This window comes from Argopecten irradians, chromosome 12, assembly GCF_041381155.1.
Source record: "Argopecten irradians isolate NY chromosome 12, Ai_NY, whole genome shotgun sequence".
In the NCBI taxonomy this organism is placed as follows: Eukaryota; Metazoa; Mollusca; class Bivalvia; order Pectinida; family Pectinidae; genus Argopecten; species Argopecten irradians.
In genome coordinates, this window is record NC_091145.1 from 13,756,424 (window position 1) to 14,044,781 (window position 288,358).

General features: G+C 33.9%; 25 protein-coding genes and 2 long non-coding RNA genes across 32 annotated transcripts; 9 read left to right on the forward strand and 18 right to left on the reverse strand.

Moving 5' to 3' along the window:
• Nucleotides 1-833: 833 nt before the first annotated feature.
• Nucleotides 834-7,784, reverse strand: LOC138336406 (BTB/POZ domain-containing protein 6-like). Its single transcript, XM_069285892.1, has 3 exons — nt 7,741-7,784; nt 5,685-5,954; nt 834-5,129 (listed from the first exon to the last, which is right to left on the reverse strand). Exons 2-3 carry the CDS (start codon nt 5,939-5,941, stop codon nt 4,019-4,021), a joined length of 1,368 nt encoding a protein of 455 aa, XP_069141993.1. The 5' UTR covers nt 5,942-5,954; nt 7,741-7,784; the 3' UTR covers nt 834-4,018.
• An 80-nt stretch (nt 7,785-7,864) lies between these two features.
• LOC138336405 (alanine aminotransferase 2-like) lies at nt 7,865-21,779 on the forward strand. The gene is made up of 3 exons (XM_069285891.1): nt 7,865-7,922; nt 11,675-13,225; nt 13,578-21,779. The coding sequence occupies exon 2, from the start codon at nt 11,742-11,744 to the stop codon at nt 13,215-13,217; it is 1,476 nt and encodes a 491-aa protein (XP_069141992.1). The 5' UTR covers nt 7,865-7,922; nt 11,675-11,741; the 3' UTR covers nt 13,218-13,225; nt 13,578-21,779.
• Nucleotides 19,729-27,608, reverse strand: LOC138336409 (uncharacterized). The gene is made up of 4 exons (XM_069285893.1): nt 27,263-27,608; nt 26,702-26,956; nt 23,916-24,387; nt 19,729-22,585 (listed from the first exon to the last, which is right to left on the reverse strand). The coding sequence occupies exons 1-4, from the start codon at nt 27,534-27,536 to the stop codon at nt 22,573-22,575; spliced, it is 1,014 nt and encodes a 337-aa protein (XP_069141994.1). The 5' UTR covers nt 27,537-27,608; the 3' UTR covers nt 19,729-22,572.
• A 2,430-nt stretch (nt 27,609-30,038) lies between these two features.
• Nucleotides 30,039-34,800, forward strand: LOC138335914 (uncharacterized). The gene is made up of 4 exons (XM_069285098.1): nt 30,039-30,496; nt 31,332-31,748; nt 32,163-32,275; nt 33,205-34,800. The coding sequence occupies exons 2-4, from the start codon at nt 31,332-31,334 to the stop codon at nt 34,649-34,651; spliced, it is 1,977 nt and encodes a 658-aa protein (XP_069141199.1). The 5' UTR covers nt 30,039-30,496; the 3' UTR covers nt 34,652-34,800.
• Nucleotides 34,801-35,811: 1,011 nt separating this feature from the next.
• On the reverse strand, nt 35,812-38,785 carry LOC138335920 (glutathione S-transferase-like). Its single transcript, XM_069285108.1, has 5 exons — nt 38,557-38,785; nt 37,442-37,534; nt 36,795-36,922; nt 36,413-36,523; nt 35,812-36,163 (listed from the first exon to the last, which is right to left on the reverse strand). The coding sequence occupies exons 1-5, from the start codon at nt 38,690-38,692 to the stop codon at nt 35,999-36,001; spliced, it is 633 nt and encodes a 210-aa protein (XP_069141209.1). The 5' UTR covers nt 38,693-38,785; the 3' UTR covers nt 35,812-35,998.
• A 2,759-nt stretch (nt 38,786-41,544) lies between these two features.
• Nucleotides 41,545-43,287, reverse strand: LOC138335919 (glutathione S-transferase-like). Its single transcript, XM_069285106.1, has 3 exons — nt 42,866-43,287; nt 42,409-42,519; nt 41,545-42,200 (listed from the first exon to the last, which is right to left on the reverse strand). Exons 1-3 carry the CDS (start codon nt 42,887-42,889, stop codon nt 42,036-42,038), a joined length of 300 nt encoding a protein of 99 aa, XP_069141207.1. The 5' UTR covers nt 42,890-43,287; the 3' UTR covers nt 41,545-42,035.
• Nucleotides 43,288-46,763: 3,476 nt separating this feature from the next.
• Nucleotides 46,764-58,229, reverse strand: LOC138336670 (uncharacterized). Its single transcript, XM_069286200.1, has 10 exons — nt 58,043-58,229; nt 57,124-57,216; nt 56,598-56,713; nt 56,119-56,229; nt 55,661-55,822; nt 52,875-53,109; nt 49,347-49,439; nt 47,719-47,834; nt 47,365-47,475; nt 46,764-46,951 (listed from the first exon to the last, which is right to left on the reverse strand). The coding sequence occupies exons 1-10, from the start codon at nt 58,173-58,175 to the stop codon at nt 46,787-46,789; spliced, it is 1,335 nt and encodes a 444-aa protein (XP_069142301.1). The 5' UTR covers nt 58,176-58,229; the 3' UTR covers nt 46,764-46,786.
• A 152-nt stretch (nt 58,230-58,381) lies between these two features.
• LOC138335915 (S-crystallin SL11-like) lies at nt 58,382-66,386 on the forward strand. 3 transcript variants are annotated; one of them, XM_069285100.1, is made up of 7 exons: nt 58,382-59,360; nt 59,789-59,882; nt 62,362-62,503; nt 63,242-63,334; nt 64,685-64,800; nt 65,347-65,457; nt 65,944-66,386. In XM_069285100.1, exons 2-7 carry the CDS (start codon nt 59,799-59,801, stop codon nt 66,121-66,123), a joined length of 726 nt encoding a protein of 241 aa, XP_069141201.1. In that variant the 5' UTR covers nt 58,382-59,360; nt 59,789-59,798; the 3' UTR covers nt 66,124-66,386. The 3 variants fall into 3 exon arrangements, with proteins under 3 accessions (XP_069141201.1, XP_069141202.1, XP_069141200.1); XM_069285101.1 differs by having other exon boundaries at nt 58,382-59,048; XM_069285099.1 differs by lacking the exon at nt 58,382-59,360 and adding an exon at nt 59,481-59,506.
• Nucleotides 66,303-70,646, reverse strand: LOC138335916 (S-crystallin SL11-like). 3 transcript variants are annotated; one of them, XM_069285102.1, is made up of 5 exons: nt 70,416-70,646; nt 68,784-68,876; nt 68,428-68,543; nt 67,354-67,458; nt 66,303-66,684 (listed from the first exon to the last, which is right to left on the reverse strand). In XM_069285102.1, exons 1-5 carry the CDS (start codon nt 70,546-70,548, stop codon nt 66,508-66,510), a joined length of 624 nt encoding a protein of 207 aa, XP_069141203.1. In that variant the 5' UTR covers nt 70,549-70,646; the 3' UTR covers nt 66,303-66,507. The 3 variants fall into 3 exon arrangements, with proteins under 3 accessions (XP_069141203.1, XP_069141204.1, XP_069141205.1); XM_069285103.1 differs by having other exon boundaries at nt 66,507-66,646; XM_069285104.1 differs by having other exon boundaries at nt 66,540-66,677.
• A 3,313-nt stretch (nt 70,647-73,959) lies between these two features.
• LOC138335918 (S-crystallin SL11-like) lies at nt 73,960-76,388 on the reverse strand. Its single transcript, XM_069285105.1, has 4 exons — nt 76,280-76,388; nt 75,687-75,802; nt 75,292-75,402; nt 73,960-74,336 (listed from the first exon to the last, which is right to left on the reverse strand). Exons 1-4 carry the CDS (start codon nt 76,368-76,370, stop codon nt 74,160-74,162), a joined length of 495 nt encoding a protein of 164 aa, XP_069141206.1. The 5' UTR covers nt 76,371-76,388; the 3' UTR covers nt 73,960-74,159.
• A 15,869-nt stretch (nt 76,389-92,257) lies between these two features.
• On the reverse strand, nt 92,258-116,313 carry LOC138336671 (uncharacterized). The gene is made up of 16 exons (XM_069286201.1): nt 116,081-116,313; nt 114,944-115,036; nt 114,535-114,650; nt 114,092-114,190; nt 110,866-111,041; nt 108,735-108,763; nt 107,368-107,595; nt 106,491-106,583; nt 105,763-105,878; nt 104,908-105,006; nt 103,527-103,703; nt 97,886-98,081; nt 97,597-97,689; nt 94,855-94,970; nt 94,511-94,609; nt 92,258-92,538 (listed from the first exon to the last, which is right to left on the reverse strand). Exons 1-16 carry the CDS (start codon nt 116,211-116,213, stop codon nt 92,359-92,361), a joined length of 2,043 nt encoding a protein of 680 aa, XP_069142302.1. The 5' UTR covers nt 116,214-116,313; the 3' UTR covers nt 92,258-92,358.
• A 19,182-nt stretch (nt 116,314-135,495) lies between these two features.
• Nucleotides 135,496-141,341, forward strand: LOC138336788 (uncharacterized). The gene is made up of 2 exons (XR_011210466.1): nt 135,496-135,901; nt 140,395-141,341. It is a non-coding gene; the product is annotated as an uncharacterized lncRNA (long non-coding RNA).
• A 5,071-nt stretch (nt 141,342-146,412) lies between these two features.
• Nucleotides 146,413-150,488, forward strand: LOC138336673 (glutathione S-transferase 1-like). Its single transcript, XM_069286203.1, has 5 exons — nt 146,413-146,548; nt 147,641-147,709; nt 148,503-148,618; nt 149,707-149,817; nt 150,162-150,488. The coding sequence occupies exons 1-5, from the start codon at nt 146,413-146,415 to the stop codon at nt 150,339-150,341; spliced, it is 612 nt and encodes a 203-aa protein (XP_069142304.1). The 3' UTR covers nt 150,342-150,488.
• Nucleotides 150,489-153,977: 3,489 nt separating this feature from the next.
• LOC138336675 (splicing regulatory glutamine/lysine-rich protein 1-like) lies at nt 153,978-154,958 on the reverse strand. Its single transcript, XM_069286205.1, has one exon. The coding sequence runs from the start codon at nt 154,956-154,958 to the stop codon at nt 153,978-153,980; it is 981 nt and encodes a 326-aa protein (XP_069142306.1).
• Nucleotides 154,959-156,390: 1,432 nt separating this feature from the next.
• Nucleotides 156,391-162,595, reverse strand: LOC138304781 (glutathione S-transferase-like). Its single transcript, XM_069245053.1, has 5 exons — nt 162,385-162,595; nt 159,395-159,502; nt 157,877-157,992; nt 156,948-157,046; nt 156,391-156,711 (listed from the first exon to the last, which is right to left on the reverse strand). Exons 1-5 carry the CDS (start codon nt 162,521-162,523, stop codon nt 156,526-156,528), a joined length of 648 nt encoding a protein of 215 aa, XP_069101154.1. The 5' UTR covers nt 162,524-162,595; the 3' UTR covers nt 156,391-156,525.
• A 5,569-nt stretch (nt 162,596-168,164) lies between these two features.
• On the forward strand, nt 168,165-183,600 carry LOC138336676 (uncharacterized). Its single transcript, XM_069286206.1, has 10 exons — nt 168,165-168,425; nt 171,122-171,229; nt 172,240-172,355; nt 173,790-173,888; nt 174,575-174,751; nt 179,809-179,956; nt 181,230-181,337; nt 181,992-182,107; nt 182,505-182,603; nt 183,089-183,600. Exons 1-10 carry the CDS (start codon nt 168,287-168,289, stop codon nt 183,269-183,271), a joined length of 1,293 nt encoding a protein of 430 aa, XP_069142307.1. The 5' UTR covers nt 168,165-168,286; the 3' UTR covers nt 183,272-183,600.
• Nucleotides 183,601-186,446: 2,846 nt separating this feature from the next.
• On the reverse strand, nt 186,447-189,870 carry LOC138336677 (C-type lectin domain family 10 member A-like). Its single transcript, XM_069286207.1, has 4 exons — nt 189,822-189,870; nt 189,109-189,342; nt 187,087-187,266; nt 186,447-186,661 (listed from the first exon to the last, which is right to left on the reverse strand). The coding sequence occupies exons 1-4, from the start codon at nt 189,868-189,870 to the stop codon at nt 186,447-186,449; spliced, it is 678 nt and encodes a 225-aa protein (XP_069142308.1).
• Nucleotides 189,871-191,887: 2,017 nt separating this feature from the next.
• On the reverse strand, nt 191,888-195,552 carry LOC138336902 (C-type lectin domain family 17, member A-like). Its single transcript, XM_069286519.1, has 3 exons — nt 194,369-195,552; nt 193,630-193,824; nt 191,888-192,222 (listed from the first exon to the last, which is right to left on the reverse strand). The coding sequence occupies exons 1-3, from the start codon at nt 194,520-194,522 to the stop codon at nt 192,008-192,010; spliced, it is 564 nt and encodes a 187-aa protein (XP_069142620.1). The 5' UTR covers nt 194,523-195,552; the 3' UTR covers nt 191,888-192,007.
• Nucleotides 195,553-196,441: 889 nt separating this feature from the next.
• Nucleotides 196,442-202,578, reverse strand: LOC138336863 (hepatic lectin-like). Its single transcript, XM_069286466.1, has 4 exons — nt 202,399-202,578; nt 199,808-200,085; nt 198,806-198,982; nt 196,442-198,572 (listed from the first exon to the last, which is right to left on the reverse strand). The coding sequence occupies exons 2-4, from the start codon at nt 199,815-199,817 to the stop codon at nt 198,355-198,357; spliced, it is 405 nt and encodes a 134-aa protein (XP_069142567.1). The 5' UTR covers nt 199,818-200,085; nt 202,399-202,578; the 3' UTR covers nt 196,442-198,354.
• A 2,860-nt stretch (nt 202,579-205,438) lies between these two features.
• LOC138335936 (coiled-coil domain-containing protein 146-like) lies at nt 205,439-217,089 on the reverse strand. Its single transcript, XM_069285137.1, has 20 exons — nt 216,940-217,089; nt 216,150-216,317; nt 214,813-214,895; nt 214,296-214,505; nt 213,886-213,943; nt 213,366-213,542; nt 212,955-213,028; nt 212,420-212,647; nt 211,867-212,053; nt 211,635-211,730; nt 211,062-211,187; nt 210,428-210,561; nt 210,096-210,260; nt 209,371-209,595; nt 208,614-208,678; nt 208,177-208,340; nt 207,757-207,885; nt 207,333-207,470; nt 206,946-207,194; nt 205,439-206,648 (listed from the first exon to the last, which is right to left on the reverse strand). Exons 2-20 carry the CDS (start codon nt 216,315-216,317, stop codon nt 206,445-206,447), a joined length of 2,880 nt encoding a protein of 959 aa, XP_069141238.1. The 5' UTR covers nt 216,940-217,089; the 3' UTR covers nt 205,439-206,444.
• Nucleotides 217,090-217,416: 327 nt separating this feature from the next.
• LOC138336138 (ruvB-like 1) lies at nt 217,417-224,689 on the forward strand. The gene is made up of 9 exons (XM_069285457.1): nt 217,417-217,625; nt 219,354-219,440; nt 219,960-220,176; nt 220,490-220,647; nt 221,044-221,193; nt 223,103-223,166; nt 223,524-223,722; nt 224,225-224,327; nt 224,560-224,689. Exons 1-9 carry the CDS (start codon nt 217,485-217,487, stop codon nt 224,653-224,655), a joined length of 1,215 nt encoding a protein of 404 aa, XP_069141558.1. The 5' UTR covers nt 217,417-217,484; the 3' UTR covers nt 224,656-224,689.
• A 3,312-nt stretch (nt 224,690-228,001) lies between these two features.
• On the reverse strand, nt 228,002-230,791 carry LOC138336527 (uncharacterized). The gene is made up of 4 exons (XR_011210437.1): nt 230,309-230,791; nt 229,537-229,616; nt 228,874-228,994; nt 228,002-228,575 (listed from the first exon to the last, which is right to left on the reverse strand). It is a non-coding gene; the product is annotated as an uncharacterized lncRNA (long non-coding RNA).
• A 2,850-nt stretch (nt 230,792-233,641) lies between these two features.
• On the reverse strand, nt 233,642-240,665 carry LOC138336818 (kelch-like protein diablo). Of its 2 annotated transcripts, XM_069286411.1 has the most exons (9): nt 240,641-240,665; nt 238,838-238,964; nt 238,208-238,391; nt 237,733-237,849; nt 237,213-237,374; nt 236,824-236,994; nt 235,697-235,805; nt 234,389-235,020; nt 233,642-233,839 (listed from the first exon to the last, which is right to left on the reverse strand). In XM_069286411.1, exons 1-9 carry the CDS (start codon nt 240,655-240,657, stop codon nt 233,670-233,672), a joined length of 1,689 nt encoding a protein of 562 aa, XP_069142512.1. In that variant the 5' UTR covers nt 240,658-240,665; the 3' UTR covers nt 233,642-233,669. The 2 variants fall into 2 exon arrangements, with proteins under 2 accessions (XP_069142512.1, XP_069142511.1); XM_069286410.1 differs by lacking the exon at nt 240,641-240,665 and having other exon boundaries at nt 238,838-240,629.
• Nucleotides 240,666-240,689: 24 nt separating this feature from the next.
• Nucleotides 240,690-248,543, forward strand: LOC138336820 (pre-rRNA-processing protein TSR2 homolog). The gene is made up of 6 exons (XM_069286413.1): nt 240,690-240,826; nt 242,415-242,505; nt 243,158-243,249; nt 243,780-243,917; nt 246,167-246,281; nt 247,455-248,543. Exons 1-6 carry the CDS (start codon nt 240,752-240,754, stop codon nt 247,514-247,516), a joined length of 573 nt encoding a protein of 190 aa, XP_069142514.1. The 5' UTR covers nt 240,690-240,751; the 3' UTR covers nt 247,517-248,543.
• Nucleotides 248,544-248,600: 57 nt separating this feature from the next.
• On the reverse strand, nt 248,601-257,686 carry LOC138336819 (F-box only protein 7-like; the record flags this gene model as incomplete). Its single annotated transcript, XM_069286412.1, is given in 10 exon segments — nt 248,601-250,518; nt 251,440-251,617; nt 252,751-252,788; nt 253,330-253,453; nt 254,047-254,099; nt 255,037-255,126; nt 255,784-255,873; nt 256,568-256,586; nt 256,588-256,854; nt 257,087-257,686. Coding segments are annotated over 10 exon segments (1,641 nt in total), but the record flags the coding sequence as incomplete, so codon positions are not given.
• Nucleotides 257,687-270,362: 12,676 nt separating this feature from the next.
• LOC138336678 (peptidyl-prolyl cis-trans isomerase G-like) lies at nt 270,363-272,180 on the forward strand. The gene is made up of 2 exons (XM_069286208.1): nt 270,363-271,145; nt 271,947-272,180. Exons 1-2 carry the CDS (start codon nt 270,363-270,365, stop codon nt 272,178-272,180), a joined length of 1,017 nt encoding a protein of 338 aa, XP_069142309.1.
• A 6,797-nt stretch (nt 272,181-278,977) lies between these two features.
• Nucleotides 278,978-288,284, reverse strand: LOC138336817 (F-box only protein 7-like). Its single transcript, XM_069286409.1, is given in 11 exon segments — nt 278,978-279,499; nt 280,416-280,518; nt 280,520-280,594; nt 281,730-281,767; nt 282,319-282,442; nt 283,182-283,234; nt 284,233-284,322; nt 284,961-285,050; nt 285,743-286,028; nt 286,262-286,820; nt 288,145-288,284. Coding segments are annotated over 11 exon segments (1,713 nt in total). The 5' UTR covers nt 288,258-288,284; the 3' UTR covers nt 278,978-279,317.
• Between the last annotated feature and the right edge of the window lie 74 nt (nt 288,285-288,358).

Genomic DNA, 288,358 nt, shown 5'->3' on the forward strand with positions numbered 1-288,358 from the left:
CCAAAGGGATACCCTTCATTGACATGGAATTCTGGCCTAGGGTCAATTTCGGATCGATTTTTTTCCTTTTTGATTAAAACTGTTCTGAAACTTAAATTGCAAATTGACAAAAACTCAAATAAACTAATAAATGATTTTTTATCTGTGAAAGAGTTATTGAGTGAAGGGGTCAAAAACCTGGTCTTAATTTTGGTGGATTGTTTGTTTGATTAAATAATGTCCTATTAACAGCTATGGCCATGTAAGGACGGCCTCCCATGTATGCTATGTGTTGCGTGTATGTGGTGCGGTATATTCATGTAGTGTCTTCTTGTATAGTGGAAGTGTTACCATTTTTATAGTGCTATACCACTGAAGCATGCCGCCGAAGACACCAAGCAACACACCCCACCTTGTCACATTATACTGACAACGGGCGAACCAGTCGTCCTATTCCCTGAGCGCTAAGCAGGAACAGAAACTACCACTTTTATAGACTTTGGTGTGTCTCGGCAAGGGGACAGAACCCAGAGCCTTCCTCACAGGGGCGAACGCTCAACTCAAGGCCAAAAGTGAGGTGTTGCCAAGGGGGGCGTTCGGAAGGTGGCAAAGCAACTGCTCCAAAATCGTATTTGAGAGTTTTTGTTACACGTTCAAACTACTTAAAACTAGAATATAGATAGGATCAGAAATGTCTCTTTTCAACTGTTTTAAAATGATTTAAGTATCTTAATAAATGTACATGTGTATGATCCTAATGTTTTTCTCCATATTCCGCAGGTGTTAAACCAGACAATTCCAGACACCTTTTATACCTGTATTGGTCAAATAATCTTTATACAACAATCAAACACTTAAAGTTGAATGATACTTTAATTTTGTTCAAAACAGACAACAGTTTTCAACACATAACATATTCTCAAATTAAAACATTTATAGTGCAACCATGTTATTTCTGAATGTGTCATTTTAACAAAGCAGACAAATAAACATATATTACCATAAGACAATTATTGTGACGAGACTTGTTTAGTGCCCCTTAGCCCTCCTCTGTTTTAATTCTTTCACATCTGCTAAACATTTGTATTAGCGTCATTTAAGCAGAAAAATGAAGATGAAATGAATAGAAATTATGCCATGAATATTGCTATCTGTTTTTATTTGAATAAAATTATTAAAACTCCATATATAAATGTCTAGTAACAATTGAATAAATACTTTTTTCACAAAAGTGCAAATGCAAAAATCAAGAGAGTTCTTTATCAAATACATAATGCAGATTAGATTGAATGTTCAGTTGACTTCACTGATGCAAGACACATTCATGATATAAACAATATTGACACATCCCTGAAAGTTCATCAACAAGAAATGCATGTAATAACACATATATACATTTAGTACATTCCAACATTGTGTTAATGATTTGTCAACTTAATCTACGATGCATGATATATACAAACTTTTCAATTTCCTTCGGTTCGTCAAGTGGCTATTTACATTCAGTAATAACAACCATAATAAATTTAATTGATATAAAACAATCTCAACAAAAATAATAACCAGCAAATAAACATCATCTTAAATTACAGTCTCATAAAGTTTTGTAAATTTGTAAAGAGTAACATTATTTTTAATGCATATCACTTGATTAGTCATCTTACAGACATTATTTACAATATCTAAAGCATGTATGATATGTATTCAACCCAATAAATGCCCATGGTGCTTACAAAGTTAAGAAAATTTAGGAGACATGTATAAAGTACACTTGATGACATTTCATAAAATACTGCATCCAATTAGCCACAAATCACTTTGCAAGCTTAAGAAATAAAATGAAGTAATTATGTTATATTCACATTTTATATAGTTTCAATACAGGAACTTAAATTTGAGATTCGTAATTTTGAGGTCTTCAAAATGGAGAGTGGAACTTATATGGATGGGGCACTTATTGTGATGACTACAGTACCACAGATAATAAATATACAGGTAATAAGCATCATAATTTATGTGCATTACTAATATACATGCAACATATACATTAAACTATTTATAAACTACATTTTTGTTATGGCAAATGGAATAAATTTTTGAATCTCTCCAAGATTGAAAAAAAAAAATTTCTTTTGAATTTCTACCATCAGTCAGAAATTAAATGTGTTTGAATTTTTTTGATATTCTGATAAAGACCTCTTAGAAATTTTTATTGGCAAAATAGTAAATAGTATATACATATAGTAGACTAGAATAGGTGGGTAACAATATCATACTGCTTCACTTTTAAGAAGGAAATTCAATATATCATAACTGCACATATAATCGACACTTACATTTGTACATATGCAAATGTACCTTGATCCAAACAAGAACTGTTTGGGATCAGCAAAGCTTGCTTCTAAAAGCCTATAACATGAGCTTTAAAGTGAATAGTCGGGCAAAGAAAACCAGTCTAAATGCGTTCATTGGCCTTCCAAAAGTTCTCACATATTAATACGACGGCCAAGTTCTGCTTAGTTTCCCAGTTCTGACCATTAAAGTAAAGAAAAGTTGAAAGCATTGAAAGCGAGGCTGCGTGTAAATGTAACCACGGATATAGTCAGCCGGGAGGACGTATTAGGATTCCTATACTTTAAATTAATTTCTTCGTACACAGGCAGATTTTGGCGAGAGATTTTATTTTTCCATTTCATAAGAAATCATACTGGATACATTCACACCATTTTTACCGACTTTAGCCATCCTTGCCCGACTGTTCACTTTAAACCATGCAATCATATTTAGCTCATTCAGCTTCTTGAAATTCTCATGAATTTTTTAAGAAGAGTATTTCAACATTTTCACCACAACCTTAATTAAGAACAGTTTTGTCCATTAGACCTTTTGAATTTCTCAAATTTCTGTTTTTTCTCTTTAAAGGGCCACTACCTTTCCGAAACGGCTTTTAATTTTTAAAATAGGAATGTAAAACGAGATCAATAATTTTGTAGAGTCGCAGAAGTTATTAACTATATGTTTACTAGCAGACTTATCATCACCTTCAGAACTGTTTAATTAGAATAAATAAAATGTTAATTTTCATAATGCGGGTCGTTTTATGTTTCCCGCCGTCGTCCTAAATTCCGCGCGGTAGTTGACTATCACTGCGCCAGACGGCAAAACAGCGAAATGAATCTCCACTGTTATCGTACATTAGACAGGAAATCTTGCATATGTTTGGTGTTGTAACCTCATCTTAAGCTATCGATATATATTTTCTTTTGTTATTAATGTTTTTAAGAAACCTTTAAATTTTGCTGCGGAAAGGTAGTGGGCCTTTAAAAGATTATCCACACCCAAAATAACATTAATAATCCTACATCAATGCAGAGTTTTTCAAAACTAGCATCAAACCTTTATAATCGAGCTAAGCTGATGCTAAGTCTTCTAAAGCAACTTTGAACCTCTATTTACTATATTTTAGTTATTCCAAGTCAGTATCTCATGATTTTCTCTGTAAGAGATATAACTTTCATATGCTGATATATTTTCACATAATTTCACATATATTCAACCAAATCTTTCATGCATAGTTTCTAATCTATATTTGATTATATTAATATTAACATAACTCCACTCCCATACCTTTAAAGCTATTGCTTTCTCATACATGTAAATAGAGATCTAGATAGAAGGTATCTGTTGTAATTTTATCAACAGGAAACCATTTGGCATCATCCTGATCTTGTTTCCTGGCATCACCAGGATCTTTCGCCTGAACTTTGCCACTGAAGAACAAAAAATTCTTCAGGATACATCCTATAGATCTAGCTTCAATAGAATTAAAGTAAATCTCATATCACTCGTCCCAACCACCCAACCATCAATGAAGAAAAAAAATCACATACAGGAATACAATTATACTTATTATGACAAAACATATATTATACATACTGTACATGTCAATCTGCCCATATTGAAATACTGAAGTTTTAGAAGAGTTTAATGTATGCCGGTTTGTATTCAAATGTCAATGAATCTCCACATACTGTACTGTTCAAAATTCTTCAATATCTTCCTCATTGCATGTAAACAACAGGCCTGGAATTTGTCCTATCTTCACATCTGTTCCATTCCTGCTGTATTTAGACTTACTGAAGCTGAACTGAACAGATCCCACCGACACGGACGACATGCCATTCTTTCCTTGGTATGTGTCCAGTCCTTCTGAGCTTATAAGTTTCACAACAAGAATGTGCTTTTTGGTCTTGGGTATCTCAATTGGCATTTCCAGTAGGACTGGATATGTGTGTTGACTCTCGCTTGTCTTCAATGACGTACGACGTGTCACAATCTCTTTTTCAGAGCTATCATATACAGAACAGGTGACGTCATACACACCTTCGCCTATGTAAGAGCCATAAACTAGTACACCATTTAACTGTATAGTCCTGTTACACGTGAAAGCCACAGCATCAGGCTCTCCGCCACAGTACCAAGACCCGTCCTCATAAACCGTACGGTACCTCATGCAGGTCTGTATCGGTCTTGTATCAGATTCGCTATGGAATGAATCGCTACCTGAGGATGTGCTATTTGCAAATCTGTTACGCGTGACAAAGGTTTCCACCTTAGAACCAGTCTTATAAAAATATTTGAACAATTCCACCTTTTCTGTGTCATTTAAAATGTCCATGTCTGCTACTATATCTGTGAAATATTTCTCTCCCAAAAGAGGAAATCGGATCTGATAAAGCAAAGGACCAAGGGCTTTACGGACATTAGCTGGAGTTATCTCCCATTCTTTTCTCTCGCATTCCCTATCCGCCCATTTTTCCACACAGGTAAGAACAGTCTTTTCGTCCACCTGAATTTCATCCGATTTGAGGATGCACATCAAAGACGTAGGACTGAGTTCGAGGAAATCCTCTGACTGTACAACATCTTTGGCATGACTACATATGTAATCCATACACTTCCTCTCTAGGTCCTTTTCGTCATACATATGGGCCTGCTCAAGGATGGCACAAATATTCTCTGATGATTGGTCCAGCTCCAGATACTGTATACACTTTCTAACCAGGGCCTGGACAGAGTATTTCTTGGCTGCATACAGCAGAGGTAAAACCATGTGTGGTTGTATGTCCAATTCCTCACAGTACAAAAACCTGATAAATAATGGTAGAATACATCAGATTATGCCATTAAAGCTAACAATGCTTTAAATTAGTCTAACAAACCACAATATTAATACTAAATGGATGTCCTCATGAAAAATTAACCCTAGCTATATTAAGTAATTGTAAGTTGTGTGTCGTTTAATCATTTTGAAGGTTCAACATAATATAAGAGATTAAAAATAAATTTACAGTGTATAGGTTTGATGGCTAGGTCGTAATTTGTAAGCCAATTCATAACATTATATACCCTAGTTAGAGATATATTAAGGGACCCACCCAAGCAAATTTATTTTATATACCCTGGTTAGAGATATATATAGAAAGGGACCCACCCAAGAGAGAGATCATATTAACACTTTAATTCATAACGAGGTCGACATAAAGTGAACATTTATATATACTATGTGTATATCGGTACAATTACAAACATTTGTTAAAAAAAGAAAAAAAGAAGACAATTGATATACTATCAAGACTGGAATCCCGCACAAAAACTTTATCGATAAGCACTCTCTGAATCAAAGAAATTTAATTGGGACTCACATTAATAGAGCCTTGAATATCTCTGGTTCTATATCTGGCAGTACAATGTCGGAGCTTGTCTCAGCTAGCGGTCCACAGAACATGGAGTAAAACACACAACTCCGACTGATCAGGATATATTTGTGTACTGGAATACGAACTCGATCCTCTCCCACCAGAAAACTCACATCACATGCTATCTGATTGGTCAGCATGTAGCGGTTACAAGCCAATGTACTCTTGTTTGACTGCCAGTCTTCAACAGTTACCCCTGCCATCTTGCAGCTGGGTCTACAAATTAAAATATAATGGATCATTCAGCTGGGTCTACAGATCAAAAGTTAATGAATTATTTTGATGGGTCTACAAATTAAAAGTTAATGGATTATTCACTCAGATGGGTCTACAAAATCAAAAGTTAATGAATAATACAGATGGGTCTACTGCAGCAGTGAATGGATAACACTGAACCAGAATATCTACAACTGCTAATGAACCACAGTTTGTGTCCATAAAATGTAATGGACCAGTCACCTGTGTCCACAAAAGTTCCTGGATCAGTCAGATGAGTCTATTAGAGGTAATATGATCAGTCAACTGGATCAACTCTAGCTTATATATATCCATTCAGCTTAGTCAAACATAATAAATTAAATTGTCCATGCAGGAGACCCCAGGTTTAAAATTACCAGCTGTCTAATTTTAAAGTGATGTATACAAGTCTCATATCTCCTGTAAAAATTGCCATTCTTAGATATTGGCATTCTTGATACCCCAGGGGTAACTATCACTGTTATTATATACACCTCTGGAATATGTTGTACATTTTTGTAGAAAAACTGAAGGCTGTAATGTTTCCAACAACAGATGAACAAGCAGTTGTACAAACAGTACAATGTATATGGCTTTGAAGTTGAAATCATCGCTGTAAATATTCAAAGAAGGTCTCAGCAAGCCTGTGATTGGATAGTTATTTCTACTGAAATGCCTTCAATTCTACCAAGATATATCCTGGGAAGGCTATAACATGAATTTGAGTGATAGTTACCTCTGTAATATTGAGGATGTGTCCACTGTCCATGTTAGGCTAAAAAAATGCATGTTTCAGGTTACATGACTGAAAAAAATAGGGTATAGGTCGGTTGGGAATTTTTTTAATTTAATTTTTTTAAATTTTCATTTTTCTTAAGAGGGCTGGGGGAGGGGTTGAGTTGCTGTATTACTAAATTGTGAATTAGCTTGTCTTTCAGGCTTTAGGCTGGCTAAAAGTCTTTTCTTCTCATTACCATAATTGAACTTTATCTGGATAAATTAAAGCAAGCGTAAAAATCTAAGTTGAAAACTTCACACACTACATTTTTGTTTTGAAAAAGTGTGATAAAATAGCCAGGGTCGGAAGGAAAAACTATGGTAGGTAGGGGGACCTGAAACATACATATTTTTTTTTTTTTTTTTTTTTTTTGGGGGGGGGGGGGGGGGGGGCTTATACTATACATATATACTGTACATAAAGGTGTACAATATATATATATAAGACTGGCATGTAAAACCAAATCCAAATATTATATATATTTTATGTATCTTATTCGATATGTTTTGCTTTTTGTTAAATAGGAATGAAGGTAAATGGGAGCTGTTGCCAACTTGCAAGGGGCATTAGGGGTACATGTGTAAACACATTTTAATATACATTGTATTTGTATGAGGATTCATGTGACATCTCAATAAACTGATAAAAACACTTGGTTACAGTCCTGACTTACTCACTTACCTACATACTACTAAAGGATCATTCTGCTATTGTATGTCTTTATCTGTCAACTTTGCACAGACATCATTGAACAAACAATAAGGTTCATGTTGATAGCAAGAGTTTAAAATTATTAAAGGTAAAGATTTTTTGTGAACTGTACTATTACTTGTACTGTCGAAGTGCATTGTTGATTTGTGCACTCATGATGTATTGGATTATCTCACAAATAAACTTAACGGCATTTAGTAGTTATCTTAACGGAAATCTGTGACATACCGTCAATTCACAGTTCGCCAAAAAGACAAATCGAAAGTCCATACTTACTGTAATCCGTGTCGATTCTCTCAGCTTCGCACCTGCTGTGCAAGGGGAATAACTCTAATTGGAAAATTTGACAATTTCGGGAAAAATCGGAACGCCTCGGGTATTTTCATATGTCTTACGTAAAGGGTACGGGCGCGGGACCTTGACCCAGGCGATAAGGACAGGCACTGGCCGCGCTTTAGGTAGGTGGGAGCAATATTACAAGAAACTTTTGAATATATTTTATTGTATCTAACCACTTAACGCTATCTGTAAATCATTTTGAACACGATAGATGCTGGCATGTGTGTCATCATTCTGTGATTTTGTTTTAAAAAGCTGATCAGGGACCGCATGCGTGATACTGAAAAGTTCATTATGTTGTTATGTAGAATGATTCATGTATTGGTAAAGCTAACAATACATCGACAGTACTGGGACTGCCGTTATTGTCAATAAGGTCGTTCTTGCCTACATTGTCAGCTTGAAAATAATAGGGAATATGGGTCATTAGAATGATTTTAACTTACCTAACATCTGTTTATTCAAATTATATCAGAAATTTATACACTGTATACATGTATGTTTCCGATTACATTTAACACATATATGTTACATGATTTTATTTATCGTATACATGTGAAAATGTTACTGTTTTGATAATACAATAATGTACCACCAAAAAGTAGACATTACATAAATGGTTCATTTCTACTCTCAGATCTTATCAAATAAACGTAAATCTATGCTGATGAACAATTTGTTTAAAATGCGTGTACATTTTGCAGTATAAGCTATGTATGCATTCTCATTTCTGATTGAATGACTGAGTGACACAGTGACTTTTACCAATTTTAAACTATTTTTCGCTGACAACACCACATACAGGTACATTTGAGCGTCGTTATTTATCAACATCATCAATTATCGAGTGATATCATACTATGTTGTGATCACTGTTTGATGTCCAAATTAACTGTTGTTGGAATGCAGATATGTCATGCTTGGTCATTGTATCAAAATATGACATTTTTTTGTGTGCATGTCAGGGGTTTCATCAACTTTCAGGAGAGGCGATACAATTGCAATTTCAGGGGATGCTTTTCTATACCATCTGTATATGCTATCTACCTTGGTAATATAATTTAGCCCAAATCAGGCAGTACCACAGCCAGGTTCAACCGGCAAAAAGTACCGGGTACTCATGCCTGATATTGAAACCCCTGGTATGTATACACGTGTATGTTAACTGATCTGAAAATACTAATAATTAATGTAACATGTTTTGACGGAAAAGGTTTTACTGATGAGTTTGGTAGAATTAATGAGTCTTAAAAGGACATAATTGAACTATACTTACTTTGGTGATTATTTTGCGGGCAGGAGACGGCACAGTGCCATATACATGCTTTTAAATAGCCCAACAAAGAGTCTTTTATGTATTGTTGAAGCAACTAGGAAAATTTATTTTAAAAAAAAGAGGTTAGATGAATAATATAGTTTATCCTAAAATTAAATAAATTTGATATCGGTGGATAAATCTTATTTAATTAAATTTTTTTTTAATATTCATTAACATATTTTTGATGATGAAAATTTATCCCTATTTATTTGCATATGTCAGCAAATACTTTTTGATTAAATATGTTATCCTTACCATATCAGCTAATATGAAAGTGGATGCAATTGTGATGTGGCACGTACAACTTAACATGGTTGGTGAATATGGAATTTATTCCACATTCTTCGTTATTTTTCAATATTTACACAAGGCACTTGCTAAAGCTTGTGTCTTTTGTTATTTCAAAAAATAAACGATTTATTTCGAATCAATCACATAACAAGGGGTCCATACTAACAGCAGCCCGGGGCTGCCTGAAAAAAACTGGGCTGCCAGAATGTCAAAGTGCGGTAGCCCTGTAGACTGCCTGTTATGTTAGTGTTTAGTTATGGAAGGAAAACTGTATGCTTTGAGATCTGCAAATTCAGTACTAAAATTCACTAGAATGCAAGAAATTGAATATAAACAATGGAAATTTTCCCTGAAGGTAAATCCCCCACACCCATAGATTATATACTGCTCGTGTCTTGGGCGCTCATATCTGCGGGCCCCCACAACAGAATCAGGGCTGCCAAGGATAACAACACGGCAGCCCTTTACTATATGATAGTACAACACGTCAGTCTGTGACTTTAGAGCTCTAGTCCGATTCCCATGACTAGTAATTTTACAGCTCGACTAGTGCTAATTGTAATGAACTAGTCCAATTGGACTAGTACGTGGCTCCCAACCCGATTAAAATCGGTAAATGTTATATTTACAAGAGCGGTGGTCAATTGCACTTTTCAACATATTTTGAGTGCATTATATATGAGATTATTTCAGTTTGGATTCATCAATTTATGAAAATTTGCATTCAGGAATGCATCTAGACTGTAATTTGGGTCAAAATTGAAAACTGATAACAATGTGGGGTCATGACCCCACTTTTGGTGGGAACATACATGTATGAATAACTCGATTCCATGAATAACTCGATTCCATGCAATGAGCTGTTCGATTGAATTCATTGACAAACAAAATATGGGAATTTTAATGAAAAAACTATGCAACTGTCACGAGAATTAATAATATTCATTAACGTGAAAAACTGGAAATATAAGGAAAAGATTTTTATTTTGTTGAGGTTATGAGGTTATAATGATAATGGAGCCTATGTAATTTTTATTTAACCTGGCTTCGCAGGGGCTACATAATTAACACATGTTTTTCACGAAATTCCCCAACTTGTATAATCAGCCAAGAAAAGGTCAACGACATTTCACATACCTTATACTGACAAAATAAATGTTTGAGGCTAAATTGTAGGTTTCATGGAAGACATATGTGACAGGAAAAAACTACACAATATACATGGACATCAGTGGCAATTAATCATTTCATGTGATCTACAGTCAGTGCAATATTGTAGTTATATGACTATATATGTACACATTACAATAATTGTGATCATCATCTGACTGTATCCTTTGACCAAGTGGGTGATCTCGCTATTAAAGTGCTTAACTAATTACAGTTATTAGCTTTACATGATATATCATGCATATGTATCACTATGTCAAAAAGGACTTGAAGTGTATATGCTTTAAGTCTAATCTGGTCAAATAATTGCTCCATGTACCTGTTTTAGACACTAGTATCTTTTTTAGATATTATAAATGGCATGATTATTTAGTGTCAGTATACGTAATTTGATATCGAACACTCTTGACTTGTTTTCTGCAATGTACATTTTTTTGCATATTTTGCCAACATTTACAAACATCTCAATTAACAAGTCAACAGTAATATCTTGACTTATGTTAGACCTTGAAATAAACATCAAACATAAGTATATAGCTTGTGTAAACAGGTGCTAATACCTTTGATCACATTCATACACATAAATAACTGTCAAAATATTCAAAGTACATGTTTATCATCACTGAATTTAATAAACTTTTATCCATCCATGCATAACTTACAAGACATCAATACAATGTAGTATATATTTCAATTTCAACATATTTTATTGACATAGTATTTACAGTCAGTGGGGTTAGACAGCAGGCAAGGCCTATCTAAGTCTTCTCCTTAAAGTACAGTATATCCTGTAGTATATATATTGGACACTTTGTTGAATTATACATGTAATGTGATGCAGTTAGATAGTAGTTGTCAGGTAGATCTAATGTATGTGGGTTTCTGTCGCAAATTGGTGTTAAATATCTACATGTGCATATAATCTATGTATGTTTAAGGATTTTGTATACGTATATATAAGGCCTCATAGAATTTTCTGGAAATCATGGTTCACATTAACACCACGACAAATTACCTTTGTTTTTGTATGTAAATCTATATATTTGGTGATTGACAACTTTTGACAACAGTTTTGTATTTTGTGTTTTTCAGAAACAGGCCAGAGACAACTCCATTAAAACAGATTTTTGACCTATCGCCTAGATACAGACTTACAGCCATGCAGGGGGACAGTCAGGTTAATGGTAATGGCCATCATTCACCAGTCCTTACCATGAATAATGTCAATCCTCGTGTCAGAGAGATGCAGTATGCTGTGAGAGGCCCAATTGTAGTCAGAGCAACAGAGATTGAGAAAGATTTGAAAAAAGGAGTCAAAAAGCCATTTACCAGTGTAATGAAGGCTAACATTGGTGACTGCCATGCTACTGGCCAGACTCCAAATACGTTTCTACGCCAGGTCATTGCTCTCTGCTCTTATCCTCCATTGCTTGAATCACCTGACTTTCCAGAGGATGCCAAAAGCCGTGCCCGTAAGATTCTTGGTGGCTGTCGCGGAGAAAGTGTTGGGTCCTACAGTGCAAGTGCTGGTGTTGATCCCATCCGGGAGGACATAGCAAACTACATCAGTAAGCGCGATGGTATTCCCAGCAAACCAGAGGATGTGATCCTTTGCACAGGAGCCAGTGATGGCATCAAAACCATTTTGTCAATGCTCATGACCGGAAAAGACGGTAAAGATCGTGCAGGGATCATGATACCTGTGCCCCAATATCCATTGTATTCAGCTACCCTGACAGAGTACAATGCCTACCCTATACACTACTATCTAAACGAAGAAAATAACTGGTCCCTGGATTTAGATGAACTGAAGAGAGCAATAAATGCCTGCCGAGGGGAGTGTGTGCCTCGTGCCATCTGTGTTATTAACCCAGGAAATCCAACTGGCCAGGTGTTGACCAAACAGAACATCCAGGATGTCATACGATTTGCATCAGAAGAAAATTTGATGATCCTCGCTGATGAGGTTTATCAGCACAACATCTATGCCAAAGGATCAGCTTTCTTTTCTTTCAAGAAAGTGCTGATGGAGATGGGACCTCCCTACAACAGAGTTGAGCTAGCCTCTTTCATGTCCGCCTCTAAGGGCTATCTTGGAGAATGTGGCTCAAGAGGTGGCTACTTTGAAGTAATTAACATGACACCTGATGTGAAAGCATGCCTTCTGAAGTTTATTTCCGCCAAACTTTGCCCACCCATCCTTGGACAGGCTGTCATGAGCATTGTTTGTAATTACCCAACCTTGGAAGAGCCCTCAGGAGCTCTGTACGCCAAAGAGAAGGAAGAAGTTTTGGCAGGCCTTGCCAGAAAAGCCAGGATGGTGACAGACTTGTTTAATTCTATCGAAGGTATCAAGTGTAATGAGGTACAAGGAGCCATGTATTCATTTCCTAGGATTTTCCTTCCAGACAAAGCTGTAGAGGAAGCTAAAGCTCGAGGGCAGACACCGGACTCCTTCTACTGTTTCCAGCTTCTCGAGGAAACCGGTATCTGTACTGTACCAGGGAGTGGCTTTGGAGAAAAAGAGGGCACCTACCATCTTCGTATGACAATTTTGCCACCAGAAGGAGAAATTAAAAGCGTTCTGGGCCTTTTTAAGGAGTTCCACATGAAATTTCTGAAAAAGTATCAGTAAATATGAAGGTAAGGTATTAAAAAATATGAACCAGTGATGAACGTCTTCAGGAAAACATTTTATGAATAAAAAATCTTTGAGTAAAGACCAAAAATATTGGTTAACAGATAGACAGAAAAAAATTGTTAGAAAATTGGTTAACAGACAGTAAAAAAATCACTGAACAATTAAAGAAGTATCAAGTTACAATTCTGTAACAATGCTAAAAGTTACTTTGATTAATATAATTTGGTCAAATTTATACATTTCAAATATTAGCCACACAACCTCTGTAATACAGATAACAGAATATGTATTTCACACCTGATATTTTCTGATGATGGTATCTCTTAATTGAAAGAATTTTAATTTTTCTTACAGTGATCATATCTTTGACAGAACGCAGAAATTAGGATGACATTAAATCAGCAGGTGTCATACCCGGTTGCCATTAGCAGCTGTAATTTCTCATCAGAGAATGTTGTTCATCACCAACGAAGACCAAAAAGCACCTTGGAAGGTAGTAAGGTGTTGCTTGATTTCAATGAGGTTTGTTTATTATATTTTTCTCTCAGTGCACCATTTGTGCATATAATATGTGTCTTATACATTTAAAGAGATGTCAATAAGATGATTTTCTCTATCTAGGGCAATCTAGTCTGAAAGTCATTTTCTGATTGTTAAGTTAATTGATATATGTCTATTCCTACAGAGAAAAATGTTAGTTCAGACTTGTTCAAATGAACAGTCTGTAATAACAGTAGCAGCTAGCACATATTGTTAGTTATTGTGACAGTGTGATACCATACCAATATTGCTTCCCTATATATTTCATTGTGTTCATGATCAACAGAATCTGGCAAACTTTTACTGCCATATATATCATCTAACTGTTTACATCCATAAAAATCTTACAGTCCATGACCATCTTCATTTATTAAAATATCAGATAATCAACTTTGCCTTTATAGGTTTATCTCAGAACTGATAAACTGTTATGAATTAGTCCTGTATAACAGGATATTGTAAGAGACACCTTATGCATCAATTTTTGTTTTTAATTTGACAGAGAACCTCTGTAATAGCTAGAATAATGTTTGTTCATTATGATTATCGATTTTTAGGGCAATTTTGACATCTTTATATCACAACTGCTTTAAGAAGTAGGCTTATATCAAATGCTCATGAGCATTTCTGTAACCTGTATTTTTTTCCAAAGAAACTTAAGTTATACATATAGTACAGATCAAACTGTATGCAAATTTTCCACTTGTCTAACGCGGACATAGTCAAAATGTTCCTGGCATGAATAGAAGCCTGCTGTGTTATACTGTGATTTAGTTTATTGTAACTAAACTTGTGCAACAGAAATGTGATCTCAAGTGAAGCCAAATATCTTCTCAACAATTCCAATTTGTAAAAATTATCCTAAAGCTTGATGTGTGTCTTATACACCTTAGCAAATGAGATTCTGATCACATTGATGACCAAACATTTGGTAGAGAAGGATCAGGATTGCTTTATTTATTAGAATGATCTTTAGAATTTTATAGGGCATTTGTTACCATTACCAAAATTTCTTTTGTGGCAGTTAAAAGCAAAATTGAATTGTAGGCATCTGTCTAAGATGACTTTCCAAGCTATAACTGCAGAATTGTTCAACTCAGATCCTTAGATTTTTCTGTATACATCAGTTGAGTGTTTTAGATGTGCCTTTGCTATTGGGCACCTTCCATTTTAATTTTTTATGTTTCAATGAAAATTTAGTCAAAGACATACAATTTTATTTTGGTCTACACAGTTTTCTTGAGTTCTTATTAATTGCAGGATTCACATGCCTTTTTATGAAGTTACAAACATATTGCTTACTAGTTGTATTGCTGAATATGTGTAATAATCTTAGGCTGGCAGTATGGTAAAATGGTTCTCTTGGGAATAATTTCACTTTTCTTGCCAATAATCAAGATGGTTGTTTTCTTTAAAATTATAAGAATTTTATATCTTAACAAGTTAGTGGTTAAATAATAGTTTATATCGGAAAATGCATTGAAATACATTGTAGTCAATGTTTTAAAATGCAAGATTTCTTTCATGGGTAGATACAAATGTTCATACATTATAGTAAAATTGAAGACTCTTGTTAATCCACTTGTAATTCATTTATGTAATATAATTAATTTGGTGCTGATTTGTTCAATTGATAGTCATTATTTAACTTTTTGAGAATAGTTTTGTTTTTAGGATTGCACCAGTTATATTATGTTAGAGCTGAATTACCTCAGACATGAAATTGTCAATGTACAAAAGAGAATGTATACATTGAGTTCCTGGAGAAAAAAGTTGTCTTTATTCAACTCTATTATTCATTTTTATTTAAAAACCATGTTATTTAGTAGTCTGGTATTTTCAATTAATAATATGTAACTATAATTTGAGTCTTTCCTGTTTAAGTAAGCTTAATTTTATTGACCAAATGTTTTACATATTTGCATTATGTTTTTATAGACGGGTGCACCACTTTTTTTTTAATTTAGCTAAACCAGTTTATTTGATGCACAAATCAAAAGAAGATATAATTATAATTACCTTGATTTTAATTGCAGTGATAGGTTTTGTCGATGTTTTAATTGATTTATTGGTTCATTTTAGTATACCTCAATACATGTTACATATGTATTATATAACATGTTAATTTTTAACTGCCCAAATTAAACTATTACACACGTTAACATTTGTGTGTGTATAAATACACCTGAAGATTGACCAGTTTGATTTAAATACTGCACATTCTTGTATTTTAATTCATTATGTCAGAATGTGTTCAGATAAAAGGAATATAATTCAAGTTTATACAATTTTTATGAATAGTTTCCTAAACTTCAAAGTATTTTGTTTTTATAATTCACGGTATGGATTACACGTCCAAGCATTTAGGGACTTACAAATGTACTTGGTTACTGGGATTTTTTTTTTATTTAATATATAATTGCTGATGTATAAATTAATGTAATATTTAATTAAACAGAGATGGACTTATCCAAATATTTATTGCACATATTTAAACAGATCATTTCATGCCATTTTGGATTTCAAGGATAATTATCAATGATATTTTAAGTGTTTCCCATCCCTAATTAGCAAATACATAGAAAGAGTATTTTACCCTGCAAAATTATACTTTGTATATTTATTAATATTGCAAGCACTGAATATAAATCTTCTAAAACAACTCTGAAAATTTATAGCAATGTGTTTTTTGCATATAAACAGCATCATTTCATTAATGTATTGAGATAAAAGTTAAAGTTGTATGGTCTATAACTTTCGCTCTTTTTGTCATAGTGAAAACTGTTTAAGTGTTATACATATTTTTCTCCGTCTGTCTGAGGTTTAAACTTTCTAATTTTACCACTTTTTATAAAGTTGCAGCACTGGAAGTATCTTTAATTATAAAAGTAAAAAATCTTTTTAACGTGTACACGTGAAAAATAGGCTCGAAAGATGCCGAATCATTCCGAACTCTTCCGAACATCGTCGCGACAATCTCGAAGTAAAACGAGAGTTGTGAAACCAAGAGAAAATATCAATTATTTTTCATAAACAAAATATGTGGTCGACCTCATCAGACTCTATCTACAAAGAAAATAATGCTCGCACATTACAATATTGATACACACAACATTTTACGGTAATGTGTAATTTGGCTGTTTCAAATACTCAATCTGTGGACATATACTAGCATGATTTGCTCATATAGGCCAGAAGGAAAACGTAAACAAACACATGTGTGCTTACGCTAGTTACCTGGCTGACCACGTGCAGGTCGTGTCGAACATCAGTCACATGATACGATTAGGAATCCGACAAAACCCGAAGTCACTGAACATGGCGGTGATTGAAGGCGCTTTATTCAAAACCAGGAATATATGATTCCTAGATTTCGGCTCTCTTATAGGCCGACTTATGCTTTTGGGGAGCTAAATCATCAAGTTACTTGTCAATGTTTAAATATCAAATGTTTAAGTTACATATCGTTACAGTGAAATTAGCAGCAATACAACTTTAATTCACACAATTGAAGTCAACATAAATATATTGTCACTTCAAAAAATCTCTCGTTTTTTCCTAAGCCTTAAATCAATAACAATTGTATTGCACCGAATCAAGTTGATTGAAATGCAGGTTGATGATGCAGTATTTTGGATTTTCTTCTCTAAGTATGCAGAACTGTTTTTTCTGTTTTTGTATTAAATTAGTATTAGTTTACCTGTCTCTTCCCTTTTATTTTCTAATTGCAACCAAAAATATTTTTGTTTTACGTGTATCTGTTGATCATTGTTATGCTTTAAAACTGTGTAAATCCATTTGTATCCGTTCAGTTTATTTACTAGGTGATCTGTAAATGTGAATGTTTAATATACTCTGGTCCATATTTTAGTTTAAGAAACAATGTCATTTGTGGTTAAGTTATAATGCACTTGTTTAAAATACAATTGAAAACATAGTACAATGTTGTTTATGGAATTATGCCAAACTATTCACACCTTATACAAACTTAGAAAGAACATCATTTCTTAAAACATGAGAAACCACTTCTTTTTATCATAGTTCTTTATCATAAGATGATAATATGGACATAAAAATGTAGAATATATCACAGGTCAGTCATTTCTCTAAAAATTTAAGCTATTTATTTTTAGTTAGAGTACATCTGTCTTGAGAGTAGTAGGCAAAATCAAAACCAATTTGTTTTTCCCCTCGAAATTTTAAAAACAAAGTTTCAAAGAGAAATGTTAGAAAAGAAATATTTCTAATTCATATTGTACACTAGCCTTTTCTTTTATATTTATACATGTACATAAAGAAGTGCTTTTAATCAGATTTACACATAAGCTGATCCATTGTAAGCTTGTATGAGATCTTTTTTTTTTTAATTAAGTGCTATTATCTGATTTTTTATGATTATAACAGTTTTATTACAACTATAATCTTTTTTTGCATATTACATAATATCTATGCATGTGTGTAGGTAGTACTAGCTATCAAGATATATGTCATATGTTTGTGAGTATAACATAATTGTTTTCAGAGAAGACACATATTCTTGCTCACAAGCTTAAGACATCCCAATACCAACTCACAAGGAAAGATAACTGTATTATGCTTGAAATATGATATTCTCTTGTCCTCATAATAAACACACTTACTGTGATATAAGTCCTGCTATAGTATCGTTTACCTGCATTTTGTTAAAAAAGCACATATTACGTTACGGTTTGTTAAGTCCATTCCCACATGAGTAGGTTCTTATTTGTTATTGTTATTGTTGTTATGACTGCAAATTTAATACCCTGTAATTTATTGCAGTTATTATTTAGTTGTTAGATATTATATACGAAATGTATAAACTTTATAGTTAAGGTGGTTTGGTCTGAACCTACAAGCTAGTCACAGAATTAGTCCGATATCAGTTACTACTGTATATGATTTTTTTTTTTCGATTTTTTTCCCACACTACTTTTAATAATGAAGATATTTTGTTAGCTGAAGAGATCCAATTTCCCCTCTGGTTTTGTGAACGCATTGTTTCAAACAGTTGTATTGATAGTTAGCATTGATGTAGGCCTCATCTAACAAATAATATTTGTATCTGTGATTAATTAATACGTCTACACGTATACGTACAATTTAACATATTCTGTTTTGTAAATACGCGTATAAGAAGAAAGATTTAAATCTCTATAGGAAAGTAAATAGGATATTAATAACGTATCATCTAAAAATTTGATAACTTGTTTATTAATCGAGTACATATAAACTGTTATGTAAATATTTAAAGAAAAAAAACGATATCTGAATGTAAAATCAAAAATGTCTTTATTGCATATAAAATATTGATTTGAAAATATTTCAGTTAAAAAAAATAAGTTTCTTTTCATAGGCCGTAATCATGACAACGTATCATATGGTAGAGTTGGGAATAATAAAAAATAAAAAAAAATGTAGAGATTTTGTAAATTTTCTTCATTTGATGGTGAAATAAGTGCTATTTTGTATATTATATCTACGAAATTATTATATTTAGTTGTACTGCACATGGTATAAGCACAAGTTATATAATTAGCATTAGGTGTATATAAGCACTAGGTGACGTTAAGATGTAGACTTTGTTCAACAATGATAGTATGAGAGAAAGTGGCGAGTTAAATGATCTTGTTAACATATTGAAGATAAAACATGGGCAGCGTGACTCATTGTTATTTTAATAGGGTCAAACTACAGCTATTTTAATAGGGTCAAACTTCAATAACTGCATGGAGTATTTCAATGTGACCGTGGATTCAATTTGTATATATTTTGTGATAAATAGTCCGTGACATTATTGACACACATTGAGGAAAGCCAAATTTCAAAATATCGATAGGCATGCATATTTATATATTTAAAATGACGCTCTCACTACAAAGTAATCCACAGTCGTAACATTATTATTGACACCTACCGGAAAATAAATAAAACACATCGAGTTGAATATTTTTAGTTCCATTTATAAAATTTACTTATAACACAGACTAAGTTAACTACGTTGTCTACTACAAAGAGTATAATTGACTTCGGCCATATACATGTACATGTGAAAAAAAACAACACCTAAACCATATAGCTGCCTAGTACTTTACCTTTAGCAGCCGTTTGTCGTCTTAACAGTAAAACATTCTTCTAGTTTCACCCCTTAGTTTTGATATTGAAATATAGGTATAAATACCAACGATATTATTACAGGCAAAAGACAACCCATTTAATTTTCATTGTTTACATAATTTTACCACAATCCACATTAATAGATGCATGCAATATTGTCGTTGTTTGTGTAAGGTTGCTTTACTAATATAAGGTTGAGTTGTTCGTTTAAATTTACATTTCTTTCAAGATAACCTATATAGCTACTGGATTATTAATCTAATATCTACACTGAGTTTGATATACCAATGGGGTAAATTACAAACTTTTAACCAATCGTCAATGATAGCAACGTATTTCAGGTGCGGGATATTTATGTTTCTTATCATAAAATCAAAACTTTCCTTTCAACATGATGTATTGAAATGTGATTATATGTGATTTCACGTAAAGAATATGTAATTCCCGTTGATGTTCGAACGGGATAATTTCTTTTAATAGTCTAGTGTAGTGCCTTTGTGGTCTCCATCAACATTTAATTGTCTAGAGTTGTTGTTAGTTAAGAATATTTCTCTAGTCCTCTTTTATTGAAGTAATATATACATTGTAAACGATAGCTGTAAATGTTGTTATTTTTAATTTGTCGAAATATCTATAAACCAAACTATCTACATCACATACGACCACCTTTTAAATGAATTGTATATAGGTACACATTTCTGTTGTGTATATGTTGTTCTAATGATATGTAAAGTAGGCGAGAATAACCGAGAATCTTATTCATGTATCTTAAATTTCATTTAGAATTGAAAGTTTATAAATTCAGAAATATATTTCTTTCACTTTAAACATTGATCAGTGTTCTCTAATAGATTTAGATTACTATGAATATTACTTTTTTACGGGTCTAAAAGTATATTTGTACATTTTCTAAGTTCAACATTCCACATTGGGCCCCATTTAAATGCAAGATATAATTCATTGTGCAATCTTAATAATTAAAGGTACGATTCCTACTTCGATAAAGCAGCTTATTTTAGGAATCAATGTTGCCAATATAATATAAGCATTGATATAAATTTATATACTTAAATATGCTGTTACCGAGGAATTTATTTTTCAATGTTAAAAAATATTTTTTTAATCTTAATTGAAGAACAATGTTAAAGATAATGTCTGCTGTACATCCCAGAATTAACACACACATATACATAAATTTCACTGAACTCCTCTTTACCAAAAATGTTAAATTTGTCAGATTAAAGTCATCTTCATATGAAAGGAGAATTCCGAAAATGTCATGATACATTTTAAAGATAATGTTTTGTAGGTAATCGTAAATTTATAATACAAGGAATTCGAATATGATTCTAAATGAACATTTGCCATGATGAATATTTTTTACCAAGAAGAATATTTTCAATAATATTATGAGACGCTAAAAACCTTATACTGTTCACATAATTTGTAACTGATATCAATGTCCATTGTGTTTATAACGTATATAAGTGCTGCAGTGCAATGCCGGAATACATTTCAATTGTGTTTTGACTATATGTCACACATTTTATTACTCCAGGTTTATTTGAGTGCTAATTTTGAGGTGTTTATTAATAAGTTATTTAGTCACTTAGATTTCTTGTGTTCATTTAAACTTATCCATCTATGATCTTTTGTTTAATTTATTAAGCTATATTTTGTTAACCTAATTTTTACGATTAAATAAAGGGTACAATTAAACGATGTCTCTTTAAAATGCATGGTAAAGCGTCAACTGTGGTAAAAGAGCCTTTTGTTAATTTTTGATGATTGTATATAATTGTACTTCAATATGAATGACTGCCTTGTATTATACCTTTGCTTCTGATATATAGCTTGAAAATAAAGCGTTGAAGAATCCAATATTCGCGATGATTGTTATTTTTTACGAATAATTGATATTTTGTGTTTTCATATTGTTTTCCCATTCCGGTATGTATTGATTGTTACGTCATGTTTTAGTGAGCACAACGTCACATTTTTGCAGGAAAACCGGTGTAATTTTCGTTCATAAATGATGACGTAACAATGAATACTTAGTATTTACTTACATGTACTCGCAAGTGTAAATAGAATAATTCTGTAATATATCATGCCAAAGGCTATGCTTTATCTGAATATCCGTTATCATTTATCGTTCAAGAACAACTCCTAAGGAGTTCGAACGAGGATACAGTTAGAGAAAATATTTATGTTTGTAAGACGGCATTGTTTGTCCGTATTTCCATGTATAGGTCGGAGTAACATGGTTGTATTGACTTGTTGATATTGCTCATAAGGATATCAGATATGCCTCCATGATAAAATGACTGTGGCGATTTTCAGCATTAAAGACATCACACTGAATATTCGAAGAAGGCAATGTGTTTGGTATAATACAGTATTCTAAATCTGTATATTTCCGCCTGCTTTAGTGGATATTCAAGTTAAGATATACATTGTATACTAGTATTATTTTACCGTGATTCGCATATTTATATAAACGCATAGTTGGTGTCTGTAAATATAGTACGATGTATTTCGAAAACAAAGAGTTAAGTTTGATCCTTGATACGCGAACGTGTTTTGCAAATTAATTATAAGGACAATATGCTTCATTAAGAACCACTGGTTTTCCTGGATGTCGGAGGAAAGAAGTCCACACTGCATCACTATTTCATATGTTCGTACTGAAATAATAATAAGTTTGAGATAATTTCATCATTAAACGAAGAAGAATGTTTTTTTTTATTATTTTAAAATCAAAATAAGACAATTATGTAGTAAGAACTGGTTTGATTTAATAAATATCTGCATGTTAAAGTTATATGTGCCGTATTTTTCACACTCACGAATCAAGATGAGCTTTTAATGTGTTATTCAGCACAAAAAATAACCAACTTTTTGAAAATTACAGTGCTTTTAATTCATAGGTTTTAATTTTACATGTACAAATAAGAGCTGAAAATGATTTTTGGCAGTACTGCCAAAAATCATTTGAGTACATACGGTGAGACCATGAAGCCAAATTGTAGTCTACAATTTCATTACACATTTTTACAATGTTTTTTAGTAATTGTTAAGTGACTTCTGCAGGTATGTTTTCATTTAAACATATTTAAGGCATAAAAACAACAATTTTACAGCACAAAATTTCTGTGTTATAACTAACGTTTATAAGTCATCTGAAGCCATTTGAATGATTTTTACAGCTTTATTCATGTAACCTTATGGTTTTTAATAAATTAATGATGAAAAAATAGCATGTCAAAATTATTGCCCATTTACGGCACATATAACTTTAAGTATTGGTTTGATTTCAATACATCCTGTCGTCAAAGTAAACATCTGCCTACTTCCCCATACAACCTGGGTTTTTTTTCACAGTACAAATATTTTATCCCCCCAGCTGTATATGACGTGTATATAAATTTGTGGCATTGCAACAAATGTATATACACATCAGTAATTTGGTGAGAGCTGCCAGGGTTGGGGTGCCCTGGGGTCAACTCCCCGAACAATATTGTCCTCGCACAGGAGGACTCTCACACAGCATGCATCAATTAAAAGAATAAATATAATGTTTTAGAGCTATTATAGTTAAAGGAAAAACTTTTTAAGAAAATTACTTGTGTATTGAGTATTCTGTTCACATTAAGATTTGGAATTGAATTGTTTTGATTTAATGTTGATACAACATACAACCTGTTACTTTTCATACTCTAATATCGCATTGAGCTCGGGGATTTCGCACGCATAAGTACACTACACAATGCTTCATTCATCATAGATATAAATTATTTGTGCTACGAAGTGAGATATTAAAACATATAATTTGGCTTAATTCCCTTCACTATATCGTAGCTTTTACTGTACCACTTTCACTATCTTGAGCTACACCAATGATTACACTTAATTATATATATAATTAGTATCTCAAAAAAAGTTAATCTACTCTTGAAAATTTGAAATTTAACAAATGATAATCGCTGATTATAACAATGACAGTGTATTATTTACCAGACACGGGAACCGCACGGGGCGCACACGTACTCCTTGGAGTTGCAGACACTAAGTCGAGAGTCGTACACCAAATTGCCAGGACAACGCCTGACAAATGCCATAGCGTAAACGCATTCATAAAACCTATCGCATGCTCCCCCATCGTCTGGAAACACCTTGAAGAAGATTCCCTTTGGGCACTTTGGGAGTAGACCACCATCGTTTTGTGGGATGTCGTGAACACTCCAGCAGGAACCACTTGTTCCAAGACCACCGTTCTCGTAGAAAATCATTTTCTCTCCAAATCGGTCGTTTTCGCAGTTTCCCTGGGCAACCAAACGATCGTTATAACAGACTATGAAGTTTGATGGATTAGATGTGATGACGTCAGAATGTGGGCCGTTCGACAGACCTTTACAACTTGGGAACCGCATTGGGCAAGGTGGGCAGGCTTCTGAGGATTGACAGTCCCTACTTTTCAGATAGTCACCTGGAGTTAAAAACAAAACATTGCAAATTATATGATAGGTTAATTATTCGCTAGCATCTTTATTGTGGTTGGGGTTTTGTTAGATTTATTTATGGGTTCATTTTCATTCAAATGACATGAAAACAATTATATAGACATTAGACATAGAAATCATCTCTATATGATTATCATTCATGGTCGGAAAGAAGTAAACAATTTGTGTTTACCAAATTCCAATACATATTTGTGAGCATATATGTTCTTATAAAACAACACGACTTGTATAGTAAGCCAACTTTTATTCGCGTGCGGTTAACTTTCGCAAATTTCGCGAACGTAAATCCGTGAAAGTTTATCCTCTCGAATTAATATCTACATCTTCTATATTGATATAAATGATTATTCAATTGTTATATCCGCGAATTTTTATCTTCGCGAACTTGTTGTGAAATGAAAATCGCGAAATTTAAAGCCACGAAAGAAAGCATTCTAATCATACGTTGAAACAGTAAAAGTGATAACAAAACTCGTTAATGTAAATTGAATATGTTCGTTGACTGTCCATATATACTACCTTATTCGCTGTTAAAATGAAGAACAATTTTTCATATTTACATCCCTTGTTTTTGTTTTTGACGTAATAAAGCTTGTAAATACGATTGCCGAGGTTGCTAAGCTAAAGAGACTGTATACTCTAATTAAACTTTACAAAGCCGAAAAAGAGAATGATATAAATATATATTTACACGCGCTAGGCTCGTTCACTATACGCAAATTACTAGCCGATTTTGTTTACCATAACTGCATGGTAACATTGAACTCTGAACTTGCGTATGAAAATGTTCTATGCAACTTAAAGGGTCTACTTTAAAAAAAAAGAAACACATGGATTTGTTTACATTTTGACGCAACATTACGTGTATATTGTTGTTTTTTTATAGAATTTTGGAAAAATGTAAACAATACATATATGTTTTATATTTATATATGATACCAACATTTTTTAAATTAACAATTGTACAAAGAAACGGGAAAAACATCCCGACCGGGGCGACGTGCAGTGCTGTCAAAAGTAAACATTACCTCTGTGTCTGTGTTCGTCCTACGATCGCGTCTATGGAGTGGACCACAGGGGGCCAACTCAATGAAAATGGATGTTGTCATACATTTTTTGTATTTGGAGGATGGACTGATGAGTATAATTGAACTCTGAACTTGCGTATGAAAATGTTCTATGCAACTTAAAGGGGCTACTTTAAAAAAAAGAAACACATGGATTTGTTTACATTTTGACGCAACATTACGTGTATATTGTTGTTTTTCATAGAATTTTGGAAAAATGTAAACAATACATATATGTTTTATATTTATATATGATACCAACATTTTTGAATTAACAATTGTATAAAGAAACGGGAAAAACATCCCGACCGGGGCGACGTGCAGTGCTGTCAAATGTAAACATTACCTTTGTGTTTGTGTTCGTCCTACGATCGCGTCTTTGGGGTGGACGGGCGTGAGACCCTCTGACAGAGGTCAGTAATAAACATATCCTCTTGTCTTTGTTCTTTGAGAATTTAATCATGTGTATTATAAAACATGCACTGCTAGTAATCAACGTGTTGACAATTACGCGTCACCACAAATACATTGTACCCATCGAACACAAGTGAAAATATTCCGTCTGTAGATGGCGATGAATCTAAGCGTAGATTATATAATCACATGGCACCCAAGGATGTAATATCGTCAAGTCAGACGACAATCTCAAACACGTTGAGCTACTTGAACATCGGTGTTTTGACAACTTCGGCAAATTCCAGTGTGTAAGCGTGCGTCAGCTTCGCCTCGCTGCACAAAGACGGTCACCGAGTTCACACATGTGGCCGAGTACAAATTCTTCATGTTATTACGCTATATATTAACTTCTAGCAAAATTGAATATATATTTAAAGGTTTGATCTGATGAAATAAAATTTTCTCTGAAATTGACGTTGTTTGTCAAGTTTATTTTTCCAATGAAATATTGAACTTTATTGTCGTCGCGGATGAATAATTCTACCTGACGTGAAGAGTCATCTTTCGCTGTTCAATTGAGTAAGCTCCTCCCACTTTTGACCGACTTTTATTGAATAATTACGTCAAATTCAAATGACGATTTTATAGCATAAAATATAAATAAAAAAAGTCGTATGAGTGTAAATATAGGGATTGGATTTCGCTTTTATGTTAACCATGCTTGTATGGAGCAATTCCTCTAAGAATATATTCTATGGGGCGCGTTAAACAGTACTTTGTATTTCAGTATTAGTACATATAATTGCGGACTACTTACAACTATCAACAGGCTCCCGTCGGCCGCCACAATTCACTTCTAGGAAGATTTCACACTTCTTGGTGACATCAGAAAACAACAGTGGGTATTCACATTCTCGGACGATAGCGCCATCACTAGGTTGTCCTTTGGTGTCATCAGAGGTAGCCTGGATGGCACAATCGTAAAACAACTGGCACTCTGTCTCATGGGCTTCAGCAGGAGAACCGTCCACACATCTGGTATGTCTTGTATGGTCCGATGTTGGTACTGGCGCTAAAGGAAAGCAGAATAGAGAAAGTTATGCAATAGGACAAAAAGTTACCGCGCTTCAAGATCAAGTGTCTGACATTTCACTATTGACTTTCTTCATAGTGTGTACAAAATCACACAGCGGGAACACAATGTCCCTATATATACATTCACACATTCTTGAAATTAATGTGATCAAACAGCTACTTTTAATTTACGTATACGTTATTGATAGCTTTATGTCAAGCAAAAACAAAAGTTAAAACTGAAAATAAATTTTCCTCATATGCTGAATTTTTAAATCACAGGGAAGTGTTATGGTGGCATTACGTTTTGTTGTGGTCACTGTGGATGTCGAACAGTCATCATGTTTCTCTCCCTTCCAAACGCACATGCGAAGTGCCTCGTTGAAGACCATGTTCTGTCCACATGTAAAAACAGGATTATTTGACACCTGTCCCCACACACAGCGCCACACGTTCCTACATCCAGCGTCCGTGACGTAACGGACCGAATCGTCCGGACAAATAGGTGTTGCCTCGGCAACAGCCACATCCAGTATCGCAACAAGTGGCACTGCGAATGCTAATATATCACTGTACATTTTTACAATTTTAAAACTTTATATTTAAAGGAATAATGTAATGTACGAATTATTTCCATGAATTTGGTGGATACGGTGAAATATGATCCCACAGTTTCTACATCCTCCCAATATTGCGTTGTATTGATAACTGTCACTATTAACTTAAATTGTTTAGTTTTGGCTGTTAACATACTTTCAAGGACGGCAGGGTCAAAGTGAATTATTGTCATAAACATTAAAACTGATATCAAATCGCATCATAAGACTTCCAATACACATTGTTTTATATACGTATATGACGAACATGGTGAATTTGCCTTCCATAGATACAATCAAGATTAGGAGACGGCCGTAAAAGCTGGACACGGACACCCCAGATAGCTACGCATGGTTTGTCAATGTGTTGCCCGCGGATTCGTAAACTACAGATATCTGTGTGTAGGTGGTCTGACGATACTAAACTAAATGACCTTATTTCAAATGGAAAAAATATAAACATCAAATAACTGGTCAGTTATAACGTGAAATACATACAAACAGCATAAATATGAAATTCATTGATTATTGGTTATTTACTTGCTGAAGTTGTATACATGTGTTATAAACATGGCTATTGAAGTCTCTTTTTGTACAGTTTCCATTTATAGGAAACAATTAACTCTTCACGTCTATCAATGATCAAACTATAGCAATTGTCATGACAAATGCCAACAACTGTATAGAAATAAGCAACTTTATATATAATTTTGCGTTACGTAAAATTGTTCAATTCGAGAAAAAGAGTTACATAAAGTTATGTTGGGGCTTGATCAGAGAAGCTAGAAAAGGGAATAAAAATAATATGAAATTACATTTATATATTTTTAGATATTTTTGAAAATATTATATTGCAGTTGTCCTGATGGCACATCCTGATGGCTAATGGCGAAGGCATTGTTCAGGATTCAACGGATGAATAAGATTAATAACAAAACCGCTATGACGAAAAATAAAAACAAATAAGTAGTTATTGATACATGCGTTTTATACCTGTCGTGTCGCTATTCCAAATGAGAATCGGAAAACGACAACAAAACCACAAATTATATGAAGAAGTGATGGAAATGTTTCACTTTTGTTTGCATAGTATCCCAACATACAGAAATATTTATCAAATTTTAAAAACACTTTAGTTATATGTCATAATAAACTTCTTCAGCAGTAGAAGATTCTTAAAACTTGTATTATAATCAAATGAAATAGACGTGAGGTATTGTGTGATATGTTTAACATTCATTACTGTTTTATAAACCTAAACAAAATTGCTTTTGCGGCGACTTGAGTTTCCGGGTTTTTTTTGTTTTTTTGTTTTTTGTTTTTTTTTTGTGAAAGGTGTTTTTCGCGAAAATTAATTATATGAGATATATTGAAAAAATTATAGTAAAAACTATTATTAACCAGTAATGGATACACTTTCGAAACAAAATTGATCGCTTGAGAAAAGTGCCTTATCATATTAGTAATGACAACAAAAAGTTAAAATGTAATAGTTCTTGGAACGTCCTGATTCTGGACAGTAGAATAAGTATCATCATTTGTAATACCACTTTATTTACAAAATATGTCCTTTTTTAACAAAATAGAAATGATTATTTTTGTGTACCATGCCTTATTTCTCCTTTGGATATTAAAACCCTAGGGTTCAACAAGTTAAAATATATTTTAGCTTATAATTATTCATTGGATTGGAGAAGGATTGGGCAAGTGGGATAAAATGACAATTTGATTGAAACACACCTCGGACTTACCATACAACACCACACGTAAACCTTGCAGGTCGTCATGGTCCGTTTGTAAATGAATGGGTCTTTTAATAAAGATGTTGTTGACGCTGACATTCTGAAGTCGATAGAACTTATATTTAACCATTTAAAGGATGGGAACAGTTATTGGTTGTAAGTGTCTATCGACGATGTAACGTAATTGATTATAGGCGGAACTCTCTCTTGTTGACTATGGGACATAGAAATTTATACTCTGGAGATTTATTTGATAAATTCTTTTCATATGTCTCTGCCTATGTTTTCGGCATTCCATTTAATGCATTCTTATGCATGTTAAAAGATTGAATGTTAACCAATCTGCAACACCAAACCAGATTAGGAAACGCATTTCGGTCATTAGTTTGGCATGGAGTCAACTGCACATGCACATCAATGTTTGGTATGTATTCTGCAAATGGTTACGTAATTGTTTATGTATCGTCAGCTTTTTTTGTATATTTTGCAAGGATAACGTTTTTGGATAAAAACTAATTTACACAGAATATCTTATATTATTTACTTATTGTCTGACGACCTTATCAACAAAATATTTATTTTTCAATACAGTTTGACTTATATTCTTCGCTATATAATAGTTCATATATCACAATCGCTATCTTACCATTTCTAACTAAACGTTAAACATTCCTACATTCTTTACCTATTCTTTTCAACAGAAATTGCATGCCTTGCAGTTTTCAGTTTTGGGTATGAGAAACCTTATTTCCAAACTGAAATACAAAAAAAAAAAAAAAAAAAAAAAACTTTTTTAGATTTTGTATTCTGAGCAGGAAAATTATTATGCATATTTAGACAAAATCGACATTTTCTGTTATATTTTGTTTGTAAATCAGAATTAATGACAAAATCAAAAATTGACTAATTCAACATATGTTACATTGGTGCATGACTTTGAATGTATAATTCACATTTAATGTAAAAAAGATAATGTTATTGAAAGAAGATTATGCGATAACGCAAAAACTTTCTTTTCAGTCAATCGTGGATCCCGGAACGCGGATGACATTTCGTTTCAAGTAACGGGTTTATTTTAAATTGAATATTTGTCCCTCCATTCATATTAGTTCAAAGGTCAACAAAGATGTTATTTGAAGAGCAGAACTGGCTGGTATAAAATGGCCTGATGTGATATCCTGTAGAAGTTCGACCGACAAGGTAAGTAAAACACATGTATTTCTTAGCTCATACTTTAACTTTTCTTCTTGGTTAATGTCTGGAAATTTACTATATGATACAGTTTTAATATTGGATTCATTACCCGTAGTAAATTATTTCCGTGTAACTATAATGTGTATAAAAGAATTTTTCACTATTATAGAAGCAAAGAATTAGGTAGAGGTTCAGTTTAAATATTAGTCAATTATTTTGATATTACTAAATCTTCTTTATAATCAAATTATACGTATTAAATTGAATATATTATTTATGAGCTATAATAGTACAATCAGAGTATATATACTCATTATAAAACGCTTCGCGAACCAAATTTACATTCAGTAACGGATTCATGTGATTAGAAATACATGCACATTTTTCATGATGTAATCTAAAGATATATGGCACATGTAAACGTGGGGAAAACTTACCACAATACAGCTTATTTTCTTAATCATTAAATAATAATCATGCTTAGAAACTTTTTTCATTTACTTTCTTATTTTCAAATAAGAAAACATTTAAGAGGCTAGAAGTATCATTTTTATAGCGGGAATTCAAAGAAATTCTAGCTTCCCAGCAAACTTTGTACTGGTAAACCTATCTATACACTAGTTACTACTGTTTGCATACTTTTGTTTCGGAGAACATCAGTTTAATTCTCCTAACGGTTTGATTAAAAGTGCAAATGTCGGTGAATTTGTTAATTTAATCATATATCAGGAACTGAAAACGTGTAGTAGGAAATGCGCCATGGTTATATGTATCGATGTAATTCATGTGGTATATATATATTGTCTGCTATATCCAATGATATCAATTTATGGTATTACAGATGGGTAATGTCAAGCATCTTTTGAGATATTTATCTTTTGGCCTTTTGATATGGAATGTCACTGCAGTCATCGAAGACATCGACATACCACCAGAGCTTCTCGATTGTTTTACGGACTGGGATTTCAATGAAAACATTTCGACCATAGCCGGACAAAACGTGCTACATACCTGTATGTCCGACTATTTGTGGAAAACTGGCAAAGAAAGGTGGTCACCAGATGTGGATCCTAGGATTTTACAGTTCATATCAGAGGACGTTAGGGAGAGAGAAAAATATATCAATGAGCCGACCGACTCACAAACAACAACAGCTTCTCCATACAAAAACCTCCGCATCCGTAAAGAGTACCGTACTCTTACCCAAAGGGAAAGACGCAAGTATCACCGAGCAGTGCAAGCGCTGAAAAAGGATAAGGTTTTTTTTTTTTAATTTTCATTATTGATATTAAAGGCATCTATTTTGAAGATTAGTGTTCTACCATATATTCCGTAATATTCATGCGGATAATATTTTCCTATTTTGCGCGATATTATTTTCATATCCGGAAATATTGATGAGTTCATAGAAACAGTATGATCGAAAATATTAGTTAATTAATATAGGAAGAGTGATGTCAGAGGAACCACACAAAATTACTTTTGAACTAAAAGAACACTAGAATGCTACGTGTAGTGTTGAAATCCGTTGACATTACCTTTTTAACATATGTTCTTCTGTACGAAAGTTTGAACCTCGCTATCTCGTAAATTATTCATGACTTGTAAAACATCACACTTGTCAGAAAGGATTTTGAATGAAGTGCATTTATTTTGTTGCTTATTTTTGTAGAGACTAAAACCGAACACATATGATGCCATCGCTAATTATCACAATGCGAAAATTCAGTATGCGGCACATGGAGGACCTAGTTTTCTTGGATGGCATAGGATTTATCTGATGACGTAAGTAGTAACGAACTCACCTTGATTTGTTGCCTCCCTTTTAGCAAGTCTAGTACCAGGATTGCCTGCTTCTAATCAGCTCAGTTCAGTTCATTATTACTTTGAACCCTTTTGTTAATAAGTTATACACTTGAAACCTTATTTTGCTACTGAAGTATAGGGTGTTCCGTCAGTTACGTTAACCTTTCATGTTGTAACATTTCACATACGTAAACATTGAAAATGATTATACTATAATTATGTTTAGAAAGCACTGATGTTTAATATAATAGTCTGTCATTATTAATCCCCCCCCCAAAAAAAAAGACAGCGTTTCCCACTTTCTCAATTAAAAGTAAAAAAGGGGGAACAGAAAAAATACAAAAGAATAAGTTTGAAATATGTGTTCTGATTTTTTTTCTCCAAAAATATGACTTTTATGAAAATAGCTGCCAATAATTTTGTTGAACAGCTTTGATGAAAGAATAAATGTGTGAAGTTTCAAATGTAGGCTTTGTACTGTCGAAATCTTGGTGATTTAGTCTGTATATAACATAATTTTAAATTTAGATTTAGAAATTGTTGGAAACCCTGTACTACATAATTGTTAAAATACATAACATTAACTATAGAAAATTGTTGTCCGATATTATTTTCACATCCAATAAAATGTTCTTTGTGGTGTCTGCGTTTTACCATCTATAGTTTTTAATTAGTTTGACATACTTCACTGACTGAGTTCAGATTTGTTTTGGTGAAGAATCAATTTCGCATACACACATTATAAGAGCAATGGATTGCATAATTTAGTCCTTCGATCCCAGGAGGCTGAAGTTGGTTCCCAGTTCCGAGTTCCGTTAACTAGCTTCCTTGTTTCTTTGTTCTGCAAAATTGTATTGGATGAACATGGATTTATGATTGAGGTAAGATGAAGTTAATACTTGTTTCAGATATGAAGACGCGCTGAGGAGAATGGATCCTGATGTGACGTTACCGTACTGGGACTGTAGGTATGAAGAAGCCATGGAAGATCCGTCAAAGTCTATGCTATTTTCACGGCATTTTGCAGGAAATGGTGACGGAGAGGTTGATACTGGCCCTTTTAAAGATTGGACCCATGACGCATTTGGCAAATTAACACGGGCAGTTAGTAAGGGTGCAGAGCTCATGGGTTATGAAGATGTGAAAAACATCCTCTCCAGAAATAACACTTCAGAAATAACGATACCCACAGCAGACAGTACGTATAATCTGGAATATCATCATGGGAAAATCCACCTCTTTGTTGATGGGCATTTAAGTGATTTAGTTTCTGCAGCACACGACCCTTTATTCTTCATGCTTCATGCTTTCATTGACTATATATGGTGGATGTTCCGAAATAAACAGGAGGAAAATGGAATCGACCCCTCGCAGGACTATCCTGAGACCTTAATAGAAAGACATCAGCCAGATCGTACCATGGACGGATTTGAAATGTACCAAAACATTGATGGTTATTCACTGAATTGGACAAGAGATATCTACACGTATGAAATAAGTCCGACGGAGTGCTCAGAGCAATACCCTTCCTGCAACTCCAAATGGCTGACGTGTCAGTTTAGTAACAAACGGTGCGTTTCTAAAGCTAGAAGAAGTAACTCTCGGTCAAAATCAGAAAGACTCACTGCTTTTACGGATTCTGCCTTAACAGAAGTAAATTCGGTGGAAGATTTCACCCCAGATACTTGTTCGAAGTTAGATTCAACCATTCAAAATACATTTTCAGTTGACGGCTTTGCAGATTCCAGCAAATGGAGTTATATTCCTATCAAGATTGTCAATGAGAGAAAGCAATTTGAATTGTTCAGATCCTTTGATGTTGTAGATGGTAGTGCCAATGAGACCTTAGACATTTTCGACTCCGAAAAGTACGATGCGCTGAGAAGAAAGGAGGACAATGGAAAATTGGGAACATATCGCAAATGTAAGATTTCTGGCTCTGGCGCTACCAAGATATTCGTAAATGCTTATGGTCTAAATTACTTTGGGGTTTCTACGGAATATACCATTGTTGATGAACGGATGGCTTTATCGGAGGGCTACGCATTTGTACCCATTAAAAAGCCAACGGAAAAACCGTCAGAAGTTTTCTTCGCTGCTTATGACTCATGCGGAAGGCTTTGTAAGCCTTATTGTAGAAAGAATGGAAAGTACCAACAATGCACTGCGGTACTTCGAGTAGGGAACATTTCCTCTGAACAATTCGGAGACACGTATGGTGATGCGTTCCTGAACACCTGGGATTTCGATGGCGATGGGATACCAGAGGTAAACAAGGCGAACGTGTACTTATCGTTTTACTGTAACCGGAAGGAGGAGTGGCCATGGCAACCATATACGAGAAGTGAATGCTAAAATTTAGTATGTGATTCTAAAGCTATTTTGCATTAAGCATCCAGTTTCTTCCTAGTAATCGCGTAGCTAAAATGAATGTGGCATGTCAAATATAACAAATGTAAGCGTACAGTTTTAATTGTAAGTTACACGGTGCCACATTCCTTCGTTTCTCTAAGTTACACGGTGCCACATTCCTTCGTTTCTCTGATATAATATCAACTATTGGATAGATATCAATACATAACATTCAGGAAGTTGGCATAGATTTATGCTAAGTTATGTTTGACTGTGTATGTTATTATGTAATGCTTCATGCGTATATATAGGATGAAGCTCATTGCCAGGTAGAGTTAGTTACCTTACAATAGCATATAATTATGTTAATGTTATGATAAATATTTGTGAAATAACAATTAATATCTTTATTTGTTTATAGTATACAGCACATTTCAGTATACTCATGAATCTCTTACAAGTATTTTAATATAGTTAAACTGCTAGGATATAAATTGCCTTCAAAATAAAATTAATCTTTTCCGAAATATTATTTGAGAGAATTTTTTTTTTTCATTTCAACCGCTTTCTAATCATGCGGTGATTACATTTGCTAAGTGGCTAAATTGTTCCACTATAGCTTTCCTCCTTTTGGTGTCGAGTTCGAATCACGTATTGGGCAGTTGCAAGATACTGAGTGTAGGTCGGTGATTTTCCACGGCTTTTTAATTGATACGTCATCACACAATCCAGTAGGTAAGGATGTAAACAAACATAAACAATCAACTAATAAATTTTACCTTGAAAAAATACTTTACATTGACCATTTAATGTGTGTGGATGGATGCATTCACTATATATTGGGTATGAAGCCATTTGATATAGATATATGGGACGATACCATATACTGGGTATGAAGCCATTTGATATAGATATATGGATTGGCATGTTGTATGATGACTCTATCATGTTGATTCTCTCTGAGCACTCAGTTTCCATTGAATTCTATCTGAGCCAAACAGTTTAGATTTAAGAAAATCTATCAAGTGATGACATAACGCCACCTTGGAAAAAGGGATTGCATCAGATAAAATCTAGAGTGTGATTCAAAATGTGTTACATCTGTAGAACCTAAACGTTGGTTATGTTATATACAGTATGGGAATAAAATCGATACATACTAATTTTATTCAACAATTAAATTTATTCTAAACTATTCTCAACAGATTATACATGGCACGGACATATCGATATATGATACAAAAGGAACGTGATTGTAATATCTTGTCCACGTCACATTATTTCAGAATAGAAGGTTAGCTTTGTATATGGATTTACTTTAATCCACTTTACCAGCATCTGACGAAGCAATTATAAATCACGTTCTTTTCTTGTCGCTAGGTATTGCTTTAAATTCGCATTCTCTTCTACTTTCTGTCGGTTTAGCACCAATTTAGGAAAATCTTTCAGGGCGTCTGGATCGATCATAAGGAATGTGGTCAGTATATCATGACACGCCATATCAGCAATTGTTAACTGAAAAAGGAAAAGAGATATTAAACTTTTTTATGAAAAAAATACTAAATCGCAGAGAAAACTTCATCCAGAGGCACACGCAGCATATCGATAAGTTACATGACGTATTCAATTTAAATAGTAAAGTAATCGCTTAAAAATAATAAGTTTTTGTGAATATGGAAAATATTTGCTACAAAGCTTGATCTGCTCCCCACTAAGTGTGAAAAAAACCAGCAAGCACTTTTACAATATTGACAAAGTACTTACATTTGATCCAACAAAGTAACCGTTTTGGCCTTCACTGTTTTCAATCAAAGTTTGGAACATTTTTAAAAACTTTTGAAGACCTCCACCGATAAACGCCTTTTTATGTTCCTCCTGAAAAAGAGTGAAGGATCGGGATACCTACATGTACATAATGTCACATACAAATTAAACCAGCTTATCATCGCATGGTCTTGATTTGACAAATTCACGATTTCAAGAGTTGTGACGTGTTGAGAAGGTTGATTGAATTTAGTTTGACTCACCACGATTAACTATCGCGAATTTAGTTTGACTCACCGCAATTAACTATCGCGATTATCATCTAGTTGAAAAAAATCGCGATATCAAATGGCATGTAAAAATCAATTAGTACAAGCAGAACCTTCTTTTCTGCGTCTGTCTCGCTCTCCTTCATCTTGTAGTATTCATAGAACTCGTCAAAGGCATCAGCTGCAGTGTCCACTACTGTGTCAACCCAATACTGGTCCAGGTGCCCTTCACCAGCAAAGCCTGCAATATAAAAGGCGTCATAGGTTTTCATAATTGTTTCTTATTTGACGTAATAACGTGTCTATCTTCTACATTAAATAAAATTACTCCGACGGTTTGAACCTATCCCATTAAGACAATTTGAATAACCTACTCTGGACAAGTATGTCACGTAGTCCTGAAACGATCAACCCAGTCTTGACATTCAGCTTACCCAAACGTTACTTTCTTACTTGCTGATATTGTTATTAATTACATACACTTGACCAGATTCTGGTTTTGACTTCAACAAAGTCAACGGGATCAACGAAGGCCATGTCAATACCAAAGTGGGTCGAGGTCAAAAGAAATTTGAATTAAATATAACTTTACGACTGATTTGAAGTTTACTGAACCAATAGTTTTGACAGAATTGTCACGGATGAACATATATCCATGTTCAAAGAAATTGTGTTTGAAATGTCTGTCGACAATTTTCAGGGGAGATACTTAAATAATGAAAGACATTTATTCTCAGATCCACTCTTATGATGACCTTACCAAATTCTTTGGCTAGGTATCGGGTTATGGCCCGACTCTGTGGCATCATCTTCCCGTCCATCTCCAGAACCGGGAGCAGTCCCAATGGCATCTCTACATAGCAAATGAACACATGGAAGATATGAGATTATACAATTCATGTTGTAATGATATTCGTGACAGATGACGAGTACTGTAATGGGATGAATTCACGTACCACGTGATACCCGAAAACGTGAGTGTGGGCTAGTATCCTCAGTGGTGATGGAATGCAACTTCTTAGCTTGTTATCTTCCCGCTGAAATGACGTTAGCGCCGGATATAATTTTTGACGTCAATCCATCACCAATAATAACAATAGTCTCACACAAACGTTATCGAGTATCACGTGATACGTGCATTAGTCCATTTAACAACACTCTGGCTCAGGATACACATCGTGAAATAACGAAAGATACAAAAAATATATATGACTTGTTTTATGGTTTAAATCATGCTGGCGGTCTAGATTAAGTTCATCTTCAAATATCTCTTAACAACCCGATATTTATTGGAGATCACGACTTTGGGTATGACCTGTATTTATCTTAAGGGCGTTGTAAATGGAACAAAGAATCTAAAATCTGATTGTTATATCTTGTGTTTCATGTTCAGAGATTTCCATGCAAATCTATAGGCTGTCATTATTAGCCCTGATTTGAATTTCCAGATTTTGTAATAGATACACATTAGTGTAGATGTTAATGTCACGAAATCCGAAAAATAACGCAAATGGATAGCATAATCCTGAATTAACTCATTTATCTTTGCTATTCCAAAAAATGGTTGATTTCAGTTAATCTGACTAGATCATAGCACAGCTACGTGTATCTGGAAAGGGAAAACCATGGAATAAAATCGATATCTTGACTGACTTCAGACACTGCAAGCGCAATCGATAGAATGTGAATTTGGCAAAGATTTCAAAGAAAAAAATAAAAAACAACATTAATATATGCTGCAGATATATATATGAGGTACACCTTCTCGTCATCGTACACATCATAAGAACTAGGTCACCGCATTACTATTGTTTGTCAGTTGTAAATGATACCACGAATAACGTTTGTGCTGTATCGTTTGCCCCATTTACTTACTGGGTAGGAGAGCCGGCCATTCTTTTTCATATTCCACTACTTTGTCTGTGAATTCTTGTCCAGCGGCTGCTAGAACCATACGAATTGTCTCACCCCTTGCTCGGGCATCAAAATAATATACTGTGTATGTCGGCATGTCGGTTGGGTGTAATGTGAATCTGTCTCTGTGATGGCCGGCTGTCGACTGCGGTGGAATGAGACCTTGAGATCCACACTGACAGGCTAGTACGTAGAGGTGCACAGGGATCCGTAGACGACTTCGCTAACAGGATGGATAAACAACAGCTCAACGATAGACTGATAAAATATTATAGATCATGTACACATGTAGTCTGTTATATATATATGAAAATGCAAATTAAACTTGTTTAATGTATTTTTATTAAATTGTGTGTATTATATAGTTAAGTGATTTGATGCCAGTCTTTTATTACGGATAATTTTAAGTGTTTGTAAGTGTAAACGAAATACTTTAACTGTGTACTAGTTACACTTAAATAGCATTCAATAGCGAAGACTGATGTGAAGAGGTCACTGGGTTAAGAAATACATTAATGTACGGCTATTTTAGCGCACTGCACTATGGAAGTGTCCACTGCAAATTCACCAACGGGTTGATTTGATGTGATATGTATGACCTCTTTCTTTTAAAACTCGCTATCTCCTGATTTCTTGATAGCAAGCCTATATATCATATAACTGTCTAGTATTATAGCACTCATATAATATATCACCCTTGATAATAGAATGATCTCCCTTAGACCCTACACGTACAATTTATAGGACGCACACCTCAAACTGTGGAATAGTCAGGAAAATGAATTGTTGGGCCCGTAAGTGACGATAACTATTCATTATCTTGACTATTCCACAGTTTGAGGTGTTTCTCATTCTTAAAACATGGCACAGAATGTCTCTGGTACTATCCACTATTACACTGGCTATTGTTTAACTATTCCACAGCTCCAGGTAAACTCGAACTACCTATTTAAACCTTGAGACCTATTCATGATTCACTTCATTACCTCACTCGGGGAACAAAATTCATGATTTGCATGATGTTTTTTAAAGATCCATGAACAAGTACTATATGGTACTCACACTGAAACATTTACTCAGTTTAGTTTTTACTGCTCAACATGGAGGACTATAAATATGTAGCTCTGTATCCAGATTAAACACAGTACTGATGATTTTTGGATATAAAGGACTAGATATGGTAATGGCTCTTTTTAGCCCCTAAATCTACCAAATTTGAAATTAAGTATTTAGAAGTGATTTGGGCAAAAATCTTTTCCCATGCAACACAAGTCTTAGAGGGAGCTTATCAAAATAATCAACAAAATATTCCCCAATATATTTTTTTATCATGATACTACCGGTACATATACAAAAAAATGAAATCATGTGGCAGAAGGGTGTGGTTTTTTTAAAGTAATCCTTCGGAATTATTATCTTCAGGAAAGGTGTTGGGATGCAAAGTTTGATAGATGTCATTTTTATGAAATATGAAGTGATTTGGATATACGAAATATGGAAAAAAAATAATGTCAAGTATCTGTTATTACATTTCGGCAGGGAGATCATCATTTGTCTCATGGAATTTAATCTTAATCTTCTCTCTTCTGGATTTGTTAAAGTGAATTATTTTCTGGGTTATGGATACCGTGGCTGTGAAAGAAATGATGAAATTTATTTTGGAATGAAGTGATGAAAATTAAATATATCAGTATTATGAAAATACATCACGACAACGTTAACAAGTACCTGAGTTAATCTTAATCCATTTCTCCGTGGATTAAATAAATGAGAATGTATTTTTTACTACATGCTAGGCCATATTCACCAGTCTTTACATTTACCTTTAACTTTGGAATAGTTACCTTTTCCTATGGAATACTTCACAAACTATTCCACAGCAAAAGGTAACTATTCCACAGTAGTAGGTGATAATAGTAGACTTTGCACCGACTATACCTCAAGCTACAACAATGGATGACATCACAGCCATGTTTTAAATTGATGTAGGAAGGATACGATTTGGATGGAGCTGTATGCATACATGCCTTTAAATCATTAACACTTACATTAATCATGTAGATAGGATTATCATTTAAAACTGGAAATTTATCTTTATTTGATATTGGTGTTTACCTCGACTTTAATGTATTTTCTTGATAAAAACAACTGCAGATGACTTTCATACTCATTTGAATTTTACATTTTTGGTTTGAAGATAATTTTTTTTCCGGTTTGTAAATACACCAGTTGTTGAATATGAAATAACTTATTGTTTAAAATGAATTCTGGTTATGAGTTGATGGCAAAATATGATAATGGATAATACATGTATATCAAGATCGCTTCGGACAACATAGGGTGCTTGTATAAAGGGTTTACCAATGGAAATGGTAAACAATCGTTTGGAAAATCAACATATTTTAGCAATGTATATCTTACTGTTATTTGCCTCCGTCACCAACTATGAGTAAATTAAAATATGCCATTATCGAAACACAATTTTTTTCAGTAAACGATTTATCGCACTTTGTCAGGGGATACCCTTACCATCGCTCTCCCAATGTTCATAGTGATTTCTTAAAGTAACTATTTCTATTCTATTGTCAGTATATGTTAATTTAATTTGATTTTTGGTCAATCCGTCCGGTTATTGGGTAATTGTCAGTGATTTCAAAAATGTATCGTTCTGCCGATTTGGAATTAGTTTTCCAGATATGCGTGGGTTGTGAATGGATATAAATCAGAGTTTGTACGTTGTCTTCGTTAGGTATAAATAATGCTTATCATACAATGCAACTAGGTTGAAATCAATGATCACGGTAACTACACTGTATTAAAAAAAAAGACACACAAAAGTTATGTTATGTATGTTAAAAATTGCTTATAATTCATCGCTAAGAAAATTCTTGCAGATAATGATTTAAAAAAGATAAATACGTTGAAATATATTACTGATGCCTGTAATAATAAGGTTTGCATATTTCCGTACTTTATGCATATATATTTGTAAAAATGCATGTGTAACAAAACGTCTGATATTGGTATTGAAACCTTTGCTTCATTTCCATTTATACTCGTTTACTTATACCTTCATACATTTTATTCTGGTTTCCGTCAGTCACTGATGCAGTGAAATAAAAAGAAGGGAAACAACTCTGATGGATTAGAATGATACGTTTTCATTCTCTGTCATTCATTCCAATGGCCATATCTAAATATAATATTGATCACCTTTTTTATAATTCACATTGACAGCCGGTTCAACTGAATGGTTAAACTAAACAACAAAATCTTAAATCATAATCAATCTGTATTTTAATTACTCATACCCCATTAGTGTATAATAAACTTTTCCTTAATTATTATACTTTTGACATCAGCATGGAACTTGATAGTCCTAATCCATAAGTCACTCTCCATAGCTTTTAATTGTCATTGATGTATAGCTATGACTGATTTCAGATATTACTATCAGGCCGATTTGCTAGGTACCCCTTCAGGTTTTCATGTTCCTCCGTCAGTTTACGATTTGCTATCAGCTGTGGATAGTCTTTTAGGGCCTCAGGGTTGTGTCGGAGGAAATGAGTGAAGATCTCGTAGAAAGCCAGGTCAGCTAACGTCATCTGTAAATTAAAGTAATAATGACTTATTTCAATTTTATGCAAATCGAGTAATACTTTTGAACTAAATAAAACATTTAACGAATGGAATATGATTATACTAGGATTAAAATGCTAGAATTTTAGGAAATATTTTGCAAGTGGAATCGTCTTTCACGCATCCATGATCTATTCAAATATAGGTCATACTCAATAATCTCATCTTACTTACACTGGAGCCTAAGAAATACTTGTTCGATTCGTTGTTGCTTTCCAACAGATTCTGAAAATATCTGCAAAACTGAGGTTCGATGTCCGAAACTACCTTCTTCTGTAGCTCCGCCTGGTAGAATTAAATGATAAAAATAAATTGACTAAACGAAACATGACAGCTCCAAAAGTTATGTGTATAGATTGTTGTCGAAAATACATAAACATAATCCTAAACGAATAAAAAAGATGGAGGGTTCTAAATCGTTGATGCGAAATGCGTAGCTCTATATAATACTGCAAAAGTAAATATTTTAGCGCCAAAAAAATTGAACACAATATCGCAATGGCGAATTCGCGCAATCACTAACGACGCAGAGAACATGTATTTGATGCAATTATATTTTTTGTTTCTGTCGTGAAATGAATAGAAATATGATAATCGCTCAAATATGCACGTGAATAGTAACCAGTCTTACTTTCTTAACCCCGTCAGACTCCATGTGGTACTTGAGGTACTCTTTGAAGGCATCAGCAGCCGTATCCACCACAACATCCACTAGGCTTGGCCTAAATTACCTTGACCAGCAAACCTGGGACATACAAATGAACATGTACAAGTCAAGCACTTACGAGACAGCCGTGTGGTAGGTTATGATTGTCTCCATTATGATGCACTTGGCAAAGGAATCAAACTTCAGTTTTCTTACGTCAATTATTATTTTCGTGTTCAGAGCAGCGGACATTTTTAATCAGTAGCTTTTGTTGATCAACTTAAAATAAAAAGTTATCTATCACGAGAAATGATACATACATTTTTTAGTAATTGAACACTTATTTTCACAAAAGTGACTTTTGAACTGCGTGTTTTCTTTTAAGAAACATTTCTTTTTCTCAGACTGTATATTGACGATATTATCCGATTACGATATAACTGTTACCGAATTCCCTAGCTAGGTATCGAGATATGGCCAGACTCTGTGACAACTGTGTCCCATCCACCTCCAGTACAGGTAACTGTCCTGTGGGCATTTCTGTGGCCACAAATGGATAGAGAAGGTAAAAAAACACATGGATGAAATATTTACCTGCGTAGATCAATAATGCTATCTATTATATTAAGTTTACGTTTTGATATATGATCCTTATTTTTCCATTTTAAATGTAATAAGCGAGCATGCGTTTTGTAAAAATGCTGTAACAAATGTAATGCATTTTATTGTGACTGTTGATTACATTTGACTAGTCGCAACTAAAGTATGCATTTACAATAACGTCAAATATTTACTTCAAAACTTACTAAATTAGCTTCTAAATATAAGTTACCCTACCTGTGTTCTCGCAATATAAAAAAAACTTGCGTTTGTTCGTTGCGGTAGTGTAACCTGGCCCCGAATTCTCGAAACAAAAGTGCAGACTTACGTCAAAACTTAAGTTTTTCTCCTTATGTAACTTATATGAAAATTCGGTTTTTGACTTAAGTTTGTTTCGGGAAATCAGGACCAGAAGTGCATGTGGTAAAAGACATGTTTTGTGTTAAAATGGTTTACTTGTAAATATCAATCATCATCTACCTCTTCCTGTAAGTTGTCTAATAAAACATAATAACCTGTATGTAAACGACCATTTCTTAGAAATGTGCTTGAACGATTTCCTAATCTATCTCCACCGTTTCTGAGAAATGTAACAATATTGCGTCCTGATTGCTTCTTCCCCGTAGACATGGTCGATTATGTCTGACATTTCCATTCAACAAGTCTTACAATTTTAGATAAGGATCTTCTTTTATTATAGAAAACTGGCGTTTTAGGTCACTGGTAAATACACATAACTAACAATGCACTCGATATAGGAGTGTAATTAGTTTGACGGTAACACATTTAATTCACCTTATTGCTCTTTACCATTGGCGGATATGGCAGAGTTGCCAGACACTAACACCAGGTCGGTGCTTTGTCTGTAGATACTCCGTCTTTTCCATACCTCATCATTTTAATATCCTTAAAATGCCTGGCTGTTAACGGCACGTTAAACAAAACAAAAATATTATAGATGGTATTGAGGCAAGAAATAAAAAAGATTTACTTTTAATTTCATGTTTGTAATCATTTTGACTGTCACATAAACAAGTAGATCTATATCAGATAAATCATATCCCATATAGCTTTTCTGATTTTGGACATTTCAGTCCGTTATAGAATATAATGCATATTCCCATTGGAAATAAACTTACTGTTTTGTATTTTGACCATTCCTGCTTTGTAATAATCTGTTCATCATAGTTTTCTCCAGCAGCTGCGAATGTAAGGCGTACCAACTCTCCCCTTCCCCGGTAAGGGAAGAAGATAAACTTGTACTTAGACATAGCTGAAAACTATGGTAGTTACACTGCCGGAAAGCAAATGCTTGTAGGGCGAACAGCTGCCTTTAGACTATTTACGATGCATGGGTCATATATTACAACAAACCAACTGTAAAGTGCATAAACATACGAAGTTTTTCCATGTGTCTTTGTGGTAATTTCGGAAATAAATAATGGTATAGCGACACCTATCGTCCAGGTGAGCTACTGTTTACTTGTGTTGTTGTTTTGATTGTTGTACTCGAGGCTTTAAAATCTTGTCTTTCAGTTTCCGCTCTAATACATTTGATAAACGACAGATTTTCTCCTCCATGCGACTAACATGTTTATTCTATTCTACTGATAAAAAATATTAATTTGCGAAACGAAATAAAACTATGCATTTTTTGTCAAAATTTCAGTAGCCATCCTTTGCGAATAAATAATCTTATAGAAACAATTTATGAATATAACGCATTAGAAATATTAACTTGCCTGCTTTGCGTCTTTTGTTAACAAATAATATGCCCCTGAACGAACCTGCTCGTCTACGTTTTGGAAAAAGCAACAACTCAAGAATAATGATAAAAATAGATATTCCCATTTCAAAGAATGCGGGTATATATGTTTTCGCAATTTTGCGACCCATCGCTATGATTGCGAAATTTTGATCCGTGAAATATGAAGAATTTGTTGAATTATATATAGATACTTGAAGCTGAAATTCCACTTCGCTCAATTTTAATTTATATGTCACTGTTCTATCACTATCATGTCTATCTGGTATTTTTCAAGTAATAAAGTTATCCACTAAAGGACAACTGCAGATACAACCAGTCAATATCACCAAGAGCCATCACCACAAGCTAATGCTGGGTTCTTCGATGCGATGTTCAGCCAAAGTTCAGTCAAAGTTAATCGTGAACATTTTGATCCCGAAAATGGCTACACGGTACCATAACAAAAAGGATGACATTAAAAACGTATATATTTGTATTGATTGGCAGCCCACTAACAGCTCCTTGTGGTCGGTCGATTTGTTGGTATCAACATCAAGACCAAAAGAATAGATAATAACATTCATCTTGAAAAGAAATATGAAAGAATGAAGATTTTATAACTGGAAAGAAGAAAACAACTGTTTTGAATTGCCATTATCAGACTGATTTGTAATTTGTATTTTCTTTCCTAATTGACATTCAAATTTTTTATTTTATGCACGGAAAGATGAAAGCCAAACCAGCACTTTTTGTGTTGTTGTAAAGAGAGGGAGTGTTAATCGTAAAACACATACATATGCTGCAAACCATTTCATTTTCGCGAGATATACATTTCAGCGTATTTCTCGAGAGCTCGGACACAAATTCAAATAGTACGTAAATGGTCGATGGTATAAATACACCCATAGATATACATACACGATTGCTAGTCGTTTAGTCCTTTAAAAACGAAGGTGGGAAACATTGTATAAGTGAAAATATAGTGATTTACAGTCATATTGGGGTGAAAACATTTATTTGATTTGTACTTGCGACGTTCAATCGCCAAACTGCATTTTTATGAATTGAAAGGCGAAATATGAAAAATGTAATCGCATGCAAAACTAAAATCATACAAAACTGGTATAGTATGGAATGTATTTTAAGTGGTTTGGAACTTCAAAAAAAAATCATTAATCACACAAAATTTAATGATTAATATATAAAACACGAGTAAAATTATGTACAAAATTCTACTAAAATTTGTATTTATTTTAATCGTTGTCCTATAACAACTCCAATAACAATGAATACGTTACCATAGCTAATGTTACAATGTTATAAATACGTAATTAGCTTCACTGGTATGACGTTAACACTTCTTCAAAATAAAAACCGTACCGTCTTGCTTTTTTTTCCAAAGAAAAAATCTCCTTAAACTGTCATAGACTAATTAAGAAAACATAGACTAATTAAGAAAACAACACAATACACATACTTATTATTTTTTATTATTTAAACTTTAAATAATATAAACATTTAATTTTTGGCTGCCAACAAAAGTTCTATTGATGCTATTTTTAGATCACGCTCTCGGGACGCGACGAAAGGTACTGCTTTACATTTGCGTTTTCTTCAACCTTTTGGCGATTGGCTGCAAGTTTGGGGTAATCCTTCAAACAATCTGGGTTCAACTGTAGGAAATCTGTAAATGTCTCGTGGCAGGCAAGGTCTGCTAATGAGAGCTGAAAGGTTGAATAAGACAAAATCATTAAACCAATGAGAGCTGAAAGGTTGAATAAGACAAAATCATTAAACCAAAGGTTGAGGCATTATCTTTAAATGGATTAAAAACCAAGCAAAGGTAGTAATGAATTAATGGTAGAAATTAAGACATGGTGAAAAACTAAAGAGGTATCAAAATTAATAATAAAAATTAAGGCATTGTGAAAAGAACTAATGATGAACCAAAATTAAGCTCTCCTTATATATAAAACCAACTAATTTGTTTTCAGCTTCCAAACGAATATCTTTACAATAAATTTACATATTATTTATTAAATGTTAGCTTAATTTATCACTGTAACGCAAATCGCAATCTAGTGACATAGTGATTTTACTCCGCGCCTCGAAGAAATGTTAGTGCGCATTTACTTACTTTAGATCCAACAAAGAATCCGTTTTTGCCTCCACTGTTTTCCAAGTAGTTAGTTAAGATTTCGGCAAATTTGGGAATTGTAGTATCCACTAATTCCTTCTTTAATTCTGCCTAATGAACACAAATGTATTTCATAAGCTAATTTATGATAACGAATATAAGGTTTTTATTGCGATTAAATTGTTTTGTTGGCTTTATGTATAAATGATGAAATATTCACTTATAGGTGCACTCTGGAAGGGGAGATAATTGTTTCATCGACAAATGAAATTTACATTAAATTGAGGTCAAAAATGGAAAATATCTACATTATTGAAAGGTCACTATCACTATCAGGGGTTCGGCGTGGCGTACCTTCTTGGTCTCTTCCTTCTCAAAGTACCACTTGACGTAGGCTGTCAAGGCGTCAGCACCGGTATCGATGACCTGGTCGACCAAAAACTGATCCATGTTTCCCTCACCGGCCAAACCTGGGACAGATAAGATAACATACAGCTCTATTGAAACAAAACAATTGTTACTTAAAGATCCAATACAGTATATAAATACGGCGACTGGATTATTTGACTCTTTTATAAGTGGATATGAAGGAGAGGGTAACAAAATGACGTAAAACTGAGGCTTGCCATGAGTTTTACTTTTTGTGAACCTCGGGAAGAAAGTCCATATTCTTCATATCTACGTATATTTACATTTTGAGTATTTCGTCACTATATGAATCAACCAAATGATGGAAACAAACATCTTCTTATGAAAGAACTATGAATACTCTATGAATACAACAATTCTCGTGCAAACAAAAAATAGTCCCCACAATATTTTAATGTAAAATCTTTAATGTGTTGTTTCTTGATGTAGAATCAACTAAGGTTTACTGTAATAAGTCAATCAAATCTTATGTTAACTATATTTCTTTTTTGTCATTTGCAAAAAAAAAGGTCGACCGGAAGACGCAAGCTTGAAAACGCGACGTTGTGGTACGTCTTTGTCATCCAGCTGTTCCAATAATCTCTTTTCTCGTCGTATATAGTTCTAAATATACAAATAAATGTAATATAATAACATTTCAAAAAAAAAAAAATACGAAAAAAAAACCCGAATTATTCTAATGATAATATATGGATTAAATGTTTTTTTTTCTAATTTTCATAGCGACTATGAATAGCAAAAGCTATCTACATATCTTCCGAGGAGCGCTAACGCGCTCCACGGGATATGTAGTGACTGCAAGTCAATTATCGATACATGCAAATTGCGTAACATTTTCAGCGTGAATCCCATTGTTTCTTTTAAAGTAAAACCTGCCTAGTTTCTGAAAACAAAAATGTTAAAATTATACCGAGAAAATAGAAATTTTGTATGTATTGCTCTAGACCAGCCAGTATTTCACGAGTATGTGTGAGACCAGCCAGTTTTACACGTGTAGGTATGAGAGAAAAAAACAGTTTTTATTCCATTTGGCGAAATTTGAGTTGTTTCTGCCTAGTTACCAAACGGAAAATGGAATACATCTATGACGGTTAAAGAAACCGAGTAGAGTAGATACACGCAATAGCGTGGCGTCATCGTTTGACGTCGCAACAGCAAACGTTTGACGTGATTTTTAAATATGCAAACCTCTTCGAAATTGGCCTGGTGTTACAATTATGCTGATAGTGACTACATAATCAAATTGTGTATGTCTTGTGGACAGAGGTAAATTTATTCTTGCCAACATTTGAGATTAAAACGGTTAACGGTGTTTTCCACGATATTCACAGTTTGCTGAAGTTATTTGAAAAATGTAAATTACTATATGTTTTATCAATGTTCATGATAAAGAAGGTTGAGTAAGGTAAGCTTTTCATATCATCTCTCTTCGATTGACACATTCGTTAGAAAATATATTTTAGAGACAGCCATTGTTCATATGATTGCCGAATCCTACGAGGTTACTTCTGGTAAGAACATGTAAATCAAGATTGCTAGTATTTTTTTCTTACCAAACTCCCTGCCTAAGTAGCGGGCTATGGCAAGACTCTGTGTCAGCTGTTTCCCGTCCACCTCCAGTACAGGCAGTTGTTTTGTGGGCATCTCTGTGTGAAAAAAAGAGCGGATCTGTCAAATAATTTTGTACATATGAAAAATATAGTGAAATCTTTATAGGCCATAAGCACAAAGTATATTTAGCAAGTATTGAAAGGCAATAGAAAGAATAGATCATTGTGCAACCAAGAGCCTTCCAGCGAAAGTGTCTTGATTTATATGGGTTTTTTTTGTGGTGAATTCTTGAACAAAACAAAACCATAGGGTCATTATATTAGTTGGCCCAATACCGTGTGTATCTTCTCTCATGAGTTAAGAATTTAGGTTTAAGTCGGCCATCTCGAATATATTATGTTCCAGTCCTTGGCTTCATCGATTAGTATACGAGGAGGAAAGCAGTACCCTAAGTAAGCACTTTCCATTTTTGTTTTAATTTTATTTTTTGTTTTCAAATTCTTTGATATATCAGTCCATTATTTAAGTAAGCAAAATATATATAAAATCACAGGCATTAAAAATCAAAGCGATTATATGCTTAATAACTTTGATTACAAAGATAAGTCCATTACCAAACTGTTAGACAAGCTGTGATGGGTCGATAGATCTAAACAGAATTAAAAAGAGACACCACCTTGTCGACATAACCTCCCGTTAGAAATGATAACACCCATGTCAACATGATAAGTGACAGCACCCCTTAGGTAACCATACAAAAGGATTATGTTATTTACAGAATGGAGTATCTATGTGACTCAGGTATGACAACAGCTACTGTAATCGTCGATCTCCTATGAATGTTTGGGTCTCAGTATGTAAGATTCAGACCATAGGTTTTGGCCCATGTGAAACATGCCGTTGCCAGGAACGCTTTAGAGATTATTTCCCTAGAAACTCTGCTTTCACAGGTAGCCATGTTCATTTTGTTAGGGTAAGGAACAAGTTCATAAACATAAAGACATAAATATAATTTTGATTTCTGATAACTTTGATCATTTGTGCAAAAATAATCTCGTGCAAGTTAGAAAAATATTTTGTTACGATTTTTTTTTATTTATAAACATCAGTTAAGAACACAAAATCTTTGATATAATTATTAGTACTATTGAATTACGTCAGCTTCGTTCAGTTTGCCAATATTTCGTCAATCATGGGGTAGCTTTCGTATTCTATGATCATACGGTCGTAAAGAATTTATGTCAATGTAAGTAAAACATTTATGATACAAAGACATTTGGATTGTATCATATAAAATATACTGCTATGGAATTTTAAGCTACATCTATCAATAGTTTGGAACTAGTACTTCCCTATGGAATATCTTAGTTGAGGCCTCGACTGGAGACGGGTTGTACCGTCAATGGATTCCCTATATGATAACGGAGTGTTTGGGTAAAGGTACATAAATGACCTCGCTGATAAAGTATTATCCGATTATACAAGGTCACGGCAATATTGTCTTGACTAATGTATACTGAAGTGTAATGTTGCAACACATGACGATACGTAAAGTAATATTTTTAATTTCATTGACAATGAACATTATCAGTGATGTAAAGCGTCCAGCCTTGACTAATGTATACTGAAGTGTAATGTTGCAACACATGACGATACGTAAAGTAATATTTTTAATTTCATTGACAATGAACATTATCAGTGATGTAAAGCGTCCAGCTCATAACGGGATATTTACTATGTATTTGCAATAGCAGGTCGGTAAGCGTTGAATGCCAAGTTATATAGATAATTGATTCCTGCGATAAAGGTGGATTTTACATCCAAAAATGAAAAAAATGGAATCATTTACAAAAATATTAAATGACTCGTATATCATGAAGCTGTAACCCTATTGACACTCTATTTTTGTGTTTTATCTATAGATTCTATATAAATATTCTATAAAATATTGTTTAAAAAAATAATAATGTATGCACTATAAACACACAGATTGTTTAGTTATTATAGATATAAAATCAGCAATGATGACATATGTATTAAACAATGTCAGGTCACACTATCTGATTCCTGTCATCACTCTCAGATTTAGAAAAACAAACTCTATTTTGTAGCACAGTCAGACAAATTGATACATGTTGCTGAAAATGTGTTGTGATTTGTAGCATTTGTTATGGTGATGCACGACCAAAAAGTTTTATTGTAATTATGTCACAGTGGCGTCTTTTTCAGATATATTTAAAACTAAATATTGTTATTCAGTTTCCCAAATTCCATAAAAATGAACTAAATTGCAATTTTAGTTGGCTGGGTTCGCTTTTAGTTTTTTTCACACGCTGTCAATTTGGGACAGGTTCGCATTGCTATGATATGCTATGTAAACGTGTCTTCTTGTGATAGTTGATACATTAGCTTGTATGGGCAAAACACAATCTCGAAGACATATTGTACTGCCAACGGATGCGTTTGTCGGCAAAAGTTTAAATACTGAATGTGAAGTATTCCGTCTTTGCATATTATAGAGTTAGCTCCCTTGCGGGTAGGTATCGATTGTTACGTCATTATTTTGTGATCGCAATTCCCGTCGTTTTCTCAGAAAAGTATGACGTTACGCTCGCAAACACACGACGTCACAACCAATACCTACCCGCAGGTGCAGACAACTCTAGTTCTGTAATATTCAAATTCGGAATATGTATGATAATTAATGGTTTCAATGGATACATCTGAACTATAATAATATAAAATTCAGATAAGTTATGTAATTCACTGTTTAAAAGTTAGCATCAAAACCATAATGCAAAGTTACCTTCTGAATCTGCACAATATAATACACTTATCAATGCGTAAGCACGCAGTGGCGATATGACTCAGTCTGCATTGCAAGATTATTTTTCTCATGACGGCTTGTGTGGTCACTCTTCGTAAACTAACTCTAATACACAACTTTCACATATCCCTAATGTACGTGGAATGCTATACTGAGCCCTTGAGGTATTCGTTAAACAAACACCAACCCAAGAGCTGACCCAGTCTTTATCAGTGCCTGTTCTAGGCCCAATAATATGTCAATATAATACGATATAACATAGGAATGCAACATAAGTTATGTTAACTAAATTTGATATAGTATATTACGATAATTAAGCTAATGCTAAAGTCATTTTCACTTTTGAAATAAGTTATAGGGATCATATTAAGCTAAAGAGTTGACATACCGCTTTGTTTCTATCAAAAACGCTCAGTGCAGATAATACATTTTGGAAGTGCAAAATATACTTCACCAGCGCATTCATATCTTAAATCAAAATCGTTTTGAAAAGTTACGTACTTATATATATATATATGTATAAACTAATGCATGTATACATGCACGTGCAAAATGCATTTTATTATTATTGATTTTCGATTTTATTGATATGAGAACAAAAGTTTGCAAGATAACAATATATAGTTTGAGATAATAATTATGCACAAAGCAGCCAATTAATGATATAACAGTAACCTGTAACAGACTCGTACATGTATCTTACTTGGTTTCAGAGCAGGCCATGTTTCAAATGTGACTTTTTCTTCATCATATGATTGTCCAGAAGCAGCGAAAGCGAGACGGATCAGTTCGCCCCTCCCTCGGACAGTGAAGTAGATAAGTTTGTAGGAAGGCATCTTGTGGGAGTGGATGGCCGTAAGTCTCTGTGCTGGATGGCGGTCAACTGGTGAGTTTAATCTTATGGTACACGAATTTAAATGACCCTGTGATAATCCTATTCAAATAAGTATTTATAGGCATGCGCGTTAAAACACGTGACGTATGATGTTGGGACACATCTCCATTGGGCAATGTCACAAGACAGCTATATAGTGACATCAGTGATAATGCCATGTCGCGGACAGGAGTGTATGTAATATCTATTAAATTGATTTACAACTCTTAAACATGTAAAAATGACATGGCATTTCCCAGTTTGATGTATTTGCCTCACATTTATTTATGGATTTTTTCATCTTTATCATACATTTTTTAAGCAATTAAACGGTAAAGTTAGTTAACGATTTTAGCAGTGAAATTTATAGATTTTAATAATACATCTCTTAATTTTCCTATTCATCCAGTTTCTCTAGTTTATTAGTATATGTACTATCAATCGTAGTAGTTAAATAGTGTGCTGTTTTTTTAATTTAAAAATCGACTATTAAAGTCCATATCAAGACTGTTGCCGTCGTTTGGTGATAGTTTGTCAATAGTATACACACTCCGTATCGAGACAGTGCCTCCCATATACGTAACAGTCCTTCCGCTGGTGATGTTCCTTAGACTCGTTATATTTACACTAATCTCCTTATTTATGCATTTATTTACCCGGCCATTACTCTTTACTGATAATTTCAAATTGTCGGTGGGTTATCCGCCGATATGAGATACATGTATGTTGTTAGCACAACAGTTGTCCTGAACTCCACATCTACACTTGAACATCATAATTTTGTAGTTCTGTTCAAGACGGTGCAACCAGAAATTTGAACTGAGGTGGACAGCAGACAAAAGGCATTGCTTCAAGAGTATTTTTGTTTCGAATTTTATATTATGATTATAGTAAATAGTTTGTACATGTGATAAGCTGTAAATTTCTTATATAAATATCTGACCGTTATAGTAAATATTCGTAAAGGTGGTTGAGACATGATAGGAGGCGCCTATCAGAATATTCATCCCACGACGTTGTAAATGATTTAAGTCTCTGCATTGCTTATCACGACCCCATATAAAGTGTGTAGATTCGAGATAACTCACTCAGAGGTATATAAACGGTGAAAAACAAGACAAAACCTGTTGTGGTCGATAACGTAGATAAGCGATATATTTTTATATGGAGAAAAAAGGAAATAAAAAAAGACTTGTTCGACGATAAGAGACTTCTTGCGTTTTTGCTGTAGTGTGCAGATAGTACACATGTAAACAGGGATATTTTATGTAGAGAAGAGACGAAAATTAAAAATTAAAAAAAGTTATTCGCTGACTGATAAGAAACATCTTGTGTTTTGATGTAATATGCAGACGGTACAAATAGAAAATGGATATATACATATGTTTATATGGAGAAGAGACGAAAATAAAGAATTTTAAAAAACTGTTTTTGTGAAATACAGAAGAAATAGCTACACATGGAAAAAAGAAAGATATACAATACCATATGGATTCAAAGTTGCTCCAAAATCAATGAGACTAAATAACCAAAAAAAAGCCATGTAAACCCTAAATATGCAATGGCCAGATCAATGATAAAGCACCCTTCCACTTCCAGTTATCTGTAGCTATTTCTTCTATATTTCACCCCCCCCCCCACTCAAGTTGATTTAAATAACACATGTATAAAAGGGAAATAGGTTTAATAATTATGGAGAAGAGACGTTTTTAAGTTGTTGTTCGGTGATAGGATACACTATCTTGTGTATTTCATAGACGGTACATGCAATTTCGGTCACCCAAAATGACCTTTGTCTTTCAGAATAAGTGTGATATGCAATAAAACATAAATATGCATTTTGAAGTAATATGTATCAATTCTATTTGAGGTCTGAAATTGAATTTGGATCATCATATAGATTTTTCTTACGCTCAACAAATCCAGTAAAAAGATTTATTTCCTCGTAATATCACCATATCCTATTAGTCGTAATGCGGATCACACATGTTATCCGTGGTTGTTTGTCTTTTTGCATTTCCGGTTTTTTTATAAACTCCTAAAAGAAGCATACTGATGGAGCTGCCACCATTTCGTTGATAATATTGTCCAACCAACATTCTATAACTGCACCATCACGCATTGCCTTATATCGATCCCCTACTTGTGAACGTTTCCAGAAAAAAAGTTGTATTTGATCTTGTCAATCCATAAATTTGTCAACAAAAGAGATACATATTAGGTAAATTATTAGGAAACAATTTATTAAAACAAATTAACATGAAAACAGCATATACATAAAAATATACACCAAAATTATATATGTGTAAATGCCACAATACTGATTAAAACATATAGAATACTTGTTGGATCTCATGTTCCATCACCCGACGATGTTTCAATGTCAGGCTTACATCTGCCAAATAAAACTAGCAAGCAATAACAACACCGCAGTTCGCCAAGACTTGTGCAATAATTAACGATAAGAAGAGTTATATCATGATCCCACGCCAAAGCTATGCCACTGCAACTGTCAATGCCACTCGGGTCAAGGGTTTACACTTTCAAATTTGTTCATGAATTTGTAACTTCAACCAAAAATTCGAACATCATTTATGTAAGTCATTGCTGCTTTAGACGTCCGTTTTCGGTCTTTTATCCAAGTATGCTTTCACCTTGGGGTTGGTTAGTACCAATTTCCTGTGAGCAACGAGCTTGGGATGCTTATCAAGTGACTTGGGATCCACAAGCAAGAAATCTTCAAAACCTTCGTATACCGCTAGATCAGCAACTGTCAACTATAAACACAACAAAACGTAATTAGCTTACGGTAACTGTGCCGGTATAACTTAGACATAACATAATAGCACATATTCTAACGTATGGTGAAATTCTGCAAACACTGGTGTGGCTTGGAAGCGCACGAAAGCAAGTTGTAAAAAAATATACCTACCACGCCCCTGTATTTTTTAGAAATGCAATACACAATATTTTAAATGTTAATTGTAATTTTGTATACGCATTAATATCGTATGCTAATCAGTCAATTCACTAAATGTTCATAGAGATTGCGTTTGGGAATATTACAACTTACCTTTTTACCGACAAAATAACCGCTCTTAGTCTTGTTCATGTCCAAGAATTTAGTTACATTGGTCGCAAATGTCGGTAGGACACTGTCAAAAAGCTTTGTTTTAATCTCCTCCTGCAAAACAGAAAATAACATTTATGGTTTCAGATTTAAAAAAAATCACGCCATGAAAAGAGATAGGTGTATCCAGATTTATCTTATTTGAAGAGATTTGTTCATATTCTGATTACAACAAGGTAAGGCGAACTATGACGTCAGGTTTGTGTGTATGTCCGTTTGCTGATTTGAAATGTTGTGACTCCACCCAAATCTTATTCCATTACCATGATATACATAAGAAATTTCCACAAAAACAATGTAATGATTGTTTTCTGTGGAGATGCTATTATGATGATGTACGGTGTTTTCAAATGTTGCATATTATAAAAGAGGTTTTATAATTCAGAAATATATTAAACGTTTAAGTAGCAAAACAAACTGACCTTTTTGGCGGCGTCTTTCTCAAAAGCATACTTGAAGAACTCGCCGAGTAGATCACTGATGGTGTCGGTTACTTGATCTGCTCTAGCCTGGTCAAGGCTATTATCACCAGCTAAACCTGTAGAGTGCAGAAAATAAATAAAACACATCGTAAAAAATGATGGAGAAGAGAAAAACTCGAGAAGTCGATGAATGCTCTCAAGGGCACTACATTGTGGCTAGTATGTTGTGTAAATCAACATTCTTTCGCGTGCCTTTTACTTTTGCGAATTTTGCGATCAAGAGAAATTCGCAAAAGTTTATCAACGCGAATAATTATTTTCTTCAATTCTTGTATAATTGATTTCAATGATATTTCCATTCAATTAAGAATCTCCGAAACTTAATCTCTGGAAAAATTATTTGAAACGAATAGCCACGATTAGTAGTTGTTTTACAGTAATATTATGGTCTTTACATATTTCTAATTTCGCATGAATCAATGTAGTGATATACAATTTGCCTTGAGATTACTTAATTATCCCTTACCGAACTCTCGCGAGAGGTACCGCGCAATTGTGAGACTCTGTGACAACTTTTCCCCGTCAATCTCCAAGACCGGAAGCTGCCCAGTTGGCATTTCTGTCGACAAAGTGCATATTCATTATGTACATAGCAACATAATTGATTAATGGGAAGTCGATCGTTATCACTATTTACAGAGGTAGATAACAAACCTATCGGGTTATTGACCTGTTACGTAACGCATGTTACATAATTTGCATAGTCCTGCCGCTATCGTGCTGCAGTGGTTATTTTTTTGGCTTTTGTCCAAACGGATCATGACTGAACAAAGCTTAAATTGAACATTTGGGATTTATATATCCTTTGCCTCTCTGCATCTACTTTATCATGCTTTGTTAACAATTGTTTTTGTTATAAATGAATTAAATGATAATGGACAGTCACAAACCATGATAAAATATGCTACTTATATGCTACATATAAAAGTTCAGGTCTAAAATACTCCTAGATAAAACTTTCTACTAATGCAGTATTATGATAAATGCATCCTCTAATATTGTAGTGCATCCATATAGATGTATCCATCTATATTAACATGAAATACGAGTAAATTTCCGTCAAACCCCTATCATTAAACCTGTGCATAACTCGCATAATATGCACAAACATGCATGTCAAACTTTTCTCAATAATTAAGTAGTGTTCACGTACTCACTTGAACAGTACACAGGAAGGAAATAAGCATTAAATATCTAAGTGTTACTGCTTAATTGATGTCCGGGAACACACATGATGTTTTTTAAATGAAATTAAATTTATGTCTATAATTAGTCTACAACGATGAGTGACGTTATTTTTTATTCAAAATTTGCGATATGTTGAACATTTAATATAGGAATTTAATTGTGATTTAATATCAAAATTTTAATCTTTTCGTACATACCTGGTTTTTTCGATGGCCAGTCAGCAAAAGTGATATGTTGGTCTGTGAAGGTCTTCCCAGCAGCTGCAAAAAGCAGCCTTATGAGTTCGCCCCTGGCTCGGATGGGGAAATAATGGAGTTTGTAGGACGGCATTGTTATTGCTGTTGATTTCACCAAACGTTGAAGTACTGGACAATGATAAAACGAACGATCACGTCGCCTCTTATATACATGCTGGTGACCCTTGACCTCAAATGGCGGATGTGACATGCAAAAAAACACGTGTAATTCCGAGAAGGAGCATCTATTGGCTGTGGGAGTGAGCGAGTGTTTCGTCACATGCATTAAGGATTATACACTAGTTTTATTTATTTACTCTCTAACCGGATACATTAACGATACGGGACAGTATAGACGGACAAGCTGGAAAATATTTTATCTTAGGTACTTCGAACCTCGTTTATTTCTGTGAAAGCTGGATATGATGGTATTGGAATTGAATTGACTATCTTGGTATTACTATTTGAAACAGTAAAAGGGATGATTTAAGTTAGTTGACGAAGTTTGGTCGTCTGTTAGCGACTTGGTAGTTTCATTAGAATGTGACCTGTAGCTTGTCATATACAAATTATTCATATGTAAAATGATATTATGCTGTCTCGTATATGAGGGTGACAGACATATCATCCTGCACTTTTGTATTTTGAGAACATTATTTTCAGTTTCTGGCTTTATCCGTGTAATATAAACACGTTGCCCTGCACTGGCCCAAGGAGGTAAGGTCATCGGGTGTACGTTCTTCGAAACTGTGACGTCAAACACGGATCCAGACATCATTATTACTGCAAACAAAATCCGGAAAGTCCATCATAAATTTCATATTGATATGAAATGCGGATGCTGTCTATCCGGATTTAATTATCTGCCATCGATTATGCCGGAGTGTGACACGATCGATAACACCTGGTTTCAAAGATGAGGAAATTATCTTAAAACTGACATAAAAATACCATACATGTAAAAATGGTACGTTTAGAAATTGGATCGTAGGTCTCAAACATGATGTGATGTACATGTTTAAATACAATTTGTATATGTAGTAGTCTATATGAAAAGGGTCTTTTATTATGAAAACAGTCAATTATTGGAAAGATGTTAACAATATCATCAATATACATATCGATTTCCGGATCAAAATTTTGTTCGAGGATTTTTGTTCTTCGTTTACATATTGCTTAAGTCTTTAACAAAAATGATAGTATAAACATCCTTGACACCCACACCTGGGAGGTTGTTAACAACAGTTGTTTCCCTTGATGTCAACGTTACATTTAAGCGGTAAGGATATATTACTTTTATTCCACCTCTCTCTCTGTTTTATCGGGCATATAAATCTTCAAACCTCATAATCCTTATCAACAGTTGACTAGGGATAGTGAAGTGACATTCGAAAAAAATTATTATCGCATCAAGATGCAATTTAGGTCGTATTATTGTTTAATCCGTGCAATATAAATTTGAAAATGATGGACGCCTGTATGGTGAAATGTGTGAAGTTAATTGTAATTGAACTCATTAACTGGAATTTGTATATATTGAATACTGCTTAATTTTAAAATACCACATTTAAGTAGTGTCTGTTTTCCTTTGTTATAATGAAATATGAATTATTTTTAAAAGATTCTCCATTCCCAAGGGCAATCATTGCTGGAAAGGCATATTAATATAATATGGCGTATTACTTGTTTTGCTAATATTTATTTCAGCCAGGACAAGATGGAGGTTTACCTGTTACTGCAAAGCTCGCCCAAACCTGACATCCAGTCTGAACAGTTTCCCATCTGTAAAAGGTCCATCCAGGTTTGTTTGAACATCAATATTTACTACTTTATGATAGGGTATGACGTCAAGACGTCACACAGTGTAATGTAATGTTGCCCGAGGAGCTGGCAATTTTCTTGAGGATTTTTCGCGGTAAGACGGGATATTTTCGAGTTGAATATAATCTAATAAACGAAAATTAAGTGTTAAATCATATGACTCTTACGCCAGATCGTGGAAATTTAAATACTTTGAATAAAGTTAAAGTCGTAAAATATTGTGACCATAAAAATATTCGGTCATAAGATACAACGTTATAAACGTTGAACTTAAATAATTAGAATCGTTATATTAATAAAGGATTTGACATATAAATACGAATACAACCTTCACACTCCAGGCAAACTGTCTCATTGACGATGCATTTGAGAAAATGTCCATGGTTATTTGGACAGTAGCCCTTGGATTTCGCGATATTTTAAGGGACTTGAAAAGATTGGGGAGGAGGAGGATGAGGGGAGGTTGCAATTCACAAACATGGGATAATTTGAATGAACATACGTATAATCGCAGGTAAATTGTTATTTTTTAACCATAATTTCCTTTCAGGCGGGATGTAACCTTATAGGATAAATCAGTTAACGTGTGGAAAATTAATTCAGTTGTTTGTAATAAAGGAATTGTTAGAATTTGAAAAGTTCAAATAGGTTTAGCGATGTCCCGTTTAACACAAATGTTTGCATTTATTTTTTTGTTTGTTTGTTTGTTTTTTGTTTGTTTTGATTTTTTTTGATTTTTTTTAATTGTTTGTTTGGTTTTTGAGAAAGTACGTCTTTAAGAAGAAAACAAATATTACAGCTTATTTCTCCATATTCCACAATTTTTCTTCACATAGGATATTTCAGACGAGTCTTGAAGAAGAGACTAAATTAAAGTATATCTATGCAATCGCTATACGCCCTGACTCATTATGAGATCGCTGGAATTTTTGCGGCCGTTACAGAATTTCACCTTGGACTTCCTACGTCCGCCCGATAGAATATACTAGAACATATTTCCATGGCAGTTTGTGATGAAACATATGTTTGACTTATCCGTGAGTGATATCAATGATGCTTATCACACTTAAATCAGTCACCACGATATACAATAACTAGACTGTAAAAATGACACCTTTCTCAGGGATATAATTGTATTATGCACCAACGTTAAGCGCAATAATTAATTAAACACAAAAATTAAACTTTAAAATTAAACTGTATTAAACAGTAGATTAGTGTGTCTCGAACACAAATTGCATCATCATGCATTATATATATATATATATAAGTTGATCAAATTATCGAAAGTGGACTGTAGGAAATTTCATCTTGAAAGTATCCCAGAAATACGACTTTCCCATCAATACTCTACCCGCTTCGATGTGAAAACACAGGGAGATAAATAAGCACTGAATCTTAAACAAAAATACAAGACTACAGTGCTTTAAATGATTTGATAGGTTTGTTTGAAGGCATCCCTATATGTTGGTCGACAATAATGATACATACATGTGTAAACAATTATATTTATAAATTTACCAACTAATGATATCAACCATGGTTAAAAATAAGTGATTAGACGAAAAATATTAAATAGATTCCTTTGAAAAATTCTCGAAAACCGATTAATTATTGAATAATTCAGCATTTATGTTACTCGTCGTTTAAGGGATTATAATAAAAAAAATGAATATTAAAAAAAATGAATATTCCTTTTTTTTATTCTTTTCTTGCGTACATACTATATTTTAGTTCATATTTATGGACTAGTGTGACTAGTAAGTTGTATTTTCAACCTACTGGTACATGCACCCCGGTAGATAGAGGTGAGTAAAGAGAACGGGCCGTAAGTAGAACGATCGCTGTCGTACCGGTTCGTCGTTCCAGAATGTCACCCTTTTTCTACACATGTAAACAGAACATGTACTGACATGGGCACGTCTGGATGGTGTGTACAATTTATACACACGTGTGTGGCGTAGCCAGTATACTACGTCAGCTGAATGTAGTACTAGTGATATCCGTGTTTCATTGATAAACCCTTCACTAGTGGATGCAATCTATTAATAACAACGGATTTTAACAAAATATCATGGAAATAAACCTTTCTTTATTGTAGAGGTAAACAATTAAGGTTCAAAATAAGTTGAGTATAGAATACAAAATGGGGGTTTTACAGAAAACTCACTGAGCTGTCATTTACTGCTACACGCCATTATATGATCACTGAACCGCGAATTACACAGTAATGACGTCGTCCAACTATTTTTGTCATCTGTAGGAGAAGAAGCATTCCAGACCGACACTAATTTATTCGAAATCATTCAATAATAGGTTTTATAAGCTAAAACTCATAGCCAAACAACCAATGAAAATAGATCTCCCAAATTAGGCGCGGGAACGATGTTAGCTGATCATTCATCTGTATATAAACATGTCAAGTGAATGAATCCCAGAAACAGTTTTTGATGTAACAGAGAAACATGCCGTCCAAGTATAAGCTGACATACTTTGGGCTCAGGGGAAGAGCTGAACTTATAAGATTGACACTGAGTCTTGCTGGACAGGAGTTTGAAGACAAACGAGTGGGTTATGATGAATTTGTAAAGATACGAAATGGTACGTTGAAGTTACACCGATATTTGACTTATGTTTCTAAATTTTGCAATACGTTCCCGCAGCAGTGCTATATATCGGATTTTTTTTTTCACTTTTTCTGAATTCCAGCCTCTATACAAAAGAACTTAAATAACATTACACTGCTGGGTCGATTTCGTTCTATGTTATAGATCATGATTTTAAGGCATCACTACATCCGTTATTTTCAATATTTTTCGCTATGTCAAAATCTAGAGAGGTCATATTAAGTTTTTTACACCCGCCATTTTCCTAACAAGGTCAAAAACGACTCACTGTGTATGCCTTTGTAGACGGTCCAATCCGCTCAAAACCATCGCTCCTATTATATGCTATAAACACCAGTAAACATGATGTCATGGTAATTTGGTGACAGAAATATGTACTGAACCCTTTGGACTTGCAAAACTGAAATGTACAATTTCTTGCATATTTTGCCAAAATTTACAAACAACTCAATAATAAACGGGTCAACAGTGCTACCTAAGGTTAGGACGGATGCATAGATACTTTATATTACCGAAGTTATGTTCAACTACACCTTAGAAGTGATATACCGGCAAACAAAATATCACTACTTTAAACCTTAACTAACAGACAGTGTTTACTCAGTATAATGCATTACGTTACAATTATGACCAGAATGAAAATATTTATCATAATGTCCTTCACGGATATTTATACATTTGCACGTGTAAATCCTTTGAATTTTATTTACAGATTTGCCTCAGAACCAACTTCCTATTCTGGAGTTTGACGGACAGGTCCTATGCCAAAGTATGACGATTGTACGCTATTTAGCACGAGAGTACGGTAAGGATTATCTCCCTTGTCTATCGTGCTCGTCCTTGATATCAGTACACCTGATATATACATGTTAAGCTCAAGGACGACCTTGTCACCTACGTCTATACACATAATTCTATTTTTAAAATCTTCTCCTACTTGATTACCTCAAAAACGAAACTGCAATGTCAGAGCGATATAATGGAATTAACGGATATTTCAATTAAGAGTTCCACAATGAATTAGAACAGTTTTTTCACCAATAACAGTGTACTTTTAAGTAAATTGGGGAAAGGAGAATAGGGCGTGTTATCCTACTGAGAGTAACAATGCATCCTACAGCACGGCTCCGAATAATTAAAGGTAGTCACAGCCTACTCACTAAGGTAATAATAGGTGGGTAACCCCTTCCTCGGGTCTTTCAAATACACTTGTGCCATGTTTTGTATGCTATAATATGTTTGTTCATTCTAGTATGTTTGTGAATATAATTTAGAACATTCTAGTGAAAATTTCGCTAAAATCTAACCAAAATTTTTCAATGCTACGTACTTCACACGACGTTAAGTGCGCCGTGGTCTCAGCTTACATTTGTGTCTTTGTAGAAATCTTACCATCATTTCCTAGTAATCTAACGATACTGTATAGTTGCTTATATTCACGGGTGTGTAGATTTCGCTTAATTCGCAAATTCCCTTCCAAAATAGGAAAATTTATTACATCCAATCTTTTTCTTTTTTAAGGTTACATGGTAGTTCGCGAAAATAATCCCCGGCGAATGAGTTTCAACTGTAAATTGCGAACTTTTACACCCGCGAAATGTTAAACATTGTTCTCTATACAATAGGAAAAGTGATATTTAAAGAGCCACTACCTTTCCGAAACGGCTTTTAATTTTTAAAATAGGAATGTAAAACGAAATCAATAATTTTGTAGAGTCGCAGAAGTTATCAACTATACGTTTACTAGCACACTTATCATCACTTCAGAACTGTTTAATTAGAATAAATAAAATGTTAATTTTCATAACGCGGGTCGTTTTATGTTTCCCGCTGTCGTCCTAAATGCCGCGCGGTAGTTGACTATCACTGCGCCAGACGGCAAAACAGCGAAATGAATCTCCACTGTTATCGTACACTAGACAGGAAATCTTGCATATGTTTGGTGTTGTAACCTCATCTTAAGCCATCGATATATATTTTCTTTTGTTATTAATGTTTTTAAGAAACCTATAAATTTTGCTCCGGAAAGGTAGAAGGCCTTTAAACATGAGTCGAAGACAGTTTAGATGATACTATATGGTAATACATAATGTAGGTATTGAACATTATGTGTACTCTATCGGCCAAATTACAATTACAATGTAATGTTTTGTAGACTTGTATGGAGAAAACAATCTCCAGTCGGCTACTGTAGATACAGTCTTGGATACTGTCGTTGACATCTACAGCGATTTTGTCCAAATGTATTACGAACAGGACGCAGCGAGGAAAGTAAGTACTGTTCATATTTGGACATTAGACAAAAAAAGGTCTGTTTAGGGTTACATTGCCAAACAAAAATAGGGCCGGTAGGTCGGGAGGATTTTGTTTTGTTGTTGTTTTTTTAGTGTTTTTTACTCTAAAATAATGGCCGGAACCGGAGTCTGAGATCGAAATCCCGACTTTTGATTTTTTTCGTAGAAAAGTGGGGGGAAAAATTAGGGTCGAATGTAAAAAAAATAGGGTCGGTCGGGTAACCCTAAACAGAAATATCATTTTATTGGCCTTATCATAAAGTTATAACTTTGTAACATATATGTCTCCTTGAAACTAGACGAATTTACATTTTTTTAATTCCAAATTGGTAAATCACTATAATTGCCGAATTATTACTTTTACCACAGTACCTCAGCTCCTTTATGCATTGTATTTCATATTCCAAAGTCTGATGGATGATGTCTTTTAAAGAATTTCATACAAAATATAGCTATATTATTCTATTCCAATACAGTAATTTCGTATTTTAATGTAGCTGTAAAAATCCAACTTCAATTCCAGGAAGAGGCGGCAAAAAGGTTAAATGATACAAGTATGCCACGATATCTTTCTATTCTTGGGAAGATTCTGCGACAGAACAATGACGGAAACGGATGGATAGTGGGTTCTAAGGTAGGGTTCATCAGTTCCGTATTCGACCCAATAAGCGCCCAATGCTGTTAAAAATATGTAAACTGAAGTTACGCTTAATATGACCAATTTTGGGCTACCATTTCACAAATTTAATTTATAAAGTAAAAAATTAATCAGTATATACATGTAAATGAAATCAAATAGAGAAATCTTCACAGTGTTTATAGTTTTCATAGTTTCAGTATGCATTTGAGTCAATGTAAGTGAAATCGAAACCTAAAAATGTGTGTGGGGGGGTGCTTATACTGACTGGAGCACTTATTGGGTCGGGTAATACTGTCGGTTGGGGAAATGCGTACATAACACATACACATGTTTGTGACTTTGACTTCTATTCAAGGTGTGAAATAGACTAATAGCAGGTCTTAATAAACATTGCTTTCGTGTTGTTTTGAAAATGCTTATTATATGCAACATTGAGCTATTTCTTAGTCATTTCAACGTGTAATTTTCCATCTGTTGTAGATAACCGTAGCAGACCTAGCTTATTGTATGCTGTTTGACGACTTGATTGGCGGGCAGTATGGTGCCGGATTCGCCGAAATGTTTCTGGCAGACGAAAAATTAAAAACTCATTTCGATAGAGTTAAAGCACAAAAACAAATTGCTGACTGGATTGCGAAGCGTCCCAAAACGAACAGATAACTATCTATCCTTTTGTAGCACGAGGCAAAATTCTACTAAGAAGAAGATAGCATGTAACTCTCTAATGTGTTAAGATTGATTATGCAAAACATACTTATTCAACCTGCTGTTTAAGTTAAGCAAAGGCATATTTGTTACTGCAACTGTACGCTTGAAGAGAAGAAACAAAGAAACATACACTTGTTAAAACTCTTTTAATTGTCTTGTAAAGAAACATTTGTAACATAGTATTTACAAATAAAGTGTGTTTAGCATGTTACAAAGTTGTTTAACAGTATTTCGCCGTTCAACTCCTATTTTGAATATAATTCTATCAATAAATGTCAACTAAAATATTTGTGCGGGATATTACATCAATGAATTACTTCGAATTCATTTTGTGAACTAAAATATTGCTTTTGGTCGTTTTTCAACCCACTTTTTAATGGCAGGTTCAGCTTCAATTTTTGCGATGTGAGCCACTAATGTTTTATCGTCCAGATACGCTTTTGCTACCTCCTCCCCAAACATATCCTTTAGGTCCCTAAACATGCAGAAACAGACGATATCGGCCACTGTCAGTTGGAAGTTAGAAGAAAAATATTGTTTTATCACTAAGTAGGTTGAAAATTTACACATTTTTACGAATATTGACGAACACTGCCGAATACTGACGGAGACTGTCGATTATTGACGATGTCTTGTGACGGCTGACGAATTTTGTCGAATAATGATGAAAACTGATGAATATTGACGAATTATGATGAATACTGGTCAATATTAACGAATAGTGATGAAGACTGACAAACATTGACGACTATTGACAAAGAAAAAGGATATTTTTCTAAACTTTGACAAAGACTGACAAACTTTGACGATCCCTAGTAAAGAATCACAAGTAAAACCATTATTCTAGGTCGATGTAGCAAAGGCTAAAATAAACATTACAATATCTGTTTTCAATTTATTTCTGGGATGGGGCCACTTGTTTATCCATCACGCTGTTTAACAAGAAGTGTTTTCAACGAGACGATTTCACCAGCCATTTATGCTTTTAATTCTAATGTTTAATTCACTAGCTTTAAGAATTGATCGATTTTCGACAATTTATTCCTATAAATACTCAATCCCTATCTTGAAGATAAACCGGCAAACTTTGTAAAGAATTTAACTTTGATATTTTTATAGATTTTTTATATCATATTTAGATAGATAAACATTTTTGACGATTCGCATGTCAATAATCCTTACCTGAGGTCCCACCAGCCAACCACCGTTTTTGTTTTCGGTTAATAGTTTATTGAATAACTTCACCGGTTGAACAACTTTCTCTCCGAATTCCTTTGAAAGTTCTTCCTGTAAGGAAGCATTCCAAAGCCATAGGCAATTTTCAAAGAAGTATACATTAAATAAAAAATACATATCAAGGTAAGCAGAAAATGCAAAAATGACCAATATTCAAACACAAAATATTGCTTTCCAAAGTTGAAAATTGCTAGGAGAACAACATATAATGTAAGACAATAGGAAAACAAAACGCAACTCCAACTTAGTGAAGGTGTTTTTGGTTAAACCTCCTGTTATCACGTAGATCATTTAAGGACTATGTAGGAGTTAAGGAAAGGTGGAGCAACATGAGAAAAGCTTCCACATAACGGTCAGTACCTGGTAACTGCCCCAAAGGGGATTTTAACTCCCGACCCAGAGGCGGAAGGCCTGTTGCAGTATGACAGGGGATCTTACAACTACAATCCCTAACTTTATAACGAATCGATATCCACAAAAAAAGGAAAATGTATATCAAACGGATAGAGATCAATCAATAGCATACTTGAACTCAATATCTGTCAGGAAAGACCCTGGACCATATTATAAATCAAAAGAAAATAATCAACTGTCTAAATGAAAAGGAAACATGTTAAAGATACTCCACCGCCGATAGAGCACAAATGATATTCATCATTTGAACAATATTTGGTGTTTAATCGTGTATATATATGTCTAATTAACACAAAATATCATATGAAATAATTTGGTTTTCTTCGGTGCATACGCAATCAGTACTTCATGCCATATAGGATTAAGTGCCACGGAATTTTTTCGGCATGCAATAATTTTTTTTTTTTTTAATTTTTAACTTAAGTAAAATTAAAAGTTTTCAATGATGGTAATGGTGTAACGTTAGTATTTTTCTAACTGAAGGAAAATACTAAATGGTCTGCTCCTGTTTTAGATAAAACAAAACATTGTCAGCGGTGGAATATTTTTAATGATTTAACATTTCGAAAACAAACATGATGGTAAAAAAATTATTTTTGAAATTACCTTCTTTTCTGGATCATGTTGCATAAATACTTGAGCTGATTTGTCGAAAAACTCTTCAAAATTAGATATGACAATGTCCACCGTCGTCATTTCCTTGTTGGTTTTTCCATACAGGTCTGAAAATAAATAGAAAAAAAAACAAGCATTCAGCAGGCATTTAGTGGGAAGTTTCCAATTAGGAAAAGGGAAAAAACGAAAAGAAAGTGAATAGATTAGTAATTTTTTTGTTTTTAATTAGTTGAGTGATTTGATATTTTGACGCATAGTAAAAAAAGATGATGTATGTCAATGGTAAAACTGGACAAAGGAAAGGAGTCCTCAGAGATGAGCGCCAACTACAATATTAAATATCTTACCGAATTCTCTCGCTATATTTCGCAATATCGCAGTGCTTTGCCAAAACACTTCACCGTCTATGGAGCAAACCGGTAAGGATCCCTGCGGTGTATCTGAAAATTATTTATAATTATCAACGGAAGGTCATTGAATAACACGAACACAGATGCCGATTACGAAATTTATTTTTCAAAGAAAATTACGTTTAGATGTCTGAGTTGGAGACAATTCATGATTGAAAGACGGTATAATATGCTGTATGTATATGGAAAGCTGATTTTCTCTTATTTCTTGTATTACAGTAGAGAGGAAAATATTTTAAATTTCATTTACGTAATCAAAGACAATATCGAATGAACAAAAGTAACTGTAGTTTAGAAAACTCACTATTAAAAGGCACGTTTAGGTTGTTCCAAATAAAGCTCTAATAAGATTTGCATGCACTAAATAATTACCGGCATCATTTAGCTTGTAACAGACGTATCCGTATTTATAAATCCAGTGAATATCGACCACGTCTTAATGCTATATGTGCCATAACTGAGCTTTTTTTGACATATTTTTTTCAGTAAATATATTGAAAACCATTAGGTTTGGTAGATTAAGCTACATGTACGAAAATCAGTCATATTGACAGACATATGTGCTGATACATGTAACACTGTAAGAGTATGAAATGAAATTGTCGACTACAATTGAACGTCTGTTCATATGTACTTATTTCACAGCACTGTAGACGTTAATATTATGATTTTAAACAGTATTGCCAAAATTCATTTAGAGCTCCTATGTGTACTTGTGAAATTAAACCTATGCATTTTAAGTATTACAATTCTCTAAACAAAAGTTAGTGATTTATGGTGATGAATAACATATACAGCGGAACTCGGTTAACATACGAACTCGAGGGGACCGAGATAAAACTTCGAGTTATCTGAGTGTTCGAATTAAGCGAGTTCTCATGTCTACTGACGATATCTTTACTTGGTATATCTAGACTAGTTCCATGTCGTAAAATGATGTGAGCAAGAGAGATGTCAAAATCGCCGATGGTAGTTGCAAAATTATAACAATAAAACCGAGATATATATTTTAAAATGCTGCTCTACAGCAGATTTATGAAAAAGAAAATCGGCATTTCCGGCGAACTCGTTGTCCAAAAAATCTCATTTCGAGTAATAAGAACATGTCATGTATGATGTTTGTCATTAGGACCGAAAATTTACTTCGTATTATCCTATTTCTTCGAGTTATCCGAGTTCTTTAAACAAAGATAAAGAGGGAATTCGGTCGGGACCGGTAAAGTATTTCGTATTAAGCCGAGTTATCGAATTATCCGAGTTCGTATCAACCAAGTTCCACAGTATAAAGCTCTTCTTCATTCGTCAGAATGAAAATAATATGACCTTACATATGAAAAAGGATAATTCATTTAGCGAACAAGTCAATGACCTATGACTCATTGTCATGCCACGCCCAACTTTATTTCCCTTTGGTTTCAACTTGTAACTCTCAGACATTTTATATGATACAGTACTGTATATACTTATAAATTGCATATATTTTTTATGGTTCATGGAAAATCATTTGAAATTTTCTATGACCTACTTATTTTTGCTGAAAGATGTTTCATAAAACATAGTCTGTTTTACCTGCTTTCATTTTACCCCATTCTTCAAATGAAATCCTCTTATCTTCAAAGTCATTTCCTGCATAAGCTAGAGCTATCCTGATCGGTTCTGCTCTTCCTTGGATATCAAAGTAAGTTAAACTGTATTTTGACATGTTTTCTGTAATTCCGGCGAAGATTCTACAGTTTTTTACCTAGCCTGTCGTGGTACGTCCTGTTTCTGTGTCGATAGCGATATGGGGGTGTATTGTAAATGACACCGAGGGTAAACACGAGATGTAATTGTCTATAACGAGTTCTACGGGGTCTGTCTCCACGGGTGAGTTCACACAGAAACTTCTAAAAATGTTTAATTTATATATTCAATAGAATAGGATATATAATCCGGAGCATTCTGTTGTGCGTTGTATGAATGTGAGCTTATTATAAATACGAAGATAATTTATCATAAACATAATTGGACGACTATAAATATAGATTTATAGTTTCCTGTAACAAAGAAGTATTATTTGTTTGATAACAGGTTTTGAATGTAAGAAAATCCGCTCAATTAAAATCCTTAGCATGTTAACAGGATACTAGTCGGTTAAACCTGCCTATATTATTAGGTTTTCTATTTTTTTACCAAAATATATAGTCAGCTCGCGGTAACTCTTATATGAAATCGTAGGACAGTTTGGCCTACGCTACTTCAGCGGCATTTTCTAATACATCATCCATGCAATGCCGGGAAATTGTACAAATACAAGTGTATCTTTTTATTGGGATCTTATGTACTCCACTTCTCCCATGTTACATCCCATTTATGAAATTAAACAACTCTACACAATGAAATACTTCCGAGACCCTTCTATTTCACACATTTGCAATGGCCGCCGACTACACATTTATTTGAGTAAACGGCAGCGAATCACTATCGTTTTCGGTTTTATTTTTTAATAAAAAACCAAGTGTTGTTGAGTGGTAAACAAAATGCCAGCTATGTGTACACCTATAGTGGGCTACATGTATATGCAACGTGGATATCGCGAAAGTGATGCGGTACCAGCGATTTTTGTGCAATTTGAATTTTTGACAACATGTCGTGTATGTTGTACATGATTCCACTATAGCAATGGCTGGCATTTTGTTTACCTCTCAACTACACGTGTTTTTTTTAAAGATTTGGCTGCGGCTTATTAACACGATTTTGACCGATAAGAGTTTCTCCCATCATTCACTGATTTGCCCTTGTTTTAACCGTGGAAGATTTCTCTGTCAACCCCTAGGGTGTGACAGATTGCGCGCACTAACCTTTTGAACCTGAAGACAATTACGTGACGTCATGACTTCATGCGGTGTGACAGTGGGGTGCATTGATGATGACGTCATCAATATTGACGCTCAGGCAACGGAACCATGTTCATGTCGCGGTGAAAATGCTTCTTTTAGGCTATTATCTCTTCCTTTTCTTTTGTATATGGGAGAAAAAGAATCCCAAACAAGAAATACAGCATTTCAAAACACTTCACCTCCTCGCTTGTTCTAGCCCATAACATAGCTACTAGACTCTAATTATGAAGACTAAAGCCGACCGTGGGCAATATGACCAACGACGGTGACGTCATGCAAAAATAACAGAGTTTGAATAATTTATTTCTGATTGTATTTGTTCTTTTATTTTTGCCAACTAGTTAAAAGGAATTAACTATCTTTTAAAACAAAACAAAAAAACAGGAGATGGGTGTCCCTTAGGGTGTTATCCAGTCGGTAACACTTTTCGGCTTAAAAATTAACAGCATAACCAAATGTTTTGCCAAATCTACAGAAGGGTCACCACTCCCGGATGTTGCCTTCATTTTCTCTGTTGAAACACGTGTTATCTGTCTGGCTCTTGACCATATTGAAGAACACCACATTGAAATGGCAATCACCTGTTCTGACTCTCTTTCGGCTCCCCAGGCTTTGAAATCAAGAAACCCTTGAAACATATTAATCCAAATTTTTTTAATCCGAACATTTCGATATCTTCTTAAACTGAAATTATTTATCCCTGGATTCCCAGTCATGTGGATATAAAGGGAAATGAAAAAGGATGATAAAGCAGCAAAACTGCCCTTCACCTTGCACAAACAGATTTGAAACTACCACACACCGACTTCATTTCAGTCAGCCATCAAACAATGGTGGTCTATCGAAACAGATCATAAACTTTTTCAAATAAAAAACCTACACTTAATCCTAAACTGTCTAGTCGGACAGACCGCAGAGAAAAAGTTGTTCTTTCTTAGCTCCGAACTGGACACTTATTTTACACATTTCTATCTATTGAGAGTGGAGGATCCTCCTACATGTCATGCATGTGATTCATTTCTCACTGTGGAGCATATTTTAATGCACTGTATTGATTTTTAAACACAAACGAGATCAGTATTACGATGTCTGCCACATGTACACTTTGTTCCATGTCGTGAGACATAATCATATTTTCAATTATTTCAAAGAGATCGCTATTTTAAACAAAATATGAACGTTTAATCATCTTATCATCGTATCAAATCAACATTTCATCTTTTCAGCACCATTTTATTTTATCCCATTCTATTTTTTTTATATAAAATCAACATTTACAATCTATTTTTTAGTTCTTACTTGCCTTTTTCTTATCCTGACTTTTTAGATGCAATCATTGTTTATATCCTAATATTAATGCCTGACTAGTAGTTTGGCCCTAAATGACCTTAGTTGTCGATGGGTCGTAAAACTCAAACAAATTAACAAACTATCCTATAGATACATAAACTTCTATTGCCCTTGCATAGAGTTTTATTTTCATTAGTACAACTAAATGAAGGAAGTATGACAATAGTCTTCACGACAGTATATATCTCTCTCTTCTCTCTCTGATATGCCTGCTACCAAATCAACAGGTGTTGCCGGAACCATTTCAAACAGATTTCTGAGAGAACCAAACACTTCTTGAATTATGCTTGACATCTCAAAGTTAATAAAGTAGCAATCTTCATCTAACACGGAAGGTGTATGCTCAAAGCAAAACCAAACACTTGTTTTTTTCCAAAAACTGGAAAACATGAGTTTATTGAAATTATGAATATTTTAACGACTGAGCGAAGGCCAGAGGTTGTGTAACTCATCGTTATTTCAGTTATGGCTATAATTTGTGGAGATAAACTGGAGTACCCCAGCAACAAAACACCGACCAACGGTCATTATCTATTAACTACCTTATGCGACTCTTGAACACGTATAATTTCGGCGGAAGATGCAGAGGTTTGATACTTTATCAACAAACTTGATGTGGAATCTTGAAATTTCTGGACTACCGAATTTGGTATTTTTCGTTAATATGTATCATTAAAGTAATCCGTTCCCTAACATTTCTGTCCGGAATAAGAGTTTTCCGGACAATCGTCGTCCGACTTATCGAAGTCATATGATATGTAGCATATGAAAGAACATGAGAATATCTCCGGCAAATGCAAGTGTTGTCGTTTATCAATACAAGCTGCTTCAAAAGATCTTTGACCAGCATGCCGTTTTTTTAGAATAAAAAACAAAATCGTATATTGTTTTTGGAATTTATTGATACTTCAGTATTACAAAGATCTTTTTGACTACTTTTGGTATTATCTATAAATATAAATATAGATTACATGTACATGTTGATGAAGCATCGACATAAAGATATATCTTATCAAGTAAAGTTTTTTTTCTTTATGATATTATGAGAAAGCATTTTTGAAGCGAAAATAAATGCATGATTGCACTAAAATGCTGATTGTGGTCGCTTGGCAAGCCAATCTTTTATCGCGGGGACAGCAGCAACCTTTCCATTATGAGCCACGAGTTTTGGATTCTCTAGATAGGCCTTAGCTGTATCCTTCCCAAGCATGCTTTCCATGTCACCAAACACACCAAATATAACGATATCGGCTACAGTCAGCTGTGGGAGAGAGATGAAACCATAAGAAAGTTTAAAGCAGTTACACATAAGAAGGAAGCATTAATACAAAATAAAAAGCTTTCGTAATTCAAACAAGTATTCGATAATATAAGGGGGACAAACAGTTTATTGAGAGCAAGGCGCTATGACGCGTTCTATGAATCATGTATTATATCTATAATAACAGTCTATTTAAAAATGCATCAAGATTAATCAAACGTGTTTTTTTTGTTTTTGTTTTTGTTGTTCTGTATTTAATTGCTTGTAACTTCATAAGTTATAGTACTATGTTTGGATGCCGAATGTTGGAAGGTGAAAAGAATACGATTGTATCAAACCAATTTTTTATTAATTATTTCAAATCTGTCTTACAGATGCTTTACAAATATATTGTTCACCATATTTAAAAACGAGTCTGCGTTCGAGTCAAATGAATCTAGTTATCTATCATGTATACAGTATATATCTCACATGTATAGAGTTATCTCTCGTGTATATAGTCATATCTCTTGTATAGAGTAATCTCTCTTGTATAGAATTATCTCTCATGTGGAGAGTTATATCTCTAGTATAAAGTTATATCTCTTGTATAGAGCTATTTCTCATATATAGAGTCATCTATCTTGTATATAGTTATCTCTCATGTATAGAGTTATCTTTCATGTATAGAGTTATCTTTAGTGTATAGAGTTATATCTCTTTTGTATAGAGTTATTTCTCATGTATAGGGTTATCTCTTTTGTATAGAGTTATTTCTCATGTATAGGGTTATCTCTTTTGTATAAAGTTATTTCTAATGTATAGATTTATCTCTCTTGTATAGAATTATATTTCTCATGTATAGAGTTATCTCTCATGTATAGAGTTATCTATCTTGTATAGAGGTATATTCACATGTATAGAGTTATCTCTCATTATAGAGTTAGATAGTAATCCTCTAACCTCTAATACTTACCTTTGAACCGACTAGCCATCCACTGTTGTCTTGGTTATCACTCAATATTTTACTGATAATGTTTACATATTTAGGGACTGTTTTCTCGCCAAAATCTTTAATCATTTCTTTCTGCAATGAAACAAAAATGGAATCATATGTCTTAAAAGTTGAAATATTATTAAACGTATTCTTCATGCCTTTCGCTAATGTTTACAGTAAGACATCTTTAAAGATACAGTAATGTGAAATATAAATATTTTGGACAAGATTTCTTATCGAATCTGATTATATTACAATGAGTTAAAATGTCATTGTATTCTTCTGGAAAAAAAAATGAGCGATTATATTATACTGATATAAATAAATCGTTAAGAAATTTTTATTTAATCGCACGTTTTACATTTAATGCATACTCTCTTGTCTGCGTCTTTTTCCATAAATGGTTTAATCATGGCGGTAAAGAAATCCTCATAAGTCGATACTATAGTGTCCACCTTTGTCATGTTCATGTTGCCATCACCGTAGAGATCTACATATACATAAAACACCAGTGTGTCAGTATGGGTAAGTCACGTTAGTAAATAAAACCAAATACTTCAAATTCTAGTCCCGCTCCAGGCGCGAAAAATAATTCAACAAAGTTCCTGGTTTGGACAACATCGACAAAGTGGATCAAGGTTGATGTGTACGTTGCTCTATCGAAGTTGGTAGAAAACTACAATATTTGAAAGTTGCGTACACGTTCTAACATGAGGCTGTAAAAGAAAACTGGAGTAATGATCTACCAAGTAAGCCAATGGTATAAAGGACACATGGAAATATTACACACAATTCTTTGTTTTTTTATGTAAATGTTTATGTTTATTTTAATGTTCAATACCAACCACGAAATAAACAAAATTTTCTATACCACCAAAGTTTTATATTTTACATATCAATTATCCAAATATGTGCTTATATTATCATTTCACATACAGTTCTACCATTACTTCTATGTCATACTAACCGTATTCTCTAGCGAGATATCGCAATATAGCAGTGCTTTGGGAAATGGCTTCCCCATCGACATACAGGACTGGCACGGCATCTTGAGGCATTTCTGAAGCAAAACATAATTCACTTTACCTTTCTCTTACGTAATACCTGATATCCAGTGTAAGTTTACATTTCTTAGCCTTTTTCATTAGAAATAAAAACAAATTTTGTGGTGCCAATGATGGTAAAATCTCTGATGTGTCTATGTATGCAACACCTCTCGTTGAACTTCTCATTAAAGCCAAGTGTGTCCTTTAATGGAATTAGCGGATGAAATAATGTATAAACCAAGCAACCATAAGTGATACCGTACAATACTAAAAAGGAAAGATAAATCATGCTCTACTTAGGTATCTTATTTACCGTTTCAACATTCAGCCATGATGTTATATTTCATACGTTACTATTTTTGAAACAGATGTAAGAACACTCAGACGGAATACAATGTGTAAGGAAAAGCAGAATTTTCAGTTCATCATATATACTTTTCAACTTTGTTCAACTGATGTAAATAAGCTTTGAACAGTCATATTTGATATTTAAGCATACACAGGGTTAATGTCTTCAGGTAAATTCATGTCAATTTAAGGTCAAGTTCAGGTCAAATTTTTCAGGTCATTTACCTGAAAAGGGTAAAAAATTAATTTCAAGTCAAAACCTTGACCACTGATTTACCTCAATATTGGGTTTTCAGAACAATTTCAGGGCAATTTCAGGTCAATATTTTTTTTCGGGTCAATTTGATATATTGTCTGTGTAAGGACCTTGTTAATTAATCACAGTTGGTTTCTATGTTAATAGTTTCTATCCAAACTGACAGATGTAGGTATTGTAACAGCCATTTATTTGATTAAAAAATACATGCATAGTTCGGTATTGAAAGACATGTACAAAGATGTATTTCCATTCAAGAAATGGTATGCTTCATGATATAAGTTTTGGATGTTTGCATCTTACCATTTGTGACGTCATGGCTTTCTTTCAGAGAAAACTGCGTGAAATAAGTTCACAACATAATGATTTCATTACTGATTCCTATTCGCAAGATCAGATAACTCTGTGATATGATATGTTGAAGAATAAAATCTTAGTCAAACACCTGTGGTCCCAACATGCTTGGCAAATTTGCTTGTTACAGCAGTTTCATTCAGATAGGAAATACAAAATAAAAGTTTTGAATGATGCATTGGTTACGACAGTTTTTCTCCCCTGTCCATAATTTTATGACAAACACACATGTGAAATTGTAAGAGTCGGCAAGGGGACAACTCGTTTGTCTCAACAATTTTTATCATTTCGCCCCTAGTATTGCCCTTTTAGCAATAAATGTCATTCAAAAAAAAGGATAAAAAATGTTTATCTCAACTATCTCATGGAAATGCAATAAGGTCAAAATTCAAACTAGCAGTTTTTCTACTAACCAGGGGAAAAACATCCAAAACCCCAGAATTTATTTAAATCAATTTTTGTTTGAAAGGACCTTGTGAGTTTTCTATATGTAAAAGGGAACTAGAACACTGACACGTCAGAAAGGGCCCCGCTATGTGTCTGACGTGCTTAAGTGGAAAAGTAGTATTTTGACAACGAATTCTTCCGTGTTAGCTATATGTTGCTAATAAATATAATTAATGTCAACATTAATTTGGGAAAAATGTCGATGATGGTACATTATTATAATTCTTTGGAAAAAGTCTTCCAAGTATTTAACTTGAATCCTGATTCCAAGCTAACATTACATTAAGAGCATACAATTAACTCAAATAAAATTGACCTTGACCTTTGACTTAGTAACCTTGGCCAATGACCTTACCTTTGGACAGTCAACTCCTTGTTTAATTCTGAACAACTTTGCATCATAATAATGTTATAACATTTTGTTTATCAGTTAAGAGCAACAACATTGTTTTTTTTTTTAAATGTTAAAATCCAAGATGGCCGATTTTTTTTTAATTTAATTTCAGTCTGAAAAATTACCAAGCAGATCTAGGATGGATGGATTGTGGATGGAATCATCATGTAAAAATATGGGGAAAATACTCCACTCCCTTCCATCATTAATGTGCAAAAGAAAAAAAAAAAAAACAGACGGACGGACGGACGGACGGACGGACGGAAACCTGATTACTATAGGGCACCCGCATCTCGATGCGGGGAAAGAAATTAAATTATGGGTATATTTGCTATTTGTTAAATTTGAGAAGATTTTTGAAGTATAAATTGTTTACGTAATGTACTAATGTAACCTACAACAAAGTTTTACTACCTATCATCTTATATTTGATAATTATGAATATTTGACAGCATTTGACTCAACTCCTATAACAAAAACAAGATGACTAAATAATGCTCAAAAAATGTGTTTTCTCTATATAAAACTGTTGTAAACTTAACCCCCTGAAGAAGGAAAGAAAAAAAAATAAAAGACAACTATGTACTTGTAAAAGAGAAAAAGAGACAATATATAGCAGCATGTTAAAGTATGGTGAACAATATAGACTTTCTTTTTTAATGCATATTTTAAAAAAAAATATTATGCAAGTACATAGGCAATAAATCTGTGTGACATGAAAAATTACATAAAATAAAATCAAAAAAAAAATCCGACCTACCTACCCTATTTTTTTGGCCTAATGAATGACCCCCTAAACAAACAATTTTTTTTTTGGCCATATAGATCTTTATTGACACATGTACATGTAGTACTGTATTACAAATATAATAAGAGGCCCATGGGCCTTCAATGGTCATCGGATCGTACAGAATGAAACAGACATACAAGCACTATATTGGCCTATCAGGCATTTGAAGTCTGTGATAATATCTATTTAACCTTTTATCTATGAAGGGTATTTCATTCCATTATAAGTATATGTTACATTTCCTATGAAAATAAAGGAAATAAATGCTCATAAATGAGTTTTCTTTGACCCTGGGGAGGAAACTCTTGAGACCCCAGGGCCATAAAATTCACAAATTTTGGAGAGGACCTCGAGACCTTTCAATCTATGAAGAGAAATTTGATTCTACCACATCTGCGGATGGAGAAGATTTTTGAAATTTTTAGCCATTTTGTCCCCTTTTGCCCCCCACCCCCCCCCCCCCACCCCAGTACATTGGGGCCATATAATTCACAATTTTGATTAGCAATACATGATTTAGCAGTATTTAGAAGTTTTTTGAGTAAAAAAAATTCATTGAATTGCTTCAGCAGTTTTTTTCTGGAGAAGTTTAAAATGTAAATTGTTAATGGACACACAATGCATGACGACGGACAAAAGACGAATAGAAAAAATGGTCACTTGAGACTTTGTCTCGATCAGGTTATACAATTAAAAATGTAAGAGGATCAGCTTAACCTGGCACATTATTTCAAAGTTTTTGCTTGTTGACACAGCATTTTCCTTTTCCCTGCTTGGGAAATGACAAACAATATTAAAACTACATTTTTGTAAAAAAATGGAAGTTGAAAGATCACAAGAAGTTTTTCCTGGATTTTTAAACATAAAACAAATTCAATTAAAATTTTACAAATTCAAGATGGCTAATTAGTCGATCATTTTTAAAGCTTTTTTTCCATACAATGATGTTTTCACATGGATGATTATTGTCTTTCAAGGTCGGAAGGGGAAATATACTTTTTGCCACTTTTGAAATTAATGACCTTTAGACTTTTTCAATTCAAATAGATTTAATTGTAATTACCAACATTTTAAGTTCAAAATTCCAAGAAAGAATACCTGTTTATCTTGTTGACCATCGATCACTTTTTAATGAAATTTTTTGCAAATCTGATTTCGAAATTTACATAGCGATTGAAAGGGGAAATTTATTGTATTTAATATGAGATTGAATTTATTGCTTAAAACAACATTTTCATGAATATTATGGTACTTTAAAAAATTTAACTATTTTTTTGAAGATTTAGTTGTGGCTATTTCTTGTTGATTTTTTTGGTTTTAAAAAAAAATTTCAATATAAACATTGCAAACAGGGCCCTTTTTTATGACCTATAATGAAATTAGTAAGATCCATTTCAAGTATTTCTGCTAGTTTGAAGCTTTTAAAAATTGAACTTTAACTTATCAAAATCCAAGACCATTTGCCTTGGCATTCATTTTAGCATTATATAGTGATATACATTGAAACCCAAAAGTTTGATATAGACAACTAGGGCACTAAACTCATATGAAATTTGACATATGAAATGAAAAACCTTCAGCACTGACATGCAAGAAAATTTGGTAAAAAATTTAACTAATCAAAATTTTTTCATTTTTTTGTGCTATTGCCATTAAATAATGTTGTCAAATTGTACAATAGGTCCCACTGGAATGCAATTAATGTTTTTTTTCCTAGTAGCCATGTGAATTGTAATTTCAGTCCTAATTTAATCCATTTTAAATTTTTGAAAATAGCTTTAAAAACCATTTTATTCAAAATCCAAATTTTTATGGCCGCATAATTAACAGGCCATTTTTGAAAAATGAATTTCCCAAAATTGCTTATTAATATTTAAGGCCATAGAACATGAATATATTCTATTTCATGAAATTTGAAGAATCCTTTATTTAGTATTTTCATTGACATGGTGAAATGCTTAGCCGTAAAAAGTTTATGCTTTTTTGATATACCCAATAATCATAAAACCCAAGCATTGGGACCATTTGACATCTGTTAAACTCATGTGAATGATTTAATTGTCGTGAAAAATTATACATGGATCTTTATGAATATTATACAATTAGTTCTTGAACCCATATAGGGGAACCCTTATTAAATTTTCAGAAAGATCCCTTTTACTTGCTCTGAGATTGTTTTGTATTTAATAATGTGAACAAAGTTTAAATGTTCTGTACATGACTAATCTTATGGTCCCTTGAGGACGGATTTTCAATGAAATGGAATTTTTACGGTATGACGGACTGATAATGTTCGAATGGACGGATAATTACTTTACGGTGGATGCCAAAACCTAATACCACCACAAGCATTTCTGCCCAAAATCTTGATTGATTAATGGGGGAATATAATAGCCAAAATTAGAGCCAAAAACTGGTGGTTGAAACACATGCCAGATTCTTGTTCACAGCAGTTTCATCCTCAATTGGGGAAATTAACAAAATTTTAAGCCACAAGAGGGCCACAATGATGCAGGTGGTTACGACTGTTTTCTCCCTGCCATAATTTTCTACAAACACATGTGAATTTTTTTGAAGAGTCGGCAAGGGGGACAACTCCTTTTTAACTATATTTTTATATTTTTTCGCAATACTATAATTATACAGATTGCCAATATCATGTATCAAATGTGGACAAAAAAAATGATTTCATTCATAAAATAAGATTTTTATTTAAAAGCCTGTATGACATTGCTCATGCCACTGAATGGCCAAAATATTCTGGAAATATTTTCATTGTTTATTTTAACATGAATAAATTTTTTTTTATTTTATAAAAAATTGGGCCCCACCATTCAATGGTTTTTTATTTCATGTCCACTCATTTTTACCTTGAAAATGTTATCTGTTTCCCCCCCCATAAATTTGTTAATCCATATGGCAAAATTTACTTAACTAGTTATATCCATGTGTATTTAATCAAGATGAATCTTTTTCATTCTGCATGTATTTCAAATCAGGTAATTTAATTTACCTTTAAATTTTTATTTTGGGCAATTGCAATTTTCTATACTCTGCCCCCAGGGTGGTCAGATCATTATATTTACAATGTGTTCTTCTCCTAAAAAGAAAAAAGGAACTTGACCCCAATGGTCCAAATTTTCACAATCCCATGCAGAATCTAAGGATGAAGTAAATGTATTTAAAGGATTTATAGAAATTTTGATTTAATTTGGGATCCACCCGTTCCTGTATACCAATGGGGGTCAAATTCAAAATTTGAATTTATATATCAATTTAATTCCTTTTACCATTTGTTAAATATTTAGAAATTGAAATGAATATGGTTATAGTTACCCCAAACTTTATAATAGAAATTTGAAATTAATGGGATTTACATAGAAAAATAAAAAATATTTTAAAAATATGATTTTTGAATTGAAAATTTTAAGCCATACATTTTACAATTTGTTGGTTTATACCTTCCTATAAGTTATGATTTAAAAAATGGTGATGGCCATCCCTCCAATTTTACAAAAGATACAATCCAAGCAGATAATAGGACCAGTTTAGATTAAACATTTTATTTATGAGCACCTTTATTGACATTTTCAGTAATTGGTAAAAAATCCTGCCCCGGGGTCAAGAAATTTATTACAAGTTCCCATTAAAGCATTTGAATGAAATGTGATGCCAAATTTGGTATTAAATGAAAATTTAAATTTTGCTTGTGTTCATCGAGATTTATTGGTTAAGAAATAAGTTTTAAAAAAATTTTTTTAATACCAAGGACTTTGGGCCCCGCCCCTCAGGCCCCTGGGGGATTCAAGCAAAATCATTTAATAATAATTTTTCTGTCCCCTTCCCCAAATTGTTTGTTTTGTACCATTTGGTTTATGGATTCTATATCCATCAAATGTTTTAAGAAGAAATCGTTTAAGTAAATTTTTAATAAAATTTGTTTCCTATATTTGACCCACGCCCCTTTTCCTGGCCCCCAGGGGGTTATAACAGGAAAAATGTCTTTTAAACAAAAATTGATCAAATTCCCCACAACTGTTTCCCAAAAATTAAAATGAATAAAATGTTTTGTGGCCAAAAATTTAATGGATGGGTATTTCAATCCATTGCAAACTAAAGAGAAAATTCTTTTTTAATGTTTAAGAAAAATTTCCCCTTTTTGGATAAACCCTCCTGACCCTTTGGGTCAGAGCCATCAAGGGGCCGTATACAAAAAAATCTTTGTCCCAGTAAAAAATGTAAGCCATAACACCTGTTAGTTTTGTAATCCATGCAAAAATGCTATGTCTACTTTTAATTTGAATGCATAACATGCATCTAATAGCAATTTATAAGTACCTTTCATTTGTTCAAAATTTCCCCCATTGGGTGAACCTATTATGACCAGTCTTTGCGAATCCAAGGGAAATCAGAGATCCAAAATCATTTTACAAAACACATTAAAGGCACAATGTTTGTGGTTACCAAATTTGTCACAATTTTCATAAATTTATAACATACACATGCATTATTGTTGGTATTCCAAGGAAATGTTTTTTTTTAACTAAGACTTTAGTTTCGTAAGGGAGAAATTATCCAAAAAGCCAATTTATCATATATATGTGGGACCAAGTGGGGCGGGCCAATGATTTCATTCATAAAAAACAATAACTCTCTTTTTTTTTTACACAAAAATGACATGGGGACATTGCCAGTTGAAAAAAAAACTGAATGTGCTCAAAACATTTTCAAGACATTTGTTGTGATGATTTATTTCCATTTTGTGATATTTACTGTCTCATAACCTTATGTTCCAATTCCATTCTGATTCATGAATGCATGATTTTTGTATGGACATGTAAAACAAACCGAGTTTTGCTGACTACATGTACAGTAGAAATAAGTTGATATTAAAAAAAAAAGTGATATCCATTGTATCTTTTAAATACATGTCAAGAAAATACAATGGATTCAGAAAAAAACTTAGGTACATTTTGTAAATTCTAAAAAACAATTTGGGAAAAATTTGATAAACAACATTGATAAATTAAATTTTTTGATACTATCACCATCAATTAAGAAAGAAAATTCTGATTTGATTGTGCATCAAAACAACGCCAAAAGCATAAAGGAAGGAACCCTAAAAGGACACAAAACTAAAACAATGAAGCACAGTATAGACAACCACAATAAAGAAATTTACTGTAACGGAACAATGAGAAATGATTGGAAACATTAGAAAATCGTATTAAAGTATCAATTTAACAAAAAAATAAAAACCTTTGGTATTCAGCTTGAGAGCCTTATACCTAAATTCCCGGAGCATACCACGGTCACGTTTACCTATGGTTTCCAACAAGGCCGAAGCTTTGGAGTGAGGGATTGTCTAAGCTGAGACACAACTTCAATTGTCTTTCTGCTCAATTTGTTGTCCTTTGAAATATGGGCCATAGGGTCAACAGATTAAAGACGATAATGATTACAACAAAAATAAATGCCTCAACACGCCTCATGGTTATAGCATTATGATTGGGCCCCATCTTTGAATCAAGCAGCGCACCTATAAGGGTATATAAATAAAAAATAAGTTATTATAATAGCAAAGTTAATGAATATGAGTGAAATGAGATTGCAACTCTTAAAAAACACTCAGTGTGTTAGGAAAATTGGGGGCAATGCATAATATTTTATAAAGCTTATATCCTATGTAATTGTGTTTGGTGCAGAATGAGAGAGTGAGAAAAATCAAAATGTAGTTGTCAGACAACACGGGATTCAAAACCCGAACCTGCAAATCCCAAACACTCAGCCGAAATGCGCTCTAACCTAGACGGTACCGGCCAAAATAAGATAATTTAAGGATTTCGCGTCATCTAACGGAGGTCTACGTAATTGAAATAAGGATGCAGACCAACAACCGCGTCAAATCACAAAAGTTGATCAACCATTTCGCTTGGAAAAGGTTCACTTCTTAAAAAATAATTTAAAAGTGAAGGGCCACTACCATAAACCCATTGTCCTCCCATACCATTCGCAGTTTGCCCTTACTTCTTCCGAAACACCCATTGAGGCTTTTTAATAAATTTTGAAACATGTGGAAAGTAAAACGTAGAAATAGATAATTTAACTATATAGTGGAAAGAACCACAGAAAAGATAGTAAAGCTTTTATAAAAATACTGTTAATTAAATATAAAAACCTATATCAACTAAAAACCCAATCACCGTAATTTTAAAAAAAACTTATAACTTAAAAATGCAACTAACCTTCATATAAATCCACGGTTGATTTAAAAGTTCTCCCTCCCCCCCAAAACTGTCATCCTAAATTACCATGTGGTCGGTTTGACGTTCTGATAAAAGAGACGTATCTTATTGAAAAAATTATTCAATGTTTCCCTTAAGATTGTAAACATCAAAGCCCTTTAAAAAATGAAGGGTTGGTAGGTAGGGGTTCTTTTTTATAATATATATATATTTTTTCTCATTTCTCTTATTGTCTATCCATATGCTTCTCCAGTTCTGTGCAGTGAAAAAAAACTGATAGGCAGAACTTTATTCAGCCTTATATTTTATATATAAAAAAAACCTCGAATCTCGATGAGGGATATATGATTCCCAGTGGGTATAATTGTTGTCTTAATATTTACAAGTAATTTGTAAACCAAAATTTCTCAATTCCTGATTTTGTGAAAAAACTAACACAACACTTTAGGGTGTTTATTTTGTTATGCCTTGATGACAAAACCGACAAGAACAAAGGGGTTTTGAGTCAAGCATCCAATTTATATAGGGAATTGGCGGTCAGGTTTAAACAACAAAAAAAACGCAGGAAAACAAAACAAAAATCATTTATATCTTGTATATGCCCTTATCCACATGCCAGTGCCAGATGCGCGATAAACAAATTTGAACATAATCTTCATGACAACTGTAACATCCATCCTTAACCACGAATAGTTATACACCAATGAAATCCATTTTGAGCAATGAAATAACATCTTTTTTTTTATAGAACCAATTAAATTATTAAAAAAACTAAATCTACCTTTTCCTATAGAATCCACCTCTCAAGATCAAGTCCCAAACTCAACACATCCCGATACCTCATATCACCCCACGACCCGATCAAAGATCTTTCACGATTACTAGATTATTCAATGTGACCAAATTCGAATTGTTAATTATGGTGATGTATTATCAAATTTCATATTATAGGCTGCACATGTATCCGTACACTCCGTGGTTCCAGTGCTTAAAAAAACATTCGACATCAGACTCCAGCCATAAACCCTTCATTTTGTTATTATGTTATGTAGAAGAGGGTATATGAAGATACGCTTTGGTAATTGTAACTCTTCTTCGTACAAAAATGTTTTCAACCTCTTCAAAGTATCCTGTCTTTCCAGATTACCGACTCATAATGATGGCAAATCTCGGCATGCTTTTCTTTCCTCCTGTGTGAAAAAATCACGAAGATAGGCAACATCTTCCACCTTGTCAAGTTCTTTCATGGGCATAGAGGCCTTATGATATTGTCCATGAAGTAATGCCTATTGGGTAGTTTGATTATCAATTTTGAAAAAATAAAAATAAAACGAAAGAAAAAACAAGTACCGGTCCAATTGACCTGTCATCCACTAGGACAAGAGAGTATAAACTTGTAATTGTTAGAGAGACTATGAAAGGTTTAAAATTGGAAAAAAATTATATCTTTATGCTCAAGCTAATTGAGCAGACGCGCTGTAGTAGTCAACCACGGCATAATAGCCAAAACATTCACTTTGATTTTTGGTTATGTTATGTAGAATCAAAAAAGTTGAAAACAATTAACAAGGTCACTCCTATATCGCGTTAATCACGCCTAGTATTAAGCCATAGAATATGCCACCTGACCACTTATTCTGTAAAAACCCCTTGAATTCTTTTTCGGCTTTGTCAACATAAGGTTCGAAGGTTCATAAGTGCCACATTTTTTTAAATATAAAAAGCAAAAACATTAATAAATCTTTCTCAAATTCTAGAAGGCCCTTAACAGACCTAATATTTAGGCATGTAGCTTGCTGACGACTAATAAAAATGCCCTCATCCAAGCTTTGGTTAATAATGAATTAGTACCTTCAAATCTTCCAATAATGGAATATAAATCAGCGATATTCAAAGGGTTTACACAATAATACAGACAGCGGAAAGCTAAGGACAAAGGCCGAAAAAAGCCAAAAAAACCTAAAATCCTTCAACAATGACTCGCGAGCGGCCTACGATCAATCGCTGTTCCTGCAAGGCCTAGAAATTAACATAATATATACATGAAATGAATGGGCTACGCCAAATGTAGTAAATAGTGGAACTAGCACACTTAGACCTTCATTTTCAAGGTCACAGGCGGGCTAAAACTTATCTGAAAATGCTTCCAAATTACTTATTGTTTCCGTGAGTTCTGAAAAATGAATGGCAAAAAGGACTGGAAGTGAACAGAGTAAGGTAGGTCGTTGAGATGAAGCCGCTTATCCATCAAAGATTGTTAAATAGTAAATGATGACCCTTGACCAACGTCGAGATGTATATAAATTTACACACCTTCTTAGGGGGTGAAAAGAGTAGGGATGGCCTACGTGAAAATTGTCCTGGTGACCAATTTTTAGGTTTGTATATTTTATAAATAAAAATTGTTTTAAGAAACAATGATATTTAATTTTTGTTTTCGCAAAAGGTAGTGGGCCTTTAATATAGTGTTAAAATGCTACGCAAAACTACTTCTTCTTCAAGAAAAATAGCTCTTATATGTGCAACATGTTCTTAGGCAATGATTAAACGAAAAAATGTTAAAAAACACGATAAGTGTTAATCCATGATTTCCGATGTATTAACCCTGACAAAATAGTCTATAGATCTAGTTGGGGCTTTGTTTTTTGTCGAATTATAGACAGGTTATTGGATTTTATTAAAAAAAGTTCTCATGGTTTGTGGGAAAAAATATAGGTATAAAATCAAGGACGGATGTATGAGAAATCATTCCCCTTGTATAAAATAAATCATAATATAGGTAGACAAAAATGTTTCATTAAAATACAAAGGATTAATTTTTTAATAATAATATCAGCCAGGGGTGTTACAGGGGGACTGGTCCCTCCTTCTAGTACCGCAATATTACCAGGGCCAATTGATTAGAACCCAGTGCATCCAAATGGTCTTTGGACGTCATAAATAACGCGAAAGGTCTATACTATTGGATTGTGCAACGTACAACAAACCAACTCCGTGAAACTTCAATTTTAATTTTTGGGATCTGGAATAATATTCGCATCACAACCTAAGTCTGTCCTAAAGTTAGAATAAACCACAACACGTCAACCTATATTCATAATAAAATAGCATAAATTTGAATTCCAAAAAAGTTATATACGCATCCTGTCTTTGCGTGACTCGACATGAATGAACGACAAGTGGTATAAATTAAAGGTTCAGTTAGGATCGACCATTGAACATCCTGACAACTAGTCTCTTATAAATGATTGACACAGAATGTAGGGAGACCCGCCATATATAAAGAAATTTTACAAACCACTGCAGGCATCTTACTGCAACAAGAAGAGATACAAAATGCTCTCCTAACGCCGTCCGTTGTCATTTGGCGGGCCGGCAGACAGCACGATGACTAGAAAATATAACCAAGACGTACCCGGTAAAACAAGTTCCGAATCGGATGCTATGTCGCAAGAGAAGACCGCTTTACAATCAGCTTCATACAATACACTGAAACCATGTACAAAACATTACCAATGAGAAAAGTATAACCATACAATGGAAAAGTATTATCATATAAAGTATATATGCAATAAAATAATGATGTTTGTAAATAATGTAAAGTAGAATCATACAATGGTAAAACCAAATAAAATAAAGATGAAATCAAATAATATAACGATAAAATGAAAATAATACAATGATAACACCAAATAAAACAATGATAGATGCAAATCAAATATACATGTCACCAAATCAATAATGGTGAAATCGATTGAATATAATGGTAACAGAAAATAATACCATGACAAATGAAAAATGAAACAATGGTTGAAGTAAATGATACATCTTGGTCAAATCAAATCAATATAGATAAAATGATACCAAATTATTGATAATGATCAAATCAATGATAATGATAACACAACCTCAAAATCATATAAATGATACAACCATATCATATAATGAAATAAAACATAATTAATACCAATTCATATAAGTATATTTTGAACCATACGAGACAGCATATATTGTATGGCGTTCCATAGTAATACGTTGTGTTAAAGAGGTGTAGGTGGTATTATGGGATATAATGATTTGACATGATGCGCCAAGCAAATTACTCAATACTCTCAGTACAAACGTTTTATATTGGAGACAATAATCATTTTATGTGTTCAAACAAGTATCCGCTTCATTCCTTGGGGATCCTGCGGTATGGGTATATTGCATTGGTACGTGTTTTTATTTGGGGTGGAGAGGAAGGGGGGGGGGGGGGGGGGTAATAAGTTATCTCCCGAAGACAAATGTTTTTGATCTCAAAATTACGAAGTACGTTGTCGACTTACACAGAATATCTCAATTATTTATATTGTAGTATAAATTGATCAAACGTTCGGGTAAAGATAACTTAGTGCTGGATAATATTATCTGATCAACACACAATTTGTATTTCTACGGTGTATGTGAATAATTGAAGTTAATCTGTGCAAGTAAATAACACTTAATCAGAAGATGCAATGTAGGAACACATTCATATTTTGTTTCAGAAATAAGGTAAAGCTGTGTTTTTCTTGTTGGAACATTTTGTAATACACAGGGCTACATTATAATGTAAATATAAAATCCATTCACCATTCCGACGCATTGTGTTGATATGAAGATTCTAGAAGTAGTATGAAATGTCACATGAGGTTCGAGAAATGGGTGTTTACGTAACGGGTGAGGTGAGAGGATGGGTGGTGTACAAATGACAAATGTTACTGTATATTTCTCAGCTGGGTTTCGAACTCAAGATCAAAAGTTGTAGACTAGAAGTAGAGTGTTGACGTTCTCCTTTGTTCAGACAGGGCTATTTATTGTTGGTCGATGGGACCTTCAGTTTACAATTCCAATGGTTACAACAGCCATAAAAACGGTGGAATTCTTATATGTGCGGTTTTTAAATGGAGGCACACGAGTACATTATACATATTAATTTTTTGTATTACACTGTCAAATATAAAAACGAATCGGTATAGACGGTCATGATTTAGATAATTGTGATAATGATGTTGGTCAAACTATGTGTATTTCATTGAGAACAATACTTCTAAGTGCAATTATCTCACATGTAATGCATATAGAAATGTTCACTAAACAATCTAGTAAGTCACCTGACTAGTACACAACTGGGATATGCGCCTTTTTGCAGTAGACTATTTATTTTAGACAATATATTTTAGGTGCTTGAAGCATTACAAGGTTTCGGGCTGTTAAGGTCAATTAAATGTCTGATCTCCCCGTTCAGTATACATATTGAGACAGACAATTTAAAACACCCTGACGAGTAAGGACCAGAGTTTGTTTTTTATAAACTTTATTTCTTTTACATCGATTACGAAACAAGTTATACAACTTATGCAAATCACTCTCGATGGCCCGGATGTAAGCGCGCGAGGGGTCTTAGTGTGGGAAGAAACAAGAGTTTGTTCTTACATTTGTGTTGGACATGGCACAAAGCGAATTGATTCATGTGATTTCTAATGAATAAAATATAGGTTTTCTATATACAAATGTATATAACCAATTTCATTGACAATAGACACAGCTGAAATCGATATTGCACACCTACATTAAATGTTGGCGATAATGGACACAAATATAAAAGGAATCGATTATAGACAACTTTATCCAATGAAATGAACAATAGACATTTGTATACCTATATATAATGAAATTGATAATACACATACATATAAAACACATTGATAATGAACATCTGTATAAAATGACACCGACAATGGTCACCTGTATATGAAGTGAAATCGATAATGAACACATATATAAAATTAAATCGATAGTTGACGCCTACATAAAATTAAATCGATAATTGACATCTATATATATAATGACATCGAAAATGGACAACTATCTATTTATTAAATGAAATCCAAAATGGGCATTACATCAAATGAAATCAACAATATATGCCTAAATATAATGACATCGATAATGGCCACATATATAAAATGAAATCGATAATAGAAACCTACATGTATATAAAATTAAATCAATATTGAACACCCATATAGAATGAAATCAATATTGAACACCGATATAAAATGAAATCAATATTGAACAACCATATAGAATGAAATCAATATTGAACACCGATATAAAATGAAATCAATATTGAACACCTATATAAAATGAAATAAATATTAAATACATATCTGTAATGAAATTGATGATGTTCACCATAGGGCGATACTTTCAGGTAGGAAAGCTTAATCACTGCTATAAACAAAGTTGCTTTTGATACATTATTGATAGAATTGTAAGGAGTGTTTGAGCGAACGTGTTTCACATCCCGAATTAGAATTACCCCCCATTTTGTCAGCTTTTAAATATTATTTCTTATGTATTAATGACTCATATATTATAATTACATGTATTATATGAATGGCATCGGCATTTCGTTGCTTAACAATGCTTATCATACGAGATCTTGTACAGTTTTGATCAGTAATAACATCGACCTCGGTATTCTCTAAGTTGTTGATACCATGCAAGCCTGCAATGGAGATAAAGGCTCATTACGCTATAGTGACAATATTAAGAAGAAATACTCTGTAATTTTATATTGCAGAGTTATCTGCCCTTGTGGTTAGGTAATTATTGTGACGCCATACGTTTGCGAGCTGAACGTCATATTGTTCGGACAAAACGGCGTGAATTGTGCCCACAAAATTAATGACGCCACAATAGATACCTACCCGCAAGGGAGCTAACTTTGTAATGTGCAACAGAATAGTGACCGATCAGATAATATGATACCTTGACACTTATCGATCTACGATCAATCGTTAATATTTAAGTGAAAAATATAACCTTGCTACCCATATACGATGCCAAGTTGTGAAACACATAACTTTGCTTCCAATATAAGGTACCACGTAAGACATACACTGTCGACTTACTTAGTAGTTGGTATTTGAAAAAAATATTTTGTCATAATGTAATGTACCATTTTCCATCTGATGGTCGTGTTTGTTTGTTTATCGTTAACCATTTCAAAAGCAACACAACAACAAAAACAATATCAAGTTTTTGTATAATATTTAATTGATACAAAAAGCGCAATATGGCAAACTTGACAGCTAAATACCTTCATATAAAAAGAAGAAAAAAAAAACAACTATTTTTTAATAAACAGTATCTGGACGCATGTCTAGCCAGGCTTTGACCTTCTCATTGGATTTCACTCGTTCAGTATGACTCTTCAAAACGGGGTACTTTGTATAAACACTTGGTTCCTGTTTCCGGATTGACATGTGATTGATGTAGTCAAACACATTGAAGACTGCTAGATCAGCAATGGTGAGCTAGGAAATAAAAGAAAAGACAGTCATTAAAATTCACCCAGAAAAGGATTCCATTAACGGACATATCTATAGGTTTAATGCACAGGACAAATGAAGCTAAGCATTACAAGGTTCTGAAAAATTTTTTTACGTGGAATAGCTGTATTATAAAAGATAGGTTCTCGTATATTTTACACTCACAATCTCTTCTCGAAATTGACACCCCACCGAAATCCCCCCCCCCCCCCCCCATGAATAAAGTTATCAATTTGGTATTGATAAAGATTTACCAAGTATTTATTATAAGTAATTACAATAAATTAACAAATGTTACCCTATAAGATAACCCATAAATAAATATATATCCACGTTTACGGAAATTACCGACAGTTCCCGATCGGTGTAGTTGGCGGCTGTTAATGGCTAAACAACGTATATATTGTAGTTTCTTCAATGGCGCATTCGCCTCAAAATGTTTATAAAAATAAAAAATATACATTCTATTCACTCACGAAAATGTATTGATCAGTACAACGAGCAAGGTCGATGTTTCATGACAAGGTAACATATGTATGCTACGCTTAATTGATTTTAAGTAAGGCTGCTTTTCTCTGCAACGTTTACAACGCTCAAAACAGTCTAATTGATCAAAATACGCTGTGTCATGCTTATAACGGGTAATCAATAGTGCTTACATAAGTGTTCTACTTAAACAAATAGGGTAGCCTAGAATATAGGAGGCGGAGTACACGATAAGAAGATTAAAACGTCACAATATTTTTATATTGTTGATTTAGTCATCAAGCTTCATTAACAATACAAGCAGACAAACGATTGTTCGATAATATATCGAATATAAACAAGAGGCCCAAGGGCCTTAACGGTCATCTGACTACCTTGGCAATAATCATATAGGAAAAAAATAATTAGATATAGTGTCATTGTAGCCATCTTCGTTTTGGGATTAACCAGAGATATAACAACACTTTGTCGAAACCAGATCAGATCAAAATATGTTTTCGAAATGGCGGCTGTGGTGGCTATCTTTGATTTCGGATCGACCCGAAAAATAACAACACTTTGCCGGGACCATATCAGGATCATTTCATGCAAGTTTCAGCCAAATTGCACCAGTAGAACTTGAGAAGAAGTTCAAAATGTGTTTTCAAGATGGCGGCTGTGGAAATTATCTTGGATTTCGGATCGACCCGAAAAATAACAACACTTTGTCGGGACCATGTCAGGATCATTTCATGCAAGTTTCAGCCAAATCGCACCGGTAGAACTTGAGAAGAAGTTCAAAATGTGTTGTCAAGATGGCGGCTGTGGCGGCCATTTTGGAATTCGGATCACCCGAAAAATAAAAACACTTTGTAGGGACCATGTCAGGATCATTTCATGCAAGTTTCAGCCAAATCGCACTGGTGGAACTGGAGAAGAAGTTCAAAACATGTTTTCAAGATGGCAGCTGTGGCGGCCATCTTGAATTTCGGATCAACCCGAAAAATAACAAAACACTTTGTCGTGACCATATCAGAATCATTTCATGTAAGTTTCAGCTAAATCGCTCTGATAGAACTTGAGATGAAGTTCAAAATGTGAAAAATTAACGCACGGCGCACGGCGGACGGCGCACGGTGCACGACCGACGGCGGGCGATAGACGACAACAGACGAAACATGACGACTAGAGTTCATCCTGACCCTTCGGGTCAGATGACCTAAATATGGAAAATAAACTATGTCGAATCGAATCGCTGATTGAGGTAACAGGTACCGTATATACATTTACTTTCGTGGAGATGATTTTTTCTCGGTTTCGAGGGACATTGCTGTGAACACAAAAATTTGATAAGTGTAGTATTTTGAAATGGTAAAGTCATAAATACCCTGAAAACCAGATCGCGAAAATTCAAAACTGCAAAAATTGAATTGATTATAACCTACTTAAATAGCCGGCTATATGGTATGCTGTTGAGATAACTTGTATTTACCTGTTCTCCTACAAGCCAGGCTTTGTTCTCCAGAATTCTCTCGAAAATTCCAGCAAATTTTGGCACCGCTTGTTCCATCAACTCCTTGTACAGTTCGGCCTAAGGGTATTCAGACATGGAAATATTTTTAATAAGGCGATCAACAAGTATGCTTTTGGATTAAATATACCATATTCTTATAGCAATACAATAAAAAAAGTATCATTAGTTTATATTTTATCGAGTTATGGATTCAAAAAAGGTTTGCATCCAATATAAAAGTTCAAATTAAGCTTTCAGTTAATTTTCTTTCATTTAGCTCACAAATATGAATTGAAAAGGCTTCGAAAAATACTGTTTGCTACCTTTTTCTGTTCGTTGGGATCAAACACGGATCTAAACATTAGTTCACTAAGGTCTTGGACAGTTTCAATTATTACATCGACCTCGGTATTCTGTATGTTGTCGATACCATACAAGCCTGCAATGGAGATAAAGGATCATTACTCTATAGTGACAGTATCTGTACATTTAGAAGAAATATTCTGTTTTTGCATATTACAGAGTTATCTGTTCTTGTGGATAGATATTGATTGTACCGTCATGTGTCAAAATAAAAAAAATGTCAATGATATCACACAAACAAGCCAATTCGTGGAATTTCTATCCCCCGCTTTCATGACATATTATAGATTAAACATTATTGAGGTTAGGTTTAACCTTTGTTGAAACATAAAAAATAAACTGAAGTCTTATTCGGAATCAAGACATTTAACTTCGTTACCAAGTTTGACGGAAATCGGTTAATATTTATTACAGTTATTGTACGGAAGTGGCGGAAAATGACTTTTTTAATTATTAAATCAAAGGGCCATAACTCTGCTAATTAAGATCTGTCAAAAGTGGCGATCGAACTTGGCTAAGCCCTTAAGGCATTTAACTTTGTTAACAAGTTTTAAAAATATTTGTTTTAACATTTGTTAGTTATTACACAGAAACCGCAGAAAAATGACATTTGTAGTAAATTAAAGGGCCATAACTCTGTTAAATAACATCCACTGAAAGAGTTGATCGAACCTGGCCAGGCAATTAAGGCATTCAACCTTGTTACCAAGTTTGAAGAAAATCGGTTAATATTTATTACAGTTCTTGTACGGAAGTGGCAGAAACTGACTTTTTTTATTTAAGCAAAGGGCCATAACTCCGCTAAATAAGGTCCATTGAAAGTCGCTATCGAACTTGGCAGAGTCCTTAAGGCATTTAACCTTGTTACTAAGTTTGAAGAAAATCGGTTCACATTTGTTACACTTATTGCACGGAAATGACAGAAAATGACGTTTTTAGTAATTCAAAGGGCCATAACTACGCTAAATAGGGTCTAAATAAGGAAACGAAGTGTTACAGATAGACGGACTATCTAAAATAATAAGTCACGGGAGTTCATTGATAGTTATTCTTAGTAATTCAAAGTTATCTGCCCTTGTGGGGAGGAATTTATTGTAACGCCATATGTTTGGTGGTGGAACGTCATATCTTTCGGACAAAACGGTATGAATTGTGTCCACAATATAATAATGTCACAATAGACACCTACCCGCAAGGGAATTAACTCTGTAATATCCCCTGCGAAACATTGATGAATAATTCATGAACATTCATGAATAAAATTCATGAATATTCTTCAATTATTCATGAAAATTTTCATGCAATTCATGAATTTAAAACTTCATGAATAATTCAGAACAATATTTCATGCATGAATTCATGAACGCTCATTAATCTTTTTTATTCATGAAATAATGAAAATTCATGAACAATCCATTCATGAAAAATTATAAAAGGTTCACGAATATTTAAAGAATATTTATTAACTTAAACCATCATGAAAGATATGATTGTTTATTCGTGATAATGTATGAGGTATTCATGAACTATTACTTGCAGCAGTAATCACAAACAGTTCATGAAACTTCATGAACTGGAACGATTCATGAATATTCATGAACTTGAGTTGTTTTCATGAACTTTAATGAATGCAAATTGGAATCAGCGGCATCTGAATTTCGTGAACTCTACTAAGAAATTTCTATCAAACCACTGACTATTCTATTGGAATCAATTCAACATATGATAAACAACTTCTTATGACAATAGGTATAATCCATATATAAATATAGAACATCAGAAGAGTTTAACATGAAATCACCAACAGTTTACTGTGTTCATTATATTTTCATACTGCCACAGATAAGTGCTAACAAAATCTGTTTTCATTGATACGCAGCAATCAATTTCATAATACATTCCATGTAAATTAGTATCTGTCCAAAATAAACCTATTGTTGTAAAGAATGTTGAAAAAGAACTGCAGATAAATCAAAACTTACTGAAAGTGTTCATCTGAGCTTAAAGAAATCCATGAATGGAAAAATCCGTTCACTTTTGTGCAAAAACTTCAATTTTAAGCTGAATAATGTTTCCTCTTCCACATGCCAGCAGATACAGCAGCCATTTTGGATTGGAACTACATTGACAGGAAATATATATAAAAGTCATGTGACTCATGTGGTCATGTGACAAGTCATGTGACTTCAGTGAATATTCATGAAAATTCATCAAAGTGAATGAATAGCATGTGAAGAATCATTCATGAAGATTTATACATAACTGATATTCATTTAAATTCTTAAAAATGAATGAAACATTTTCATTTATTTTGAAGAATTTTAATGAATATCAGTCATGTATAAATCTTCATGGATTTAATTCTTGACACATTGATCATGAACAATTATAAATGTTTCATGGATTCATAAAATTTCATGAAGAGTTCGTGAAAGTCAATATTCATGAACATTTTCATGAACCACAATCTGTTAATATTCTTGAAAGTTCATGAATCATTCATGATGTTATGAATACCATCTCGCAGTGGACACAAAGACCGAGTATTGACTGATCAGATATGATACCTTGACACTCATCGATTACCATGACATACTAAGATGTTTGTATAAAATCTCATTGATTTATTGGTTATTTTATTTATGAAGATAAGAGTACACGGTGATTATCTGAAAATGGCATGTAATTAATTAGGTACATACCATGTTCTCGAGCGATGAAGCGTAGAATTGCACGACTTTGAGGAAATATGTTGCTACCAGCCTCTAAAACAGGGAGTTTGCCCTGTGGGAATTCTGTGAAAGAAAAATGATCAACTGTGTGGTAAACAATTGACCTACACAAATCATCCAAGGTCGAATATATCTGATTTGGTTTTATACATGTCCAAAATATACTTTCACACTACATTGACATGCCTTTATTGACAAGCATTTATGCCGATGCTCTAGATAACTTTGCTTTTCAAAGTTATCCAAATAACTTTCTTACTTGGTTTTTGTGTCGGCCAGTCTTCTTGACTCACTCTTATATCCTCATAGTTCACTCCTGCAACAGCTAAAGCTAGCCTGGATACTTCGGCCACTCCCTTGGCTTCAAAATAGGTCAGTTTATAGGCAGACATGGTTCCTGAGCGTCGGACAGGTCTAGATGATGGTGACTGACGAGGTATACCGGTATATCCAGGCTAGACTACCCGATAATTTTTATATTCTTTGTAACTAAAATAAAACCTGTAACGTTAAATTGTCAGAAATAAGCGCTTCCTTAATCAAATAGTGAAACAAAGAATTACTTTTTTGCAACAGTGTACTCATTGAGTTGTCATGCAAGCAAACTATGCAGTCTATTTATGAAGATGTTTGTTAAAGCGCTAAACCTTATTTATTAGGCTTTTTAATTTTTTTTGCTAAATATAGTCAGCTCGCGGACCTCTTAAAAATGTGAAATCGTGCCAACAAAGTCCATGCAATGCCGGGAAAACATACACATACTTATATTTTGCAAGAAATTACTTTGCACAATGAAAAACTTCGTATACACATTTAGTAGAGCAGCCAATCACTTCGCTTCCGGTTTTATTTTTAAAAAACCACGTGTAGTTGAAAGATAAACAAATGCTAGCCAGTTAGAGTTTTTATAGTGAATTTTGGTCGACATCATGTTGATTGAACACGACTATTGCGCATCATTCACGCAATGTAGCATATACACTATGGCAGTCTATTTATGACTAGATGTTTGTTAAGAGATATGGTATATGTGTTATGCAACTTACTCATGCGTTGTTTTTACGTGACTGGCATTTAAATTGTGGAATAAACCAGTTGAAGGTTCATCGACATGTTAACTCTGAATGTGTTGTATGCAGCCTGATTTATTTTTACTTCTTTTTGCTCAATTGTTACTATTATATAACAAAATAACAAAGTAAAGATATTTCCTTTGTGATTTCATGCCATAGGAGAAGCACGTGATAGTCATATCAAATCTCCTACATCGTGCATTTGTACAATTGTTAATATGATCTAGGCGGTACTTAGTTGATGACATTGTACGCTCGATTGCGTCAATCTGTAAAAAGCTATAAATGGTTAAGATTATCAATGGTGTCCCTTTTGGCCGTAACTAAAGAAGATAGGAACAATCACAAAATCACCTAAGTTCTGTACGATCACAGAAGTTATGTACAGTCACGTAAGATCTGAACGGTCACAGAAGTTATGTACGGTCGCTTAAAGATCTGAACGGTCCCAGAAGTTATGTACGGTCGCTTAAAGACCTGAACGGTCACAGAAGTTATGTACGGTCACTTAAAGATCTGAACGGTCACAGAAGTTATGTACGGTCACTTAAAGATCTGAACGGTCACAGAAGTTATGTACGGTCACTTAAAGATCTGAACGGTCACAGAAGTTATGTACGGTCACTTAAAGATCTGAACAGTAGTTATGTACGGTCATTTAAGATCTGAACGGTCACAGAAGTTATGTACGGTCACTTAAAGATCTGAACGGTCACAGTAGTTATGTACGGTCATTTAAAAATCTGAACGGTCACAGAAGTTATATACGGTCACTTATAGATCTGAACGGTCACAGTAGTTATGTACGGTCACTTAAAGATCTGATCGGCCACAGAAGTTCTGAACAGTCACAGACGTTCTGAACGGTCCAGGAAGTTCTGAACAGCATCGCCTGTTCCGCGACATAAATACATCAAAGCTCATAACACAACAGTCAGCACTGACAACTAGCGCTGTCGGGAACAACCAGAAAAATGAGCTTTCCTTGAATCAAATACGAAGATTTACATCACTTTCCGTTTTTTTGTTTATGCATTTTCACCCTTTGTCCAATCTTTATTTTTTAAATTGCTTAATAAATATATTATATGCAGCTTCCTTTTGTCTTAATTCGCCGTATAATTAGAGAACATTATGCCACACGATTTGAGTTGAGCGTTTAAATGTCTAAATTATTACTAGTAATTCCTACTAGGTATGTTTCAGTCTTGTATGAATTAGCATGCAAACATATATAAATGCTTCATATTGTGTAGTTGATTTCGACATATTTTGCTCATAGAAAACTCACTTTTGTGGTCGTGTGAATCCCTAGTGACTAGATATATAATGTTCATTATCTGATAACCCGAGAAATCAGCTTTATACTTTGTATACAATGATGCAGTAGACAGTTTATTGGATTGTATTACCCATCATAATTTATCTTATCTTTTGGCTCGCATTGTTCTGCGATATGAAAAATAAACTTCTAAAATAGGGGTTTTAATATGAAAACATTCAACATTTTTTAAAGCGTGATATTTTCCTCTCTTTCATCAGTTAAGAGTCCCTAAAGGATATTATATAGAGTTTTCGAGGCGATACAGTTTCACGATTTCAAATCAAATATACGAAAATCAATCGCACGCAAAAATAATCTGATTTACAGTACATGTATAAAGCATTTTCTTATTTGGTTTCAGTTTGACCTAGTCTTCATGACTCCTACATATATCACCAAAGTCTACTTCCACTGAGCAGTACATTCCAGTTACATACTCGAGGGATATGATACTTAGGACAATATAGGTATATACCTGTTTCAGTATGCATGTAAGTTGTACCTGACATAGTATATGGACAATATGTATTGTAATTTGTAGGATTAAATTAATTTTACCTTAGAAAATGCGACATAGAGGCAATGATTATTACATGTAGCTAACGTTAGTAGGTTCATGCCATCTGTGGCAAGATTTTTACTCCATCTTTGCTGTTTCTCATTTATAATGCTGAATGAAAATGTATTGTAATTACAATACTTGTATGACAACCAATATTTTGAAATGAACATTACGTCATTAATAAATGACCAATAAATGACCATTTCAACAACACCAATTTGATCAAGCTGTCTTTGATTGCAGTTAGTTAAAAGCAGCAAACGACCTTCAGGATCTGATCAGGATTAGGCTAACACAAATGAGTTTGCGTTGTGTTTATATGAACATTCGAGTTACATACCCGAGGGATACGATACTTACGGTATCTTAGGTATATACCATTTTTACCGTAAATGTCTATTGTTATTTAGAAAACCTAACGTGTTATCATTGGAAGAGATGTACAACTACCGAAAGAACGATTGCTTTTCCATGACACTGATCTTCTTAAAGATTTCAATAAACTAACAAATGCCAACCATGTCAGACTGTGTACAAGATATTGCAGCTAACGATAATGCGATATGTAATTACGATTGCTCTTAAAATATAATTCCCCTGAAACTGAACTTTCTACTAAAGATTTAATTGAATTAAGCTATGCCTTACTATTTCTATCTGTGTATAAAGGATTGCAGCATATGACAATACTTTATGTAATTGCTTTCTGTGTTGTAATTATTTGATGGTAGATCAAACAGTTTATGTTTTGTTGATATAGTGTAAGTATGTTGTATTGATGTATGCATCTTGAACTCCCATATATACCTAAATAACTACATAAATAGATATGTATCTTGTATTTTTATTTCTAATGTTTCTGCGTCGTCTCATACAATTTGTTTTAAAATGTATATGGCAGTCTTGTAAACCTGTTTTTCATGGTGACTGAAACAAGCGTATCTGCATAGTCATGCTAGGGTAATCGGTCTGGCTGGTGAATAGAGTAACGTTGATCTGAATACCTTGTGTGCCTTCAGATTTAAAGTTTTTGCATTTCGGAGTCCTATAGTATATCTTAAATTACGTTTTCCTCACTACAAAAATGTAAAGTGATATCACACAAAAAGAGGCATTGTTGTGTTGTATCGTCCTATTCGCTTCTTGTACAGCTTGTTACATGTACATTGTAGGTAATGAAGTCCTGAAGTTTTTTTTATATAAGAGAAGTCTTGAGTATTCTTTACTTTTTTTGGTATATTACGAATATGCATATAAGAAGATAGTAATGATTTAAAAATCTATTTTCATTAATCTGTACATAATACTCTAGGCGTGCAATGAGATTATCATCACAAAACATGTCTGTAATATTTAAACTTTTCTGAAATGTGAAAAATAGAGATTTTAAATGTCGGCCATATTGTTGACTGATATGTCCCAAAATGCCACATACACATCTAAGGTTCAAGGGAAGATTCGAGACAGATCTCTTTAGATGACGGTGGGCTAAATATATTCCACTCACCGTTACAAGTCATGAACTCATGACGCCATAGGGCTTTCCAAAGGTTATTGTAAGAGAGTGAGAATAGTTGTATATTTTGCAGTGCTGCCTTATCAACCCATTTCGAAGAAAATATTGGAGTACAGTATACAATACTATTACACAACTCCTTCCAAAACTAAAACTTTATTCCAATAAACAAAGTATTTTATGAAATAAGAAAGTCACCGTCAGTATTTTCTAGTTTATGGTGATGTACTTAAGGATATATTCTTCTGAGGTTTCAGTCCTGTTGAAGTCTCGTTTCAACAAAGATCAAAGAAGTTATGAAATTTTCAAATACAATTTATCAATATCTGTAGCAAGTTGTCAGTTGCAAATTGTGTCAAAAAATTGCATTCATATTTTTAGTAGATTTATTTATACGGGGATTTTAAGAAATGACCCATTTGAAATTGTGTCTTTTTTCGCTTTGAGCAGAGCCACAGTTTTACCATTTTTAACTGAAATTGTTTTTACTTAAACCACCCCATTGACCAACATTTTTAACTGTATCGTGCTAGTTTCTGCTGTAAATCTTTACTAGGTTCTTGGTAATTAAAATATTGAGCATTAATGTGTGAAATGATAAACTTCTGTCACTTTAATTTTACATTTAATGGTAATTTGAGCACTTTTATTTTTCACTCTAAAATATTGAAAAATAACAAATATTCAAATGGGGCAAAAAAGAAAGCAGATTGACCACCATTTGTCTGCCTGATTTAGAAAGAACAACCATTTCCCTATTGATATGCATAATATTAACAAAAGTTTAATACCAGAACTTTATCCAAAAACGGGTAAAAATGGCTGAAAATGGCGCATTTTGTAGCTCAAAATGAAGGGGTAGGGGTAGCATATGTTGTTATTCTGAGATAAAATATGGGTCTTATTAATCAAAACTGGTATATTTTTAAGGAAGACAACTGGAAAATATGTTCTACAAACATCCACTCATATCAAACATCTAACTAAGAAATTGTGGCTTTAATCTCTGGTATATATGACATCTTTGAGTGACAATAGCTCAAAAACGAGCACACGGACATTTATTTTTTCTTCCATTTTCTTTTATGGTATGAACTCCTATTTCCAAAAATCTATATAAGAAAAAAGATTAATACAAGGAAATTTTGACTACTCAGAGGTTTACATCCTTAATAAATGTTCACGTAGAAAACGACACCTAAATAGGGATTATGTTTCGCTCTTAAACAAAGCCATGTGTTTTTTTTTTTTTTTTTTTTTTTTTAAAGTTGCATGGCCGCTCAGTTGCATAGAACATTTTCATACGCAAGTTCAAAGTTCAATGTTACCATGCAGTTATGGTAAACAAAATCGGCTAGTACTTGCGTATAGTGAACAAGCCTAGCAAGTCTAAATATACACATATGATGTTTAAACATTAGTTCAGAATTCGGTTACAGGGCGTTTTTCCAACCAAGCTTTTATCTGCGGAACATTTTTCACGCGATCAGCGTGCGTCTTCATCGCTGGAAAACCTTTATAGACATCCTTTCCTTTCGCTTTGGTAAACATTGGGATGATGTAATCAAATGCATTAATCACAGCCAGGTCAGCAATCGTCAACTGGAATAAACAACATTTTCTTTTTATAGAAAAAGACCTGTACTTTCTAACAAATTTCAATTGTTATTTTCTAGATTTCTTGCTTGTTATTACATATTCTAAAAAGGTATTGTGATTAATGTTTACGTTTTTGTCTTTATGTAAAGTAATTTAATATTTTCTTTGATATTTCATACTGACTTTTACAACATATGAATTACAGGTATTTCGTAAAACTTCAATGGGTCAATGACGTTGTAGATGATTATCCACCTAATATTCATTGATTAATAACTGATTGTGTCTATATATTAAAATGCAAATATAACCAACTCGGTTAAAATGATTTTATGCATAACGAAATAAAAATTGGTTGTTGACTTCAGCACTACATGTATAAAACATAAGTAATTGTTGAGATTTTAAAATTGCATTTTAGTTTTAGGATATAAAAACTAGTTCTGGCGTTTGTTCATCTCATTTACTAATTCAAAATTTATATTCTGTATTTGCACATTACAGAGTTATCTGCCCTTGCGGGTAGGTATTGATTGTGACGTCATGCGTTTGCGAGCGTAACGTCATAATTTTCGGAGAAAACGACGTGATTTGCGCTCACAAAATAATGACGTAACAATCAATACCTATCCGCTAACTCTGTAATATGCATAGACGGAATAACGAATAGCAAATGATAGATATGATAGATTCATATGGATATTTTGAACAAAATACCTCCAGTTCTTTCTTCTAAAAAATGAAAAGCTTGTTTGCTTGTGAACACAACATTATCTGAGAAAAAAAGTTTCTAGCAAGTTGATAATCGATTTTCCGAAGTAATTTACGAAAACGAAATAAAGTATAATTCAATCTAAATGTTTAATCATTGTTATCTATATATATAATATAAACTTTATTTCTTTCACATCAATTACGAAACAAGTTATACAACTTATGCAAATCAATCTCGATGATCCGGGTGTAAGCGCGCGAGGGGTCTTAGTGTGTGAGGAAACCGTAGTGCCCGGAGAAAACCCACGTGATCGTGCAGGTGTCCCCTAACCTTTTCACGTCCGTGCCGGGGATCGAACCCCGGCCGGCTAGGTGAATGTTATCTATACAACGCACTATTTGTATAACGAATTGGAATTAATAAGTTATAATTAAATGGTTTTTTTTCCTGTATTTCGTTTGAAAAGAACGATATATATCGAAGGAAATTTACCTTATCTCCAACCATCCATTCCTTGTTACCCAGAATATCTGTGCAGACTTTCATGAAGTCTGGCACCGTTGCGTCCAATAGCTTATTGTGTAGCTTAGCCTTAAAAAGAGGATGCATGATACGGTAAATGATTACATATGATTTTAGGATAACGTTTATTTAAGAAAAAATTAAATTATTTAATATTGACATTCATGCTAAAGTGATGTAGATATCGTCGAAGCAGGTTGCGTTGCTTGTAACCGTTGTGAAATGAAATAAAAAAGTGCTTAAAATGAATCATCAAAATTTTTAATTGCTTTTATTTTTAAATGTATAAGCTTGTACTTATTCTTATTTTGATAAAGATATACAAAATAATACCACCACAATGAAAATAGCAATAGGGAATAACAACTGAAAAACGACTACAGTATTAAGCTTTGAGACAATTAAACTAAAATCAATATCAATGAACACTAACACGTATAGACGCCTGAAAACTTTGAAGAACCAGACGTTTCGAAGGAGTTTAAGGTTCCTGATTTACCAAAGTCGCCTGTCTAAGATAAAATATAAGCTTTCCATGGCATGGGATACTGATCACCAAAATCGTCTTTAAATGCAATGAACAACGCTGACCTACTTTCACCTTGAAAATACTTTATTTTCCAACATCATCATTTCATCGAGCGTAAAAATTTACCCCTTAATTCATTAACCTTCATTCCCACAACTCCTGTTTAGATAAGCTTTCAGATAAGCAAAAATAGAGCTTACTGAAAATTAATTAAAAGGTCGAACTATACAAAATTATTAATTATCGAATTGGGTCAATTAGATTGTATTTATTAGTCATAAAAGTTAAACAATTACCTGTTCGGCTTCGTCGTTTTCAAAGAAAAATTTAAACATTTGTTCATTAAGATCTTGAACAGTTTCAATAACTACATCCACCCAAGTGTTTTGCATGTTGTTAGTACCATACAAATCTAAAAGTAAAACAAAATATGTCAATAATATCACTCAAGAAAGTATTGAAGGAAGGATGCTGTTAGCCGTGTCTCTATCTAAAGTAATAAGCCACGGGAGTTCATAGATAGCAATACGTCTAGGATACCGATGACGTTATCGTTTATATAGGTGACGTAAATATGAAGTTTTTTCCCATATACATGTAGCTACAACATTTCTCTTACACCTCATTTCGCCACGACCTGAACAAAATAAGTGTTTTCTTTGTAAGACTTGAACGCTATTTTCTGACACCAGCTAGATTTTTTTCTTCTGTAACGAAAGCAAACAGCGTTAAAAAAAGAACGCATTTTTATGTATAGAATATTGACTTTCAGTCGTGGTTTTCTTAGATCTTTTAACTGGAGGATTTTCAAAATGGCTGAACATGTTTATTGTAAAATTACACTATAATGTTGAGTTATGAAAGAGAAGTCCTCAGGTAGAATTTAGATATCCAATATTTTAACATATGACAGAGTCTTATAGTCTTCTGCATTATTACAAAACCGTGTCCTCCGCCATATTATGCTTGCCCATGTCATAATAATAACGTTAATATTTCTTTTAAATTTCAACAACATACATACCATGTTCCCGGGCTATGAAGCGTAGCATGGCACGGCTTTGTGGAATTACAGTGCCATTAACCTCAAAAATCGGAAGTTTGCCTTGAGGAGTAGCTGTGAAAATGACATCAAAGTAGACATTGTAACTTTTATAATAACTAAAAGTCTGAAACTATGTATGCTATTTTTATTATAAATATTACGTTATGATTAGCTTTGTCGACGAAGATGTTTGGTATTTTACATTATGGCAAACTATTTCGAAAAAGATGTTTTGGAATTTTTCGTGTTTATCTTTTTTACGCTTTGATATTTTACGTTTTGGTAAATCCTTTAGAAGAGGATGTTTTAGTATTTAACGTTATGACAAACTATTGCGACGAGGATACGGGCACCGACCCTGGTAACGTATCCAGAATATTTATATAAAAACAAGTTTGCTTATGTGTTTAAAAATATATGCCGCATCTACTAAACTTCAGAAAAAATAAAGCATTGTTTCTAAATTATCAAATAACTACCTTGTGCTAAACACAAAACTATCGAAATACTAACATTGCAAAGCTGTACCAAATCGAATTTCATTTTCTAGGAAGCTCTCATGCAAAACCTCTGAACAACGTCAGTGTATATATCTATTCCGAATTTGCATATTACAGAGTTATCTGAACTTGCGGGTAGGTATTGATTGTGACGTCATATGTTTAAGAGCGTAACGTCATACATTTCGGAGAAAACGACGTGGGTTGCGCTCACAAAATAATGACGTAACAATTAATACCTACCCGCAAGGGAGCTAACTCTGTAATATGCAAAGACGGAATACAGACATAGTCTAAAACGGAATACAGACATAGTCTAAAATACATGCTAGAGCTCCATCACCGCTAGTCCTTACTTGATTTTACTCGACCCCATTCTTCTCTTTTAAATCGAACGTCTGTATAGTTTACCCCCGCGGCTGCTAACGCTAGTCGGGTCACTTCTGCCCCTCCCCTGGCATCGAAGTAGGTGAGTTTGTATGATGGCATGTCGATGTTCCAGCGGAAATTGAAATCTACACACGTAGCGTATGCTTTTAACCACATGCTATGAATAACTAGGGGTAAATAGATAGACCGTGAAGTCGGCAGTCAGCAGGAACATACATATATGCCATATAGTGTTATTTATTCAATCATAATTATATAATATTACCTCCAGTCCTACGTTTGACACAAGAATGTCTAAGTGACCGTGAACAATATTCAACGAGCTAGACATAGAGTTCAAAATTAAGTATATATTACATACAATGTCGATCGCTTGGTAGAACTGCGATCATCTTTGATATCCCAGGGGTTACTATTACAGATGGTATATATCCACCCTGGGCTAAATTGATGTACATCCGGGGGCTCTGTATGCGACAACATATGAAACAGGTAGTTTGTTTCAAAGAATCAAATAACGGTATATATTATGGCTTTGGAGTTGGGCGTCGCTCTCTGCATCCTTGATACTACAGGGGTTCCGATCACTTACGACCTCTACACCCCTGGACTATCTCATAGTTAAATTGGAGTCAACAGAACAGGTAACAGAGCCCCCGGATGTACATCAAAAGAGCCGTATAACAGTATACTGTGGTTGGCTGTGTGACTTCGACATTGGGTGTCGCTCTCTCTGTCTTCAAAGGAAATCTTTGCAGGACTGTGATTGGTTCAGCTGTTTGGTTGAACTGCCTCCGATTTTACTATGAAGTTATCCAGGGGTGTAGAGATCGAAAGTGATCGGAACCTCTGGAGTATCGAAGACGCGCTCTCTGTAATCTTCACATGAAATCTCTGTGGACATGTCATTGCTACCATCCTAGGATGGCTGGGATGGTAGCTATTATAATCGGTTGCTTTGCCTGCCATGTTGTTTGGATTTCACATGGTTATTAATAACATGTTCACTTTGATTGGCTGGCCAAAACGATTTACGTGTGTTGATTGGTTACTTGTTATTGAAGTTTTCATGTGTGTAAGGGGTACCAGTGGGGAAATTGTTGCAAACAAATTATCATTAGATAAACCCAGAGAAGTCCGAATGTTTTGTTCTGGTTGTCGGACATTATGCTCAGAAATCACACAAGACGGTGCAACATGTACTGAATAGAATATAAGTCTAGAGCGGTTTCAAATGTTCGGTGATTTGCCAAGTTTTGTTTACATTATCGGGAGCTCGTGAAGCATCTATATATAGCCTAACTACACTGTTAGCTAGATGATCATAACCTACTTGTAAAAGCTTTCTGGAAATGGGAGATGCTGAAATAAAATTTCAGGCTTTACTTTGGGGATATTTGCGGAACTGTATGCGTTAAATAAAGTTCTGTGCTTCCCGAAGTCGTCATAATTACAACGCGTTAGTTGACAATTACTGCGCCAGAAGGCAAAACGTCAGCTTGTTTGGTGTTGTAACCTCATCTTTGGCCATCGTTATCAATTTTATTTAAGCAATATTCTCAATATCTTTTGGGTTTATGAAGTCATAGACAAAAAAAGGAAGGACATTCTTCATAGGCGCTTCGCGTCTATGAAATAGAAAGTCCTTCCTTTTTTGTCTATGACTTCATAGCTCCAAAAGATGTTGAGAATAATGCTTATGATTTCATTCAGATAACTCAATCAGGTACAAGTTAGGCATAAGTTTTTGTGATTTTACTTACTTTTACAATAAAAAAATGGAGTTGAAGCGCATTGATATCTTATCCAATAATTCAGTTTTGCCAATAACTGTGCCGCTTTTATAATTCCCCGCAAAACCGTTCTTTATGTATGACGTCATAATACTTGACGTACGATTCTTTAGGTCTATGGAAAAATAACCTCAAAGATCTGGCCAATACAAATGAGTGTAACATATAAAATTAAATTATACATTTATAATAACATATAAAATTAAATATTATGTTATAATTAACATATAAAATTAAATTATTAATGTTATAATTACAATAAAATTAAATATAGTATAATTAACATATAAAATTAATTATTATGTTATAATTAACATATAAAATTAAATTATATGTTATAATTAACATATAAAAAATTATTATGTTATAATTAACATATAAAATTAAATTATATGTTATAATTAACAATAAAAATTAATTATTATTTATAATTAAATATAAAATTAAATTATATGTTATAATTAACATATAAAATTAAATTACATGTTATAATTAACATATAAAATTAAATTATTATGTTATAATTAACATATAAAATTAAATTATTATGTTATAATTAACATATAAAATTAAATTATTATGTTATAATTAACATATAAAATTAAATTATCATGTTATAATTAATACAAAATTAAATTATTATGTAATAATTAACATATAAAATTAAATTATTATGTTATAATTAACATATAAAATTAAATCATTATGTTATAATTAACATATAAAATTAAATTATTATGTTATAATTAACATATAAAATTAAATTATTATGTTATAATTAACATATAAAATTAAATTAGTATGTTATAATTAACATATAAAATTAAATTATTATGTTTTAATTGTTTTATTTAGGAAAGGTAGCCCAATGGCCCTTTCATGAATATCATGAAGTTGAGTATCTTTTACATTGAATTTGAAAGCATTTAAATTATTAATCATCAAAATTAATTGTCACAAGAACTATGCAAACTGAATGTTAACAAAACAATCCCTAAAGATTTTCTGTCGTTGCTTCCAAATAAATAATGCTGTATGGTAGCCTTCTTAGCTTTTTGGGAAGCTAATACTTGAGTGTATACAATTATTCGCGAAAGTTTGGGATTCGCTTTAGGGTTCTGTCACGAACTCACGCTCAATAACTATTTTCATTTTGAACGGAAATATTTTTAATGGAAATTATATATATTAATATATATTAATTTATATTAAAAATATCCGTGATGAATCTGACAAATAGGCTGTAATTGATATAGTGCTTGGGGTAAATATAAAACAAAAGTCAAGTACAAATATACATTTTACTGGAAATAAAAAGGTCAAGTACATCTATACTTTTTACTAAAAATTCAAAATAAAGAAATATTAAGGATGCACGACTCTTTCGATCACATACGGATCAAAACATTATGGCCAAGCCGATTTTGTTTTCTGTTTGTTGATATATTAATGCCTAAGTAAGAATGAATCCTGAAATCACTTTGTACTTACAGAAAAAAAGTATTATTTAATCAGCTCTTTATAGCCAACCAATCACCAGGTTCCCAGTGGGTCTTTTGCAATATATTTCCAATATAAATAATGCATGCGCTTTCTACCAATGCAATATAATGAACCATCTGTCATGTCATAATAATGCACTAAAAGTCATATTACTATTACATGTAAAACTAAAAGCTCGTTACAGGGCGAGTTTCAAGCCATTTCTTAATTTTTGGGGTGTTTTTTACTCTGTTAGCATGCTCTTCCAAAGCCCGATACTCAGCAAATATGTCCATTCCTTGTTCCTTAGCCATCGTTACTACATCCTCAAACGAGTTATACACTACCAAATCAGCCGCCGTCATCTACAACACAAAAATATGTACAACAAGTAAATAACAATGTGTAAAATTCAATGACGATTAAGCTGTTAACATTATGACTGGGGAGTTATGTGTGCAAATCCAGGCAAGTAAGGTAAAAAAAGATTCTCCGTCCTCTGCGGTTATGCAAATTCCGTTATGACATTGATGATGAAACCCACGTCATTTTAAAGTGTTCCGTTAAATCTACAATGTGAACAATGTTCTTTAATAGACATAAAGGTGTAACTAACCATACATCTAACTGATTTTGAAAATTTGATACGACTCTTGTCTTCTAATTATCTACAACTTCTACAGGATTGTACTTTTAACTGATGATAGTTGGCGTGATAAATGTTAAATTTGTTGTTTTAACATAATGTGTGTTATGTATGTTTTGCCATCGATCCTTTTGTACGGATGCAAGAAAGTAATAATGTTGAATTGAATTAAAAAAGTAATATTGATACCGAAAGTGTTGTGATACAATCACTATGGGAAATAAACCGATCATTTGAGTTTTCGATACTTTGTTCTACCTTTACATATACATGTAGAGGGTATTTTATTTAGCAAAACCTTTTGGTTGTGCAAACTTGGAAGGTTCTATACGATACACTACGAACCAATCACATTCTAATTACGCTTGTGTCTTATGCTGTCTTGGCATTACACGATAAGTACAGTCACAAATCGTTCAGAAGAAGTAGTACCATTCCAAAATATGGTTTCAGTAAATTTCAGAATACTGTGCAACATGTTGCCATCCAAAATTATGACATTTTGCATTTCGATTTTAAAACCGTCATATCATCAGTGTTACACCAAATTTAGTGACTCCATAGGTAGGATATATGCTTCCCATTATGTCCAACATATGAAAGAGTTTTTCCTTTCACATCACATTCATGAAAACAAAAATAAAATAATTGACGTTGCTATTCAACTTTTGAGGATACCATTTTAATTAATGACGTCACAATGCATCAAAAGTCCATAAACCATTATGACGACACGGATAGGCTTTCTTACCAATGACTATTAGTTTGCATAGGTTCATTACGCTGCACAGACCTCTCTTTAATACGAGATATGAAAGAAAATAACATGCAAACCATGTAATGACGCGTTCCATTTAACCGAATGTTCTGTGTTCCTATGGGGGCATGGCGTTCGATTAAAGAGTATACAAAGTGTCATTGGACCTCAAGTAGAAACCTACATGCCGGTGTAACGTTGAAAATGGACCTCCGTTGAATATGACCTTGGCAAATTCTCAACGGATCGTCTGTTAGAAAATGACCTTAGTACATACACATATATAGCTGTTGCACAAACATTCTCGAATTCTGTTATCGCCATTCCTAATATAAGTGAACCCCTTCTGTGCTAGTATTTAAATTACGTAATCACCTCGATTTGACTTGAAAATTTGTATTGTTATCATCGTAACAAATACCGCATTTAATTAATTGTTAGTGTTGTGTGTTGTTGGGTTGTGTGTTGTTTTTGTGTGATGTGTTGTTGTGTGTTGTTGAGTTTGTGGTGTTGTGTGATGTTGTGTGGCTGTGTGGTGTTGTAGTGTTGTGTGGCTGTGTGTTGTTGTGTTGTGTGTTGTTGTGTGTTTTGGTGTGTTGTTTTGTTGTGTGTTGTTGGTTTGTTGTTGTGTGTTGTGTTGTTGTGTGTTGTGGTGTTGTTGTGTTGTTGTGTGTTGTGGTGTTGTGTGTTGTGATGTTGTGTGTTGTGGTGTTGTAGTGTGCTTTGTGGTTGTATGTTGTTGTATAATGTTTTGTTGTGTGTGTAATGTTGTTGTTGTGTGTTATGTTGTTGTGTTTTGTTGTATGATGTTGTGTTGTGTGTTGATGTGTTGTGTTGTCGTATGGTGTTGTTGTGTCATTGTGTTGTTGTTGTGTTGTTGTGTGTTGAGGTGTTGTTGTGTGCTGTTGTGTATTGTTGTGTGCTGTGTTGTTGTGTGATGTTGTATATTGTTGTTTTATTGTATAATGTTTTGTTGTGTGTGTGATGTTGTATGTTGTTGTGTGTTATGTTGTTGTGTTGTGTTGTTGTATGGTGTTGTGTTGTCGTATGGTGTTGTTGTGTGGTGTGTTGATGTGTTGTGTTGTCGTATGATGTTGTTGTGTGTCGTGTTGTTCTTGTGTGTTGTGTTTTGTGGTGTGGTGTGGTATGTTGTGTGGTGTGGTGTGTTGTGTGGTGTGGTTTTTCTCTAGATAATCTGGCTTTCCACTACCTCCTGAACCTGGCACGTCCTTAAATGACCCTGATTGCAAAAAGCAAATTTTGCTAATTTCTGCACTTATTTTCTTCATTATATCGTACAAAGATCGATAAAAATGTACAAAAAATTAATCTTGGCTTTTGATAAAAATAACGACCTGGCATTTTGGCATTTATTTTTTCCAAAGCAAGATAGATAGATAGTCGACTGAGGCTAGTCATCGGAAATGTTGGGTTACGTAATTAAAAAACGAGTTCTTATGGGGTCACCTTTCAACGGGGTCCATTTTCAACGGGTCGGTGTGAAAAGTCGCTTAATGTTCAGTTTTCAACGGTTTTTGGGGTGATTTTTCAACGTTGAAAAATGACCCGAGGTCAGTTTTCAACGGGGGTCCATTTGCAACGTTACACCGGCTTAAGAAAGATCTTCGCGTTATTTTTTCCAAATTCTTATAATAATGGATGACAGCGTGTTGCACGATATCTATATTTTTATGATGGAAACTAATACAAGCCCGAGGTAAGCTAAGTGTTTCATTGGATGACGATGGGAACTCAAACAAGCTCGAGGTAAGCTAAGTGTTTCATTGGATGACGATGGGAACTCATACAAGCTCGAGGTAAGCTAAGTGCCTTATTGGTTGACGATTGGAACTAATGCAAGTTTGAGATAAGCTAAGTGTCTCAAAGGTTGACGTTGGGAACTAACACAAACTTGACGTAAGCTAAGTGCCTTATTAGTTGACGATGGGAAATGCTATTTGTATAAGTGGAAGTCAGTTATAATGCTCCTACATAATGTGTATTACATTTACCTCTGATCCGACTAGCCATAGTTTCCCTCCAAGGGTATTTTTTAAGATATTTAACGTCTTTGGCACAGCTTCGGCCAGAAGGTCCTTCATAGCATCCGCCTAGAAACAGTATCACATTATTGCCGGGTTGATAATCATGTAGATAATAATCATCCTTTATTGTGTGTGGAAAGATATTAAATAGAGATTACACAATTAGTGGTTGTTGAATATTGAATTTATTCCACACGAAGAGTGAGTAATTTTCAAAAGTTATAAAAGAAACGAGCTTTAATCAACTGCCGCTTTGTTTATTTGATACCCTGAGAGTTGAATATCACCACATATTGTGGTAGAAATATATTTTACTTTTTTTATTTTAAATACTTTTAGTAAAGGTAAATTTTGAACATGAATAGCGTATACAATCTATGTTGCATGTTAAGAATACAAGATTTGTTTACCTTCTTCGTTTCATCTTTTTCGAAGACCACTTTGATCAATTTTTCAATAAAGTCGTTTACAGTACAAATAACCTCATGCACCTTGCCACTTTCGAATTTATCTTTTCCATTCAAACCTACAGTAAACATTAAACGTAATAACAATAATGAAAACATGGAGGGTACGCAAAATAAGGCAACCAGCATTGGTTCACAACGTCTGCAAAATAAAACATTATGTAGCTGAAAGCAATGAGATACAATTATTAAAAAGTGTTTGACGAATGGAAAATATTGTACATGGGTACAAAACTACCAATAAATTTGTTTCATTGTATAATATAATACCATTTGTACCATTACGAAAGAGGTTATAAATTTGATTTTGTTACTCTGCATGAATGTAATAATACATATAATTTCATCATACCAACTGCACTGGCCACGAAACAAAGAATAGCAGTACTTTGCGAGAGTGACTTGCCGTCAACCTCCAGGACCGGCAGGAACCCATGTGTAGTTTCTGTAGAATCACAATAAAAACTTCATAGAATTTTTATACTTTCAATAAATGTCACCAACATAATAATGTAAATTGATCATTAGCATACAAGGCCTTTTGTTGATTCAGATTATGTCAAGACAAACGTAAATAATAAAAAGATGATCAGAAAATGGTTCAAAATGAATCTGAAGCTAGATTGAAATAAAGTATTGACGACGGCGAACTGAGTACATGTAAATAAGAAATGCGTGTAAATTTCTAAATTATGTCTTCTAGCTACATGAAATATAAACTAAAAAACAAGTAGAGCTTCGCTCTTCCCATGCCGTGCATGATTCATATTCACACACACGTGGCTGCCCCCTTTAAAGCCTTGCCTTCAGTCATAATATTTCATGAAGTATCTATCATTCATCTAATTTAACTTTCCGAGATCTTTCTGTACTCTACGATAGTAATAAATTAATATTGAGTCAGTCCGTTCTAACTTAGGACCTCTCAACGTGGATTGCACCGTAGCATTAAGCTTTTATTAATTATCTGCTTGATGATTGAATCTACCTTTACCTGAACAAAAGGTAGGGTTTTTTAAAATATGATACTGTTCCTTCACGTCTTAGAGATGTGACTAAGGTGTCTAGCATTCTACCATTTGCAAAAAATCGCAGTCTACAGCATTTTTATCGCCATCACCCAACTGGTTGGCTGATAACGATAGAATAATTTAATAGAAGATTACTGTAAACCAACTTTCGTTCGCGGCTATTAAATTTCGTGATTTCCATTTCAAATCAAGTTCGCGAAGATTAACATCTGCGGATTAAAAATTTTGTACGGAAATTCCGAATCAATTATGTAAATGTTAATTCGCGGAGATAAACTTTCGAGAATTTACGTGAAATTCGCGAAGGTCAGTGGCACGAGAATTATATTTGGTTTACAGTAACGAGTTCTCCAACAGATTTCGTAATTTGAAATGAAGATTTTTTCCATTGTGTACACTTGTTTTTGTGTTACATCTCCACAACATCAAACATGTTCAAGTTATTTCTTAAAACTTACTTGGTTTTAACTGCTGCCATTCTTTAGCGTCGATTCTCTTATCTTCGTATTTAACTCCTGCAGCGGCAAAGCACAATCTGATATTCTCAGCTCGCCCCCTTCCATTAAAATACGTTAATTTGTATGAAGGCATGTTGTTCGTTAGCGCTAGAGCTTATACTAGTTTAAATGACAGTGAGGTGTGTGTGTGTGTGTGTGTGTGTGTGTGTGTGTATGCCACAGTCAATAATACTCTCCTTATATACCCGAGAACCAGGGGTTAAATTCTAGACCTGTTTGGAATAACAACCAGCACTAACCAATCGGGTATGGGGATATCTGCACGAAGTGGCAATTAAAAACTTGCCTACTGGACTTTAATTTCATAATCACATGCCTTTGATTCCTATTAAGCTGTCGGGATCTATTTAAGAAAGACCAATAACGCTAAATATAGACATGAAATGAACTGTTGGGTTATTTTACAGGATTCTGTCTGTCAAACGGCCATTCTAACAAACTACAATCTCACTTTCACGAAAGTTCTGTACCATGCCCAGGTGCTTTTTTGCGTGAAAATCGCGCGGTTTTTCTTCAATATATGTTTATTTAATTGAGGACAGTAATTATTTATTTGCAATCATTTTGTCACCGAAACACAATATCTACAAGAGTGTTGCATGAAGCAACACGTTCGTCCCTCTGATGTTGTTGGTATATTCTGACAATACTTAACGATTGAATAGTAACTCCAATCGCTATATATTAATGTATATTTTATCTGGTGATTTATACTGTATTTCTTACGCACTAAAACATGAATACACCACCTATGCTCTCTGTGTTTAATACCGATGAGCTGAATGACAACTCCATCCTAACTAGGTCAGCTATTGAATTCCTTTCTCGTCGTTACTCTTCTTCACCTTCGTGGGGAATTTCCACTGTCACTTGTGTATAAACAAACACACGTGTATACTAAGGAGTAAAGCGCCATATATGGAAACTGTTACCTGTATATATAAGGTTAAAAAAATCAATCAGGCCCATGTTGTCTATTTCATAAGTCCACGTAAGCAGTTTTATCACTAATTTAATACAATAACCTGCGATGACGTAGCTCTGAAGATTTCTGACAGATGGACGTTGTCAAATAGCTTTACAGCGATACGATAGTAAATCTAGAGTGAACGATAGATGCACGATTAGAATGAGTGAACGATAGATGCACGATTACAGATTTAATATATACGTTATTAAAAATTTATTTGGTCATTCATTTTTGCTGACTTCTGAATGTGTGTGGGTTGTTTTTTTAAAAATCCAATCAAAAGCTTTATGATGGCGAGATATGTTAAAGAAACTTGTTCACGAAATAGAACAAGTTTTGTCAATGTATCTATTAAAAGAGATGTGATACCTTGCTATTGTCAATATGAACCATAGATTTAAGCCAGTCCCTGTGGTTAAAGCTACAGCTACAATATTGTAGCTCAAATGACTTTTAGACAGTTGATTTTGACGTATTTAGAGCTACAATTAGTACCTGTCACTGCTAATGGAGCAAAGTAATGAAGATGCAAATCATTATTAAAATGTTTGTATGCATTTTATCGTACTTGTTTTATATCGCTAATCTAGGCAATATTACTGAACCATCTAAAATATCAAATTTACAGCGAGATATTTTGTTTTTCACATATAAATATGAAGGTCTTTTCGAAGGAAAATTTTACAAGGCTACAAATTGTGAACTTAACGTCATGTGAACGGTACGGTTAATGTTAAGAATGATAGTTAAGTTTGTTTGGGACAAAACTAATATATAAATGCATGTATACCCATAAAAATAATTGGAAACCTGCAAAAAGTATATGAATTTGTGCCCGAGAGAACGTCAGAGGCAGTGCTCCACTAGGACACATATAGGCACCATTTCGTACCCGATCGAAAGGTAGGATGGGTACGTATATAAGCTAGTATTATGAGCGTTAAAGAAAAAAATGTTAACCATATATCATGCATAAATAAAACACTAAGTCTAACTGAGTTATCGTTCTTTATACTTACTTGCCTATAAGCAAATGAAACATGCTTTAAAGTTGTATGGTCTATCACTTTCGCTCTTTTTGTCATAGTGAAAACTGTTTATTATACACATTTTTCCCCGTCTGTCCGAGGTTTAAGCTTTCTACTTTTACCACTTTTTATAAAGTTGCAGCACTGGAAGTATTTTTAATTATAGAAGTAAAAAATCTTTTTAACGTGTAAACGTCAAAAATAAGCTCGAAAGATGCCGAATCATTCCGAACTCTTCCGAACATCGTCGCGACAATCTCGAAGTAACACGGCAGTTGTGAAAACAAATGTCAACAATTTTTTTCATAAACAATGTCGACCCCAGCAGACTGGATCTACAAAGAAAATAATGCTTGCACATTACAATATTTGAAACACACAATATTGAATTACGGCAATGTGTGAATTAGATGTTTCAAATACTCGCTTTGTGGACATATACCAGCACGATTTGCTCATATTAGCCAGAAGGAAAACGTAAACAAACACATGTGCGCTTACGCTAGTTACCTGGATCACCACGTGCAGGACGTGTGGACATAAGTCACGTGGTTCGATTCGGAATGCCGACAAAAGCCGAAGGTACTGAACATGGCGGTGATTGAAGGCGCTGTATTCAAAACCAGGAATATATGATCCCTAGATTTCGGCGCTCTTATAGGCCGACATATTCTTTTGGGGAGCTTAATCAATAAGTTACATGTGCATGTTCAAATATCAAATGCTTAAGCAATATATCGTTACAGTGAAAATTACCAGAAATACAACTTTAACGTTTAAAATGGTTTTAACATATTTGTTTCCAGCAAGAGCAATGTCAGTGATTTTATAGCGTACAATTGGGTTATGTATCGACTGACACTTTGTATTTTATGTTAAAGCATTTACTTCACTTTTTTGTGAATCTAAGAAAGTGACACTTTGTTTAAGGAACGACAACTTTCAGTAAATCTGGATGTACGATATATACTGTAAATCAACTTGTTTTCGCGTGTAGCGGGCGATTTGAAATCGCGAAATTATATCATCACTAAAAAAATAATATGTTACTTAAAATCGCGGAATTAAATCGCCGTGAAAAACGTTGGTTATTAATATTCTGTATTTATATATTACCGAGTTATCTGCCCTTGCGGGTAAGTATTGATTTTGACGTCATGTGATTGCGAGTGTAACCGTCCTTCTTTTGGGAGAAAACGACGTGAATTGCACTACCAAAACAATGACTTAACAATCTTTATGTAAATATGGTAATATCGTCGCGTTCTTATCGCAGTTAAAATAAAAAATTACACGTTGTAACTACGAACGTTATTCTCATTTACCCTCAATCATAGAAAGTTTCATATTTGATATTTTGTTTGCTGGAAAATACATGTTTAAACTTATACGGTCAAGCTAACGTTCTTTTACGAATAACGTGCAAGGGTACATATATTTCTATATTACGCAAGCACTTTAAAATAAACATTGCTTTCATCTCAAGTGTGAACCCCATCCTGTCATACAATTTTATGAAAACTTTTCAATGAATAAATATGGCCAGTGACCGGTTTGCTCTGTGAGTGTTTGTTTACTAGATTAGTACATATTGACGGACTTTCCCTTCGATATACCTGACTATACATGTTCTACTTACAGCTAGTGACACTATAAACCCGCCAATAATAGGGTACTACGGCGGCACAGAAGTGACACGAAAAATATTTTTTTTTATGTATGGTGAAAAATATTTTTTTTATGTAGGGCGAAAAATATTTTTTTTGATGTAGGATGAAAAATATTTTTTTTAATGTAAGACGAAAAAAATTTTTGTTTATGAAGGATGAAAAATATTTTTTTAATGTAAGACGAAAAATGTTTTTTTATGTAAGGCGAAAAATATTTTTTTTATGTAGGATGAAAAATATTTTTTTATGTAAGACGAAAAATATCTTTTTTAATGTAAGACGAAAAATATTTTTTTTCTATTACGTGATCACGTAAAACTTATAACGTGCTCACGTAATAAGTATTACGTGAGCACGTAATAGCTCAACCAATGAGAAGCGACGCTTCACGCGTGGATCTGATGCGGTATGGTAATGTTGCGATCAGAACTTTTGGTTCATTTGTATGAACATGGACTGAAGTACAGGGAAATTCAGTATGTTTTGGACGAACAGTGTGGTATAAGTGTAAGTTTAAGACATATTAAGAGACTTCTGAAGACACTTGGTCTGCAAAGAAGGAATTATAGTGATATTGACACGGTTATCAGTTTCATACGAACTGTTCTCAGAGAGAGTGGTCAGTTACATGGGTACCGGATGATGCTTGCGAGATGTAGGGGAAACGGTTTAACAGTACGTTCCAACGATGTTCGTATGATTTGGTCGTCTCAGGACAGCTACATGTAGAAGTATACGGAGGCGTGCCTACTATGCACCGGGGCCAAATTTCATATGGCATGTGGACGGATATGATAAGTTGAAGCCGTTTGGTATTTGTATAAGTGGAAGCATTTGTGGCTTTTCCAGAAAAATCATTTGGCTGAATGTATATCATACAAACAACAATCCTCAAATAATCGGCGGCTATTTTCTAGAAGCAGTAAAACTGTATGGGTGTTGCCCTCGGTTCGTTCGTGCTGATTATGGTACTGAAAATGGGCACATTCGTAATTTTCAAACTTTCTTTTTGCGACATTTACCTGACAGCAATAATTCTTATATAGATGGTTCATGTACAGCAAATCAGCGAATTGAAAGTTGGTGGGGTTATCTACGCCGGTAGCTACTGTTGTAGCGGAAAAGATATCACCTTCTGACTGACTTTTCCGCTACTGCAAGGTCCCTCTATAAAGGTGTGGGAAACCAAATCAGGTACGACCCACCATCGATTATCACTGGTAGCCCTGTTCTGTTAATTTTCGTTCTTAAACTGTTATTTTAACCATATTCGTGATTTTTGAAATATTTATGTTGGTTATATCTGTTTTACTGTTATTATCAAAATTTTAGTTATCTTTAACTAAAAGCATGTTATTATTTTCTAGCACACGTTATATTTTTGCTGCTGTGTTATCTCTATCTTTGCATGCGTTTGTCTTTTTTAAATGATGTTAGATTTAGTGGCTGATGTTATTATTTATTTTGCATTGTTATTCATTTCATTTCACGTGTTAGTGTCAGCAATGATTGTTAATGATTTTGTTTCCCATGTTATTGCCAGAATGTTACGTGATTTTTATGTGAAACTTTGTTAGCATCAACAGAACATGTGATTATTTACGTGACCACGTTACAAGTATCGTTGGAAACGTTATTTTGTTTTGAAAGCGTTATTTTTTTCGTGGAAATACCACTGCCTATTGTTCTCATTGACCCCCTACGGCGACAGCGCAGTGAGCCAGCGGGCAAGCTTCGCTAGTGTGTTGACCACTCACCCATAACGAGAGCACGGCTCTCAATATATAGTCGACTGGCGGTATCGCTGTCACTGTATCGCTACCGTATCGCATGTGCTGTGCAACTGAGCGTGGAATATATATAGTTTTCAGTTACTATATTTACAGTTCTAGCTAAGTCTCTGCGAAAAAATCCTGTATAAATAGATCCTTAGTACTAGTTACTATATATTACATCCGTATTCTTAGGTTAGTAAACGTCCAAATTTGTCAAGCTAACCAGTCACTTCTAGTTGTGTTCAAGTACCTAACACAAATGCGGTCACTCCACGAGCTAGCTTTGGACCATATCAAATCGATATGTTGCATCATCAAGGTCACTATGTCATCGCGAAATATCAGCTCTAAAACAGTATGAGACAAATCTTCATGGTCGTGTTAGAAGTCCCCCTTCAAAATTATGAAGATAAACGACAAAGCCCACAGAAAAAAACAACCCCCAGGTCATTAAAGGGCCGCTTGTTACTGAAGTCGGGTCGGAATAAAATGAATTGAAAAAATTTTCAATTCAAGATTCAGCGAGAGAAGTGATGACAAGGGGCGGAGTCAATTAATACCAATCAAGGTACGCTTGTTATGTGATTGGGTAATAGTATTCATGACATAGCCCATGAGGCACGGTGACATTTTTCATAAAGAATAATGTTCATTTTTCAGACAATTTTAAACATTATAGCCAGTCAGGTGATACGACTTCTTTAATTGACTATTTGTAGACTTCTTTCAATTAACTGTACGGATAAGCAAAAGATGTAATGTCGTCCACGTGTTCTCACAGCATGTCATCACTCAACTACTGTACTAAACGATACTGATTTAACGGAGCAGTGGTTTTAAAAGTAGTATGCAGTTTTGACAAAAACAATAATGTATTCATGGACTTTATGCAGCAGATTTTGGACCTAGAAGATATGACGAATATGGACTCACACATTTTTTTTACCGTGGAAGGAATTATGAAGATATTTATGGATTGTATCGATTGATCTACAAAAAAAGTACAGCTAAACGACCCATGTCATCTGTTTTAATTATTCTCATTAATTTCATGTGTTTTGTCGATATACATGAAACACTAAATACTTTTGAAACCACTTTTTACCTGATTGTTTATAATCGGCCCGCAGGTTGAATCATTTAGATTGATCAAAGATCGTATTAAACTTGAAATAAAAAAAATGAACAAATGAACTTTGTATATCAAGGATGTATTAAAAGGACCCCATTCAATCTGAGGACCTCAGTTATGGAACACCAGCGCAAACCCAGTAATGATATATATTATTTTATACTCGGCCGTTATGTCTTTTGGTCAAACTCACTTTACAAATTTCTTTACTATTCATAAAATCCACCGACTTACTGCGTTACGTGTTTTATTGTATCGTGTGCATTTATGGAACTATATTTCTGGTTATATACATATTTTTAGCGTGAATTGCCTGGTTAATTGTATATATATATATATATAATATAAAAAATAAAAATCGATTTCTCACAAAAATGTTATTTAGCAAGAGGGATATTTAATCCAATCTATCACTAAAATTTCTCTTTTAACCTCATGTTTACGGACCATGGACAAAGGTTGGCGATTAACCGCCAGCGGCAACTCTCTAAATCACACGCGTGGCCATTCCAACGAACCCATAACGAAAATTGGCGAAGTCGTACCCAGAAAGTTACCTGAGAACTAATACGGTTGCGTGGCTTGGCATGTAAATCGCCGCGGGGTTCTAGCGTGACCAAGACAACGGGGCCATACCTCACGAAAACACGTGGAAAGCCCACCTGTCGTGCTTTTAATTCACAGACTTGCCTAACCAGTGTACGGGTACTCTAATATGTAATTAATCCATGTCACTGCAACTCAGAAGATAGTTTCAAAGATTTCATTATAGTCTCCCAGACACATTAAAATGTGTTACATGGATTATACAAGTTACATTTTTAACTGCACGTGGCAGGATGGACAATATATATCATTACCAATTACTAAAATATGGAAAATTAATTTGAAAATTAACAATACTATTCACATCTACAAAAATACCATAATTTTTCTAATGAATAGAGACACCTTCTTCAATAATTGGATATTACAAATACCTATAAAGCCACCCATCTTATGAAGACTGGGATTACTATAATAATACTGTGGGATATATTTTAATACGTATATTTTTTTTATTTCTTCGTGTTTACATACAAAAAGATAGTGAAATTCATCCCCGATATTTTCATTGCATAAATGGCATATTCTTTCACGTTTCTCAACATTACGCCATCTTCCAGTCTCAATTGGAATTTTTAAATTTGATGTACGGAATTTATTTATGTATACTCTATTCATTTCCGATAATTTTATAAGATAATTTTCAAATCCAAATTCATTTTTATATATTAGATAAGTCTGTCTCTTGAGGAGTTTTCCACACCTGAGAACCATTTTTGTATAAACTGATCTTGAAGGCGCTGTTTCATAAAACTTTAATTTATAAAAACTGTTAATCATTTGTATTTAATTGAGGAAGATATTTGACTTACCAGATTCGTCAAAAATATTTTTAATGAAAGATATCCATTAAAATGTGTATATTCCTTCGAAATGTAACTTCGAGATTAGTTTATAAAGTATTCTACTTAATTTATTTTCATTTTGTATAAGTCTATTCCAAAAACACAGCATTCTCAGTTTGATATTTACTTCGAGTGGGAATCTTCCCAGTTCCCCATACACCATAAAATAGTAGTCGAAGAACATGTACCAAAAGTACACATGTACCATAAGTACGACTACACAACTGTGTGCTAATATTATACAATACTATTTATTTTATCTAATTCTTATCGGAACACATCGTCGTACCTAAATGAATATTCAAGGATTCCAAAACCAAAAACTGTAATTAGATAGAAAGTTTCTTTTTAATCTGTTAAAATCGTGCATATATCTGGGTTTAGTGTAGTCAAGGACGTACATGAGACTCACTTATAAATCCTTGGTGTAGTAGATAAACAAAGACGTGCGTGTCCTGAAAAGTCGTATATTAGAACGTGAAACTTTTTTTTTCATTTTGAAATATTACCATTTAGTCTTTATATAAAATATCTCATAATACGTTGACTTGTATTTTGAAATGAAAAGTTGTTAAATTCTGTTGGTAACTCGATTTGGTCCGCAGTCACTTAAATAAAACACACCATATTACAGTTTACGCGTGGCTGCACACGTGATGACCAGGTACTGATAAAATTGACAGGAACAGAAAGGTCGTCATGGTTCACGCTGGGTGGATAGTTATTTCATGACGGGGAGGGGTGTGCGGTCTGTATACATGGGGCGGTGGCGTTTGTGTGACACGAGTGAGTCGAGGATGCAGACATTTCTTCGATATTTTTAGAAATTGATACTGATTAATACGTTCATAAAAATCACCAGAACTCAACTGTATATAGTAAAAAAATCTTTGTATTATTACTCAATGATATGTCGAGCATTTAATTACGCCCCTAATTGTTTTCTAAAAGGTATTGTTCATAGACGGCACTGATTAAGATATACACTTAATTCATTAATATTAAAATATGATACTTATAGATAATACTTGTATATATGTTATCTGTAATTTGATGTATGGATAATCAGTAATAAAATGCAAAGTTTGCAGAGGTATCACTATTTTAATTACTGATCAAATTAGGTACATTAGTTCTAAACCAGACTGACAGATGTTGTAATGGATTTGATGATCAGATTGATTTCTTTACGCAATGACGCGCAAGCGTGATATGGGTCTGATGAAATCCATTGTTATTCGTTGGAAGTTTCGAGTGGGATTGGCATTCGGGTGTCGACAGATCGGTGAGGGGTTGAAGGTTACCTGTGACCACATCAAAGGAACTCTGTGATTGGTGTTACAAAACGCCATTTATAGGGAAAATATATCAAAGTTTTTCAGGGATGTAAAAAAAATCAACACGATCAATTTCATTGTCCTCTTCAGCTTTTCAACAGTTAACACAAGTGATGACGTCAGTTTGGTATTTCCTTCGATCTTCTCTTGTCCTACACTATGATATCTGTAACGAGAACCTCAGGTACATTTGTATACTATATTAATTGAATATCAATGATCTAGAACTACAGAATCGTCTTCAATCGCAGATCGAAGCCATGTATACAAGGTGTGTAGACAAGCTTTACAAATTGGAAATTGGTAAAAATTAACACGTGAACTTATGTCGTATAATTTCATTTATTTCAAGATTAATCCTCTTCAGCTGATAAGTTTTGCATCATAACGTCAGCCTGGTATTTTCTTCGATCTTCTTCTCTGGTCTTACGATATCTGAAACGAGAACCTCGAACAGCATTTAGATCAACACAATTCACATCAGTACAAACAGTAATTCATATTTTACCGCTCGTATCGGAACTCTCCCGAAAAAAAGGTTGAAAATGCATGTTTCGCCAGGTAGCAAGAATTAGAGAAAAATAAAGTAGTTTTAGTGCATGCATGACGTAAACAGGGGTAGTCTACAATCGGATAGCTTGGCCCGTTCCACAAACCTAATGTTTACCTGTGCAAGCCGTGTGTACTCGGCCGTCACGGCTCGGCGCGTCCGCTCGATAATTACCAACGTCAGTCAGAAAATCTGTTAATCTTCGCGCAGAAAGTATTAATATAACCGACGAATTTAATTCTATCGCCGAATGTGTTAATTTCACTGTCGCATCGGAAAAGTTTGACCCCGACTTTGTAGCATTAGATAGCCGTGCATGTAAACAAAGGTGGGTACTTGTAACTGATAGCCTCTGATGGTTTGTTAGTCAGCCGTCACGGCGGCGACAGCGGACAGAAAAATACTTAATTTTACGGCAGAATACTTGATTTTTCTGATCGAATTGGAATTCTAAGGAAAAGTCCTAATATTAAGGGTTAACACGGAATAAAAAGGCACATAAACTAATCCTGACGAAACTTGTTAAAAATTAAGTGTTTTGCCGTTATTTTAACAAATTCTGAATATTGGTGCAGGAAAACAAATCTTTCTTTGACACATAATCGGATAAAAATGTCAATTTATCATAAACCAATACATTTGTACATGTTTCTGTTGTCATACATACATAAATAAAGCATCGACTTGTTTTCATGTATATATGGTAATATCACAGGGATCCGAAAATTAGCTACATTTGATATATTTTATTTATGGACCCACCAGAGACCATTTATAGACGTTTAAGAGGTTTAGATCAAAATTCAGAAACCTCTAAAATTGGTCTTAGGGCCCTCTGTTGGTCCGTATAAAACTGTATTTATCAACAAAAGGAAGCGAATGTCTTACGTCCTACAAAGTATATACTTTATCTTCAATTCCGCCGTCAGCTGTCAACATAAAACTTGTTCGATGTCATACTTATAAATGATGGCAATTAGTACTTAAGGTTCCACTTGAAGTTTGGATCGATTCAAAGCTCACGAGGAAAGATCATCCCAATGTCTCCCGGGAAATATCGCGGCCTGTTTATTTATTAGTTTAAATAATACTTTTTACTCAAGTAAACTTCTTATAAGCATACACATACAAATGGATTCAACGATTACAGAAATTTCCCAAGATGTTCTCAATGGGATGCAGAACCTGGAATGGAAATATTAATATCTGATCAAAATCGTGATTTTTATTCATTCCTATAATTCATGTACATAGTTGTGTTTCTTAAACCGTTCTGGAATTCAAAATAAATAAAAAGAGTAATTATTGTGTTTGTAATGCACTAAAACAGATTGACAATTAAAATGTTTCTGAAAACATGAATTTTGACACGTGTAGTTCCACAAAATTTAAATGTTATAATTATCTGCAGTTTTTGCGTGATTTCAATGTAGATCTAATGTCGATACGTATAAACTCCCACCCCCATATACAATATATGAATCAAAATTTATGATAGAATATTACATGTCTACTAAATTACAGTAAAACTATTAAGTCTCTGGTTTAAATACCAGTAGATGACTTGTGTGCATATTCTGAAGATTACTATACTTAACGTAACCACCCGCCCAGCTAATCCCGTACTTCGCTAAGATTTCAACCAATTTGCAACTCATAAAGAGAAATTTTTACGTCTACTAGCAACTTTCAATGTTAACGTTCCCTTCCAATATCTTTGTCTATAAAGTGTATACAATTATTGTCGGCCATTTTCTCGCTTCGTGCTCCTACTAGTGCCGCCTTAATATAAGCGCCCCGTAAGTCGAGCCTCCTAAGTCAGGGCGCATCACGATTCCGTTAACCTTCTCCACCGTGTATAGGTCTAGTGTGAATTCCTGTCTAAACAGGATAATCACACTAGCAGACATGGCGAGAACCTATAAGTGCTGTCACTCAGAGAGGGAGGCAGAGAGAAAGAAAGAAAGAAAGTGAGAGGGAGAATTAAATATGTAGAAAAATGTTAATCGCTAAGATGAATACAAGTATGTGTTACATTTTACTACAGTCTCTAGAAAGAATGCATAAATCATTGAAAAAAAGTAAGAAATCTACACGAAAGTTTTACCCTCATTAAATATACATAATTATCCACCAGCCTCCGCATCCAGGTGAAATTGTACAGGGTTACGTTGTTCATCGCGGTTCTCACAATTACGCTTTCGTCCCGCATTGCTTAACATTTTATAAGAAAACGAAAGTTCATGACAATGCTATTTAATAAAAAAAAAATCAGAGAAACGTAGCAACTATCCCCAATCGCTGAAAAGACGTTTTTGAAAATCACAGGTAGGTGTGTCGAGCGCCGTATGCAAGCATTGATAGTGATGAGCTGCGCTGCCTCGCAAAGGGTCGATTACGTCACGCACCAAATAAGTCTCGTTACCACAATACATGTCCTGACACCAAAATGCGGATATCTAGGTGTCCGGCAACTAATGACTCCGAGTGTCTTGAAAGGAGAACACACCTCATTTTATCATGACACAAATTCTTTGATAGTAGAGTATAGTTTTCCTTTAGCTAGATGACTCTGTCGCGGTACCATTTTTCAATAATCTTTGTTGAAGTTAAAAGTTAACGGCTTAAGTTAACAAGCCGATTCCAAACAGTACATAAAAAATAATGGTAACGGCCTTCTAGCGCAGATAATAATACTTAAAAAAAAAAATTAAAAGATCCACGACTGCTTGACCCGCGGGCGATTTTCACGGGTCGCTGCGCATGTTACATGTCCCCGCGCGGTAGCAAATTAAGTCGGATACAATGGAGTTTGTTTTGACAGTGATTTTAGCATGAACTTGAATATATATTTCACTTTTCATAACGTAGACAAAACGTACAATACAGTGTATTTAATTAAATAAATGCATGTCAGTTTGCATCATGCGTATTGTAACTGTATTCAAGACACGTGCATTTGATATTTATTTGTGTCTTCCCTGTATGATACGACATATCATATAGAATTATAGTAGATTTTGTAATGTTCATTTTGAATATATAGCACTTGTTCCAAAATATGTCACAAATAATGTTGTGATATATATAAATCAGCCATTCAAGAAATGTACACAACTTCGTTAATCAAAACAGATTCCATAATATGCATAACTTCGACAAATAATTTTGTTAATCAGCCATACAAGAAATGTTCACAATTTCGTTAATCAAAACAGATTACGTACGTTATCAGAAACATATCTATATATTATATTTATAACGTAATAATCAGTAAACTTGAAATACACAATATGTTAAAAAAAAACATCAAATCTTTGTACAGTGTAGTTAAACTAAGACCGATTCCAAGGATTTAAACGTCCTTGCCGATTCCAACACAACCCTAATATGTCAGGAATTTTCAATAAGTTTATACAGTGAATGCAAACTTTGGAGAAAAAGAACTGTAAATATAGTAACTGAAAACTATATATATTCCATGCTCAGTTGCACAGCACATGCGATACGGTAGCGATACAGTGACAGCGATACCGCCAGTCGACTATATATTGGGAGCCGTGCTCTCGTTATGGGTGAGTGGTCAACACACTAGCGAAGCTTGCCCGCTGGCTCACTGCGCTGTCGCCGTAGGGGGTCAATGAGAACAATAGGCAGTGGTATTTCCACGAAAAAAATAACGCTTTCAAAACAAAATAACGTTTCCAACGATACTTGTAACGTGGTCACGTAAATAATCACATGTTATGTTGATGCTAACAAAGTTTCACATAAAAATCACGTAACATTCTGGCAATAACATGGGAAACAAAATCATTAACAATCATTGCTGACACTAACACGTGAAATGAAATGAATAACAATGCAAAATAAATAATAACATCAGCCACTAAATCTAACATCATTTAAAAAAGACAAACGCATGCAAAGATAGAGATAACACAGCAGCAAAAATATAACGTGTGCTAGAAAATAATAACATGCTTTTAGTTAAAGATAACTAAAATTTTGATGATAACAGTAAAACAGATATAACCAACATAAATATTTAAAAAATCACGAATATGGTTAAAATAACAGTTTAAGAACGAAAATTAACAGAACAGGGCTACCAGTGAGATGTATTCATTGATCAGGAGTTGGACTATCATTTTTCAAATGAAATCAAGTAGTAAAATCTCTGAAATGAATACACAATATTTAAGTTTCTTTAAGCATTCTGAGAAATGAAATTGGTAGTAAGAAATTCATATAAAACTAGATTTGATCGCGATCAAAACACGGGATTTCCACCTATGTAATGATATAAGTAATGTTAGCGAACAGACGATTGCTTGAACGAACGGACGATCTCACTCAATATTAATCAGAAAGCGTTTCTTACGAAAGTAGTCTGGTCCAACAGAAAAACAGATTTAGGGGAATCCCCCTTTGGGCAGAAGATTTCATAGAGAGGTGAATATATAGGAGCCTGCTGATTGGATATATGTGTGGGTCGGAACAATACATGTAGATGTAAATTTTGTAAAGAATTTTGATAACTTCAATTAACCTGAATAGTAGCAAACGTTAACACGGTCCTCTATGGGAATTTATTTGGTTCTGTGATCTCAAAACGGCCGGATAGTTTCTCAAAATAGCACCGGTTGTGTTTGAACATCCGGTGTCACAGGTGACGGCTCTGCCACACACATAAAAGGCTTTTAAACCTGTCAGTTATTGTGTTTGTGCATTACTTTTATTGTTTGTTTGTTCAAATGTACGTCCTATTAACAGCTAGGGTCACGTAAGGACGGCCTCCCATGTATGCGGTGTAGTTACACATGTACGTGTATTTACGCAAACACGTGTACATTGTTCATATATACGTGTATATGTAGTGTGATAGAACGGGTTTCTATCATTGTTGCATTTATTTCTACAGTATGTATATTTGTTATTGCACTCTTCTAAGTCTTCACTTCAGTGATCTGTTTATGTATCTTGGACCCAAATTCAGGGGAACACCGTGAGAACAGGTCTTATCTAGGGTGTGTTTGCTGTTTAGCAGTCACATTCATCAACCTAGTTGTCCTCATGATCACCCCGATGATGACCGCTGGCCGGAGTACACGTGTGGTACACGTGGGAGGTTTTTATCAGTCAGTTGAGCCTTGTCTGTTTTAAGCGGAAGATATATTTAGTGTGTAGGTGGGTTGTTGTAGCAACGGTTTCACCTAAATATGGTGCTCTGTCCGGACATTGACCAATCAGTGGTCACTTTGGGGTACTGGGTTGATGAGTTGTTATAAAAGGGGCTGATGGGTCTTTACTTAGAGTGTATCTATAGCTAACGTAGGGTTTGTGTATAATTAGGGGTTGTCAGGGGCTTAGGGCTTAGGCATCCTAAGGTATCCTAGTTTACACCGTTGGTTTTATATACCTCTAGAGTTAAGAACACTTGTAGGTGGTTAGTTGGCTCCGTAGGGTGTTAGGCTTTGTTTAGGGAACGTGGTAATCACACAGGACTTAGCTAATTAGGCCTAAAGTTTGGCTATAGTTAATCTTGGATACATTGTAACTGCTTCGGCACTTATATATCTCTTATTGTTATCTGTCTTAACGGGCACTATTTGTGAATCTTCTATGTAATAATTAATCTACTTGTCTTTTATATAATAAATAGTTATTTGTACCTGTATTTACCTAGTTGAGTTATTGGATTAGTGTCAGTGCTTCCGCTACATCCTAGAGATCGAACCTGTTGAGATACAGGCCTGTAACCTGTGGAGGAAACGGGATCCGGAGAGGATTTGTGACAACTGTGGACTCTGTTGTATACTAAAAATACTATACGATCACGATTTGGGACTTATACATATAACGGGAGCTACAGTCGGATCGCCCCTCCGGGTCTCTTGTGGAAAACCCTCCCTATTACAGTAGCACTTAAAACATCCCGAAAAGTATTGAAAACTAAATGTAAAAATACCTTCGAAACGGCCCGTGTGTAACGAAGATTGAGCCCAGGACAGAATTTTAACCCGGCCGCTGATTGGCTGGCTTGTTATGAATTTCAAAATTAAAAATGTTTTCTGACAGGTAATTATTCCTTGATAACCGTGATATGAATTTGGAAATTCCGATTGAGATTTAGGTTCAAAATATCAATTTTGATAATGAATAGGTAAACACATTAGAATTTCAGGTTTTTTAAAAGTGCAAAAATTCTCCTTATCTTATGAAGATCTTGGACCAATGCGGAATAACACGTACGATTAGAGTTTTAGTATTAGATACCGATTATCTCCCTTTGGCCACATGCCACATCATGTAATCACACCTCAAAATCGCTGAAAGTTCTATACCTCCGCCATTTTGAATCATATGACATTGAAATTGGTCATTTTATGTGTCTGAAAGCATGATCTTTCACATCCAATTCAAAACATTTCACCTTTGAATTTTCATGAATTACGCTAAAATTTACGTTAAAAAATGGACGAAACGCCATATTCGGAGGTCTATATTTCCGCCATATTCAAATTCATGACTTTGAAATTAAAAACCTGTACAGACAATAGGCTAAAGCTTACATTTACAAAAATTCAACACTCTACATGAGATGATAAAGGCCCTACGAGCTCACAAATAACGGAAAAAAATAAGAAAATGAAACAAATCGCCACATTTGGAGAGCTATCTTTCCGCCATTTTTCTATATAACCCCTTAAAAATAAATAACTTTTGAAGACAAAAGTTCATACAACATAGGTATGAAAAATCAACAATGTATATACAGGTTTAAAGGCGCTGAAACGTCTCGGGCAAGGACAAATATAAACTAAAATTTCGATTTTCGATGTCCTATATCTCCGCCATTTTGAATCTTATGACCTTGAACTTGGTCATTTTATGTGTAAGAAAATGAAACAAATTGCCATATTTGGAGAGCTATATTTCCGCCATTTTTCTATATAATCCCTTTAAAACCCATAACTGTTGAAGACAAAAGTTCATACAACAGCGGTATGAAAAATCAACACCGTACATACAGGTACTAAGGCGCTGAAACGTCTCGGGCAGGGGCAAATATAAACTAAAATTTCGATTTTTGATGTCCTATATCTCCGCCATTTTGGATCATATGACCTTGAATTTGGTCATTTTATGTGCCTGAGAACATGCTCTTTCATATGCGCCCTTCGAAGCATTTCTATGGTAAAGTTCATTTTTGACCTTTGTTTGACCTCTTTTAATCCCCTAGTGAACTCGTGACCTTGACATAATCTCTGATAACATGTAATGAGAAAAAAACGTGAATTATCGTGATCTACATGGAGAATGAAACGTACATGTTGTGTAGCATACGGTTATGAAATTATGAGCGTTTAAAGTTCGTTCGAAAAAAGCAGTGTTTTACGTCTGTGACCTTGACCTTGAACGTTATCCTCCAAAATCGAGAGTACATTTTAAGAACTCATGTACGTACATAACGTCTCCAAATTTCAGCGCTCTACACCTCTTATTTATTACGAAGATGTCGTTTAAAGATTTAAAGCTTTTTGAACCCTGTGACCTTGAATGAATGTCAAGGTCAATAAAACAGCATAAGTTCTGTAGGACATTCGTCCATGCTATGTCTATACAAAAAATCAAGCATGTGTGTTAAGTATTAAAGGCGCTGAAACCTTAAATATTTTTGGCGGGAAAACGCCAAAATAGCCTTTTTTCAAAGGCCTATATCTCCGCCATTTTGGATCACATGACCTTAAAACTTGTCATTATATATTTCTGAGGGCATGCCCTTTCATATCCAACTTTCAAAACTTTTCTGTGTTGAATTTCGTTTTTGACCTTTGTTTGACCCCGTAGCGAACTCTTGACCTTGACATAATCTCTGATAACATGGCATGGGAAAAGCACGCGCAATGTCAAGATCTATCTGAATAACAAAACGTGAACGATGTACACCGTACGGTAATGAAGTTATGAGCGCTTAAACTTCGTTCCAAAAAAATTGTTTTTTACGTCTATGACCTTGACCTTGAACATTTTTGTAAAAAATCGAACGTACATTTCAAGATCTTATGTACATTCATAACGTGTCCAAAGTTGAGCGTCGTACCTTATTCCGTTCCTGAGATATCCTGCTAACAAGATTTGTGGAAATAAGAAAAAAAAAGAAAAATAAAGAATAATAATAATAAGAAGAAAAAACAAGAACAATAACAATAGGGATTTCCATCCTCAATGGAAATCCTAATAAGAAGAAAAACAGAACAATAACAATAGGGATTTCCATCCTCAATGGAAATCCCATCCAATAACAATGGATTTCCATCCTCAAGGAAATCCCTAATTAACAAACAGATATATATAGGCATATATAAAATAGATACACAATAAAAATGATTTGTATCATATTTCTTTTAATAGTTAATGATATATTTCTTATTTAAATGACTCTTATCTTGTCTGTTTCCAATATGTCTTGACATATTTTCCATGATTTTTTTTTTTAATTTTTGTTTTTTGCATTTTTTAACAATGCACACAGTACTTGTATATTTATAAATTGTAGATTGCATGGGTAATACAATTTTTACTTTGACATTATCGTTTAGGAATGGAAATTTGTGGAAATATTCTTATAAATTATAGCATCAGAAACTATTCCTGATTATCTCTGTTCTCATATTTTTTTATAATACATAAATGAATATGTCAGCTATAATTATGATACTTACATGCACATACACTCTTCCGTCAATACACAAACCATATTTTGTATAAATTATATACTGCATTTCCAAATAACTTTACCATGTTAATGTGTGTTGATGAAGAAAACATCAAGAATATCTTCCATTTCCAATTATCTTAATCAATCAGAATTTAATTTTTGACATCCAAGAAAATCACCTACAATTCAAATCAAGATTAAACTTTATAATTGGCTTGGTTTATTATGTTTAATGTTGTTAGGCTTACATGTACATATAAACAAACTACAGAAAAATCCTGCAGTTGAGTTATGAAAAAAAATTAAAACACATGTATGCACTTTCCAAATAAAAATAAATTCAATAAGTTTGACATAAATGATAATAATTAATCATTCTAAAAATAAAAACAATTAGAAATAAAACTTTCCAAAAAATACAGATGCTGATGATGAATTGAATTTTTTTTCAAAACAAACTATGATTTTATTTTTATTTTGTTATAATCATTTTTTTACATTTTTTTTAACTTAAAGAATGAAATAAAAAAATATTTTCTTTTCCTCTTTATCGTGTTTTTTATATATATTTATAATCAAATTGTCAGTCTATCCATTGCACGCTTTTCATGAATATTTGTAGGCCTGCAAGACATAATGGAAACATCATCACCCCTAATGGGCCTCACTAGTAATGTTATCGGAGACTGGCGCATGCGCGGCGGTAGTTTACAAAATGTCGCTCGATTTTAGCCGAGAAATTGTCAACATTGGATTCAAATGCATGTATCTGATTAAATAATGGTGATAAAGTTAAAAACTCGACGTCTACAGCTAGAATAACATCCCCTACTAACATCCAGGTATGTGTCAAAGCCGTGTTTGATCGGAATAATTTTTGACAAGACATAATCGATGGTGGGTCGTACCTGATTTGGTTTCCCACACCTTTATAGAGGGACCTTGCAGTAGCGGAAAAGTCAGTCAGAAGGTGATATCTTTTCCGCTACAACAGTAGCTACTACGCCGGGAGCATATACAGTTTTGGATAGACACATTTAAGCATCTTCACTTCAGCGGTCAGTTCAGTGGAAACTTCCTGGATAAAAGCTTAATACAGTTCTGTTTTACGGCACTAATTCAGGTAATCAAATGATGTACCCAATATAAATAGAATTGTTCATGGGTCCTTAAAGTGGAGGGGACGTTTTAGCTCGAGTATAAGATTGCTTTAAATCCTGTTTTCATCGCCATATTCACAGGAACATTGTGAGAGCTGTATGATTAGTTCTGTTTTACGGCACTAATTCAGGTAATCAAATGATGTACCCAATATAAATAGAATTGTTCATGGGTCCTTAAAGTGGAGGGGACGTTTTAGCTCGAGTATAAGATTGCTTTAAATCCTGTTTTCATCGCCATATTCACAGGAACATTGTGAGAGCTGTATGATTGAGTTGTCTTTCACCTAACAACTACATCGACTCGTGGTTCTTACGTGTCGTATATATAACCGAATAAATAAGATTATAATCTTGCCAGTGTAAACATTTGTATGAATTGAATTTTCTTGATTCTAGTTGGAAAATTAAATAACCAATATGTTGAAAGTCATATTCATTCTATGTGTTGAATTGACCTCTAGTATTAACTTTCTGTATATAATAAAGCAACTTTAGCAAAGCTGCATTACAAACGCGATGATGTCGCTTTTTTAATTTTAGCTATATACTTAAGGATTGATTGTCAATTTTGTTGCTTGCATTGACTGATGAAGAAAGTTAATCTCGTGCAAATGAAGTGAACTGCGAAGCAGTTCATGTAACATTTGCACGAGATTAACTTTCTTCATCAGTCAATGCAAGCAACAAAATTGATAATCAATCCTTATATTTACATTAACCAATTTAAAAATTCCGCTGTTGAAAAAAGTCAAATTATATGTGTTCGGTATAAGATTATTATACAATTTTGCAACATTGTACCAGTTATCGTACATGTATGTACAGCTACGGAACAGCCGCCAGTCAGTTCTTCTCGTCACCAAGGCAACACAAAATGTAGCTCCGAAAATAACTTCATTCTTTGTGCGTTGTTACGATAAAAAACGGCGATTTTGAAATATTGTTTTTATATTCAAGAACTAATGGCTTAAATTTTATCATAAAACATTATTATGTAGCTTCAAATACAAAAACTGCTGCGCAGTACTAGCAGTGCAGTCAATGTGTAATCCGGTCGCTCGATTGAGCAGGGGTCCGGTTTCGAAGAAAATGACGATTGTGGTGAAAATGCTGAATGGTTGGTATCTAAACATAATCAAACCTTTTAAAACTCAATTAGAATTGTTATGGAATTAACTGAATGTTGTATTTCCGTCTGATAATTATTTGTAGCTGACATTTAAATATGTATTAACTAAACCTGTTGTGAAATCCAACCCCTGTGTCTATAGTATGTGATGCAGTCCAATAATCATGCTTCCGGGGCTCAATAAAACGTGTTAAAATGCGGGACTTAGTCGCAGATCACTGGAAGACTTCTGTGTTATTCTTGAAATGTGATAACTTCTCTGTCTACTGGAGTTTGGGGATTAAAATTCGGTAAAAGTAAGTAGAGAAACATCGATTTGAAATGTTGGCGGTTTCCAACAACCCTCCAATGCCGTGGATTTTGACACTCACAGAATCGTTTCGATAGGCTTAATGTCACTGAAATTAGCCTGTTTGCTATTTGAGCGTATTTTCATGGAATCTATCATTTCTAAGCTTACATGTATGACACCGTTTCACATATATTGTACACATTAAACTATTTGCGTTCGATTATGCCTACTAGGCTATGCGATGAGTGGTGAACCTCACTGCGTTCGGTCCTAACGTGACGCTAACCCAAATCACACTTTTTTAAGATAACATTGTTAAAATTTTCTTACGTGTGCTTGAATTAAGATATTTCTCTAAACATTAAACAAATAAATGCTTTTAGTTTTAATTTCATGCTTTGTTTACTTGTCAGCAGTGCATATATTTATAGGCCTAAATAGAGAGCTTTGAAGCATCCCCGGTTCAGGCTATGCTCAGCATTTTTTTTACCTGGGCTTGAGCCTAATTCAGTGTTTCATCAAAATACGTGTAAAATATCTCTAGGCGACTATAATATTATATTACTGACAATTTCTAATATCACTTTATCAAGCATTCCTGTCTGTGTTTCTAAATGTACAACGATAGGCCACATCGCAGAAAGTTCGTTCAAAACTGAAGCGGCGTAAAACTACAATGTAGGTCAAAATGTAAACAATGTCAAAATGTATTCTCACGCCGGTCAGAGGTCAGCACGTGACCAAGCATCTTCATTGGGAAATGAAGTGATCGGAGTTTACTAGTTTCATTGAGGCGGAGCGAAGTGAAAATGTAAATATTATGGCATCAAGATATTATTGATCTATTGATACTGAGGTGGGTGTTACCGGGTTATAGGAAAGATAACTGGGTAATTACCGGTAGAGTATTCTACGGGCATAATGGTTTCTGAAAGAACAACATCACATATATTCACACAGTTTTAAGTCAATTAGGACTCTATAATTATTCTAGTTTTTCATATAATTCTATATGAAGTGTAACGTTGAAAAACAACATCCAACAACAACACAACAAAACTTAACAACACTACACAACACAACATCACACTACACAACACAACATCACACAACACAACATAACACAACAGCACATCACACAACATAACACAAGAACACATCACACAAACACGCAACAACAGCATAACACACCTAACAACAACACACAACACAACAATCCTCACAACACACCATAACAACAAAACATCACACAACAGTACAACACATAACACAACAACAATACAACACCACCTAACAACACAACAATATACAACTACACAACACCCGACAACAACACAACATCACACAACATAACGCAACAACACATCACAACAACACTTTACACAAACACGGAACAACAAAACAACACAACACAACACAAACACAGCCACACAGCATACAACAACACAACAACACACCAATAACAACACTATAACATTACACAACCACACAATACCACACAACACAACAACAACACACACCATAACAACACAACATCACACAACAACACACAACACACCATAACAACACAACATCACACAACAACACACAACAAACAACACAGAACACAAAAACACACAACCACAAAACAACACAACAACACAACACAACCATACGCAGAACACAACATAACTGATCCATACGCAGATTTATATATAATACATGTATTATTGTATTGCAGGGAATAAATATATATTAACTATTACTGAATATCTGACAAACATAAAATCGTCGAAAATATAATTATAAAAAATCATTAAGAATCAAATTAATAATATCACATAATTATAGTTTTGTAATACTATCCACTGGTACTCGGAAGTGAACACCACATAGTACAAACTTTTCAAAAGACCATCCGTTGATAGTTTGCCAAGGTCATTTTTCAACGGTCATTTTTAAACAGACCTGCCGTTGAGAATTGACCCTAGACACTCTCAATTTTCAACGGCATGTTCAATTTTCAACGGCATTCGGGTTCCGTTTTCAACGTTGAAAACTGACCCGAAGTCAATTTTCAACGGAGGTCCATTTTCAACGTTACACCGTCCATTTTGCAAATGTGTGCTTCCTACGCTTTGAAAATAGTCGAAATTGACACTATCTTCGCATTTTTAGGTGTATTGAATTGATTTTTGTTGTGAAGGATTCACTCTGATGAATCTAATAAAAATTGAAGTGTGAAATCATACCATATTGGTTTTTTTTTTATATATTCTTTTGTAGTTGAAGTGATTTTAGTCGTTTAACAAAAATGCTAAAAATAATAAATATTCTGATGGAGCAAAAAATCAAGGATTAATGACCTCCAAGGTTATGTATCATGAACAGCAATCAATTTTCGTTTAATTAAGTTGCAAGTTATAAAAATAAGTAATAGGGCCTGTTTGTAGGGAGCGTTAAATATGTGAAAGTCATGAAAAATAGGATACACTGGTTTTTTGATCTTCAAAGTTAAGGGGGTAGGGACACATGTGCAGCTATTCTGGTAAAATATGATAAAGTATTTGTGTGGAACTGGTATTTTCATTGCCACTTTTGGTAATTCTGCAAACATTCATGCTTATTAGATAATCTAGTTTAAAAACATTGCTTGAGCTTGTCATGTGTATGGCCGAAACGATAAAAATCTGCTAAAATCACAGATTACGTCAAATAGGCATTTCTAATTCACAGTTTCTGAAAATTAAACCCACTTGCATATCAGTTTTGTTCCATTTTCAGCTTTGGTTTTAACTTCCAAAAATCCACACAAGAAGATAAATAGTCATAGGAAAAGTTTGACTTTTCAGCAGTCAGAGAAGAACCTTAATGAATAATTACTTTTATTTTTATACTTATGTAGATTCGATAGACTTTGTTTAATTATATGTACCTTCGTGTAGTAGCAAATTGAAAAACCAAGTTTTATGATATCTCCTTTTGTGATGAGCCTTTTAACGATGAATATCTGTATATATTAACAGTTCTAATATTTTATTTCTATTTTTCAGAATGAGTTAGATACTGCGCTTGGAATGTGGAACAATCACAATATAAGGCGTTCAACTAACACCATGGTACCCTCTGGTCGCCCCAACAACATGTTCACTTTTCCTTTTTTGTGGAACACTGATGACAAAGGTGTTGTTGTATCAGACAATGACTGGATGGTTTGTTCCAGAGAGGCGGAATTTCGCATTCTAGTTCCTTGTGATAAGGATGTGTATGAAGTGTGCATTGGAATCATGCAGGAACATGCCATGACACCACCTCTCACCTATAATGACGCAACAGAACTATATTTGCAACTCAGAAGAAAAGTACATTTATTGTACTTAATAGCCTTTAAAACGGTAACTACGAAGTTGCGCATTGGGTCATTTGAATGAACTGTTTCGAATAGCTTGTCTAGTGTAGGAAGCATCCTCTTATGTTTAGTTTAGACTTAGTTTTAGTAATTGTTGATATATATATATATATATAGTAGTCATTTTTTTACTGCGCTGTCGAAATCTAAGTGTCTAAATTTCCCTCTCGAGAGTCTAAAGTACAACAATAGTGTATATTCAATTTAATTTCAAGTGACTTTATCTAATTGGCCTCGTAAGTAATTGTTTCTATCTTTGGCATATTTTTATTAAATCTGAAACGAGAGCGTGATTTAAGAAAAAAAAGTTTACATCCAATGTATATTTCTTTTTCTATTTAAGTATAATAAGTTTGCATGTAATACTGACATTCATTAGCATATTGTTTTGGTCATAATGCGTTTTTTGTTTAGTTTTTTTGTAATTTTAATTTTATCAGGTTAAATGTAACCTTAAGGTAGCAACTGGAATTGTGGTGTTTTAAAAGAGGCTTTATAAACGCTAAGACGCCTTGAACGTTCGAAATCGAAACGTTTTTCGTCAATTATGAACTGTGATTTTATGAATAAAGTGCATTGGTAAACATTGAACTCCATAGTCTCTTGTTGTAGTGTGATCCGGATGTTTTGAATTACATTTCCATCAAACAAACAATCGGTATATAGATAATCGCTGTTTATATCGTCGCATTTGATTGGTTGAAACGGCAGAGTAAGGATGTCTATGAGAAAAAAAGTAAGAAAATTAATTTATAAGGATTCACTTGCATATAGTTTTATGTTCTAGAGATATAATGTGTTACATCTCCATAACATAAAGATATATCCAAATCAAGTTATTTACCCGATAAAATAACGCTAATATAGCTATCATCCAATAGTTAGCACATTTATTCGTAATTATTTTTTTTTAAATTTTATTTTAAAATCGCAAATAGCAATGTTTCTCATCATAATTTGTCAGTAAACCAAGTATTTCATTCATCCGTCTGTTTATTCTCGTTGATATCATGTTCTGTTGTTTTAACGACGATCACGGATCCTCCCGAACTATCCATGCTCGCCAAAATTGTATTTCTCATTGGATGAACAACAGTGTCACCAGTGATAAAAGGATGAGTTTCAATGAAACAAATAGTATGTTTAGACCTCTTCCTTCAAATCTACTTCAATTATAGTCAATTTGTAACCATAAGGGCTTTACCCTCTATCATAAAATGCCTTTTTATAACGATAAAAGGTGATCGAACAATGAACCAAAATAATCAACAAAACAAAGTAATGAAGAAACTTTTATTTATGAATATGATTAATTTTATGTATATCAGTATATCATGCTGCATACAAACGAACCACTTGTGTATTTCAAAATGGCAGTCTTAAAGTAGATAATAACATTTAATTAAGTGTAAGTGTAGATTAGGAACGTGTAACTAGTAATATTGTACATTATAATGCGGCTGTCTGAATGCAGTTATTCAAAATTGGTTCCAGTATCTCTATTGATTCTGAATGCTGATCGAAAAGACTTAACAAATGATAAATGAAGAGAATATATGAGATGATAATGTCTTATAATTCGGAATGCACTTCAAACAACTGATACACTACATTTATTACAGCACTTATGCAGCCGATAAGGTTTATCAAGGTTTCAAATTACACATTTACACATATTATATCAAAATCTAAATAATGTATTTCTAAACAAAAGAAAGATTAAATTGAACAATTAAGCCGCCGGATTCTTAATGTTGGCATGACTTTGCCTTGATTGTTACAAGCAGGTAAAACCGCAAGCATCAATAACTCTAGAAACCCTAAACGCAAGTCATGCAAAATCTTGAATGTTTCTTCAAAAGTAGATAGCATCTAGGGAACAAGTCAGACGAAAATATCGAAATCTACATAAAACATTAATAGCCCTGTAGCTGCAAGTCAAGCAAATATGTTGAAAACTACATTAAAAGTAATAGCACCTGAAATGCAATATAGGAAAAATATAGAAAACTGAATTAAAATGAAAGCCCAACTTCCGCAATTAAGGCAAAATGTTGAAAACTACATCAAAAATAAATAGCCCTTCAGCCGCAAGTCAGGCACAATTATTAAGAGCTACACAAAAATTGTAGTCCCGCAACTGCAAGTCAGGCAAATATGTAATAATTGCATTTAACGTGAATAGCCGTGCAATCGCAAGTCAAGCAATAATGTTGAAATCTACACTAAAATTCAATAGCCCGGGAGCCGCATTTCAGGCAAATATGTTGAAAACTACATTAAAAATGAAAAGCTCCTGTAAAAGCAATTCATGAAAAATATTGAAAAACTACATCAAAAGTGATTAGCCCCGCAGCCGCAGGTCAGGCAAAATTAATAAGAAGTACATCAAAAGTGATTAGCCCCGCAACTGCAAGACAGGCAAATATGTAATAATTGCATTAAATGTGAATACCGTGCAATCGCAAGTCAAGCTATAATGTTGAAATCTACACTAAAATCCAATAGCCCCGCAGCCGCATGTCAGGCAAAAATGTTGAAAACTTCATTAAAAATGAAAAGCCCCTGCAAAAGCAATTCAGGTAAAATATTGAAAACTACATCAAGAGTGATCAGCCCCGCAGCCGAATGTCAGGCAAAATTATTAAGAACTACATTAAAAGTGAGTAACCCCGCAACTGCAAGTCAGGCAAATATGTTAAAATAATTACATTAAAAGTGAATAGCCCTATTGGCCTGAAGCCGCAAGACAGGTAAACAAACGTATTGAAAATTATATGAAAATTAACTATGTGAAAATTGCTTCAATTCAAATGTCATTCATACTAAATGAAATCCCCCTGCCCACTGTATAGCTTTCCGAAACGATTCCTCGAAATCGTCAGGATTATCGAATCCTCTCTATATTGTGAGAATTAACCCACATGTATGGGCGCATGGTAATTGCCTTGAAGCTCCGAATTTTACTTCTAACTTGTGGTCGAAGCCCAAGGGAGGGATTTTTCTGGCGCCAGTCCAAAATGAGAGCACACTCTCCAATGGAACTCCAGTTGCTCCCCTAAAACATTCAAAATACGAATTCATTTAGAAAACAGAAATCACACTTCATAAATTATTCCAATATTACAAATTGACAATGGCAACATTATCTCTTAACACGATTTAATATTACAAGAAGTGCATTCTTTGTTTTCAGTTTTAAAATCAATATTTCAATTTCATTATTTAATAACTTTATATACGAATACGAACTTTACAAAAATCGGTGAATATCGAAAGTTTAAACTTAGAGAGGCGGAGAAAAATATGTAGAACACTCTAAATACTTTTTCTATGCCAAAAATACAACAAGTCACAGACCATACAGTTTTAAGAAAGAATGAAAATATGAATGGTGTTAATGTTAAGAACTGTCCAATTCTATTATCACAGTATGCAGATAATACTTCATTCATACTGGATGGAACAGAAATGTCATTAAAGGAAGCAGTATGTGAACATGAAGAATTTGCTTAACTTTCAGGTTTAAATATGAATGTAGGAAAAATCAGGATATATGGATTGATGGTAAAAAGTGTATTTATGAATGGATTTATAATCAGAACATGAGAATATGCTAAGTGAAAACGTAAGGATGTGTTTAAATAAAATGAACTACACAAATTAGAAAGAGTAAATATAATAATTATGATCATCGAGTATACTTATTTTGTATATATTACACATAACATTGTATTGATGAAAAACCTGAATCAAATTTAAATTATAAAACAAGAGGACCATGGGCCTTAACGGTCATCTGACTTTTGGCAAAATACAACACAGTCAAATCACACAGTATTGGTTAACAACTAATGAAATGTATGGAGCTCTTTAGAAGAAACTGTATATTCCTGATCTATGTGATGACTTTAATCATGAAGTAGGTCACGGTCAATCATTTGAACAAACTTGGTTGTCCTTTATCCCAGCATGCTACTGATCCAATATCAGCCCTCTAGGCCTTTTAGTTATTCACAAGAAGTTGTTTAAAGATTATATCTATTTGACCCCTGTGACCTTGAATGAAGGTCAAGGTCATTTGTTTTCTACAAACTTTGTAACCCCTCATCTCAGCAGCCAACAAGCCGAATATGAGTACCCTGGGCCTTTCGGTTATTGACAAGAAGTACCCTGGGCCTTTCGGTTATTGAGAAGAAGTCGTTTGAATGAAAGTTTAAATACGGCGCACGGCGCACGGCGCACGACGACGGACAAAACACGATGAGTATATATTTATGTAGGTCATCATGATCCTTCGGGTCAGATGACCTAAAAAGAGCGGAAAGTTCAATTCTCTTTAACCACCTGCAACGAAAAGGACAATGGTAAGCCATTACAACTTTCCTTTCAAGAGCAAAATTTTGTCCTACTTTGTAGATATGGTACAGGAAATGACGTGCATTTAAAAGTATAAAACTTTCATTTACCAAAAAAGGATCCCACTAAGAAATCAGGCACCATAAAACTGTTTTAGACAGATTTTTGTAAAGAGTTAAAAAAAATCTGTCTGGAAATAGCTTTATGGTGCCGGGCCCTGTTCTGGGTAGCATTGGTTTTGACCACTTAAGAGGCCATAGTGAAAATGCAAAATAATGAGCAAGGTGTATGCCTTTATTTGACTTAACCTTTTAGCATGTATTTTAAATCTTGATATTCTTAGTGCATATTTGTGATTGTGAACCGTTACTGAATATCCCTTTAATGACAGAACCATTAAAAACGTTAAACAACTACATTTGAATGAATGTGGCTTTAGCTTTAAAGATACCTTTTCCTCTTCGAATCTCTTCCAGTCAATTTCTCTTCCTTTAAGGAACTCTATCAGCTGTTCCATTGTCCTGGAAACAACAAATAAGTATGTGCAAACTATATCTGAAATGACAAGTAATGGTAATATAACATTTCAATCAGTTCCTTAAGTTACACAACGTATTAACTGACCCGTGCTTCAAGAAAACAGTGTATTACATTCGAGAAAACAATATGACTTCTATTTCGTAATCTTTTACAAGGACATGGCCATTGGCCTGGTCAAATACCCTTAGTCACTGTCACCACCACTGGATCATATCTTGATGAACTTGTATTACTTACGCTTTATTCGGCGTCGCATGCGAATGACTCGTGTCCTCCGATTGGTTGAGCTATTACGTGCTCACGTAATACTTATTACGTGAGCACGTAATAAGTTTTACGTGATCACGTAATAGAAAAAATATTTTCCGTCTTACATTAAGAAAAAAAAATTTCGTCTTACATAAAAAATATTTTTCATCCTACATTAAAAAAAAACATTTTTCGTCTTACATTAAAAAAATATTTTTCATCCTACATTAAAAAAAAATATTTTTCGACATACATAAAAAAAAAAACATTTTTCACCATACATAAGAAAAATATTTCTTGCTTAACACAGAATGTTTTACGTGAGCACGTAAACGTTTTACGTGCTCACGTAATAAGTTTTACGTGAGCACGTAAAAGAAAAAAATATTTTTCACCCTACATAAAATCTTTTTTTTTGTCCTACATTAAAAAAAATATTTTTCGTGTCACTTCTGTGCCGCCGTAGGGTACATTTCGAACGAACAATCATTACTACACCTACATCGCCAGCAAGATGCCGGAATACCGCCTGGTCTACTTTGACGGACGTGGAAGGGGAGAGGCCATTCGGATTGCATTTGCTGTTGCAGGCCAAGTATATGAAGATAAGAGAATCAAGGATAATGCCGAATGGGAAAAAGTGAGGTCAGGTAAATAAGCCCTTTCTCTATCAAGATAATGGGATGAAATTTATTTCATATTTTGTAAATTTTCCTCATCTTTTTATTTTTGTTACAGAGACATTTTAAGATTTGATTTGTATCTAGTTGCTATAATGATAGTAAGATCACATGAAATCACACGTATGGTCTAACAAAGACACTGTCTGACAGCGAATTTAATTTCGAATTGTGAATGATGATTAATGATTTCCGTCTATACTAGTGTATAGGATACACTAAATAGTAATATGATTCTCTAGTTTATATCTATGTTCGAATTTAAATATCTAGATATTATCATAACTTATCCTCGAATGTCAGCAGCAGTTAGCTACATATGTATCACCTACATGACTGTGCCCATTGTCAACAGTAATTGTCCTTTACGGTGACTAATGGCATACTGAGTCGAAAAAAAATCTCCATGGCTCTCAACCTTTAGATTTAGCTTTACACTGGTATTGACATAGGAATTCTATAGAAATGAATATATGAAGAGATTTTTATAAAGTTGGGGTTGAAATACATACCATTTTTTCACGGGTGACTGCACACGATCAGTGTATATCTTAAACGGAGTCAAACATAGTGAGTTGACCTTGAACAGTGACCAAAAAAATCGAGCCAGGTTACAGTCGAACAGTTTGACAAGTGGCTATGAAAAACATTTTTTACCGTTGTTGCTTGTTTTATCACGAGGATGTCCTGCTTTACTAACGTAAAAAGTTAGGCTTTGAGTGAACGCTTGAATTGTGCTTATGTCATTCCGCATGCATTTAACTTTTCTTACAGTCTTTTATCTGCAACGAAGTCCTTAATAAAGTCATTAGCACAAATTATCGTCCATGCCGCGCTCATCTTTTGGACACTTCAACACAGAAATATAGTAGTGAGGCAACATCTGTGAAATCGAACTAAAGGAGAAACCTCAAATACCTTCAGCCGGCAAATGACATTGAGTATTGACGTCCAGCCAGGAGGACGCGTACGGTTATGACACCTAGCGCTGACAAATTACATTGATATTCACTCTTGTGGACATTTTATTGTCATCACTAGAGTCAAAACCTTTGTTTCCAGTTCAACATTGCACCAGCGCAATCTGCAAATGGAGACAGGAAACAATCATTAATACAACCCGCGAAAATGGTAAGTAACTAAGAAAAAGTATCAAATGCTTACAAAATATGTCCCCAAACTTTGGTATTCCGTCTTTGCATATTACAGAGTTAGCTCCCTTGCGGGTAAGTATCAATTGTTACGTCATTATTTTGTGAGCGCAATTCACGTCGTTTTCTCCGAAATGTATGGCATTACGCTCACAAACACGTGACGTCACAATCAATAACTACCCGGAAGGGCAGATAAGTCTGTAACATGCAAATACAGAATAGCGTTGAAGGACAATTCAGTGAAGCTCGCATATAACCACACAGAAAATACCTCATAAGACTATATATATTGCTTTACAATTATTATGGAAAATGAATCTCAATCAAACAATATTGATATAATCTGCGGTATTGTGAAACCATTATAGATAATATCATAGAAATTCCTAATGAAGTTATACGAATGGACAGGTACTTTTGTATGCTTCATCTATTCTATAAAAGCAATGTGAGTATTTCTTGACGAAAATGTGTTATTTAAATGATAAATCTAGCAAAAAAACATATATGTAAAGTAAATTGTAATGAGGGTATGAAATCACTTAATTTTCGCGGAATACCAATATTCGCGTAATTTCGTGAGAGAGCTCAAACGGGAACTGAAATGTATCACAATCACAAAATGTAAATATACTTAAATACTCCTGATCGCAAATTAATGTATTTACAATTTCCGGTATGTTGAAATTATTTTGAAATATACTTTACGCGAAACTAAAGCAGTTTATTTTTGATCAAAAAGTATAATTTACTTTCATTATATGTTAAAGATCTGTATGGAACGAACGAATCCGAGCGGACCATGGTGGACGTAGTCCTTTGTACATTAGAAGACCTATTTTCGGAAGTTCTAAAGTTGTACATGGCAAGGGAAGACCAAGTTAAGGTAACTGATAATTTGCCCATGTAAATATAATACTTTTAATAAGTTCCTTGTTTGTTTAATTCTCAAGTTATAATATTATTCCTGTGTCAAACTTGGATTACAGTGAAGTGAATGTGAAAACACAATTCAAACTAAATCTTGAACTGAAAATATGCATGCATGTACCAGGAAATAAATTAATTGAGAAAATCACCAGGTACTAACTAAACATTGCAGAGATTAATCAATTCATATCAATTACATGTTTCATGTGCTTGTGTTGTGAAACTTTTATCTTTTTAACTGTAATTTGAGTAGTAATTAATATATGGAATATGTCTTACTTAGTAAAACTGTAATTTGAGTAAATTAATATATGGAATATGTCTTACTTAGTAAAACTGTAATTTGAGTAGTAATTAATATATGGAATATGTCTTACTTAGTAAAACTGTAATTTGAGTAGTAATTAATATATGGAATATGTCTTACTTAGTAAAACTGTAATTTGAGTAGTAATTATTATATGGAATATGTCTTACTTAGTAAAACTGTAATTTGAGTAGTAATTAATATATGGAATATACCTTTACTTTTTACTTACATCTTCAGTGTTCATTTCATTTAAAATGTTATTTATGTCTTAAAGTCTACCCAAGTAAACGTGTGTATTTTAACTTTCCAAAAAAAAAAAAAGTTTTATTTGCAAACTTTTGTTACAATCCGCTACGAGGATTCACACAGTTTAGAAAACAAAATTTCTTTATACTCTGATGAAATAAACAAAAATTGTGACATCAATGCTTAAATATTATGTTATGGGATCTAACACGCTACGTTTTCTAAACGATGTGTGTATTTTAATCCTAATAATTCATTAATTCTAAATTATGATTTCCGGAGGGTATTTTTTCTAAAATCATAACTGGGTTGTGTCAGCCCATCAGTAACCATGTTTCAAACGCCGGCGTCATTACGAGATGATAGCATAATCTTTTAAAGCCAATGGAGGGAATTTTCGTTACTACATGTAGCAAGATTCAATTGATAAATACATATATCTTCTTTTATCACCATGCTTAAGATGTCTATTTTCGTACACTCTACAGTCTGCTGAAATAAAAGAAAAACTAGAGAAAGAGACCATTCCGAAGTTTGTCAAGATTTTCGAAGAAATGAAAAAAGTGAATTCAAAAGAGAAATGGCTTGTTGGATCAAAGGTACTGTAAGACTATCAAACAAAAAATAAGTATTGAATGGCATAATTACTATTATTACGTAACGTACATTACATCCTAGTAATGTTTAATGGAAGTGAATTTATTGCGACATATAAACTAGGATGGTCGTATATTTGAGCTCAATTATCATTATATTAAAATGTTTTGTATTTTACATCACTTATATAAGTAATGAGCATTGCATTAAATGATCGATTTAAAAGTAACTCACTGTATACATAATAAATCATTATTTTTTTTAATATATCATTTATTTTTTGGCTTTAAAACTATGTCTTGAGTGGGTTTTTTTAAGAATTGCTTATCTGTTTATCTATTTCCAGATTACTGTGGCCGATATTGCTCTATTCAGTTTTTTCAAACAGCTCCCACTCATGTTCGGCGAATCATTAGCAAAAGTTTATAACGATAATACGACTTTGAAGACACATGCAAACGTTGTGCAAGAAAACCCGGGTATCAAGAAATGGATCGAAGCCCATCCACCAAAGAAAAACAACTGAAAATATAAACTGTTGTCTGCATTGGTCTTAGACCTACAGTACAAGCGCGTGCCATTATTGAGTACCTGTGTACATATGTACAACTATTTGTTTACTTTGTTTTGTATTTGTTTTGTGAATAATCTTGTGAATAAAAAATCTATTCTTTGCCGTAGTCGATGTGCTCCAAACATATACACGTGTAAAGCGCGGATACGTATAGAAAAAGGAGCGACCATTATACCTAAAATATTCCATATTATATCATATAACATATTGTAATTTTCCCCTCTGCGGATCTCAAAATATCAATCTGCCGCTGTACAATGAAACACACTATAACGTTAACTATATAATCCTACCCGTTATTCTGGTATGACACAGTGATACAGGTACAATGTATTACGATATACACAGCAGCCACGCAAATTAACACACTCAAGAATATTATAGTTCTAGCATGCAAATTATGGTAGTTTGTGTTTATTTTAAATTCAATATTCAAACCGTGAAAATAGAAAATATGACATGTTTTAAGAACAATGGTCGCTCCCCTTCCAATACATATATCAATTTGCGTATACCACTTATTGTAAGTATCCCTATTACTAATAAACAATTAATATAATTTGATAAAACTTTTAACACTTTAGCATGAAATCCAAGCTATAGCGATATAAATTCAAGCTCCATCCATTATAGACATCTAAGCGCCCATCATGGACATCTAAGCGCCAACCATAGCGCCATCATAGACGTTAATAGCACCTTTCTCGGTTATGATTGTAAACAAATGGAAGGGACAATCAATTCATCGTCATACCATTTTAGTGATTAGCTCAGCGAGATGATCCTGGAGACTGCACTTTAAATGTTGGATGGATATTTGTGTCACTTTTGTTTGTAATGCATTCAATATACATCACATCCCTATCCTTAGAAACACAGTAACAGGTCACATCCCTATCCTCGGAAACACAGCAACAAGTCACATCCCTATCCTCGGAAACACAGCAACAAGTCACATCCCTAACCTTAGAAACACAGCAACAAGTCACATCCCTAACCTTAGAAAAACAGCAACAAGTCATCCCTTACCTCAGAAACACAACAAGAAGTCGCATCCCTAACTTTAGAAACACAGAAACAAGTCACATCCCTAACTTCAGTGATGCAACAAGTCACATCACTCCTTAGACACACATCAACAAGTCACATCACTCTCCTTAGAAGCACAACAACAAGTCACATCACTCTCCTTAGAAACACAGCAACAAGTCACATCCCTAACCTTAGAAACAAAGCAACAAGTCACATCCCTAACCTCAGAAACACAGCAACAGTTCACATCCCTAACCTCAGAGATACACGACAAGTCACATACTTAACCTTAGAAACACAGCAACAAGTCACATCCCTAACCTTAGAAATACAGCGACAGGTCACATCACTAACTTCAGAAACGCAGCATCAAGTCGCATCCCTAACCTTCGAAACGCAGCGACAGATCACATCCCTAACCTTCGAAACGCAGCGACAGATCACATCCTAACCTTAGAAACACAACAAGTCGCATCCCTAACCTTAGGAATGCAGCAACAAGTCACATCCATAACCTCAGAAACGCAGCAACAACTCGCATCCCTAACCTCGGAAACGCAAATAGGTCACATCCGTAAACTCAGAAACACAGCAACAGGTCACATCCGTAAACTCAGAAACACAGCAACAGGTCACATCCGTAAACTCAGAAACACAGCAACAACTCACATCCCTTACCTCGGAAACGCAGCAACAGGTAATGAAATCCATAACCTCAGAAACGCAGCAACAACTCGCATCCCTAACCTCGGAAACGCAAATAGGTCACATCCGTAAACTCAGAAACACAGCAACAGGTCACATCCGTAAACTCAGAAACACAGCAACAGGTCACATCCGTAAACTCAGCAACAGGTAATGAAAACAGTCTTGTTTTATGCTATAGAGGGTACCACAGAAATCTTCTGGCTAGACAAAAACATTTTTTATTGTTTTTGGTTTTGCTTCAATATTCTCATTGGGAAGATTAGAGCAGGATTCTGCCCAAATTACTTCATCCCAGCCAACAACATGTTCAAGAGGAAAGCACACGGACGACATCAACAACTATTACTTTGTATTTTGGAAAACTTTCACCAGAGGCTGTGCCTCTCATTAGGAGACTTCTACAAACGTTCAGTCTGGGAGGATGTGTGTGATACCAATATGTCACGCCCACTGACTGAATAAAAGACTTTCACTTAAACATAGTGCAATATTTGAAGCTTTAACCCATAGAGTTCATTAAGGCCGAAGAAACGACATCAAAGTGTTTGAATTATTGTCTGCGTCGAAATTCGATTTTGATGAAGTTTAAGTAGGTGTGTTATATCAAAAATGATCTTCGAAGATGTGCGTGATATTAGGGATATTCCTGGCAACACAAGAAGGTACAAGAATTTGAGGAAATGAAGATACTAGATATCTCCAAATGCTTTAATGGGTACCGATGTGATGCGTCTAGCAACATATCATTTTCTGACTGGAAATCTCATTAAATCTCTGGAGATCTGAATACAAGTAAGGAAACTGGCTTTGTGCTACCACGGCGAATTTCCGTTTGAACTGTACTCCACCTTGCAACAACACCATTTGTGCCACAGACCTGGCGATTGTTCATCAGAAACTCTCCAGAACATATACACACATGACATAGCATTGTCTCATGTCGACATGTTTCTCCCTTATCTATGTCTAGATACAGTATGTCCAGGAAACCCACACTCCTATCCATACCACCCCTGCCTTACGTATTATTTCTGAACTTCCTGTGTCATCATGAGCATAGAGATACCACCGGGCGTGATCAAGCACTTCGCAAGCTCATATAAGCTCAGCAAGATAAGTACCAGGGTAGACAGCGTCGCTGGATAACCTACACGCTCCTGGGGATATGTTATCAAATACTCGGCGATTTTCAAATGGCGATCAGGGCTTACTAAGAATCTGCACAGTCGAAGACTGCGTGAAGTTATTGTAATCCTACCATTGACAGGATTGCTATAGTGTATTTATGTATGTATGCGTCACAGTTATATCCAAACACTATGTAAGGTCCAAATGCTTTCCATATGATAAGTCATACTGATCGGTCCCAATACTAATAGTTGACGACACATGCATATAAGAGTAAAAAAAAACCCAGGTTTTTCTCAATATGCGCTGAATTTTATTTCTCAAATTTCATATTTAGTTTTTTTCTCAGACCTATCACCTGTGCATACTACATTTTTGGGAACACTATGAAAAGATGGCAACATGCGGTCATCTTTGATTTTGATGGTCAAAGTATTTTATAAATGCTATTTCTTAGATGGTATTAAAGGATGTTCCTCTAATCTGGAGTTTGGCACTGACATTTTGCATTTATTTTTAAAGATTTATATTAATGTATTTTTAGTTTGTTTTGATATTGATTATTCACAAAATAATGGGTATTTGACAATCAAAGCTTTAGAGATTTTACATGAAAAATTAAAGAAAGTATCCAATTTTTGTTTGACTGATATAATTTTTCCCTTTGTTGGTATCAAAATCGCTCATCGAGATCAATTTTGTCGTATTCTCGATTTCTTATTAAAGGAGCTGTGGTAATAGGTAACTATCTCTGTAGGATTTAACATCCTTTGATGTTCTGGGTGCCATACCTCTATCTCTGTAGAATTTAACATCCTTTGATGTTCTGGGTGTCATACCTTTATCTCTGTAGAATTTAACATCCTTTGATGTTCTGGGTGTCATACCTCTATCTCTGTAGAATTTAACATCCTGTGATGTTCTGGGTGTCATACCTTTATCTCTGTAGAATTTAACATCCTTTGATGTTCTGGGTGTCATACCTTTATCTCTGTAGAATTTAACATCCTTTGATGTTCTGGGTGTCATACCTCTATCTCTGTAGAATTTAACATCCTGTGATGTTCTGGATGTCATACCTTTATCTCTGTAGAATTTAACATCCTTTGATGTTCTGGGTGTCATACCTCTATCTCTGTAGAATTTAACATCCTGTGATGTTCTGGATGTCATACCTCTATCTCTGTAGGATTTAACATCCTGTGATGTTCTGGATGTCATACCTCTATCTCTGTAGGATTTTACATCCTGTGATGTTCTGGGTGTCATACCTCTATCTCTGTAGGATTTAACATCCTGTGATGTTCTGGGTGTCATACCTCTATCTCTGTAGGATTTAGCATCCTGTGATGTTCTGGGTGTCATACCTTTATCTCTGTAGGATTTAACATCCTGTGATGTTCTGGGTGTCATACCTCTATCTCTGTAGGATTTAACATCCTGTGATGTTCTGGGTGTCATACCTCTATCTCTGTAGGATTTTACATCCTGTGATGTTCTGGGTGTCATACCTCTATCTCTGTAGGATTTATCATCCTGTGATGTTCTGGGTGTCATACCTCTATCTCTGTAGGATTTAACATCCTGTGATGTTCTTGGTGTCATATCTCTATCTCTGTAGGATTTAGCATCCGGTGATGTTCTGGATGTCATACCTTTATCTCTGTAGGATTTAACATCCTTTGATGTTCTGGGTGTCATACCTCTATCTCTGTAGGATTAAACATCCTTTGATGTTCTTGGTGTCATACCTCTATCTCTGTAGGATTTAACATCCTGTGATGTTCTGGGTGTCATACCTCTATCTCTGTAGGATTTAACATCCTGTGATGTTCTGGGTGTCATACCTCTATCTCTGTAAGATTTAACATCCTGTGATGTTCTGGATGTCATACCTCTATCTCTGTAGAATTTAACATCCTTTGATGTTCTGGGTGTCATACCTCTATCTCTGTAGAATTTAACATCCTGTGATGTTCTGGATGTCATACCTTTATCTCTGTAGGATTTTACATCCTGTGATGTTCTGGGTGTCATACCTCTATCTCTGTAGGATTTAACATCCTGTGATGTTCTGGGTGTCATACCTCTATCTCTGTAGGATTTTACATCCTGTGATGTTCTGGGTGTCATACCTCTATCTCTGTAGGATTTAACATCCTGTGATGTTCTGGGTGTCATACCTCTATCTCTGTAGGATTTATCATCCTGTGATGTTCTGGGTGTCATACCTCTTTCTCTGTAGGATTTATCATCCTGTGATGTTCCGGGTGTCATACCTCTATCTCTGTAGGATTTTACATCCTGTGATGTTCTGGGTGTCATACCTCTATCTCTGTAGGATTTATCATCCTGTGATGTTCTGGGTGTCATACCGATAGTTCCGTGACAGATGATTACTATCAGTTATATCATGGCGTATGTTTAACATGCAAATGATAAGAGTAAAATAAGATGGCACTACTCTTTAAATAACGGTATATCAGATGACAATCAATTTCGAACGGTTAAAGCATAAATAATTATAAGTATATGTTGTAACTGTTTGTAAAGCAGACTCAATAATAACAAAAAATTCGATTGAGATTGAAAAAGAAGCTACTGATGCAGCATGATTTGTACACCTTTATCGTTCGAAGATGCCTAGGACATTTCAACATATTTTCCAATACTTTTGAATCCTATAATTCAATGTTCATATTGTTATTTCACATGAATAATCCTGTTCATCTCTACTAAGACTTTGTATCAATGGCGAGAAAACCATTCTTTTATATCAAACCTTATCTATTAACTACCTTATTCCTTGTATAAGCTTCCTTGGTACTCCGGGGGTTCCGATCACTTACGATATCTACATCCCTGGACTATCTCTTAGTAAAACTGAAGGCAGCTCAGAGAACCAAATCTGAACCAATATTAGGTCATCAAAAATTTCCTTTGAAGACTACCGAGAGAGCGACGCCAAACTTCAAAAGTCACACAATCAAACACAGTGTACCGTTATACGGCTCTTTTGATGTACATCAATAAAACAAATCACCTGTTCTATTAAGTGATTGGAACCCCTGGAGTATCAAGGATGTCGTGCAAGATTGGATGGGTGTCATTAAAACACACAAAAAAAACCCGATTTTTTTTTTCAGTTGGATTTATTCTAATTACTGAAAGGTAAATCAACGATATACAAACAAAAACGCATGTAATAGCAAAATACAAGCATATCAATGGGAAACGGACGTAAATTAATTTTGCCCATGACATAAGTTTAGATCTCGGGCATTTTAGGCTTAGGTCGAGTATCTATCCATTTCTGGATGCCTTTATTCGTGAGCACCGCCTTGGAATGGGCTTGTAGAGACTCATTGTTGCGATACGCTTCGAGGATTTCTTCACCAAACATAACCGGCATTTGATCAAATAGACTGAACACTGATATGTCGGCAATTGTCAGCTACAATATAAAAAGGGACAGAGAGTCAATTCTCAAAATCTATAACATTTGTGGAACCTTTAACACGAGATATTATAACTGTTATAATTAATTTGATGGTATATATAATAAAGTTTTTTTAATGAAGGGAATAACCATTTCGTTGACTTCCTTTTTAACCTTGCATGCTTTATCAAAACATTGAGTTTAATATTTAGAGAACCTGGAGAATTGCATATTTAAAAATTTCTTTTTACCTTTGATCCAACCATCCATTCATTGTCTTTCTTTATGTCCGCAAAGACCTTCACGAACTTTGGAATAACTGTTTTTCCCAATTCAGCATTTATTTCGGCCTGTTTAATATAAGATGAAAAATATTTTATTGAAATTCTTATTCAAACGCTAGTATGACAATAGATAGTAATCCACGTTGGTTCCATTTGATTTTTACTGTTGTTCCTCAGTAATTTTAGTTACCGATACAACTTATAAATACTAAAAATCCCAATACTTGCTCTTACATATTAATGTATCTTAACTTAACCTTGATCGAATGATGATTTCAGTAATACCGTAAAACAGGTTATTTTTTATTTGAACATTAAGGTGGTTTTAGTTGAAAACAAGTTAATGCGGGTTTTAATTTTCTCGACCTGACTACAACACTATGTACGATTCAACTATTTTGCAATATTTCGCGAATTAAGATTTAGCGATCAAAGCGAAGTGCTACGAAATCACGAAAATAGCATGCCTGCGAAAATGACCGGATATTTGATATATATACAAACAAATAACCTTTAATGAAATACCAGTTTACACTCTGTAATTGTGACTAAATCCGAAAACATATTAATACGACACATGATATTTCCCTTTCAACGGATTCCACTTGCCTCGGTGATAAATTTGGTTTAGAGCCAGACTGAGTGTAATTGACAGTCTGGTTTAGGGGGGGGGGGGGTGAAGGAGTACTTGGAGAAAACCCACCACCCAGCTATCAGTTCCTGAAAACTGTCTCACATGGGTATCGATCTCGCGACCCAAAAGACAATGTATGCTGAGTGTAGTCGATACACTACTTAACCACAACGGCGTCAAACAATGTTTTTTCTTTGGAACTTGAATATGCAATATACTTTTTATGTTAATTGTTTTGAACATTGAAATATACTATATTTACTTTTTTCACCTCATCCTTTTCTACTAAGAATTTGATGAGTTCAACAAAGATATCGTCGAGGGTACCCAAAACTAGATCCACCATGGTCATTTCTTCATTTGTGTCTCCGTAAAGACCTTAAATAATACAAAAAATGTCTATATCAAAATTTTGTAATGTAAAACAACATCATATATCACAACGAAAATAAAAACAACCCCTAGGCATTGCCGCCGCCAGTTTTACTGTAATATCAACAAAATGAAACTAAATGGTCTTATCATGCATTCATAATGTTTTCTAATTTTCTGAAATATTTTTCCACATATCCATCTTTTTTTTCACACTTAATTTGCCTTTCTGATTTGACATTTTTTCCTTTATATCTTTATCGATAATAATCGAGATAAATCAATGCAATCGTACATTTGAATGCATAATTTATTTCATAAGGTAGAGTTGGGGTGCGTAATTTCGCACACTTTTGGCATTGATTTTAATGAATTTCAAATACATTCACATCGGCTGATGTACAAGTACTTCACAACACACGACTATGTAACCGGATATGCGCAGACGTATCACTGCACATGGGAGCTGTTATTAACGTGAGTGGAACAGGTTTTGGGGACGTCATTTCGCAAACCCCTCAAACTTTCTTGTTTTTGGAGAAAATAATTATTTTTAAACATTTCATAGACCAACAACATCATAAACACAGATTAAGTACAGTGCCAATCTTGAAATAACATCTAAACCAATTATATTTCGGAATGAAAAAAGGACATCTCGCCGCTATGTTCGTAATACCCAGAATTATTTAATATCAAGTGGTTTATTTTCTATAAATTTCTTTACTGAGATGAGCCGTATTATTCCAATTTTGTTTGTTTTTTTTAGAACAAACTTGTTCTGAAAAGTTTAACTAAATATGACACAACAAAGTCATAGTGAGAGGCCTTCTTTAGTCATAACATTAACAATAGTGTTAATCTTTCTGACATTTAAGGAAAACTGACATTTAAATGAAAATCGCGAAATCGTCAGGCGGAATTACGTATTGTGCGAAATTACGTACCCTCACTCTAGTCTGAAAATTTAAGTAGAAGCATTGATGCCATTATTTGTTTTTAATTTCATTGGGCTATGAAAAATAAATTGTTTGCAAACTTTACGAAAAATAAATTGTTTGCAAACTTTACGACGATCCACAGAGTTGGCATAGTAGACATCAATGCTAAAATCGAAAAAAAATGAATGAAAGTGGACGTTATTGTGACGCCACAACTGATACATTAGCGATGCGCATTAATTTGAAAAAGAAAAAAGAAAAACAATCCCCTGATAAATCAATGCATCGGTCTTTTTTCATAGCGGTATGAAAGAAAAACATCAGCTATTCCGAAAGTCAGATTAGTTTGAAACAAAGGCTAATCTAATATACATTGTATGTCATCGATAACCTGATAAACGTGAATTCAAACAAAAATAAGTTAATATCAATGATAAGTTTACCGTATCAGGTATTTCGGGACGTACCATGTTCTCGGGCGACGAAACGACACATTGCACCGCTCTGCCAGAAAGTTGTCTTCTTACCATCAGCAAATTCTACCTCCATAATTGGAAGCTGGCCTTGTGGCAAAGCTATAACGGAAATGGGAATCCAGTTATAATTTCTATTATATTGACTATACGGGGATCTTGATAGTTATACATATTCTATCTAATTACAAGCCCACTAAATAAGGTATGTAATAGTCTTTCTCTAGTTATACATACTTATCCTCATACCCTTACCTTTCAAGTATTTCATTTATATTACTTATACTTCTTTCTCTATTAAGCAATGCATATACCATCAACCTAACGGTACGCTATTTCGTTAAGTCAATATACATTCATGCATATATATAATAAAAAAAATAAGCGATAACATTATCATTTTATGTTCAATTTTCCGTAACTTTCTTTTTACGACCAAAATCAACGTATTTACCTTTCCACGACTTTGACAAATGTATACAAATAGCATTGTTTAGAAAACCCATATGTAGTGTTTAATATCAGCGATGTCAATTTCAGTTATTGATTAATATGCATAATCTACATAATTAACACAAAGTTATATAATCTGTATTTATTAGTGGAAATAAACAATAACAAGCCTTGTCATCACATAAGCATAAGTTCCAAAATTAATAATAATGGTAAGTTTACCTCTGTTTATATCGTTATCAATCAACTTATCAATTATCAATGTCGCCTGAAGTATCTAAATGTATTCAAGATTAATTGGCTGTAAATGGATTTCTTACATAATGCGCCATTTTTCAAACATTCAAGGACAAACATCGTACACTCGTGGATCAAACGTGATTATCGTTAGGACTTCTACGTGGAAATGCAGCAAATTACCCCTTAATTCCCTTTTCTAGCATATTTCGATATTCTAAAACGATTGTAAACCATACCAAACTCGTTTAGAACAGAGTTTGCTAAATGTCGAGCAGGAACAATTAACAAAATCCATTAACAACCAATGAATTTTGAATACATTTAAAGTACTTTAGACGGCATCAACACTTGAAAAGTGGATTGATAACGATATAAACAGGGGTAAACTTACTGCGAGATGGGCCTCACGGCAGCCATTACGATGTTCTCTTAGCAACGTTTATGCAGACATGTTAACCTTTGCTGACCAAAAAGAGGTAGATTTTTTTACTCAAAAGCGGTAGCATTGCACGCGGCATTTTTCGCGGCGCGTCAGAGATATATAAATATCAATAATATGCAAAATAATTACAAAAACATATTTTGTTAACAAATTATGTTTTAACTTTGATTATCACCATAGGCCTTGGTGGCTCATTTTGCATTTTTTAAATGTTAATTGAGGCTTACATTAAATTTAGAAGATGCAAAATGCCAATAAATATATTGTATACTTTTATTTCAATGTATTTATCACCTTTTTTAAATATACATTTTGTCTATTTTTTTCACTTTATTTAATACATACTGGACTCATTTTCTTTTGATTTATGTAAGAAAAAATACAAATATTTGTTTCTAAAACGTTCACCAATATTCTAGAAAAATAATCCCCCTGCGAAAAAAAAATATTTTTTTTTAGTGAATTCCTGAAATTTTATACCAAAATCCCTACACTGTCTGGTATGCATTTTGAAGCCACCATGGCAGCCCCACCCGACTATAAAAATTTCAGAAATCGGAAGAAAAAAAAATAAAAAAGATGTTTTGTCAGAAATCGGAATATTTGGATATTAAAGCGGTAGGCGGAATATCAGCTTCAAAAGCGAAAGACTTCCGCCTGAATCGGTAGGGTTAACATGTCTGGTTTATGACGTACTTCCCTACTGTGTAGTATTTAAAGTGTTTTATATATTTTTCTCTGCCTCTCTAAATTTTAAACTCGTATTCGCAAAGTTATAAAACAATTAATTCAAAATATTGATTTTTAACGTGTACACGTTTGAAATAGCTCGGAAGAATCCGAACTGGTCCGATCTATTCCGATTTGTACAGGTATTGCCGATATTGACCACGTGATACGGCTCGGAATTTTCCGATGTAAACGGGTATCACCGATGTCGGTCACGTGATGCAACTTGGTTTTCCGATATTACCCGAAAGTTTGAAACATGGCGTTAAATGTGGCTTTTCTTTAAAAACGCGTGATATTTCATGCGACATTTACCGCTATGTCAATGGTATATTGATACTTTTATAAATCTGAACCATCATATATAAGCATCCATATTCACCCATTGTATGTTTTATGAGAGTTTGTGATGGTGAAAATTTCAAGACATACAATTTAAACGGTTGTTTTCAATTGTTTTGCTGCTTTATTTCAAATAAGATTATTAGTAATAAGCAATAAACTAGTCAAATGTGAATGTGTTGATTTTAACATAAACTATATAGTAATGTATGGAGCATGAAAAATACTTTTACTATACCCAGTATACACACAGTGCTATGATAATAAAACACAAAATCGTAATGCAACTAAAATCAGAATGCTTTCAAATGAATTAATCTAATCAATACAACGTAAGCAGTGAAGGTAGCCCAGTTATCTGAAATAAAGCCCTATAGCGTAGTCAGATCATCATTTATCCAGGGTAAATCAGGTCAACTAAAATATCTTAAGGATAAGCATATTCTAAGTTCAAGATTAAAACTGAAGGGTTGCTGAGTAATATACATAATGTATGGTATGATGAACGTATAACATGAACTACATCAAAGATACTTGCTGATGTCTTTTTGATACAGTATATTCCAGATTAAATGTAAAATATTCCTTGTGCATTTGTTTCGACATATTACCACAATTCCAGCTACTGACTGTTGTTCGGTGGTTTTTATCCATGTACTCTGGCTTTTCGTCCCCATCTATACATGACACGTAAGTGGCTGTGTTCTTTTATAGGACCTCAAACTAATCAAACGAAACCAAATTAGATGCAACCATCCACCTGTTAACGTCAACTTACTTGGCTTCATTGTCTGAAATTCTTCACGTGTGACCCGTACATCTTTAAAATCAACACCCGCAGCAGACAGAGCCAGTCGTGTTGCCTCTGCTCTTCCTTGCAAATCAAAATAGGTGACGGTGTATTTCTTGGCGGCCATCTTGCTCCTAGATACACCTGTACGGTACGAAGAATTCGTTGAGAAGTTTGTAAGATGGTATGCGACTCGGACCTTGACACACGAACCATTTATACCTGTGATAACGAGGTCAATATAGGTATCGGTACTAAGGTCAAGAAGAAGACCGTGATGATGAAATACTTACCTGGTATGTTACAGTGAAAATCATGTCAACTTATCAAACCACACTCATACACATTATTTGGGGCCGCGGTGGCCGAGTGGTTAAGATGTCCCTCTACATCTTGGTCTCAAATTCAAATCCAATGTGGGGCAGATGCCAGGTACTGACTGCTGGGCGGCGGTTTTTCTCTGGGTACTCCGGATTTCCCCAGCACCACACCTGGCACGTCCTTACATGACCCTAGCTGTGGAAAGGACGTCAAACTAAACAACACAAACCAACTTATACCTATTACCCATGCCCATCGTGTGTCACATAGGTGGTGATATATGATAACCTTTGAGAGTAATTTCGCAGTTTTGCCTTCTGGCGAATGATAATCAACTGCCGCGCGGTATTTAGGATGACGGCGGGAAACATAAGACGACCTGCGTTAAAAAATTAACATATAAAGATGCTTCACCGCCGACAGAGCATAAATGGCATTCATCATTTGAACTATAATTGGTGTTTAATCGTGTATATACATGTCTAACTAACACAAAAAATAAAGTTAAATAATTTATTTTGCCTTTGGTGCATGCGCAACCAGTACTCCATTCCTTATAGAATATAATGCCACGGATTTTTTTCGGGATGCAATTAATTTTTTTTTATATTTTTTAGCTTTAAGTAAAATTAGAAGCTCAAATTTTTCAATGGTGGTAATGGTGTAAAGTAAGTAACTATTGTAACTAAAGAAAAATTCTAAAGCGTCTGCTCTTTTTTTGATATTAAAAAAAATACCAATTGTCAGCAGTGGAGCATCTTTAATTTAATTTAATCAAATTGTTCAGAAGGTGATAATACGTGTAGTATCAACGGTACATTTATAACTTTTGCGACTCTACAAAATTATTGATATCATTTTTCATTCCAATTTTAAGAATTAAAACCTGTAGTGACCCTTTAATATTGACAGTACACCACAAGGTGGTCGTTGTAAATTATCCTCCTAATTGGGGGATCAGCTCAACTTCAACTTCAAATAGAATCTTGTACAGGGAATATCGTATATCAAATAATGTACTAATTAAGACGCAGCAAAAAATAAACATTATTTTTTTAAATATATAGTTATACGCTTCAGTATTATATGCAACTAATGGCGTCCAAATTCAATATGATGTATATTTCATTTGACACGGGTACGATTTTATATACCCTATATACATGACTATATATTGCAATTCCAAAGGACTAATTATATGCGATATCAATTAAATTATTCTAGATGAAATATCCAGTGAATTATTTATCTCATCCAAACATCATTTTAAAGTGAACAGTCGGGCAAGGATGGCTAAAGTTGGTGAAAATGGTGTGAATGTATCCAGTATTATTTCTTATGAAATAGAAAAATAAAATCTCTCGTCAAAATCTGTCTGCGCACGAAAAAATTAATTTAAAGTATGGGAATTCTAAAACGTCCTCCCGGCTCACTAACGTCTATGGTGACATTTCCACGCAGCCTCGCTTTCAATGCTTTCAACTTTTCTTTACTTTAATGGTCAGAACTGCCAAACTAAGCAGAACTTGACCGTCCTATTAATATGTGAGAACTTTTGGAAGGCCAATGAACGCATTTAGACTGGTTTTCTTTGCCCGACTATTCACTTTAATGAATATATATGTTCATGGTATTCGTTGTTTCTTAATGAGTACCAGTTATATTTCATCGAGTGAGATGGAAACTTTAATATTTTCAAGAGTGCGAAGCACGAGTAAAAAACATCAAAGTTTCCACCTCACGAGATGAAATATTAATGGTATTCATCAAGAAACAAGGACTATTTCATTTATTACATTAATTTTGTTTTCTCGCTTCCATTTACAGAAGACCATCACCGTACTAGTTCCACCAAATATTATTCCGCCATTGTATTGTACAGAGTTACATCGTATTTTTGTGAGCATAACGTCATATTTCTACACAAAAATATGACGTCATTTTTGTGCACCAAGTAATGACGTGACAATCAAAATGATATTTTCACTGCCAATGCTACATTCTGATTGGTCAAAAGCGAATGATCATATCAAAATCGATAATTTCACTGGAGTGAAGTATATCGCTTTTATGTTCACTGTAAAACATTCACGGCGAAAAATGTAATAAAATTATCAAAATTTGAGTCAAACGTTTATTTTTACAAAGAGTAAATGTACTCTTGAAACTAACAGTACACAATACTCAACACCTTCGTGATTTGTTACGAAGTTTACGGAACAAACAAAAACCAGACATCAAGGGCAGAGCTAGGAAAAGAAAAATGAAATCTACCAATGTTGGAACGAGTAAAAAGGCTCGAAAGGAATATGGTTCCGAGGTACCAGACATTCTTCCTGACATATCTCCAGCACAGCTTACTGAGCAATGTGATGAATTTCTAACAACCCATGTAAGTTCGACCACTTCACAGATGAAGAAAATCGAAAGCATCACCAACAAATCCCAAAGTTTAAGCTGCACATGGAAAGAAGAGAGGCGGGTTAGGCTGACAGCATCCAATTTTGTTGAAGTCCTGCGCAAGAATGTAACTAGACCTGTGAAACTATTAGTTGAGAGGCTTTTGTACAAGAAGTGTGTTTGAAATGCATGCACATCATATGGCCTGGCACAAGAATCGTCTACCATCAAGGAATACATCAACTTTAAAGCAGAAATGCAAGTGTGCCTGTGAAGCCAATGGGATTAGCGATAGACCCAGAGAACAAGTTTCTGGCAGCCAGCACAGATGTAATGGTGATAGATGAATCTGGTACAGAGATTGGTCTTTTGGAGTTAAAAAATCTATTATCCAGAAATCAGCTGTCCTTCCAAACGCAGCCAAACAAATTGGATCTTTCTGTTTACAGCTTACACTGAAAAGATGACATAATTTTTATTTCCAATGTCAAGAGCAACTGAGTATTATCCAAAAACCCTGGCTTGATTTCGTTGTTCGCCGCTGCAACCCTAATCAATTTCATGATGAGAGAATTTTCCGTGATGAGGTATTTTGGACAAATGAGATGCTCCCAAAGCTGAAAGCTTTCTATTTCATAGCAATAGTACCCGAGTTAGCACCACCCCTTCATGGAATGTCACCAGGAGTCCGAGAACCTGACAATTCATGGGAAAGACTATAAGTCTCCGCAAGTTTATGATTTGGTAAATCTACTTTGGTAATATTAGCAAGTTGTATGAGGTGTTTATATTATGCATAACGTTATGTATTATTTTATACCTGGTATTTCAATATTTGTTTTCATTGCTGGATTTTGTAATGATTTACATGCAGCACAAGTCATTCATTAATTTTTTTATTCGATTTTGCAGTTTATACCAGATCTACAGCAAATTGAGAAGCGCAGTGTGAAATGTAAGACACCAAAGACCAGAAATTTGCTTAAAAACCCAAAGGTAAAGTAAATAATTATTATTCAATAAAGTCACTCACAATACTTAAAATATTAGGATCATTCAATTGACTTTTACAATCTATATTGACCAGGAAAATAATTCCTTATTCCATTTCTATCTAATAGAGGATTAATTTGGTTACAAAATTTGTGTTTTAGGAGCAAAAGAAATGCACGACCAGACCGGTATTCAAACCCGGGACCCTCCGATCACTAGCCGGAGTGTTCTACCAATTGAGCCGGGGATCGATCCAATCCAGAACCGTAACAGTTGTCTTGATTGTAATATTTTTCACTCCACAAAAATACAATATACCAACATACAGAATTGCACTTTAAGAAGGTGTTCCTTTTGTTTTTCACAGACTCCAGTATTGAACCAATATATATTCCGGGAACCAGCACTACCGTTGATAAAAGTCCTCCTGTTCCACTTCGCAACAAAAGAGAACGCTATTCAAAGTTTGTTGGAAGAAAAATTCTTCACCAGTGGTGTGTAGATGAGACCACTGGAAAGACAGAGTGGTATTCCGGAATAGTGCTAGATTGTGTTAAGGTAACATAACTATTTTTATTAAAATTAATACATATACAACTGAAAATTCAAAAGATTTGTGTGCATTCATAACCCTTTATATGTACTACAATACACCCATGATACTGTGTGGTGAGTATGCCAGTTTGGTGGATATAAATAGCACAATTATTATAATGTACATATAGTTTATATATTCCATTAATAATACATATATCTTCACTATAAACCACAAACACTCATCTCACACAACAAATTCAATGCACTTAAAATATTGGGGGATTTTCAGATGTATAACATTTTATGTTAAAATTAAGTGTACATTGTATCTGCATTGTTAATTTGTTTCCAAAATATTTTGCTATTTTTATAACACAAAAATGTGTGTACAATATAAACAAAAATTAATTTTTGTTCAATAGGGCAAAGACTGAGAACTGAAGGCCGAATATGAAGTCAGCTATGATGGAGAGAAGGAAACTTACATTTTAGACAGTTTACAAGATGACTTGAAAACTGGATGCTTGAAGTTCACTGATCAATGAAGATTTATAGGGTATATAATATAAAAACAAATAATAATCTAAAAACTGGTTACAAATGCATTCAACCATTGCATAAATACTGATAATGAACTATGTAATTTCTTTAGTGTAGATATGAATAGAGGCATAGTTGTAAGGGAGATAACTCTTACATTTTGTGTTACCTGACAATTCAGGACATCCATACATTCAGTCCTAAAGCAAAGAACTACTTTTCATGTAAACAAACATGGCTTCTGTATTTGCCATAATGAGACATACCCTACCTTACTTGTATGGTGGATATCATGATAACTTGACATAATTAATTAATTTTAAAACTAGGTTTCCATTCCTACATTAGGACTGAAGGCATTAATTATTTTTGTAGATATTTTCAACACTTTTGGAATCCAGTGTCGCAACAGTCCTGTTTTACACTAATTGGTGAGTGGTTTTTTTTTTTTTTTTTTTTCAAAATGCATTTATTAAATACTTTTAATGATAAACTAAACATTTGGTGGAAAACAAATTCAAATAAAGTATTATTAGTGGGGTTTTCAGAGTGCTCAGTACAATATGGCTACCAATGCTAGTACAATACCCCTTAAACTAGGATCTAATGGGTATAAAAATAAGCTGTCATAGTTTGATAATTTTTTAATGAGCACAGAGTCAGAATTTACAACCATATATGGAAGTAAGACATATATAGGGATCCAAGCATAAAAGACTACACACGATTGTGTATTCCAACATAGTGTTTTGTGTCGTTTATCAGCTCTCGGTCTAGTTCTACCCGACCCAAATCATGTGACTACATTTCATTTCGTCTATTGGACGAGTTACGTAATGCATTATGGATATATAAAATGACTTTATATAAATAAAAGGCGAAAGATTTTTTCGTGGTTTTAAAGAGAAACGTTATGCTTTGTTTATGTCCTTATATGGAGCTCGGCTTGAGTATTATATATATAACTAGTGATCACGTGATTGTGTGCTCATATATCACTATTATAAACGGACGACGGCGTACCTCATATATACCACAGGTGCTTCAACCCTCCAACGGACTGTCTGTGCTAACTATTTTATCGGTACAAAGAAACAGTATGACCGCGAACAAATATACACTCACTTATTTTGAGTCACCTGGAAGAGCTGAGACGATAAGACTAGCCTTATCTGCTGTAGGTGCCGACTTCAAAGATGTCCGAGTTAAGCCCGAGGAATGGCCGAAGATGAAAGAAAGTAAGTCAGGGCTATAGAGTTGATGTTTTAACGGCGTGTCTGATAGTAATGTATCTCTGTGTGTATGTCAGTAAGGATAGGGTCATCTATTTTAGGTGATTCACAGTTGTATTATCACCGCCTGAGACTTAACATCCTACCCTATATCGTATGATGATATATGCATCAGAAAATATTGATTGGATAAAGTTACGTCCGAGCTAGCAGACTTACATTTATCGACGTTTGTCCAACGTCGACGTTTTTCTCTTGAGATAAATGCACGACGTTTAGCAAACATTGGTTCAACTACTTTGAAATTATGCAGATCAGTCTTAAAATAATTACTAACGTTGCTGAGACGGTGGAGAAATGTTTGAAGAATGTAAGCGTAAAAGCACATTTTTACGTCTAAATTTGTAATTATTCGTAATTAAACATCCTTAACACACATATACATATATTTCACACATATACCTGTATACACAACACACACAGTTTGTCACACATGAATACGTGCTAGGCCTAACTATCTATTTTAAGCGTTATCATATCCTCACTGGAGCGGTCAGTTTTTCGTTACAGTAAAGCGAGCGCGGTTATCCATTGACATTTAAATTTCCTGCTGACAGAACAAGATTTGATGATCGTGAGTATTTTGCACCTTGATTTCAGCAGTTTTATCCTAAAATAACTACACCTGTACAGGTTGTGTACAGATATGTTTTAGAATGTAATTTGATAAGTATTTTCCGTGATGTTTATAAATAGAAGTATTGTCACCACCTAGTTTACCTGAGTGGGATATTTACTCAGTTTAGAACGACGAACTTTTATATCAACGGTGAACACATATGTTTGTTTATATACAGAACACCAAACTGAAGATGTCATATATATGTTAATGTAATTATGTGTTGCTATACATTTCATAAATATTATGTTTTTCATTTTCTAAGTTCTAATTAGTAAATACTGTATTTATTTGTATTTATTGATTTATTTCGCAAATTTTGTAACAATTATAAATGATATTATTTCAAAATTAAGGATCATTCGTTTAATAATCTGCTCCAACCAAATCAGTATATATGTATTTTTTAGCAGAAAAGGCATCTCTAGATCTGTAGTGTACGGGGATTAAACCATCAGCTACAATGGCAAATATCTTCGCCTTGGAGCACAATTAGGTTGAAACAGGAAGAAAATACCACTTTTAAAACTGATTACGCCACAGGATATCATAGGTATGTATATTTTTAATGATAATTTGGCATTTTTTTTCTTTTGATTTCTGTATTTTTACTTTGCCTTTTGCCATTTTTTCATTCGTTTTCAATATCAAAGACATTCGGTAAAGTAGCAAATCTTTTTCATTCCGATTCAGTTAAACCACAGGGAATTATGAAAGCATTCCAACGACAGACGTGGTCGAAGGAAGAGGAAAGCAAGTAATTCACAAATACAAGGTATGTACATATTTCACATCAAATATACTGTGATTGAAGATTAATTCTAAAATAAAGTTTTCGGTTTGTTTTTGTACCATATTGTATTGGTTTAATAATGATTAATTAATGACTGAAAAATGTTGAAAATGAAACAATTGAATAATAAATTATAATTTTTGTACTTTTAAATAACATCATTACATTTACAGAAGCAGTAGCTGATGAAAGAAGCGTTTTCGTCGGACGAGACAGTGACTCTGAGTACAGCAGTGAATGAATGTGGTTATACAATGTAGCAAGATATATTAAAAGCAATGAAATTTACTTTTTGCGTTTGCTATTTTCATTGGGAAATCAGGTCCGACGTGTTGCTGCTAGATCTCGTATACATTACATTTCACTAGACTTTGACCTTGATCTATGTACATGTACCTAAGACGGCACATATTTCTCTCATACCTACACGCGTAATAATGTTGCCTGAGCTCGAGGCTGTATTGCAGGGCCACCCATGCAATACGTAAATAACTTTGGAAATGTATTGAAATAAGAAGATGCTATACTTGTGGTGTGAAGATATTTATTGAAAAAAAAAGATTTCACTCCAGAAATACATGCAAACTATGCTACAGAAAAAGTAATTAACACCTTATTCTGTATATTAGTTGTAAAATATTCCATACATTGCCAACCTTATGATGATATTAGTTATTCAACTGAAATACGCTGGTTAATCAGGCTTGTAATAAAGAAGTTGTCAGAATGAAATACACATTTCTGTTAAAGAAGTGTATCTTTTATTTCTAAAGCAAATAAAATATATGTTGTGCGGATGAACTTCGTACTGTTGACACCTGATTGCCATTGGCCATTCAGGGACGTACACATTTACATGTTCTTTTTAATATATATATATATATATATTAACACGTGCATTTTCGTTAATACTGTATGCATTTTTCTGCCAAACATGTAAGGGGCATGTAATTTGTAATTAAAGTAAGGGGCAGATATCTTGTTATGCCGTCTTTGACATATGACGCAATCTTGTCAATACCATGACGTCATAGTTCACTTTTGACATTCGCAGCCAATGACGCACGGTAGAGTGTCATCAACGGGAATGCAAAAATACACAAGTGGTGAATTTACTTGATATCAATGATAATATAATAATAATGTATAATTAATGTAACAATGATAAATAATGTATTTTTATCCTTATAGACAATTATCCCAATGGTATTTTAATTATTTACGTTATAGGTACGCCACAGGGTCACCTCCCAACCCTGGATGTAGAATATCCAAACGGCAAAAAGAAAACATTCCATCAGAGTAATGCTCTGTACCGCTTTGTAGCCCGAGAACATGGTACGTAATGTAGTCTATCAAATCTAACATTGTTTCTAAATAGTGGTTCATAAGTGTTAAACCCGTATATTATTTATTATATTTTAGACATGCTCTACTGCCGACTGAACATAAACGACACTTATCATTTGAACAATAATTTGTTTTTAATCGTGTATATATATATTTCTAATTAAAACAAAAAAATAATATAAGGTAAATTAGTTCGCCTTTGGTGCATGCGCAATCAGTACTTCATTCCATATAGGATATAGTGACACGGATTTTTTCAGAGTGCAATTAATTATTTTTAATATTTATATCTTGAAGTAAAACAAGAAGCTCAAACTTTTCAATGGTGGTAATGGTGAAAAGTAAGTAAATTTTGTAACTGAATAAAAATTCTAAATCGTCTGCTCCTGTTTTTTATAGAAAAATGTCATTAGTAAGCGATGGAGCATCTTTAAATATGATGTTATGGTTTATATATGACATTTTCTATATATAGAAATTTTTAATTGTTTATAGTTGTTTGGAAAAAGACATTTTATTTTGTATATCAGGAGCAAAGCTATTCCTTTGGCTAATAATAAGTATTGCTACTCACAAAATGATTCCCCTACCATTGAATATTTCCTGTTTTAATGTACTTGAAAATATTTTAATGACTTAAGAAGGAGTGTTGACGGCAACAATTCCTTAAAGATGGATTACCACGTATTTGCATTAAATTGTCATTCTTCTTAAACATTTTTGGTTGTTTGAAGTTTTTTCTTGGTGGTATAATTATTAGATTGATTAGCAGACTTATTTAAAACTGATGAAAAATTTAAGATGTTCAATTTCTGGTCCATAACTTACATACTGAATAGTGCAATTTTCGTAATGAAATGATCTTAACACAAAATACAAATAATGAAAATACTTTTTAAAAAGAAATGAAATTGAACGCTTGTAGTCGGGAAACCGTCTTCAAGATTTAAAAAAAATTCTTTTGCTATTTTAAAAACATGTTATCATGTTTATTTAAGGTCTGTACGGCGACGACAACATTGATATGACCATGGTCGATGTAGTGATGGGAACCGTTGACGACATCTTTTCCGAAATCATTAAGTGGTTTCTGGAACAGGATGAGACGAAAAAGGTAAATTAAAAGAGCTTTAGTCTTTCTGGGTAACATTCAACCTACAAAGTGTATATAATCAGCTTACATAACAGGATGAGACGAAGAGGGTAAATTAAAAGTGTTCAAGTCTTTCAGGGTAACATTCAACCCATCTACTCAGCTTACATAACAGGATGAGACGAAGAAGGTAAATTAAAAGTGTTCAAGTCTTACAGGGTAACATTCAACCCATCTACTCAGCTTACATAACAGGATGAAACGAAGAAGTTAAATTAAAGGTGTTCAAATCTTACAGGGTAACATTCAACCCATCTACTCAGCTTACATAACAGGATGAAACGAAGAAGTTAAATTAAAGGTGTTCAAATCTTTCTGGGTAACATTCAACCCACATACAAAGCTTACATAAGGTTGCAATCTTATAAACGGAGCATAGTGCAGCTTAGATACTGTGGTTTCCGAGGGTGATAAATATGTAAAATTCAACAAAACTATTAGTAAACAATATAATAAACAATTGTATTTTAAGTTATAACATCTGCAATTGCAAGCCCTATATGCTTTCAAATTTGATAAAAAAAAATTACTTGATTATAGATTTTGTATGTGTTTATGTTTTCTTCTTTGAAAAGGCATGAGAAAGCGCAATATTTGCATGTTAACACAATCATATGCTATAAGTAGTGAACAATAAACGACTCCAATCATTACCTACATCATTTGTCACAATCTTCTTTACCTAAGTATAATGAGGTTGGTCATGGCATGGTTAATAAGTTTACTTTTTTTGCTTATTTTTTTTTACTTATGCTGTTTGTCAATGAGAATTAGTTCCCTAATTGATATTAATACTTTTCATGAGACTAGTAGATTACAACCTCTTAGATAATCTATCTTCCATGAAAAGTAGCTCACAAATTGTGAAATTAAAAACAAACTACAGCATCTTTTATCACATTATCCGCATGATATCTAATGATTTTGCACGTGGAACATTTTTGCATATGTCCCTAGTGAATATGACCTGGAACGATTTTCTTGGGCTGGAAATTCAATGTGACGTCATGACATAAACAATACAGTGAGATAAAGAAATAAGACGTGCTGGCAGAATTCCGAGGGCGGCGAGACAAAATGGTGGCCACTGCTAGAATTTTGCAATATATTTTGACGTGACATTCTTCAAAATGTAGGTTATTTTAGTTATGTGATAAAAGTATCTTAAATTTGTGTTTATTTCATATGAGACAAAAGTATATGAAATTTGTGTTCATTTCATATGAGATTTTATGAAATTCGACTCGAATTTTAAATTTTTGCTCGCCAAGGCCAGTAAAAATTTTAAAAAAAAATCTAAGACATGTTTCATAAAATCTCATATAAATAAACACTAATCTAAGATTATATATATATTTATATACCTGCATATGATTTTATCTTTTTTCCATACAGGCAGAAATCAAAGCTGAACTAGGGAAAACAGTTATACCAAAATTCGTAAAATACTTTGCCGACATAAAGGGCGATAAAGAATGGATGGTTGGATCAAAGGTAATAATTATAAAATATCTCAAGGTAAAAAGTTCATCCTTCTTTCAGGACAAAGTCTAAGTTCGGTTGACTATACTACATGAGCGATACAGATCATATAATCTACGAATATGAATATGAATTGCAATATTGTTTGAGAAAATTGTTTTGTTCTAAGAGGATTTTCATTTCAAAGATGCAACATAACAGGCAAGCATAAATGAAGAGTTTAGCACTATTTCATATACATGTTTATGTACTGCGCACTTGAAGTTCAGAATTTTATCATATCCTTTAAAGTGAATAGTTGGCCAATGAAACCAGTCTAAATGCGTTCGTTGGCCTTCCAAATGTCCGTATATATCCAAACGACGGTCCAGTTCTCTGCTTACGTTATACAGTTTTAACCATTGAAATTATGGGGGGAAACGTGTAAATTTAGCACAGTTCTAAAAAACTAAATTCTGAAATCGAGCCCGCGTTAGAGTTCCAACATGGACATAGCCAGCCGGATAGACGTTTTAGGATTTCTATATTATAAATCAATTTCTTTCCATGTAGAGCGATTTTGATCGGAAGTTTTATTTTTCTATTTCATAAGAAATTATACTGGATATCAACACCATTTATACCGACGTTAGCCTTCCTTTGACTGTTCACTTTAAAAATAATGAGAATAAGAATATTTTTCCTTTCTTATTTTGTAGCTAACGATTGCAGACATAGCAACGTTCAACCTTTTTGACCAACTTCCGGTAACGTTCGGAGATGAAATAATCGAGTCATATCGAAACAACGAGTCTCTACAAGCCCATGCCAAGGCGGTGCTCAAAAACAAAGGCATCCAGAAATGGCTAGAAGATCACCCTAAGCCTAAAAAGTCTTAACAACTTTGTGTAGTGAATATATCACAGAACTTGTTGTATAAATACATGTATCCCTTTCATAATTGGCTCACGTCAGTACAAATGTATATTTAATTTGTATTATCATTGTTTCTGTAGGTTATGGGTTAACTTTTCTGTATGAATATTTTTTATCAAATAGACAATCAGATGTGTTGTGGTATCCTTTCACTAGTACAGAGAAGATTCAATAGCTTAGTCTGACAAGTAATGAATATGTAACAAGGAACTATTAAATAGTTGTTTGAATATATTGTTCATTTCTGATATCACCGGAAAATGACGAGCAGAAATAAGCATTTTACAGTAAAACATTGATATAACGAATCCCATGGGACCAGAAGAAATAATTCGTTTTAACAGAAGTTCACTATAACGTTTTTGAAACTATAATGTAATTAAGAACTAACGTAGTATTTGAGCTAACTCACAGATTTAAGTCGGCAACAATTGGCAGATTTTCCCTTATCCATATTTAATGGTATACTTCTCTGACTATATATTATTGTCTATCAATCGATCCCCCCTTTTTGGCCCCAAGTTTCACTTTAAATCAAAGCTACATTCAGCACTTTCAAAAACAAATTCTGGACAAATTTGTTTAGAGAAAATATTTGCTAGACGGGAACACGAAATTTACTTCGTATCAAAAAATAATTCGTATTAATAAATGGGAGTGAAAACCGGGGATATGAATTTACTTCGTAAAAAGTAATCATCCTTATTCGTCTTAAGAAAATTTTACTGTATTATTTATTCATGTTCGCTTCAGAATTTCTTGTTTGTGATATCTAAAACGTATAACACCATGAATGAGGGTAGAGAGCGATAATTGAATCTGCGAAAAGTCACCAAGGAATTGTCACAAGCCATTATTGAAATTATGTAAAGAATTGAAAATGCATTAATTTCCAGAATTTAAAAAAAGGAAAATAATATCAAAATTATCAGTTAAAGCATATGTAATGAACAGACAGACAAGACAGACAGACAGACAGACAGAGTGATTACTTTAGAAACGGGAAACATTTCAAGGTGTCATATTTGCCATAATAAGCGCTCATGTGTCGAAAATGTTTTGAATGATACATGTTCCGTGATCACAGTGGTTAAGAAATTTAAATATCAACACGGAAGGTAACAAAACTCAGTAACTTCATGTTACACCTTAGAAGTTTGTGATATATTACTGATGTGCGACCGTCATTTCAACTGTGGACACGGTCCATTTTAATCGACATTTAGGGTCCATATTCAACGTTGGGTCACTTTTTAACGTAGGTCCAATTTCAACGTTACACCGGCCTGTTTCTTCGTTGGTATCGGTTTCCATACAGAGGACTTTTTGCACAAGAAATAATCGCATTAGGATGGTTACTACCAAATTATGTTTCAAGCATATTTATACAGAGATTACGAAAATGGGGGATTTTGATATACTTTGGCCTTAGAATAGATTAGCAGTATGTTTGATGATATTTTTGAATGATTATTCATGAATTATAATGCATTTATACATGTATGTTGAAAGCAAAACATTTTGAAAAATATAACTAAAGGTAAAAAATAGGTCACAGCGACATAATTTTGTTAAATGTCAATTATTCAAGAATAAAGTCCATCTGGTGCCATGATATACCAGATTAAAATGTTGAATATATTATATTAGATTGTATTGAGCAATATATTTGCATATTATAAACTTTGGCAAAATTTTGTATGAATGAGATAGGATTGAGGAGGGGGAGCAGAGGGAAGGATGAGGAATTTTTTTTATTATTTTGAACTTTAAAACACCAATAAATGTTTTTTCATATGTTCAGAATGTCATATACGGGCTCAAATACTTTGCTATAAAATTTTGAAATGCAATAATGATTATGTAAGTGTTTTAAATGTGCATTGTATTATATATACAAAAGTAATTACATTCTCTCAAATGCCATTCATTACAGGAAAATAGTAATATTTGAGCCAGTTTATCTTAATTCTGAACATAACGATATATTTATTGGTGTTTTAAAGTTTACAAAATAAAAATCCCCCTACCTGCTCTCGCTGCAAGATCTCATCTAATCCACAATATGCCTTAGTTTATACCATATGCAAATTATATATACATATATTGCTTAATGTAATCTAATATGATATATAATTTTTTCTGGTAAATTATGGCACCAGATGAACTGTATTCTTACAAAATTGACATTTTACAAAATTAGGTCACTGTGACCTATATTTTGACACTAAGTTATATTTTCCTAAATGTTTTATTTTCAACAAATAAATGCATTATTATTAATGTAAAATCATGCAAAGATATCATTTGGTTCCAACAAAATTGGACAAAATCGAAAATTGACCCTCCTATTTAACTTCCCCATAACTCACAAGGGACTTCGACCTGACCTTAATCAAATGTCATATCATGATGTTCTAAACCCCGGGTATAAACAAAAAATAATGTTTATCGGTCATGGTCACCAGATGGCCCAAATTGACACTCCTCCTTTGATGGAATAACGTATATGCATATACATACTTTAACGGCCAATTGGTAACAAAACCGCTATAATACAGGTAGTAAGTCTGACCGTCACATAGGTATTTATCTGATTGGTACCATGTCCATAAAGGAGTTCAATAATGGTCAAAGATTCTGTCATGCAGTCTCTTGTAAATACATCTTTCAGCAGGAATTTTCTTCGTCACAGCAGCAGCACACTAACATCAATCTTAACAATAAATCTTATCTATAATTTTATTATCTGTCAAGTCCAGTTAACCAAAGTCTCAGAGTTATCTCTTTTTTTCCCTTTTTTTTTAATTTTTTTTTATTTTTTTGCCAGATACATTCTTATAATACAGCAGTAAGCTTACATATAATGTCTTTATCCTCAATTAGAATCCTTCTCATGCACTCTACATACATCACCCATACACACATGTACACTCATATTTGTTCACTTAAAATTTACCCTTTACACATATCCTATACACACACACATATACACCCACCATCACTCATATACACACTTGCAAAACATACACACAGGTACAGAGAGTTATCTGCCGTTGGACCATTAGTTATAGTTCAGGCATCTTTATCAAAGTATGAGGCTATAGTATACTCACACACTACGATCACTATCACTGAGACTGTGGTTAACGTTCCTTATCAAATACAACCAAGAGTGAGTTAAATTAAGTAATTTGATTATGGTAAGAACATACATTTTATTACAATACACAATGATAAATCCCTGGATGTTTATTCCATTCTGAACTTAATCTCACAGTACTTGCTTAGGCCTACAATATTTCATACTAATTCTATAATTTGCAATGAATCCAGCAACGTCCAACGGCAAGAAAAAATGGTAAAAATATCTAATAATTCCTAGCAGAACCTATCTATTCAACTAACTGTGAAAGACTCTGAGCCTCTCCCATAAACTCCCATAATATACCCTCCCCCAAATGACGATGAACGTTAAGTTCCCAAAACCTTAAATACATAAAAAATATCCCCACGTATATAACACTAAATAATATGCATGGAACTAATTGAGGCCACATCCAACACGACGTAACATTTATTTGACACGGGTTCTATTTTATATACATTTTATACTTGGTTATGTAACGCATTTCCGAGGGAGTTATTAATTCAATATTAACCAAAATATTCTAGATGCGAAATTCGGTAAATTATATATCGATTCTATTTAGTTTATTTGGCATTGTTCAATAAGCTATATTAAAACAAACACACTGGTTGTTTTGGAAACATCTTAACTAGTTATTAAACGATTTTCATTGGGACACATAAAATAGGATACGAAATCTTTGAGTTTTAATTTTTGTAAAAATATTAATTTTTTGTTCGTCAATAATATTTCACCCGGGTTGTTTTTCTTATTTTCTCCTTTTTCAGTCTATTCATGCTAACGTGGCATCTTCATTCAGTAAGTATAGATATTTTGAACGTTGATATTGAGCGGTTTAATCATCTAAAACTCAAAAAAAGGAATAAATATGCAACAAGTTACAATATGAAATATTCCCTCTAATGGTTAACAACTGTGAACAATTGAAGGCGGACAAAGATGAAGAAGCTGTAAAGTGGGGTTCCAGGGCCCAGTTTCATTAACATTCCTTAACTTTAAGGAATTCGTTAACTTAAAATTCTCCCACAGGAAAGCATTACAGATGTTCAGAAAAACTCTGAAGTTAAAGAACCTTCCTTTTTAGATGTCGACACAACACTGTCGAGTTATTCCGATATACGATAGCGCAACGACAACAATCCTAAACAGATGATTTTTGATCTGATTATATTAGAACATATATCATATGACCACTAGTGTCTAGGATTAGTGATAAGAACCTTCCTTAAAATATGTAATGCTTTCCTAGGAGCTTCTTAAATGTAAGGAATGTTCGTGAAACTGGGTCCAGTAGGTAAACATGATAAAAATATCATTTTCTTCCTCCACACCGCTGTCATAGCAATAGAAATTATCATATCATGAGTTGATTAAGATCATCATTTGATAGCATTATCGGTACACGTGACAAATAGATATAATATAATATATACTGATAAGATATACATATGGATACGATATCTAACCAAGGATTTTAGCTATCACTATATGTAGCCCCTTTAAACTCAAGGATTTATGAATGAATCTACGTCCTGGTTTTAACTACAATCTAATGGGTATAAACATAACAAGGGCCTTACTAATATATACAGTTTATCTTCAACTGAGGAACAAAAAGTCATAATTTACAGCCAACCTATATAACAGTAACACGTGTAAGATAGTGGCTCACCCATAAATGACTGCACACGTTCGTGTATTTCAACATATTGTACCATCTCTCGCCATATATCTACCCGACCAAAATACCGCCACGTATATATTGACCTCGTTAACGTTATCACTACTATTTAACGACGACAGCGAACTAAAATTATACCATTGGATATCAGCTCTCGATCTATACTAACTAAGTTATAGGTATAAGGAAAAAGAATGGCCGCGACAAAATACACCATTACCTATTTTGATTCACCTGGAAGAGCAGAAACGACACGACTAGCCTTATCTGCTGCTGGTGTTGAATTCAACGATGTCCGAGTTACGCCCGAGGAATGGCAGAAGATGAAACAAGGTAAGTCGAGGTGGATGGTTTATCGGTGGCTGATTGTATTATACCTCTGTGTAGGATTTGGTTGAGGTAATTTACCGTAATACTATCTCAGCCAGTCTTCACATCCTGCCTTAAAGTGTGTGGCTATATCACAAGATATTAATTTTAAGATGGATAAAGAAGGTACATCTATACCTAATAAGATATTGTAATACATATATTTTTCTCGTACCTTATTATGTGTGTGATACTGGCTCGTCTCGGACAATATATTCATGTCGCCTGAGGCTGTAGTACCCTCGGGTAAAATATCCCTATCCTTCGTATCCATATATGAAAGAGTTTATACAGTATTATTGCATAGTTATATATACGTGTTTTGATAAGAACGGCTAGATTTATTGTTTAATAAAAAAAAATCTCACGTGAAAGCTATTTCATTTGTTATATGGCTGGTGCACATCCAAAATATCGTGGTCTCGTTTGATAATTAAAACCATACTGAAATGAACTTGAACACGGCATAATTAAAACAAATATAAAGCATTGGACGGGAACAAGTAACCAAAATGAAACATTCAGAATTTTACTAATAAGAACATTCAACATTCGTATAACTTTATATTTAGTCTATGGTAATTCCAAACATTTTTATAGACAAATACACTATTGTCAAATGTAAAGCTATTTTTTTAAGTTTTTCCCAATACGTAAATAATAGTAAACATGTATTGAAATAAGAAGGTGCTATACTTGTGGTAATAAGAAAATTATTGAAAAACTTTACTCCAGTTATGTATTCGAACTATGCAACATATACATTGTAAAGGAAATAGCGCTAAATTATGTTTGTTGTTCTATCGTTTAATGCAATGATTAACATACCTTATAGAATAAATACTGCAGTAATACTAGGGTAAATCAGACTTGTAATAAAGTAGTCGTCAGAATGGAGAGCATAATCCTGCTAAAGAAGTGTATCTTTCGTTTTAAACATAATAGAATCTGTGTTGTGAAGATGAACATTGTACTGTTGACACTAGACTTGTATGATGACCTTCCTGAGACTTACCTGTAATCACACAGGATATGTTATATATTACACGTAACATATGTTTCACCAAACACATTTATGTGTTGTATTTTGACATATTTTAGCACGTGCATTTTCGGAAAAATTAAACTTAATTTCATTAATTTAATTTAATCCTTATCGATATCATGAAGTCACATATCACTTTTGACGTTCAAGTATATTTTTGTTATTTCAATGGTATAATAATTTACTTTATAGATATGCCACAGGGCCAGCTCCCAATCATGGAGGTAGAATTTGCTGGAGGCAGAAAGACAACATTCTGTCAGAGTGGGGCTATGTATCGCTTTGTCGGCCGCGAACATGGTAAGTAATCAAGTACATTATAAAATGTTACTCGTTTTTTTACATCAATTGTAAGCTGAACCTGTTAAACACTTTAACCATTTTGTTATATAAATATGCTGTAATGAAATTTATCTATAACCTTTTCTGTGTGTAGAAATGTTAATTGTTTTGTGGTTGTCTGGAACAGGAAATTATTTTTGTGTACTATCATCATAATTCTTCCTTCGACTAACCGTAAATATTGCTACTCACAAAATTAAAATTATCCACCACCAACCAGTATTTCCGGTTTTAATGTGCATTAAAATATTTCTTTCCATGACTTAACAATAAGTGTTGACTGCAACATTTTCTTTAAAATATATTACCGCGTAATGGCATTCTTCTGGGTAGTACAGTTATTAGATTTGTGTAAGATGTATAATTTATGAACATGTGTCTCTTTCCCTCAGTCTTATTTCAAACCAATAAAATGATAAATCAATAGTCACTACTTTCATTCTGAATGGTGCAAGTTTTATAATAAAATTCTAATAACAAAAATATACAAATAAAATATTTTTTGTCCGAAGAAGTTGAGGGCACATAGACGGGAACGCACTTCCAGGTTTTAAAATACTTTTGCTATCTTACATTTTATCGTATGAATTGTTTTCACATATAACTTTCAAGGTCTGTACGGTGACACCAACGAAGATATGACCATGGTCGATGTTGTTATGGGAACCCTAGAGGACATCTTTTACGAACTCATTAAGGTCTTTATGGAAAAAGATGAGACAAAGAAGGTAAATTAAAAGTGTTCGACGCTCTTTAGATAACAATAAATCAATATATTATATAAGTGCTTATATAAGTGAATATTAATTTTTAAGATGCAACAAAATTTATAAAAAAAAAATATAATTGTCATAAACAATATTATTTTAATAATGTCATATCTGCAATTTAACGCCTGATATGCTTCCAAATATAAATCATTTTTATTTATTCATTATTTTCATATTAATATATATACTTTTACTTATACAAACTACAACGAAGTAAATCACATGACTAGTAGATTACGACATCTTAGATAATCGATCTTCCATGAAAAGCAGTTAACAAATTGTAAATATTTTTTTTGAAAAACTACAACATCATAGATATATTTTTTTAAACATTATCTTTCGTTCTATACAGGCAGAAATCAAAGCTGAACTAGGGAAGACAGTGATACCAAAATTCGTGAAATACTTGGCCAACATAAAGAGCGATAAAGAATGGATGGTTGGATCAAAGGTAATAATTATAAAATATCTACAGGTAAAAGGATAAAAGAAATTTCAAGACAGAGTCTAGGTTTAGTAGACAATAATGCTGTTTGTTTGTTTAATTAAATGAACGTCCTATTAACAACCAGGGTCATGAACGGATGGCCTCCCATGTATGCAGTCTACAACGTATAAATAAAATAAAAGGCATATCAATTGCAATAGTTTGAGAAAATGATTTCGTTCTAAGAAGATTTTCATTTAAAAGACGCAAAACATATATTTGTGTTAATTATGTTTAACAAGAGAGTTTATGGTTGCATGACTTTTTGTGTACACTTATGGCAATTTTATGTAATTGAATGAAAATAAAAAAGTCCATTATTAGTTTTATTATTACAAAACTAGATAAAAATTCAAGCCTTTTGCATACATGTGCTGCGCACTTAAAACTTATTTATTTGATCACTTAAAATAATGGAAATACAACTATTTCTATTCCTTATTTTGTAGCTAACAATCGCAGACATTGCAGTGTTCAGTCTTTTTGACCAACTTCCGGTTATGTTCGGAGAGGAAATAATCGAAGCATATCGCAACAATGAGTCTCTACAAGCCCATGCTAAGACGGTGCTCACAAACAAAGGCATCCGGAAATGGATAGACACTCGCCCTAAGCCTAAAAAGCCTGAATAACTTTGTACATTGATTTCTAGCAGAATAGCAGTGTTATTCCACTCTCAGGCTATTATATAAATGTGGTTAGTGTTTAAAAATATTTTGATGTTCCAGGAATAGAATAACACTTTTCAGTCTTTTGATTGGTCGAGAATTCAAACGTTGACCCGAACTACTTTTTTCTCATTGTAACGTTACACTATTTTAAAACATCATATACTGAATGATGTCATGTTGTGAACTCCAATCGCTTCTTGCAGAACAAAGCTTTTGAAATCTGACGTGTGACGTGGTCGTAATCTTTCATTTGTTCCCATTCGTAGCATAAACTACCTACTCAAAATTCATCATTGTCTTTTTTTTTGTGGTACGAGGACCCTTGTGGTGATTTCGGTAGAATTATCGCACCTTGGCTTGACTTTAAAATGGAACCATCTTAAACAAGTCTTGTCAAGATCCACATGCAATAAGAAACATCAATTTCAAGCTTTCAAACTGTTAAAAAGTTTAAAGCAAAAAATATTATGTAAGTTTGAAATGACTATGAACCCAGAAAAAATCGATATTCTGAATAACATAGAATATTCAGCTTACCCTAAGGTATCTTCATACAAAATTGTTTATCACTGAATGGTCGTGAAATGGCCCAAACTGATATCCTCCTATTCAAATCTGTTATTTCTTGATTATAGTATTGAATTCCTAATATCTAGTACATCCCTGATGCAATTAGCATGATTAGTTCTGTATCATTGAAGTAGATGTCGCTGTCGCTGTGGTAACCATCCGAAATATGCATTTATTAAACGGATGTAAATACAAACTACCAAAGAATAGGCGAAAAATTAGTATTCGCTTAATTCATATATATTTCAATGCTTACCATGGAAACTAGAGCCGTAATAATAGAAAACATACTAAATATATCAGATACAGCAGCTTGATACCCTAACACTAGGTTGAAAATTTGATGAATATGAGGACCAATAAGGGCCCAAATCATACATGCAAATGTAGTCCATTACATTCCAACACAGAAGGTCACACAACTCATGAATTTCATCTGACCCCGGGTCAATTTTCAACGGAGGTCAAATTTCAACCTTACACCGGCCTGTTTCTGTTATAGCCTGTTTTTCTTCGCCATTATATATATCGAGTAACTGAAACTCTATACAATGCACCCAAAGCATTAAAAGTATCACATTAGGATAGCTATGACCTATGTTTCAAGCAAATTTATATAGAGATTACGAAAATGGAGGATGTTAATATACTTTGACCCATTAGAATCGCTTTGCAGCGTTTCCCTTCGAATTAAAAAAAATCTAGCTTTCTAATTAGTAAGAACTGCTAGTTTGTTGTGCATATTTTAAAACTATTATAACTGAGTATTAAAAGAATTCCATAGGACACATGGAATAGGGCGCGGGTGTTTAAATATCTTAAATGGGTTTTGATTTTTTTCACGTTTTTTACAGTCAATAATGTTTCACCAAGGTTGTTTTTCTTCACTTCTCCTATTTTTAGTCAAGTTAAGTATTATTGAATATTTATGAAAATTAACACACAAAACCGTGCTTAACAATTGCGGAAAAAAAGTCCCTATTGCAAGAAATATTTATATCAAAGTATATTACATTCATATTATAAAAGCAAAATATTCACATTTTTTGCATGAATGATCAGATGTTAATGAATATCATTAAAGGAAAAATTAAAAACTGTTATGGCTGAAACTAGCATGAAATTAATCGGTGCCATATAAATTTCATGAAATATACATACGGTTTGCGTTGTTGATATGCCTACGAAACTCAAGGATGATTACTTATTTAGAACATGAACAATTGATTTCTTTACATATAATATCAATATACAGTCATTTGCCACTCGTGTCGCACATGAATTTTACATCTCGAACCATCCCGTCTCACTTCAATTAAGCCCCACTATTCCCCATCCAAAATCACCCGACCATGGCCGATCGCACTCATGCTGTCCCTCTGGTGCCAACACGTGATATTCTGTCCAATATTGTCTCGCCTCGTTCCAAACCATGTGAACCTACATATCTTTTTTGTGTCAAGGGTATATGTCATATATTAAGAAGATGATTAATAAAATATGTGAACTGTAACTGATCGAGATCGAGTTATCTCAGTTGAGGGCTAAGATTTTGTAACATCCCAACCGAGGCGTTATGTTACAAAATATTAGCCCTCGACTGAGATAACCCGATCTCGATTACTTAAAGGTTACAGATTTTTTCTCGCGCCTCGAAGATACAATAAAACCCATCTATATACGCGTTCAGAGTGTAAAATTATCCCGTCTTGGGCCTTCTGATTCAAAGCTGATTAACCATTTCATCTGCGCTTCGAATTTAGTCTTTCTGCGTAAAACTATAGTTCGGTTATATCAAAGAAAAACGAAGATCATAATAAAAAACAACAAGCAAAACAATGCAAGGTAAATGACTGAATGTACACATTTTTAATTATATTGATTATCTGAAGCGTGTGACGTCACCGATTCGAGAATATGACGTCAGATGCGCGGACTGTTCCATGAATTGCGTAAAATTAAGCCAAAAATCGCGTAAAGGTACCAGGCAGATCGGTTGAGATCGAAAAATCTAGCACTGGGTATCATGCATGACCTGTCCGAGGTTCCAAAAAAAATCTGTACATAGAGTTTCTATTGCAAGCGACTTCGTTGCAGAAAACTTAAATTCCCATTTAAGATGGTATGTGTAAATCGAAAGTAATATCGACTGATAATTTTCCAATCTTATATGCATTTTGTTGCCCGTATACAATTAAGTTCGCCAGAATAGGCATTGATGAAAAAGGAGCTTTTATAACAGTAGTAAAGAACTGATTTAAATTTAGTATTCGCCAAGGAAGTACCAGAAAAGGTACGCAGAGGCCAAACAAATCAACGTCGTACCGCATGTTAAATGAAATACAATACATTAATTCGTACCACCATTATTTATCATGAAATGTAAAAGTTCCTATTGTTCCAATGAATGGTAACATCCTAACGAAGCGTAACCAGTTTTCGTCTTTTTACTTTTTGTCTTCCTTTCCTTCTATAAGCAGGTTGAATAATATTTGCGTTCGTTACCTTAAATTACCCTCCATTCATTTGGAAAAGTCAAAGAAAGACAATAAAGAAAAAAAAAGGTTCAAAGCATTTCGCATATAAATGGTATGGCGTCCCAGCCTCCGTTGTCATCAAATCTACCGTGGCTATTGACATTCCAACCAATGTATATAGCATAGCCTTGTCCAGTAGGCTCAGATGGTCCCCAGAATACACTGGTCATTTCGACTGGTGTCCCATCGAGCCATAACCAAGTACCGCCCGACTTGTACCCTCCAACCCAATAGTAATTGCCTTCTGTTAACGATAGATATATAAAGGACATTGGCTTAAAATACAACTTAGATAAGGACATTTTTCACATATGCAACGACCAGCACAGTTCCAAACAAAGTAAATATATACGTAATATAACTTCAGGATTTCTTCTCTAGATTTATATTTAATTCTATCAATCTCTGTTATCTATATTTTTATTAGCGTAAATATAGAACTTAATATCTGACTTTCAAATTGATATCAATAATGCTCAAAGCAAGTTATCTGAAAAAAAAATGCTACCCTTCTTATTTTGCGTCAAACAAAATAAGAGTATATTTGTATAATGATAAATATTCCTTTTAATCTGACTGACATATATATAGTTAATATCAATGAGATGATTTTTCAAGTTCTTGCTTCCATACATGATTGTTTTACTGAAGGTTTTATTAATGACTTACTTCCTGTATCAATAAGGGCTTGCCGGATTGTTGTCAGTTTGGTTTGTGTGTTAAAGACAATCAGCCTACTATCCTCCTCTAAACAGAACTGCTGGGCATCGTCCCAGTCTTTACCAGTATACCCTTTCCAGCACATGTCCACCGACGGAGTGTAGGTGTAGCCGTCATGACAAGGTATCACTGTTTCATTGTAAAACATTACTATTAATTTAGCTTCGAGGAAGCGTTAATTAGTGTGAAGAGTCGATCGCTAATTCAAATTTCTCGCAAATATTTGTTTAAAGGCCCACTACCTTTCCGAAACGGCTTTTAATTTTTTAAATGGGAATTATTTTGCTCCGGAAAGGTAATGGGCCTTTAATATATCAAACTTGAGTGTCGTTCGTTTTGATTATTTTTGTCAATTAACCTTACGTTGTTTCAAATACTTGACACGACGTACTATATGATTCGCGATTTTGATATCAGAAATCGTGAAATGATAAAGTCAAGGATAAGTTTAATAGGGTTATTACACATACTGTAAAAGTGGAAGTATTTGCATGGGGATTTTTCGCTTAGCTATCTTCCTTTTAAAGTATTCATAATAAATTTTGTCCTTGTTTAGTTATAATGATATTACTAATATTCGCATGTAGACTATTTAGTACTTTTGCACGTTTTTGTTCGATGTATTCAAAGAGATTAAAAAGAACAAAAAATAATAATAAGCGAACATTTCCATAACGAAATTGATCAAATAACTTTTGCTATATTTCATAAGCATTAACATGTTACAAACCTGGTATAATAAAATAATTGATTTAACAACTTGTAACTATAAAAATAACTTTGGATAATGATATATAATAATATTAATGTTAGATATGGTCTTTATATAAAACTTTGGTTGCACAACGTTTGAACATACAATTTTGGGATCTCAAATTATTGATCACCAATTTCAGCATAATTGTATCGTGTTTTATCGTTAATTTCAAAGAAAAATCAAATTAAAAAACAACATAAACACACATTAAAATGCATTTGTTTAAGCAAGGAAAGAAGTGCAAGTCATGTCTAATTTACAGATGCTCCACCGCCAATATTACATAAACTATATCATCATTTGAACAATAATTGGTGTTTGATCGTACATTGTATATATATATATATGTCTAATCAACACAAAAAATAATATGAACTAGCTTATTTTGTTTTTGGTGCATGCACAATCAATACTTCATTTCGTATAGAACATAGTACCAAAAAGAGTATGATTTCAAAAGTGTTTTTTTATAGAAATATAGTTCTCTACCGTTATTTTAAAGAAAACCATACATATGTTTTTATCAAAAGATTAATTTTGAAATCATTATGCAATTAAACAATAACATAGCAATATTTATATTTAAAGGGATGAAGACTTAAATTTACAAGGACTTACAAAAAACGCAGTTTGAAAACAAAATCCAATCTAGCTTTTTTTTAACCCACTTGTTAAATCTGATGCAAGTCAACGCAGTTTCAAATAATTTTTCAAAGTGCGTTGAACATGCACCGGTATTTTTTCAAAGTGGGTTGTAACAGTACCACGGAATTATTTCGGGACACAATTCATCGTTTGTAATATTTTCAACTTCGTGTAAAATTAGAAGTTTCAATGGTGGTGATGATGTAAAGTAAGTAACTTTTATACCTAAAGAAAACACTAATCCGTCTGTTTTTGATAAAGAAAATATACCGTTTGTCAGCAGTGGACCATTTTAATGGATGACTTTAAGCATTATATAACGGACTTTTTTTTCAAATAATTAATTTCCAAATGTATTCTTAATACCTCCTATCGCATCATTTACTGCTGGAGTCTCTATAATTAAGTCGGTATATCAATCAATGGTTATCGCGGTTTACTATATTTTGGTGCCTTTGGAAGCGATAAATAAAATTGCAAATTTTGGTAAATTTAGATATTTAGCTAAGTTTAAAGCATGATACTATTAGCAGCTATCCAGCACAGATATATAAATACATAATATTAACCTTTTTTCCAGAGTCTAGTCCCAGTGACAGTTGACGAGTCGGCAAAACGTTTGTATCCTCGACAATCCTCACCATCTACGTGTAGACTGACACCGTAACACGCAGGCAGAAGTGTACACTTCGCTGTACAGAGGGACAAGCTTGACGTCGTTATTCTGAACACAGGACCACTAAACACCTGGTTTGACCTTGAGATGTCCTCCAACCATTCCATGTGATTCAAATTCGCTGCAACTGGAACACATCCAGAAACTAATGAATTGTGGTTATTTTTACCCTGTTCTGTTTTTTATAAATCGACAACACCTCGATTGATTTCATATTTTGCATTTTGCAAAAGGTTAGAACCACATCACATAGCACAACAGACATTGACTTTGAACTGCAAATTTCGAAAGTTGGTGTAAACTTTATCGGATTGACATATAATTCCTATGTCTGCGTTAACTGAATATGCTGTATTGAAGGAACTGTGAATAATATTAGGAAATGACAAATAAAATAGCAGACAAACTTATCTAATACCATTTTACAGCTATTGTTGCTGATTTTGTTTTGCTGATGAAGGATATTCCTGTTAATTTTCGGAGCATATTTCATTTCAAAGTACCAATATCAAACTCAATTCATAGTACATGTATCCAACTTTTGGCACTATGCTACTTTCAGACGAAGTTAAAAAAAAGATTGCGTGGCTGAAGGTGTTTACATACCTGATGACATCAGAGATATCCAGTACAATACCTTGTTTCCACTTGCCATTTTTAAACGACAGATAGACAGTATACTCTCTACTCAAACGTATATAAAAAACGGGAATGATCCATCTCGAAAAGAAACTAAAATTTCGTATCTAAATTCCATTTACATCTTTAATAACAAAACAAAATAATTCAGTGAATCGTTTTGTATGTAAATTGGATGAATACGGTTATAAATAAATCATGAACATCCTATTTGAAATCTGCTGCTTAACTCTAAACACATCTTTTATCGACTTTTTAATATTCAGCTGTTGTAATGGAATCGTGATTATTTGAATAGTCTCTCGATTTAAAAAAGATTTCCTTATAACCAGGTACATGTATGACAGTACTTTAACATTACAAATCACCGAAGAGGAAGACGCCGCGTATATTCAGTCGAATTTAACCGTTCCGGAAGGATTTCGTATATCGAAAAATTTTCACTCTTATTTCACAATTTTATTTTTTTCTTAACTTACACATATACATCAATCTGATTGAACGCTATTAATTGGAAGGAAAGACATTGTAAACATTTCATTTTATTAATGTTTAAGAATAATGGGGATCGTAATGGTTAGCATGTCCGCTATTTTACCCAATGAAATGAACAAACACCATTTTGCCAGTAGTGTTACGTAGTGTTAATGCCTTGCTGAAACAAAAGTGGAATCAAACTGTCTCACAGATATCAATAACATAATAATTAGGTTTTTATACATGCTAAACCAATGTAAAGAAATTAAATAGACACATTCACCAAAACGTATATTATTAGTAAATATTGGTAGTATTTTGTAAAGTCTTTTATGACAATAAGAGCAATGTTTATAAATTGCATGTTTTAATCTATAGCCACCATTTGCATGGAGATGTAAAAAAGGATTCGGTGTGTATGCTTTTGTTCGAATGCTGTCAAACATAGCGCTCCCAGTACATGCAAATATATACTGAACCCTGTGGACTAACTAAACTGAAATGTACATTTTTTGCATATTTTGTAAAAGTTTTCAAACGAAACAACTTAACAACCTGCAAGTTAGCTGTAATATCGACGGATGAATAGACACTTTTTAGCCCCTGCATTATGTTCAAGTACATAGTACATCTAAGAAGTGATACATAGGCATACGAAAAATCGTTATGTCATCCTCGATACCCCTGGTGTTACTATCACTGACGTTATATCCACCCCTAGATTCTCTAAAAGTATAACTGGAGGCAATGCAGAAAGAAAAACTGACCAATCACAGGCCTGCAAAGATTTCCTTTAGAAATAAGAGAGAGATCGACGACCCATTTCAAACCAACGCAGTCAACCACAATGTATTAGTGTACAATCCCTTTGTTGTACATCAAAGGGTCAAATTACCTGTGTCGCCTCCAGTTCTACTTTGAGATCGTCCAGAGGTTAATAAATCGTCAGTGATAGGAACCCCAGTCCTGCACCTGTGACCATGTCCTGCACTCATTGTTTTTGTAATGTGAAAGATTCAAATCAATTCCAATTCAAATCATATATTGATTTATACCCCTAAAGATACGTTTTAGATTTCATTAAACTTTTGATATCGGTAATAAATCAGTTCAAATTTTACAAATTGGAGTAGATTGTATTTTTGTGACCTCTGTGCAATGCGAGTAAAAGGTCTTGTAGGCGGAACCCACACCCGCACCAGTTGATTAAGGCATCGCATGTCTAAAACTATTAAAATCTATTGTTTTTGTATTCCAACCTAGAGGAATCCGACTTGGATTTGGCTATAGCATACGAATTTTACCCGCTTGATCGTATAGCTATATAATTAGCAATTTTAATTATATGAATCAAAATTGTTCACAATGCTGTGCACTTTTTTATCGTAATGGATGCAGAACTTTTTTTGCAATATTTTGCTTCCTGGTTTTGATGCAAAATCAACTTCACTGAAAGAGGCGTCTTTTGTAACAAAACAAACACCAACAAAGTATGGAGTATCATTTTTCGACTTTAATGACTCAATAAAAGAAAATGCTAACAACCAGATAAAAAAAAGACAATAAAGGAAATACATTAACCTTTTTGTACAATGGAGATATCACTGAGTTAAAATGATATTGAAGCTATCCGAAGTCTGACTATCGACGGAATGTTCGTCCATATTCATTGTTATTCATGGTTTTTCACAAATGAATCGAGTTGCAGCGATACCTCCAGAATCATCAAACCTCCCATGGACAGCTATGTTCCAGGCAAGGAAAAGTTCATGAGATGCTCCCGAGGGTTCTGAAGGCCCCCAGAAAGTCGAACTCAAGTCCATTGGTGTACCGTCTATCCATTGCCAAGTTGCGCCTACTTTGTGCCCTCCTACCCAGAAAAACAGACCATCTGTCAAAAAGATAAAAACTGACTTGAACAATCAATCACACAATGATAATTTGACGGACGATAACTGTGATAGGAACAGATAACAAAGCTTAATTAATGTTTCTCACAAAATGTGGGATTCAACTACTTATACTTGTATGTATTAGTGTGATCTTTTTCCTTTTTCAACTAGTTGGACTTAGAAACATCTTTTTCATCATCTTATATCATTTACTGATGGTCCAATACGCAGTGCACTGTGTAAGAGAATATGTTTTGGGAGTCTGCAGTATATTCGTACCGTCTCTTTGAAATAGTGGAAATCGTTTTGCTTTTTAAAATTAAATCATACTGAAGCATGCCGCCGAAAACACTCATCAATCCTTTTATATTATTATTCGCAAAAAAAGTCAGTCAGTCATATATTAAATCTTTCTGTACTCATGCATGGTACATCAATCTTGTTTCAGTAAGAATGCATATGCTTTTATCAATTAAGATGCATGCATTGTTATGTCGTGATTTACAAAAGACTTGCAAGTTCATGTAATATGGGATACAATGCTGATATTAGAGTCTTCACATGTTGTAAAACCCATGGAATGAGGGCGCTTATTCAACTTCAACTCTTCTCTAGAAAAGGGGAGGTGCACTTACCACAACTACGGTAGGAAAGTTTTCAACCTGTCTTACGAGATATTTTACAAAGTTTTGATATACAGTATAAATTAAAATAAGAATTCGCTCAGTTTTGTGCCTCCTGCGACGGAGTCACAAATGCAATGCAACATTTAGGTTTTGCGTTTACGTCAATTTTCTTAAAACGCTTCCGTTACCGACGTAATATCATTATTCATCCTCGATAATCCAGGGGTTCCGATCACTTACGATCCCTACACCCCTGAACTACCTCATAGTGAAATTGAAGGCAGCGGAAAATATTATACGTTATACGGCTCTTTTGATGTAAATCAAATGACTAAGTTAACTGTTCTATTATGTTGCCTCCAGTTTTACTATGAGTTATTCCAGGGTTGTAGAGATCGTAAGTGATCGGAATACCTGGATTATCGAGGATGATCATTCATATACCGATTTCTTAATTTTTTTGGGGGAAATTATCTTATTTTGGACTTAATATGTTTAAAAAAATAATCCGTTTGCCATTTCTTTTATACGGGGCACTACTTGATAATCAAGTTGGTAGTTTTCCTCTGGATATTCCTTGAGTTCTCAGCCCTAGTTCTGTATAATTTATACCTTGCTATTTAAAGCGTATGTTTACTCAGGCTTATTAGTCAGTGCCTGTTAATCCACGAATCTTAATTTGAAATGAACGAATTTTGGAGTCTAGTTATATAAGGTGGATTGTGTTTTTGCTTAATCTTGGAATATAAAATCTATAAAGATTAACAAAGGTTGACATACCACCACTGGCGATCAAGTGGGTCCTGACACCATTAAATGTAGTGTACGTGTTTAAGACAATCAGCCTGCTATCCTCCTCTGGGCAAAAGTCTTTGGCATCTGACCAACTACGTGCAGTACTGCTATCACTACCATACCATTGGAAACAGAGGTCCAGGGCAGATAGGTAGTCATAGTGGAGATGACAACGCAAATCTAGAATGGTAATAACAACACACAATCATAGCCATCTGTGGAGGCTAATTAATCTAGAACTATCTCCCTGGAATTAGTTATTTATCCTCCCTTTCCGGAATATATATGTAACTTATTTAATGTTATATGATTAACTGTATTACTCCATTTAGATCATTCTAAAATGAAAGTGATGTATAATAATATGATATGAAACGTTATTTCATAAATTTTATCTATTAGTTTTCTATTTACATATATTACATAGAAGGACAAACTTACTTGGATACGTTATAGTTCATGTATTTTAACAAATTTCCAATTGACTCTCATAATTTTCTCAAGATTTTCTCTAGAAAACTACCTGTTCTTTCTTCACATATGTTTAAAATATTTCTTCTTTGATTAGATGCAGTGTAACAAAACTTTTGACGTAATTTCAATTTATAGCGGTTTATTTTCGCGAGTCAATATGTTCGCGATCACGCGGCATACTTGCTTCAATCACATGTATCAATTCAGTCATGTATCATTGATACACTATACATTATACAAAAAGGCATACTTTTCTTCCAGACTCGTGTTCCAGTCGCAAAGGAAGGGTCGCCAAAACGTTTATAACCTCGGCAATCTTCATCACTCGTGTGTAGACTGACACCATAGCACTCGGACATGACGCTACACTTGGCCGTACACAGTGACAAACTGGACGTGGTCATTCTGTACAAGGAGCTCCCAAACACAAGGTTTGACCTTGAAGTGTCCTCCAAAAAGTCCGTGTACTTAATATCCCCAGCGGCTGTAAGACAAAAGGCATACAAAAATCAGCAAAGAACTAGAAAGTAAAATTATATTTTAATCACATTTTTGTTCCCGTAAATTGTATAGAACCATTCTTCATTTGCATATCATAGAGTTATTGTCCTTGCGCGTAGGTATTAATTGTGACGTCATGTGTTTGCAAGCGTATACGTAACGTCTAACTTTTCGGAGAAAAACTCGTAAAATGTGCTTACAAAATAATGACGCCACAATGGATACTTACGCGCAAGGGAGCTAACTCTGTATTATGAAAAGATGGAATATATGTTGCTACGCTAAATTGACAAATTCTTAATTTCTACTTTTCAGGATTCTGATCCTATATGATCGTTGATATGTAAACATATATGAACTAATCAGTAGAAGGCAGACACAATCAACTTACCCATGAAAATGAACACCATCCCAAAGACCAGGCGTAACAATTCTCTCATCTAAAGATCTTAACGTTGTCATGTAAAAACGTCAACGATAAACAATATGAAAACGGTGCTATACATGTGTTAACCTTCTGCGGCATTAAACGATTTTGTATCGTGACATATTTTTCATCCGAGGTGAGTAACCGTTTTTGTGTAACCATGCCTTAAATTGGTATTTTATAAACATGGTAATATCTAGGAGAAAAAATATGCATAAACAATTAATATTGATTAGCAGCCAATATATGAGACTATGACTGACAAAATTGGTCCTGATGAGGAAAATCTTTTTTTTTCAATTCATTGAATTTTTATATACTTTAAGACGTGTAGATCACATTTCCAAAATATAAAAGCCGTAGAATAAAGCATGTAAAAGATATCCGAATATGAATAAGGCAACATGTACATTCTCTAATGACAAATAAACGACGTGAAATCATCATATAATGAACATTGACGTCATATTACAAGGCTTCCGATGAATGACAGATGAAAAAGTCAATACTGCAATACTGCTGTCAGTTGACAAATGACAGGTGAAAACGTCGTTGCCGTAGTCAGTTGATGAATGACAGAAGAAAAAGTCGTTACTGTAGTCAGTTGATGAATGACAGATGAAAAAGTCGTTACTGTAGTCAGTTGATGAATGACAGATGAAAAAGTCGTTACTGTAGAGATGAAAAATACAATGAATCTCTAATACTTTATTATCTATCATTTTTTTTATAAAAGTTGTATTTCTTGTAATTTTCACCATCACAAACTGGACAAACTGATTGCTTATATATAATGGTTCAGATCCGTGAAAGCACCAATGAACTTTCGACATAGCGGTAAATGTCGCATGAACTATCACACGTTTCGAAAGAACCGACAGAGCCAACGCCATGTTTCAAACTTTGGGATTATATTGGAAAACCGAGTTGCATCATGTGAACGACATCGACGATACCCGTATAGATTGGAACATCCCGAGCCGTATCACATGGTCATAATCGGCAAAACCCGCATAGATCGGAATAGATCGGAACAGTTCGGATGCTTCCGAGCTATTTTAAACGTGTACACACGTTATTTGAATTTAATTGTTTAATAACTTTGCGAATACGAACTTCACAAAAGTCAGTAAATATCGAAAGTTTAAAACTTAGATAGGCGGAGAAAAATATGTAGAAGACTTTAAATACTGTTTCTATGCCAATCAACAAAAAAGTGACAGACCATACAACTTAAAACAACAAACAATAAAGCTTAAGTGTTAGCTTGTTTCGTTTTTATCTGTTGCTATCTTTATATATTTTATTCGTTTTTATTTTTTATTTTATTTATTTATTTATTTATTTATTTATTTATTTGAGAGGGTGACCCCTATTTGTCAAATACTGCTGTTATAGATCCAATTTAACGACAAACTCTTCGCTTATTGTATGCCGAAGATGTTTTGTCCCATTTTTGTGCTATATATTCCTTCAAGGAATAAACCTCTCATTGAATCATTGAAAATTGTTCTTCGTTCTGTTTAAAACCTCTAACGTTATTTATCATTGGGCGATTGTAATTAAGTATTAAATATTGTAAATCGCAAGCTTATTTCATCATGAAATCAGATTTCACTAAAATAAGCCATCGATCCAAGATATGTTCACTCAGCAGTTGATATGGGAAATTGTGTCTATTAGAGGTTTTCTTTTTACGATACCATGTTCGGTCTCGCCAATGCACCTCCCATGATCAACGGAAACCGTATATTCTTACATCTATAGATACATAGCTAAATGTCTATATTATTAAAACTTTTTTTAAGCCGAAAAAAAATATCTTTCCTAAATTGCTTCTCAAACCACCTTCATTATCAATAGTAAATACCATCATTCAAAGATAGTGATCGTAAACTCCATAAAAGCCCACAACCACTTGAAGAGGTGCTGTGCATTCAAAAACATTCTTGAGATCTCATGAACATCGAAAGTGGTGAAATATGTTCTTTTGTACGCGGGACATTATAGGAGGGGGTGTTCATAACACCACAAACAACATGGTCTAAGGAAGATAATTCAAACTAGATAGGTACGGAATATGTCGTCTATCATTATGGTAGCAATAACTCGATAGATATGCACTATGTCTTGCATGGGTAGATGTGAATGCATGATTTCTTCTCTTTCCCTGAAAATTCGGTTGCCTTGGTAACTAGGTCACTATGCACAGATTCTGTAAAATGGCAAATAAATTACTTACTCGATTTGACAAATAAATTACTTACTCGATTTGATCAATTTTTGGTTAATTGTGGTCATTACGGATATCTATATTTTGATAGCAGTTACCATGGAAACAAAATGGAGGAACGTTTGGTTGCCATTGCGACAAGTATTGTGTAGCGGATATATTAGTTAGTCATTGGCTAACACTTCTAGCTTGTATTAGATTTCTTAAAGATGGTCCCGCGTGCTTTCCCTCAATTTTCTGGATGCTTATTTATCTATCTGTTATATTTTTTTCTGATTGTGTAAGTTCTGAGCCATATTGTTAAGTCCGATTCATTATTATGCTAATATTTATTTACCTCCCCATCTCCATTTCAACTCACAATCAATACAAAAGGATTGACCAATTATTTAAAATTGCCTCTAGTGCGTCTTATACCTGATAATTGATGCAAAGCTCATAAACTATAACTAAACAAAAAAAATATACTAAAATTAAGTACAGAGACACGGGAACCCCAAAATAGTTCTTTTACTACCTATGTCAAGGAAATGGAATTTTGCAGCTACTGTTTTCTGTAATTTTGCCATAAAAATCACAAATAAATGAAGAAAGTTTACGAGTTATACACCTGGACATTATTTTACAACTAGCATTTATGCAGCTGCGTTATATGTGTAAAAAATAAAAATCACATGTTAAAACAGAAAAAAAAAACTATTTCTAAAAAGTAATTATTCTTTACAAAAGGCAAAAAATACTGCAAAAAAAATCCGACACAGGGTTATCAAACGTGAGTGGGGGTGTGTCTATCGTAAATGAGTCAAATCTATTATCTCTGTTTACTAAATACAGTATGACTAAAACATATAAAATTATCATAATAAGTAGCAAGTTTGTTTAACTGGAATTGATTGTGTTTTATTTTCAACTAAAAAACCACATATCATGATATGTTTCTGATATGTACAGTACAATGTTAAACTATGTGTACATGTACTAAAATAACGAAGGAAATAAAAAAATCATTTTATGCATGTTAATCTTCCCTACGATGTTGGTCGAGCAAATCTGCACCGTCAAACCCATTTAAGAATCATGGCTTTTCGCAGATATGTCGATTGTTACTGTTACCGACGCCATCATCAAACTTTCCATGAGTATTTGTATTCCAACCAAGTGCATTAGCGTGCGAAGGACTTCGATTAGGTTCTCCCGGTCCCCAGAAGGTCGAGGTCATCTCCACTGGTGTACCGTCTAGCCATTTCCAAGTTCCAGACACAAACTGACCTCCCACCCAATAGTAGTAATTTTCTGTGGACAAACAATACAATAAAAAATATGGTGGGAATGGAAAAGAAAGAGGGAAAACTGCTAAGACAAAATAATGTCCATAAAAAGTGAAAAGCAAATAGATTGTTCTTTTAATGCTTACCACGTAATCTGATACAAAATATACATGTATCTCTTCTATTCTAGTGTAATACCTTTTTAGCTCTGATAACAACAATGCTGTAGCACGTTTACAGTAGCTTTGTAACATTTACCATTAGCAGAATTGATAGCCTGTCGGAGACTCTCCAGTTTGTCGACGGTGTCAAGCACGACCAATCTACTATCTTCCTCTGCACACGTGGCCATGCCTTCGAACCAGCTCCCACCATACCATTTCCAACAGACATCTACCGACGCCGTATAGGTGTAGTGTGGGTGGCAGCGTAATACTTGGCAGGAAATTATCATCGATGTAAAACAGAATTTTATTTGGAAAATAGTCATTATAAAAACCTTTTGAATACATATATGTTTAATTCGACTATCATTACTTGACATCAGCGTCATCTATATTCCATAAGCCCCTTTCCCTGAAATCCTTGCTTCAGGATGTTGGGGCCTAATCGTATAAAACCATTTTCCTGTGTTATTGTATAAGTAATTAACTATTCATGAGTCTTTGTATATTAACCATGTGTCTAAGTTAATTCTGGGATGAATTTGGAGTTACATGAAAGCTCCCGGGACAAATACAAAATAATGATATATGCTATCGGTTAATGAAAAATAAGGGCAAATATGTAGGAGCCCTTCTCGATAATTATATATCTTTATGTGTATTAATCCAAATGGACATGACGGAGGTGTTGGATTTTCTTTTAATACTGTTTACTTCTTTGCATTAATCAATAGCAATTAATGTAAATACACGTATACTCCATGTGCCCATAAAATAGAATTCAGTCCTTGAACTGATAAATATTGACTGAGCTTTTTACATTTATTCAAAGTGGTAAACCAATAACATGTCTCGAGAGATAAAATATGTGACAATTAAAGTGGAAATTAATTAAAATCATGATCAATAGGACCAGTTTGTGGAAATGTCGTCGTATGGAATTATTTTAATACGACATACTATAGCTATAGCACAGCTTCATCGTGTTATATAAAAAAAAGTTATATCGTCAGTGAACAACGAGAGTGTAAGATCATTTTCCAAATTAGTACTGATAAATACCCTTTTTTGTCGAAAAATGTGTACTTTGACTTACAGATGGCCATTGTCTTGGCTTGTCATTTGACAACGACTGCTTACCTTTCTTCCATACTTTTGTTCCTTGGACAGTCGATGGACTCGCAAATCGATCATAACCTCGGCAATTCTTATTGACAACATGTAGACTGACCCCGTAACACGTTGACATAAGGTTACACTTGGCTGTGCACAGGGACAAACTCGACGTCACAAGATCAAATAATGCATTGCCAAAAATACTGTTTTCTCGCAATGTGTCTTCGTAAAAATTCATTTGGTGAATATCTCCTTTACCTGTAAAGTACATATGAAGATTAATTAAGACTTCAATTTAAAGACAACCAGTCACTTTTTATCGATACATTTTATGGTTTCTCTCAATGACCGACATGCACATAGTACACTGTACGAACTTATGAACAGTTATAAGTATGATTCTTGTTTCCATGCGGCTGTGAGATTTGCCGATGATGGACTAAGTAAGAGCAAACAAAATGAGCGGAATTTGTTTGTTTGTTGTTTTTTTTTTTTTAGATTTAAATGATGCAACATTTCCAATTTGGTACACAAATATCTAATTTCAATAAGAATACAATCGAACGGGAATCACTGAATGGTTAATCTAATTATAGATTTCCAAGATAGTTGATTAGTCGGTTAATTAGACTAAACGTCTTCATAAGTAACAGAGATGAGATGATAAAGGGACGACATAAACTGTATACAATGTCTTGCATGTGTTTATTTTTAGAGTCTGTGGTAATTAATGATGTGCATCCTTTTAATTGTTGAATGTTTCCCCTTTTGAAGCGTTTTTCACTGAAGCTTCCCGCCAACGTCACAAATCAGCACGCCCCACCCGATAACATTATACTGACAACAGGCGAACCAGTCGTCCCATTCTTTTTGTGTTGAGCGCTATGCAGAAGCAGATACAAACGCTTTAACAGACCATGTGTGCTTTGATCAGGGAACAGAACCCAGAGCCGTCCTCACATGAGCGAGAATTCAGCTAAAGTCCAAAAGTGAGGCGCTGTTAAGGAAAACAACGGGACGAAGAAAGTCGCCTTCTAAGACCATGCAATGAGACAAAAGGTAAAACTCTAACGTAGGTCAAAAAATTGGAAACATTTTTACATTGTAAGTACGTGTATTGCAATTCTCAAAATGTGGGCGAATTTTGGTTTTTAGATAACATATAAAAAAACTCTTTCTGGATTGTGAGTATGAAAATAACGGCACCTATAACTTTTTTCTATTTAAGATATTTTCATTCGTGGGGCGGATTTACCTTATAGGAATATAATTAAATTTGTACGAAGATATGAAGCAACATGGTGACTTGATTAATAGATACACATGTATAAAGAATAAGTAATTACAGGAGAAGTTTGCGGTAAGTGAGCCTTTCAGTTTAATCAGAGCACTTACTAACTGTAGCCAACATAGAAAGCAGTAACAGAATAGTTCACTTGTGCTTTGCTGCTACGGAAGAAATATAACCGGGCATGAAAATTACTGAAATCCAACATTCTTTCGCGGCTATTGATTTTCGCGATTTTCTTTACAAAACAAGTTACGAGGAGCAACATTCGCGGAATAAAACATGGAATAGAAATTCATATCAATATAAAAGAAGTAGATATTCATTCGCGAATTTACTTGGGTCGCGAAATTCGCGAAAGAAAGAAACAGTACTTTTATAGACTTTGTCTGATGCTAAATGTTTTTGAAAATGTGATAGAATTTGTTGTTATGGAAAACATAGCCGGGTATAAATTTGTTCTATAATCCTATTTTCTTTCCCAACTATAGAAAATATGCCCTGGTTATTCATCTTATGTACGTGTAATACACACTTGGACTATGAATCATTCACATTTATAGATTTGTATGTAACAATCTCATTTAAATGATGAATGAAGAGGATCATACAACTGACTTTTACACTTACCTATCTATACATGCATATACTGTCGTTTACTGAAAAAACTGATATGCTCTACGCGTACGATAATTTGCACTCCATGACATTCACAGCCTAGTCAAAAATAAATTGCATGAATGATTTTTGTTTACAATACGAAGATGGTCCCAGTAGTAGAAAACAAGCATGTTTATTGGTTTATCAAGCAACTAGCATATATATTGATATCGTCGGAATACACCTACCGCATATATTTGCTGTTTTCGGCTCTGACGGAAAACAGATGGATTTTAGCACGTGTGCCGATTCCATCGACCTCCTATTGGTTGATTCATTGTATGAAAGTCGGACTTCAAATCACTAAAGGATTTAATTGTTTTCATATTCATTGTGGAATTTTTTTCGTGATTTAGATTAAAAATAATGGAATATTACGGCAGGTTGTGTATTTTGTGTTAAGAAAATTATGGGATTATGCCTGGAGACATATACTCACCCGTATTGTGTAACTCTAGTACCGTTTACTGTCTTATTTAAAGTGGTTGTCTTATATTAGAGTCACATATAAGACAGTAAAAGGTAACATATAGGACAATTACATGTAATGGTCCGATAATCCGGGAGTTAAAGTACAGAAACAACAATAGATGACATCACAACTATTAATAAATGTCACTTACCTACGGAAATAAGCAGAGCCGAAAACAGCGTCAGGGTGATATATTTCATCTTGCAACATCTAAATCAAAAGATTGAATTAGTTAATAATCAATATTTGACTGTTTCATTTGGTCCTTAGCAGAAAAGCTGTCCGATGTTCTACAATTCTGGAATAATAGAAAAGTTATACGTTTTGTGTCTAGATTGATGTAATCAGTCATTATTTTATGAGCACAATTCACGTCGTTTTCGCTAAAACGTATGACGTAACGCTAACAATCAATACCTACCCGTAAGTGGAGATAACTCTGTAATATGCAAATTCGGAATACATAATAATTCATGAAAATATTAATTGAAGACACATAAAAATAGTCCATGTTAAAAACCTATTACGATGAAATCAGTGTAAATACATACAGTCAGACCAGACCGAGTCTGAATACATTCCACAGAAGAAAACCTTAAATAAGTGAAACCATTCCAAATCTTTCATTACGTCAAACATTCTATCGAACTACCTCCTGAATATTTCAGTTGTTTTATACACCGTGTCAGTTTTCATTGCATGAAGACGCAATGATAATTTACGCTCGACTGGCCTTACCAGGGACAGCATATTTTCAGTGGGCACCGAAGTCTTTTGATATTTACTCTTACTTAACATTTTCCCTTTGACTTTAGGAAATACTGTTGCATAAATATTTTAGCGGTAATCGTATTTTTTATTAACTTTTTTCGCGCTAGAATGCTTGAGATATTATTGCGTTGCAGAAATTGTCCGCCTTTCATTGTTCAACAATACGCCCACTTCTCGACTAAAAAACCTATTTGAAATTTTTAATTTTTGTTACACCAATCTCATTTCGTGATACACATTTTATGGAGAGAAATGAAAAGTTGAGGTAACATAATGTACGTTGATTTTGATTACAAGTTAAAGCCGTAAAGAAAATATCTATTCCATTGGATCCGTAACGAAATATCCATAGTCGTTGCAGTAGTTTTATGTCTTTGAAGAAGAGGGTGTGGGTAAATGCCACGAGATTTGGTTTATAATTATTTTTCTCTCGTGCATACATAGTGTTCATCTGAATTATTTATAACAATACATATGAGGCAGTAGGCTGATTCTCAAATTAACATTTACTGCTTACACAATCGATACAATAAGGGATACTATACATAAAATTTAATGATCAGTTTTATATAGTTGTATTCCCAATGTCACAATAGTACACAAATACACGCTCTGTGCTTCCACAAAGTTAGAGATCAATAACTTGGATGATATTATTACTGCTTAATGTGTGACACGTGTAATACCTCTAATAGCACATATGTCGTTACAATGAATATCTAAAGCAATTTTATATGAGTTCTAAATTTCTTAGATAGTCAATTCGGAACAAAAACTGCATCATATAATTACAAAGAAACCAGAGAACATTTACTTTATAATGTTACAAATGCATTGTTACTAACATATTTTCATATATGCATTGCAAATCAGTGTCAGTCGATAACCTTAGATGCTCTAGACATCAAGATTATCTTGATTTGTATGGAGAAGTAACATAAGTGGATAAGAACAAGATATCTCCCACAAAAAAAAGTGTTTTCTGACTCTGCAAAACTACTAATTTTGTTTAGATAAGAGAATGGCGACAATAGAAACACAACTACATTTTTTTTTGGTGATTGCATATCCAGTAGTCATGAACTATCATCGGGTAAGTAAAGTCTTTGAAGTTACAATGCCAATTGCATTAGGATTTGATTTTTAATTGAAACTTGAAAAACAGTAAAAAAACGAATACCGTACTTTCCATATTTTCCATAAATTTTTAATATAATAACATGAATTTTTGTTTCTATCGTCACTTCGTACTTATTATCTGTTTGTAATGATTAGATACTTACTTAAATTTGATCAAAGATTGAGGGAAAATTAGTTCTAAAAAATAAAATAAAAAAGCGTATAACATTTTCTTACTAGGGAGGCTATGTGTTCTGGCAAACGATGGGCTTCATATTAAGCTTGGTTTCTTACCTTTCAAATTCAATTTTTGAAAATGTGTTTAAAATGTTTGATTGGTTTGAAATATTACACCTTTTTCAACTGGTTTGTGTTTCAGTTGCTTTGTTTACATCACATAAGAGCTATATAACATATAAAGACTGATCACCCCTCCATCCTCTCCCGCCCGATTTTTAAGTTCTTCTGTGGCAATAACTTCTTCAATTTATCGCCAGAGATCATCCTGTTGGTTTTGTACAAGATGTATCAAGAGAAGTTGGAGAAATTGGCTCACCAGGTCTAGGATGTACCATGATGAACTGACCGATCAGGTCCAGGATTTTTGAGTTAGGGGTGGAAACCGCCATTGATGGACTGACCCACCAGGTCAAGGGTGTTTCTAATTATGGTTGGAAATGGCCTGGTCCATATGGAGCCTGCTGTCGAGTTGTTCCGACACAGCACCATAACACGACAGTGGCTTTTTAAGTTTTTTCAGCAATTGAATCTTTCTTTACGGAAGTATGTAGTTCGTTTTTATAACATTACATCTACTAGACCAAATATCATTTCTGTGTAACAATGTTATCTCCTTTTGATTTTTCAGAATTATACTGTTACCTCAGGAATTAAACAGCATTGGATATACTGGTTAAAGATTTTTTTAAAAACATTTGTTATATTTGGTTTGATCGATTTAACAGAGTAACTAGTATATATGGCCTTGTATTTAATCGATATACATTGTAATGGAAAATCTCCAAAAAGTAACAAATTGAAAAGTTATCCATGCACGAGTACTTTAATACTTAATGATTAAACTATCAGACCACTGCACGACTGTCATCTCACGTGATCACTTAGTTACCATATATGGAAGCGTGGAATGATTGAAAACTGAAAGCAGGAATATTACATCCATGTAGGACCGAAATTGGGCTGTTTCTGACATTACATTTGTAGCTCTCTTTCTTAAATTGACAACCTATTAGTAATGTACGATTTCACGCCTAATTAAACACAAGTCAATAATAGTCCAATCCGTTATTTTTTTTATTTTATTGGAAATGACATGCACAGGATTTTACTGGTATGTCCTGATAATTCACATAATTACATAAATTTTTGTAATATTTACATATTTACAAGTTTGCTTTCTCGAACAACAAGAGGTATAAGCAATACACAAAATCTTCTAATAAATTACTATACAGGTTTGCTTTGTAGGTTATTTACAAAATATATATCAAAGCTTTTCTGTATAAGAACTCATTGGTGCACGTATTTCTCTCATGTGAATAACGAGATATCATACTCTCTCACTCATATCACAGATAATCATCACAGGCGAATATAGCTTCACTCTTCAACTTCACGTCAAGCTTCATCTTGTTTAAAAACATGTTCGTGGTAGCTATTAGAAGCTATCTAGCTTGCTACTTCACTACAAAATTTATTCGTGCAACTACAGCTTTCATATCAAAATAGCTCTTTACTTCCTAACATGTGATAATCAACAACTTTGTGTCAAAACCTTAGATAATCTAATGGTTTATAAGATTGACAACAATCCTTGCTTGGTATTGGGTGTTTAGACATTTACAGACTCAAATTGTCTTGTGAAGATGAAAAGCTAATACAAGAAAATCAGTTGGCTAAGTATCAAAGTGAATGCTTCCATCATGCTGATATGTAACCAAGGCACTGCCATAGAATGTCATTCTGTTTAAAGTATTTCGTCCTAGAATACACTTATAAATTGAAATGCTGTTCGTAAATCAGATAACACCTATACCACAAAGATTCACATATCATCCTTTCATATATCCAAGTTTACTTCTAGATCCACCAAGTATCCCAACGGTGTCAGACAATCTTCACCCAGATGAAATGTCTACTTAGAAGAGAAAGGGACAACAACAGGATAGATCTGTAAACAGGAGCCTCCAATATCTAAGCCGAAATTGATCGAAATTTACACTTCCATTCACTTTTGAGGCAAGTGTTCTACCTTTTCTAAGAAACATGAGTATAATGACATTTGGTCTATATTTCAATGGGCTTTGGTACAGGTTTGCGAATATGACGCATCGTAGATCCGGGTTCTGTAGGTTTGAAAGGTGCATGCCTGCCGTATGGTCTGGGAATGGGGAGTTCGCTGTCATCATCTGGAATGTAAGCATTAGGTCTGGGGTCGGCCGTCGTGGTTGTTCCTCCAGCAATCTTGTATTGTTCCTCCTCCTCTTGAAGCTGTGGATGAAGATGACCAAATTGAAATGATTTACACCAGGTATGACGACTAAAATTTGATATTAACTAGAATCTTGATAACGCTATGTACAGACAAAATTAATTTTAAAATGAGAATGAGTTATAAACTTGATATTTAGAAAATGCTTTTATATTATGTTAGGCAAGATTCTTTTCCTAAACGTTATATATTTGATATACCGGTATCTACATTTACTGTAAATATATTATGTTATTTGACAGTAATCACTTAATCACTTTCCACAAACAGTCCAGAAGACGTACGACATAACTTACCAATCTATTCTCCTCCTTATCTCTCATGATTCTGTCTTCTATGGACATCAAGCGGTTCCAGTCTCGCTCAAACTCGTCGCACGGCGGCTCGCCCTTCTCCATCCTGATATAGCACTGTTCTAAGTCGGCTTCCTTCTCTTTCAGTGTCTGTTGCAACTGAAGAGCAGTTGCTGTGTTCATAGACAGCTCAGCCACAAGGCCTCGCATCTTTCTGTATGCATCTTTGATTTTTCCTTGCAATGCATTCACCTGAATAACAAAGAAGCAGTACCGCAAGATAAAACCAATAGTTACCTCTTTGACAGGCTGTATTACAAGACTTTCAGAAATTGTATTAAATAATTGAAATCCTAAAATTCAGAATTGATATGAGCAAACCCAACTTACATTTTTGGCAAGTCCAAGTGTATCGTCTTTGCCATCCTCTGCTTTCACCTTGACCCGACTCGCAAGTCGTGTGACCTGCTCAAATATTAGATCTTTTTCCAATAGATGTTCTTCCTTTTCTGCAAGTCTCATTTCCAACTGAAATTAGAGGAAATAATATGTTCAGGCTTAAAATCAACAAGAATACAACAGTAGTTCAAATTTCGAATTATAATACTTACCTGTAATCTGATTTTTCAGTTAAAGCCATCATTGACAATAGTTTTGACAAATAACAACTGTATTAGACGATTTTTTTGTGTGGGTACAGTGTACTTTCTTTCGTGGTTTGAAATATTTCTTGTGAAGAAATATTCTTGGGTAATCCAATTTAGTTGTTTTTATATTGACAGTTCAACTCAAAATAATTTACTTATGCACTTACGTTTTCGATTTTGTCCTGTAGCTCAGCAGGTGGTAGATCCTTTCCTTCTAACTGTCGTACCCGTGTTTCATCGTAGGGGTTCTCCAGTTCCTTTTCTAGGTCCAACATACGGTCCTGACACTGTTGAAGCTGTTATACACCAAAAAAAGATATATAGTACATGATCTATTAAATGCTTTGGTAAAAAAACCACAAAATTATTAGTATACAACTTGAATGTTTTTGACCCTATTAATACTGGACTGTCTTCACATGTACCATCATCATTCAGTAAGCTTTGGTGCGAATGGAAGGGGGTATTATATTGAAGACATTCTAGAATCTAGATGTCTAGAATGTCTGACACCTAATAGCTAAGCAATCAATTAGGATCCACTGATGTGGGTAGAGATTTAAGTATGGCAATGGATAGGCAGTTACCTGAATTTGCAATGTGACAAGTTCCTGTTCAAGGGCATGTTTCTTTGGCATATTTTTCCTCAGCAGTTCTATTGAGCGGTTTTCTTCATTGAGTTGCATCTTTAGGAAGCGGATCTCCTCTTCCTTAGCCTGGAGCTCCACATTACCATTCCTTATCATTTGTTCTGAAAATAAATTAAAACACTGGATGTAGATCACTATGGATGCCATTCAAGGTCACGCGTACTATTGTTTCATTTTCCAACATTTTTTATGTATGTGATAATTAACCTTTTTTCTAATCAAAATACAAATAAAAAAATCTGAATTGCTCAAAACTTATCAGCTTCTTCCATGTATAACTTCATAATGATCTGTTCCGGTATTAGAATAAGGGGATTCTAATTTTGTCTTTACGGATTAAATAGAGGAACAGGCTTAACCACTGGATATCTTACCTTCAATATTAACTTTTTCGTAGAATATGCACACTTCTTCTTCTCTTTCTATTAACTTTAGACCTCTGCAATAAAATAATTAAAACTGTTTTAGAAATCATGTTTTAATATCACCATAAATCCAAATATAATGAAAAGCTAAAAATTGAGGGGGTCTGCTTACAGCCTGATGAATGATCTTAACAAACATATACAGAATATTTGTTAAAATGACAAAACATAACCCATTCAAATACATCCAAGTATCAGACTGACAAAGCCAGAAAGGCACCCACTCATTATTGACAGGTGAGTAGCAATTTAATACTGTAACTCAACTTTCTTTCATGTGCAGTTTTAGTTTTATGAATTCCCCATTCAGTGTAATTGAGAGAAAGTTTACATCACTGGATCAAGATCTTCTGCACAGGTATTTCAATTCAATTTTCAAAACCGCGTAAGTGAATCTCTGCGAAATTGATTTGAAAAGGAATCACAAAATTTTAAATTTAAGTTGTGAAATAAAGTTGTTACAATTGCACAAACATTTATCATTTCCTAAAATGTATCTTTAAATAGTGGAAATTAAGCTTCTAATATCTTGTTGAAGATTGTTGAATTAATAATAAAAGTGTTTGTACACATTATATATGTGTGTTTGTATGTTTAGATAATTATGCTTTTTTAAATTCAATATGACATTGAAGCATTGACGTTATAACCTAGACGACAAATTTTGTTTTAGTTCCCCTTTGCCAGTGTCAGCAGTCTATCATACCTGTCATTTCGTTTCTGTTCCTCCTTTGAATATCTGTTTCGCAATCTTGTACTTTCCTCCTCGCCCGCATTCATCATATTATTGAGTTTATTTAAGTCCATTTTCTGTTGTTCCACTGTGGCTTTCATATCATTGTAAATGTTTGTTTGTTTAGCCACTTCATTTCTCAAACTGTCTCTCATCACTATACTGTTCATGTGTTTTAATCGATGTTTCTGGAGTTCTCTGTCAAAGGAAACAAATTGAAAAGTGAAACTTTCCATGTTAAGTATATATTATCATCTATTATAAGATTATGATATGTGGTACCTTCGAAAAATTTCTCTATTTCACACATTTTGTGTATATATTGAGACTACCCCAGTGTTTTTGTCCTCTATGTAAATCCCTAGTTTATGTTATCTAAAAAAGAAATATTAAGGTCCAGTTTGATCAATTTCGTTAAAATAAATGAATAATCATATTTCACATTCAAAATAAAGCTTGCAAAACACGTTACCAATGGAGTAAATGGAGTCAATTACGATTACAAAAAATCTTCCATGATATTATTTATAGAAAATACACAATATTTAAAAATAATCATGTATATTGTAAAATTTATATTTCTTTACACTATAATAAAGGTTATAAATATGAATGTAAGTCAAAATTATAGTTTGCATACATAAGACATGCACACCCGTCATTATCCCAATTGTATCTTAAAAAAATAAAATTTGTACCTGTCTTTTTGCATGACGGCTGTGCGTAGAATTTCCATCTCATTCTGTAGGATTTTAATCTTCTCCTTCATCTCGGCCGCCTTCTGTGTACTGGTCTGTATCAGGTTCACACACTTGTTTCTCTCATTCTTAATCAGCTCATAAAGCTTGGCAAACTCCTTCAATCTGAAAAGAAAATAATTTAAAATTACAAGAACATAAAACACTGTAGACAATGGCATGCATCAGACTATATCAACAGAAAATAAATAGATATATTTTTCTTTTAGATGCTTATTTCTTTATTATATAAACACGGAATATTGTTGTATAATATAACATCATTGACATACTTTATTTGCATCTCTTGATGTTTCTTGTGATGGTCCTGTATTTGAAGTTCTTTGGTTTTCAGGTCCTCAATAGCTTTGTGGAATCTCATTTCTGCTCTCATGAAATCTCTGGCTTTCTGTTCTCTCTCGTCAGCCTAGAAAGTTTAAGAAATTATCAAATAAATGTTAAAATGTATGATCCTATTACATTTTATTAAAAATACTGAATAATGCCAAATTGTCATGACAAAGCTAATTTAAAAGCAAATGACTGATGAGCAAACTTATGTACAACTGTTCAGAATATATCTGATGAGTGCATAAACATCCATTTCCTTTTTATATTGAGGAGGTATTAAAGTTATGCTCCTATCCAACATATGGCAATAGGACTATGCTACATTACAGTATCTTATAGATAATTTCAAATGAAGTTCCAAAATTTAATATGGATTATTTTACAAGACAAATACAAAACATTTGGATTTGTTCTGATAAAAATGACAAATATTAAACTTTTGGTTGTACAAAAGCCTGGTATTTTGTTTTTCTAATAAGAATATCCTTTGAAATATATTTCATTATAGAGCCGATAAAGATAAAACTCTGGAAGGCAAAGGGAGACAACTTGCCAAAACTGAATGGCTAATTATACCTTGATGGCAGCAAGTCGAGTAAGTTCCACCACTTCTATCCTCAGGTCACTTTGGTCATACAGCAGGTTCTGTTCCTCAGCAGCACTGGCTTCTAATTTCACATGTTCTACAGCGGTCAGATTGTTCTATAAATATCAAAAGGCGTCATGATCAGGAATTTAGCTTCATTTATTTTCTTAAATCACAAGACTTTCAGCATCTTTGATACTGTAAATTTGTTCATAATAAAATCTTACATTTAGCATTAAAAATATTTTAAGTTTGACATATTTCTTCAGTTTTAGCATTTATATGGTTAATTCTAAAATGTAGTGAAAGGAATTTGACTTTGACATCTTTTATCTGTTACATAAATTTTGAGATTTAAAAATTCTCTTCTTTTTTTCCAGATAACACCTAATTTACTTCATCTGTCAATCAAATTACGAGATTACCATAGGTGAATTTGGATTAAGAATCGTGTATGTTATGACATTTGATCCAACACCGAATAGGTACATGTGGGCATTGGGGCACGAGATGTATGTGGCTACAAACTGTCTGGGGATTTATCAACTGCTTCATTAACATACCTGCTGGGCCAATGAACGTTTTGTGTGTTCCACCTCCTTAGCTAACTCCTCACGCTTCTTCTGTAGAGTACCATCATCTTTTGGTAGAGAATCAATCTGAGAAAATGGAAAAAGTATTATGATCATCTGAATCAAAATGGCATTGCAATTGGTATTTAACTATCAACAAGTCTTCACAAATGGAAGCTATGAACACTGATGATTTACGGAATAATTTTAAAAGTAAACTTACTTGTCCTTTGACTTTTTCATGAACTGACTTAGTATGTGACAGACTTTCTTCTGCAACTTTGAATTGGAGCTCTGCCTTCTTTAAATTTCTCAAGTCCCTATCCTTCTCTCGACTTTTTCTAGAATGAACATCATGTGTGTTTTTCTTTTCCAGGTGTGTGTGTCTCAAACTTATGTCAAGTGTCGACCTGTATAAAAGAACATTATCAACATGTTTAAAGAATCTGATAAAAACACAATAAAACTTTATTTTATATCTTGATTTTGGAAACTAAAATGAAGTATAGATATGATGAATATATTATCAGTCAAATTTTGAAATATAAACAGTTGATAAGCTGTGACCTTGATATTAAACTATGTTAAACTATGATAATTTTGACATTGATATGTAGAACCGAGTCCTTAAACAAAATCAATAAACATGTTCACAAAGATAAACATGAATGGTTACTTTGAGCAGGATAAATTGATGTTGACCTTAACAACTTCTTACCAATATGATAACCTTGACCTTTTTTTAACATCTCTGGTGACCTTGACCTAGAACTTACCTATCTCCCATTAGTACTGCCTCTCTGTCCTTTGCAAACTCAAAGTCTTTGATCAACATGTTGTACTCTCTTTCCTTCTGGTCCAGCATTGCCCTTGTTTTGGCCAACTCAGACTCTGTGTCAAATTTCTCTGTCTGTAATACATTCTTCTTTGATTCCATGGTCTTTGATTCGTCAAGGATTTCTTGGTATTCCTCCTCAAGTTTTGCCAAGCCTTTTTCTACCTCACTGAACATCAAAACAAAATGTCAAATTGATAAAAAATTGACAAAAAAAATCACAAGGTTCATGGGTGAAATTAAAAATTACCTCAAGTTCTAAATTGGAATGAAATACATTCTGTTTCCTTACATGTATAGTTATATTTTGGATGCCAAAAAGAACAATTATTTTTTTCTTATTATTTTTCAATGCTACAATGCTACAATGAATATAGAACAATCAATGACATGACAAAAAACCTTCTACTTTGTCCACAAAAACATTAAAAATCAACATGTATTTTAAAATTAATATAAAAATATCAATGACTCACAGTTTTTGTCTGTGTAACTTGTCAGCCTCCTTGGCTATTTGGTTTGGAAGTGTGTTAATTTGTACAAGGTCACCCTGAAATGATGATAGGTAATATAAAGCTAATCATGTATATAAAACAATGTAATAATAACAAAATCTATAATTCAGCCTTATATATCATTCAGTATAGTATTTCATAAAGTAGTTAGAGACTTGTATATAAAACTCATATTTATGCCAAGAGTAATTGTATGCCATTTGCCACTGTTTGAATGGGATAATATATGTACCAGCATTACATCAGGTGTTGTGGACATTTGTTTCAGCGTGACAAAGTGATGTCTATACAAACAATTAGTTACCCAGACCTGAGATCACAAAGAAGCTTTATGATTTAAGTAATATGTAACACCATTGCTTCGGTAATTACCTTGAGATTTTCCATCTCCGATTTTAGCTGATCATATTCCTTCTGTTCAGCTAAACATTGGCGTTGAGTCGTTTCCATATCCTCACGCAGCGTCTTGGCCTCCATTTGACGCTGAACAATCTCTTTCTTCATATCCTCGGATGCAGCCTGTATTTCCTTCAGTTTCTTTTCAATTTCCTGTGTATCATTGAAAAACAATGTTTGAACACATATGCCATCTGACTTTAAAAATACAATTTGATTTTAATCAAAATAAAACTGGTGAGCCTACAGATATGATTCAGGTCTTAAAAAATGGTGATTGGGCAAAAATATATCTGGTATTATTTATCCCATAGTTATTATATATTAAACCATATAAAATAAAATAATACTGGAGATTATACTAATAACAGCAAAAAATGTATTGTATAACTTCACTGGAAAACATTTAAAGGTATGTGTACTTTGGAATATTTGATATATATAATATACCAGGTATTTGTAGGGCATTAGACAGAAAAATGAAATAACAACTAACCCATTGTTTAGGCATTCTTGAATATTCTCTCTCCATGATTTTCTTTTCTTCTGACAACCTGTACGTATAAATAAAATCTCACTTTTATCTTCAAAAGGAATAAATGTTCATTGTACTTGACACACAATAATTTCAAATATAAACTCTTTAGCATGCTGTTGTTTGTTTAACCAGTAAAACTGACTGCTTTTAAATAAGTCTATTGTGCCAAAAAATCCACTACATACAGTACTGTTAATCAAATCTTAAAACAATATTATATACTTCATATTTGTAAACATCTACAGCTTGCATCATTTTTTTTTATACATAACTAAGCTTCAACCTGCAAGGCGGGTCTATTGCATGTCTAGATGAAAATGTGTCTTAAATTGCTAATTATATCTATAAATATTGCATTGTAACCGTACGTTTCCAGCTCATACTGTTGTTGGTATTCCCGTTCCAGGATCTGGGCATATTCATTGTTATGTTTCATTAGTTGCTGTCTCATTTTAGTCACTTCAGTGTTGGAGCTATCCGGGAAATTGTCTCCCTTTTCTAGTTCTGAACGCTGCCTTTCCAACTCGATAGTGTGTTCCTTGGCAGTGTTGAGAAGGTTAGCCTCACTCTCCCGAGTTCTACAATAGCAATTTTTTTTAGGAACTTTCATTCTGTTTGTCTTTATTTATGTTCATATATTTATGTTCTATTTGTATGAAAAACATCTTAAAAGAAGAATATAATTTTTCTTATTTTTGACAAAACATCTTTATGAAACTATTATACTTGCAGAACTTTTGAAATACCCACATACATATATGCACACATTTTTATCACTAGTAACATGTACGTATTAGGACAATTTTCTCTTTATTTTTTTTTCTTTCCTTCCTTTGCTCAAATTGCATTTGATATTTTAAAATTGTTTAGCTCAAATTTACAAACCTTTTAAGAGTTTCATGAAGCTCAGTATACTTTGCTTTCAACAGTGCTACCTTTGTCCCTGTGAGTTTCCCTTCATGAAACAGCTGTAAAGAAAAATATACAGATTTTGTACAGATCATTGTGATTGCATATCATATTGATGTCTGCAGAAAAAGAATACTGGGTGGATCCCCCCATGCAAGTTTGTTTCTATAACTTTCACATTTATCATAAAATTAATTCTGCTGAATGACCAAGTCCAATATTAGTCTTGCTTCTATAAATAAACACATCAATTAAGAAAATAAATTATTTAAAGAAGTTTCACTTTGATAAACCAGGTGGAGAATAAAGATACCATAAAATAACAATAACATTCACTGGTTAATTGTAACAGATAATAAAAATTTATTTGACTCTTAATTGTTTCCTGTCAGTAGTATCCGTTATACAAAGAATCTTTATGTGAGGAACAAAGAAAAATCAATTAATGGGTCGGTTTGAAGCCATTCTCAATGGGAACCAATATCAATGGACACTTTTTACAATAAACTATCCATCACCTTTTTCAAAAAGACCTTTTCATTTGCATTGCAATAGATCTCTTTACCAAACAACATTAAGCCTAAAATCCAATTGGTAATGGTAAAGTTCCTTTGGAACTTAAAAACTTCAGCAAGAAATATTCTGACTAAGATTTGGGGAAATTGTCATGTTTTTTCCACCTCAACTCCAAAAAGATATGTATCAGTTTTCAGCAGCGTATTAAATATCGATACGCAAACATGCTATATATCGCTGTATCGTTTTAACAACTCAACCTACTGTGTTCGTTATAGAAATAGGAGATTCCAAACAAAATTTATTCTAAAACTTAATTCAAGTAAGAGCATTTCAATCAAAAGGAAGTGTTTAAAATATCTGTGTCACCTAGATGGATTAGAAATGCCTTTTGATAACTAAGAATACAAATTGACAGAAATTAATTAACACAGATAATAAACTGAATCAAATGTTTGGTAGATTTTTTTCAGGTTATAGAATGTTTAATCAAAGTTGTCTTTTATTGTCACAATATTCAAAACACAATGGTCAGCAGAATTTGAAAAAGAGGTCCACTGTATCGTCAATATGTATTCTGTATTGTTTCAGTGTAATGTCAATATCTATTGTATCGTTTTAGACCTTCCAATGCCCTAGCAAATTATGAGAAAATCTGTTCCAAATATTCACATCAAAAATCAACCCTGTAGCAGACTAGCAGCCGACTCTGATGAGCAAAGGTTGGTGAATATTGTGTTTATAATATTACTTATAAGTAAACTTTGATTTTCACAACAACAAAAAATAATAACTACCTCATCAAGACACTGGAAGGCAGGGCTGGCTGAAACCTCCACCTGACTCTCCTCCTGTTGAACTACCCGGGGAGGCAAGGCAGAGATAACAGTCTCATATTTCTGGCCAGGGCTTTCCTCTTCTTCCTTTTCATCATCTCTTTCTTCATCACTACCGCGATCACTCATCTGAGAAATCCAATAACAAATAAATTTGTAAATATTAATTATATTTATCTTAATCAAATAATCAAAAGACAATAACAATTAATTATATATCTAGAACAACAGTGCATTAAACTACAAAAGTAGGTCTACAGTACAGATTACACATTGCTAGGCCCTACATTTAGTTCTTATTTTGCATTAAATTTGATATTAAAACTACTGAAAGTTAAAGTTGTGTATTAATCTAATAAAAAAGACATTTTGAATACTTATATTTAAGTTAATACAATATGTCAACCGATAAATTCAGTTAATTGAAACCAAAAATATAGTCTGTATTGAATGCCTTGTAACTGCACGAAAATATAAAAAGAAGTTTTTGTTGCAACTTTTTCAGATTTCATATTGTTTTTTATCACACCATAGATATGAGAAAAGTTTCTACATATGCTCGAAAATGTAAAGATATGTAATTGTAAGGAGAACAACACTCAATTTTAAATAACATCAAGATCAAATCACCTGTCGTATACAATATTAATTTAGAGACAGAAACACTTTCGTGTAAATCACTCAATCGCTTACACCTGTTTGAAATCTATTCAATGTCACATATACAATCCAATCACTAAAGAAAACGTACTGCGTGATGTCTTCTTAATACAGCGAGGCTGCTTAGATCTCAAATATCCTTCTTGCGTGCAGATGCACAGGTGAAAATTGATGATGATCGTTGACATTAATTATTGAAGACCGTCATGGCGGCATAAATAGCAATTGTTTCTAAGGACGTTGCGCATGCGCTGAGCTTAATTGCGGTTAACGTAAAATAAAACCGAAAGTTCAGAAATTTTAAATCTTAACTGGTGTAATTTTAACAATAAACATAAATTTTTAAACTAACCTTTACTCTGGATATATTTTATACAGCTTGGAAGTACTTGTTTTACGACAATCTGCGAGCACTGTTAATCCGGGTTACAAACAAACTTGCGTGATTCCCCTCAAATTTTACTCTGGATATATTTTATACAGCTTGGAAGTACTTGTTTTACGACAATCTGCGAGCACTGTTAATCCGGGTTACAAACAAACTTGCGTGATTCCCCTCAAATTCAAGGGTTTGACTGACGTAGATCAAACGCGTGCCTGCATGTTTCTGTTTGTGTTGAACACGTCTTGTCCAAAATGAAGATCGAAGAAGTGAAAAGTACGACAAAAACTCAAAGAATCGCATCACACAGTCATATAAAAGGTTTAGGATTGGATGAAAATGGATACGCTATCCAGAGTGCCGCCGGTTTGGTGGGACAAGAACTTGCTCGTGAGGTAAATGCCGGTTTCTGCAGGCACAAAACCAATTTTTGGTTCGACTCTCTAGAATATTCTTTGAGAGTCAACTAATTTCTGATCAATTCAAATTATTACACTCTTATCTTTCTTTTTGATCTGCTGAAAATGGGATTTTGATTAGATTTATATGGAGATTCTTTTAATAACTATCTCTCCATTTTATATTCATATTAACAGATGAATTGAAACTTCAGTGAATCTGAAAGTCTGTTTAGCTTAACGACAGCTTTACGTTTTTGGTATTATACTTCTATTTCACCCTAAACTAAGGACAGACTCATCGAAAACCCTTGAAGATGGCATAAGGTTAAAAGTTGTGAAAACATCTTTGGTGTTGTAAAATGTCTTTTACATTTGTGAAAACAGCAGGTTGTTAAATACAGCCTCTGTCAGTCAGATGACAGAGCATGTCAGTAGAGCTGTTGGTACATGTATATCATGTAGGAAACCAAAATAACATTACCCGGAACACAATATTATTTGAGAGCAAATCTTCAAATATCAATAAAAGAACATGTTTTGTTTTTAAGAATTTTAGATAATGAATCCAGTATTGACAAGCTATTGCAATCACTTCGAAGTGAAATGGTTTAAGGCCATACCTTGTAGATATTCGGTAATGTGGTTTGGTTCCTAAAGTAATCAGATTTTTAAATCAACAAAATCATAAAGGTAGGATTACAATTCTTTGTGGATAATTTTGTAAACTTTCTTTGATATGCCTTAATAGAAAAAAGTTGTGTTTAATCTTTTTTTATGTATAGAGAAAAATTTGAAGTTTACCTTGGAATTGGTCAATCTAAAATTTTAAAATATTCTCCAAAAAAGGCAATACAAATAATTGAAATACATTAAAGGAAAATACATGTAAATACGATAGAAAATAAGGACTGTAAAATCCAAATCTGTTGTTGGTTCTTACAAAAAATAGACTGATTATTAAAAATCATAATCTGATAAAATTAAGATCTTCACTACTTTCATGATATACACTTTCTAGCATAAGTTTATTGTAAAATCATCGAAATAAACACAAACACTATTGCTTAACATTTTGATTTGTATGTGTATATATTTCAATATCACATCATCTCGAATCTGGATCTATGGCGAGTCTGTTGGTACATTATTCTTAATATCAGAATACCCTGAAGGCATTCACTTGAACTTTTAAATGTAAATGTGGATTATAGTCACTGTCCTAGATAACAATGTACAACAGATATACAAAGTGTAAGACAGAAATAATGGATTTCTTCTAAAAGTGTCTAAAAAGGTAAAATATGTTTTTAAAGCTTTTGTACTTGAAACTAGAATTGGGACCGATACAATTTAGCAGAATTTTGTTTGTGGCTTCAAAATTTTGTTCAGATTTCAGTATTATTAAAATTCTAACACAGATCATGGACAAGGTATAAGCTTTATTAACACTGAGAATTGACTTAAAAAAAAATACCCACTGAGATGAAGTTTTCACTGCACAAAGAATTGTAATGTCAAAATCTCATTTTCAAAGGACTTCAACTTCAATTCTTTCATTTATCATTGCGACGTACTGACTTTATCTTGAAAGGTGTCCTTATTGTATGAAAATGTCATAATCTTTTGAGTCATACCTATAAAGTAACATATGTAGTAGATTTCAGCATACTTGTCTTTTCTAAGTTTTCTTATGTATGACAAAGATGTACTTTGTATTTCCAGGCCGCTGGAGTGGTGGTTGAACTTATCAAATCAAAGAAGATGGCTGGCCGAGCTGTCCTCTTAGCAGGACCTCCGGGTACTGGCAAGGTGGGTACAGAATTCACGATTCAGTGTTGTATGTATTTACAGTAATTAAGACAAGTGGTTATCTGTAATAAAAGTGTTCGTAGCTTTCTTATAATTCAGTTTTACTGTTTTAGATCACTTTCAAAAGCGAAAACAAATTCTTCAAATGGATGAAAGGGCTTGTGAGATTTTACCCATAGATTTAGTAGATATAGTTGCACTTGAATAAATTTAACAAAATGATATAAGTTATTATTAGTCAAAATAAGATGATTTTGATATACCAAACCAAATATGTCAGTGACGTAATATTTTCATTAATTAGTCCCACCATGGAAGTGATAGTGATTTTTGTTACAATCACCAGAAGATAGGATTAATTAATGGTAATCACACTTCGTTAACATATCTTGAAACTCACGTAATAATTAATTTATACAATGTTCTTTCATGGAATATATCCCTTGAGAGAAGTTCATATCAAGGAGATGAAGTATGTATATGGTTATACCATGACAAGGTTTAACTTCTTTACCACAGACTGCCATCGCTTTAGCCATTGCACAAGAACTGGGAACCAAAGTACCATTCTGTCCTATGGTGGGTAGTGAAGTCTACTCAACAGAAATCAAGAAGACAGAAGTCCTGATGGAGAACTTCCGGCGAGCCATTGGGTTGAGGATCAAGGAAACAAAAGAAGTTTATGAGGGAGAAGTGACAGAGCTTACACCAGTGGAGACAGAAAACCCAATGGGAGGTGAGAGGCTTTGACTTTGAGATGCAACTCTAGTATTATTTCGTATTAAAACTATGCAATAGTGACTGACCATGCATAAGCTGTTGGTTTTGGCAAAAAGTGTTACCCGGTACATAAAATAGTTTTAATCACTGCAGTACTTCTTTCTGGAAATGTATCTCAGTACTTGAAATATAGTAGATAACAAAATGTTTTAACTATATTTAAAAACATCACTTAAAAAGTTCAATGATTTTAAATTCTGATTTTAAATTCTGATGTTAAAATTACCTTAAACCCTGTATTGAAGGTAGTGTCTTTATTTCACAAACAGGATATGGAAAGACTGTAAGCCATGTTGTGATTGGGCTGAAGACCGCCAAGGGAACAAAGCAGCTGAAGCTGGACCCATCTATATACGAAAGTCTACAAAAGGAGAAAGTGGAAGTAGGAGACGTGATCTATATTGAAGCTAACAGTGGAGCAGTGAAGGTAAATACTCACGATAATATTCACAAGACATAATTACAAAAATGTAAATTGTTAACCATGATGTTATACTCTTCTTGAAATAAGTCTAGCTATCTTCAGGTCATATGTTATCATTTCTGCTGACAGTTCAAACATTAACTTATGTCCTCTTGAGTTAGACTCGGAAGGTAGGAAGGTAGAAGACAGGTGCTTTTTATTGGGGTCAAATATTTAGTACCTAGTCTACATCTGTTAATGTATTTTGAAGAACTTTTAGTGGCTTGTACATTTGATTTTTTCTATCATATTAATTTTCTTTCCTAAATGAAGAAAAATGTCCCCTTGTAATTAAGGTTTTTTGAATATGTTATGTATGGATTTCTTCAAATAAATGACTGTGTCCACTTGTGGTTGTAGCGTCAAGGTCGATCTGACAGCTATGCGACAGAGTATGATCTGGAGGCTGAGGAGTATGTACCCTTACCTAAAGGAGATGTCCACAAGAAGAAAGAAGTGATTCAGGACGTGACGTTACACGACTTGGATTGTGCAAATGCAAGGCCACAGGTAGGTGTATCGTAATATATAGTTATATAGGGCAAGTACCGTATTTTCCGGACAATAAGTCGCACCTGTGTACAAGCCGCAGAGGCCTTTTTTACGATTTTTTCAGGTTTTGTACACACATAAGACGCACCGTTACATAAGCCGCAACCAAAAGTTAGGCCCATGCACCCACGCAACCCTCTGTGTATACGATCGATCTCTAATGAAGCACGGTAATGCTTATCGATCGATTAGAATCACGAAAACTGCCTGTAAACTTGTTCTGTAAATGTATAACAAATAAAACTCACAATGATGTAAATATCTTTAGCAAAATTGATTTGGTCATGTTTCTGTTCGTTGTTTACTCTGCCATTACGTAAGACTTCTTGTGTGTAAACAAACATGGCGGCCGTACGAATTCACGCTTACTCTCTCTCATATTTCAACATGCCGGTTAAAATACTTTCCTCAATATGCATACGATTTTCTTTTATATCTATTTTGATATACTTCGCGTATTAATTATATTGATGTGTATAGGATTACTTTATTATCAAGACTATCATTAACCTAAAATTGACTTCGTTTAGAGTGTTCTCTCTCAACTTGCCATCCCATGATGCAATTCACCGAAGCCTTATTTTTGTAAACTTCCGGATATGATTTCGTGGTGTTTGCCGCTGCAGAGATCGATTAAATGATGTTTTATACGACTGTTTGGTGCTTTTTAACATCGCTATAATGTTCTATATTACATGTAATTCACACTATAAACTTGACTGCCGATTATTTCATTGAAGTCACAGCGACAGGATTCTGAGAAATACACATGTTGACCGTGTGTAACACGTGTGCAAGTTATATTTAGCAGTCATTCAGAAGATTGTTTTTTCCCTGTCTGCAGACATTTCTTTCACTCAAATAATATTTAAATAATATATTTAACTTATTGTTTGATATTTGATAGTTTTTGACGTTTTAGTTATTATTTTCTTGGTAACGATCCTGCAGCAAATCGATAGCGAAATCAGTCCGCCATTGTGTTGTGACTGTAAACAACCACGCTTCAGTCGGCCGATTTTCCATGAATTAAACAATTTTACGATTGAACATGTATCTGGTACGTTATTATTTTTATCTTTATTATATTTTCATCACATATTATATCGTTTAAACACTTTTACAGTGATATTTTCGATGTATAACTTTACTAAACCGCTATTGTGTTGCGCTAGTAAACAAACACGTTTCAGTCGGCGGATTTTCCTTGAATTAAACAATTTTACGAATGAATATGCATCTGATATGTAATCATTTTCATCGTTAATATATTTTCATTGCATATTTTATCTTTTAAACACTTTAACAGTGATTTGTTCGATGTATAACTTTACAAAACTTGCGAGTAAATCTTACGATTTTCACATGTGAATCACGACGTAATAATGCCAAAACATCGTCAGATGTTGGTTTTCGTCCACAGATAAGTCGCACTGGTGTATATGCCGCACTCCCGATTTTCAGGGAAAAAAAGTAGCGGCTTATACTCCGGAAAATACGGTAGATTTCTTATAAAATATATCCATGTTCAGGCTAGTTACATATTTAGAGAAGTTCAATTTTACATTTATTTTGATATATTGTTAGTAAAAGACACGATACATGTACAAAAAATATCCAAAATGTATCTTTAATAGCTGAAATCCTATAGCTGGAGACAAATTATCTCCCCTGGACCATACATCATATATTTCCCCCCTTACACCAATTTCTAGGCGTTTGTTGCTGGAAACTAGACAATGATATTATATTTAGTTAGGATGCTTGACTTCTGTAATCCAAAGAATCCATGGTGGCATCAGACTAGGAAATTTTGACAGACATTTCCTATTATAAATATACTTTTTTATTGTTTTGTGTTATATAGGGAGGCCAGGACATTATGTCTATGATGGGGCAGCTCATGAAACCAAAGAAAACAGAAATCACAGGTCAGTATCCTACTATACATGAGATTAGGTTATTGTAAGTAATTCTGCCTCCAGACCACTTGATCCTGCTCATCACAGATTATAAGACTTTCAGCAACTTCAAAATTCAAATGAACAGCATAAGATTTTATTCACTTAATCATGAACCTTAAAATTTTAATTATTATATTTTGCTTTAAACTTGGTCTTTGAAAAAAAGTTGCTGTAGATATTTAAGGTACATGTATTATGCTTGTTAATGATATCGAGTGAATTGGAAAAAAAATGTTTATGAGAAATTATGCGATGCAATTGTCATCGGTCGTTATTCTGTTGAAAAGATGATACACTGTACTAATTTAATGTTTGTTATAACAGATAAACTAAGGAAGGAGATAAACAAAGTGGTAAACAAGTACATAGACCAGGGTATTGCCGAGCTGGTGCCAGGAGTGTTGTTTGTAGACGAGGTTCACATGTTAGATATTGAATGTTTTACTTACCTCCACCGAGCCTTGGAGTCAACGATAGCACCCATCGTTATCTTTGCCACCAATAGAGGCAAATGTACCATTAGGTAAGTTTTATGTCATTATTATGAATAATTAATACATTCTATATACTATAGAATATTATATTATATTATTGAAATATACAACCCAGAAAGTAATTAATTTGCGACTCAATTTGGAATATTCTTCCTTACTGACTTTCTTCTTCAAAAGTATATCGTCACCATCTCAAGTTTGGCTTTGAGTTAAGCCCTAGCTCCTGTGAGGAAGGTCTGAGTGTGCTGTTCGGTGTCTCTGGCGATATGCTTCAGGGAGATAGCACTATGAAAAGGGCAATAGTCCCACTGTTGAAATGGGATACAACACAAATACACTGTGGACTCCAAAAACATTCAAACATTCACAAATTGCATACAGGGAGGTCATGAAGTGGAAGTCTGGACTTCACCAAGAAAAAATAGATTTTCAGAACAATAACTCTGCTTTTTTGTACATGTACTTCAGATAGTATTAGTGTCATACAAACATGCAAACTTTATTATTGCTAATGCTATTTGATGTTTACAGAGGAACAGAGGATATTGTGTCTCCCCATGGTGTGCCCCTTGATCTGCTTGACCGAGTCATGATAGTTAGAACCTTACCTTACTCACAAGAGGAAATGGTCCAGGTATATCCAGATTACCAGTTTCTTTTTCTTTCTGATATACTTGTAATTTTGACAAGCTGCTCAAATCTTGCTCAATGAAATTTAATTAAGTGTGAAAAATATGACTATTTTAGATAAAACAAATTGTTCAATATCTATATTCAACATTCCTTTGGTAACATGATGGTTTGGTTCTAAATGAGAATATTATAAATAATGAAATTACAATAAAATGTTTGTACATTTATTGTAGATATTGAAAATCCGAGCGCAGACAGAAGGAATACAGATTGAAGAACCTTCATTACAGATGTTAGGCCAACTTGGTACTCGAACAACACTCAGGTAAGTTCCCAGCTGGTCACAAACCAGATTTTATCTAAATATCTTTTTATACCATGCTGTTTCACATTTAATCCCTGGCTCTATATAGTTATTTATGACTTTTTAAGTCCAAAGCGCAGTTGCAAGGTATTGACACTGTAGATTGATGTAGTTTCCTTAGGTACTCCGAATTTTCTTCATTGCCAAACACTGGCTTTAAATAACTGGCTGTGAACGGATATAAAGAATAAAATCAATAGTTACGGGGGAGGGGGTTTACTACCAATATGACTTCCTATACCAGTGTTTGATGAGATAATATCATGCCAATTTAACTGTTTTTGCTACAAATAAACACATGTTTGATATTTTGCAGAATTTAACTGTTTTGAAACTTACAATTTTCACTGCTTCTGTCTCCAAATACGAAAAGAATTCCGAAGTTTAATAGACAAGGTGGCTTGCCAACATGCAGTGTTCAAATATTCTTCGGTGTTTTTATGATATGGAGAATGTATTTATTACGCTCAGATAATTAAATGGAAAATATCTCTTGACTTGACAAGCTTTTTACATCCACCCTGGTCCGCTTTGCGTGACTGACGTCTTTGTTTACATTCGGCCGTTTACTACTATTGCTGAGGTGTCACGATATTTCATTGTATCTGTATCCGTGTATTAAATATTCTCTCGTTAATGAAAGGATGCGTTTAGTTGACAATCCGTGCGGAAATGTATAAGGAGCCAGCGATAAATAACTCAGAACTTTTTATCACGTGTTTGTTGAGCTTCTGCATAGATCACCCAGACGCTTGATGCGTACGTAGTTAACAAGCGTCTGTTTGAGTGAGACTTGGTTAAATTCAGTGGGCCATCGTAATGACATGATCACAATACGAACGTACCTGTTCTCCAAAGTGACTATCAATATAATACATGTAAAAACAAACAACTTTTGTATCTTTCTTACGTCGGGATGAATTAAAAAATTGTCATTACATAATAGATTATGAATGTATACATCAAACTACAATTAGTTACTTACATACCAAAATCCTGACAATTCCTTTATTTAGTGTTACCCAAACCGGATGTTTACATATATATGCAAATGCGGGCGAGAATTAGGCCACCGATCGCTACCACTGATGCAAATTATCCTCACTATTTTTCAATTATAGACGTTCATGTTATAGTTTTTGTAGACATGTTTGAAACTATTCTATTTAATGAAATACCATAGAAGTTGTTTAACTGCACTATGGCAGCATATTTGTTCTAGGAAGAGGAAAAGAGAAAAAATCGCATGCAAATGAGAGGTCAATCGCATTTAAATTAGTGGGTCATCCGGGCCGTAGCAATACTGGAAAAGCAAGCTTTTTCAGTAAAAAAGTACTCTGTGGGGGGAAAAAAGTACAAAAAAAAGCACACATGACCGTGGCATGTGTACTTTTTTTGTACTTTTTTCATCCAGAAAAAGTACAAAAAAAGTACAGTACTTTAATAGTACTTTTGAAGGTAGGCCAAAAAGTACTAAAATAGTACAAAAAGTACAAAAAAGCACACTGTGTACTTTTTTGACCTTTTTTTCATCTAGAAAAAGTACTAAAGAAGTACAGTACTTTTTTTGACCTTTTTTTTCATCTAGAAAAAGTACTTTGACCTTTTTTATCCAGAAAAAGTACTAAAAAAGTACAGTACTTTTATAGTACTTTTATAGGTAGGCCAAAAAGTACAAAAAAGTACTTTGAGGCGGAAAAAAAAGTACAAAAAAAGCACACAGTGTACTTTTTTTGACCTTTTCTTTTGTCTAGAAAAAGTACAAAAAAAGTACAGTACTTTTTTTAGTACTTTTCTATGTAGACCAAAAAGTACTAAAACAGTACAAAACAAGAGATCCCAGAGGGATCTTGGCGCCCACCAAAGAATGATTTATGTCTGACAATGGAAAGAGGATCTTTTCCCTGCTTTTCAAACTTTTTCAAAACACACTACATATAAAATTTGAGACAGATCGCTATAGTACTTTCTAAGAAAAAGTGGTAACAAACTTCAACAATTGAAATCTAAGATGGCGGCCGGTTGGCCATCTTTTTTACCGATCAGTCCCAAAAAGCATTATGGAGCAGTCCTTAAATGCAATATGCACAACTAGGGTTCTAGGGGAACCTACATATGAAATTTGAGAAAGATCCCTTCAGTACTTTTTGAGAAATAGCGGTAACAAACTTAAACTATCAAAATCCAAGATGGCCGCCTGTCGGCCATTTTGTTCACCGATCGGTCCCAAAATGCAACATACACAACTAGGGCCCTAGGGAACCTATATATGAAATTTGAGAAAGATCTCTTCAGTACTTTTTGAGAAATAGCAGTAACAAACTTAAACTATCAAAATCCAAGATGGCCGCCTGTCGGCCATCTTGTTCACCGATCGGTCCCAAAATGCAATATGCACAACTAGAGTCCTAGGTGAACCTACATATGAAATTTGAGAAAGATCCCTTCAGTTCTTTTTGAGAAATAGCTGTAACAAACTTTAACTATCAAAATCCAAGATGGCCGCCTGTCGGCCATCTTGTTGACTGATCGGTCCCAAAATGCAATATGCACAACTAGGGTCCTAGGTGAACCTACATATGAAATTTGAGAAAGATCCCTTCAGTTCTTTTTGAGAAATAGCGGTAACAAACTTTTAACTATCAAAATCCAAGATGGCCGCCTGTCGGCCATCTTGTTGACTGATCGGTCCCAAAATGCAATATGCACAACTACGGTCCTGGGGGAACCTGTATATGAAATTTGAGAAAGATCCCTTCAGCACTTTTTGAGAAATAGCGGTAACAACCTTTAACTAACAAAATCCAAGATGGCCGCCTGTCGGCCATCTTGTTGACCGATTGGTCCCGAAATGCAATATGCACAACTAGGGTCCTAGGGGAACCTACATATGAAATTTGAGAAAGATCCCTTCAGCACTTTTTGAGAAATAGCGGTAACAAACTTTAACTATCAAAATCCAAGATGGCCGCCTGTCGGCCATCTTGTTGACCGATCGGTCGCAAAATGCAATATGCACAACTAGGGTCCTAGGGGAACCTACATATGAAATTTGAGAAAGATCCCTTCAGTACTTTCTGAGAAATAGCGGTAACAAGAATTGTTAACGGACGGACGGACGGACGGAGGACGGACGGACGGACGGACGGACGGACGGACGGACGGACGGACGGACGGACGGACGACGGACCACGGACGAAAGGCGATTTGAATAGCCCACCATCTGATGATGGTGGGCTAAAAAGTACAGTACTTTTTTAGTACTTTTTAACAAGCTCAAAACAAATTATAAACTGTATGAAAAATTTACTACTGATGTTGGTGGAAAAGTACCAAAATAATTAAGAATACAATATGGAAACCCAGGTGTACTCTTTCACTAATTTCAAATACTATGATAGAAATCTTATTTATTGATGGTTATAGGTGCCTCAGCTCACCTAGATGGACCTATTAGTATCTCTTATAACACAGAAAAAATTTAGCAATGTTTTTCTTAAATGAAGATGCAATTCAAGGTTGTTTTTTTTGTTCAAATAGACTTGTCTTAGTTAGTGCAGTGTTTTTTATGTGACACACAATCCAACCAAGATGGACCCACACATCAAGTTTAAAGATAGTACCTGGACATGGTAATGCACAGAAGAAACAAATAAATTAAGGGCCACACTCTGTTCAATATTTACAACACAGCATTGTATTCAGAGATAAAACATGTGTAAATTGTTGAACAATGGCATCAGGTTTTGTCACAATGTTGTCTACAATATAAATTTCAATATGTCAATGCAATGAAATCCTGTCCAAATCTTTTCCCCTTGATCACTGTCCAGTGCAAGTCCATTACATGCTGTTTTTTCATTCCATTTTCCTGGCAGTGAAAGCCTGAAAAAAGAAAAAGACTTGTGCTGGAACCATAATGTTTATGGATATATTAAAATGTCTTATTTTTTTGTTTGGCTCAAATAAATCTTTGCTTTAATTTTATACCATGCCATGTGTATGAATGTAACAACGTAAATTCCTCCATTTATTTTTCGAAGCACCCGCCTATATGAACGTACAATGAAGCCAGATACACTCCACACAGGATTACTGAGTTTTAGTGTCTAAAATGACATCCATATTTTTACATAATTGCTAGTAATAGCAATCTGAAACCAGGATAGATTGAAATATTTACCTGCAAAAGTGGCTTGATGACAGCTGTGGATTTTCAGTCTCTTTGATGAGGTGCATTCATTTTCAGTCATCAGCTATTCATTTGTTTTTGTTGACTGTTTCTTCTTTATAATTACTGTATTCTGAAAAGAAAGAAAAAAAAATAGGATGTGCAATACGGATACAGTGTGAATGCATATGGTACAATAGTATACTCATAAAAAGTTCACACATGGCTAGATTAATTAATCAAAAATAAATTTACAGAACTAAATTATTTTAGTGTTTTTATGTACGCATGGCGCAGCGCCGTGCCCTTTTTACCTGACGCCATGCCTCGATCTATAACCCAGCCCTGTTTGTCCCCAGTACAGTTTTACTAAACTACCAAAATACCAGGCAGTCGCTTGATAATTATGTAAACAAAAGAGGTGTGACCACTCCCTGACCCCTGATCAACACCCCAGTGACCCTACTGTCATTCTGATAAATGACATTTTTCTCAGAGTGTTAATTCACTTAAATTGTAAGTCTCAATGAAATATTACTTAACAAAAAAGGAATGCAAAGGTTATGTTTAGATGGTAAAATAACTCTTTTTATAATGTTCATACATTGTGTATATCAGTCATCTTAAAATATTTAAATATTCACATGTTACCACCATCCTTTTATTAATATTTACCTGTTTAAATTAGGCATATTAATGTTATGTCTTTAACCAGTCTGCCCTCGATCATTATCACACACTGATCTGCAATTTGCCTGAAAGGAAAAATATGAGGTTATATATACATGACCTGATTGTATGGAAACACATGTATGAATGTGTATACACATTTAGATTTAATTGCAGGACTTAATTGACTGATGGACAGCAAAATGTAAATATGATAGGATTACATCATTGAAACATCATACCTTCTTGTCAAAAAAATGTCGTGAAAACAACGATATAATTGAATATGAGCATCCCAAATCACACTCACATATTTAAGTTAATAATGTTATTTCATTACCCATGTTTTCAAGAAAACAAATATTATTTCCCAATCTAATTAATCATGATGAATAAAGTAAAGTTGTTTTTTTTTAAAAAAAAACATAAAATAAATTATGTACCACAAAACGAAATTGTGGGCGATAATGAAGTGAAAATGATATGGAAAGTTCCATAGTTTTTTAATAAAACTTGTGTCCAGATACAATTTGTTGGATGTTGAATTGATTTATAACATTTAAACCCCCCTGCCGTGTAAATTTTCTTGTGATTTGAAATTGGAAATGATGTTGAAATTTACAACTGAACGGCAATGAAATAATTGCCAAGCCCATTCAAAAAGAAAGCACAGCTATGTAAACAAAAAATGATGTCTAACTTATTTCATAAACTGGGTGTTTTAATTGCATCCCAATGCTTTCAGAACGAAGTAAACAAGTAAGAGAAATGAACTTACCGTAACTCCATCCTCCATCGGTACTGTGTTCACCAGCTAGAGTTTGAGGAGATCGATGGTATTGTAACAATAAACAAAAAATAAATAACCTCGTGTCTCTGTGCAAACATCCTACCTTCTTTCGATGTTGGCCCAGCAGCCAGTTATATTTGTTTGTTTACATTCTGCAATCAGCTGACAGACGTAAACAAATATGGCCGCCAGCCAGCTGTTTCACATTCTGTGTTTCCCGCTCAAATAATCACGTGACAAACACATGTGGGGCCGCTTACGTCTTTCACAAAGGAATGCTGTACTATAATATTTCTAAACAAAATCTCTCAATTCCTCACGTTTTATTATTAACTTAGGACAAGGAATAAAAAACGCAAACAAATGAACTGGTGTGCTGATAAATCCACATTTAGTTGCTGTATTACAAACAGACACCTGTAGGCCTCTTACGTGATTCAAAAGAATGTTGTACGATCCTATCGTCTAAACCAAACCTATTTAAAAATTTATGTTGAGAGTTTGTGATACTATATCAAAACAGAAAATATACGAACTATTATATTAATAAATCCACCTTTTGACGCGAGGTGTAAACCAATTTATAATCACGACAACAGAGTATTTGTAATAAGAACCATTTCCGGCATGTCGTGAAAAGATCGAGATTTTTATATAAAAAAAAGATAAACAAAACCCTTTTTTTGGCATGGTTTGGAGGAACTTTTTAAAGTATCAATTTCATCGTTGTGATGCTGGAAAGATTATATAGTCACAAGCTATTTATCATCGTATAAGACCATGTGTCTGACCAGAAACATCCAGGCCTACGTAAACATGAGCCGTGAGTGTTTTGTTGGTTAGCCTACTATGATGTCCGAGTCGGTGTAAACAAATGAGTTGATAAAATTCCATTGACAAATTCATCTATGATAGCTTGTATTTCCTTTTACATATAAATTAGACCGATAGCATATTTACGTCAACAGTGTGTGCAACGGAGTATCCCCGGCATGTCTATTTGTTTTGGTTAGTTTGTTGAGATTTTATACTGAAACCATTTAATCATTATATGAGGATGGAAATACTTTCACAAACTATTTATTATCGTATTGGACCATGAGTCTGACCCAGGGGAGAGTTTTGTTAGGTCCGTGCAGAACGACTAATGTACATGTGTTGGCTTGTTTACCTGGTTGTAAATCGTTATTGTGTGTGAAACCACTGGTCAGAGACAGGCGATTTGTGTGTCAGTGTGCACGTGACTGTCGATAATTAAGACTCTAATTTTAATGCATCTTATGCTGATCACATAGGCATTGGTTTTATGTAACATATATGTACATGGGCCTAGTGTATACTGCTACATTTTAACTCATTTAGAGAGAAAGGGAATTGGAAACACATTTCAATAATATTTTAAGGTGAACACTTATATAAACACATTTCAACAATATTTTAAGGTGAACACTTAAGTGATTAGAAATAATTTAAACATTTATGGTAAAGAAATGAAAATAAAAACTCAGCATTAAGAATGTAAAATTATTCAAAACATCATCTGCAACATTCACTTATTAAATAAACATCTTAATTACCGGTAGTTGAATTATATTTCTTTCTAATGTTCAGTTGTAAACAATTTTTAATTAAATATATAATTTTGTTAAAAAAACTCCCCCTAAAAAAAATTGGAGTAGTAAAAAAAAAAATCAAAATAAAAGTACACTGAAATGGTGATGCCTTATGAAAAATTCTAAGTCCCAAAAAAGTACAAAAAAAGTACACAACATTTTTCATACTCTGTGAAAATTTCTAAGTCCAAAAAAAGTACAAAAAAAGTACTCTGAACATTTCCCATTCATCCTGTGAAAAAATTCTAAGTCCAAAAAAAGTACAAAAAAAGTACTCTGAACATTTCTCATACCATGTGAATAATTCTAAGTCCAAGAAAAGTACAAAAAAAGTACTCTGCAAAATGACTAAGTCCCAGAAAAGTACAAAAAAAGTACTCTGCAAAATGACTAAGTCCCAGAAAAGTACAAAAAAAGTACTCTGCAGAATGTTTAAGTCCAGAAAAGTACAAAAAAAGTACTCTGCAAAATTTCAGAGTCCAAAAAAAGTACAAAAAAAGTACTCTGCAAAATTTCAGAGTCCAAAAAAAGTACAAAAAAAGTACTCTGCCCTGATGGTGTGTCCGGAAAAAGTACTAAAAGAGCATGCTTTTTTTGTACTTTTTAGAAAAAGTACTAAAATATGTCACTAAAAGCATCATTAAAGCATGCTTTATTTCGGCATCTTCATTTAAGAAAAACATTGCTAATTTTTTTCTGTGTTATAAGAGATACTAATAGGTCCATCTAGGTGAGCTGAGGCACCTATAACCATCAATAAATAAGATTTTCTATCATAGTATTTGAAATTAGTGAAAGAGTACACCTGGGTTTCCATATTGTATTCTTAATTATTTTGGTACTTTTCCACCAACATCAGTAGTAAATTTTTCATACAGTTTATAATTTGTTTTGAGCTTGTTAAAAAGTACTAAAAAAGTACTGTACTTTTTTTGTACTGTTTTAGTACTTTTTGGTCTACATAGAAAAGTACTAAAAAAAGTACTGTACTTTTTTTGTACTTTTTCTAGACAAAAGAAAAGGTCAAAAAAAAGTACACTGTGTGCTTTTTTTGTACTTTTTTTCCGCCACAAAGTACTTTTTTTGTACTTTTTGGCCTACCTATAAAAGTACTATAAAAGTACTGTACTTTTTTAGTACTTTTTCTGGATAAAAAAGGTCAAAAAAAGTACTGTACTTTTTTAGTACTTTTTCTAGATGAAAAAAAGGTCAAAAAAAGTACTGTACTTTTTTAGTACTTTTTCTAGATGAAAAAAAAGGTCAAAAAAAGTACACAGTGTGCTTTTTTTTGTACTTTTTGTACTATTTTAGTACTTTTTGGCCTACCTTCAAAAGTACTATTAAAGTACTGTACTTTTTTGTACTTTTTCTGGATGAAAAAAGTACAAAAAAAGTACACATGCCACGGTCATGTGTGCTTTTTTTGTACTTTTTTCCCCCCACAGAGTACTTTTTTTGTACTTTTTCTGTATGGTGTAAAACAATAGAGTGTACTAAAAGCATGCTTTTATGAGCCTGTTTTAGTACTTTTTGTACTTTTTTTGACTCATTTTGGAACCGGGAGGTAAGTTCGGTTCCAAATTGAGTAAAAAAAAGCATGCTTTTTTTGACCTTTTTTTAGTGTACTTTTTTTGTACTTTATTTCGGTACAAATGTATCCTCGATACATTGTCATCAATATTTTGAAAACAAGCTTTTTATTGTACTGATACGGTAACAACATCCCCTATCAAAAATTACTTACCCCCTATTGCACAAATTTTGTTCTTATACACAACAGCTTTATGGTGACTTCTCTCTACATCCATACTGGCCACTTTAGTCCACTGGTCAGTACTGGGGTCATACCTCTCCACAGTCTTCAGTCGCCGTAAATTAAATCCACCCACCAGGTAAATGTAGCCACCTGATTAAAGCAGCAAGATTATAATTGTTTATTCCATCTTTACACATTGCAGAGTTATCTGCCCTTGCAAGTAAGCTGTATTGATTGTTTATGTCATTTGTTTGATGTCAATCAATAATTACTGACAAGAGCAGATAACTCTGATGTCATATGTAAAAATCAAATACAAAAATAACTGTTTATAGAAATATTATAAGTTACTGTACATCTTATAACTCAACGTCTTTGTAAAAAATTCTTTAATTCCACCTAAGCTTCACCAAAAACATTTAGACTCACATAAACCATGTTCGTATCAATTTCAAGGTATTACATGTAAATGAGGTTTAATTTAACTATTTATACAGAATGTATTTAGCGTTAAAATTGTGTAGAATGACAAATCTTTTAAGCAGTACTAAATGTTGATTTTGGATACAAAAAATGAAGAATGTCGTAATGCTAATCTATAAATATTCCCAAACATGATACATGTGATTTCAAATGGTAATGTCCAGGTTATCATGCACAATAGACACTGTGCAAAGAAAATAAGTATTTACAACTTACCAAGTTCAACAACATCACACTTTGATCTTGGCTCCAACATATCCTGAATTTGGATCCATGTATTGTGTTCATGATCAAACCTGTACCCTGATGCTGTAGAGTAGACCTCCGATTGTGATACCTGAACTTCTCCGCCAAACACATACAAAATCCCATCATATACCACAGCCACATGACAGGAATGTCCCTCCTCTAAAAATCTCTGTATATTTGGCATTTTTTCTACATTCTTACACAATATGTCTCCATCATCTAGGTCTACAGAAATACAGTTCACCTCTGTGTCAGTAACTGTATATATTTTACTAGTTTTTGGACAAACAGCAATAGAGCCAGATTTCATCAGACAACTGTGAAGACATTGGATGGTATCTGGGGTGAAGTATTCCGTAGCATCCTTCCACCTGTCTTGTAGTAGATCATATTCATAGATACCCTCTAGCTTAACTTCTCTGTCGATATTTTGATCCTGACTTCTGATATGGATCAGTTCAAAGGCTGTACAAATAAGTCGACCGTGAATTTCAAAGGCGTGGATTCCTGATGCCAGTATAGGAAGGTCAGCGACAGTTTGCCATTGTTGAGTGTTCAGGTTAAACCTCTCGACCCGTTTGGTACGAGGACATAAGGGTCTGCATGAAAACAAAACATGAAATATCAATATGAAACATGGTACAAGGACATAGGTCTGCATGAAAACAAAACATGAAATATCAATATGAAACATGGTACAAGGACATAGGTCTGCATGGAAATAAAACATGAAATATCAATATGAAACATGGTACAAGGACATAGGTCTGCATGGAAAAAAACATGAAATATTAATATGAAACATGGTACAAGGACATAGGTCTGCATGGAAATAAAACATGAAATATCAATATGAAACATGGTACAAGGACATGGGTCTGCATGGAAATAAAACATGAAATATCAATATGAAACATGGTACAAGGACATGGGTCTGCATGGAAATAAAACATGAAATATCAATATGAAACATGGTACAAGGACATAGGTCTGCATGAAAACAAAACATGAAATATCAATATGAAACATGGTACAAGGACATAGGTCTGCATGGAAATAAAACATGAAATATTAATATAAAACATGAAAATTCATACAGCGAATGTCTGTAGTGTATATCTGGGATTCATAAGTACATGTAATCTTTTTTCATGGTGTAATTGATTTTGCAGCCACAAGATTTTCTTTATTACATGTACCATTACCTTTCTCATTTTAATGATTTTATCAAAAGTGAGCACAACCAACTTCTGAATATGAAATGAAGCACCTTACCCTGTACGAGACTGTGTATAGCCACCCATCACATACATGTACCGAGTGGCTTCTCGTGCATGATCAGGGCCTTCTGACACCAGCTGGGTCTCGATAATCTGTCGTAAGTCTGAAAAGAAAACAGAATGACAAATTCAAACACTTGCATGGACTTCTAAGACTGATGATCCAGCAATTCTTCCAGTTAAACATCTATTTTTTTATAATATAGTGCATATGGAAAAGAAAGTCATAAACTTTATACTAGAAGCTCATGCAATCAACCAGAATCATCTGCTTCATAAAATAATTTGTTTGTGGTGAAAATGTTGTTTCTTGATTGTTTTAATATTTGCATAAAAATTTCTATTTTGTATTTGAGCTTTTAGGGAACCATACATTTCGACACAGAATTGCAATGGCACTTACCAAATATAGGTAAGGTCTCTTAAATGATCTCATGACAATTCAAGGATAAGAGTTATGAAACAGATTTACGTTTATTTTATCCATGGGACCTACTCTTTCACTCTGTAGATATTCAAATGTAATGTGTTCAAATAACAGACGTATCAGTACTCGATTTTTAAACAATGAGACCAAGATTTGATTTAATTAATATTCATGTAGCAATATTCATTACATGTACATGTAGTTTTAAGAGCATTTTTTTAACAATACATATAGTCAATTAACCCCTTTGTGTACCTATCCTTCTGTTTCCTGAGTCTGCAAGACCATTTGAGCAATTTTGCATCCCAACCCATAGGGATATGCTTATTTTCAATTACGATCGAAGTTATGAAATGATGTTAGTGAAACTTATAGACTATACTTTGGGAAACTAGCTTAACTAAATAACATTTTATTACATAAGAAAGCATCTACTCAGTTCTAAGTTGTGAGAACTTTGCAGGAATTTCAAAAAAGGGGAATAAATGATATACAAATCAAATTATCTCCCTTAGACCAACACCAATGATTATCTCCCTTAGACCAGACATCTATGTACAAATACATTCATGCTGAAATAGCTGACATACAGATACAATATGAGCTGATATAGATGTAAGATAATGGACACCAGACACCACGGTGCCAAGGAGCTGTAAAAAATAATTACATGAATCCATAATTTTCTACTTCACCTGGGTATTCCTCTGTGAGTGTACTTCCCATCAGTAGATCCAGAATTCCCTTTTCCACATTCTTTAATCTCACCAGCTTGATGATCTCTGACATATAGCCAATTCTGTCCTGGGGACTGTGCTCTAACCATCTAAATACAGACTTCAGTACTGTACCCTCACCCTCAAAACCTTAACAGAGAGACGACAATGTATTAATACAGAGTCCATCTAAATAAAGACTTCAGTCCTGTAGTTAGATTGGAAAAAGGATATTTTTTTTATTTTTTTTAACAACTTAGTTTATCATGCCATATTCAGCAGGGTTTTTTTTAATTTCTAATTTGCAACTTAATCTATCATGTCATATTGAGAGTTTTTAAAACACACCAAATAGTGAATGTGTTTACCTAGATAGAGATCCTCAAACTTGAATATCCTAGACAGCCTGTCGTATGATAAAGACAGAAACTCCTCCATCTGACAGACCACAGGGAATCGTTGTTTCACCATTGATAAAGAGCTAGTCTCTAAATCATCACAGCTAAACTTTTCAGCAAATTCCCAAACTCCTACGAAAACAAAAATAACATTTTAATCAATTTATAATGTTATTAGAATATGTACACAGTACATATATTTAACAATGAATTGAAGATTAGATGAAGATTTTATCAAAACTATTTTTACAGTCATAATTTACATATCACATCTCAATTTATCCTGAAACTTTATTAATTGATAGCAGTTTAAAATCATGCATGCTTAGTGTTATCTTAGTGATTTAGTGCATTATAAATACATTGTTTTATCTAAGTATTACTAATAACAATTATTGATTGCTTATGAATGTGTCATTTGTTTCTAATGCATAATTGAACAGATCACTTTGGGTTACATTAAAATTCATTAGCAATGCACAAAATTTACCTAAACAGTTACTGGCACTTATCTCCTTTCCCATGCACTGGCAGCAGTGGAGTTTAAGATCTGACAACTGCAAAAGGTCCGTCAGCACAACCAGGTCCTGAATGGTGTCCTTGGTCACTACAAACAAAGAGTAGAGCTAAATATGTTGAATTCATAATAATGGTACCCATGCACATTTACAAAAAACATCATATATTCATAATAAATGATTCAATTGTTTTTATTATACAACTATAATGCTTAATGTAAAGATCTAAATAGCGTAACCAACACAACAAATAAAGATACTTTTTTCAGATTTTTTTAGGGAGGATGAAATAAGCATGTCCTTTAATAAGAATAATTCTTACTACTGTTTAGAGCTGAAGAACCCATACTGGTATCATTAACAAAAAACATATGGCCCTAGTTTTGTAAGGTGTAATAGTGCACACTATGCAATTTATGGGAATCATTACTCATAAGAATGTGTTACCTGTGAGACTCCCCGTGTACATGTAGCCTAACACAGCTCTTACTGCCTCGGGTGTAACTTCATCCAGACTGATCTCAGCCATCTGCTGTTGAGATTCTTCAAATCCCATAGAGAACATGGCTCGGAAATAGTCACATGAAATGACAAGAACAGCTCGATGTGCTGGTATGGACTCTCCATTTGTCTGCAAATTAACAAAAATACCACAATCTTATAAAGTATAAGTATATAAGTATATTCAACCTACATATACATCATAAACAAAGTATTTTCCTTTTTCAACCTATATCACACCACATCTAATATTAAGTGACACAATTGACATAGACACAGTGGAACGGTCAACAATAATCTGAAAGCTGATCGTCCAGAAAACTCCTATTCTGGATAGAAATATCAGGGATTTCAAAACACTTGTTATCCAGAGTAATTTTGGCTGAGGATGCAAGTGTTCAGAATATCTAGAGCTCATATATATATATACATATATAAAGGTATTGAATTTTGATACAAACTCTTGACATATGATATTCTTTGTCTTGACTACAGATTACCATATCAAAATCAGCACTGAAATTGTGTATGAATTAAAAGTTAATTCTAATCAAAGTAACCCTTTACGTACTGTACCTTAATTATAACATCACATAACTCTTGATTTTTCCAAAGTTCATAGAATCCTTTTAAGAGTTTTGCACCAGCATTTTTAAGGGTAACTCTGGTATCCTCTTCTGTGCATTTAGTAAGAAAATCATCACTGCAACAAAGAGCAAACTTGTTCAATAATATGATGTTCATCTTAAAAGAAATTATGAGCCAATGAATCTAAAATTAATTAGAAAGGCACAACTGAATACACAACACAGGTAATTGATTCAGGCAGACAGTTAGTACAGCAGACCCAAACTAGAGTACTGCTCCTCTATCTGGGACCCCCACAACACTGGCCAAATTCAACAAATAGAAAAAAACTCAACGCAGAGCAGCACTATATATACACAACAGATATCATAACACTTCTTCAGTCACAGACATGTTATACACACTCCAATGGCCAACACTACAAACACACGGTTTACAATTACGACTCATACTCTTATATAAAATCACACCTTGTCGCCATCAACCCAGAGCAATATCTAATAACTGTTGACACCGCACTTGACACACATATCCCTATGCATACAGACACACAACTTTGCTAGCCAAGGGTATTAAGTCCAATTCTCTTCCTACTACCCTTGACATATCTCACTTCAGAACAGGTGTTTTTGCTTTCAGATTCTGATTGGATGCGTCTATAGGTTCAGGCGACTAATGAAAACACAGCTTTGATATGTCAACAAAACTGAACTGAAGTGATAGTATAGTGACCTACATTTGTATAATCAGGCATCAGGCATGTCATGCCTGTCAACATCAACTTTATAGTTATATTACTATCTATTTAATCAATTAGATGTTTTATATCAGCTAAATGAACGTCTTGGAGACGTTGCTCTCCAAACAGATTGGTAAGTACGTGCATGGTTTATGTTTCACAAATTAAACAATTAAAAGATATACCGAGATCTCGTTACAAAATTGGACATTGCAGAACTTCTGCATGAAGCTTAAAAACTAGTGTCCGAACTTATTAATATCACACACATGGTCATCTTTGGTATTTTGAATCTGTCGCAAACAACACACATGTTTCATAGGGCGGTGTCATTTTTTCAACCATACAACAATGATAGGAGCTTTTTGATTGGTTGTTTATTACGTAAATGGAAGGGGCGCAACTGCGGCGATCCAACAGGTAGCCCAGTGCGGGACCACCCGTTCTGAAGTGAGTTATGCCAAGGGCAGTAGAAAGAGAATCGAACTCATACCCTTGGGTAGCGAAGTTGACAGACACATCGCACAAAGGACACATTTAGCAAGTATTCTATCTTCCCACACACCATTACACACTGGAATCTCCTCCCTGTGGCAACAGTAAAAAACACTACACTGGAGAGCTTCAAGGCAAATATAAATAACGTAGCCCTTGAAGCCCCACTCACAGGAATTCATTTTTTATCCTGTTTGTACCTTGTCTACTTTTATCTATTTCAGCACCAAAAAAAAATAAATAATAGGCCTGCCCGTAAATAACCCCCTCCCCACACCGTAATACCAATAATCATCTCTATTGATGGATGGTATAACAATAAACAACAGCTGTAACATAGTCATCAGGTTATTGATGATTCAAATCAAAACAGCTGAGCTGATAAAAAAACCACTAACAAATCAATCGTTGGTTTACAAATACTTAGACCGATATTGCATTGAAAACGCCTATAAATGAAAGCAAAATAGACCTTATATAAATATAGAGTAGACTAGGGGTTAATGAAATCTAAAATCGCTTCATAAACACAAAATTTCTCTTAAAGTGCAGACGACCTTTTACGTTTCGCCATTGTCGATGTCCATGTTCCAAATAAACTACCTTCGTTATTGAAGAGCTCCACTTTTCGGAATACCTCTGGAATTTCCTATCTCTGATTTACAAAGATGGCAGCTTCCACAGAAAACACGTTGTTCCAAGATGCTATACAGAGAGTACTTGATAGTTGGACCGTATTGCAGGTGAGAATAATTAGTCAAATTTATTTAGTGATAATAAGCTAATTCATTAGTTCATGGATCCAACTCAGTATTAACTAATTATAGCCAGAGACATATATAATTTAATTTAATTTACTATCTACACTGATCTAAATCTCTGTTATAGTCTGATACTGGAGTTGAACTAGGACCTATTTAAAATTTTGTCTATGCAGCTGACTTGTAGCATAATAAAATCTAGCTGATGATCACGTTTAACACAACCCAGTATATGTGTCCAAGCTGTAATAAAAAGGGGGCATGATCACTTGTCAGTGTGTGTCCCAGCTGTAATATGAGGGTCCACCTGTCAGTATGTGTCCCAGCTGTAATATGAGGGTCCACCTGACAGTATGTGTCCCAGCTGTAATATGAGGGTCCACCTGACAATATGTGTCCCAGCTGTAATATTAGGGTCCACCTGTCAGTGTGTGTCCCAGCTGTAATAAGAGGGTCCACCTGTCAGTATGTGTCCCAGCTGTAATATGAGGGTCCACCTGTCAGTATGTGTCCCAGCTGTAATATGAGGGTCCACCTGACAGTATGTGTCCCAACTGTAATGAGGGTCCACCTGTCAGTATGTGTCCCAGCTGTAATATGAGGGTCCACCTGACAGTATGTGTCCCAGCTGTAATAAGAGGACCCATCTGTCAGTGTGTGTCCCAGCTGTGATATGAGGGTCCACCTGTCAGTATGTGTCCCAGCTGTAATATGAGGACCCATCTGACAGGATGTGTGGGAGTGTCCCAGCTGTAATAATGAGGGTCCACCTCTCAGTGTGTGTCCAAGCTGTAATATGAGGGTCCACCTGACAGTATGTGTCCCAGCTGTAATATGAGGACCCATCTGACAGTATGTGTGGGAGTGTCCCAGCTGTAATAATAAGGGTCCATGCACCTCTCAGTGTGTGTCCAAGTTGTAATATGAAGGCCCACCTGTCATTATGTGTCCCAGCTGTAATATGAGGACCCACCTGACAGTATGTGTGGGAGTGTCCCAGCTGTAATAATGAGGGTCCACCTCTCAGTATGTGTCCAAGCTGTAATATGAGGGTCCACCTGTCAGTATGTGTCCAAGCTGTAATATGAGGGTCCACCTGTCAGTATGTGTCCAAGCTGTAATATGAGGACCCACCTGACAGTATGTGTCCCAGCTGTAATATGAGGGTCCACCTGTCAGTATGTGTCCCAGCTGTAATATGAGGGTATGTGTCCAAGCTGTAATATGAAGACCCACCTGACAGTATGTGTCCCAGCTGTAATATGAGGGTCCACCTGTCAGTATGTGTCCCAGCTGTAATATGAGGGTACCGGTCCACCTGACAGTATGTGTCCCAGCTGTAATATGAGGGTCCACCTGTCAGTATGTGTCCAAGCTGTAATATGAGGGTCCACCTGACAGTATGTGTCCCAGCTGTAATATGAGGGTCCACCTGACAGTATGTGTCCCAGCTGTAATATGAGGGTCCACCTGTCAGTATGTGCACAAAATAGCAAACAATTACCATTACAATCTAACTTTCTAGAACAACACGTCAGAGACTTATAAACGGTTAAGATGTTTGTTCCAGCTGGCTGTTAACCATGGGTTTGGTGGAGCAGAGAGTCGAGAAAAAGCACAATGGATGGTGTATGCCATTGATCAATGGTTCAAAGAAAATAGTAAGTTCCCTGGCCCATATATGACATCTATGTTGTCTTATTCCACAACTTTAACAAACAACACATCTTTATTTTGTTTTGGTCTTAATATTTAAATTAAGGAATTAAAGATAAATACAAAATTGATTTTAATTTCTTTAAATGTACGTGACTGTAAAATGAGTTTGATGATTTTTATAATCCCAAAAGTCACAAGCTACCGTATGGGTCATATACTACACTAGTTAAAAAGCAATAGTCGTCTTATGTGTCTCGGTGTGATTTTAATTACCATGTAATAGTTGACTATCATTTCTGATCATTTCTGTCATTAGCAAAACTGCGAAACGAACCTTCATCATGAACATAGATTTACATTTACACATGGAATTATCGTCCACAATGAATATAGATGTTCTGACATTAATTGTTATTAATAAATTTTTATAATTTCTCTGTGTCCTGGAAGCAGGAAGCATAGTGATCCTTAAGACATGTTTCATCTTTACATGTGAATAGTGAAATTCAGAACATCCCAGTCTATCAACTCTTTATCTCCCTATACTACATCACTGATCCTGGCTGACCTCCAGAGACACTCCCAGACAGTGGATATAAATTAATTGGTCTTCACCTAATAACAGGTTCTAATGAGTAAAAATCATACTTTTAGAAAACATTGAGACTTATGAGCTGGAAGACTTTCTTGAAGACATTATGAACCATGAGTTTGATACCATCATAGATGATGGAAGTCTGCCAAGGGTAAGTGTTAAAATTTTCTGTACAGAAATAGGCTACAAATTATCTTAGATGGTTAGCATATGAGCAAATGTGGTTATTGATATCTGATTTAAAGATGCTACACCGCCGAAAGAGCGTAAGCGATACTCATCATTTGAACAATAATTGATGTTTAATTGTGTATGAGTATGTCTAATTAACACAAAAAACATATCACATAGTGCCACAGGGATTTTTTTCGTGACGCAATTAATTATCCATAATATATCTATCTTGAAGTAAAATTAGAAACTCAAACTTTTCAATGGGATGGTAAAGGTGAAAAGTAAGTAACTTTTGTAACTGGAGACAAATACTAATTCATCTACTCCTGTTTTTGATAAAGAAAAAATACCATTTGTCATAGTTGGAGCATCTTTAAATAAAATTTAATCACCAGCATTGTAACTGAAGAACTGTCAAGTTTGCATTACTATCAACCTTTGTAGTTTATAACTTTAGACCAACTGCTATTGATTAATGGATATGATCATGCTTTACCTTATCCTCAGATATCTGCCTTGGTGTGTGGGATGTATCGCCTGAGCTCTGAGGGAAAAGTAGCAGAACTAAAGTCAAAGATACAGGCTCTCCCTCGGGCTCAATTACATGGTTGTGTGGCGGCCCCGACTCAAGAAGAAGAGGTAGAGGTAGGTATTTTGATTCTGCAATGAAATTTATTGATATTGACTGCGAAAGAAAGCAGGTATTCCATGCATGATGGGGAATAGACATCTCAATCTTACACAGGAGAATTAAATCAAGATGGCTCACATGCGCTAGGCAATTATATGTATGACATAATTAATACATGATGCGTTCATGTGATAACAATGTTTTTAACTCACCTGGCCCGAAGGGCCAGTGAGCTTATGTCATGGCGCGGCGTCCGTCTTCCATCCGTTCGTCTGTCAACATTTCCTTTAAAACACTACTAGTCCTAGAGTTCTGCATGGATTGTAACCAACTTTGGCTAGAAGTATCATCGGAGGAAGGGGAACAGAGCATGTATAAATTTTGGCTCTGAACCCCCAGAGGCAGGAGGGGCGGGGCCCAATAGGGGAAATAGAGGGATTCCTTTAAATCGCTACTTGTCATAGAGTTCTGCATGGATTGTAACTAAATTTCACCAGAAACATCCTTGGGGGAAGGGGAATAGAGTTTGTATGAATTTTGGTTCTGACCCCCTGGGGGCAGGAGGGGTGGGGCCAATTTGGGAAATAGATGTAAATCATTTAAATCGCTATTAGTCTAAGATTTTTGCATGGATTGTAACCAAATTTAACCAGAAAAATCCTTGGGGCAAGGGGAACAGAGTTTGTATAAATCTTGGCTTTGACCCCCCAGGGGCATGAGGGGCAGGGCCCGATAAGGAAATAGAGGTAAATCCTATTTCAATCGCTACTAGTCATAGAGTTCTGCATGGAATGTAACCAAATTTGGCCAGAAATATCCTTGAGGGAAGGGGCACAGAGTTTGTATAAATTTTGGCTCTAACCCCCTTGGGGAAGGAGGGAAGGGGCCCAATATTGGAGATAGAGGCAAAACCTTTAAATCGCTACTTGTCATTGAGTTCTGCATGGAATGTAACCAAATGTGGCCAGAAACATACTTGGGGAAAGGGGAACAGAGCTTGTATAAATTTTGGCTCTGACCCCCTTGGGACAGGAGGGGCAGGGCCAAAAAGGGGAAATAGGGTTAATCCTTTAAATCGCTGCTATTGTCATATTTAATATAAATGAGCTTTGTCTGACCCATAGGGGGCTGAAGGGTGGGGCCCCAAAAGGGGAAATTTTCTTAATGTTAGCTTTAAAATTCTACTCCTCCTTAACCCTTTAGTGGATTAAATCCATATTTGGTGTGAAACATCATTGGGGAATGACAATAATATCTTATATAAATGAACTAGGTTTGGCCTCTAGGGACAAAGGGGTAGGGCTCAGAATGGGGAACTTTTGTGAAATTTGGCTGTAAAATTCAACTCCTCCTTAACCCTTGAATGGATTACAACCATGTTTGATGCAAAACATCTTTAGGGGAAGGCAATTATTATTTTTTGGGTCAGTCTGAAATTAGATGGCCACCACATGCACCATCTTTAAGACACATTTAGAACTTCTTTTCAAGTTCTACATGTGTGATTTGGCTGAAACTTGCCTGAAATGATCCTTACATGGTCCCAACAAAGTGTTTTTCAGGTTGATCCAAAATCCAAGATGGCCACCACAGCGGCTATCTTGGATTTACATTTTTAACTTCTTCGAAAGTTCTATCTGTGCGATTTAGATGAAACGTGCCTGAAATGATCCTGATATGGTCTCGACCAAGTGTTGGTCTTTTTTGGGGTCTATCCAGAATCCATGCAAGATGGCCGCCACAGACACCATCTTGAAAATACTTTTTGAACTTCTCAAGTTCTACCACTGCGATTTAACTGAAATTTGTCAGAAATGATCCTTACATGTTCCTGACCAAGTGTTGGTATTTTAGGGTTGTTACCAATTCAAAGGTGGCCACAATGAAATCTTATCAATTTTAAAGAAATTTTTATACCACTGTTGCCATGATTGTCAGATGACCGTTAAGGCCTTTGGGCCTCTTGTTGTGGCTCAGTCATTTACTAAATATTTGGCCCATAAAACTTATAAACAAGGTCCAATGTACAATGTATATATTATGTATTTGATATTTTTCAATATCATAAACTTTCTTTATTTAGAAAAATTGTTTTCTAATTTCTCAAGTAAGTCTTTTTACTTGTGAGTTTGTCATATAAGGTTTTAAGTCTTGCATATTTGTACCACTTGTAATGTTAAAGAGGTCAATTTCAAAGATGATGGATTCATCTAGAGATAACTCGCCTAAATTAATTTGTTTCACCTTTTTAATTTCGCTATAGGGTGATGAAGATGAAGATGAGGACAGCGTGAATACTGGAGGGGCTAGTGCAGCAGCTGCTCCTCCTCCTCCTCAACCTACTTCACAGCCAAGGGAAGATAGCAGATCACAAGCAGGTAATGTAGCAATATTGTATTACCAAATGTGTTGTATAACCAGTGTTTCTAGAGCCAGTAGACCAACTAAAACCCCTCTGATTTGTAATAAAGGGGCATAACTCTGAAAAGGTTTAGGGATCTTGTTTAGATACCGAGGCCAAAAAAACATAAGCATGTTTCAGGTTACATGTCTGAAAATAGGGTAGGTCAGTGGGGAATTGTTTTTGTTTATTTTTGTTTATGTTTTTTGAGGAGGGGTTCAAATTGCTTTATTACTAGATCACAAAGTAATTTGTCTTTCAGGCTTTATGCTTGCTAGAAGTCTTTAATATCTCAATGCTGTAATTTAACTTTCTCTGGATATCTAAGCTGAAAACTTCACACATTTCGTTTTGAAAAGTGTGATAAAATAGCTAAGGTCGGAGGTAAAAACTAGGGTAGGTAGGGGTAACTTAAACATAGATATTTTTTGGCCTGATTACACACATCTAACCAGTCAAACTGCATTATCGAAAACGACACAGTAGTTTTGTAACAAAGGGGCTTAACTTTAGAAAGGTGGCGGCGTCTTGTTCAGATATTACTCACATCGCTATATAATTTCATATAATTATAAAGTATGCCTAGAATTTACCGTAATAGGTAGCCAAGTGGTTAAAATGTCCGCCTCTGGGTTGGGAGTTCGAAACGCATGTGGGGCAGTTGGTCGATGATTTTTCTCCTGGTACTGCAATTTTCCACCACCACTAAACCTGGCACATTCTTAAGCCGTTAATAGGTCGCTACATCAAACACACCAACCTTCACCACCGTAATTGTCTCATTCTATTCCATGTGTCAGAGTCGCAAAATAACTGTTTTACTTATCCCAAATAGTCACAAATGTGTGATGAAGTTATATAAAATTTTGCTGTGTTAAAACCCAGATTTTAGGCACACTGTACAGCTGTCAGTTTTGGTGAACTTGGTATACAATTAGATGTATTCAAATTAAATGTTCATCCATATTATTTACAGTTACATTATAAAATAGATTTCTATGAGAACAATTGTGATCTATGTTGATGAAATCAATTTAATTTTCCATACCAGGTGTTGATGGTAAATCATCCATATCTTTTAACACAGAACATTGTACTTCACTTGTTTATGTCGTGATACAGATGCAGCATACCATTTTTGTCTTGACAGAAGAACCTATGGAGGAAGAGGAGGATGGTTGGCAAGTCGTGAGGAAAGGAAAGCGGGGATGAAAACGAAACAATGCATGTCTAAAAACGATATTTCCATCATCCATGTTGATGTAATGATCTTCTGAGTCAACAGTGATCATTCACCTGTCTCTCTGACCAATGGTCATCCCGATCCAACGGGTCAGGTGATTATACATGCTGCACCAAGCCGCCATGCATTAGCAGTTCAGAAACACATGGGATCATCACACTTCTATTATCTTTATGAAAGAAATAAACTTTCAAAGAAAAGACTAGTCTACCTGTGATATTGAAAACAGACTGCATGATCAATCACTGTTCTAGAAAATACTCGAGCAATATTGCTTGAACATTTGTATGTACTTAAAGTATATTGTTAATTTCGTCTTAAAGTGCTTGGAACTTCAAACTAAAAAGGGATCTAAGAATTCTACTTATCAAAATTTGTGTTCTTCAATATAATGCTTTTACTACAGACTAGGAAATTCACACACAACTGGATGTTATTACGGCTTAAAGGCTTTATATAGTACATGTATGTCCATCCATGTAAAGTGATGATCAGATCTTCAAACTTCAGTTTTGTCCTCATCTATCAGAGTTTGAGACAACACAGTTTGACTACACTATTAAAACTTCCTTGTTGACTACATTTATAACAATACCTTCCATTGTTAATATTAAGATATTTCCCTATCATAATTGAATATTTTTATTTTCATAAGTTAAGTTTTGAGTAAACATGTACCAGGTATTTCGTCACTTGGCTATTTATGATCATATCATATTAATACAACATAGTAGGATTTACAATTGCATAAAGTTTACTTATTGGCTTAATATATCCGACACCAGTACATGACTGATTCAATTAATAATTTTTATCAAGATTTCAACAATATTTATATATATTTGTCTGAAAGCTTGTCCTTTGAATGAATGCAAGGTGAGGAGAGAGAGTTTAAATTATAACTTTTTAATTAAAATTATCTTAATATCTAATATGAACTAGATAGTCTAGTCTATTTAAATTGATAATAAAATGAAACCCATGGTCTTTGATGTATCTATAGTATTGGTGATTTTGTTTTTCATTTAATATAATATAAAGCTACTGTAAACCACTTTATTTTGTGAGGTACATATTTTCACAAAAATAAAAAAAAATAGAGAGAATGTGAATTCAAAATTAATGTTTCACAAATATTTGTATAAATTAATGTACATGAAGCAGAATTGTGAATAAGAGCTGCTGTACACAAATTTATGTATTCGTGATTGTGTTAAAAACAACCAAGACGTGGGTTATTGTTTACACGAAGACCCTTCACCCGGTACATTGAAATTGTCTAAATATTAAGGTTATACCAGGAAATTGATATTGATTTATAAGTTTTCTAACCTGCCTTAAAAAAAACAATGTGTAATTTTATTTTTTTTTCACACATTATTATCTCTACTTAAAGCATACAATTTACTTATTCAATCTCTTATCTCAACACCATATTTCAAAATGCGCTCTTTTCGAGTTTTCCGCTAATCATGAAACCACTTTAATGGGTTCTTGTCTTCGTGATACACAATTCCTCATTTTAGTTCAGACACCATAAACCGACCTATTTTCTCATTAATTTGATTTTGTGTTTAAAGTGAACAGTCGGGCAAGGATGGCCTAAATCGGTAAAAATGGTGTGAATGTATCCAGTATAATTTCTAATGAAATGGAAAAATAAAATCTCACGTCAAAATCTGTCTGCATACGAAGAAATTAATTTAAAGTATGGGAATTCTAAATCGTCCTCCCGGCTCACTTTGTCCTTGGTTACATTTCCACACAGCCTCGCTTTCAATGCTTTCAACTTTTCTTTACTTTAATGGTCAGAACTGGGAAACTAAGCAGAACTTGACCGTCGTATTAATATGTGAGAACTTTTGGAAGGCCAATGAAGGCATTTAGACTGGTTTTCTTTGCCCGACTATTCACTTTAAAAGTTTAAATATTTTTAAAGAAATTTTATTTTGTAATAAACAGTTGAAGTTCTACTGTATCTGTAAATTAAAATTTTTGTAGCTTGAAGTTTTGTAAATTTTTATCATCCATAAAATACACAAAATGTGTGTGACAATAAGTTGGTTGTTACAGTATGAACAAACTTCATTGATATTTCAATTAAGCATTGATGTCACTATTTTTGAACTTCATCGGGTAATGAAAGAAATTCTGTTTGCAAACTGTGTGAATCTAAGTAGCAGATTCTCACTAAATTTGCAAACAAAATTTATTTCATAACCCGATGCAAATAAAAAATAGTTACATCAATGCTTGTAATTAATTTTTCAGACTACTTGATAACATAAAACACGTTTAAATGTATGATTCCATTGTCTTTCCAATAGATTATTTTTTCTAAATCAATACGCAAGGTCGATGTCTCTATTGTGATTTAGTACGAAAACAAATGAAAATTAATTTTAAACATTTCAACAAAGAAATCATTTAATTATATGGCAAAAATTATGAAGATATACAATAACTGTACAGTACATAGCACACTGCACAGAACATTGTAAAAAAAAAATATTAATAAAATTATCCGCATGGATATCTTTCTCCATGCAATATATATACATCAACATAATCAAGGGATATTCCATTAAAATATCTACCAGGCCCAAGAACACTCAAAATAAATTATTTCTACACAATTTTATACCACTCATGTTTATTTTTGTATTTCATTGAATAGATACAATGGGTAGGCTCCTGAGCGAAGCCTGTTGTCCTAAGGGGAAGATTTTTCCTCTTTGATATTCATTATTTCAGTCCTTGTATCCCTAGATGTAAGAAAACATGGTCCTCTAAAACATCTGACCTCCACCAAAACGTCCACCTAATGGGCCCCGTCTATCTCGCTGGCCCGAGTTCCTTCCTTGTGTAAGAAAATGACCCGGCAGGGGTCCCACGGGGTCAAACCGTGGACGAAATAAAGCACTGCTGGGCTGAGTCCTCTGTTCAATCAAAGAGTTAGGCATCATTCTCCCTGTGAGGATCAACGAAAAAATATTTCAAAAACTACACCGCCATCATATTTCAAAAAAGAAACTTCAATATTATCTGTGATTCATAAAACTCAAATTGCAATTTGAAATATGGCAAATTTGTTATCACTATTAAACAATTCTGGCAAATTTGTTATTAGGTACTATAAAACAATTCAAATTTTTTGCAATTTTTTTTTAATAGCATTCTCAAGTTTTAGTTTTCAACTTAATCCGAGCACATAGTCAAGTGAGAAACAGATATTAACAACAACTGGTATGCTTAAAGATTAAAACTGTCTTAATCATAGCTAAAGATCAATCAATGAAATATTAAGACTCCCAACACATGCAAAAATTTATAATCTTATGACATGACATCATGAGCCATCATAGAAATCTAAATCATTTCTACAAGATCTGGTCGTCTTATACTGCAAGCTTTATATCATTGTTTGCTACAAGGACACGTGATTGTTGCTGTAAAGTATTTTGTTTTTGCTGCGACTTGCTTGATGTTGTCAAGCCTAACAATTGTTCACAATCATTTAAATTTGTGATTTAGTCACATATGTTTCTGATATACTTATGATTGAGACAACAAATTTTTCATAATTTCTTTATCTCCTGCATCAAAATAGTATGTGAAAATACTGTACAGTTACTAATATTTGCGGGGTTTTGATTTCACTAACTTGGCTGATGTATCCAACTTCATGATCAAAATCATGGTTTTACGAATTATAGTCTGTTGTAGGAATAATACTTTTAAAAGCTACAAAGGTAATTCGCGAAAATAAACCCCCACACAAATTTGTTCCAAACAGTAAATCGCGAAATTATACACTCACAAAATTTATCAACTATACACCGAGTTGTTTTTAATAATTGTTGTATGTTTGATAGACTAGACTTTAACTTACGATCGTAATGGCCAAAGACTGGGTCTAGGTCATGGTCTCCATTGAGAATGCCAGGGTGGAATGGACCAGGGGGAGGTAACCCAAAGGAAGGAAGAACAGGAGGACCAAACATTGGCATCGGGTTCCTCTTCCATATTCTTCTTCGTTCCTTCCTTAACCTGTACTCCTGTCGGTACAGCTGTCAAAACAGACAACGAGCTATATATGGAAGCATCACTTTCATAATACAGTCACCATACTTAGAAATGATCCTCGTTCTCTAGGTGTAATATAACTGTTGCTATGTCTATCCCTGGACTACCCGGTTTGTCATAGTAAAACTGAAGGCCTTTTTAGAAGTATTACCTGACCAATTAGCCTCCAAAGACTTCCTTTGAAGATTACAAAAGCGTGACGTCAAACTACAAAGCCAACAGTGTACCATATCATCAAGTAACGTCCTTTTCATTCAATGGACCAGACTAACCCATCTGATCTATTGCATAAGTTAGTACATACAGAGCCATCAGTTTTACTTTGCCATAGTCCAGAGTCAGATATAATGATAGTGGTAGTAATCCCTTAAGAGTCAAGCAACAAAATTTCATCTTCACAAAGGGCAATAACTCTATATGTTACTGTCAGACAATTTCCTTGTTAAAACTATTTCATATGTTATATTGCATACAGAGTTTCATAATATCAGTAACACTTGTGTTATCATGTACAAAGGGCAATAATTCAGAAAATCACTGTACAATAATTCTGATTTTCTTACTTGATTGTAATCTTACAGATATCAAGCTCCACACAAAATTTTATAAAGCCCAGTAAATATTTACTTTTTAAGTTCACAATGCCAAAAATAATTATTATTGTAAAGGGTAATAACTCTGTAAGTTACAGTCAAATAGATATGATTTTTGATAAAGACCTTAATCTAGTTAGTTTGCAAATTAAGTTTCATTGAGCTCAGTAAATATTTACTAATTTAATGGTGTTTACAATGAGCAATAACAATATTACTGCAACGGGCAATAACTTCGTAATTTACAGTCTGATAAATCTAATAAGATGTTTTTAATATTTATTTTACATACAAAAATTCATTAAGCTCAGAGAAAATTATCAAACAAAACTTTCATACACATCTACACATGGTCTCCAACATTACTGTGAAGGTTGACTCCAATATAACTCCACCTCCCCCCCCCCTCCATCATCAAACTTTGCTGCAGGGGGTATACATGTAACATCTTAACTTGACACACCACACCAGTTTCATATATTTTATTAACGCTGAAAAGGGGTTGATTTGCTTTATATACTTACCCTGCTCCAGTCTTGTGCCAAGGTATTGTTATTTCGATCTAGAAAGAAATATTAATTTCAATGTCGATGGTAATTTCAACATTTTAACATCAGGATCTAAATAAACTGTTGGTAATATTTGCGGGGTTTTTTATTTCCCTAAATTCGCAGATCCATCAAAATTGCAAAATTTAATATCTCACGAAATTTATCAAATTACTGGTTTTATATGTTATTGCCTGTTGTATGAATGACACTTTCAAATGCTACGAAGATAATTCGGGAATATAAACCCCCGCGAATATGTTCCAAACAGTAAATCGCAAAATTTGACACCCACAAAATTCAACAACTATACAGCATTTGATATGTTTTACACTATATGTAACAGTTGTAAAAAGATTTCTTCAAATTTTACAAATGTTAATTTCAATTAATTGTTTTGCAATTTACAGTTATTACCAGTATTAAACAAACAATTATACTGAAGTAAAATTTAAAAAAAACAAAATTTGAAGTTTTAATTACTGCACAAAGAGATATTCTGTTTATAAAGAAATTCAATACAGACATATACATCCTGATTTCTGTTCAACTTACTACCAAAATCTTTCAGGTACACACGCCTCCAAGCATATCTGTCCTTACATAAATGGTTGAACTCCTTACAAGTTTCTGACATATTCAGTAAACTCACAACATCCAACATTCCCAGGATCTTCAGCTAAAACAAATGATTATATTTATATCAAACATAAATTCAACAGCTTATGGTACATAATGGCTCTCTAAACTTAAATGACCAATCAGTGCCAAGAAAAACAAACATACTACACCCATACTGACATGGTGATGATGGTTTGAGACCAAAATTTTGATTGGGTGAATCAATGGGATACACTGAACAAATGGATGATCTATTGACATATTAAAACTAGTATACCGCTTAGTCTGTTTTCTACACAACTTTCATTACAAGTTTTATGAAGTAAAAGTGTTGACATGTTATGGTTTTTAATAAGCTACTAATATTAAAGCTATGGAATGTATATGAAAGAACGACAGTATTTCAGGTACTGAAGTCTGGGTAGTAACCCATGTTTCAAGACACCTCATGACATGATACACATTGCATCATATACAAATTTGAAGTTAAATTATCTTTCTGTCTTATGAACGTGTCTGTACAATCTGTGGTTATATTATGAACTTATCATCTTTACGAGCTATTAGATGAATCATAAATGTAAGAACCATTATACAAATCAAAGACTGAAGCTTATTGACAACATAAAATAATATGGCTATTGAACCTACCTTAACTTCATGGCTAACTGCAAAGATCCCATAGAGAGGAGGGAGACCGTGTTCTGTACATGATGGAAAAAATAGAGTTTTATTCATACAAATAAAGTGCGTTACAGTTGACATAAAAAGAGTTTGTAGCACGATGTTTGGGATACTTTTGATCAAATTTTCCTCTCATTCTGAATATTTTCTTTTCTTCAACCTTTTGATAGTTAGAAACACAAGCAAACTGCATTTTATCTTTCTGAGATATACCATACTTCTGACGTCAATAACCTTACAGTCCATTTATACAGAAGTAAGCTAATTATCATATTGATTTCTGGTCCTGTCTCAAAACTCAAAGTAACGGTACATTTGCAGTACATGAAAAGACCAGAGAGAACTCATATTCAAGGTGGCCTCGCCCCGATTGGCCATACAAGTCGTTACGGCATCAAAATTGAACATGTACAAATAGGGATAAACACTACACGAAGGATCATGACAGAATTTTTTGTTTCAGAAATGGTGATCATATCAGAAGCAGATAAGATCGAAATACAGATCACAAATATAGGTGCTTTAAATAGAAACTATTTTCCCTCATATCTTCCTATTGCAGACACTAGACCTGCCCATGGTAATAAACCTGTAATGTGCATAGTACATGTTTAATGTTGCAAAGATTCCAATTTTACCTATTTAGTGACACCTTGGGTAGTCCTTTATACCTTATATGAAAGAGTCTCATAATCATATCCTTGAATAATTTGGTTTTGGTTTTTATAAGTTTAACATCCTATTAACAGCCAGGGTCATGTAAGGATGTGCAAGGTTTGATGGCAGAGGAAAGCCAGAGTACTCAGAGAAAAACCACTGACCAGCTGTCAGTACCCTCGAACCCACGTCCCAGAGGTGGAGGGGCTTGTAGTAATATATTGGGACATCTTAACCACTTGGTCACCAAGGCTCCTTCAACAAACTGGAAAGATTTGGAATATAGAAACACATGTGTACCTGATCTGTAGTGTTGTAGCATTGGATGGGCTATTAAATCCTTGAACACTTGTGACAACTTCTCCAGATTTTGATAGCATTCAGCAGCACCTGTGAAAAGTTAAAATGTTAAAACACAGTTAATTTTCCAAATATTAAATTTAAATTCTCAGGATTAAACAGATAGTTATGATAATTTTATAAATTTTGTGGTTTAATTACCATGTTACTACACATTCTCCAAATTTCTTCAGCTACCAAAATCAAGAAACAAATACTGAAATACATGCACTGTGCACCATACATATACCGCAGTTTACTTAAAGATGCTGCTAAGCCGACAGAGCGTAAATGATATTCATCATTTGAACAATAATTAGTGTTTAATTGTGGATACATAAGCCTAATTAACACAAAAAAATAATATAAAATAATTTATTTTGCCTTTGGGTTATGCGCAATCAGTACTTCATTCCATATAGGATATAGTGCCACGGAATTTTTTCAGGATGCAATTATTCTTTTCTTTTTTTTTTACTTGAAGTAAAGTTAGAAGCTCAAACTTTTCAACAGCGGTAATGGTGTAAAGTAAGTAACTTTTGTAACTGAAGAAAAATACTAAATCATATGCTCCTGTTTTTGATATTGAAAAATTACCATTTGTCAGCGTTGGAGCATCTTTAACTAACACTTTTTTTTTTTATAAGAATACTCGAAAACTACCAAGTGTAAATATCAGACGTTGTCTCCTCATTGTACTGGTAATACCTTTATGAGGTGTGGTTTTTGTTCTGATGAAATCCTTTGTGTTCAGGTTAACATGACAGAACCACTTGTCCTCATTTTCCTGCAGTTTACCTGAAATACAAGACCATAATTATGATATAAGCCAACATCAACTATTATTACTGGACATATGAAATAGAAAAAAATTAAGTCACACAGAACTACTGATTACAATTAACCTTAACTTTTTAGTATTCAAAAATCTGTCTGTTTTCGGAATAGAACTGTAATATCAAGAATCTTCACTTACCATCTCCAGTATTAAATACTTTAGACTGACAGTTAAAATGAACAAATGAATTTCCAGGAAAAAAATTCTGATAAAAATGTTTCAAATACAGACCTTTTTAAATTTGAAATAATCGCTTTTTAATTTTCTATTGGACAGGTGGCTGTTCCATATCAATTTTGAAATATTTCTGAATCTCCAAATATTTTATTGACAAAAAAGATGTTAGAAATATTTTTGAATCGATGTAAGTGTCAATAGTATTAGACATCAGGCATAGCCAATCTTAGTCTTCTCCTGAAATATTGTTACAGTGGAACCCGGTTATATTAAAGTCCTTGAGAAATGAGAAATCTCTTCAAATTTTCCAAATTTCCATATAACCAAGGGGAAAGACAAAGCATATGTGTGAACAATGATTATATTTCATTTCATATTAAACAATACTTCAATATAACCAATTTACTTCAATATAACCAATTTCAAATTAAGTGAATCTCCTTGTATGTTTTTGTAAAGTATGTTTTTTACCCTTACCGTGCACTACTAGGAGCTGAGCCCATAGGTACACAGGTTACAACATAACATGGTGTTGTCTCAGTACAATTAGTCTGTACATGGTTATAACACAGACAATATTGTCCAGGCTTGTCTCGCCATCCTTCTGGCATTTCTCTTTCGGGATTGTCAGGGCCTGGAACATCAGAGCTAGTACTGTCTGCATTGTCTGTCTGGCGCAGGACGTCAGAGCTTGTACATGTACTACCAACAACAGGATTTGTCCGAGAGACACGGTCATCAGAAATCAAACCGTCAGGAACTTTCTGAAGAAGTAAAAAAACATGATTGCTATATCAAAGTTAAAGTAACAAATTTAACCATTTTCTATTCACTGATTAATTTTGAAAGCTCAGGTCTCAAGTAAACTTTAAATAAGATCTCATATGAATGAAACATCCGCCTCAAAGCAAAGTCTATCTCTTTATCAGATTTATTTCCAACCCATCAACAAATACAAAATTAAAACAAAACTATATTTTTTTTTACAAATATTACCTTTCTAAGGGTAGTGTAGCCTGTCTCTAACAACAGTACATGTAGGACAGTACACATGGCCTCAGCAGAACAGGTGACCCCAGCACTCCGATACATATCACTGAGTACTGCTGGTACAAATTCTCCATGACTCTCTCGACACAACACAGGTTCATTTAGATATCTGTTCACAACACTCAGATCTACATGTTCATGTGTGTCCATTTCTGACACCTGTTCATCATCATCAGGAGTTTCCGTCAACAATGAAGCACCAGAAGTAGATTGCTGGTTAGGACCTGAAACGTTTTTTCTGCTAGTTGTCTGCCCTTCAGAGGACTTTGATGTTGCTCCTGTGCGTATAGTCTGTGTGTAGTTACCATGGCCACCAACACCTGAAGTTTGTTGAACTGAGTCTGTCCAATCCTTAGACAGAAGTTGGGGTTTAGAGACTGGAGCGATGGCATCATCATTGTCTGTGGTTACAACATAAACCAGGTCCCCAGATACAATTCCCTGGCTAGCAAGAGTTTTGTTTATGTCCAAGGAATCTTTCTTGTTTAGACTTAATATAAACTCGCTGGAACAAAGGAAATTGTTACCATGCAAACTAGCAGTTAAAATTATATATTACCAAACTCTGAAACAAATTTCAATCCATTAAAAACAGATATATGTATGTAGAACTTTAAGAAGGAGTTCAATGTACAGGTAAATTTCATCCAATGACCCTCCAAACTACAATTATATTACATTTTGTATCAAAGGAAGGGATTTATTTGATTCTGCTATATGCTGTTTTAGAGTACATGTACCAATGCAAGTACAGGTTATTAAGTTCATTTATTGCTGTACAGCTATATTAATGGAATCTACAACAGTAATTGATGAACATAGTAAGTTAAGACTGACTCATCAGTCATCAGTGAGATTTTTTTTGGACAAAATGTTGTTCCAGCAATTAATTTTCAGACTGTGAAAAGGTGTTTTGTAAAAAAACAAGTCAAGATCTTTGTCAGATTGCATTGCTGTCTGGTATAATTCTATATGTATACATACATGTACCAGTATATGTAGCTGACTCTCTATATAAATGAATCGAAGTAATTTCGATTCTTTTCACCCAAAATTGCTTGAAAATGTACAAATCCTCAGAAACTATTGGCCAGTCAATAGTTTAACTTTTGATCGGTGAGGAACCCTTTAAAGGGACAATTCAGTCTAAGAGAACATTAAAATTTGTACATATTTCGGAAAAACCCAGTTCTAATGGAAATTAGATTATTCGGTTTTACTGTGATATGCCTGAAAAGCCCATGGTTGTGATATGTGTGTAGATGTTCAAACTCGCTCACTGTCCGCCATTACACATTGTGGTCGAACTTCTTGTATGCCGAACCCTGTCCCTTGCTCGTTAGAGTAATGCAACTTTTGTCTAGAACTGCTCAAATCGCTCTGACAGTAGTGTGTTTACCTTATTAGGTGAATTGTCTTGCCTAAAAACCATTTCATCACCTTCTCAGTGGTTATGTAGTTTATTTGCTTAACGTGCGTGACTTTGGCTCATGCATGGGTACAGCGGCCATATTGTACCTACTTAATCGTATTGATCAATGATTTGATATTTCAACGATATTAATTGAAATACTAAACAATGACGTGGAATTTGTCAATATTTTATGTTATATGTTTCATAAGAAATGTAGAACAATACATTTATGCCATATTTTGCTTCTTGGTTATGTAAAAGAATTAGCCTGAGCGAATTGTCCCTTTAATTTGTATGTGCTTGAATGTTGACATCATAATTAAATTTACATGTTGATGTCATAAACACTGTTGTACCAAACCCAAATATTTTTATGACAAATGTCTTTCTCGCAAGATGCTGTGACTGCGGTTCAGCTAGGTTATATTAGTACTGTTACAAAATAGTTGCTTCATGTCATAACAGCCAACAGTCAAAACTCTTTCCTCTCTAGATCTACCTCTGTGCAGGAACCAACCCTATAAACTGTTTTAAACAGTTCATTTGGTTGGTCCCAACACCTTGGGGAAAGAGTTTCGACTGTTGACTGATCAGGCATGAAACAACTGTATATGTATATAAAATATTTCACTTCAGAAAAGTCAGCCAGTCATAGGCGAGATATCCTTTTTTTCCTACAGCATTATAGCTACATGTATAGAGAATGGATGATGATCATCAAAACTGGAGTCCTCTTCTTTGTTCAAAACAGAAGATAAATGTAAATAAACTTTTATCGCAAGGAGAGGCAAAATACCAACACCAACCCCCACCCCCACCCCCTTTTTTAGTGGTATAAGGTCACAGTACCCAAATCGGATCACCAAAACAACATTTTCTTCTTTCTAAACCAAATTTTGCAACTGACCTTTTACATATCGTGTTTTTTCATAAAAAGGCTATGCCTGACGAAGTTCAGACAGCTCCACACTGTCATAGTCGCGTGCGCGCGTGAATTATGACGTCACAAACATTGACAGATGAACTTCCGGTTTTTTAACAGAAGAGTACCCAAATCGGATCAGCGAGAGAAATAACCCAAAATAGGTATATTTTATGCATTATATAGTTAAATAATTGGTATGTACGATAAATATAATCACTATTGACAAGATTGATCAGTAATTTTGTGCGTCACAGTCATTTTTTAGTGTTTTATTGAGCCTTTCAAATTCATAACACGATCGACCGCATGACGGTTTCAATTTCCGGTTGACAAACCGAACAGGTGCGCATTGTTAGATTGACGAAAATGATAATTGGTCGATATTTATTATTGTTTAGCTGCAACAATTAAATGATTTTATGCTTTAATTGAGAAATTAACCATTTCTACCCTATGTCTCTCAAAGTATAACAAAATTTTCGTAGTTTTTTTTCGAATCCTGATGGGGTCTCAAGTTTATTTACTGTCGATCTTCCACATAACACAATCAGTAGATTGTGTGACAACATGTAACATCAACAACTGAAATACATACAGTGCACTTTGGTAGATTTTTTTCTTTAAAATGTATCATGCATCAAATGAATATCTATCAATTATTGTTTTTATTTATATTTACATATAAAATATATTGGTAATTCTTTTTTTAAATTATAATGTAAATCTTGCTGCCTTTTAGTGATTAATTAAAATTTAATTTGTGAAATTAATAGAAAAAAAATAGTAGATTAAATCTCACACAAGCAAGAGATTTCTGGGAATTGGGAACTTTTGATAATTTTGTCTTATAACTATTTGAACTGCAGACATACATAATTATAGTCATTATACAAATCTCATAAGCATCAACAATGATCAGGCACATGTGACTGCATATGTGTAGCAGGATAAGACTGGATTGATAGTCGGTGACCAAGTTGCTCAGTCAGCTATTGTTGGGAGGTTCTAAGTTTGAATCCCTGTCTGGCCGCTACGTATACATTTTCTATTTTCTTCTACACATGTATATATATGGATCTCAGGTGTACTGACATACATTGTATCTACATATTGTACGCAACCATGTCATAACTATTTGAAAAAAAAACCACCCATTCCCTTCACTTTCAAGTACGTCATGTAGGATATGTATGTTTACACAAGAGAGGCTTGATCCCTGATACAGTACTGTACCTGGCAAACTATGAATTTGTATTATTACTATATTATTGTGATGTATAATACATACTATATTATTTCATTATTGCAGGCCCCAACCTTCTGAAGAACTGAAAAATGTGTCTTAATTCAGCTTGTTATTATACAAAACATGATTGGTTAGTATTTTGTTTAATTATTATTGATTAATGAATGACTGCTTTAATCACTGTGTGCATGCATCAGAAAAATGGAACACAAGTACTTGGGCAACCTTGAAGCAAAAATCAATTCTCATATTTATTTTTAGCTCACCTGGCCCAAAGGGCCGGTGAGCTTATGTCATGGCGCGGCGTCCGTCGTCCGTCGTCCGTCGTCCGTCCGTCCGTCCGTCCGTCCGTCCGTCGTCCGTCTGTCCGTCAACATTTCGTTTAAATCGCTACTAGTCATAGAGTTCTGCATGGATTGTAACCAAATTTGGCCACAAACATCCTTGGGGGAAGGGGAACAGAACTTGTATAAATTTTGGCTCTGACCCCTGGGGGCAGGAGGGGCGGGGCCCAAATAGGGAAAATAGAGGTAAATCCTATAAATCGCTACTTGTCCTAGAGTTCTGCATGGAATGTAACCAAATTTGGGCACAAACATCCTTGGGGGAAGGGGAACAGAACTTGTATAAATTTTGGCTCTGACCCCCCGGGGGCAGGAGGGGCGGGGCCCGATAGGGGAAATAGAGGTAAATCCTTTAAATCGCTACTAGTCATAGAGTTCTGCATGGATTGTAACCAAATATGGCCACAAACATCCTTTGGGGAAGAAGAACAGAACTTGTATAAATTTTGGCTCTGACCCTCCGGGGCAGGAGGGGTAGGGCCCAATAGGGGAAATAGAGGTAAATCCTATAAATCGCTACTTGTCCTAGAGTTCTGCATGGAATGTAACCAAATTTGGCCACAAATATCCTTGGGGAAAGGGGAACAGAACTTGTACAAATTTTGGCTCTGACCCCTTAAATTAATCTTGGCTCTGACCCCCCCTGCAATTTTGAGCAAAAAATCATGATATTTTACAATTTTCCTGTATTTTTCAATTACCATGGTATTCACATGCATGAATAAGCTTAGACACTGGACAAATCTTTATCTAAATATAATATTGCAAAAGTTGTACGGATGAATTATAAATATACTTTTGTACATATGGTTTGTACAGTTTAATGACTAAGCTATATTTAGATTGTGCCTTTCTTTCATAAATTGTCCAAATCTACTGTGTTCTGCCATCACTGTGATTTGCTACCTAGCATCTTGGTCTCTACTGTGTTTGAAACGGAAGTGCTATGTTAAGCTTTTAAGTGACCCAGATGTGCCTATTATACAACATTTGCAAGGTGAGGAAAATGGACGCCGTTTTGATCTTCTGTTGAAATATCTATCGTAAATGATACTTCTTAACCTTTTTAAGTGTTTATTGATGTGACATTTTATAGAATTGGGTATGAGCTTGATGTTTATTTGATTATAAAGCATTTTGCAGTCCACAGTCATTTTACTATCGATGTGTAAAATGCAGTACAGCAGTAGCTTGCTACAGTTCTGCAGTGTATAAATTTTGGCTCTGACCCTCCGGGCGGGTACTGTACAGACAATATGGAAGGAAAATATTTGGCAATGACTGTTGTAAAGAATGTCTAAAATGATAGACATATCAATTGACCAATTAATTTGTTGTTGTTTTTTTTTTATATATATATATTAACTTAAAATAGCAGTGAAATAAGACTGACACAGGAAATATACCCTAAAGGATTTATAATCCTATGAAGTAAATAGTCAACTCTTCATTTCATTAGTGTAAGATGTCATCAGAATAAAAAAGGGGATTCTCTTTCAAGAGAGGTGGTATGGTGATTGGAATTTCAAGGGCTACTTTTCTATACTATATGCTATCTAATGTAATTTAGCCCAAATCAGGCAATACCAGCAAAAAGTACTGGGTACAGCCTGATATTAAAACCCCTGTTAACAGTGAGTATTTAATACCACATAGATATAATGAGAGCACACGTATGAAATATTATATTTAAATACAAATTTAAATTTACTGCATAGTGCATTTGTCAAAATATTTGGCAATATATTACTCAGCTGTTGGTTGGTGAGAAATTTATTGACCGGAGACATTCTGACATAAATGAAACAAACAATAGTAAACTGATATATACATACGTAGCTTACAAATTAATATTTGGGTCATTGTTTATAATTATTAGTTTTATATAAGCCTTATACATACTTAGACATACGGTAGAAATAAATATTTATCTTTCAATTAAGACTAAGTCTGGTATAAATAGCTACTGTCTGGCATTCCGGACCCCTGAGAATACGTCCTGTGGAATGGTCGTGATACTACTGTGGTTTTACACACTCGCTCTCCCTTTTGCTTGCTTTCAGTTTCACACTGACCTTATATATAATACTTGTAAACAATACCAAATAAAGACATGCACGGTACAGACTACATGTACATAACACCCTGTCATTAAAATTAGACAAGGTGCTTTCCACATTATAACACCACACTGACAAGTACATGTAATGTATATTAATTCATTTACAACCAAAAAGTAATTGATAATGTATATTAATTTCATTTACAACCAAAAATTAATTGATAATTGCACCTGTGACATGTTTCATATCATGCTCATGAATCCCATTGTTTAACATATACACATTAAAGATTCAATGTTATTGTGAACATGTTGCTGTCACTAGCTTGAATTAGCTAATAATGCTGATGTAAACAAAATAAACATAAAAAGTTACAGAAATTTTCTTCTTTTGAATTTATGCCGCTGTGGTACCCAGAGTCTCGTATATTAAAAATGCTGATGTTAACAAAATAAACATAAAAAGTTCCAGGAATATCTTCTATTGAATTGGGGCTGCGATGGCCAAATAATTAAGGTGTCCAGACATTACACACAAGCCCTCGACTCTGGGTGGGAGTTAGAATCCCATATGGGCCAGTTGCCAGGTACTGACCTCTGGTTGGTGGTTATTCTCCTGCAGGTACTCAGGTTTTCCTCCACCAACAAGTCTGGCACATCCTTAAATGACCCTGGCTGTTAATAGGACTATTACGTTTTTGCATATTACAGAGTTAGCTCCCTTGCGGGTAGGTATCGATTGTTACGTCATTATTTTGTGAGCGGAATTCACGTTGTTTTCTCCAAAACGTATGACATTACGCTCGCAAAACACATGACGTCACAATCAACACCTCCCCGCAAGTGTAGATAACTCTGTTATATGCAAATTCGGAATAATCTAATTTATCATAAAACTAAAATCAAACTATTGAAATAATAGTAATCTGGATAGTCAGTATACAAACTTGCGCAATAGTCCTTGTTAGTTAACAATATAAGTTTTATTCATGTGTTTCCCTTTCAACATCTGAAAATTAATGCTATAACTGATAATTGAAAACTAATTGATTTAGCAATAATTTGGGAATCGGTTAAGATTTCATCATTGATGATCAGAAAAAATCGGTTAGTGTCAAATGGTCAATTTTTTTATTATTGATCAGTTACTCTTTATTACTTAATTTCTTACAAATGTTACCGTAGTTATTTTTAACGATATGAATTTTATTGATATCACCTATCAAAATTTCATATTTGGACATACCCTTAACAGTTTTTTTTAACCTTTTCATGTTTTCATTTGCTTAAGATGTTACCCAAGAAAAGAATTATTAACAAAATTCGTTGACAAAAAGCAAAATAATAATCCTCTATCAAATTTAATTTTAACAAACTTTTTTTACAATTTACAATTTAAAACTTTGAAAAGCTTCACGATATTGATGGCTGACATTCAGGCATTTTTTTCATACTGGCTTTATTCTGCATGGTTTTGTATCCCAATTTATTTTAGATTGACTGAAGTCAATGTAACAATTTTTATTGATGAACCAGTTATTTAGACCTATATATGTAAGTTTATTTGTTTTAACAGCAGGTTTGGTTTGGTAAGAAGTCATTGCTAAAGAGAGAAACGGCATAAACTCTCTACTCTCTATAAGGGAAAATGAAAGTAGAATTCCCACTTCCTGTTTTGATACTGATCATTGATGTTGATACATTATAATCGATTAATCGAAATCAGTTGTTTTTAGCCCACCATCATCAGATGGTGGGCTATTCAAATCGCTTTTTGTCCGTGGTCCGTCCGTCCTTCCGTCCGTCCTTCCGTCCGTCCGTCCGTTAACAATTCTTGTTATCGCTATTTCTCAGAAAGTACTGAAGGGATCTGTCTCGTATTTCATATGTAGGTTCCCCTAGGGCCCTAGTTGTGCATATTGAATTTTGGGACCAATCGGTCAACAAGATGGCCGCCAGGCAGCCATCTTGGATTTTGATACTTAAAGTTTGTTATCGCTATTTCTCAGAAAGTACTGAAGGGATCTGTCTCAAATTTCATATGTAGGTTCCCCTAGGGCCCTAGTTGTGCATATTGCATTTTGGGACCAATCGGTCAACAAGATGGCCGCCAGGCAGCCATCTTGGATTTTGATAGTTAAAGTTTGTTATCGCTATTTCTCAGAAAGTACTGACGGGATCTGTCTCAAATTTCATATATAGGTTCCCCTAGGGTCCTAGTTTGTGCATGTTGTGTTTTGGGACCGATCGGTCAACAAGATGGCCGCCAGGCAGCCATCTTGGATTTTGATAGTTAAAATTTGTTGTTGCTATTTTTCAGAAAGTACTGAAGGGATCTGTCTCAAATTTTATATATAGGTTCCCCTAGGGTCCTAGTTGTGCATGTTGCGTTTTGGGACCGATCGGTCAACAGGATGGCCGCCAGGCAGCCATCTTGGATTTTGATAGTTAAAGATTGTTATCGCTATATCTCACAAAGTACTGAAGGGATCTTTCTCAAATTTCATATGTAGGTGCCCCTAGGGCTCTATTTGTACATAATGCGTTTTTGGATCGATCGGTCAACAAAATGGCCGCCAGGCTGCCATCTTGGATTTTGATAGTTAAGATTGTTATCGCTATTTCTCAGAAAGTATTGAATGAATCTGTCTCAAATTTCATATATAGGTTCCCCTAGGGCCCTAGTTGTGCATATTTCGATTTGGGACCGATCAATCATCAAGATGGCCGCCAAGGAGCCATCTTGGATTTTGATAGTTGAAGTTTGTTACTGCTGTTTCTCAGGAAGTACTGAAGCGATCTGTGACCTGTCTCAAATTTTATATATAGTATGTTTGCAAAAGTTTGAAAAGCAGAGAAAAGATCCCTCTTTCCATTGTCAGACATAGATCATTCTTTGGTGGGCGCCAAGATCCCTCTGGGATCTCTTGTTTCTATTAGACATCGATTATAATCGATCATCCGGACAACACTAATAATTTGTATTAACTTCAAAAATGTTGAATGGATACAAAAGCTAAGTAATTTCCAGGTTCTTTTAAAGCCTGGAATATAATTTGGGTCAAAAGGTCAACTACAGTAGTGAAACATACTTTTCAATTTGGAATATTTAGAAAACTGTTTTCCGCCCATAGTCCGCCTTTCCATTTATATGAATTCTTGTTATTGCTATTTCTCAGAAATTATGGACAGGATCTCTTAAATATTGTATGTAGTTTCCTCTTGGTAACAAGTTATATATACCGGTACACATATTGCATTTTGTGACAAATACAAAAATAAAATGGCCGACAGACAATTTTCTTGGATTTTGACAATATTGAAGTTTGTTTATGGCTGTTTATCTGATTATTTTCAAATTTCATATGAAAGTATTTTCTCTTTACAGAATGGGTCAATTAGGTCTCATGCCATCACTTCTTCACAAATTATCACCAAATTATAGATTACTGCAGTACTAATACATCTATGACAAGTTTCAAGGATGTTTGGGCCTATGACTAAGTTTCAGGAATGTTGAGGTCACTTTTACTATTGGGTATTTAATTGATGCTTTCACAGCTTCATTTCTCTAAGGATTATTATCAAATTTCTCGTATACATATAGATAATATTTCAAACTGCATACGGTAGGTCAACTTGAAGTAATATATGTCAAGGTAAAGGTTTCTTGAAATTTTAATCAAAACATTGTCAGGTGTCTTGCAGCTTCACCTTTTCAATGATTATCAATAAACTTTACATTTTATGAAGAGATGCAAAACATCTATATAGCCAGGATATGTTCCAGGTTTCGAGGTTAAAGGTCTAGGTCACTGTTAAAACTTATAGAAAGAAAAAAAGAACACTGTCAGCATTCTCTAGGCTTCACTTCACATGGCCCATGGATTATGAATTTATCTGAGAGGTTTTTGCGATTGAGAAGAAACATGCTGAATCTCGAAGACTTAGTTTGTCGCAACTTGTATAGATCAAACTCCGAACTAGGAAAATATTTATAGTACATCCAACAGATATTCAAATTGCATATGCAGTTTTTTTCGAAGTTTAAAAAGTGGTATTTTATCTGGTCAGTATTAATTTATGATTATTCAGTATAAAGTCAAATAAGGACAGATAGTCAAAATCAAACAGTTAGAATGAAACCTATGTCAAATTTCATATATAAAAAATATTTTGAATATTCATTTTATATAATTAGTTGATCAGGTGACACAAGTTGAGTTCATTATTGAAGTCAAATTTAGTATCCTCACTATCCTGTAGTATAATGCAATAACAAAGTAGATGAACATTATTTTTACCATCACAGTGATTGGTCTTTGACAAGCAATCACAAATAATGGTATATGCAGTATATATATATATATACACGGTAAACAGAAATCTTAATGAAAGCATATTTATAACTACTGCTTATTAAGCAGGAATAACTAATTAAGCTCCAGATTATGTTCAATAAAACATGCCGATGCGAAGAATTATTTTCATCTTATTGCAAGAATTAGAGACATACATTTTTAACCATTTCTTCAACTTTTACCATCCGCAAAATCTTACATTATCATATAAAGGAAAGTAAATGCTTTGAAGATGCTCCACCGCCGTCAGAGCATAAATGATATTCATCATTTGAACAGTAATTGGTGTTTAATCGTGTATATATATGTCTAACTAACACAAAAAATAACATAAAATAATTTATTTCGCCTTTGGTGCATGCGCAATCAGGACTTCATTCTGCTCCTGTTTTTTGATAGTGAAAAAATACCATTTGTCGGCGGTAAAGCATCTTTAAACAATTTGGAATTATGTTTCAATTAAAATCTTGCTTGTATTTTGTAGATGCCTCGAAGAAAGAAGAAGTGTTTGGTGAAGAGAGAGATGTGGAGATCTCTCGAGAAGAGACTGACGGACCCAACTGAGGAAGTGGCCTCATTAAAAACACAGCCAATTGACATAGACTTGACTGAGGAAGTGGCCTCGTTAAAAACACAGCCAATTGACCTAACGAGTAACGTGACTGAGGAAGTGGCCTCGGTAAAAACACAGCCAAGTGACCAAGCTCGTAAGAGCGCTTATGAACTTGCCAAAGAATTTGCTTATGAACTTGCCAATGAATTTGCTTATGAACTTGCCAATGAACTTGCCAATGAATTTGCTTATGAACTTGCCAATGAACTTGCCAATGAAGCTCGCAAGAGCGCCAATGAAACTCAAAATCAATTGCCAAATGAAGTTTGCATGACGAGATTGCCAAATGAAGTTTGCATTATGAGATTGCCAAATGAATTGCCAAAAGAATTGCCAAATAAAATGCCAGATGAAGCTTTGGTTAAAGGTAAGGATGACTTGCAGCAGAGCATACAACAAAGTAAACAAAAACATGCTGAAATTGGATGTGTGAATGAAATGCCCCTCCACAAAGTTGCCAAGAACTTGAATGCGTCTCAAAGTGATAGTTGTGAATCTAAATTAACTTCCAAGAATGCTGCCTCCAATAACACTACAGATGTTGTTCATGAATCTGGGAGAAAAACTAGTCAATTCAGCAATGACCATCAAAAGAAGAAGCCACTGTATAACATAATGCTGATAACTGACAAATTGGACAGGAAAAAGATTCCAGTGAAGAAACCAGTAAGGAAACATGTTAAAAAGCCTATTTACAATATAATGATTGCTACTGCGAAATTGAATAGGAAAGTGGTGCCATTAAAGAAACAAAAACACCTGAATGAAATTGTATCCAAACCAGACAAGCACAAAATATACAGACGCACATCAAAATTAAGGTTTTCATGTGATTTTTCATTCTTCGAATGGAAGAAGGGTTAAAACAAGAAACATGAAAATAAAACCTGACGAAAGTGTAAAGTCTATTGCAAGTGATCCTCTTAAACGACTGACAAAACAGAGAAAAACAAGAAAAACCTCTGGAAACGAAGAAAGCTGTAGGTTCAAAAGAAATTCAAAATTAACTAAAAAAGGTGCAAGGAAAGATGTTAATGGTGAAAATGATATGAACTCTAAGGAGGAAGTTTTCCCTGTTGAACTTGCCAATGGTGAATCTATGGGTACTTTTGCACCAAATCACAGAAATACACTTCAACTAAAAACAAACAAAAGAAAGTCCAGACATAACATTGACGATAAGAATGTGAAAAAACAAAAGAATGAAAATTCTGAAGATGTCATTATTACTAAAGACATGTCAATTCAGATACAGAAGAGAATATCGCAACTATCCAACCAAACGCATTCCATATTTGCAAGTTATTCCCAGTCAGATAGTACATTTCCAAGTATATCAAGAGGTCGTCAATGTACTTGTAACTCGCTAATGATGCTTCTTTATGCCAGACACTGCAAGTCATTTACTACTGATGTTTCTTGATGAAATCCTACACAAAGGAGACGAGCTCTATCACACTGTCATATCTGATCTTCGAGCGAGTGGAAACTTTAGGTCTTATCTGCTGCAATTTGAGGAACTCCCCTCTGACATTCATACTTCATGTTATAAATGCCATATAGAAAAACGGAACATGTTTGTTGGAATTGTCAATAACCATAACAATTCCAATTTGTTATCCCTGCATTCATCTGTATGTTCAATGTTTGAACAAGACAATATGGGATTGATAACAATAGGGTCAATTACATCAGCATTTTGGAAAACACGTGATGGATACTTTCACTTTTTTGATTCGCACCCCCATGGTAATGATCTATTAGATGCACAAGGAGGGAAAGCTATTCTTTGCACTTTTCCAAACATCACTGACCTTGTTGGATATATGAAAAAGTATTATGCAAGCTTGAATTTGTCTGCAGATGAACAGTTTGAAATACAGCCTCTGGTGATACATACTGATGCTGAGACGCAACAAAATGCCACACCTCTTTCACTCACGTTAGTGGAGAAAAGAAAACATTCTAACCGGTTTGAACTTCTCAATAAATATTTTGAAGATCAAAAGTATTTCAATCAAGCAAAAAAAGAGACCTCTGACTTAACTACAGGAAATGATCTCAATAATACAGATAAGAGTACTATCCAGAAAAAGATGGAAACAGAAAATACAAAGATAAATAGAAGAAACTATTATAAGAAATACAAGCAAAACCAAAGATTAAATGAAAACTACAGAAATAGAGAAAGAAAGCAAGGCCACACACAAGCAAGCAGAAAGCAAGAACAAATGACAAATATCAAGCATCTGAAAGAATGAAAGAACAGAAAAGAAAACAGAAAGCAAGAACAGATGATGAATACAGAGCTTCTGAAAGAACAAAAGAAAAGAAAAGTAAGCAGAGAGCAAGAACAGATGGTGAATACAGATCAAAAGAAAGGAAAAGTAAACAGAGAGCAAGAACAGATGATGAATACAGAACATCTGAAAGAACAAAAGAAAGGAAAAGTAAACAGAGGGCAAGAACAGATGATGAATACAGAACATCTGAAAGAACAAAAGAAAAGAAAAGTAAACAGAGGGCAAGAACAGATGATGAATACAGAACATCTGAAAGAACAAAAGAAAGGAAAAGTAAACAGAGGGCAAGAACAGATGATGAATACAGAACATCTGAAAGAACAAAAGAAAAGAAAAGTAAACAGAGGGCAAGAACAGATGATGAATACAGAACATCTGAAAGAACAAAAGAAAAGAAAAGTAAACAGAGAGCAAGAACAGATGATGACTATCGAGCATGTGAAAGATTAAAAGAAGTTAGAGTTAAACAGAAAGTAAGATTAGATGATGAATACAGAGCATCTGAAAGAATAAAAGAAAAGGAGAGTAAACGGAGAGCAAGAACAGATGGTGAATACAGAACAAAAGAAAGGAAAAGTAAACAGAGAGCAAGAGCAGATGATGAATACAGAACATCTGAAAGAACAAAAGAAAAGAAAATCAAGCGAAAAGCAAGAGAAAATGTAGATTTTAAACATAACGAAGCAAAAATGAAACAGAAAGTTAGAACTCATGAATTTTATCGTAATCAGGAAAGAGTAAGAAGAACTTATTAGTAAAAGGAAGGCTCGTCTGTCTAAATATTACCAAGAAAAAGAACGAATCGTAAAACAGATTTCAAGAAAAAATTCAACAAACAATAAAGAAAGAAAGGCTGCCAAAAGAACAAAAAGGTTGCAGAGAAATGACCCTATATTCAAACTGAAAGAGTTGCACTGTAAACGAGGAATGTATTTGAATGATGTTGTCAAAAAATTTCACAAAACAATAGCAGAAGGTCCAGTGTATGTCTGTACAAGTTGTCACCAAACATGGTTTAAAACACTCTGTAACAGAAGTAAATAGAAATGTTGACCATAGTTCTCTTTTTACTAGATGTACTACTAATTACATTTCAAAGAATGATAAGGAATGGATTTGTAGAACGTGTTCTTCATCATTGAAAAGTGGGAAAATGCCAACATTATCACTTGCAAATCAAATGTCATTTCCTCATAAACCAGCAGAACTGAATTTGCATCAGCTTGAAGAAAGGTTAGTTGCATTGAGAATCCCTTTTATGCAAATGCGTGAACTTCCCCGAGGTGGTCAATTAAGTATTCATGGAAATGTTGTAAATGTCCCAGTTGATATACAACCAACCATTAAAGCATTGCCAAGACAGTTCGAACAAACTACCATTCCGGTGAGAATCAAAAGAAAACTGTCTTATAAAAAGTGTGAGTTTACTGAAAACGTTCGACCAATGCATGTTTTGGCTGCTTTACATTGGCTTTTTTAACAATGGTGAACTTTATAAAGAATCTGGTGTTGAAATAGATGAAGAGTGGTTTTCAAAGGTGGATCAAAGTGCCAAAGAAATCATTAACACATTCATAGCATCTTCCTCAAACCAAAATGAAGAGCAGTCTGATGATGAAGGTCAGGACTCCGACACATTCAGTGAAATAGCAGATGAAGACCGGGTGATAGGAAACGCTGATACATTGATAGATCCTGTATGTCCACAGAATGACTCAATATACACATTTGCTCCTGGTGAAGGACAGCGTCCCTTTGAGTTTATACTCTGACAAAGATGCGGAAGAGTTATCATTTCCTTCCATATTTTGTGGCAAACGTCGCATACCGAATACCCAAAGAGAAATAAAGGTTAATTACAGTGATGTTGTAAAATGGGAACTCCGAAATATTGATAGACGAGCAGCTAATTCTGTACCAAATCTCTTCTTCAAAATGAAAAAGATACAGATGAAGCAGATATCAGACAAAGTTTATTTGGCACTGAGAAGATGCAAAAGTAAAGACAAAAATGTTACTGCTGCTGAAGCCCTTAATCAGACACGCATGGACAAGTTGGTAAACCTTGATGAAGGTTTCTACATATTCAGAACTCTTAGAAACTCCCCGCCCTACTTAGAAAAGAGAAAGAAAGATGTTTTTGCAATGATTCGCCAACTTGGACTACCAACATGGTTTGGATCACTGTCTGCAGGTGATACAAGGTGGCATGACCTCTTGAGAATTCTAGGGGAGTTAAATGATAACATATCATATACAACCCACCAGATAAATAATATGACATGGATCAACAAAACTACTCTGGTACAAAAAGATCCAGTTACCTGCACTAGATATTTTGACCACCGTGTTCAACAATTTATCAATAACCAAGATTTTTTGAGAAGAGGAAAAAATTATGGTGTTCCTCTTTTCGTTGTGTATTTTAAGGACTATACATGTGTAAGAAGTGACTGATGCTTGTGTAAAATGCTAAATAGACAAAACTTTTTCAGTAATAACTTTTTATTTCCTAATATATGACTTATGGTTTACGGACTGATACCTTGAAAGCCAGTGAAAATGTCTTCCAAAATGAAAGATTTTTGGGATCGATCCCAAAAATCTGTCTCTGTCCCATGCGTGTTTCTGCCAAAATGATTTTCGGGATCGATCCCAAAAATCTGTCTTAGTCCCAGGAGTGTTTTCTGCCAAAATGATTTTTGGGATCGATCCCAAAAATCTGCCTTATTGGCAGGAGGTGTTTCTACTGAAATGATTTTCGGGATTGATCCCAAAAATCTGTCTTAGTCGCAGGAGTTGTTTCTGCCAAAATGATTTTTGGGATCGATCCCAAAAATCTGTCTTAGTCCCTTGTCAGTGTTTCTGTCAAAATGATTTTCGGGATTGAGCCCAAAATAAACTGTCTTATTCCCATGATTGGTTCTACCAAAATGATTTTCGGGATCGGTCTCACAAATGTTTCAAGGTCTTAAAATTGATTTAAATAAATCAAATGAATAAATTGGAAGATTTTGTGTCTCATGCCGTCCTTAAAGGTTGTATCTTGTTGTTTATATATAAGATGCAATACATTTTATAATAGAACTGAATTAAAAACCTTACCCAGGATTCCATAAAACACCAGATACACTTGTAATTTGATATTATATTATATATCGGTAGATTATTTAATGTGCATATGTGTTACTTTTGCACAAAGTATGGAATCCTGATGTGATATTCTGTTTAGAAAAAGTAAGCCAAATTAATTTGGAAAAGAAATAAACAACAAACAAATGAACACTACATTCCAATAGAAGTAATTTTATTAACTGAACATACTCTTGATACAAATGGCTTTTGAAAAAGCACTTTTATGATGTAATTTGACAAGACTAGTTTATTTCCTTATTTTTGTCATCTTGAATAGAAATACTGATATTAAGATGTAACAAGGAGCCGCAAAGCTTGGCATTATCCCCCGCGCCCAGTTGTGTATGAAAGCTCAAACATAAAATAAATGAAGCTCATTGTAACTAAGAGTTTAAATCTTGATATTGTCATCCATGTAGGTTTAACTATTTGAACAGAGCTTTGTATTGTCCTTGAATAAATTCATACAACAATATATCCGCTCTCCAGTAACATGACATTTAAAAGAATAATTTAAAAGATCATGTACAGAAAGTTTCGTGTAGCCAAGTTGAACGGTTTTTGAGTTATAGCCTGAAATAGAAAGGAAACTTTAATAATATGGTATTTTTAAATAAGTTTCCATAGTAACAAAAAAAGTATCGAAAATGAAAGGTTCCCATTAGCAAAAGGCACAACTAGAGCACTAGCCTAACATGTACAGAAAGTTTCGTGTAGCCAAATTGAACGGTTTTCGAGTTATAGCCCGGAATAGAAAGGAAACTTTAATAATATGGTATTTTTGAATAAGTTTCCATGGTAACAGAAAAAGTATCGAAAATGAAAGGTTCCCATTAGCAAAAGGCACAACTAGAGCACTAGCCTAACATGTACAGAAAGTTTCGTGTAGCCAAATTGAACGGTTTTCGAGTTATAGCCCGGAATAGAAAGGAAACTTTAATAATATGGTATTTTTTAATAAGTTTCCATGGTAACAGAAAAAGTATTGAAAATGGAAGGTTCCCATTAGAAAAAGGCACAACTAGAGCACTAGCCTAACATGTACAGAAAGTTTCGTGTAGCCAAGTTGAACGGTTTTCGAGTTATAGCCCGGAATAGAAAGGAAACTTTAATAATATGGTATTTTTGAATAAGTTTCCATGGTAACAGAAAAAGTATTGAAAATGAAAGGTTCCCATTAGCAAAAGGCACAACTAGAGCAATAGCCTAACATGTACAGAAAGTTTTGTGTAGCGAAGTTGAACGGTTTAGGAGTTATAGCCCGGAAACGATACTCGGACGGACGGACGCACGCACGGACGGACAGAGCCCAAATCAATATCCCCCGCAAACGCGTTTCGCGGGGGATAAAAAATTAAATAAATTCAGCTTTCCAAATATTTTGTATACTGAACAAATATATACAAAACCAACTATCCATCTACCTGTGTATATATTTCGTTATTGCAAAATTACAATAGAGTAAAAACAAATGCTCAGAAATTAATTTGTAATTGATAAATAATGGTTTTTATATCACAGAGAATTGGACTAGATTTTTTGTAACCTGTAACAATCATTACTGAAGGTTATTATGTTATAGCTGTTATTTGACAATCATGAAGAGATTAGCAAATTTTGATTAACACAATTACCATACCATTTCATTTAGTATGTAATAAATGCCCATTAAGGTTGAAGACCCTGTTTAAACTAGCGATTTTGTATACCAATGTATATACTTCTTGGGTTTATTTGAACCTAACTTTGTTGCTAACTAGATGTGTATTCCTCTGTGAAGTCGAATCCGGTCAAAACAATAGTAAACATAACGGCATGGTTATTTGGTGATAGAAATTTGTAATGAACCCTACCCTATGGACTTACTAATCTGAATTGTACAATTTAATTTTCTGCATACTGTTGCCAAAATTTACAACAATTTATGAGTCAACAGTAATATCTAAGATTAGGACAGATGCGCACCAAGTTAGGTTCAAGTACACCTATGAAATGATATATAGCAAACAAGTAATCACTAGTTTAAACAGGGTCTAAAAACTTAATGTAATATAATGTCTTGAAGCATGAGATAATTAACAGTTTTTTAATAGTTTAAACATTAATATACCAAAAGAGTTTCCCTCCAATTTCTTTGAATTATATTTATAACATCCATATGCTAAATTCCATTCACTTTTGAATCCGTTTTCTTTAGGATTGCTACCTAAATAAACAATATTTGTGGCTTAAAATTATAATCTATTTGTTTCCCTCTTATGTAAGAATTATTTGATAAAATAAGGTATCTGTAAATCAAAGTTTCATTTTTTTGTGCGCATGAATTTTGCTTTACAGGCAGATGAAAATAGAGGTTTATAGCCATGGCCCAAGTGTTATGTGTATTACCTTATCTCAGGTTTGACTGCAAAATCCAAAGCTCACACATACATATCTTTTTATCCAAGAACCAGAATAAATATCACATGATATGCATTATATATAATCCCGACACAAATCACAACACAAACATTCTAGTTCACATGCTCCATTTGTTCACTACCATCAGGGCTAATGTTCTACCGTGAACATGTATTTAACACAAAACAAATATCCTTGTGTTATGTAGAATGGTCATTTCCTTAAATTGTGATGAGTTTTAAAGAGCCATCCACATACTTTACCATAATAGTGAAGTCTGATATCATTATTTGTGACTCATTAATGTCCAATCCACTGTATTCTTTGTGAAATCACTAGCTTTCTTGATGATTCTTGTTGTGTAATTTGCTTTCCCAACCTATTGTAAGAGCCAACACCCTGTTTCAATTAATCATAGTCACACACATTCTGTGCTGGATCATAATCCCTTCCGATTTCTACATATCCCTTGACTTCTAATTTTTTTTTCCCTCCAGTTAAAATGTTGAAACATCAGAATCTGACATAATAATAAAAACTCTTCCATAGTGATAGCCTTGCATCCCTGGATTTCTTATCTACAATTAACCTCCAAGGGAAGTGGACGTGGTGGTCAGTCACTGGGAATTACATGGAGCTGGAAAGTAAACAAATCTAGAGGGGCTGTCAGTATCATGTTTCAGGAGAATGTTTAAAGCACCTTCAGCTATACCCAGTATATATCACAGCTGTTTAAATATTGGATCGTATGCTTTATTTTGCAAGCTATAGATCCGAACATTTCTTCAATTTCAGTTTTCCTATCTCAAAATAATGCTCCCCATGAAATATATAACAATTCTTCATTTGAGTCATTTTCATTTATATCAAAGTTATATTATACCGATATATGCTCCGTAAATTATATGCGGATGTTGAATCAAGAACGTTTTACACATTATTCACATCTGAACGATATCAATATTTTGAGAATAGGAATGTTAGTATTTTAAGAATAAGAAGGTTTGAAAGCCAACATATAGGTTTAGATACAAGTACACAATGAATTTCGGCAATACTGGCCAACTCCAATAAATTAATATATGCCCAATTTACTAAGTAACAAAAAAAAAACCACATCACAGTTCCAAACATAAAGTTCAGTTGAATTTGCCAAAGCTGTTTAAGAAGGAGTTGTTCAGACAAACCCTTTCTTCAATTACCGAGTGTGTATAATGACCTGAAAACCATGGCAACGACCCCAACCCCTCCTTCTGACACATGTCATTATTTTTTCCCAAGTTTCTTTGTTAAGCATCCCTTATTTAACAATTACTACTATTCACTACCAGATATATAAAGGTACTATCACTACAGGTAAGACCCATCATTTCTTAAACTACTTGCTCAAAAATTATGTAAATTGTTGATATGGATATGGGTCAAGGAAGTAATATCAAAGGTTGTTTTCCATAGAACACTGACATGATCGACCAGCTTTGATTTAGGTTCCTGTTCGTTTGTATCATGTGAATGCATGGTATTATATGCAATGATACTAGACAAAAGGTCATATTTGAAGAATCTAATCAGAAATCTGAAACTATTTCATTTCAAAGTTTTTTTGAAATATTTCAGTGTTTTTTTGTATCTAAAGAGGGCTTAAATGTTAAAATTATGATGTTCCAAAACATATTTTACCACTTTGATTGCTCAATGATTAATCGTTCAATTTAATTAATTCACTCCATTTTAGCTTATATGTACTATACTAAACTTGGACTCCACATACAGTTAGTTTTTTTACCCCCAAATATATTACAAATGAGGCAGACATCACTCTTAAAAAAAATTTCATTTGTGCGAATTTCTCTATTTTTCCTGAACTTATGATGGGCGAAATTTTTTTTTTCATAGATTTGGATTTTCCAATATTTTTTTCCTGTTAGTGTTTAAATACTGAGAACTACTAATCCTAAAAGAATAAAAAAACAATTATCGCAATAATTTATAAGTTAGGCCAATATTTTGGCTGAATTGACAGGACTATAAGTACAGGTTATCTGTGACCTACCAGTTTTCTCTAGCAGTGCGGTCACTAACTTGAGGGAGTGGGGGTTACACCACACCATCAGATAAGGCTATATGGCTAGCCAGTGTTAATGAGGGACCTAAAGCGAGACTAATTCTCCTACTGAGAGTGTGGTTTCATACCTAGCCAAACCTTGTGTATCAAATTACAAAAACCTCATCTGGATTTGACTGATCTCTAGAATCAGGCATGTAGTATAAATACAAAAAAAATCAAGCCAAATTTTAATGATTTTTTTTTAATATTTCTAGAGACTAGTGGCCAGTCTAATCACAACTGTTTAAATATTGGATTGTATGCTTTATTTTTTGCAAGCTATAGATCAGAACATTTCTTCTTTTTCAGTTTTCTTATCTCAAAATAATGCTCCCCATGAAATTTATAACAATTCTTCATTTGAGTCATTTTCATTTACAAAAGTTATTATTATACCGATATATGCTCCATAAATTATATGCGGATGTTGAATCAAGAACGTTTTTGACACACATTATTCACATCTAAACGATATCAATTTTTTGAGAATAAGAATGAATGTTAGTATTTTAAGAATAAGAAGGTTTTTCAAGCCAACATATAGCTTTAGATACAAGTACACAACGAATTTCGGCAATATTGGCCAACTGCAATAAATGAATATATGCCCAATTTATTAAGTAACAAAAAAAAAAAACACTCGGGATTTATTCCAAAATCTATGCAAAAAAAACATGCATGCACATCTACTCATAGTTCAAAACATTGCTGTAAAGTTCCATTGAATTTGCCAAAGCAGTTAAGGAGTTTTTCAGACAAACCCTTTCTTCAAATACTGAGCATGTATAATGACCTGAAAACCATGGCAACAACCCCAACCCCTCCTTTTGACACATGTTATTATTTTTCTCAAATTTTTCTTATTAAGCATCACTTATTTTAACAATTAGTACTATTCACTACCAGATATATAAAAATTAAATGAATATATACAATAACTGTACAGTACATAGCACACTGCACAGAACATTGAAAAAAAAAAAATTTTAATAAAATTATGCGCAGGGATATCTTTCTCCATGCAATATATACATCAACATAATCAAGGGTATATTCCATTAAAATATCTACCAGATCCAAGAACACTCAAAATAAATTATTTCTACACAATTTTATACCACTCATGTTTATTTTTTGTATTTCATTGAATAGATACAATGGGTAGGCTCCTGAGCGAAGCCTGTTGTCCTGATGTGAGGAAGATTTTTCTTCTGTGATATTCAATTATTTCAGTCCTTGTATCCTAGACGTTAGAAAACATGGTCCTCTAAAACATCTGACCTCCACCAAAACGTCCACCAAATTGGCCCCTTCTGTCTCGCTGGCCTGAGTTCCTTCCTTGTGTAAGAAAATGACCAGGCAGGGGTCCCACGGGGTCAAACCGTGGACGAAATAAAGCACTGCTGGGCTGAGTCCTCTGTTCAATCAAAGAGTTAGGCATCATTCTCCCTGTGAGGATCAACGAAAAAATATTTCAAAAACTACACAAACACGCCATCATATTTCAAAAAGAAACTTCAATATTATCTGTGATTCATAAAACTCAAATTGCAATTTGAAATATGGCAAATTTGTTATAATTTTTTTTACTTAAACAATTCCGGCAAATTTGTTATTACTATTAAACAATTCAAATTAATAGCATTCTCAAGTTTTAGTTTTCAACTTACTCCAAGCACAAAGTCAAGTGAGCAACAGAGATTAACGACTAATGGTATGCTTTTAAAAAGATTAAAACTGTCTTAATCATAGCTAAAGATCAATCAATGAAATATTAAGACTCCCAACACATGCAAAAATTCATAATCTTATGACATGACATCATGAGCCATCATAGAAATCTAAATCATTTCTACAAGATCTGGTCGTCTAATACTGCAAGCTTTATATCATTGTTTGCTACAAGGACACATGATTGTTGCTGTAAAGTATTTTGTTTTTGCTGCGACTTGGTTGATGTTGTCAAGCCTAACAATTGTTCACAATCATTTAAATTTGTGATTTAGTCACATATGTTTCTGATATACTTATGATTGAGACAACAAATTTTTCATAATTTCCTTTATCTCCTGCATCAAAATAGTATGTGAAAATACTGTACAGTTACTAATATTTGCGGGGTTTTGATTTCACTAACTTGGCTGATGTATCCAACTTCGTGATCAAAATCATGGTTTTACGAATTATAGTCTGTTGTAGGAATAATACTTTTAAAAGCTACAAAGGTAATTCGCGAAAATAAACCCCCACACGAATTTGTTCCAAACAGTAAATCGCGAAATTATACACTCACAAAATTTATCAACTATACACCGAGTTGTTTTTAGTAATTGTTGTATGTTTGATACACTAGTCTTTAACTTACGATCGTAATGGCCAAAGACTGGGTCTAGGTCATGGTCTCCATTGAGAATGCCAGGGTGGAATGGACCAGGGGGAGGTAACCCAAAGGAAGGAAGAACAGGAGAGACCAAACATTGGCATCGGGTTCCTCTTCCATATTCTTCTTCGTTCCTTCCTTAATCTGTACTCCTGTCGGTACAGCTGTCAAAACAGAAGACGAGTTTTAGAAGTATCACTTTCATAATACAGTCACCATACTTAGAAATGATCATCGCTCTCTAGGGGTAATGTAACTGTTGCTATGTCTATCCCTGGACTACCCGGTATGTCATAGTAAAACTGAAGGCCTTTTAAGAGGAATTACCTGACCAATTAGCCTCCAAAGACTTCCTTTGAAGACTACAAAAGTGTGACGTCAAACTTCAAAGCTAACAATGTACCATATCAATCAATTAACGTCCTTTTCATTCAATGGACCAGACTAACCCATCTGATCTACTGCATAAATTATTATACACAGAGCCTTCAGTTTTACTTTGCCATAGTCCAGAGTCAGATATAATGATAGTGATAGTAATCCCTTGAGAGTCAAACAACAAAATTTCATCTTTACAAAGGGCAATAACTCTATATGTAACTGTCAGACAATTTCCTTGTTAAAACTATTCCTATATGTTAGCGGAGATTGCATACAGAGTTTCATAACATCAGTAAGAGTTGTGTTATCATGTACAAAGGGAAATAATTCAGAAAATCACTGTACGATCATTCTGATTTTCTAACTTGTTTGTAATCTTACAGATATCAGGCTCCATACTAAATTTTATAAAGCCCGGTAAATATTTACATTAAGTTTACAATACCCAAAATAATTATTATTGTAAAGGGCAATAACTCTGTTAGTTACTGTCAAATAGATCTGATTTTTTATAAAGAATAAATGTAGTTAGTTTGCATATTAAGTTTCATTGAGCGCAGTAAATTTTTACTAATTTTATGAAGTTTACAATGAGCGATAACAATTATTACTGCAACGGGCAATAACTTCGTGATTTACAGTCTGATAAATCTGATAAGATGTTTTAAATATTTATTTTACATACAAAAATTCATTAAGCTCAGAGAAAATTATCAAACAAAACTTTCATACACATCTACACATGGTCTCCAACATTACTGTGAAGGTTGACTCCAATATAACTCACCCTCCCCCCCCCCCTCCCTCATCAAACTTTGCTGCAGGGGGTATACATGTAACATCTTAACTTGACACACCACATCAGTTTCATATATTTTATTAATGCTGAAAAGGGGTTGATTTGCTTTATATACTTACCCTGGTCCAGTCTTGTGCCAAGGTATTGTTATTTCGATCTGGAAAGAAATATTAATTTCAATGTCGATGGTAATTTCAACATTTTAACATCAGGATCTAAATATACTGTTGGTATTTTTTGGGGGGGGGTTTAATTTCGTTATATTCGCAGATCCATCCAAAATTGCGAAATTTAATACCTCACAAAATTAATGAAATTACTGGTTTTATATGTTATTGCCTGTTGTATGAATGACACTTTCAAATGCTACGAAGATAATTCGGGAATATAAACCCCCGCGAATATGTTCCAAACAGTAAATCGCAAAATTTGACACCCACAAAATTCAACAACTATACAGTATTTGATATGTTTTACACTATATGTAACAGTTATGAAAAGATTTCTTCAAATTTTACAAATGTTAATTTCAATTAATTGTTTGCAATTTACAGTTATTACCAGTATTAAACAAACAATTATACTGAAGTAAAATTTAAAAAAAACAAAATTTGAAGTTTTAATTACTGCACAAAGAGATATTCTGTTTATAAAGAAATTCAATACAGACATATACATCCTGATTTCTGTTCAACTTACTACCAAAACTTTCAAAATCTTTCAGGTACACACGCCTCCAAGCATATCTGTCCTTACATAAATGGTTGAACTCCTTACAAGTTTCCGACATATTCAGTAAACTCACAACATCCAGCATTCCCAGGATCTTCAGCTAAAAACCAATGATTATCAAACATAAATTCAAGCAGGTTATGGTACATAATGGCTCTCTAAACTTAAATGACCAATCAGTGCCAAGAAAATTAAACAGCTCTCTAAAATTATTTGACCAATCAGTGCCAAGAAAACAAACATACTACACCCATACTGACATGGTGATGGTGGTTTGAGACTAAAATTCTGATTGGGTGAATCAATGGGCTACATTGAACAAATGGATGATCTATTGACATATTAAAATTATTATACCACTTAGTCTGTTTTCTACACAACTTTCATTACATGTTTTATGAAGTTAAAATGTTGACATGCAATAGTTTTTAATAAGCTACACATTAAAGCCATGGAGTGTATATGAAAGAACGACAGTATTTCAGGTATTGAAATCTGGGTATTAACCCATGCCATGTTTCAAGACACCTCATGACATGATATAAATTGCATCATATACAAAATTAAAGATAAATTATCTTTCTGTAAACTGAGAGATATCTTAAATAATTTGTAAACAATCATTAATTATCATATGTTTTCTAAAATTGGGTAGTTATAGACCTTGATCACCAAGCAGTATTACACATATCTTATAAAGGTCTCTGTACAATCTGTGGTTATATTATGAACTTATCATCTTTATGAGCTATTAGATAAATCGTAAATGTAAGAAACATTATACAAATCAAAGACTGAAGCTTAATGACAACATAAAATAATATGGCTATTGAACCTACCTTAACTTCATGGCTAACTGCAAAGATCCCATAGAGAGGAGGGAGACCGTGTTCTGTACGTGATGGAAAAAAATAGAGTTTTATTCACACAAATAAAGTGTGTTACAGTTGACATTAAAAGAGATTGTAGCACGATGTTTGGGATACTTTTGATCAAATTTTTGTCTCATTCCGAATCTTTTCTTTTCCTCAACCTTTTGATTGTAAGAAACACTTTCAAACTGCATTTTATCTTTCCGAGATATAATATACTTCTGAAATCAATAACCTTACAAAGGTAAGCTAATTATCATATTGATTTCTGGTCCCGTCTGAAAACTTGAAGTACCTGTACATGTGCAGTACATGAAAAGACCAGAGAGACCTCATATATGACAACCATATTTCTAAGGATACACGTACATGTACATGGCAGTAAAAGGCCATCAGTAGTCAAAATCCAAGGTGGCCTCCAATTGGCCATGCAAGTCATAATGGCATCAAAACCGAACATGTACACATAGGGATAAACACTACAAAATTTCACGAAGGATCATGACAGAATTTTTTGTTTCGGAAATGGTGATCATATCAGAAGCAGATAAGAACGAAATACAGATCACAAATATAGGTGCTTTAAATAGAAACTATTTTCCCTCATATCTTTCTATTGCAGACACTAGACCTGCCCATGGTAATAAACCTGTAATGTGCATAGTACATGTTTAATGTTGCAAAGATTCCAATTTTACCTATTTAGTGACACCTTGGGTAGTCCTTTATACCCTTATATGAAAGAGTCTCATAATCATATCCTTGAATAATTTGGTTTTGGTTTTTATAAGTTTAACATCCTATTAACAGCCAGGGTCATGTAAGGATGTGCAAGGTTTGATGGCAGAGGAAAGCCAGAGTACTCAGAGAAAAACCACTGACCAGCTGTCAGTACCCTCGAACCCACGTCCCAGAGGTGGAGGGGCTTGTAGTAATATATTGGGACATCTTAACCACTCGGTCACCCAGGCTCCTTTAACAAACTGGAAAGATTTGGAATATAGAAACACATGTGTACCTGATCTGTAGTGTTGTAGCATTGGATGGGCTATTAAATCCTTGAACACTTGTGACAACTTCTCCAGATTTTGGTAGCATTCAGCAGCACCTGTGAAAAGTTAAAACAAGAATTAATTTTCAAAATATTAAATTTAAATTCTCAGGATTTAACAGATAGTTATGATAATTTTATAAATTTTGTGGTTTAATTAGCATGTTACTACACGTTCTCCAAATTTCTTCAGCTACCAAAATCAAGAAACAAATACTGAAATACATGCACTGTGCACCATACATATACCGCAGTTTACTTAAAGATGCTGCTAAGCCGACAGAGCGTAAATGATATTCATCATTTGAACAATAATTAGTGTTTAATTGTGGATACATAAGCCTAATTAACACAAAAAAATAATATAAAATAATTTATTTTGCCTTTGGGTCATGGGCAATCAGTACTTCATTCCATATATATAGTGCCACGGAATTTTTTCAGGATGCAATTTTTTTTTTTTTTACTTGAAGTAAAGTTAGAAGCTCAAACTTTTCAACAGGGGTAATAGCGTAAAGTAAGTAACTTTTGTAACTGAAGAAAAATTCTAAATCATATGCTCCTGTTTTTGATATTGAAAAATTACCATTTGTCAGCGGTGGAGCATCTTTAACTAACACTTTTTTTTTATAAGAATACTTGAAAACTACCAAGTGTAAATAACAGACATTGTCTCCTCATTGTGCTGGTAATACCTTTATGAGGTGTGGTTTTTGTTCTAATGAAATCCTTTGTATTCAGGTTAACATGACAGAACCACTTGTCCTCATTTTCCTGCAGTTTACCTGAAATACAAGACCATAATTATGATATAAGCCAACATCAACTATTATTACTGGACATATGAAATAGAAAAAAATTAAGTCACACAGAACTACTGATTACAATTAACCTTAACTTTTTAGTATTCAAAAATCTGTCTGTTTTCGGAATAGAACTGTAATATCAAGAATCTTCACTTACCATCTCCAGTATTAAATACTTTAGACTGACAGTTAAAATGAACAAATGAATTTCCAGAAAAAAATTCTGATAAAAATATTTCAAATACAGACCTTTTTAAATTTGAAATAATCACTTTTTAATTTTCTATTGGACAGGTGGCTGTTCCATATCAATTTTGAAATATTTCTGAATCTCCAAATATTTTATTGACAAAAAGATGTTTGAAATATTTTTGAATCGATGTAAGTGTCAATAGTATTAGACATCAGGCATAGCCAATCTTAGTCTTCTCCTGAAATATTGTTACAGTGGAACCCGGTTATATTAAAGTCCTTGAGAAATGAGAAATCTCTTCAAATTTTCCAAATTTCCATATAACCAAGGGGAAAGACAAAGCATATGTGTGAACAATGATTATATTTCATTTCATATTAAACAATACTTCAATATAACCAATTTACTTCAATATAACCAATTTCAAATTAAGTGAATCTCCTTGTATGTTTTTGTAAAGTATGTTTTTTACCCTTACCGTGCACTACTAGGACTGAGCCCATAGGTACACAGGTTACAACATAACATGGTGTTGTCTCAGTACAATTAGTCTGTACATGGTTATAACACAGACAATATTGTCCAGGCTTGTCTCGCCATCCTTCTGGCATTTCTCTTTCGGGATTGTCAGGGCCTGGAACATCAGAGCTAGTACTGTCTGCATTGTCTGTCTGGCGCAGGACGTCAGAGCTTGTACATGTACTACCAACAACAGGATTTGTCCGAGAGACACGGTCATCAGAAATCAAACCGTCAGGAACTTTCTGAAGAAGTAAAAAAACATGATTGCTATATCAAAGTTAAAGTAACAAATTTAACCATTTTCTATTCACTGATTAATTTTGAAAGCTCAGGTCTCAAGTAAACTTTAAATAAGATCTCATATGAATGAAACATCCGCCTCAAAGCAAAGTCTATCTCTTTATCAGATTTATTTCCAACCCATCAACAAATACAAAATTAAAACAAAACTATATTTTTTTTTTACAAATATTACCTTTCTAACGGTAGTGTAGCCTGTCTCTAACAACAGTACGTGTAGGACAGTACACATGGCCTCAGCAGAACAGGTGACCCCAGCACTCCGATACATATCACTGAGTACTGCTGGTACAACTTCTCCATGACTCTCTCGACACAACACAGGTTCATTTAGATATCTGTTCACAACACTCAGATCTACATGTTCATGTGTGTCCATTTCTGACACCTGTTCATCATCATCAGGAGTTTCCGTCAACAATGAAGCACCAGAAGTAGATTGCTGGTTAGGACCTGAAACGTTTTTTCTGCTAGTTGTCTGCCCTTCAGAGGACTTTGATGTTGCCCCTGTGCGTATAGTCTGTGTGAAGTTACCATGGCCACCAACACCTGAAGTTTGTTGAACTGAGTCTGTCCAATCCTTAGACAGAAGTTGGGGTTTAGAGACTGGAGCGATGGCATCATCATTGTCTGTGGTTACAACATAAACCAGGTCCCCAGATACAATTCCCTGGCTAGCAAGAGTTTTGTTTATGTCCAAGGAATCTTTCTTGTTTAGACTTAATATAAACTCGCTGGAACAAAGGAAATTGATACCATGCAAACTAGCAGTTAAAAGTATATATTACCAAACTCTGAAACAAATTTCAATCCATTAAAAACAGATATATGTATGTAGAACTTTAAGAAGGAGTTCAATGTACAGGTAAATTTCATCCAATGACCCTCCAAACTACAATTATATTACATTTTGTATCAAAGGAAGGGATTTATTTGATTCTGCTATATGCTGTTTTAGAGTACATGTACCAATGCAAGTACAGGTTATTAAGTTCATTTATTGCTGTACAGCTATATTAATGGAATCTACAACAGTAATTGATGAACATAGTAAGTTAAGACTGACTCATCAGTCATCAGTGAGATTTTTTTTGGACAAAATGTTGTTCCAGCAATTAATTTTCAGACTGTGAACAGGTGTTTTGTAAAAAAACGAGTCTAGATCTTTGTCAGATTGCATTGCTGTCTGGTATAATTCTATATGTATACATACATGTACCGGTAAATGTAGCTGACTCTCTTTATAAATGAATCGAAGTAATTTCGATTCTTTTCACCCAAAATTGCTTGAAAATGTACAAATCCTCAGAAACTATTGGCCAGTCAATAGTTTAACTTTTGATCGGTGGGGAACTCTTTAATTTGTATGTGCTTGAATGTTGACATCATAATTAAATTTACATGTTGATGTCATAAACACTGATGTACCAAACCCAAATATTTTTTTGACAAATGTCTTTCTCGCAAGATGCTGTGACTGTGGTTCAGCTAGGTTATATTAGTACTGTTACAAAATAGTTGCTTCATGTCATAACAGCCAACAGTCAAAACTCTTTCCTCTCTAGATCTACCTCTGTGCAGGAACCAACCCTATAAACTGTTTTAAACAGTTCATTTGGTTGGTCCCAACACCTTGGGGAAAGAGTTTCGACTGTTGACTGATCAGGCATGAAACAACTGTATATGTATATAAAATATTTCACTTCAGAAAAGTCAGCCAGTCATAGGCGAAATATCCTTTTTTTCCTACAGCATTATAGCTACATGTATAGAGAATGGATGATGATCATCACAAAACTGGAGTCCTCTTCTTTGTTCAAAACAGAAGATAAATGTAAAAAACGTTTTATCGCAATGGGAGAGATCAATCATAAACTTTAATGGTGATTTTCCCTCCCCCCCCCTGAGAAAATTTTTTTTTAGTGGTAAATAGTCATGACTCTGTTTTCCACTATCGTCAATGTACTCTGATCTCCCTGATATCATCGAAACCTCTCGTAACCGACATCATTGACATTGACTCTTTTCAAGAAAAGAACTTCAGTAAATATACTATACCCATTTAAATGCGGAAACAATTCCTGCACTACATGGTAGATGTTTGAAACTACGCATGTATCGTCAAACTCCTGAATCTTCGTTTCCCGACCGAGTTTTAAACGCAGTTTCATTTCTCCACTTTATTTTTTATTTACTTCCGGTGTATAATAGGGGAGGTAACTCTATTCGCATATATTTCTTTGTGTAAGATTAGTTTGTCTCTTACTAGTGC

Excerpts from the sequence above, each read along its gene's own strand:
- LOC138336820 (XM_069286413.1), top strand. The coding sequence starts at position 240,752 with ATGGCAGCTTCCACAGAAAACACGTTGTTCCAAGATGCTATACAGAGA. Across the intron at positions 243,250-243,779 it reads ATGATGGAAGTCTGCCAAGG|ATATCTGCCTTGGTGTGTGG; the intron begins GTAAGTGTTAAA and ends CCTTATCCTCAG. Across the intron at positions 246,282-247,454 it reads AGATAGCAGATCACAAGCAG|AAGAACCTATGGAGGAAGAG; the intron begins GTAATGTAGCAA and ends TTGTCTTGACAG.
- LOC138336676 (XM_069286206.1), top strand. The coding sequence starts at position 168,287 with ATGACCGCGAACAAATATACACTCACTTATTTTGAGTCACCTGGAAGA. Across the intron at positions 179,957-181,229 it reads ATGGCAGAAGATGAAACAAG|ATATGCCACAGGGCCAGCTC; the intron begins GTAAGTCGAGGT and ends TTTACTTTATAG. Across the intron at positions 182,108-182,504 it reads AAAAAGATGAGACAAAGAAG|GCAGAAATCAAAGCTGAACT; the intron begins GTAAATTAAAAG and ends CGTTCTATACAG.
- LOC138335920 (XM_069285108.1), bottom strand. The coding sequence starts at position 38,692 with ATGCCGACATACACAGTATATTATTTTGATGCCCGAGCAAGGGGTGAG. Across the intron at positions 37,535-38,556 it reads ATGGCCGGCTCTCCTACCCA|AGATGCCATTGGGACTGCTC; the intron begins GTAAGTAAATGG and ends TTTGCTATGTAG. Across the intron at positions 36,164-36,412 it reads GTTACTTTGTTGGATCAAAT|TTAACAATTGCTGATATGGC; the intron begins GTAAGTACTTTG and ends TTCCTTTTTCAG.
- LOC138336678 (XM_069286208.1), top strand. The coding sequence starts at position 270,363 with ATGAAAGAACAGAAAAGAAAACAGAAAGCAAGAACAGATGATGAATAC. Across the intron at positions 271,146-271,946 it reads TTTATCGTAATCAGGAAAGA|GTGGATCAAAGTGCCAAAGA; the intron begins GTAAGAAGAACT and ends TGGTTTTCAAAG.
- LOC138336671 (XM_069286201.1), bottom strand. The coding sequence starts at position 116,213 with ATGCCTTCATACAAATTAACGTATTTTAATGGAAGGGGGCGAGCTGAG. Across the intron at positions 111,042-114,091 it reads TATGGCTAGTCGGATCAGAG|ATGACGGCGGCTGATTTGGT; the intron begins GTAAATGTAATA and ends TTTGTGTTGTAG. Across the intron at positions 105,879-106,490 it reads CTTCATAGCCCGGGAACATG|ATTTGTATGGTACTAACAAC; the intron begins GTATGTATGTTG and ends TTTTACTTTTAG.
- LOC138335914 (XM_069285098.1), top strand. The coding sequence starts at position 31,332 with ATGGGTAATGTCAAGCATCTTTTGAGATATTTATCTTTTGGCCTTTTG. Across the intron at positions 31,749-32,162 it reads AAGCGCTGAAAAAGGATAAG|AGACTAAAACCGAACACATA; the intron begins GTTTTTTTTTTT and ends TTATTTTTGTAG. Across the intron at positions 32,276-33,204 it reads CATAGGATTTATCTGATGAC|ATATGAAGACGCGCTGAGGA; the intron begins GTAAGTAGTAAC and ends TACTTGTTTCAG.
- LOC138336138 (XM_069285457.1), top strand. The coding sequence starts at position 217,485 with ATGAAGATCGAAGAAGTGAAAAGTACGACAAAAACTCAAAGAATCGCA. Across the intron at positions 220,648-221,043 it reads CTAACAGTGGAGCAGTGAAG|CGTCAAGGTCGATCTGACAG; the intron begins GTAAATACTCAC and ends TTGTGGTTGTAG. Across the intron at positions 223,723-224,224 it reads AGAGGCAAATGTACCATTAG|AGGAACAGAGGATATTGTGT; the intron begins GTAAGTTTTATG and ends TGATGTTTACAG.
- LOC138335936 (XM_069285137.1), bottom strand. The coding sequence starts at position 216,317 with ATGAGTGATCGCGGTAGTGATGAAGAAAGAGATGATGAAAAGGAAGAA. Across the intron at positions 208,341-208,613 it reads CGAAAAAGTTAATATTGAAG|AACAAATGATAAGGAATGGT; the intron begins GTAAGATATCCA and ends ATTTATTTTCAG. Across the intron at positions 206,649-206,945 it reads ATAAGGAGGAGAATAGATTG|CTTCAAGAGGAGGAGGAACA; the intron begins GTAAGTTATGTC and ends CTTCATCCACAG.
- LOC138336675 (XM_069286205.1), bottom strand. The coding sequence starts at position 154,958 with ATGACACCCAGAACATCAAAGGATGTTAAATCCTACAGAGATAAAGGT.
- LOC138336818 (XM_069286410.1), bottom strand. The coding sequence starts at position 239,005 with ATGAACATCATATTATTGAACAAGTTTGCTCTTTGTTGCAGTGATGAT. Across the intron at positions 237,850-238,207 it reads GTACACGGGGAGTCTCACAG|TGACCAAGGACACCATTCAG; the intron begins GTAACACATTCT and ends CTTTGTTTGTAG. Across the intron at positions 237,375-237,732 it reads AAGTGCCAGTAACTGTTTAG|GAGTTTGGGAATTTGCTGAA; the intron begins GTAAATTTTGTG and ends TTGTTTTCGTAG.
- LOC138336405 (XM_069285891.1), top strand. The coding sequence starts at position 11,742 with ATGCAGGGGGACAGTCAGGTTAATGGTAATGGCCATCATTCACCAGTC.
- LOC138336673 (XM_069286203.1), top strand. The coding sequence starts at position 146,413 with ATGCCGGAATACCGCCTGGTCTACTTTGACGGACGTGGAAGGGGAGAG. Across the intron at positions 146,549-147,640 it reads ATGGGAAAAAGTGAGGTCAG|TTCAACATTGCACCAGCGCA; the intron begins GTAAATAAGCCC and ends CTTTGTTTCCAG. Across the intron at positions 147,710-148,502 it reads TAATACAACCCGCGAAAATG|ATCTGTATGGAACGAACGAA; the intron begins GTAAGTAACTAA and ends TATATGTTAAAG.
- LOC138304781 (XM_069245053.1), bottom strand. The coding sequence starts at position 162,523 with ATGGCCGCCAAGAAATACACCGTCACCTATTTTGATTTGCAAGGAAGA. Across the intron at positions 159,503-162,384 it reads ATTTCAGACAATGAAGCCAA|CTTTGCCACAAGGCCAGCTT; the intron begins GTAAGTTGACGT and ends TTTCCGTTATAG. Across the intron at positions 157,993-159,394 it reads TTTCGTCGCCCGAGAACATG|GTCTTTACGGAGACACAAAT; the intron begins GTACGTCCCGAA and ends GTATTATTTAAG.
- LOC138336406 (XM_069285892.1), bottom strand. The coding sequence starts at position 5,941 with ATGGCAGGGGTAACTGTTGAAGACTGGCAGTCAAACAAGAGTACATTG. Across the intron at positions 5,130-5,684 it reads ATATTCAAGGCTCTATTAAT|GTTTTTGTACTGTGAGGAAT; the intron begins GTGAGTCCCAAT and ends ATTATTTATCAG.
- LOC138335916 (XM_069285102.1), bottom strand. The coding sequence starts at position 70,548 with ATGTCAAAATACAGTTTAACTTACTTTGATATCCAAGGAAGAGCAGAA. Across the intron at positions 68,544-68,783 it reads AAATATAGCGAGAGAATTCG|ACCTGTATGGAAAAACCAAC; the intron begins GTAAGATATTTA and ends ATTTATTTTCAG. Across the intron at positions 67,459-68,427 it reads AACATGATCCAGAAAAGAAG|GAAGAACTTTCAAAGGAATT; the intron begins GTAATTTCAAAA and ends GCTTCCTTACAG.
- LOC138336409 (XM_069285893.1), bottom strand. The coding sequence starts at position 27,536 with ATGTACAGTGATATATTAGCATTCGCAGTGCCACTTGTTGCGATACTG. Across the intron at positions 26,957-27,262 it reads CACAGTGACCACAACAAAAC|CGCCAGTACCAACATCGGAC; the intron begins GTAATGCCACCA and ends GCTTTCCTTTAG. Across the intron at positions 24,388-26,701 it reads ACGGGAGCCTGTTGATAGTT|GTGACTATCTGAAAAGTAGG; the intron begins GTAAGTAGTCCG and ends TTTTAACTCCAG.
- LOC138336863 (XM_069286466.1), bottom strand. Across the intron at positions 198,573-198,805 it reads GGCTATCAATTCTGCTAATG|AAAATTACTACTATTGGGTG; the intron begins GTAAATGTTACA and ends GTTTGTCCACAG.
- LOC138336677 (XM_069286207.1), bottom strand. The coding sequence starts at position 189,870 with ATGGCAAGTGGAAACAAGGTATTGTACTGGATATCTCTGATGTCATCA. Across the intron at positions 187,267-189,108 it reads GACTAGACTCTGGAAAAAAG|TGATACCTTGTCATGACGGC; the intron begins GTTAATATTATG and ends ACAATGAAACAG. Across the intron at positions 186,662-187,086 it reads AGCCCTTATTGATACAGGAA|AAGGCAATTACTATTGGGTT; the intron begins GTAAGTCATTAA and ends TATCGTTAACAG.
- LOC138335919 (XM_069285106.1), bottom strand. The coding sequence starts at position 42,889 with ATGGAGTCTGACGGGGTTAAGAAA. Across the intron at positions 42,520-42,865 it reads AGTCTGACGGGGTTAAGAAA|GCGGAGCTACAGAAGAAGGT; the intron begins GTAAGACTGGTT and ends TAATTCTACCAG. Across the intron at positions 42,201-42,408 it reads AGTATTTCTTAGGCTCCAGT|ATGACGTTAGCTGACCTGGC; the intron begins GTAAGTAAGATG and ends TTTAATTTACAG.
- LOC138335915 (XM_069285099.1), top strand. Across the intron at positions 59,883-62,361 it reads TCTGTAAAAGGTCCATCCAG|AGAAACATGCCGTCCAAGTA; the intron begins GTTTGTTTGAAC and ends TTGATGTAACAG. Across the intron at positions 65,458-65,943 it reads GATGGATAGTGGGTTCTAAG|ATAACCGTAGCAGACCTAGC; the intron begins GTAGGGTTCATC and ends CATCTGTTGTAG.
- LOC138335918 (XM_069285105.1), bottom strand. The coding sequence starts at position 76,370 with ATGCCTCAAGATGCCGTGCCAGTCCTGTATGTCGATGGGGAAGCCATT. Across the intron at positions 75,403-75,686 it reads AAAAAGACGCAGACAAGAGA|AAAGAAATGATTAAAGATTT; the intron begins GTATGCATTAAA and ends GTTTCATTGCAG. Across the intron at positions 74,337-75,291 it reads GATGGCTAGTCGGTTCAAAG|CTGACTGTAGCCGATATCGT; the intron begins GTAAGTATTAGA and ends TCTCTCCCACAG.
- LOC138336902 (XM_069286519.1), bottom strand. The coding sequence starts at position 194,522 with ATGACCACGTCCAGTTTGTCACTGTGTACGGCCAAGTGTAGCGTCATG. Across the intron at positions 193,825-194,368 it reads AACACGAGTCTGGAAGAAAA|ATTTGCGTTGTCATCTCCAC; the intron begins GTATGCCTTTTT and ends TTACCATTCTAG. Across the intron at positions 192,223-193,629 it reads CCACTTGATCGCCAGTGGTG|ATGGTCTGTTTTTCTGGGTA; the intron begins GTATGTCAACCT and ends TCTTTTTGACAG.
- LOC138336670 (XM_069286200.1), bottom strand. The coding sequence starts at position 58,175 with ATGCCGTCCTACAAACTCCATTATTTCCCCATCCGAGCCAGGGGCGAA. Across the intron at positions 49,440-52,874 it reads ATGGCCTGCTCTGAAACCAA|AGATGCCCACAAAACAACTG; the intron begins GTAAGATACATG and ends TTTTTCACACAG. Across the intron at positions 47,476-47,718 it reads AGAAGGAAGAGACCAAGAAG|GCAGAATTAAAGAAGGAATT; the intron begins GTACGCCACGCC and ends TGTGTTCATTAG.